Source organism: Ranitomeya variabilis, chromosome 5 (genome assembly GCF_051348905.1).
Source record: "Ranitomeya variabilis isolate aRanVar5 chromosome 5, aRanVar5.hap1, whole genome shotgun sequence".
In the NCBI taxonomy this organism is placed as follows: domain Eukaryota; kingdom Metazoa; phylum Chordata; class Amphibia; order Anura; family Dendrobatidae; genus Ranitomeya; species Ranitomeya variabilis.
The window spans coordinates 224597506-224885863 of NC_135236.1; the positions used below are offsets into that span (position 1 = coordinate 224597506).

General features: G+C 46.2%; 1 protein-coding gene across 15 annotated transcripts; it reads right to left on the reverse strand.

Moving 5' to 3' along the window:
• Nucleotides 1–2042: 2042 nt before the first annotated feature.
• SLTM (SAFB like transcription modulator) lies at nucleotides 2043–135230 on the reverse strand. Of its 15 annotated transcripts, none has more exons than XM_077263836.1 (21): nucleotides 134985–135227; nucleotides 95865–95952; nucleotides 92908–92969; nucleotides 79245–79415; nucleotides 58888–58938; nucleotides 53066–53096; nucleotides 51666–52128; nucleotides 51076–51125; nucleotides 42437–42546; nucleotides 40828–40977; nucleotides 40641–40747; nucleotides 40398–40555; nucleotides 40010–40101; nucleotides 21758–21921; nucleotides 21234–21414; nucleotides 7765–7889; nucleotides 5921–6082; nucleotides 5516–5824; nucleotides 3886–4021; nucleotides 3062–3210; nucleotides 2043–2926 (listed from the first exon to the last, which is right to left on the reverse strand). In XM_077263836.1, the coding sequence occupies exons 1-21, from the start codon at nucleotides 135117–135119 to the stop codon at nucleotides 2824–2826; spliced, it is 2997 nt and encodes a 998-aa protein (XP_077119951.1). In that variant the 5' UTR covers nucleotides 135120–135227; the 3' UTR covers nucleotides 2043–2823. The 15 variants fall into 15 exon arrangements, with proteins under 15 accessions (XP_077119951.1, XP_077119954.1, XP_077119949.1 ...); XM_077263839.1 differs by having other exon boundaries at nucleotides 2043–2948; XM_077263834.1 differs by lacking the exon at nucleotides 134985–135227 and adding an exon at nucleotides 108155–108349.
• Between the last annotated feature and the right edge of the window lie 153128 nt (nucleotides 135231–288358).

Sequence of the window (288358 nt, forward strand, 5' to 3'; positions counted from 1 at the left end):
GTGTTATACTCCTCTAATGACTGTTGGAATTGATTACATTAAATAGAGGTATCAAAGAATTTACAAGACCTCATTTAATTATGAGTGCTATGAGCTTTGTCTGAGAACAGCTTGCCCGTACCAACCATTATGCAGTTAATAGCACTCTGTCTGTACTGTTACATACTTAGGCAGTTAACTGGTTAATGCAGCTTTACATGAACACTCGAGCCTTACACTTATGGCTGGTCCAAATAACTAAAGCAATTGTTACCATCCACCTCTCGTGTCTCCCCTTTTCCTCAGTTTGTAAGCTTGCGAGCAGGGCCCTCATTCCTCCTATTATCTATTTTGAACTGTGATTTCTGTTATGCTGTAATGTCTATTGTCTGTACAAGTCCCCTCTATAATTTGTAAAGCGCTGCGGAATATGTTGGCGCTATATACTGTAAATAAAATTATTATAATGGTGTGCTAGAAAACATAAGTTTAAGCACCACTCCAGCAGGTTTTTCTTTTCTTCTTTGCACCATTGGTGCTTCAAATGTAATTCCCCTGCCCTAACTAATAGTCACCTGTCGCCGTCTTCATAATTTTCCAGCATCGATCCAGTCTGTCTCCGGTGAAAAGCGACCTGCTTGCAGCTCCAATGTTTCATGGAGCACGCCAAAAGGTCACTCTTCAATACATCTCTACGAGAGCCTCGTTCTGACTCTCAGACTTGCAGTGCCCTCTTATAAACTTAACTTCAGACTTTCGACCAGTCACAACTTACTAGCACAAGATGATGTCGCTGGACCAGAGCTGTGCCAAAAACCAGTGAAGACACTAGAGGGTGAGTACTGTATAAACTCGAGTATAAGTCGACCCGAGTATAAGCAGAGACCCCTAACTTTGCAACAAAAAACTGGGAAAATTTTAATGACTAGTATAAGCCTAGGGTGAGAAATGCAGCAGCTACTGCTAAATTTCAAAAGTAAAAATAGATACCAATAAAAGTAAAATTAATTGAGACATCAGGAGGTTAAGTGTTTTTGAATATCCATATTATCAGGAGCCCCATATAATGCTCCATACAAGTTCATGATGGGCCCCATAAGATGCTCCATACAAAATACGCCCCATATAATGCTACAGTACATAAAGTTTATGATGGGCCCCATAAGATGCTCCATATTAAAATATGCCCCATATAATGCTGCACAAATGTTGATTATGGCCCCATAAGATGCTCCATAGAGATATTTACCCCATATGCTGTTGCTGCGATAAAAAAAAAAAATCACATACTCTCCTCTCGTCGCTCAGGCCCCCGAAACTTTCAATATTCACCTCTCCTCGTTCCGGGCGCCGCTCCGTCTTCAGCACTGACGTTCAGGCAGAGGGTGCACACTAACCACGTCATCGCGCCCTCTGACCTGAGCATCACTGCAGAAGACGCTGAAGACGGAGCAGTGCCTGGAAAGAGGAGAGGTGAACATCGCGCAGCGCTCCCCCTCCCCATTATACTTACCTGCTCCTCGCGGTCCCTGGTTCTCCAGCACCGCAGCTTCTTCCAGTAGTGAGCGGTCACTGTTACCGCTTATTACAGTAATGAATATGCGGCTCCACCCCTATGGGAGTGGAGTCGGGTCCATATTTGTTACTGTAATGAGCGGTACCATGTTACCGCTCACTACAGTGAAGAGGCTGCGGCGTCGGGAGAACCAGGGACCGCGACGGGACCAGGTGAGTATTATTAGACTCCCCTCCCCTGCCGACCCCTGGGTATGACTCAAGTATAAGCCGAGAGGGAATTTCAGCCCCCCAAAAAATGGGCTGATAATCTCAGCTTATACTCGAGTATATACGGTATATGATGGGGGCTTGAATTTAAAGTGCCACTCCAGTGCTGAAAAAACAAACGCTGGAGTGGTGCTTTAATAGAGATGAACTTTAGCCAATTGATTCATCCCCTAGATGGCTAGTATAGCTACAATAATCTAAACTTGTGAGCAGGGAAAATCTAAAGCTATATAATCAGAAGTACATTAAAAAGGGAGAGGAAAAGAAAAACAAACACATTTAAAACAAAAATCGAACCAGTTTATTTGTGCCACCTAAAAGTTAACAAGACGTTAAGGAAGGAGGGGGAAAAAAACTTTGTGGCCAAATTCACAAACACAACACTGTATCCAGAGAAGAGGGAAAAAAACCAAAAACAATATACTATACAATGTTTGGGAACGTTACTATCAGGCTCCAAAGAGTGTATAAAAAACCCCAAAACATACTATAATTTGGGAAAGAGAAACCAAAAATTCTTAAGAGTCGACAAGAAAGGGGGCCATACTACCAACCTCTCTTTGAATATTGCTTAAATAGTAATGTTTAAATACACCCACCACAAATAGGTGGAAGGTAACTTACGCTTTTATTCTCATTTCAAGATAATTTGGTCATATAAATCAGGCCTAAGTCATAAGCATTAGTCCATTTACTCAATGAAGCTGAACCAACCGTGTAGACATGGCTTTATAATGTATGTAATGTTTATTGAGCAACAGTATAGCCTCAACAGGAAGTGAACGATTACAAATCTGAGAGACTCAACCATTCTAGTCTGTATTTCATTGTGAAGGAACAATCTTCCCCTTTGAAGTTTGCATTATTTTTACACAATTATGGAGGAATTTACAGATTGCGCACTTACAAGTCAAATCCACCAATAAAATCCCCCGTGATAAAAAAAAATTCTTAAAACTAAAAAACACAAAAGCGGGACAATTCACTGTATTAAAGCCTTGTTCAATTGAAGGTTTTAACAAACGAATAAGTTATCTCTAAACACAGGTAACAGACGACTTAATATCTCCGTGGAGGTGCTCCCTTAAAGGACTTGAATCCAGGACCACTTCCTCGGGGCATAGATCCTGGCATATGAACAACTCTGTTGATTGCAGAATTACTGGAAAGGTCAAAAGGGAAAACTTAAAAAAAAAAAAAAAATAATACACCAATATTGAGACCATAAGCAAAATTTACAAATGTCTTTACAGCTACATAGACATGTTCATCTTCCATTGTTCCTTCAACAACATACCCGGAATGAGATGGCATCATGTCTCCACTTCGACCATCTGGCATCCTTCTGCCATCATATCCGCCACCTTGTGCATTGGGACCGTGCCATTCTTTTCTCGGCCCAGCAGTGTCACGTCCAGGGCCAATAGGTCTTCCTTCATTAAAGTGCTATGAAAGGTAACAGATACTTTAAATAGAAGGCATTTTTGCTCCTCTGTAAACATTCGGAGACATACTAATGGTGGAAATGTTGTAGGACACGTTTTCCCTTTGAAATTATTCCCAGCCAGGGCCACCCGGTTAGAAAGGAGGTTAAGAATTAGTCTCCAGGAATGACTACATTTATAGAGTTTTACAAGACGATCCTCAGTAAAGATTTGCCTATTTTCAGCTTTTATGAGTTCTCTATTCATTGCTGTACTCTAAAGTGCCACAACATTATTTCCCAGTCAGTGTAACTGTGAATCTCATTTTGCAATGGCACTACTTTGGGATAAAATACAATTCATCAACTGCTAGAGATGAGAGCACTGATTAGTTGGATCCTGGTCCAGCGGCCATGGACTACAGACGGGAGCCCTGCACAGCACCTAAAGGCACCTCCATTGGCTCGTCTATGTAACTGCCGAACTGCGAGGTCATTGTTATGGTGTGACACACATGATGACCCACCAGGCCTACTAATCAAAAGAGCTGCAGGGGATGGCAGCAAGCAGAAGGCATTTTGCAAGGTTCCTGTGTGAACGACAAGTACAGACATGGCCGCTGTACCAGGATGCTGTGAATTTTAATTGCTCATCTTTGTTAACCTATATAATAAGGGGTAAAGCATAAAATACTTACTTGTCCACCACTACCACGGTCTCCCACCATTATTCCACGATCACCATCTCTGCCACTAAAGCCAGATTTACCACCACGATTGCTATGCCCACCTCTGACAGAATTACCAGGTGCATCTCGTCCAGATCTGTCAGTTCTGTTGAAAGAAAAGATTTTTTTTTTTCTTAGCCACTTAAAAGGGAATTTGTCAGCAGGTTTTTGTTATGTAATCTGAAGGCAGGATGAGGTAGGGGTTAAAATACAGAATTCAGGGTTGTGTCTGTCACTAATCAGACTGTGTGCAGTTTATTTACAATGAATGTTTTATCACCAGGTCATCATAGCTTACACCCTGCTGCATCAGCTATGATTGATGTTGGCACCGACCATGGCCATTTAACCCCTTAGATGCTGCTGTCAATAGTGACTACATCATTTAGATTGCTTCCTTTTTAGCCTCATCGGCACCTTAAGATTATGATTGTGTGGTCCTGATGTGTCCTGGCAATTCATGGCCAAATAATGGCCTTGGATCTAGTGACCAGTTTACATGTTAGCAACATTTTGGTGGTAAAAATAACATTCTTTCCTGCCATGCCACTTTGCATTAATTCCTGAAAAGCCCCTTAAGGGTTAATAAACTACCTGACAGCAGTTTCAAACATGTTGAGGAGCGCCATTTTTAAGATTATATTACTGTTGGGGGTTTTGAATATATAGCTATATATAGGTCCCCAAAGTCACTGCAAAACTGAATAGGTCTCAAAAAAAAAAAAAAAAAAAAAAAAAATAAGTTTGTAAAATTTCCTTGACAATAAAATGAAGGAAAAAAAAATGATTGCTACAGTTTTTAAGTAAACATTCCAACAAAAAACTATTTTACAGATGGTGCTGATGTACAGCAGACATGAGGGAAATGTTATTTATTAATTATTGTGTGACTGTATAAAAGGGATCATCATTAAGGCCAAGTCACATTTGCATTGGGCAGAGTGGCGTACTTCCTGTTAAGCCCCACCCACTGCCTCACCTCTTCCATTCAGCTCTGCCTATGTCTGCATGCATCCTGCGTACCCATCTTTAACAATGGGTACGCAGGCCACGCGGATGTGGCAGCATGCGTTTTGACAGTGCACCGAACGCAACATGTTGCATTTTGCTGCGGTCGGCACAGCGTCAAAACGACGCATGTGGACGCATAAGCATGGCCTGCGTACCAATGTTTAAGATAAGTACGCAGGACCATGCAGACGTAGGCGGAGCTAAATGGAAGAGATGCGGTGGTGGTGGGGCTTAAAGGAAGTACGCAGACCTCTGCAGCTCTGCCCAACGCAAGTGTGAACTTAGCCTAAAAGTTTGAAAAGTCAAATTTCTGATATTTTTATAAGAAAACAAGACATTGATTTAAAATTTACCACCATAAAATGTGTCATGAAAAAAAACAAGTCTCAAAATAATTGGGATATATTGAAACATTTTAGCATTATTGACACAGACACGTCAGATTTAAAAAATTTGAACTGGTCATTAAAGGGGTTAAAACAAATTAACAATTCCCCTACCAAGCTTTCTAGAACCCTACTCCCCTAGGAAGACTGTGAACGTTAGTTGAAAACGATAAATTACAAGCTTACACATTGAGACCAAGTACCTTGTATCCCGTTTATCAGCTGCCATTCCTCCTTCTTTCCAGTTAATGGGCCGTGCTGGTTTTCCTGGAGTATCTCTTGGATGATGGCCATGCTGCATCTCAGGATTACTGAGTCTTCTATCAGGGCCTTGGCCCTCAGGTCTGTTCGCTCCTGGTCTGTCAATACCTACAGGCCTTCGTTCATCTCGATCTCTCCGATCTGTATCGCGTGGCTCATTTCGGACTTGTGTTGGATCACTTCTTCTTGAATCATTAAAATTCTTGTGAAAGTTCTTTTTGTTATCCCCTTGGTTCGAAACACGGTCACGTCTACCGGACGGAAAAGAAAAAACAAACTGTAAACACACATCATAGTAAAAAAAAAAAAAAAAAAAAAAAAAAGCAAACAATTATCTGCATATTTACCTTTCAAAAGATGAGGCAGAAGAACCCTCTGAAAACCGACCCCGTTCTCGAAGATCAAAGTCAGTGAATCTGGGCTGCTGCCGATTGAACTGAGACCCCTGATTGAAGCGGGAATCTGTATCCATAGCCATTTTCTTGTTCTCACCCCAGAAGTGCTCTCTCCTATGGGAAGAAAAAGGGTGTAAAAAGAGAAAGGGGGAAAGGAATTTTTTATTTTCTCCTGCCGACCCACCTCTCTCTCCCCCAGAAGCAGAGATCTCAATTTGGGTAAAATGGCCACTGGAGGCCATGCACAAAGTCAATCGCATTCAAAACTCTGGGAAATACAGGGGCTCTGTGAATTCACAAAATGTCGCTGCAGCACCCGCACCGCCGAACATCCGCTCCTACTAGCCTGGGACCAGCTTCATGCCGCAGCGACCCTAGAACCCCGCAGCCGGTAATGTACTTTCAGATTGTAAGACAAACCCCCATTCCCTCCCCAAATTGGGGGGAGAGGATATCTTAATCTGAAAAATACTTTGGGATTTTCTGTTCCCCATATTTGGACATTATGACTTTTCACCTTTCCACTTAGGTGATAGGTTGCCTCGTCACTGAACACTAGCCGAGATGCGAATTCTTCCAGTGCTGCCTGACAGGGCACAGAATTCTTATTGGATGCAGCGGTCGACTGGCTTGACTGATCAGGCTACTTTCACACTAGAATCGTACAACGCACGTCGCAATGCGACGTACCGACTCATACTGTGAAAGCGCCGCACAACGGGGGCAGCGGATGCAGTTTCTCAACGCATCCGCTGCCCCATTGTTAGCTCCGGGGAGGAGGGCGCGGACACGACGCACCAAAAAACGGTACATGCAACTTTTTTGTGCCGACAGTCCAACGCAACCGTCGCACGACGGTTGCGACGTGTGGCAATGCGTCGCTAATGTTAGCCTATGGAGAGAAAAATGCATCCTGCAAGCAATTTTGCAGGATGCGTTTTTTCTCCAATACGACACATTGCGACGTGCGTCATACGACGCTTCAGCACTTGCTGCCATTCATTTTCTGCACCCAAGATTCTATGGTTTTGTGCAGAGTTGAATTTCATGGCCTTTTTCACCATAATTATTCCATGAAGATCAAATAGGGTTCAGAATTCTCCAAACTATAAACGAGATGTAGCTGTGTCCCACTGGTTGCTGCTAGTTCTGAGCTTAAGGCACTGGTGGACATTTTCCAATTGGATGCATGTGTCTTGTGGACATTTTCCAATTGGATGCATGTGTCTTATGTGCACATTTCTTGATGTATCTTTAAGAAGAGCTTGAAACCACATGCGCTTTAAAATCTTTACCTGGGAGAGACATTGTTGATGCAGTATAACTCCCTTGTGTCTACTTGCCGTGCTCAGACCTGACGGTGGATTACCAGTAACATGAAATGTTCTTTCACAACCACATTTTTATAGCAGAGTTTGGTTGCCCATTTAAGCCTCCTACACAGCGGTTTGTTAATTACTGGGTTTCAACGTACATATGAAAAGGATTATCACCTGTTGGGTATAACTGGTTACTCATACACCTGGCTATAATATTACAAAACTGAACACTTTATGCCTAGAAGAATTGATGCAGTTTTGAAGGCAAAAGAACAGTCACATCAAATATTAATTTGATTTTTTCGTTCAATTTGCATTTCTTTAACTAATAAACCTATCCTACATCTATTTTTGATAAAATTCTTAATTTACAGCATCCCACACACATGCCTAACACTTATTTAAAAAGCTATCAATTTGCAGCTCATCCTTCATTACATAACCAAAAGGAACTTTTCTTAAAACTTGGTTAAATACCTATGGTCGACATCACGTGGACGCTTTAAAGAAAATCTTTTCTCTTGCTCAAATCGAAGCTGTTCCTGCTGACGTCGCAGCGCTTCTCTCTCTCGAGCAATGCGCTGAGCTTCCTTGTACCGCTCCTGTGGAGGGATTTAGCGAGGTGTTATGTCTGACTTAATTAGTACATTTAAAAATTTAAAAAAAAAAAAAAAAAAGGAAGGAATCCATTAGCAGGCTCAACCCTACTAAGCAGTCTATATGGGCATGGAGGTCACAGGAAGTTTATGAAAATGATACCTTCATAATATGGCATCTTATTTTAGAGAAATTTAACTTTTCTTAGTCAGAAAAGAGGGATTTTTGGTTCTTACCGTAAAATCTTTCTTGGAGCCTTCATTGGGGGACACAGGTAACCATGGGTCTATGCTGCTGTAGCTAGGAGGCTGACACTATGCAAATGAAGAAGTAGCTCTTCCCCGGCAGTATACACCCTCCGACAGGCAACTCAGTTGGTGCAAAAGCAGTAGTAGGAACAGGTAACAAAACTCAACCTATGTACCAACCCACAACAACGCCACGTTAGCCAACACGGTACAACTTCAAGGGAGGGTGCTGTGTCCCCCAATGAAGGCTCCAAGAAAGATTTTACGGTAAGAACCAAAAATCCCTCTTTCTTTCTCGCTTCATTGGGGGACACAGGTAACCATGGGACGTCCAAAAGCAGTCCCTAGGGTGGGATATTCTGCCGAAAAAGAGGAGTTAGGTCGGCCGGTGAGAAACCGCCGCCTGCAGTATTTTCCTACCCAGGCTCGCATCTGCAGAAGCCCGAGTATGCACCTTGTAGAATTTTACTAAGGTGTGAATGGATGACCACGTTGCGGCCTTGCAAACCAGCGAAGCCAAAGCTTTATGACGAACTGCCCAGGAAGCTCTTACAGCTCGCATAGAGTGAGCCCTCACCCCTGAAGGAGGCCGCTTGTCTTGGACACGGTATGCCTCCAGAACCGCTGAACGGAACCAACGGAATAGTGGACTTGGAGGCGGGGAGCCCCTTTCGACGACCTTCCGAGACGATGAACAGAGAATCGGCCTGACGAAAGGAAGCAGTCCTGGCAAGATAGATCCGGATAGCCCTGACCACATCCAACTTGTGAAGGGATTTCTCCAAGGGATGAACCGGGGAAGGGCACAAGGAAGGGAGGACAATGTCATCATTGATGTGAAAAGTTGAGACTACCTTCGGTAAGAAGGACGGAACCGGTCGAAGAACCACCTTGTCCTGGTGTAGGACTAGAAAAGGAGAGCGACAGGACAACGCTGCCAGTTCAGAGACTCTCCTAATCGAGGTGATGGCGACCAAGAAGGCCACTTTGCAAGATAGAAGCAAGAAGGAAATGTCCTGCATAGGTTCAAAAGGCGCCCGCTGGAGGGCGTCCAAGACGAGGTTGAGATCCCAAGGCTCGACAGGAGGAAGATAAGGGGGAGCTATATGCGAGACCCCCTGAATAAAGGTCCTCACCTGTGGAAGGGAGGCTATGTCTCTTTGAAAAAGGATGGACAGAGCGGAAATCTGACCCTTCAAGGTGCTAAGGGAAAGACCCGAATCGAGACCTGCTTGAAGAAAACTGAGAAGGGATAATAATAATAATCTTTATTTTTATATAGCGCTGACATATTCCGCAGCGCTTTACAGTTTGCATACATTATCATCACTGTCCCCGATGGGGCTCACAATCTAAATTCTTTGGAATGTGGGAGGAAACCGAAGTACCCGGAGGAAACCCACGCAAACACGGAGAACATACAAACTCTTTGCAGATGTTGTCCTTAGTGGGGCTTGAACCCAGGACCCCAGCGCTGCAAGGCTGCTGTGCTATCCACTGCGCCACCGTGCTGCCCAAAAGGTCATAGGAAACAGACCGTTGACCTCACACCAACGGAAAAAGGCCTTCCAACATCTGTGGTAGATACGCGAGGAAGCCGGTTTCCTCGCCCTTATCATAGTCTGGATGACACTGAGAAAAACCCGCGTCCTTCAGGACAGCGGCCTCAACGGCCAAACCATTAAATTCAGAGACCGAGAATTTGGGTGGAAGAGGGGCCCCTGCGAAAGAAGATCCGGTAAATCCGGAAGCCTCCATGGAATGTCCGATAGCATGTTCACCAGTTCCGCGTACCAAGCCCTGCGAGGCCAATCTGGAGCTACCAAGAGCATGGGGACCCTTTCCAACTTGATCTTTTTGACGATTCTCGGGATCAAGGGGAGGGGAGGGAGCAGATGGGGCATCTGGAACTGGGCCCACGAAATCACGAGAGCGTCGCATCCGATGGCCATCGGGTCCCGAGATCTGGAAACGTACTGGGGAACCTTGTGGTTCGCCCGGGAGGCCATTAAGTCTACGTCTCGGACGCCCCACCGCTGACAAATCTGGCTGAAGATTGAGGGAAGGAGAGACCACTCGCCCGCCACGATGCCTTGGCGACTTAGAAAGTCGGCTTCCCAATTGTCCACCCCTGGGATGTGGACGGCTGAGAGAAAGGGAACGTGGCTCTCTGCCCAACGCAGAATCTTTGCCACTTCCGTCATGACTTGACTGCTGCGAGTCCCTTTCTGGTGGTTTATGTAAGCCACGGCTGTGGCGTTGTCCGACTGAACGCGGACCGGCTTTCCCGAGAGGAGGGACTGCCAGCGGACGAGGGCTAGGAAGATGGCTCGGAGTTCCAAGAGGTTGATAGGAAGACGTGCCTCTTCAACAGTCCAGCAGCCCTGGGCCGTGAGGAGGAGAAAGACCGCTCCCCAACCCTGGAGACTGGCGTCGGTGGTGATGACCTGCCAGCGGGGAGGGAGAAATGACCTCCCGCGCAGAATGGAGGTGGACAGCGTCCACCAAGAGAGGGACTGTTTCACTTTGGAAGAGAGGTGAAATGGACGGTCCAGGGAAAGCGGATTCCTGTCCCAGGCAGTTAGAAGGACCAGTTGGAGGGGACGAGAGTGGAACTGAGCATAGGGACCCGCTTCCATTGAAGCGACCATTTTCCCCAGAACCCTCATGGCGAGGCGGAGGGACAGTGGGTTCGGACCCTTTAGCGCTCTGACACCCCCGAAGAAGAGAAAGGAACTTCTCCTTGGGGAGGAAGACCTGAGCCTGAGGGGTGTCGAATTCCATGCCCAGGAATTTCAAGCGTTGGGTCGGGATCAAGGATGACTTCTGGTAGTTGATTATCCAACCAAGGCGAATGAGCGTGTCCAGAGTAAGCTGGAGGCTCTGGCTGCAATCCCAACGGGACGAACTCTTGATCAAGAGGTCGTCAAGGTAAGGGATTACCAGAATCCCCTTTGAACGTAGAATGGCCATGACCTTTGTGAAGACCCTGGGAGCAGAGGCCAGCCCGAAGGGGAGAGCCGTGAACTGGTAATGATGTTCTTGGATCGCGAACCGGAGAAACCTCTGATGCTGTACGCAAATCAGAACGTGGAGGTACGCATCCCGAATGTCCACGGAACACAGGAACTCTCCTGGTTCCATGGACGCGACCACCGAGCGTAGTGATTCCATCCTGAAGTGTTGAATCCTGAGATGGCGGTTTAACCGCTTGAGATTTGGACGGAGAGACGCGTCCTCCTTTGGGACCACGAACAGGTTCGAGTAAAAACCAGAAAACTGCTCGTGATAAGGAACCGGAACTACGACTCCTGAGGCGAGGAGTGAATCGACGGCCTGGAGAAGCACTGGGAGATGAGAGGACTGTTTGGGAGGACAAGAGCAGGAAACGTCTTCCTGGGGGCGAAGAAATTTCTATCTTGTAGCCTGAAGTGACGATCTCCCTGACCCAGGCGTCGTCGACTACAGATAGCCAAACTTCCGAGTACAGAAGAAGTCGGCCTCCCACCCTGGAAGGATTTCCAGGTGGGGGCGACCCGTCATTTATTAGCAAATCTGTGGCCCCGAGATCCAGATGGACGAAAGGACTGGGTGCCCCATCTATGGAAAGAACGTTTAGGCTTGGACTGGGGTAAGGAGGTACTCTTACCACCCGTAGCGTCTGAGATAATTTGATCCAGCTGTGTGCCGAAGAGTCTAGAGCCCTGGAAAGGCAGACCAGTAAGGGATTTTTTGGAAGCAGGATCTGCGTTCCACGCTTTAAGCCAAAGTACCCAGCGAATGGCCACAATGTTACTGTTAGCCCTAGCCGAGCAGGCTGCCGCATCAAGGGAGGCATTCATGAGATATTTTCCCGCCAGAGAAATCTGGTCCGCTAAATCAGACAGTTCCTCAGCAGGAGCCGAGGCCAAAATGTCTCTGCGCAGGGTTTTGGCCCAGGCTGACAGAGCTTTCGCTACCCATGAAGAGGCGAAACTAGGACAAAGAGGCTCCGGAAGCCTCAAACGCCGATTTGGCTAAAGCCTCGATCTGTCTGTCCGTGGGGTCTTTAAGAGAAGCCGTGTCCGGAATAGACAAAATCGTCTGAGAAGATAGTCTGGACACCGGTGGGTCGACCTTAGGAGACTCGGACCATTTGCTGACAAGGTCGGAGTGGAAAGGGTATAAGACATCTAGCCGTTTCCTGCCAGGGGAAAGCTTACCAGGGTTTTCCCAGTGTGAAGAGGTAGTGTTGTCAAACTCCTTGTGATTAGGAAACACCCTAGAGGGACGTTTAATCCGTTTAAAAGCAACGGAGATGTCCTGAGAGCTTGTCTCGTCCTCCTTAAGATCAAGTATCTGAATGATAGCCGAAATAAGGCTATCGACCATATCCTGAGCTCCGGAAGTCTGATCTGCATCCGAGTCAGATTCTGACTGAGAGGTTACGTCAGACACGAGGTCCGCCTGCAAGGAGGGGGAACGGGCAAGTAAGGGGTATCCCGGTGTGATCCAGAGAACTGGAAGAGGATCTAGATAGAGTCCTTCTGTCTCTTTTGTTAAGCCTGCCTCTGTGAGGGTCTTGGACAGGTACGAGCGAATCGCCGTGCGAGGCGTTCGTGGCACTGGTGGCATTAGATAGAAGCGGGATACGTTCAAGTGCCTGGACGAGGGACTGAGACACCTTAGTCAGGTCTAACACTGATTGAGACATTTCAACAGCCCACTCCGGGGGGGAGGGGCTCATCCCGAGGCCTAGGGGCTTCCTGAGGGAAGGACAGTGGAAGGAACGCAGGACGGGCAGAAAGGAGAAGGCTGACCTGAGGCCCACTTTTTCTTACAGTGAGCGCAGGCGTAATGGACGACCATTGGAGTGGGGTCGGACATAGATAGAGGTATTACCTTGCAGGTGCAGAGAAGTACTGCCGGGAAGGGTGGAGCCCGAGAGAGCAGTAGTGCCCCGCCTACCGATACAACAGAGGCATCGGCAGCCGCAGGCGTCTGTGTCCCCCAGAGATCCACACGATGTGCAGGAGACGCTGCAGGCACAGGAAGTCGCCTGTGGAGCACGGGAACCACACGACAGAGGTGGGCGTGCATAAGCGCCAAAGGGGGGGAGAGGAATGCCCCAGACAGCGCTGGACTCCCTGAGAAGCGTTGCCGCGGGGATGTAGGGCGGAACAAGGAAGCAAGGGGGCGTGGTCAGCCGGGCGCCGAAAAAAGCCGGCTGAAGAGGAAGAGAAAAACGGTGCGCGCGCGCCGGTTTGAATATAAATGCGCCCGCTGTGCGGCGAGAATGAAGAGGCCCCGAAGAGGTCGCTGGGGGGGACAAGACCCACAAAAGGGGCTAGTAAAGGTGCACGCTCCGGACACATCCCCTGAGCCCCTTTGAACTAATAAATTGTTTTAACCCTGTTCACTCCGGGGAAGGGGGCAGGCTGTGCACTCATACTGGTCCCTAAATGTTGATTGGAGATTCCCTACCTGAGGCACGCATCAGGAGCCCTTGTCCGAGGAGAGGGTCCTGGGATGAAGTCCTCCTTCCCGCGCCACGAACATCGGCGCAGAAGACAGCGTCGACTCCTAAACAGGGGGAGAGGGTCACTGGAGGTAACCGCCGTCTTCCTCTCAGCCCTCTGAGGAGAGGGATGAGGAGGGGAAACGGGCAGGACTGGCCACCGAGAAAAGAGTCACCCTGAACACCCGAATGGGTGACAGGGGACGAAGTCCTGCCCAGCGGGTCCGAGAGGGTGTGATGTGGGTGAAACCACACTACTCTCTCAGCCGCTCAAAGTGGGGAAAAGAGGGTGAGAAAACTGCACCCTGTTACCCTGAAAAGAGTATCTGAAAAAGAAAGGGGAAACTAGGAGTTAGTCATACCGGTAACGGTATTTCCAGGAGTCCATCATGACAGCAACACAAGGAGGTTGCTCTTCATATCCTTGATAGGGACAGGAACACAGAAGAGGTTAAATAGCCCCTCCCCACCTCCACCCTTCAGTGATTTTACAAAGTACCACACCAGGATAGATACAACACAATTTTATTGAACTTCCTCTCTATACATGTTTATATCACACATCAGACAGGAGTTCAAGGGAGGGTAAATAATGGGTGCTGTCATGATGGACTCCTGGAAATACCGTTACCGGTATGACTAACTCCTAGTTTCCAGGTCGTCCCTCATGACAGCACCACACATACCAAATAACTCCTATTTAGGGCGGGTTTACAGCTTGGAGGACTTTCCTCCCAAAGCCGGTCTGTTGATTTGACAGAACGTCCAGCTTGTAATGCTTACAAAAGGTATTTGAGCTAGACCAAGTTGCCGCCCGGCAAATTTGGTCCATGGATGCACCCGCACTCTCTGCCCATGAAGCAGATATCGCTCTCAGAGTGGACTTTCAAGTGTTATGGAGGAGATTCACCGGCTGAAGTATACGCAGCGCAAATGGTAGATTTAATCCACCTGGCTAGAGTTGCTTTTGAGGCTTTTTTGCCTCTATTCTTCCCAGACATCTGGATAAAGAGGTTTGAATCAATTCTCCAGCCGTCTGTAAGTTTTAGATACTGCAATACTGTTCTCTTAACGTCCAGGGAATGGAGAGAACGTTCTTTATCACTGTTGTAGTTCTGACAGAACGTAGGCAAAATAATTTCCTGGTTTATGTGAAAGTCCGTCACAACTTTTGGAAGAAACGAAGGGTCCAACTTTAGGACGATGCAATCTTCTTGTATCTTTAAGTATGGATCGGTTATGGACAGGGTTTAGATTTCGCCTATTCGCCTTGCCAACGTTATTGCGACTAGGAAGACAGTCTTGAATGTTACAGATTTCAGGTCTGCCTGATTAAGTGGCTCGTATGGAGCTTTCCGTAATTCATTTAGTACTAGGGTGAGGTTCCATGGAGGTACTGAACTTCGTACTGTTGGTCGGATACGTTGCGTAGCTTTGATGTATCTCACTACCCAGGGATGATTTGCTAGTGGACAATCATAAAAGGCACTTAAAGCCGAGACCTGTACTTTCAGTGTACTAGGCCTCAAGCCCATATCAAAGCCTGTTTGGAGGAAATTTAATATCTGGTTCTTGGAGAACAGATATTGAAGTATTGCTCTGTGCACAAAATTTCTTCCAAATTTTTAGGTATATAGCCGAAGTCACCGGCTTTCTGCTCTTTTTCATGGTTGAAATGACCGACTCCGACAGTCCTTTTGATCTCAAGATCTCGTTTTCAAGATCCATGCTGAGAGCTGCAGCATCTTTAGATTTTGATGGACCAGCGGTCCCTGCGTTAGGAGATCCTGCCTCTGTGGTAGTAGAACTGGGTCTTCCATCGCCATCCACTTCAGCAGAGAAAACCAGCTCCTCTTGGGCCAATATGGCACTATGAGAATTATTACCGCTAGACTTTCCTGAATTTTCATCAAAACTCTGGGAATTAAGGCTAATGGAGGGAACGCGTATGCAAGTTCCATGTCCCAATGTTGAGCCAAGGCATCTAGGCCAGCCGGACTGTCTCCTAGATTTAATGAAAAGAACTTTTCCGTTTTTGTATTGTTCTTTGAGGCGAATAAATCTATTTGCGGATTGCCCCATTGTCGAGTTAGCTGAGTAAAGACTTCTTTGTTTAGAGACCATTCTGACGGCTGCACTTTCTCTCTGCTGAGAAAGTCCGCTATTTGGTTCTGTGAACCTTTTAGATGTACCGCTGTGATGGATTTCACGGAATTCTCCGCCCAGGAGAATATAGTTTCTGCTAGGGCCTGAAGTGGATGGTGCCTCGGTCCTCCCTGATGTAGGAGAAAGGCTACCGTGGTCGAGTTGTCTGAGAAGACTCGGATGTGGTGTCCCTGCATCTCGTATTGGCACTTTTTTAGTGCTTCCCAAACCGCTCTGAGTTCCCTGTAGTTGGAGGAACTGTCGGGTACTGATGATGGCCATGTCCCCGGAAGGTATCGTCCTTCTATGTGGGCTCCCCAGCCTCTTGAGCTCACATCGGTGGTTATGTTTACGCATGGAGATAATCTCCATGGTTTTCCTCTTTTGAGGTTTTCTATGTTGATCCACCATGAGAGGGACTGTTTTACCTCGTTGGGTAACCACATCCTGTTGTCTAATGACTTTTCCTTCCCGTTCCATACTGAAAGAACTTCTCTTTGGAGCGTTCTAAAGTGAAACTGGCTCCACTGTACGCGGGGGATGCAAGAGGTCATGAGCCCTAGAATCCTCATAGCTTTCCTGATGGAAATGTATTTGCGTTTCTTTATTGTTTGAAGTTCTTTTTTGATTGACCGTTGTTTTTGGTCTGGTAGGAACGAGTATTCCAGTTCGGAATTTAGAAGTACACCCAGAAATATTTTCTGTGTCTCTGGTTCGAGACTCGACTTTTTCAAATTTATTATCCACCCCAGATGCTTCAGGAGTGACATGGTAATCCTTAAAGATTCTTCCATTTGTTGAGATGAATCCGCTATCAATAACAGATCATCCAGGTATGGTGCGATGAGAACTTCTTTTTCTCTTAAATGAGCCATGAGCTCCGTCATCAGTTTTGTGAATATCCTTGGGGCAGAGGAGAGGCCGAATGGTAGACACTGGAACTGGAAATGAAGTATTCTCCTGCGGTTTCTTATTGCAAATCTGAGGAATTTTTGATGTGAGGGATGGATGGGAACATGATAGTATGCATGTTTGAGATCTAGCGTGCACATTACCGAGTTCTTTTTTATTAACGGTATAATTGATTTGAGAGATTCCATCTTGAAGAGTTTGTACGCCACCCATTTGTTTAATGGTTTTAAGTTTATTATTGTACGGTATTCTCAGCTTGGTTTTTTATGGAGAACAGACTGGAGTAATGCCCCTGAAAATGCTGATGATGGGGTACCGGTATTATGACCTGTAACTCTAAGAGTTCCTGTATGTCTGTTAGCAGCCTTTGATGTACTGCTGACGACAGTGTGTTAAACAGAATCTCTTGGGGGGTAGATGAGTATACTCTATCTTGTACCCCTGTGCAACTGTCCGTAGAATCCACTGATTCCGAGTAATGTTCTGCCATCCTTCTAGGAAGTATTGTAGTCTTCCTCCTATATTGTTGGCGTCATTGTTTGCTGGGTCCTGACGACTGGTCTCGAAAGGACCCTCTTCCTCTGCCCCCTTTAGGGTAGCTCCATCTGCCGGACTTCCCTTTCCCTCGGTAGTCCTGTCTTGGGTGGGAGCGAGTCTTCCGAAAGCAATTGTGATTTCTTTGGCTTCTCTTCAGGGAAGCCTTTCTTCTTGTCGGATGCTTTCTCGAGTAGCTCGTCCAGGACTGGACCAAAGACGTGAGATCCTGAGAATGGAATTGAACACAGCTTGCTCTTTGATTGGGTATCTCCCATCCATGATCTCAGCCATAAGGCCCTTCTTGCAGCATTTGACAGCGCATTATTTCTGGCAGCAAAACGCACTGATTCTGCTGAGGCATCCGCCATGAAATCAGTCGCCATTCTCAGAACTGAAAGATTTTAGGATTTCTTCCCTTGGAGTTCTGTCTTTAATATGACTCTCCAGCTCGTCCACCCAAAGACTCATGGATCTTGCTACAGAGGTAGCCGCTATGTTCGTTTTCATAATGGCGGCTGACGATTCCCAGGCTTTTTTGAGAAGATCTTCTGACCTCTTATCCATTGGGTCCTTTAACCCTGACGAATCCTCAAAGGGGATAGCCGTTTTTCTTGTGACCTTGGCCACTGGGATATCAATTTTCGGAATGGATTCCCAGACCTTAGTTTCCTCTGGATCAAAGGGAAGACTGTACTTGAAGTCTCTCGGGACTACTAGTTTCTTCCCCACGTCTTCCCATTCTTCCATTATCATAGCTGTTATATGATGGTTGACTGGAAAAACTATTTCTGCGAGTTCTTAGGCCCCCGAACATTTCATCTTGAACCGATAGTGGCTCAGACGAGTCCTCTATTTTCATAGTGCTCCTAACTGCTTTTAGCAGCACATCCGTATTTTCGGACGAGAACCGGTATCTCTTTCGTTCTTCTGGAAACGCAGCCGATGGATTACTCTCTTAATCTGAGCCTGGATCGGAGTACCCTGAGACCTCTCCTTCCTCAGAACTTAAGTCCATATCCCATCTAGGCCTTTTAGGCCGTGGAGACTGGGGTGGCACCATCGTAGACACTGTAGCTTGGACTTCATCTCTAATCATGCTTTTGATATTATCTAATAACGAAGCCTGTTCGTCCTTTAGAAGTTCAGTGATGCATTTTTCGCATAACTTCTTTTTATAGCCATCTGGGAGCTTGGTGGTGCACAGCGGACATCTGATAGTCCTTTTCTTAACAGATGGCCTCTCGGGAATGTCCTTATCCTGTAAATGTAAAGGAGATCCCTGTAGCTACGGATCTAGAGTACTGTAATGTCTCCCATACCACGTACTACTCACATGGTCCGTGGGTAGCTCTAAGGATTGGACGTCTGGACGACTAGCACCTTCCATCTTACTGAGTCAAGTGTGCTGTCAGTTGTCCGTCATTAAGTAGTCAGTCTTACCCAGCTTCAAGACATCTGATTCGTCCTCCTTCCGAGCTCAGCTGCCGGCCTCCACGGTGATTCCAGGTCCCCAGCTGTACTGCGCATGCGTCATCCGGAACGCACGCCAACCAGCCTGGGACCTAGATTCTGGCACATAATCCGGTCGCCATCCTGTTCCGCCTTCCCACGCAGCTTCCCGGAAATGCTTCAGCGCCGCCGACCCCGGGAATCCGGCCACGCCCCTGGAAGTCGTCACCTCTGACCGGGCGCCGGACCGGAAGTCAGGGGAACGACGCCAGCACCGACCGCACATGGAGCCCGAGGGAGCGTCGGACACCGCAGCCGCTGTCTCAGAGCCCCTTTGTGAGGGAATAAGGCAGGCCATGGGAGCCACACAGCTCAACCTAGTTGCGGAGTACCTCCGTCGGGATCCAGCAACTCTGGGGAGTCTTCACTGCCAGACTCTCGAGGCCAGAGCCCCCTCCAGGAGGATGGGACCGCACTCAGGAGCTCCTGCTCCACCAAGACCTGACTTCAATCAGGTAAAAATCCAATCTTCTGGAGAACTCTCTCCTCCGTCTGTCCCTGATAGGGACAGGAAAAACACTGAAGGGTGGAGGTGGGGAGGGGCTATTTAACCTCTTCTGTGTTCCTGTCCCTATCAAGGATATGAAGAGCAACCTCCTTGTGGTGCGGTCATGAGGGACGACCTGGAAATGATTAATAACACACAAATGCCTGTAAAAGAAATACAGATCTGGGGTTAGATCCAGGTCCACCTCCTACAGACACTAAGCAAAAACTGAGTTGCCTGGTGCCTGTCGGAGGGTGTATACTGCCGGGGAGGAGCAACTACTTCTTTATTTGCATAGTGTCAGCCTCCTAGCTACAGCAGCATACACCCATGGTTACCAGTGTCCCCCAATGAAGCGAGAAAGAAATAAGCTGTTAAGATATATGGGCGGGACACAGATCTCAAAAGAATCTGCCTCCAGAGATTAGTTTAAATTAAAGGGGCCATTACCAGTGTGAGACATGTAATGACAGACAGTCTGCTCTCCGGATGTCACGGCAGAGATATGCAATTATATAACAGTACAACAGTGCTGAGCTTTCTCTCATTACAAACACATTTGCAGCTGCAGTTGTCCTCTCAGTGCTTCCAAGTTTCATCTCACAAGCAGCCAGTGTGGAAGTGGGGGAGCAGATTAGCTGAGCTGACAGAATTGTTATGTGGAAATGCCATTATGCTCTCACAAAATACCATTTAATTAGTTTAATACAGAAAAGTGTCAGTCATTTGTAAAAACACTTATTCAATTATCAAAAAACATTGCTAGTGGGATGCTTGTGGACAATGGCAGTTTCCGGTGTACAAACGATTCTACGGGTCACAATATAGATAGTAAAATAGAGAGTCCCGTAGAAGCATTTCTACACATGAAGACCATCAATCACACATTCCCAGAAGTCCACTACCAATGTTTTTTTAACGGTGATTAAACAAAAGTATTTTTTAATCGATGGCGAGTGCCACGCTACACGACACTGGACAAAAACATTGCACATACTTCATCTAAGTTGAGTGCCATAAGGTCCCCGAAACTTTAAAAAAAAATTTTGACCGTGCAATCTGGTTTTGTCAGAAAAATGAATAAAACGATACCTTATGACCCTCAGGCCAATTTAGACAGCTTTAGAGGGTTTATTCTTCTAGCAGATTCCCTTTAATAGAGGTTACGTAATATTTATTCACACTATATTTAATATATTCTCTATGTGGTTATACATTTTTAGTAGATTATGCCTGCTGAATATTTAGCTCTCTATATTCGCCAAAACAGAAATGACTTATGTATGGCCGTCTGGGAGGCCAATGCACGGTCTTGGGTATATACAAGACTGCCTCTAATAGCAGGAAATTAGACATCTCTAGGCAAATCCTCAATCACAGACACTGCACTGAGGGCAAAAGTGGATGATAAACAACCTCTACAGTCTAACCTTAACTATGCTGCCTGATTAAGCCACCCATCGCTACTTCTGCCAATCCATTCACTAGCTTTTAATTCGCCAGCGAATCCAGTTTAAAATTCTAACAATGACTTACAAGGCCATCCATATTCTGTCTCCCTCATTTTATGCCACATACGTAAAAGTCAATTCGCAAAACCTCTTCTCACCTAACACCGATTTTTCCCTTAGCATCCACCCATCCTCCAGAATTTGATGCCTCAATCTGATTAGTCTTCAGGTTGCATCTAAAGGATCCAAACGTGGGAGAAAATCTCTTTAAGAAAGCCTACACCCTGCAACAACCTTACTGGCAACTCAGTACCACCAGAGCTGCTCCAACCCCTGACCTAATGACTACTTTCTAAATGCCAAGTAGATTGTAAATCCGTGAGGGCAGGGACCTCTCCTCCTCTATATCAGTCTGACACTACAAGTTAGTTTACTGTAATTTATAAATGTGTTATATTGTATGTAAACCCTCTCCACATGAATTAAAGTTAAAAATGACTCTACACACTTACGTTTTACACTGGAGCGCATGTGTAACAGACTAGGCAGAATCAAATGCTCACCTGCTCAATACGAATACGCTCTTTCTCGAGACGTTCTCGCTCCATTCTTTCCCGCTCCAACTTCTGCCTTTCTATTTCTAATCTTTCTCGCTCTCTTTGCAAGCGGTCAAGTTCTTCACGTTCACGCATTATGCGATCCCTCTCTCTGTCACGGCGCTCCCTCTCAGCCATTTCTCTGCGCCTAAATTGCATATATAAAAAACGGATTTACCCATTGCTATACATTTTACAAACAATTAGTAAACATAATAAAATAATTGGGCTAGAATAGAGCAAATTAAATTTATTAAATATAGAATTAAGACACTTGAGGCCTCACTGTCACATGAACTGTGTTTATGTAACCTTTGTTCTAGGGATAACGAGTTCAGTTTCAAACACAACATGGCCATGTTCATATAGTGTAAAAACTGGACCTTCAAATCACAAAAATGTGTTTGGTCATTACAACGAAAAATATCTGAGTCACTGCGATCAGTGTTCCAAACTGAAAACAAATGGTTAGTTGTGTATATACACGTTACCTCCGCAGCTCCACTGCCCTGTGATATCGCTGTAATCTCTCCAGACGTTCAACGTTTTCTCTTAGTTTCTGGGCTTTCATTTTGTCAAATGACACAATATCCTTTTTATCCCGGAATTCATGGAATTTTGGCTTATTTGGGATAAATCTCTCTCTTGGTCTCATCTAAAATGCAAATTAAGTAAACTGAATCAGTCTTCAAAATATCTTACATGAAAATTGTAAATATTTGTTTTCCACACAACTAGATAATTAGAAGAGATTCAATGTTTAACCCCTTAACATCCAATGACGGGCATAGCCCGTCCTGGCAGGGTGACAGTTCCGGCACCAGGACGGGCTATGTCAGGCCAAGAAGTAACCACCTTGGGGCGCTCGATGCTCAAACACACAAAGCAAAAAAAAATGCTTCATCATCAAATCACCGAACAAAAAGTAGAATAAAACACGATCAAAAAGACGAATGTAAATAAAAGGAATATCCCTGAAAATGTCATCTGGTCCCACAAAAAAACAGCCGCCATACAGCTCCATCAACGGACAAAAAAAAAAAAAGTTATAGCTTTCAGAATAAAGTGATGAAAAATATTTTTTCTCTAGAAGTATTTATTGAAAGCACCAAAACATAAAAAACTATTTAAATGGGGCATCGCTGTAATCATGCCGACACAAAGAATAAAGTTGCCTTATGCTAGGTTCACATTTGCGGTTGCTTCAGCAGCGTTTCGTACACATCCGCATGGCAAAAGCATGATAACGCTGCGTTTTTTATCCGCATCAACTTATGCATGACGGATAGAGAAAAAAAACCCGCAACGTTTGCACGCGTTTTTGCATGCGTTGGCACTGTTTATGAGCATGCGTAAGCATGAGTAAGCAAGTGCGGGCGAACGCATGCACCTGCGTCTACAATGTTAAAGATAGGAAATCAAGACGCATGCGGATGTATGCAACAAACGCTGCGGACACAACCACAAATGTGAAACTGGCCTTATCAATTTTAAACACACAACTAAATTGCTGGTGTTTGTCCTCCACAAAAATCAGAATAGAAAGTAATCCAAAAACATTGTGACTGAAAATGTTTTTGTCAACTTGTCACGCAAAAAATAAACCCTCACATAACTATCAATGGAAATTTGTAAAAAATTGTAGCTTAAAATATGGTGATGCATAAACTTCTTCCAATAAAAAGCATTTGTTTTTTTTAAGTGAGTGACAGCAGCCAATCATAGAAACCCGATATAAGTCTGGTATCGCACAGACCCAAAGAGTAAAGTCATCTAATCACTTATACTACACAATGAATGGAAAAAAATAAAACATCTTCACCTGCTGTGGATTTGTTAGTTCTGTCTCACGAAATTTGCGAGTTTACCGTGCACTCACACCGTGGTTTCCGTGTAAATCGCTGAAATATGCGATTCAGACAACCGACTGCATAGGATTCCCTATAATGAGGCAGATGGAGGCACTGTAGACGCCATAGAACCTGCGATTCAGCTGTGTCCCTCTTTTTAGGCATGCATAAAAATGTGTTCCACCATAGTTTGTGCACCTCTGAAAGGACAATGCTGAACAGAGGCCAGACGGAGTCCAGAGTAACTCTGCTGCCTCAATGATTGAATCCCTCGGGGGTTTCATCTGTCACGTCACTTGGGAGATTTAGATGGAAACCCCAAAGTAAGTTCTCTGCATAGAGCGCTGTATAAATGTGTTTCCAAACGTTATGCAAAATGTTTCCAATAAAAGCTTCCACTCAATCCACTAAAAAAAGCAAGTCCCCACTCAGGTCCGTCATCTGTTAACAGAAATTTAGGGGGCTTCCATGTTACTGGTAGTACAAAAGCTCTGGAAAAGCAAAATGGCCCCTTGCCCCCAAAAGAAATTCAGCGAATTCTGCACGCTCAAATCTAAATCTGAGCCCCAGTGTGCATAAACCACCTTTAGCGCTCACATTTGGCAGGGGTATAATTTCCATAATGGGGTCACTTGAGGAAAAGATAATGCTCTCTAGCACTTAGGGGCTCTGGATATGGAGTCTGCAAACTATTCTAGAAAAATCTGCGCTCTAATAGCGCTCCATCCCTGCCGAGACTCTACGTATGGCTAAGAAGTGCTGTACAGCCACGTATGGGGTAATTCTATATTCAGTAGAAATTGTGAGAAATTCTGGTGACCATTTGTGTGAAAATGTAATTTTTAATTTTAACAGCTCTACGTTATAAACTTATGTTTAGCACCTGGGTGTTCAAGGTGCTCATCAAACATCTAGAAAAGTCTCTTGACGGGTCTAGTTTCCAAAATAGGGTCACTTGTGGGGGGTTTCCACTGTTTAGGCACATCAGAGAATATCCAAAACGCGACATGGCCTTCGGTCTCGATTCTAGCCAATTTTAGGTTCAAATTATCAAATGGTGCTCCTTCCCTTCCAAGCGCTGCAGCTAAAAGAGTGGTCTTCCTCCACACTGGGTACGAGCGCACTCAGGAGAAATTGCACAACAAATATTGTGGTTCATTTTCTCCTGATACCCCCTCCCTTGAGAAAATTAAAAAAAAATTGCTTTTGGAGTAATATTTAGTAAAAAAAAAAAAGTTAAAATGTTCATTTTTTCCTTCCACATTGCTTCAGTTCATGTGAAGCACCTGAAGGGTTAATAAATAGCGATGAGCGAAAATAGGGATTTTTGTGTACTCACCGTAAAATCCTTTTCTCCGAGCCAATCATTGGGGAACACAGGACCATGGGTGTTATGCTGCTGCCACTAGAACGACACTAAGTTAAGGTACCTTCACACTCCGCAACTTTACAACGAGAACGACAACGATCCGTGACGTTGCAGCGTCCTGGATAGCGATCTCGTGTTTGACACGCAGCAGCGATCTGGATCCCGCTGTGATATCGCTGGTCGGAGCTAGAAGTCCAGAACTTTATTTCGTCGCCGATGACCCGCTGTCATCGCTGGATCGGCATGTGTGACGCCGATCCAGCGATGTCTTCACTTGTAACCAGGGTAAACATCGGGTTACTAAGTGCAGGGCCGCGCTTAGTAACCCGATATTTACCCTGGTTACCATTGTAAAAGTGAAAAAAAAAAAAAACGTACATACTCACATTCTGATGTCTGTCACGTCCCCCGGCGTCCACAGGGTTAAAACTGCTTTCGGCAGGAGCGCTGCTAATATGCACGTGCTGCTGCCGAGAGCTTCCCTGCACCGAATGTGTCAGCGCCGGCCGTAAAGCAGAGCACAGCGGTGACGTCACCGCTGTTACTGCCGGCGCCGCTGACACATTCAGTGCAGGGAAGCTCTCGGCAGCAGCGCGTGCATTAGCAACGCTCTTGCCGAAAGCAGTTTTAACCCTGTGGATGCCGGCGGGGAACGTGACAGACATCAGAATGTGAGTATGTAGTGTTTTTTTTTTTTCTTTTACAATGGTAACCAGGGTTAATATCGGGTTACTAAGCGCGGCCCTGCACTTAGTAACCCGATGTTTACCCTGGTGCTACAGGGGGACTTCGGCATCGTTGAAGAGTTTCAACGATGCCAAAGTCGTTCACCTGATCGTTGGTCGCTGGAGAGAGCTGTCTGTGTGACAGCTCCCCAGCGACCACACAACGACTTACCAACGATCACGGCCAGGTCGTATCGCTGGTCGTGATCGTTGGTAAGTCGTTTAGTGTAACGGTACCTTTAACACAAAGAACAGCTCCTCCCCTGCAGTATACACCCTCCTGCTGGCTCTAAGTGAACCAGTTTGGTAACAAAGCAGTAGGAGCTTAACATTTAACAAGGATGAACTGTGTCAAAACCAAGTTAACACAGAAAACCAAAGCCATAGGCTAACAGGGTGGGTGCTGTGTCCCCCCAATGATTGGCTCGGAGAAAAGGATTTTACGGTGAGTACACAAAAATCCTTATTTCTCCTATGCCTCATTGGGGGACACAGGACCATGGGACATCCTAAAGCAGTCCCTGGGTGGGGAACAACCAACTGGAGTTGCTCCTTGTACCAACAAGTTACAGATGAGGCACTGCCGCCTGCAAAATTCGTCTGCCGACAGACGCATCTGCCGAGGCCTGAGAATGGACATGGTAATGTTTTGTAAACGTATGCAGGCTAGACCAAGTGCTGCCGATGCCTGGTGCCGGATGGCCCAAGATGCACCCACTGACCGAGTAGAATGAGCCTTAATCCCTGCGGGGACGGGGTGACCTCTAACTCGGTACAACTCATGGATAGCTGAACGAATCCACTTGGCTATCGTTGCCTTGGAAGCGGCTAGACCTTTCCCCGGCCCTTCCGGGAGCAAAACAGGGCATCTGACCTGCGGAAAGATGCCGTCCTCGAGACGTATCTCCTAAGAGCTCTCACTAAATCCAGTTTGTGAAGAGCCTTCTCGGTGCGATGTACTGGTGCCAGGCAAAGTGAAGGCAAGACAGTTTCCTCATTGAGGTGGAAAGATGAGACAACTCTCGGTAGAAAAGACGGGGATATTCTCAGAACCACCTTATCTTGATGAAAAATGAGAAAAGGAACTTGACAAGACAAAGCCGCCAGTTCTGAGACTCTTCGGAAGGACGTAACTGCAACCAAAAAAGCAACTTTCCATGACAGAAATGAAAGGGAAACCTCCGGCAGAGGTTCATAAAGGGGCCTCCTGCAAGACTTCGAGGACCAAATTAAGGTCCATGGTTCCAACAGCATCTTATAGGGCGGCACCACATGGGAGACTCCCTGAATGAACGTCTTTACCTGTAATCTGTTGGCAAATCTGCGTTGGAACAGGACTGACAAGGCTGAAATCTGCGCCTTGAGAGAACTAAGGGCGAGACCCAAGTCCAAACCCGATTGAAGAAATTCGAGGATGGAAGGAATGGAAAATTCTAGAGGAGAGCGTCCCCGGTCTTTGCACCATGAGAAGACAGTCTTCCAAATGCGATGATAAATACGCATAGATGTAGGCTTTCTAGCGCTGATCATAGTAGAAATGACTTACTGAGAGAAGCCTGCCTGTGTTAGCACCCAGGACTCAACGGCCATGCAGTCAAACACAGGGCCTCAGAGTTCTGGTGGTAAATGGGGCCCTGGGACAACAGGTCTGCGCGATTCGGTAATCAACAGGGGACATCGGCAACTAGTTGAACTAGTTCGGCGCACCAGGCCCTGCGCAGCCAGTCTGGCGCAATCAGGATTACTGGTATCCCCTCCGCTCTGATCTTCTTGATGACTCTCGGTAGTAAGGGAAGTGGGGGAAATATGTACGAAGTCAGAACTGCTGCCACGAGTGAACGAGTGCGTCTGCCGGATCGTGGGACCGAGCTATGAAAATCGGGAACCTTGGAATTTAGCCGTGAGGCCATCAGATCCACGTCCGGGGTTCCCCAACAACAGCAGATCTGGTGGAAGATCTCCGGATCGAGAGACCACTCCCTAGAGTCGAGACCTTGACGGCTGAGGAAATCCGCCTCCCAATTCTCCACTCCCGGGATGTGAACCGCTGAGATCATTAAGCGGCTTTCCTCGGCCCAACGGAGAATGTGGCTACCTCTGTCATTGCTGCCTTGCTGCGTGTTCCCCCTGCCGGTTGATGTATGCCACGACCGTGGCATTGTCGGACTGAATCCTGATGGGACGACCCGCCAGGAAGGGATGAAATTGGAGGAGCGCCAACCTGATTGCCCGTATTTCCAGGATGTTGATCGGCAGGCGTGCTTCCTGGAGAGATCAGCTGCCCTTAGCAGTGTGATGGTGGAACACCGCTCCCCTGCCTAGAAGACTGGCATCTGGTGTCACAACTAGCCAATGTACTGGGAGAAAGAACCTCCCCTTGATTCAGGGAGTACCTTAAGGTCCACCACCTGAGAGACTGACTCGCTGGGGAAGGAGGAAACGACGATCGAGAGAGAACGGGTTCCTGTCCCACACAGCCAGGAGGGCATGTTGTAAGGGGCGGAGGTGTAACTGAGCGAATGGGACCGCCTCTATGGCTGCTACCATCCTGCCGAGGGCTCTCATACAGAAACACAGAGAGAGTGTGAGATTGGGAGAGCTGCTGAGCTTCTGCTGTAAGACAGATCTTTTCCGGGGGAAGAAGTGCCAACCCCTGGGATGAGTCCAGTATCATTCCTAGAAAGGAAATTCGCTGAGCAGGTACTGGGGAAGATTTTTTTGAAGTTTATGTTCCAACCCAGGCGAGAGTATCTATTGTGATGTCCACGGCCTCCTTGCAGGTGCGGAAAGAGGGGCCCTTGATGAGGATATTGTCTAGATACGGTAGCACCATCACACCTCGGGTATGAAGGATGGCCACGGCAGCTGGAGCAACAAATTGAAAGCCATCTTCCTGAACTGCAAAGCGAAAAAACCTTTGGTGAGAAGGTAAAATAGGAATGTGGAGGTACGCGTCCTGGATGTCTATAGACGCCAGGAACTCTCCTTTCTCCATGGAGGCAATAACATAACGAAGCAATTCCATCCGAAACCGTTGCGCCCTGACGAACTAGTTCAGCAGTTTTAGGTCCAGTATGGGCCGTACTGTACCGTCCTTCTTTGGAACAATGAAGAGGTTTGAATAAAAACCTTGAAACCTTTCGCTTTGAGGGACCGGAATAATAACTCCGTCCTTTCTCAGAGAGCTTATAGCTTGGAAGAACTCTGATGCCTTTGCTCTGGAAGGAGAAGACAGGAAAAAAATTTGTTGGAAGAGAGAATTCTATCTTGTATCCAGAGGACACTAGGTCGCGGACCCATTCGTCGTGAACGACCGAGAGCCACGCGTCGCAGAAGGAAAGCAGGCGGACGCCTACTTTGAGGGTGCCCTCCGGATACCGCAGGGAGTCATTGTGTGGGAGACCTGCCCGGTCTGGACCCCCTGGATCCTGACTGCCTAGGCCTGCCTCTCCAAGAAGGGGAGGGTTTGTAAGAGGTCTGAGGACCTCTAGCCCTACGTTGTGCCCGGCCAGGTCCGGAAGATGTGGAAGTTGAGGACCAATTTGAGTTGTAGTGGAAAAAATCGAGACCAAGCCTGCAGCTGCTGGTTCCGAAAGGGCCGAAAAGGTCTCTTGTGGAAAAAATTTACTCTTCCCTCCAGAGGCGTCGGAAATTAATCAGTCGAGCTTTTCGCCAAAAAGGCGACCGCTCTGATATGGAAGAGAAGTCAATGACTTTTTGGAAGCAGAATCCACCAGTCCCCGAGCCATGAAGACCTCCGGATGGTGATGGCGTTTGCTGCTGCTTGCAAAGCACAGTTAGCAGCATCCAGAGACGCGGTCACTACAAATCTCCAGCTCTGGCTATCTGAGTAGCGAGGTCTGCTATCTCGGGGGGGAAGATTGGTATCCAGTACCGCTGCAGACAAAACTTCAGCCCAGTGGGTCATAGCCTTAGCCACCCACGTAGCGGCAAAGGATGGGAAGAGTGCGGCTGCTGAGGCTTCAAAAGCTGAGCGCGCCATATTGTCGATCTGATGATCGGTTGGGTTTTTAATCGAGGCACCCTCCAAAGAGGTAAAGACAGATTTAGTAGCCAGGCGTGATACCGGAGGATCTACCGGGGGAGATTGCGACCAATCTTTTCTTAGATCCTGGGCAAAGGGATATTTTGATTCCATGGGCTTCTGCCCTGTGAATCGTTTATCTGGACGGATCCTGTGAGATTCAACGATTTCCTTAAATTCGGGATGAGTGGCGAACACTCCATGAGCTCGTTTGGTCCTCTTAAAGGACACGGCATGATCCGTTTTAGAAAAGGTTCCTCCTTAAGCTTTAAGGTCTTATTCACTGACTCAAGAGTCGAGAGTCTCCTGAACGTGATTAAATTCCTGATCTAGGGATGTGTCAGAATCGTCCTCTGAAACAGGTTCTCTACTAGCCCCAATGGAAGGGGAGCGAGAAATGGAGCTCTCAGAACCCGATTCCCGGTGATGGTCTGGGGATATGGCATGAGTCCTTTGCCTGGAAGAGCGAGACCTCCTTGGCAAGGTACGACCCCTAGAGTACGAGAGGTTGTGACAATCGGAAGCGTCGTCCGTTAGAGTGCCCTGGTTAGAGGGAGGGTCTCGGAAGGAGTCTAACGCTTTTGCCAGGGATGCCACAGACCGGGTAAGGGAGCTCACTGGGTTCGGTATCAGTAACAGGTGGGTCCAGAACAGTCACCGGTTCACAAGCTGTATACAATGCAGTATATTGTGACCCCGGGGTAATGAGACCTTCCAAGAGGTACATGCAGCGAAGAACACTGGGTTTTCCCAGACTTTTTGTGAGGCCTTGAAAGAGACATAGTAGCCTTGAGGAGAGCGCTTACTAGCAGAAGAAGGGTTAAGCTATGTTCCTGCAGCTTACCCAGGTCTTGTGTCTTGAGTCCCCAGGGGAGGTCCGCAGTGTATGGTCCTGAAGGCTGTGATTGGAAAAGCTGGAGCAGCACTGCAGCATCAGCCCTGTGGGTGTCCCAAGATGGCCGCTGAGATCTGTGCGAGCGCTTCACAGGGAACAAGAAGCGCCAAGAAAGATGGGCTGCGGTAATTGCCGGAGGCCGTGCCCAAAAACTCCGGCCTGTATGAAGGGTAGAAGCTGGGGACTAAATTTAAAAACTTGCGGTTGTGGCGTTGCGACCGCTATTAGTTGCATTCCTCAGCCGCGCTCCTTTATTGAAAAGCAGCGCTGCAGACCACCCACGGACCTGAGCTTTAGCCCTGTAGAGGTGCGGACCTTCCATACCCCGAGGACCAGGACCCCCCAGCACCTCGTCCCCCTTAGTGTACTCACGGTAGATGCGGTGGGCCGGTGCTCAATCCACCGTCGCCATAGTCAGGGAGGGGGTGGAGAGCTTCTGCCGCCTTGCGTCATCCGCTATATCAGTGGTGATGCAGTGGGGTCTGCACGGACGCCATACATATTATGTCCGGCTATGCACCTGGCTCCAGGAGAGGTAGATGGAGGGCTACTCCATGTGGTCGCCGGCTATGGAGGGGGGAGATCGGAACGCGAAGGAACCGTCGCCCGTAAGGTGAGCTCAGGGCTGGCATCCAACGTTGCAGGAAAGGATACGTGAGGGACGCTCTACGTACTTGCCTGTTGATGATTCGGGGGAGATCGAAACCTAGAAAGGGTCCGTCGCCCCCATTCGCTTTAAGAAAAAAATAGAATAAAAATAAAAAATGAAAATAAAACACGGTGGGGTCTGAAAACAGACCCAAGTGCCTCCTACAGACACTAAGCAAGAACTGGTTCACTTAGAGCCAGCAGGAGGGTGTATACTGCAGGGGAGGAGGTATTCTTTATGTGTTAACTTAGTGTCCTCCTAGTGGCAGCAGCATAACACCCATGGTCCTGTGTCCCCCAATGAGGCGTAGGAGAAATACTCGTTACTCGAGATTTCTCGAGCACGTTCGGGTGTCCGAGTATTTTTTAGTGCTCGGAGTTTTAGTTTTTCTTGCTGCAACTGAATGTTTTACATCTGATAGCCAGCATAAGTACGTGTGGGGGTTGCCTTGTTGCTAAGGAATCCCCACATGTACTTATGATGGCTATCAGATGTAAATCATTCAGCTGCGGCAAGAAAAACAAACTCCGAGCACTAAGAAAATACTCGGAGGACGCCCGAGCACGCTCGAGAAACGAGTATATTCGGTCATCACTATTAAACTTCTTGAACGTGGTTTTTAGCACCTTGAGGGATGCAGTTTTGTTTTGTTTTTTTCACCATGGTCACTTTTAGGCATTTTCTGCCATATAGGTCCCCAAAGTCACTTGAAATGTGAGGTGGTCCCTAAAAAAAACAAAAACTGGTTTTGTAAATTTTGTTCGAAAAATGAGGAAACAAGATAAACTTTAAGCCCTCAACATACTAACAATAAAAAAAATATCTTTAAACAAAAATGGTGCTGAGATAAAGTAGACATGTGGGAAACATTATTTATTAACTATTGTGCGACAAAGCTGTGATTTGGGGGCATAAAAATTAAAAGTTTGAAAACTGAAATTTTCAAAATATTTGCCAAATTTATGTTTTTTTCCCCCATAAATAAATGCAAGTAATTTCGAAGAAATTTCACCATTCTAAAGTAAAATCTGTAAAAAAAAAACAAAGAACACATTCTCAGAATCAGTGGGATCCGTTGAAGCGTTCCAGAGTTAACCACATAAAGGGACAGTGATTAAACACCACTGGATCAAATATAATATAACTCTATATTCAACATAACACCACAACCCCTTATTGTAAATTAATCACATGAGGTAAAGAGTTTTTTCAAAGACAATATTTATTTATACCAGACAATTCTTTAATATAGAACTAGAGTACCACAAACCAAGCAGGTTTAATGGAGGAATATAACCAGGTATATTTATAAATAGCACTTACAATATAAATAAAATGTGAAAACTACCATAGTAGATGTCATGTATATCCTTATATTATATCCTATTTTCCATATCAAATGTTATATATAATAGACTAAACAGGATAACTGACCCTCCAGGTAAAAAAAGCAAGCAAAACTAACTAGGGCCCACTCCAATACAAAAGACCAATTTCCCTGGATAATCATTAGGACTGGTATACAGATTTATAAAAAACCGGCCAGTGCCATACAAAGACAGTCCCTACCAAGGAAACAGGGCGTTATATTTAAACCAGTTAGGGGACCTAAGTCAGCAATAACTTACTTAATAGATGAATTTAGCCTGGTATCTCCACCTGCCGCCCGTCCTAATGATTATCCAGGGAAATTGGTCTTTTGTATTGGAGTGGGCCCTAGTTAGTTTTGCTTGCTTTTTTTACCTGGAGGGTCAGTTATCCTGTTTAGTCTATTATATATAACATTTGATATGGAAAATAGGATATAATATAAGGATATACATGACATCTACTATGGTAGTTTTCACATTTTATTTATATTGTAAGTGCTATTTATAAATATACCTGGTTATATTCCTCCATTAAACCTGCTTGGTTTGTGGTACTCTAGTTCTATATTAACCCCTTAACGACCGCCGATACGCCTTTTAACGGCGGCCGCTAAGGGTACTTAAACCACAGCGCCGTTAATTAACGGCGCTGTGGAAAAAGTGAATAGCGCCCCCCAGAGTCGGATTTTCTCTGGGGTCTCGGTTGCCGAGGGTAGCCGAGACCCCAGAGAACATGATTCGGGGGGTTTTTACCGACCCCCGAGTTGCGATCGCCGGTAATTAACCGTTTACCGGCGGTCGCAACAAAAAAAAAACAAAAACGCGATTTGCCGTTTAATTTCTCTGTCCTCCGATGTGATCGCACATCGGAGGACAGAGAAATGTGGTCCCCGATGGCCCCCAATAGCCCCCCAATACTTACCTACCTCCCCCGGTGCTCCTCGTGTCTCCCCATGGGCGCCGCCATCTTTTTTCCGGGAAAAAATGGCGGGCGCACGCGCAGTGCGCCCGCCGCCCGGCACCCGGATGTTCTTTGGGGTCTCGGCTGCCGGGGGTAGCCGAGACCCCAAAGAACATGATCGGGGTCGATTTGCACCGACCCCTGCTTTGCGATCGCCGGTAATTAACAGTTTACCGGCGACCGCAAAAAAAAAAAAAAGCGATCAGTTATTTCTCTGTCCTCTGATGTGATCGCACATCAGAGGACAGAGAAATAGGGGGATTCGGGGACCCTATCATACTCACCCGGGGTCCCTGGGTCCTCTTCTGTCTTCTCCTGCCAGCCGGCTTTTTCATCATGGCGGGCGCATGCGCAGTGCGCCCGCCATCTGCTGCCATCTGCCGGCCGGCAGGAGAAGACAAGTTGGGGCTAAAATTAGGGTTAGGGTTAGAGTTAGGGTTAGGGTTAGAGTTAGGGTTAGAGTTAGGGTTAGGGTTGGGGCTAAATTTAGGGTTAGGGTTAGGGCTAGGGTTAGGGTTAGGCTACTTTCACACTAGCGTTTTTTGGCTTCCGTCGCAATGCGTCGTTGGAGAAAAAACGCATCCTGCAAAAGTGCTTGCAGGATGCGTTTTTTCTCCATTGGCTTGCATTAGCGACGCATTGCGACGGATTGCCACATGTCGCATCCGTCGTGCGACGGATGCGTCGTGCTTCGGCGGACCGTCGACACAAAAAAAACTACATGTAACTTTTTTGTGCGACGTGTCCCACATATTTCAGTGCCACGTGCCACGTATTTAAGTGACACGTGCCACGTATCAAAGTGCCACGTGCCACATATTTCAGTGCCACGTATCAAAGTGCCACGTGCCACGTATCAAAGTGCCACGTGCCACATATTTCAGTGCCACGTGCCACGTATCAAAGTGCCACGTGCCACGTATCAAAGTGCCACGTGCCACGTATCAAAGTGCCACGTGCCACATCTTTCAGTGCCACGTGCCACGTATCTAAGAGACACGTGCCACGTATCAAAGTGCCACGTGCCACGTATTTAAGTGACACGTGCCACGTATTTAAGTGACACGTGCCACGTATCAAAGTGCCACGTGCCACATATTTCAGTGCCACGTATCAAAGTGCCACGTGCCACGTATCAAAGTGCCACGTGCCACGTATCAAAGTGCCACGTGCCACGTATCAAAGTGCCACGTGCCACGTATCAAAGTGCCACGTGCCACGTATCAAAGTGCCACGTGCCACGTATCAAAGTGCCACGTGCCACGTATCAAAGTGCCACGTGCCACGTATCAAAGTGCCACGTGCCACATCTTTCAGTGCCACGTGCCACGTATTTAAGAGACACGTGCCACGTATCAAAGTGCCACGTGCCACATATTTCAGTGCCACGTGCCACGTATTTAAGTGACACGTGCCACGTATCAAAGTGCCACATATCACGTATTTCAGTGCCACGTATTTAAGTGACACGTATCACGTATAAGTGCCACGTGTCACGTATTTAATTGCCACATATTTAAGTGCCACGTATCAAGATTTTCCATGGAGAACAGACACATCCAGAGATATGTCTGCTCTCCACGGCTGCAGCAACACACTGACAGGAGCCATAGTTCCTGTCGGTGTGTCACTGCGCATGCGCGAGCGAGTTTACCGGCGGTCATTGACCCCGGCACTCTCGCTTAACGGCAGTGCTGCGTGGGAAAGTTCAACGCAGCTGTACTGCTGTTAACCGAGACGCCGGAGTCATTGAACTCCGGAACAGTACGCGATACACTGCTAGGAGCTTCGCTCCTGGCAGTGTATCGCCGGAGAGCAGCCGATCAGCGTGGGACACTCGTTTTATGGATTCTGCGGACAGGGAGTATGAATTTGGTTTATTATTTTTGGATTTTTTCCTGGAGGATCGAGGGCTTCGCCTACAAGTGTGCTGTTGGTGAGTATATACTCTGTGTTATATGTTGTATGTACTGTGTGTCATGTATGTGTATTGTGTGTAGGTGTTTTGTGTAACTTTACAATTGTGCTAAGTCGCCGGACACAGGGACAACTCTCCCATCCTAATACCGGATGGGAGTAGTAGTCCCATACGGCGACTTAGCACAATGGTGGCACTAGCGTCGCATGGGGACACACACACGCGCACACACACGCACACACACACACACACAGAAGGACTCCATGCTGCTTCACTGGGGGGCGGGGGCTTCCCTCTTCCTGTCCGACGTCACGTCCGGTCCTGGGTGTCAACCCCTCCGTACAAAGACGCCGACACCCAGGACAAAGGCGCTGTGTGTGGAAGGTAATATGGGGCCCTAGGGGGATACGCAGACACGCCGCTGCGTAAAGAATTGACATGTCAATTCTTTTTACGCCGGCGTGTTTGCAGACAAAAGCGCCGCGTTTTTTTGCGGTGTGTCTGAACGGCAAAGTGAATTTCTCATTCACTTTGCCGGCAGACGAAAATGACATTGCGCATTTTTGAAAAGCGCCCGCAAAATAGCGCTCAAAAATGCTCTATGTCTGAAAGTAGCCTAAGGCTTCTTTCACACTTGCGTCGGTACGGGGCGGTCGCAATGCGTCGGCCCGATGTACCGACGCACGTTGTGAAAATTGTGCACAACGTGGGCAGCGGATGCAGTTTTTCAACGCATCCGCTGCACAGTCTATGTCCTGGGGAGGAGGGGGCAGAGTTACGGCCACGCATCCGCAGAAATGGCGGACGCGACGTACAAAAAAAAGGTTACATTGAACTTTTTTTGTGACGACGGGGGCTAAAGTTATGGTTAGGGTTGGGGCTAAAGTTAGGGTTGGGGCTAAAGTTAGGGTTAGAGTTGGGATTAGGGTTAGGGTTTGGATTAGGGTTGGGATTAGTGTTACGTTTGGGATTAGGGTTGGGATTAGGGTTAGGGGTGTGTTGGATTTAGGGTTTTGATTAGGGTTATGGTTAGGGTTGAGATTAGGGCTGTTTTGGGGTTAGGGTTGTGATTATCGTTAGGGTTGTGATTAGGATTATGGATCGGGTTGAGATTAGGGTTAGGGCTGTGTTGGGGTTAGGGTTGGAGTTAGAATTGGGGGGTTTCCACTGTTTAGGTACATCAGGGGGTCTCCAAACACGACAGCCAATTTTGCGCTAAAAAAGTCAAATGGTACTCCCTCCCTTCTGAGCTCTGCCGTGCGCCCAAACAGTGGTTTACCCCCACATATGGGGCATCAGCGTACTCGGGATAAATTGGACAACAACTTTTGGGGTCCAATTTCTCCTGTTACCCTTGTGAAAATAAAAACTTGGGGGCTAAAAATCTTTTTTGTTGGAAAAAAATATATTTTTTTATTTTCACTACTCTGCATTATAAATTTCTGTGAAGCACTTGAGCTTTCAAAGTTCTCACCACATATCTAGATAAGTTCCTTAGGGGGTCTAGTTTCCAAAATTTGGTCACTTGTGGGGGTTTCTACTGTTTAGGTACATTAGGGGTCTGCAAACGCAACATAACGCCCGCAGACAATTCTATCAAAGTCTGCATTGCAAAATGGCGCTCCTTCCCTTCCGAGCTCTGCTGTGCGCCCAAACAGTGGTTTACCCCCACATATGGGGTACCAGCATACTCAGGACAAATTGGACAACAACTTTTGGGGTCCAATTTCTCTTGTTACCCTTGTGAAAATAAAAATTTGGGGGCTAAAAAATCTTTTTTGTGGGAAAAAAAATATTTTTTATTTCCACTACTCTGCATTATAAACTTCTGTGAAGCACTTGGGCATTCAAAGTTCTCACCACATATCTAGATAAGTTCCTTGGGGGGTCTATTTTCCAAAATGGGGTCACTTGTTGGGGGTTTCTACTGTTTAGGTACATTAGGGGTCTGCAAAGGCAACATAACGCCCGCAGACAATTCTATCAAAGTCTGCATTCCAAAATGGCACTCCTTCCCTTCCGAGCTCTGCCATGCGCCCAAACAGTGGTTTACCCCCACATATGGGGTGTCGGCGTACTCAAGACAAATTGTACAACAGCTTCTGGGGTCCATTTTCTCCTGTTACCCTTGGTAAAATAAAAATTTGGAGGCAAAAAGATCATTTTTGTAGAAAAAATGCGATTTTTTTTATTTTCACGGCTCTACGTTATAAACTTCTGTGAAGCACCTGGGGGTTTAAAGTGCTCACCACACATCTAGATAAGTTCCTTAAGGGGTCTAGTTTCCAAAATGGTGTCATATGTGGGGGGTCTCTACTGTTTAGGCACATCAGCGGCTCTCCAAACGTGACATGGCGTCCGATCTCAATTCCAGCCAATTCTACATTGAAAAAGTAAAACGACACTCCTTCTCTTCCAAGCTCTGCGGTGCGCCCAAACAGTGGTTTACCTCCACATATGGGGTATCGACGTACTCAGGAGAAATTGCACAACAACTTTTGTGGTCTAATTTCTCCTGTTACCCTTGTGAAAATAAGAATTTGTGGGCGAAAAAATCATTTTTGTGAAAACAAATGCGATTTTTTATTTTCACGGCTCTACGTTATAAACTTCTGTGAAGCACTTGGGGGTTCAAAGTGCTCACCACACATCTAGATAAGTTCCTTGGGGGGTCTAGTTTCCAAAATGGTGTCACTTGTGGGGGGTTTCCACTGTTTAGGCACATTAGGGGCTCTCCAAACGCGACATGGCGTCCGATCTCAATTCCAGCCAATTCTGCATTGAAACAGTCAAACGGTGCTCCTTCACTTCCAAGCTCTACGGTGCGCCCAAACAGTGGTTTACCTCCACATATGGGGTATCGGCGTACTCAGGAAAAATTGCACAACAAAATTTGTGGTTAAATTTCTGTTTTTACACTTGTGAAAATTAAAAAAAATGGTTCTGAAGTAAAATGTTTGCAAAAAAAAGTTAAATGTTCATTTTTTTCTTCCACATTGTTTTAGTTCCTGTGAAGTACGTAAAGGGTTAATAAACTTCTTGAATGTGGTTTTGAGCAGCTTGAGGGGTGCAGTTTTTAGAATGGTGTCACACTTGGTTATTTTCTATCATATAGACCCCTCAAAATCACTTCAAAGGTGATGTGGTCCCTAAAAAAAACATGGTGTTGTAAAAATGAGAAATTGCTGGTCAACTTTTAACCCTTATAACTCCCTAACAAAAAAAAAAATTGTTTCCAAAATTGTGCTGATGTAAAGTAGACATGTGAGAAATGTTATTTATTAACTATTTTTTGTGACATATCTCTCTGATTTAAGGGCATAAAAATACAAAGTTTGAAAATTGCAAAATTTTAAAAATTTTCGCCATATTTCCATTTTTTTCATAAATAATCGCAAGTAATATCGAAGAAATGTTACCACTAACTTGAAGTACAACATGTCACGAAAAAACAATCTCAGAATCAGCGGGATCCGATAAAGTGTTCCAGAGTTATAACCTCATAAAGTGACACTGGTCAGAATTGTAAAAATTGGCTCGGTCATTAAGTACCAAATTGGCTCTGTCACTAAGGGGTCAAAGAATTGTCTGGTATAAATAAATAAATATTGTCTTTGAAAAAACTCTTTACCTCATGTGATTAATTTACAATAAGGGGTTGTGGTGTTATAAAGGGACAGTGGTCAGATTTCAAAATTAAGGCCTAGTCATTAACCTACAAAGTGGCTTCGTCCTTTAAGGTACCTTCACACAACAATTTCGTTAACGATATCGTTGCAACGTCACGCTTTTGGTGACGTAGCAACGATCCCGCTTAACAATCTCGTTATGTGTGACAGCGACCAACGATCAGGCCCCTGCTGGGAGATCGTTGGTCGTAGGGAATGATCAGGACCTTTTTTTGGTCGCTGATCACCCGCTGTCATCGCTGGATCGGCGTGTGACGCCGATCCAGCGATGTGTTCACTTGTAACCAGGGTAAACATCGGGTTACTAAGCGCAGGGCCGCGCTTAGTAACCTGATATTTACCCTGGTTACCATTGTAAAAGTTAAAAAAATATAACAGTACATACATTCCGATGTCTGTCACGTCCCCCGTGTCAGCGCCGGTCGTAAAGCAGAGCACAGCGGTGACGTCACCGCTGTGCTCTGCTTTACGGCTGGCGCTGACAGTCAGTGCGGGAAGCTGACGGGGGGACTTGACAGACATCGGAATGTGAGTATGTAGTGGGTTTTTTTTGTTTGTTTTTTTTTACTTTTACAATGGTATCCAGGGTAAATATCGGGTTACTAAGGGCGGCCCTGCACTTAGTAACCCGATGTTTACCCTGGTTACCCGGGTGCTGCAGGGGGACTTCGGCATCGTTGAAGACAGTTTCAACGATGCCAAAGTCGTTCCCCTGATCGTTGGTCGCTGGAGAGAGCTGTCTGTGTGACAGCTCCCCAGCGACCACACAATGACTTACCAACGATCACGGCCAGATCGTATAGCTGGTCGTGATCGTTGGTAAGTCGTTTAGTGTAACGGTACCTTTAGGGTTTAAATGACCATTAGTAAAAGAACAAACATCTATATATATATATAATTGTCTAAGGGTTTTTCTGTCTGTCTGTCTGTCTGTCCTGGAAATCCCGCGTCTCTGATTGGTCGAGGCCGCGACCAATCAGCAACGGGCACAGCATGGCGACGATGATGTCATAATGGAAAACCCGCATCTCTGATTGGTCGAGGAGCGACGGGCACAGTATCGACGTAGATGTCATAATGGTTGCCATGGCGACGATGATGTCAAAGGTTGCCTCGACCAATCAGCGACGGGCACAGTCTGCCGCGAATTCTGGAATCATCATTGTCCATATACTACGGGGACATGCATATATTCTAGAATACCCGATGCGTTAGAATCGGGCCACAATCTAGTTATAAATAAACATGAAAAACCCTGATGGTAAAACTTACCTTGTCAAATCTTCCTCTTCTCATCTGTGGCCGCATGAAACTCTGATCGCCTTTTGTCTGGTCTATTACCACCATCTGACCTGGGCTTTTGCCTACAAGTATTTTAAAAAACATTGCATTACTATAAAAATAATAAGTCACCCCTTCATTGTTTTAGGGTCTACCATTCTATGGTAATAATTGCATAGCGTCATAGAAATCTCTAATATGCAGAGGTCTGAGCTGCTTCTTCCCCACCCAAATATAATATTAAGATTAAATTCTGCCTACTGCAAAAGGTAAAGGCCGCCAAGAGGCTTACTGCACACCATCACTGAGTTTGAGTAAGCTGCCCGTAGTGGGAAAACTGGGCAACCGCTGGGTGAAGCACAATTTAAACTTTTCTTACCTGGCTGTTTCCTTTCTTCATTTTTGTCTCCATGATCGTGGGCAGAACTTCCAGCTTTATCACCACTATCTTTACTATCCTTCTTGGAATCTTTACCATCTTTTTTATCAGAAGTTTGGTCAGATTTGTTGTCATCTCTCTTAGAAGAACTTCTGGGCCTTAGCAGAAAGAAAATTATCACTTTAAATCCCAAATTGGTGAAACCAATATAGTTCATACTAAAATCACAAGTGGGATTCTTACCTGCTACTCTTGTCTCCACCAGATGATTTCCTGTCACCAGAAGTTCTGCCAGACCCAGTTTTCTCATCGCCTTCTTTCTGATCTCTTCTTGAAGGATCACTCTTCCACTGGAGTGGAATAAAAATGATTAATGCAAGTCTTATAGTTTAGGGAGAGCTACTCAAAGTACAACTAGAAAACAGGGCACCTTTTCCACCGATATCTGCTGGCCATGCAATTCTGTGCGATGTAGGTGAGAGATACATCTGGAAACATCAGAACTACATGACATCGTAACAATCCCATAGCATTTTGCCCCTGGACTCCTTGCATTGGTAACTACTTTGGCACTCAGAACCTGGAGGGATAAAAATGAAATATATGATAAAAAAAAATGGAAACACTCATGAAATATTGATATCAACTTGCATTTGTGACTTTTCTATAGTTTTACTAAATGTGAAAGTTCAGATGACCATAGATAAGATAGCAATCGAACACGAGTTCACGCCAACAAGTCTTCCTGACTCAGCCATACACAAGCTCCCTTGGACCAGTAGAGCATGTGTTTTTGAATGGGGACCGATGAACAGGCGGCTGCTAAACACCTCCCATGGAGAATAAATGATCAAGGCACCATCCACCTGATGTATGGAGGAAAATGTATTCAGAGACTATATAGCACCTCCGTTCATCCTAATGTTGGTGATTTGTCAGTGAACTCTCCATAACCCTGTAATTGGGAGGTTACACTGCTTAAACAAAACCTGTCTTTGTAATAAAAATAATCTGATTTGCAAATGCTGAGGTGGTAAAGAAGAAAATTGGTATAATTATATTCAAAGTCATTTTTGGGTCGGTTTCTCAATATGAATGTCTTCTAATGTTAGGACAAATCTGGTTTGATTGTTAACGAGTAGTGATGAGCGAGTATACTCGTTGCTCGGGTTTTCCCGAGCATGCTCGGGTGGTCTCTGATCATTTGTAAGTGCTCAGAGATTTCGTTTTCATTGCCTCATCTGAATGATTTACAGCTGCTAGCCAGCTTGAATACATGTGGGGATTCCCTAGCAACCAGGCAACCACAACATGTACTCAGGCTGGCTAGCAGCCGTAAATCATGCAGCTGCACCAACAAAAACTAAATCACCAAGCAGTTACAAATTACTCGGGAGACCAGCCGAGCGTGCTCAGGAAAACCCGAGCAACGAGTATACTGGCTCATCACTATTAACGAGTATACGCATGTGTCACAGAGAAAAAAACAACAGCAAACTATCTGGTGTTTTCAATATGGCTTATTTGTAAGGGTAAGTGCACACTTTCAGGAATTGTCAGCAGTTTGGAAGCAGCACATATCCGCCGAGTCTAAAGCGCTGCCGTCTATTGAACGCAAATGAATCCACATGTGTTCATTGATCCGTGCAGATTCACCAAGTCCAATACATTGTATGGGTGACATTAATTTTGTGGGGACTTGTGTCTCCGCAAGACAGACATGCTGCGGTCTGGAAAGATGTGCTGCATGTCCGTCTCCACAGGTGATACGCAGGAGTCACTGCACGCATAGTGGACATGGGATTTCTTGAAATATCCACTACGCTGTAACATCTGGACGCTGCGGGTTGGATGCTCGCAAGTACGTAGCCTCCAACCCGCAGCATTTACTGATAGTCCGCACATACCCTTTGGAAGCCCCAAAAGACTCTGCAGTAAATACCAATACCAAAAATCTGCATATTGCCATTAACCTGAGTAAATAAATGTCCACAAGAACAAAATTACATCCTGCCATAATTAGCAGACCCTTCACATACCTTTCCATATTTCCCAAAAAGATTCTTCAAATCTGCAGCCTTTGTATTAGATGAAAGTCCACTGACCCAGAGATTCCTTACTGAGCTTCCACTTGTGCCACTATTACTTCCTTTAAAACAGGATTTCAGAATTATAAATGGAAGGCAGCATTTCCAAAATAGACAAGCTATACAAGGTTGTGCGGTATGGAGTCTTTACACAACTTTACGGCTGGTGAAAGGCTTATAGCTCTGTGTAGAAAGGTTTGCATACATAAGATCCATTGTGTAGTGAGCACATTTTCTTGCATAGTATGGCACCAACCATGTGTTCAAGTGGTAAAGCAAAGTGCAGTTGTGTCTTACGAGACAAGGGCTGTTGGTCACACATGCTCCGTCATTTCCTCCATAGCCAGCTCTCTGCAGTCAGATGCAGCAGTGTGGGGAATAAGTGACCAAATGTAACCAGCAGCACTCGGCTCATTAGTTAGACCTCCATACTGCTGAGCGCGGGTCACATGCGCAGTTTACAGCAAACAGTGTATCACTATGCTGAGGAGTCCTCAATAAATATAATGATGCAGATCAGACGTCACACTAGGCAGAGCTCTGGCTGTGTAAGGCTGCGTTCACACATCAGGTTTTTTGTTTCAGGCACAATCCGGCAGTTTTTGAAAAAACAGATCAGTTTTTTTTTTTTACGCCGGATCCGTTTTTTTCCCATAGTTGTATTAGCGCTGGATTGTGCCTGAAGGACACACACTCTCTCTCAAACCATGTGGGCGCTAAATGTGGTTTAATTTAGGCACACTGGGGCTCAGAAGGGAGAAGGGCATTTGGATTTGGGAGCGCAGAATTTGCTGAATTTCTTTTGATGGGCGAGGAGCCACTTTTCTAGAGCCTTTGTACTACCAGTAACGTGGAAGCCCCCTATATTTCTGTTAACAGATGACAAACCTGAGTGGGAAATGGATATTTTTTTATGGATTGAGTTTAAGCTTTTATTGGGAATATTTTACAATTAGGATCACATTTATCCGGTGCTCTACACCGAGCACTTCATTTTGGGTTTCCATCTATATCTGGGAGTGACGTGAAAGGTGAAACCCCCTGAGGAATGTATTCACTAGAATGAGGCAGCAGATTAACTATGGACTCCATCAGGCCTCTTTTCAGCGTTGTCCTTCTCATAATTGCACAAAACTGTGGCAGACCGCGCTTTTATGCTCGCCTAAAGACTGACAATGCCAGATCAAAAAAAAAACCTTTGCAGAAAAAAATCCAGCTCACCGCAGTAGGATTCAATGGCCATGCACGGAAAGAAGTTTGTGTTACCAGCAAATGAGCAGGATCAAAGAAGGAAAGGTATAAAACCATTAGTTTAGAAAAAAAAAAGCCGGTAACCCAGGAAACTCATGGCATTACGCCTTGTGCGGTATAAGGGATAATACGACCTTACTCTTTGGGTCGGTGCGATTAGAGATACCAGACTTACATGTGGTTTTTATGTTTGGCTGCTATCACACACTAAAAAATAGGGATTTTTGTGTACTTACCGTAAAATCCTTTTCTCCGAGCCATTCATTGGGGGACACAGACCATGGGTGTATGCTGCTGCCACCAGGAGGCTGACACTAAGTATTACAAAGAAAGTTAGCTCCTCCCCTGCAGTATACACCCCTCTGCTGGCTCCCAGCTAACCAGTTCGGTGCAAAAGCAGTAGGAGATCAATAACATATAAGCGTATAGCATGTCACATTATATATGAGAGTATAACATATCAAATGATAAAAACAAATACAACTAATAATAGGGAGGGAGCTGTGTCCCCCAATGAATGGCTCGGAGAAAAGGATTTTACGGTAAGTACACAAAAATCCCTATTTCTCCTTCGCCTCATTGGGGGACACAGACCATGGGACGTCCCAAAGCAGTCCCTGGGTGGGGACAACATCAGATCAGGCCGTGTAACCGCTACTTACAAGTGCGCCAAGGCGGCCTGCAAAGTCCGCCTGCCCAGACTCACATCTGAGGAAGTGTGTGAATTATAGTGCTTCAAGAATGCATGCGGACCTGAGACAGGGAGAAAGGCTGACATCTAGCACGGAAGGACTCCTGGATGGTGAAAAGAATCCACCAGGCTAACGTGGCCGATGAACCCGGCTAAACCCTTCCTGTGACCATCGGGAAGCCTACTTACCATCGAGAAGCCCAAGCAAAGTGTCCAACCTTTGGAAGGACGCCGTCCTTGATACGTACCCACTTGGAGCACTCACTTCTTCCAGATTATGGAGAACCCATTCCGTTGTGTGGACTGGAGCCGAAAGATGAGAGGACGATGACCCTGCAACAGTGGGAATACAAAACCACCTTGGCAACGAGGGAATGGGATGGCTTGAGGGTAACGATGCATAGAAGGTAATAAGGAAAAAAGACTGAAAGGAACAGAGTGGGAAGCTCTGAAGACTCATCAGGATGACAAGAACGCATAGAAGAAAGGGGAGTGACGTTCCCTTATCGTAAAGTCTTTCTGGATCGAAAAAGGAGTGTACTGTAAGATCCCCAGGACCATTAAGGTCCCCCAGATCTAACGGTACGCGGTAGGGAAGAACTACAGGTGGAGACTCCCTGCGAGAAGGTCCATATTTCCAATTTTGACGAAATAAGACGGAGAAATACTAGTACCGCAAGCGAGAAAACCTGACATGGTCAGTGCGGGTCTCCCAGGATCACTGGGGGCCTTTTCCGCTTCCAAAAAGGTCTCAGACGTAGTGGAAGAGGAGTTATGGAAATTGGTACCGTGGAAGAAACGGAGTATGCACTGCGATGGACTTGGATCTTGCAGCCAAACCATGAACTGGAGTACATAGGCGTTCAGCTTGGACGCCATCCGACCTACATCTGGAGTACTCCAGTGAAGGCAGATGTGAAGGAAGACTTCCGAGTGAAGTTCCCACTCACTTGAGGAGAAAACCCTGACGGCTGAATATGTCAGCCGCCCAGTGTTCTACTCCAGGGACATGTACTGTTGAGATCACCGAATGATAGATCTCGGCCCATCAGAGAGTGCGAGGTACCTCGGCCATGGCGCTTGACTGTGGGTACCTGCGAGATGATTGACGTATGGCACAGCCGTGGCATTATCCAAATTGAAGACGGATGGTTGACCCGCCTAAGGGCAGTGGACCTGCTGTGGGATTGGCCGTACTGTTCAGATCCCCAGAGAAATGATCGGGAGAAGAAGACGGGCATTGGTATCCCTAATAACCATTGGACCAGAAGAAGGCTCTGGATGAGGAAGGAGCTTAGAAACTACTTTTTGAAAGCCTGATTGACTTGCTGAAAACGAGCGGAGCAAAAGAAAACTACTTCCGTTTTCATCTTATTGCTCGGAACCCTCCTAGCTAATTGAATGAACCGAGAGAATGAGTGATCAAGTGCACAAGCTCCGTGTTGAAGGGCCACGACCTTGACTCGAGAGAGAGAATTACCATCCTTCTTGTGCAGGATCATCGTCAAAGAGGATCTGCTGGGCTGGGAATGAGGAAAAAACTTGTCTAAGTTTAGCTGCTAGCCCAAGAGAGAGGGTATTGCAAGTGATATAGACGACTTAGCGTAGTCCTTGTAGAGCGGCTAGAGAGTCGACCGAGTAGGGCAGGACGACCATGTTTCTAAGGTGCAGGAAGCACATGACAACCGTCATGACCCTTGCGACCACTCTGGTGTGGTAGCCAGGCAGAAGGGCCAGGTCGTGAAAATACTGTTCGCGAATGGAAAGGAGAAGAGATTATAGTAGAGAGGAGAAATAGGTATGTGAGGGAAGAATCCCGGATGACGATGGATGCCAGAAAACAACCACGTTTCTCTGTTGAAGTAGTGGCTGAGCGGAGGAACTCCATCCGAAAAAAGAGAGGGCCCTGTCAAAGGTTGTTAGAAGTTTGGGGTCCAGAAATGGAGATACTTTTCATTCCCTCCATTTTGGAACCAAGATCCCTTAGATCTAGACTGTCCTGGCCAATGCTTCCACTGCTGGTTGAGCTTGAAGAAGAGATACGATCCCTTGCTAGTCTCCCGCTCAGAAGATTTCATTGGCCAGCTATACTGTGGAACGAAGTAGATAAGGTCTGGGACCCGGAGACTTTCATTCTCTCCCTTTGGTCAAGCAACCCATGTGGCGGCTAAGGAAGGGTAGAGCGCTAAACCCGAAACCACAGGACGGAACTAACTAGACCTGCTATCCGACCGTCTGTGGAATCTTAATTGATGATACACCGGCCAGGATACTGGTAGGAATACCGCAAGAAATTCTGCCCGGCGAGTCTGTCAAGTGACAGAATGCGGGACTGTAACCAGCAGGTCTCTGCCATCGTGCAGAGAAGAAAATAAGGAAAAAAATAAAAATAAATAAAAAATAAAAAACCTCGATCCACCATCTCTTAACAGGGAAGTGGAGAGGAATCGTCCACTTTCTTGCATCTGATACAAATTGGGGAAAAACCTCCTTGTTGGGACGCCACAAATGTGTGCCTCAGTACATCCCCAGAATTGAGGTTTCCGAGTGGACAGGGCAGGTTGTGGCGATAGACCTGGATGCAGAAGAAGATACATGGAGGCGACACTCCGTGTGCTCGTCTGTTGAAGGTGTGGGGGGAAATCGGAGCCCTTAAAGGGACCCGTCGCCCATAAAATTCCGACCAGGTATGGTATCCTACTTAGAGGTCTTCCAGTGCATCACCGTCAAATGTTGATGGAGATTTTCTAGAACCTGTACGTTTTTCTAGAATACTTGCGGCCCCTGCTAGCCGACGGCTCCCATTGTAGGAGAGGGAGCATGTGAGTGCTCCAGAGCTCAGTTAGGGTGACCAGCTTAGGATAGATGATGTGCCCTTAAGACCAGTAAATACTGGTCATGCGCTTTTAAGGCTAGGGGTTACTGGCCATGAGCCTTTAAGACCAGGGAATACTGGTCTTGTGCCTTTTGTAAGATGAAATACTGTTCATGTGCCTTTAAAAGCAGGGCATGCTGAAATCCAGGAGATAATGGTCATGTGCCCTTAAAACCAGGGTATGCTGGTCATTTGCGTTTAAGACCAGGGCGTACTGGTCCTGAGCCTTTAAGTCCAGGGCATAATGGTCACGTGCCTTAAAGACCTGGGCATACTGGTCGTGTGCCTTTAAAAGCCAGGGCGTACTGGACATGAGCCTTTAAGACCAGGGCATACTGGTCATGTGCCTAGAAAACCAGGACGTACTAGTCATGTGCCTTTAAGACCAGGGCATACTGGATATTGCGTTTAAGACCAGGGGATACTGGTCACGTGCCCTTTAGACCAGGGCATACGTGTCATGGCCTTGAAAAACCAGGACGTACTAGTCATGTGCCTATAAGACCAGGGCATACTGATTATAGCGTTTAAGACCAGGGGATACTGGTCACGTGCCTTTAAGACCAGGGCATACTGGTCATGTGCTTTTAAGACCAGGGTATACTGGACACGTGTCTTTAAGACCAGGGAATACTGGTCACGAGTCTATAAGACCAGGGCATGCTGGTCACGTGCCTTTAAGACCAGGAATACTGGTCATGAGAGGAATGTAGGAACAAGTGCCTTAAAGAACAGCAAAGCTGGTAATGTGCCTTTAAGAACAAAAAAAGCTGGTCATGCTCCTTTAAGACCAGGGATGCTGGTCATGTGTCTTTAAGACGAGGGCACACTTGCCATGTGCCTTTAAGACCAGTGCCTACTGGCCCTGTGCCTTTAAGACCAGGGCATACTGGCCTGATTAAGTACTAAGGAAAAAGAGACCGGCTTCTGGCAGAACAGAGAATGCTGGGGATGTGACCCTTTTAAAACTAGGGGACCCTTAAGACCAGGGAATGCTGGTCCTGGGTTTAATAAAAAGGCATGGAAAGCTGGGGATGCACCTATGGGCCCAGCGACTACAGAGGCAGAGTAGCAAATACCAGGGAATGAGTCACCAGGGAATGAGTCACCAGGGAATGAGTCACCAGGGAATGAGTCACCAGGGAATGAGTCACCAGGGAATGAGTCACCAGGGAATGAGTCATGAGAGCTTCGTTGCTGGGAACTCACAGCTCTCCGTTTGCAAGCCTGCACACTGCACACATTCTGTAGTGTGCAGGAGCACCAGAAAATTGCAGCCTTAAGTATATAAAAAAACAGGGAAAGCTAGTCCCTTAATGCTGCCGGGATGCGTGCCGGGGGGGGGGGGGGGGGGGGGCGATTCACCTTACTCAGGTTCTGAGTCCCCCGACTGGAATAGCGCTGACTTCAGCGCTGGAAAACCGCCGGCCGCAGCCCCCTCCAGAAGAAATAGTGACCGCAATGGAGGAGGAGGAAGATGGCCGCCGAGATCTCGTCTGGAACGAGAAGCGCCTGAATAGGGGGGCGGAGCCGCTAGAAGGGAGCAAGCGGTGGGCGGGGCCTCCCGGGCTGCGGCCTAAACAGGGCCGAAGCCAGGGACTAAAGTTATGGCTTCGGCCGGCGCGCACCCGCAGACTGAGGGGAAAAGTGCCGCGAAGCTCTGTGGGGACCCAGTCGCTATGGAGCCCTCCTCTGACCGTCGGAACACCCAAATCTCACGGAGCACTTACCCCAATATGGAGGGGGACCATGGCAGATGCTGCAGGTAGGAGCTGTGCCCGGGTAGATAGGCCGATGCAGGGTTGGGGAGCCTCCATCCACCATCCTTGCAGAAGAGGGGTGGAGAGGAACCGTCTGCCTCCTTCCATCATCCGCTTTTTCAGTGGTGATGCAGTGGGGGCTGCTCGGACGCCACGCTGGAAGGTGCCTCTGTACAGCCGAGGGTAAAACCTGGTGGACAGGGCTGAATGTCCGGCAATAGGCCTGGCTGCAGAAGAGGATACTGAAGGTAAAACTCCAGTGCTCGTCTGATAAGGGAGGGGGGAGATCGGTGCCCTTGAAGGGGCCCGTCGCCCCTAGAATCAGCTCAGGCAGTGGCTTCCCACGTCGCAGGAGAGGATACGGAGAGGTAAAACTCCCGTGCTCGCCTGTTGATGGTTCGAGGAGATCGGAACATGAAAGAATCCGTCGCCCCATTCGACCGTAGTAAAAAGTAAAAAACGGAAAAAAAGAGTTCTTTGGGTCTGAATAGCAGACCCGTCCGTGTGCCTCCTACGGACACTAAGCAAGAACTGGGAGCCAGCAGAGGGGTGTATACTGCAGGGGAGGAGCTAACTTTCTTTGTAATACTTAGTGTCAGCCTCCTGGTGGCAGCAGCATACACCCATGGTCTGTGTCCCCCAATGAGGCGAAGGAGAAACGCTTTTTATTGCAAAAACTAATTTTTGCATCGCCATATTTACACTGCTATAATATTTCCATATTTCGACCGACAGTCATGTGAGGGCTTCTTTTTTGCAAGACGAGTTGATGTTTTAATTGGTACCGTTTTCGGGCACATGACATTTTTTGATCCCTTTCTGGTCTGAATTTTAAGGAGGTAGAATTGATACCAGCATTTTGTCATTTTTTTTTTTTTTAATACACTGCCACGTATAGTAAAATTAGTGAGGGAGCTTTATTCTCCGGGTCAGCACAATTACAGCAATAACCCAATTATTTTTAGGTTTTGGTGCTTTTACACAAACTTTTATAAAAAAAATTTGTATCACTATCCTGAGAGCTATAACGTTTTTATTTTACTGCTGACAGAACACTATGGCGGCTTGTTTTTTTGCGTGACAGGATGACATTTTCAGCGGTACCATTTTTATATACATATGTCTTTTATTGAACTTTTTGTTTGGCAGTATGATAAAGCATAGTTTTTGCATCTTTTATGGTGTTCACTGAAGGGGTTATCTAATGGTACAGTTTTATAGAGCGGGTCAGACGCGGCGATAACAAATGTGTACTTTTTTTGCAACTTCCTTTTAAATAAATTAGAATAATATTTTCTCCTTTTTTGTTTTTTTATTTGGGGATTTTCAAAAATATTTTTATACTTCACTTTACATTGTCCCACTATGGGACATCAGCCTTGTACTGACAGGTCGCTGATCTGATACTCCTGCAGTTCTTCTACGTTGCAGGGCATTGGAGCAGCTTCTGACAGGCAGGAGAGGAGACATGTCAGCTCCTACTCTTAGAGGGTGCTCACAAGCCAGGACGATGAAGGGCCCCGCGGCCATCTTACAGCAGGGGGTCACCATGGAAACAATCGGCACAACGAATTGGTAAAGCATTACTTGTGTAGTGTAGTGCTTTACCAAGCATGGCAATGTTATGCTCCATTCACACATAAGGTTGTCATATGTGTAACCAGATCCAGCTCATACATCGTGGTCTGTGACTGCAACGCACGAATGTCAGAATCCTGTCTTCTAGTGATAGGCATGCCTAAGCAGGCCTCTGCTCTATGGAACCCCAGATCTCACTCTGTTCACAGGCCACGGTCACTTGACTGAAGCATGTAAGGGATTAAATGAGCAGCTGCAAACCACTAATAGCACTGCTGTGTCTGTGCTAGCAAGGAGAATGCTGTTAGGCAGAGGGAGTCCTGGGATCACAGAGCAAAGACTCACTGGCGCAGAGCTGTGACTGGAAACTTAATATTTCAGCCGAGAATTTAGCCACAATAACTCAAAAAATGTGCAAATAGGGATGAAGGCATACCTTTATCATCTTTAGATGTGTTTTTGTTATCCTTTGAATCCTTGGATGAGCTGCAAGAGGCAAATGATTAAGAAAATAAAATGAAAAAGGAGATCAGGAAATCCTATGAGAAACAAAAAAAAAAAAACACATAAAAACACCTTGCAATAGTTCAAATTGAATCTTAGAGGATCAAAAGGTTTCCCTCAAAGCTTCTTGATCTCATTCTCCCCAGGAAGCCCGAAGATCTAGATTTTCTGACAAATATATTCAGTGTGGAAATATGGAAAAATCTTCTCCCAAATTCAAGGATTGGACTTGGCTTCATTTAGTGTTCGGGCAGTTGTTTCTTACCATCACCACAAGGAGCTTTTAGAAACTTGTCAATTTGGAAACATAAAAATAAAACTGCTGGCAGTAGAACAAACTGGGAAAATCTTGGTTTAAAAATATAAATAAAAAAAATAAAAAAAAGGAACTTATGAGGCTCAAAAATCATTATACACAAAGGCAAGGTGATAAATATATTCTTGCAGCTACCCCTTAATGTAGAGTGCTCTTAGTGAACGCTGGTAATCAGTATCTTAATGAACTGACATAGAAAAACAAACCTCTTTCCTTGACCAGAGGTCCCTGTAGATGGACCTTTCTTCTGAGAATCCTTTTCTTTATCTCCAGATTCAGCTTTCTTTGAACCTTCTCTGGATTCCTTCTTAGCACCATCTCCTTTAGCACTCTCCCCTTTGTCATTTTTCTGGTTCCCCGACATGTCATCTTTTTGTTCCTCCAGGCCATCCTTGGGATCAGTAGCAGCTTCCTCATCTTCATCCTTTGGTTTGCATGCCTCCGAATCTGCAAGTTTCACATTTTTACCTGTTTCTAGGAGGTCATCTCCATCACAATCGATAGTGATGGCATCTTCAGCCTGGAGTGTGACAGATACATTATCGTACTCCACTTCTTTCAGAGATGTGCTAGCTTTCATGTCTTCTTTAACAGCAAGCGCTGATCCATTTTCTTCTGAATGAACAGGTTTAGCTACTTCATGTGTACCATCTCCAGAACCTGTTATATCTAAGAGGATTTAACAGGAATAAACATGGCAAAATAAGAAGTTTAAACAAATGTATAGTGTAGCGCAGGACCTAAAGAAAACACATCTGGTTAACAGAAAGCATTGCTAAAAAACTTTTGACAAACAAGCTGACATTCTTCATGGTAAGACAGGATTATAGACATGACAGGGCTCCTTGGATCCTGTCTTGTGAACGTGCTCCAGATCCACAGGAAATCTTCATGAAAGTCAGACGCCTCCCAGACAAGTGTACTTGAATGATCATGCCTCTCAATACAGGTCAGTATCTTCATCCATTAGTAGATTAGACAACACAATGACGTCCAGAAGATTTAGTCCAATCACAGGTAATTTTTCACCGATTACTAGTACACCAGACACAAATACGGATCTTCATGTCCAAGACAACACCAGTCCAATCTTTCCAAGCAGTTTACTCATCAAGAGTCCCAGCGTACATGCCAATGGCTAGACATCCAATACCCAGTTTCATGGTGCTGGAGCTCATAGAGTACTTTAATGTTACACAAGGCAAGAACGACACTCAAAAATATCTCCTGTCCACTATTCGAGCACAACCAAAGGTGACTGTATAGTCCTAGACACCTATATGAAAAGTTCCAGATCTTCTAGAAAATCCTCCCATTATCACAAATCGTTCATACAATCCAGATAGTAGTAGGTAGCAAGTACAAGTAGTCCTCCACAGGGAGAGTGGTCCAAGTGGGTAAAATCACTATAGGTTTCTGTATGGGAGGTGCAGCCAAAAACTTACCTTACATAAAAACCCAAGAATTGCAACATGTGCTGGAGTCCTGGGTGCATATAGGTATGTAGTGCTGATTGTTCTTGAGATATTTGTAAATGTTTCAGAGTCTGAAAATCTAAGCTATGTTTTTATAGTAAAAACACAAAAAAGTGAATGCACAAACTAACCTTTATTTTCATTGTCGTCCTCATCTCCTTCCTAAGGGAAAAGGGGGGTTTAAAAAAAAAAGGAAAAAAAAAAAACAAAAAAAAAAACACATTTATTTAGGTTTACATTTACTGTTAAAATTATTCTGGATTCTTAAAATACATCTTATCCCAGCTCTAGTACCTTCTGTTATAGATATTTATAGCCTTGCTCCAGTTCGTAAACCCCGCTTGAGATCTGCTGTCACCCTACAGGAGTCCTGAGCAAAGGGCCGCACCCGGGCTACAAATGGCCCTGTTGCCTGTTCCGGTCTGGCCCATGGACCAGGACAGCCAAATAGGCTGGCTACAGTGCTGTCCTGCCCCATTTGGCCACCCCTAGGCCAGTGTCTCGGTTTCATTAGTACCTGCTTCCTCAGGACAGATACCAGTGAACACAAATCATTCAACACATGAGAGTCTCTGCCCAGCGGGTCCATGAAGTCATCAGATCGTGACTGTTGTGCAGAGATTCAGTACTCACTTAACCCCTTAATCCCATGTGACGTACTATCCCAGCAAGGTGACCTGGGACTTAATTCCCAGGGATGGGATAGTACGTCATAGCGATCGGCCGTGCTCACGGGGGGAATGCAGCTGATCGAGGCCGGGTGTCAGCTGACTATCGCAGCTGACATCCAGTACTATCTGCCAGGAGCGGTCACAGACCGCCCCCGGCACATTAACCCGCGGCACACTGCGATCAAACATGATCGCAGTGTTCCAGTGGCAGAGGGAAGCATCCCGCAGGGAGGGGGCTCCCTGCGTGCTTCCCTGAGACCCTCGGTACAAGGCGATGTGCTCAACTTGTACCAAGCGTCTCCTCCCTGAAGGCCCCGGATCCAAAATGGGCGCGGGGCTGCATCCGGGTCCTGCAGGGAGGTGGCTTACCAGCGCCTGCTCAGAGCAGGCATCGGGAAGCCTCCCTGCTGTGCCTGTGTGATCGCTGATCTGACACAGTGCCCTGCAACATGTCAGATCAGCGATCTGACCCTATAACATGATGCCCCCCCTGGGGCAATGTTATAAAGTAAAAAAATATATATATTTAGATGTGTAAAAAAATATTTGAAGGGGGGTTTGATTTACTCTTATAGCGGGTTTTTTAGCGGATTTTTATGATTGGCAGCTGTCACACACTAAAAGACACTTTTTATTGCAAAAAAATTTTTTTGCGTTACCACATTTTGAGAACTATAACTTTTCCATATTTTGGTCCACAGGGTCATGTGAGGTCTTGCTTTTGCGGAACGAGTTAACGTTTTTATTGGTAACATTTTCGGGCACGTGACATTTTTTGATAGCTTTTTATGAGGCAGAATTACCAAAAACAAGCTATTCATTAATTTCTTTGGGGGGAGGGCTATAACTTTATTTTTTCGCTGACGACGCTGTGTGGCGGCTCGTTTATTGCGGGACAAGATGACGTTTTCAGTGGTACCATGGTTATTCATATGTCTTTTTGATCGCGTGCTATTCCACTTTTTGTTTGGCGGTATGATAATAAAGCGTTGTTTTTTGCCTCGTTTTTTATTTTTATTTTTTTACGGTGTTCACTGAAGGGGTTAACTAGTGGGACAGTTTTATAGGTCGGGTTGTTACGGACACGGGCGGCGATACTAAATGTGTACTTTTATTGTTTGGTTTTTTTTATTTAGATAAAGGAATGTATTTATGGGAACAATATATATATATTTTTTTACACATCTAAATATATATATATATATTTTTAAAAACAATCTCAAAATCACTGGAATTTGTTAAAGCGTTCCAGAGTTATTGCCACAAAGTGACACTGGTCAGATTTTTAAAATGTGGCTGTCACTAAGGGGTTAAATAACATCCAACCTAACATGTCACTATAGTTTTCTACATTAAATACGCCATAACTGTGCCAACTAGCCCATATAACAGAGCCATGTCATGATCTAGTGCCAAGAATGGTGATCTGAAGCTCTGAATTAGAACAATGAATAAAAAACCACCTTAGGTCCACACCACTGAGACTACATGGTGACATGTTTGACAGCAATTGTCACAAAAGCCATGCGACAAAACATTTGGGCAATTTGTCAGCGACTTGCCATTATAGAGCTGTGAATTTGTTGTCAATAAACAGCCAAGTTTAGCAATAAGTTGTGTCCGTCTTGCATTAAAGTCTATTGGAAGTGTGTAGAACAGGACTTGTGACCAGCAAAAGAAAATCCAACCATTTGCAAACATCTGACACTGTCGTATTTTGCCAGTCGCAATACAACACCTTAGGGAACCATTACATGATACGACAGGTAACCATGTATTTATTCTGCAGTCACTATCCGGGTTCACGATTCCCTGGTGCTAGCCGGTGGTCACAAGTATGCAATTTGCATATATCTGGTCACCTGGCAACTAGTCTTATCTGGCTTCTCAATAGCGGTGAATTGAGACACACTGAATTGGTCTAGTCAACTTACAACGGAAAGTATGCAGACTTATGTCCCAAACCTAGACAACCCCTTTAAAAACGGAACCCCATAGGCGATACATGCTGCCAAATCTGCTGACGGCATGATTTCAGCCATACATGTGAAGCGCTGTGGCATTTCAGGGGAAACCGCTCAAAAGCCACTGAGTACCGAGACGCATGAAAGACTAGTAAGACAGATGGGTCACAAGAAGATTCTCCCTGCCAGCAGCCCTGGAGAGACGGGTCTCTCACTACACAGTGACTTACAAAAGTATTCACCCTCTTGGCATTGTTCATGCTTTGCTACCTCACAACCTGCAATTTCACTTTTTTTGGAGGGTTTGCATCAGTTCATATAAAGAACATGCCTGTAACTGTGAAACAACAAATGGCACAAAATAACAAACTTTCAGTGTGAATCACTAGGCAACCCCATAAAGTCCGTACTTCGCAGAGCTGTGGTGGCTAATGTATGGCACTCGTATCAGATGGGGCACCCGCGCCCCATCTCCCTCATCAATAGCGCAGCAGCCACTCTCCTCTGCATGTCACCACTATATGCCATGGGGCACCACTATACGCAATTACTCTATTACTAAGAAACCAGTGTTATTTAGATACACTTTTGCTTTTTTCCTTATTTTAGTTACAGCAGGGTTTATGTTTATTTTGATTCTCTTAGGTTTTTATGCTTCATTGCCAATGTGAACATGCGTTTATGAGCTGCATGTATACCAACTTAAACGAAGCTCAATATTTGTGTTTTTTTTTCATGGGGTGCCATTATACTGTAGGAGGCACCAGTATACTGTATGGAAGACATTGCAAGGCCCAGTTAGTGCTCCATACACAGCCATTATACTTTATGGAGAGCTGTGTAGGGATTACAGTTGGAATCATAAGGTGATGGGGTAGCCATTCAAGGGGATTTGTGTAAGTAGGGTCATCATACTGTGTGTGGAGGAGTTGTAGATTGTGAGCCCTCACAGGCAGGGACCTCTCCTGTACCAGTCAGTGACTTGTACCGTTTACTGTACTCATTATGTATACCCCTTTTCACATGTAAATCGCTGTGAAATAACTGGCACTATGATAATAAATTAACTGTGGGGGTATCATACGGTGTTTGGAAGCACACTTGTTTGCATCATAAGTTAGGTTTTATTTTTTTATCCTTTGTTGCTATATAAATTAGGCTCTTACAATAAACTTAATACTATTCCACTATAATTCCAAAAGTTAAAATAGGTTTTTTTTGGTAAGGAAAAACTTCAATTGCAGACTTTTTATTATACATATCAAGGTGGGCCCGCGACTTTGTCCAAGCTCTTTGCTATAGACTCTATAGCACGATAATGTACAAGTTGTTTTTCCCTGCCCTTGCAACCGAAAAATATCCCCACATCATGATGCTGCACCACCACCATGTTTCACTGTGGGGATGGTGTTCTTTTGGTAATGAGCTGTGTTGGTTTGGCGCCAGAGTTTACCTTGGTGGCCAAAAAGTTAAAATTTTTGTCTCATCTGACCACAGCACTTTCCTCCATACATTTGGGAAAGTCTCCCACGTCTTGACAAACTCAAAATGAGCCTTAAAATTTGTGTGTGTAAGTAGAGGCTTTCTTCTGGCCACATCTACGGAGTGTACAGCTTATTGTGGATATATAGACAGATACTCCAGTCTCTGCTTGGGAACTCTGCAGCTCCTTCAGGGTTACTTTTGGTCTCATTTCAGAGTTATACATAATGTGGATGAAATCACGCAGCCAGTATCTGATGCATGCTGCCCGATCCACAGGCATGTATCATCTATCAGGTTCCTTTTAATAACCATGTTACCTATGTGTAATGACTGCAGCAAGGTGACTGAAGCAATTTCATAAGAGGAGCACATGCCCCCGGGTTTTCACTGACAATGTCAAGACAACATGCAAACTGTCTCTTCAGAGAGGAAAAGTACATAATGCAACCTATTTAAGTAGCAATCCTACAAGTCAATAACAATCCTTGCCACATGACTTCAGATAAAACGCTTTTATCACAGACCCAGACTTAAGACCTGGCTTGTCACTCTGCAGAAGCAGAAACCTTACCCCTTAAATTTCAATACAAGGCACTTAAGAAAATAAATGTTAATCCTATATATTCCTACCCAGAACTAGACAGTACCCAGTTAATGAGAAACTAATCATTTGTTTGCCTAACTGTCAACTTCAGGTCAAACAACTTTAAGCAAAAAGGTGTCTCTGATCTGGCACAATCATATTCTGGTTCGGGTTTGTATGGAGAAAACATGACTCCCAAAGAGATACTAATGCCGCTTCCATAGAATATGTTTCAGATTTTATGTAACACAGCAATGGGTGCGAGACTGTGGACCATACAACACACTGCAGCTCTAGAGGGAAAAATAGGTGTAAAACCCATTAACCACATCCTAATCTCTTTGGTGGGTAATATTCGTGGATTGTCATTTGCACATTGTTAGCCATCTGTCAATCTAAGTGGCGTCCATTTCAAAAGAAAGGAGAGCAGAAAAATCAGCCACAACTACCGATAGACTAAAGGTGTCTGCAATAAGGGCCAGATTGTAGGACACACTGAAGACCAGGACTAATTGAGAATTTTTGCAATCTGTAAAGTCGTTCAGATTAAAATCAGTCTCAAATTATTGAATTTTAACTAAAATGTGCATTCTTGAAAGGTGTATAACCCAAACGTACTGAAAATTCAGATAATTTAAAAGGGACTCAGCAGGATCAATCCTCCTGGGCCATCTATATAGGCATGTAGTTTACCGGTAGTTGAATCTGCGATTCGATGTCTTATAAGAAAAACAGATTTTTCAGTAATAAGTAAATGAGCTGTGAAGATCTGTGTGTCAAACACTGGTCTCCCTAAGAATCTGCTTATTTTAAATCAAAAGGGGTATTACCAGTGTGAGACATGTAATGACTGACCGTATGCTCTCCTGATCCACATAAAAAACAAGAACATTTATTTCTTTGGAATACAACATTGTATTGCAATTATCACAGCATTATTTTATTTACTATGACCTACATGCCCATATTGAAGGTTTAGGAGGGTTGATCCTACTGACAGCTTAACTTTAATACAACCAAAATGTATGCAATTAACGCAACAGTTGGGCAAATGCAGAGCTTTTGGAAGAAGGCATTTTCTAGTTTTAACCACTTATATTTAAATTATCAATGTGGCTTCCATTTGTACCATCCATACACACTTTCTGACTGAATGTGGCAATTTTGAAGAGACCCCTTTACAACCCGATATGAAGAGCCAGTTATGCCTGGCAGAACTCACATGGAACTAAACATTAAAATAAACTTACATCAGGAACAACATCTTGATCAGAGAGAGTCAGCATATCTTGATTTTCATCCTTGAAATAAGAAAAAAATGGGTTATTAAATTAGTTATCTAAAGGGAGATGAAAAATACATATTCCATGTATGGTACCCAACAGCACAGAATCTACAAACATTTCTTTCATTGATCTCATGTAACTTCGCACATCTTAAGTAGAGAATAAACCTTGGTCATGGTAATGCTGAACATACAGGTAAAAAGCGTGCAGCGTCAAATACTGAAGCACTTGAATATAATTGATATGTTGAGATTCATACATTGGTGGTTGACAATATAAAATGCATCAGAAGTTGGCTTTTACAATCACATTTTACAGAGAAAACACTGCATATATCTGAGTTCAATGTAAGAACTCATCACACTCGCAGTAATATACACTACAACACATTGTCTGAGGCATACCATTCTACACTACTTAGCTAAAATTGCAGAAACAGTAGCAGCCACTGTGTCTACAGTAAAAATTTTGAAGAACTGACATCTATCATACAAAATTCCAACACGTGTAAAACAGATTTATGAATGCAAGTAAAGGTACCTTCACACGAAGCGACGCTGCAGCGATAGCGACAACGATGCCGATCGCTGCAGCGTCGCTGTTTGATCGCTGGGGAGCTGTCACACAGACCGCTCTCCAGCGACCAACGATGCAGAGGTCCCCGGGTAACCAGGGTAAACATTGGGTTGCTAAGCGCAGGGCCACGCTTAGTAACCCGATGTTTACCCTGGTTACCAGCGTAAAAGTAAAAAAAACAAACAGTACATGCTCACCTGCGCGTCCCCCAGCGTCTGCTTCCTGACACTGACTGAGCTCCGGCCCTAACAGCACAGAGGTGATGTCACCGCTGTGCTTTCACTTTCACTTTAGGGCCAGTGCTCAGTAAGTGTCAGGAAGCAGACGCTGGGGGACGCGCAGGTGAGTATGTGCTGTTTGTTTTTTTTTTACTTTTACGCTGGTAACCAGGGTAAACATCGGGTTACTAAGCGCGGCCCTGCGCTTAGCAACCCGATGTTTACCCTGGTTACCAGTGTAAAATATCGCTGGTATCGTTGCTTTTGCTTTCAAACACAACGATACACGGCGATCGGACGACCAAATAAAGTTCTGGACTTTATTCAGCGACCAGCGACATCACAGCAGGATCCTGATCGCTGCTGCGTGTCAAACGAAACGATATCGCTAGCCAGGACGCTGCAACGTCACGGATCGCTAGCGATATCGTTTCATGTGAAGGTACCTTAAACCATCTCCACTGTGGTTAATCATGTTTACAGGCTGCATTAACTCCCTTTAAAGTCCATTCATAAGGCTGTGTGCACACACCCATGTGCTATCAGTTTTTGCCTCAGACAAGCACCCTTCGTTTCATTGATCCACACACATCCCAGTCTCAGGTCCACAAGACAATGCGTGTATTGTTCTTATCTGTCTTGTAGATCAGATTGTTAAAATTTAAGAGGATCTGAACAGATAAAACATGGAAGCCAGGCTTTGTACTTCAGTGTTCCATCCTACCAGTAGACCATCTATATAGGCACTCCAGTCTTTAATCCAATGTCTTATTTCTCAGAAACTCACGTTTCTCTTAATATATTAATGAGTGGTTAAAAGGGGTTTTCATTACTACCGTATTTTTCGGACTACAAGACGCACTTTTTCCCCCCAAAAAAAGGGGGGAAAATGGGGGGGTGCGTCTAATAGTCGCAATGCAGGCTTACCGTGGCGGCAGAGGTGCGGAGATGAGGAGGCGCAGTGAGCGGGGTGAATCCTGTTGTTATCGGTGGGCGCGGCCATCTTCCTGAGGCCGCGCGTGCGCAGATAAGAGCGCTCTGCTGCCCGGGGCTTCAGGAAAATGGCCGCGGGATGCCGCGCGTGCGCAGATGGGGATCGCGGCGGCCATTTTCCTGAAGCCGAGATGCGAACTCGGCTTCAGGAAAATGGCCGCCGCGATCCCCATCTGCGCACGCGCGGCATCCCGCGGCCATTTTCCTGAAGCCCCGGGCAGCAGAGAGCTCCATCTGCGCGCGCGGCCTCAGGAAGATGGCCGCGCCCACCGATATCAACAGGATTCACCCAGGTCTGCTGCATTACCGGGCTGCTGCATCACCTCACCGGGACTTTGGACTCTGTATACTCCATCCTTTTGCTTCCCAGGATGGGTGCAGCAAGGTTCAGGAAGGATCTCGTGGGCACATGGACTGGAGATGATGGAGGTAGTGGTGTACATTGTGAAGCGAGTATTCCACAGGAGCTCAGATGTCTGAGTCCTTGCCGCTTCCCGGCGCTCCTCAGCACCGCAGGGCACGGCCGGCTCTCCGCCTCCAGCAGGGCTCGCAGCAGTACAGAGGCGCTTTTCCCGCAGTGTCCGGTCGTGGCGGCTGTGTCTCGGTAGCGGAGCTCCTCACTTATTACCGGCTTCTGAAATAATTATTGCGCTGAGGAGCGCCGGGAAGCGGCAAGGACTCAGACATCTGAGCTCCTGTGGAATACTCGCTTCACAATGTACACCACTACCTCCATCATCTCCAGTCCATGTGCCCACGAGATCCTTCCATCACCTCACCGGGGAAAGGGACCCCTCTCACGCCATACCTCTCACTGTGCCTCCTCATCCCAGCACCTCTGTCGGTAACCACTGCTGCCACCCTCCCATGGACACCAGGCCGTGGCGTCGCCCACCTAAGCAGGAATGGACCCTGCTCAGGTGCACGCCGTACCGCATCACCCCACCTCTGCCGCCACCATGCCTCCTGTGACCCTGCTCTGCCACCACCAGCCCTCAAGTAAGATACTGTAAATTCGGACAATAAGACGGACCCCCATCTTATAAAAAAATCTTTTTTTCTGCAATTTTCACCCCAAATTTGGGGTGCGCCTTATGGTCCGGTGCGTCTTATAGTCCGAAAAATACGGTAATTTCACCCCCTTTCATGAGTCTTAACGCTTTCCAACAGTGCATTTTCTGATAAACTCCTATTGCCAGCCCTGCTCCTGTAAGCTCATCTCTGTAGGGGATGTAGTCTCCTATTGGGATTCTGGCTCTGCTATGGAGGATCTGGGAACTAGAATCAGGCTATGCGCACATGTTGCGGTTTTTACCGCGGAACCGCAGCGTTTCTGCAGCTGCGGGTCCGCAGCAGTTTCCATTGCGTTTACAGTTACATGTAAACCTATGGAAACCGCAATCCGCTGCGCACATGCTGCGGGGAAAACCGCGCAGAAACGCAGCGGTTTACATTCCGCAGCATGTCACCTAGGAATGCATTGATCCGCTTACTTCCCGCATGGGGCTATGCCCACGATGCGGGAAGTAAGCGGATCATGTGCAGATAGTACCCGGGGTGGAGGAGAGGAGACTCTCCTCCAGGCCCTGGGAACCATATTTGTGTAAAAAAAAGAAAAAAAAGAATTAAAATAAAAAATAATGATATACTCACCTCTCAGCGCTGCACGCGGCCGTCCGGTCTCAGGGTTGCTGTGCGAGCAGGGCCTGCGATGACGTTGTGGTCACATGACCGTGACGTCACGAAGGTCCTTCTCGCACAGCATCTTTGGAACCGGACCGCCACGTGCAGCGCCGAGGAGATCGGAACGTCAGAGGGTGAGTATGACCATTTTTTAATTATTTTTAACATGTATATGCAGCATCAATAGTAGGAGTAAACCCGCAGCGGAAACTGCAAGACAAACCGCGATAAATCTGCAGTGATAACCGCAGCGGTTTTGCCCTGCAGATTTATCAAATCCGCTGCGGGAGAACCCGCAGAGGACTCTCCCTACGTGTGCACGTGGCCTCAGATGAACTGAGGTCAATAGTGCGCAGGAGAAACTGCCTTTAGAGCTCATTTTAACCGCTGAGTGACCAAACCAAATGTTTCAAACCTGACGTGTCACTTCATGTGGCAATGCTGGAATGTTTCAACATATCCCAGTTATTTTGAGACTCTTTTCGTGACACATTTTATGTTAACGGTAAATTTAGGTCAATATGTTTTGCGCTTACTTATAAATATATCAGAAATATCACAAATTATCCAAAAACATTGAAATTTTTAATCTTTGAATGAATATCCCTTTAATCCAGAAATACCACACAAAAAAGGTAATATTTACCTTATGGCTACCTTACAACAGCACCATCTGTCAAAGGTCCTTTTATTTTGATAGGATGTTAGAAGGTTTGAAAAATGTAACAGTAATTAATGGTTTACTTTTTCAAGGAAATTTACAAAAGGTTTATTTTTTTAGTGACCGGGGTGTGTGTGCGTAATATATATATATATATATATATATATATATATATATATATATATATATATATATATATATATATATATTACACAGTATAGACCAAAGGTTTGGACACCTTCTCATATATAGATTTTTCTGAATTTTCAATTGTGCAGTCACACTGAAGGCATCAAAACTATGAATTAACACATGTGGAATTATATACTTAACAAAAAAGTGTGAAACAACTGAAAATCTCTCTTATATTCTAGGTTCTTCAAAGTAGCCACCTTTTGCTTTGATGACTGCTTTGCACACTTGGCATTCTCTTGATGGGCTTCAAGAGGTAGTCACCGGAAATGGTTTTCACTTCACAGGTATGCCCTGTCAGGTTTAATAAGTGGGATTTCTTGCCTTTTAAATGGGGTTGGGACCATCAGTTGTGTTGTGCAGAAGTCTGGTGGATACACAGCTGATAGTCCTACTGAATAGACTGTTAGAATTTGTATTATGGCAAGAAAAAAGCAGCTAACTGTTGAGGAGAGCCATAAGATCAAATACTTAATTAACCTCAGGACTTAACAATAAGAGATTGAGAGAAGAGAACCATAACGTGTATTGTTTAACCTTACATAAGCTTTCTCAGATCAAAGTGGGACACTAAAGATGGCTGCCATTTCCTGTTTCACCACACCATGTGCCGATATCCAAAATGACACCCACCCTGATGACCTCATGGATTAGCCCACCTTGATGACCTCATGGACCAACCCACCCTGATGACTTCATCGATCCGCCCACGGACTTGCTCATTGCCCAACCCACTAATTAATGGAATAAATCCGATCACTCCCATTTTAGAGCTAACCGAGCCCCCCTTACAAAGGTTATATAAACCTGTGTTCTGACTAAATAAAGCGCTTGGAGCTGAGCCATAGATTTATCAAGCAGAGTTTACATCTGACTGTGTTGTCTCATGTTATTTCTTTAGTGCGCACCTGATCAACATCCATTAGGCCAGGAGTAGGCAACTAGAGTGAACATTTCTTATTGTTCAACCTAACATAAGTAAAGAAAAAGGAGTGGCCATCATTACTTTAACCCTCCGTCAGGGGCAACTGATCTGACAGGCGCAGCTCACTTAGTTTCATTTCTCTATTTTCAGTGGTTTGTCTGGGAAACACCATCCTCCCAGTACCTTCCTAACTTTAAAGGCTGTGTGAAACCTGAGAAGCCTCTTGTGCTGCAGAGCTGCAGGAGATCAGATATCAGTGTTTTGGCTTCTCAGGCTCATTGCCCCTGAACACGTCACACATTTGACGATTAGAATTTGCTGTTTTTATTCATCCCAATTGTTTTTTTAGCTTGTTTTATGAACAGCTAGTGCTAAATTTGTGGATTTGTCATAAAAGGTTTTGTTAGAAATAAGATTGTGCTTCTCAGGCACATTGCGCCCTAACACATATTCTCTCTCTTGCTTCAGCTTTTCTTCTGAAATGGCGAGGAGAATATTTGACTTGTCCAATGCCCTTCATGTTGAGCAAGTGCAAAATATACTGATTGATGATGAGACAGACCCCTTACAGCTAGAAGATTTAAGGGAAGAAAGTGACATTGCTTCAGAAGATGATGTGGAAGAATGTCCAGATGTGCCTGATACAGGTCAAGATGGAGAGAGTGAGGAGGATGCTCAAGACATAGAAACATATTACTTTTCTGGTTATTAAACTTTTTTTTTTACACCTGATTATATGTATTCTCATTTATTACATTCCTATTAAGGTAACTGATCACTTTTAGAGCATTGAAATTTTTTAAAAAGGAAAATATAGCCAATTTTCTAGCCTGTGCCGGACAGGCGCAATGCCCCTAAACTCGTTATAAAACATATTGCCCCTGACGGAGGGTTAAGAAATGAAGGTCAGTCCGAAAAATTGGGAAAACTTTGAAAGTGTCCCGAAGTGCAGTGGCAAAAACCATCAAGCGCTACAAAGAAACTGGCTCACATGAGGACCGCCCCAGGAAAAGATGACCAAGAGTCACCTCTGCTTCTGTGGATAAGTTTATCCGAGTCACCAGCCTCAGAAATCACAGGTTAACAGCAGCTCAGATTGGAGACCAGGTCAATGCCACACAGTTCTAGCAGCAGACATCTCTACAACAACTGTTAAGAGGAGACTTTGTGCAGCAGGCCTTCATTGTAAAATAGCTGCTAGGAAACCACTGCTGAGGACAGGCAACAAGCAGAAGAGACTTGTTTGGGCTAAAGAACACAAGGAATGGACATTAGACCAGTGGAAATCTGTGCTTTGGTCTGATGAGTCCAAATTTGAGATCTCTGGTTCCAACCACCGTGTCTTTGTGCGACGCAGAAAAGGTGAACGGATGGACTCTACATGCCTGGTTCCCACCGTGAAGCATGGAGGAGGTGTGATGGTGTGGGGGTACTTTGCTAGTGACACTGTTGGGGATTTATTCAAAATTGAACGCATACTGAACCAGCATGGCTACCACAGCATCTTGCAGCGGCATGCTATCCCATCCGGTTTGCGTTTAGTTGGACCATCATTTATTTTTCAACAGGACAATGACACCAAACACACCTCCAGGCCGTGTAAGGGCTATTTGACCAAGAAGGATTGTGATGGGGTGCTACGCCAGATGACCTGGCCTTCAGTCACCAGACCTGAACCCAATCGAGATGGTTTGGGGTGAGCTGGACCGCAGAGTGAAGGCAAAAGGGCCAACAAGTGATAAGCATCTCTGGGAACTCCTTCAAGATTGTTGGAAGACCAGTCCCGGTGACTACCTCTTGAAGCTCATCAAGAGAATAGAGTGTGTAACGCAGTCATCAAAGCAAAAGTTGGCTACTTTGAAGAACCTAGAATATAAGATATAATTTCAGCCGTTTCACACTTTTTTGTTAAGTATATAATTCCACATGTGTTAATTCATAGTTTTGATGCCTTCAGTGTGAATGTACAATTTTCATAGTAATGAAAATACAGAAAAATATTTAAATGTGAAGGTGTCCAAACTTTTGCTCTGTACTGTGTGTGCGTGTGTCGTATTATATATATATATATATATATATATATATATATATATATATATATATATATATATATATATATATATATATATATATATATATATAATATACGACACACGCACACACACACATATATACATACACACAGTACGCTTGTGCCGGAGCCTGAAGACAAAAAGAGGACGTCATCGTAAGAAGATGGGAGGCCCCGGAACACAACGCCTATCAGACCAGAACCACAGCGGGACCGGAATTCTCAATTCTTAGGCCCCTTTCACACATTTTTTTCGCTATCAGTCGCAATCCGTCGAATTTTGAAAGAAAAAAAAAAACGGATCCAGCGACTGATGCCGCTGGGACCGGTTTTTTTCTCAGACTTGTATTAGCGACGGATGGCCTCACGTTTCATCCGTCGTTAGCCGGATCCGTCAAAAATTGTTAATCCGGCGGCTGGAGAAGACAAAGTTACTTTTTTTGTCTCCATCGAAAAAACGGACAGCGACGCTTCCGTCGCTTGTAAGAATGGAAGCCTAAGGGCGCCTAATCAGTCAAATGACGGAATCCGGGGACGGATTTCGTTTTTTTTAACTGAGCATGCTCAGATTTTTTTTAGGATCCTTTAGCCAGCCCCGCTAGTCAGATCCGTTGAAAAAACGGATCAGTCTCATCAATTTTTCATAATCTGCGACGGATCCGTCGATCCAATGGATTGTGACTGACGGCAAAAACTGATGTGTGAAAGGGGCCTTGGGGACAGAGAAGATCTTCGTACCGTGTTAGCCAGTACACAAAAATATTTACGGTAGATTTGAGAGTCCTCAGTGGTTGATACCTTTAATAGCTAACTGTTAGCCATTAGAAAGGTATCAACCACTGAGGACACTCATACAAATATTTTTCTATTCTTAGGTAATATCTGTATTCAGTTATGACAATCTCCATAAATGGGAAGTCTATTAGTAGAAGCTGCCATTTCTTCTCCCAGTAATGAGGGAGGTCTGTCTTCTCTGAATAGACTTTTACCTTAAAAATAAATTCTGGCATAGAAAGTTTCATATTGTCATGTGTACTACTGATTTTTTAAATAAATATAACAATTACACTTAAAAGACGCAACTATCCCCTTCAGAGAGAGAAAGAGGACGAACTCTAGTACCACCTATTGTATATGGCAACACTAAGAATCAATATTGACCTTTTAACGAGCCTCCTTGCTACATGACTTGTGATAAGCCAAACCAGAAACATTATTTGCAGACATGAATTTCAGACTGTTTGCGTTTTCTCCGTGCAAGACTGGAAAACTGAATTTGACTGGGCAACAGGGATCTGGCAAGAATAAAGTTTCTCATTGTGGAAAGTACTAAGTCAGGGAAGAGACTTAGGCCATAGAATCATAGAATGGTAGAGTTGGAAGGGACCTCCTGGGTCATCTGGTCCAACCCCCTGCTCAAAGCAGGATTCACTAAATCATCCCAGGCAGGTGTCTGTCCAGCCTCTGTTTGAAGACTTCCATGGAAGGAGAAGTCACCACCTCTCGTGGCAGCCTGTTCCACTCATTTATCACCCTGTCAAAAAGTATTATCTAATATCTAGTCTGTCTCCTCCCATTCAGTTCCATCTCATTGCTTCTAGTCTTTCCTTGTGCAAATGAGAATAAAGATGATCCTTCTACAATGTGACAGCCCTTGAGATATTTGTAGACCGCTATTAAGTCTCCTCTCAGTCTTTTTTGCAAGCTAAACATTGCCAAATCCTGTAACTGTTCCTCATAGGACATGGTTTGCAGACCGGTCACCATTCTGGTCGCTCTTCTCTGAACTTGCTCCAGTTTGTTGATGTCTTTTTATAAGTGTGCCCAAAGCGGGACACGGTATTCCAAATGAGGTCTGACCAAAGAGGAGTAGAGGGCAATAATGATGTTGTGTGATCTAGACTGTATGCTTCTGTTAAATCATCCCAGAATTGTATTTGCCTTTTTTTGCTGCTGCATCACACTGTTGACTCATGTTCAGTCTGTGATCTATTAGTATACCGAAGTCTTTTTCACATGTGCTGTTGCTTAGACCTATTCCTCCCATTCAGTATATTCCATTTTTATTTTTATTGCCCAGATGTAGTACTTTGCATTTTTCCCTGTTAAAAATCATTCGGTTAGTTGCTGCCCACTGCTCGTTTATTTATATCTTTTTGAATCCGCTCTCTCTTCTCTACTATAAGCTATCCCTCTTAGCTTTGTGTCATCAGCAAATGTAATTAGTGTACCCTCAATTTCTTCATCTAAATCATTGATAAATTTGTTGAACAATACAGGGCCCAGGACAGAACCCTGTGGTACCCCACTTGAGACATTCTTCCAACTGGATGTGCAGCCATTTACGACCACTCTTTGGGTCCGATCACTAAGCCAGTTATGAATCCACCTAACAGTTGCCTTGTCCATTCCATACTTAGTAATTTTTTCAATAAGGATGGTGTGAAATACTTTGTCAAATGCTTTGCTGAAGTCAAGAGAAATTAAGTTAGTCTGACATGACTTATTAGTTACATGCAATCCTGTATCCTACTCTGCACTCATGAGAGGCAAACAGCCCAGAACATCTGTCTGCAAATTGATTTTTTTTGTTTTTATCATCTCGAGTCATGCGACAAGGTAATTTAAAGGGTCGATATTGACTTTGTATTTCTAAACAATTCATGGTTTTAACAAGGGGGTATGGCACGAAGGATTTTTTTTTTTAGACTGCTCTGCACCATTACCCTGTTAGCAATCCCACACTTTTTTTTTTTGTTTGTCTTTTTTGGTAGGTTAATAATCATCTTTCTTTTTATATAGCGCTAACATTCCGCAGCGCTTTACAGACATCATCGCTGTCCCCAATGGGGCTTACAATCTAAATTCACTATCAGTAGGTCTTTGCAAAGTGGGAGGAAGCCAGAGTGCCAGGAGTAAGCCCACTCGAACACAGGGAGAACATACAAACTCTTTGCAGATGTTGTCCTTGGTGGGATTTGAACCCAAGACTCCAAAACATGTCTAGGCTCTCTTATTTAAGTGGTGAAAAAAATAATCCAAAGTATGCTTAAAAAGAAAAAAAAATGCGCCATTTTTCAAGACCCGTAGCGTCTCCATTCTTCGTGATCTCGGGTTGGGTGAAGGCTTATTTTTTAGCGCACCGAACTGACGTGTTTAACAATGCCATTTTAGTGCAAATACGATCTTTGGATTGTTATTGCATTTTAATGCAATGTCACAGCAAAGAAAAAAAAAAATGTAATTCTGGCTTTTTTATTTTTTTGCTCGCTACGCCGTTTAGCGATCAGGTTAATCTTTTTTTTATTGATAGAATGGGCAATTCTGAAGGAGGCGATACCAAATGTGTAGGTTTGATTTTTTTTTTTATTGTTTTATTTTGAATGGGGCATAAAGGGGGGTGATTTGAACTTTTTTTTTTACTACTTTTTTCATATTTTTAAATCACTTTTTTCCCCACTTTTGGCATGCTTCAATAGTCTCCATGGGAGGCTAGAAGCTGCCATAACTTGATCAGCTCTGCAACATAGAAGTGATGCTCAGATCGCCTTTAAGTAGCCAAATTACTGCATTGCTATAGTAATCCAGCATCAATAATCAAGGAGACCTGACACACAGCTGACCCCCAATCACGTGACGGGGGTCAGCAGTGTGCTTATTTCTGGCCCGATGCCCGGAAACACGTTAAATGCCGCTGTCAGAGCTTGACAGCGGCATTTAACTAGTTAATAGGGGTGGGCGGCTAGCGTTTCCACCCATGCCTATTGTGGACACATATCAGCAGTTGAAAACGCCAGAGCCCACTTCAAAGCAGGAATTCTGACGTCAGACATACTATCCAATCCGATGTCAGAAACGGGTTTTTTCTTCTTCTGGTTAAAAACACAAATGTATCTACATGCAGTAAACACCCTAGATTACCTCATGAATCTTTAGTAATTGGTAGACCTGATTAGCAGGAACACCAGTCGCAGCAGAAATGCCAAGGTGGATTGCATGGGAGCATTGAGGTCAGCGACTGGCTGAAGGGATTACACGACTACATCAATATAATGCTGCAGAAGCATGCAGACTAGCAGGGCTTCTTTAGGGTTGCATATTTCTTAAAAAATATTATCATTTGTTTATAATTTAGTAAAACATGAAAAATAATTTGAAAAGGTTAGACATTTCCACTTTTAAACACTAGGGGGAGCAGCTGCTGAAATTTGACAAAAACCTAGGGTACCATTACCTCACATTACTGCACTGCAGTAAATATGGGCGGAGTCTGTTGACGTGTGTGATGTCTCCTCTCCTTCCCTTCTGGGTGTTTGCTAAGGGATAAGAGGATGATATTCAGGAACCCAGTGAGCAGCCATTTTGTTGGTGATTGCAAAGTTATACTGACAAGTAGACACCGAGGATGGCAGGCAGCAAGGATTCTGGGAGATATATGGTGGAGGGAGCAGGGTGACAGCAGCAGAGAGTATTTAAGTAGAGCAGTGTGCTGGTGTATGGTTGGGCACCCTGTTTGGTGCGTGGAGCAGCCAGGGATTGTACATAGAGCGCTGTCTTATACACATGGATGGACCGTCTGCTTCACAGAAAGCCAGGAAACATTTCTGTGGATTGATGGCCTGTTCTGATCCAGACTTTGCATGCAAAGACCCCATTCCCCTCCTCAGATCCTGTCTTCTCCATCCTGTCCTGGCGATGTGTGAAAGCGAGGCAACAGGCGCAGTACGGGGTGACGCTGGGGGGAAATGTAGCCATATAGTAACAATAAAAATGAGACCCCTCTCTTCAGCTGCCTCACCAGCCTTCCACTAACTGGAGGTCATGCTGCCCCCTCTATTACCCCAGACCTGTGTGCAGGAGGTCAGCCAGAACCACCCTAGAATGGGTCCCCTTTTTGAAGATAATACTGCCATAGTGTTCTCACATAATGCCGCCATATAGATCACACAGAATGCCGCCATATAGATAACACAATGCCACCATATAGATCACACATAATGCCGCCATATAGATCACACATAATGCCGCCATATAGATCACACATAATGCCGCCATATAGATCACACATAATGCTGCCATACAGATCACACAATGCCGCCATATAGATCACACATAATGCAGCCATATAGATCACACAAAGTGACGCCATATAGATCACACAGTGCCCCCATATAGATCACACACAGTGCCCCCATATAGATCAGTGCCACCATATAGATCACACATAGTGCCACCATATAGATCACACAATGCCGCCTCATACATCTCACATAATACCGTCATATAGATCACACATACCACCACATACGTCTCACATAATACCGCCACAAGTCTCTCACAATATCACCATATGATTTTCACATAATACCGCCACATCACACAATCCCACAATATAGTTCATATAATACCGTCATATAGCTTTTACATCATTCCACAATACTGATCAAGCATAATACCGCCATATAGATCACATAATACAGTCATATAAATCACACATAATGCCATAATACAGCATGACCCCCGCAGCTCCTGTTATCGCACGCACTGAGCTGTGTGTGCAATAGGGAAAGACATGCAGGGGGGAGAGGAGTTCATAGGAGAGGATTAGATACACAGCTCAGCAGACAGTGTCGCTCAAGAGAGGATTAGATACACAGCACAGCAGTCAGTATCACACGGGATAGGATTAGATACACAGCTCAGCAGTCAGTATCACAGGAGAGGATTAGATACACAGGGCGGCAGTCAGTATCACACGGGATAGGATTAGATACACGGCTCAGCAGTCAGTATCACACGGGATAGGATTAGATACACAAAGCGGCAGTCAGTATCACAGGATAGGATTAGATGCACGGCTCAGCAGTCAGTATCACACAGGAGAAAATTAGACACACTGGGCAGCAGTCAGTATCACACAGGATAGGATTAGATGCAAGGCTCAGCAGACAGTATCACACGGGATAGGATTAGATGCACAGAGCAGTCAGTATCACACAGGATAGGATTAGATGCACAGAGCAGTCAGTATCACACAGGATAGGATTAGATACACAGCTCAGCACAGTATCACACAGGATAGGATTAGATGCATGGTTCAGCAGTCAGTATCACACAGTATAGTAATAGATACACGGTCTGATGTCCTTAGATCAGTGGCTGCAGACCGCAGCACTTCATTATCTCTAGGGATTCTAGAGATCACACACCAGACAGCAGAGAAGAGGATAGGGAATGGCCGCTGACAGTGTGAAGGGGAGACAGCTGCCCCTCCAACAGCACGGCTCACAGGTACACTCCACTGTGGGCTGAAGAAAGATGGCGCCGACCTCCTGCCTCTGCTGTGATGTGGAGACAGCCCAGGGGGCGTGGCCACATCAGAGCAGGGAGCAGCACAATGATAGGTATGGGGTCGGTTCCCGACCGCACCCTCCTATGCCCAGGGATGCTGTATTTTCAGAGTGTAAGTGTCGTGCTGGGACTCTTACACTCCTGCAAAGCAAAATGGCGGCGCCCAGTGGCTGAAAAAATAATTAATAATAAAAAAGATCTTAAAGTTAAAAAAAATTAATTTTGCATTAAAAATAATTGTTTATATAAACAATCGTTTTTAATACAAAAACAAATTTGCGGCACCTTCCCTTTAAATTTAAATTTTTTGTGTATTAACCCCTTTCTGCCATTGGATGTACTTTTCCGTCCATGTGGGGTGGGCCCTACTTCCCAAGGACGGAATAGTACGTCCAGCGCGATCAGCCGCGCTCACGGGGGAAGAGCGGCTGATCGCGGCCGGGTGTCAGCTGACTATCGCAGCTGACATCCGGCACTATGTGCCAGGAGCAGTCACGGACCGCTCCCGGAGCATTAACCCCCGGGCACACTGCGATCAAACATGATCGCAGTGTTCCGGCGGTATAGGGAAGCATCGCGCAGGGAGGGGGCTCCCTGCGTGCTTCCCTGAGACGATCGGTACAAGGCGATGTGCTCACCCTGTACCGAGCGTCTCCTCCCTGCAAGCCCCGGATCCAAAATGGCCAAGGGGCTGCATCCAGGTCCTGCAGAGAGGTGGCTTCACAGCGCCTGCTCAGAGCAGGCGCCGGGAAGCCTCCAGCTGTGCCTGTGTGATCGCTAATCTGACACAGTGCACAGCAAAGTGTCAGATCAGCGATCTGTCACTTTACTGTGATGGGTATTTTCTATCATATAGACCCCTCAAAATGACTTCAAATGAGATGTGGTCCCTAAAAAAAAAATGGTGTTGTAAAAATGAGAAATTGCTGGTCAACTTTTAACCCTTATAACTCCCTAACAAAAAAAAATTTTGGTTCCAAAATTGTGCTGATGTAAAGTAGACATGTGGGAAATGTTACTTATTAAGTATTGTGTGACATATCTCTGATTTAATTGTATAAAAATTCAAAGTTGTAAAATTGCGAAATTCTCAAAATTTTCGCCAAATTTCCGTTTTTTTTCACAAATAAAAGCAGGTAATATCAAAGAAATTTTTACCACTATCATGAAGTACAATATGTCACGAGAAAATGTCAGAAACACCGGTTTCCATTGAAGCGTTCCAGAGTTATAACCTCAAAGGGACAGTGGTCAGAAATGAAAAAATTGGCCCGGTCATTAACGTGCAAACCACTCTTTGGGGTAAAGGGGTTAAAATTGATACGGAAATAGCCCACTGCTCAAAACGCGATATAGCAATTAGTGGAATAATAAAATAAACACTTATTACCTCAATATTAAAACATGACAAACACAGAATACAAATGTATCGACTAGTGATGAGCGAATATATTCGTTACTCGAGATTTCTTGAGCATGCTTGGGGGTCCTCCGAGTATTTTTTAGTGCTCGGAGATTTAGTTTTACTTGCCGCAGCTGAATGATTTATATCTGTTAGCCAGCATAAGTACATGTGGGGGTTGCCTGGTTGCTAGGGTATCCCCACATGTACTTATGCTGGCTATCAGATGTAAATCATTCAGCTGCGGCGAGAAAAACAAACTCCGAGCACTAAAAAATACTCGGAGGACCCCCGAGCGTGCTCGAGAAATCTCGAGTAACGAGTATATTCGCTCATCACTAGTATTAACACATTGACAATTAGGTATGAAGTACCTACAAATATTAATAGAAAGGTTGTCCACCTAATTAATGGGATACAGCAGTATTCCACTTCTCTTCTACATAGAGCACTTTGTAACTGGCACAATAATACCTCCCACACTTGAAAATGTGGGTGAGAACATTATATATTTTTTACCAATTGGTTCAATGTGCTATTGTACGTATATTTATTTTAGAGACTGGTATTTCCCTATCTTGCCACTAAAATAGTGCTCAACGACACGTTTTATTCTGAGGCATAGAAATCAGTTAGTAATGTGCTAGCTGGATTCTGTTCCATATACAAGATAAGTGGAATACTGCTCATTAGGTGGGCAACTAAATCTTTGTAGGTACTTCATATACCTGGTTGTGAATGGGCAGGTACATTTGTACTATGTCTTTATGTGTGTATCCTTAATTTGACCACAGTTTTAATATTGAGCAAAATTTATAGTGAATGTTAAAAGTTCCCACCATTTGCTTTATCACATTGTTTTACTAATTTACAAGGTATACTCCCTTTAGAAAAACATTTTGCTGATCACAGAACGCGTTATGGCCTCTAGTAACCAGGTCTTCCTTCAAAGCGTAATTCCATTGAAAGAAATAAATTCAGTTTTTTGGGAATCTTTTCCAGTGATGTAGGAAGGAGAGGCTTGCTGTACAATAACAGCCCAGTCACCGACACTGTCTATGAGTCCACGCCTCTTTCACACTTCTGTCTTTTTTCCATCACAATGCATCATTTTGTGAAAAAATACGGATCCAGCAAATGTTTCTGCTGGATCCATTTTCTTCTCAGACTTGTATTAGCGACGGATTGTGACGGATGGACTTCCGTTTCATCCGTTGTGCACTGGATCCGTCGTAAAATCGCTGTCCGCCAGGCGGAGACAGCGCACAGAGGAACGTTTTGTGCACGTCAGAAAAATCGCTCAGTGACGGATCCTGCACCATCAGTCATTGGCTATAATGGAAGCCTATGGGCGCAGGATCCATTGCGGACTGTCAAAAGCAGGAATCTAGCGATGGGTTCAGTCTGTTGAAACTGAGCATGCGCTGAAGAATTTCTAGCCAGGGAGAAATTCTCTCTTTACTATTGATGCTGCCTATGCAGCATCAATAGTAAAAAGATGTTAATTACAATAAAAAAAAAAAAATCATCTTGATATTCTCACCTTCCGGCGTCCCTCGCAGCCTTCCCGATACTCGTGATGTTCCCGTTCCCAGTAACGCATCGCGGCAATGACCCCAGATGAAGTAGCGGTCTCGCAAGACCGCTACATCATCGGGTCATTTCGCAAGGCATTACTGGGAACGGGAGCATAGCGAGTGTCACGGGCATCATGAAGGCTGCGACGGACGCCCGGAACGTGAGAATATCATGATTTTTTTTTTCATTATTTTTAACATGGGTTGTCTTGTATATGCGTTTTCGCAGCGGAAAACCACTGCGAAGGCGCATATATAACAGGTGCACATAGCCTCAACGGGTCTGTAAAAAAAACGGACCCAGTGCACCCGTTTTTTTACAATCTGCACAGGATCCATCTTTTCAACAATTTGACGGATCCTGTGCAGATTGTTAAAACAGAAGTGTGAAAGAGGCCTTACCGGTTGCCTTCTAGAGGCCATGTGATTGTTTTTGGTAGCACATTTGAAAGGCATACATCTTCCGCGGCCGGTGACTGGGAGTCATGGTTACGCTGTGCTCCCACTCACACGGCTTCGGATCCTGGCTGGATGGGGTGGTTGCGGTGTGGGGGACCGCAGGCGCATGCGCCGCTTGGATGTAGCCTAATTGACATTTCGGTCACGTGGTGCTCGTGTGACCGCAACTTCCTGGATAAAAGGTCCTACGAGCTGTTGAATAGTCACTTCCCCTTGATAAAGCGAGCAAACAGTGGAGCGAAACGTGCGTCAAGGTGCCACCCAATTGAGTCTGTCTCCTGTCTGTCTCCTGAGGGCCAATATGGTATTCCCTTTACAACTTTGTACGCCATTTGGCATGTCATAATTACTGTGTTATGGGGGCTTTTTACCATAGTCCGCTCCAAACCCTGGATCTATTGACCTCTGTGGACATGATGTATTGATTACTGACAGCACAATATATTGATCCCTATGTGGGTTACGGATGTGGTATACCCTCCTATCCATGTATGATTAACTATGGGTTAGTCATTATTTATGATACTGGGTGTTTCACGGGAGACTAGCTGTTGGTGTCCTGATTTTATGTATGTGTGTTTCATGCTTAATTTTTTCAATAAACTTTGTACATCTTTTATATTAATATTGAATGCTCCGGTTTTTCTCCTTATTTTGTAAGCATTAGTTTGGAGTAATATATATAATTACTACAAAATAAGTATATAGATGCCAGTAGCGCTTCAGACCAAGTGCGTCCTGCAGCAGATATTAATACTGTAACACCCTCTGTATAAATGTCTATAAATATAATCTAAAACGTACTATCTGCGCTGGATGCGGATTTGAACCCCATACGAGGGCCAAAGATTGGGGAAATAATTAAAATGCCATAAACACTGACCACAATATGTAAAAAAAAAACAAACAAAAAAAAACGATTAATGAGCGTTCTCTGCATCTGCAGGACCTTACGTGACGTCACGGTGACTCACGTGACTTGGCTATGGAAGGTGCGATGGATCAAATCCTACGCCTTTCGGAAACAGACGTGTTCCTTCTTCAGGGATGCAGAGAACCTAACGGCTCAAACCAGCAGCGCTATCTCACTCCACAGAGGAAGCGAGTGCAGGGCATTCTGCCGCCGGCCGGGGCAGTGCCCAGAGCTCTCTCCTCAGAAGGCATCACACAAGACATACTGCGGTGGGATTCAGTTGCAATACAGACGGACTGAACAGCAAAGGACATTGCACTATCATTCCATCTGCACCAGGTAATTGCTACTGGACGTTTTTGTCATTTCCCTCAATATCGGCTGTACTATTTTCAGGCTGTGGGTTGGTACCGTATTTTCCGGCGTATAAGACGACTGGGCGTATAAGACGACCCCTCAACTTTTCCAGTTAAAATATAAAATCTTCTTAAAAGTCGGGGGTCTTCTTATACGCCGTATGTCGTCTTATAGGGCCGGTGTCTAATGTGCCTTTTGGGTGGGAGTGGTCCCGATGACGACGAGGGGGCGTCTCACAGGAAAGTGTGAGTGGACTATCCCCCATTACCTCATCGTAGCGCTGAAGCGTGGGGTCTCTGCTGGGAGCGGCGGCCCCTCTTTGTGCCGCGTGGGTGCTGTGGGGTGGCGGCTCCTCTTCTGCAGTGTGGGGCCTCTGTGCTGTGGGGCGGCGGCGGCGGATCTTCATGCAGTCAGGCGGGGCTCCTCCGGCATCTTCTTAAAGCCCGGAGGCCCCGCCGGCAGCTCCATTGCTACGATGCGGTGGCCTCCGGGAAAATGGCCGCTAGGGGCGGCGCATGCTCAGATTCAGATCTCGTCCCGAGATCTCGGGAGACGAGATCTGAATCTGAGCAGCGGCCATTTCCCCGGAGGCCACCGCATCGCAGCAATGGAGCTGCCAGCGGGGCCTCCGGGCTTTAAGGAGATGCCGGAGGAGCCCCGACTGACTGCATGAAGATACGCCGCCGCCGCCCCACAGCACAGAGGCCCCACACTGCAGAAGAGGAGCCGTCGCCCCACAGCACAGCACCCACGCGGCACAAAGAGGAGCAGCAGCCGCCGCTCCCAGCACAGAGACCCCACGCTGCAGCGCTACAATGAGGTATTGGGGGATACTCCACGCACTTTCCTGTGAGACGCACCCTCGTCGTCATCAGGACCACTCCTTCCCCCCCACCCCCCCGCCATATACGCCCGGTGTACAAGACGATGCCCAGCGTACAAGACGATACCCGGCGTACAAGACGACCCCCGACTTTTAAGAAGATTTTCAGGGGTTAAAAAGTCGTCTTATACGCCGGAAAATACAGTACTTTGCTGTTTGTTACCATACCAGTGGCTGAGTACTTATAAGCAACGCTCATTAATCGTTTTTTTTTTGATTTTTTTTACATATTGTGGTCAGTGTTTTTGGCATTTTAATTGTTATTTCCCCAATCTTTGGCCCTCGTATGGGGTTAAAATCCGCATCCAGCGCAGATAGTACATTTTAGATAATATATATAATTGCCAGGATATGGTTCCTGGGCATTTTGCATTATGAGTCTGGGTATATGTATATTGATCTTTTAAAAAGGACCTTTCACCAGTTTGGGCATGGTAAACTGGCCAAAACATAGCATGGTGGCTGCAGCGCTGAATAAAATGTAGTTTATTATTTTTTAATTACTCTATTGGAGATAATTAGCGTGTAAAAGTTTAGGTTCAAGAAGGTCCTGCTAAATATTTTACTCAAACAAGGTATTAAATTTAGCAGCGTTTATCTCCTATACTTACACCACCCTTTATTGAAACAGATTATGTAAGCAGTCTGTCGGTGAATAAAGCTCATGCACTACTCTGATTAAATCGTAGATATTTAGCACACTAAAGGTACACAAAAAAAGCACCATGATGCAAATACATTTCCTGTAAAAATTCTATTCAGTTAAAATTGATTGAAATAATTTGTAGAATTTCATTAGTATCAAACTTTAAAAGTCACTTTAAATGAAAGTATGAAATTATTCCAATTAAAAGATCAATGAGGCATGTAGAAGCGGAGCACAATAAATGAAAAGCAGGAGCCACAGAGCCAATCCCAGCAGAAGAGAGTTAATCCTTCCATCTCCTGATAGGAGCAGGTAATAAGGAAGGCCCATCAGAGTCCAACAGCTAATCTGAAACTCAATTTGCAACTAACACAAAATTCTACATTGTGATTGGAAGGTAACCACTCATCATACTTGGTTTTGAGGTTCTTGCTCAGTTTCCCAGTCTGGATGCGTATCAGTGTTCTGCTTGTCTTCGGTAGGTAGCACAGAGTCATCCTTCACACTTTGTTCATTTTCGTCAGAATCCTTTTCTTCATCATTAGCATCTTGATCACTTAAATCTTGAGATTCCAGCTCAAAATCCTTTTTTGAAAAAGGCAAACAATATGAATCTTGTAATGCTCCAAGACAGGCGCACCCATTCAGTGAATGGGTATGCAATCTGTTTGCCAGCGTATATGGTTTGTATCCTATGGAAAGGCTCACTTGGCAGATACAGAGGTGTAATTTACAGTAAGTGCACCATACCATTTTAGCCAGTTACACACAGCTGGAATAAGGAGGGACACTACCATCTTTATCATGGCTGCATCAGTTAGGAGCCCCTGGTCTACTTAGCCAGTGATCTAGCCATTGTACCCCTGACCATTAGCTCTGTACGGTCAAGCTTAGGAGAAACTCTGCAACACCACACTACGGATTTGAGTTGAGTTTTAAAATGATTTATCAGGCAATAAACTGATGATTTTCCTTAGAAATTCAAGTAACGGTCTTAAGCAATCATGCTATTAACTTCATTAAAGGGGTAGTCTTTAGTCTTGGACTTCAACAAGCAAGGTCATCAGTATTCCATGTGAATTTAGCTTTCGTCCAACTTCACCAATGAATTAAATACGTATTAACAAGTCCTCCCATACAAACCAATATCTTGCAGATGTGTGCAAGGAAAACGGGCACACAACGTCCTCTAACGCTGAGAAACACTCGCCTCTGAATGAGAATCCTGTAGTGTTTGTATTATACAGTGGGTACGGAAAGTATTCAGACCCCTTTACATTTTTCACTCTGCTTCATGGCAGCCATTTGGTAAATTCAAAAAAGTTCATTTCTTTCCACATTAATGTACACTCTGCACCTCATCTTGACTGACCCCCCTCCCCCCCAGAAATGTAGCAATTTTTGCAAATTTATTAAAAAAGAAAAACTGAAATATCATATGGTCGTAAGTATTCAGACCGTTTGCTCAGTATTGAGTAGAAGCACCTTTTGAGCTAGTACAGCCATGAGTCTTCTTGAGAATGATGCAACAAGTTTTTCACACCTGGATCTGGGGATCCTCTGCCATTCTTCCTTGCAGATCCTCTCCAGTTCCGTCAGGTTGGATGGTGAACGTTGGTGGACAGTCATTTTCAGGTCTCTCCAGAGATGCTCAATTGGGTTTAGGTCAGGGCTCTGGCTGGGCCAGTGAAGAATGGTCAGAGTTGTTCTGAAGCCACTCCATTGTTATTTTAGCTGTGTGCTTAGGGTCATTGTCTAGTTTGAAAGCGAACCTTTGGCCAAGTCTAAGGTCCAGAGCACTCTGGAAGAGGTTTTCATCTAGGATATCTCTGTACTTGGTCGCATTCATGTTTCCTTCAATGACAACCAATTGTCCTATCCATACAGCTGAAAAACACCCCCATAGCATGATGCTGCCACCACCATGTTTCACTGTTGAGATTATAGTGGGCAAGTGATGAGCAGTGCCTGGTTTTCTCCACACATACTGCTTAGAATTATCACAAAAAAGGTCTATCTTCGTCTCAGACCAGAGAATCTTATTTCTCATATAGTCTGGGAGTCCTTCATGTGTTTTTTTTTTTTTTGCAAACTATGTGGGCCTTCATATGTCTTGCACGGAGGAGAGGCTTCCGTTGGACGACTCTGCCATTAAGACCCGACTGGTGGAGGGCTGCAGTGATAGTCGACTTTGTGGAACTATCTCCCATATCCCTACTGCATCTCTGGAGCTCAGCCACAGTGATCTTGGGGTTCTTTTTTACCTCTCACCAAGGCTCTTCTCCCACAATTGCTCAGTTTGGCTGGACGGCCAGGTCTAGGAAGACATCTAGTGGTCTTAAACTTTTTCCATTTAAGGATTATGGAGGCCACTGTGCTCTCAGGAACCTTGAGTACTGCAGAAATTCTGTTGTAACCTTGGCCAGATCTGAGCCTTGCCACAATTCTGTCTCTGAGCTCCTTGGCCAGTTCCTTTGACCTCATGATTCTCATTTGGTCTGACATGCACTGTGAGCTGTGAGATCTTATATAGACAGGCGTGTGCCTTTCCAAATCAAGTCCTATCAGCTTAATTAAACAGCTGGACTCCAATGAAGGAGTAAAACCATCTCAAGGAGTATTACAAGGAAAGACAGAATGTGACTAAAATAGGAGAGTATGAGCAAAGGGTCTGAATACTTCTGACCATGTGATATTTCAGTTTTTCTTAATTAAATTTGCAAATTTCTACATTTCTGGTTTTTTTTAGTCAAGATAGGGTGCAGAGTGTACATTAATGAGAAAAAAATGAACTTTTTTGAGTTTACCAAACGGCTGAAATGAAACAAAGTGAAAAACTTAAAGGGGTCTGAATACTTTCTGTACCCACTGTATATTATCTCCTAAAAAGGCTTTATTCATCATTAGGCCAACAAAGAAATTACCAATAATATTTATGTCCATCACACAAAAAATGAATTGCCTTAAAGGAAAACAAGGAGTCATATTCTAGTTAGAAGCGTGATGGAATCTAACTGTAGCACAGGACCCCAAAAAAATAATCAGAGTGAAAAGATACAAATGGGAACGAGAGCCACAGAGGTCCACAAAAATACCGATCTTTATTAGCAGATTTCATTAGTTCATGACATATGTTCTCAGTTTACGTTGCACCAGAGAATCAAAATCAAGGGCAACAGTAAGGCTGGAGCGACCCGGTGACTTGTGCCCGTGTAAAAAACACCTGTGCAATTTGCTGTCAGATGACGCTGGATATAAAACAGCCAAAGTTGCGTGTCATATTGAAGTCTGTCGTAAGGGACTCATATTTTAGTGCTCGGAGTTTTAGTTTTTCTTGCCGCAGCTGAATGATTTACATCTGATAGCCAGCATAAGTACATGTGGGGGTTGCCTGATTGCTAGGGAATCCCCACATGTACTTATGCTGGCTAACAGATGTAAATCATTCAGCTGCGGCAAGAAAAACTAAAACTCCGAGCACTAAAAAAATACTCAGAGGTCACCCGAGCGTGCTCGAGAAATCTCAAGTAATGAGTATATTCGCTCATCACTAATCCTGTGCAGACTGTAAAAAACGGATGCACTGGGTCCGTTTTTTTGATGAATCCTTCCGGGCTATGTGCGCACACTGTTTATGCATCTTCGCCACGTTTTTCCGCTGCGAAAAACGCTTACACAACACAAACAATGTTTAAAAAAAAAAAAAAAAAAATTTCTTACCTTCTGGCGCCCTCTGCAGCCTTCCCGATGCTGCCGGCAGCTCCCGTTCCCAGTAATGCCTTGCGAAACAATGACCCGTGATGACGTAGCGGTTTCGCGAGACCAATAAGTCATCGGGTTATTTCGCAAGGCATCACTGGGAACGGGAGCTGCCGGCAGCATCGCGAAGGCTGCGGGGGACGCCAGAAGGTAAGAATATCAGGTTTTTTTATTATTATTTTTTTAACATTTTATCTTTTTACTATTGATGCTGCATAGAGAGCGAGAATTTCCCTGACGGGAAATTCTTCCGCGCATGCTCAGTTTCAATAGACAGCATCCGTCGCTGGATTCCTGCTTTTGACTGTCAGCAACATCGCTGAGCGATTATCCGACGTACACAAAAAACGTTTCTATGTGCGTTGTCTCCGCCCGACGGACAGCAATTTTATGACGGATCCAGCGCACGACGGATGAAACAGAAGGCCATCCGTCACTAATACAAGTCTGTGAGAAAAAAAACGGATCCAGCAGAAACATTTGCTGGATTCATTTTGTTTTTCCTTTCCACAAAACGACGCATTGTGACGGAAAAAGAAAGACGGAAAGAGGCCTTACAAGTAGTGACTGAAAATACAGCACTTTGGGTAACATATGCAATGTCCGTCACAAAGAAACATCATAGGGAGCCATTAGCTCCAATCTTGCAATGTTTCGCTGGGATTTCAGTGTCACTCAATATACGTTGCCGTGCAGCCCCAGCCTAAAATACCAAATGTTCCTTGTGGTGTAATAAGCGAAACAAGCTTCAAAAGAAAACACTGATATTTATAAGCAGCGTAGTACTCCCTTGACCCGTAAGCAAGGACAAATGTAATTAAGATTTTACTTATATCAGGAAAAAAAAAAAAAAATTCTCAAAAAACATCTAGTTTCATTTGAGAAAAAAAAAAAAAAGATTTAGTTCCAGTTCTCAGTTAACACCTTCATGACCAGGACAAATTTTACAATTCTGAACAGTGTTCACTTTATGAGCTAATAGCTCATCAGGAACGCTTCAACGGTTCCCACTGATTTGAGGATGGCCTCAAAGTGTGTTCGGGGCATAGCCATGCGGGACGGGTGCAGTGTTATACAAAACGTCAACACTCCAATATTGCCAAATTTCTGGCTTCTTTACCAACCCCATATGAAGAACAAGGTCACAAAACTTCATTTCTACGGTGTATATAAGGGTCCAGTTGGCAAATGAAGTGGGATAAAAAAAAAATTCTGCGCCACCATGAGCTTTACACAATTGTCATTGAAGACGACTTTGAAAAAGTCAATTTCGGTGAGGCCAGTGGTGTGAAATTTGGTTTCCAGATTGCTCCACAAAATCAGGATTCTGTGGCTCAAGTTTTGGGATGGAGCGAGGTCCGTAACAGAGGGCGCCGAATTTCTGTCCTGAGGTGTCTGCGTGGTGGTTCAGTATCACTAGAGGAAGGGGAGGACAAGGACGAAAAATAAAGGAAGGTGGGACCCTCTCACTTAGGATGTGCACAGGACCAGTAATTGCTGCGGATTTCACGCTGCGTATTTGCACAACGTCAAACACCGCATCGTGTGCACCCAGCATGTCGGTCTCGGACGAAGGGAAAGCAAACACCGACCACGATGAATACCGGGGTTTGGGATGAGTGGGACCAAGAAGAGGAAGGGGGGAAATACAGAAAGAAAAACGTAAAAAGCAAACAAAAAAAAATTACTCTGCGCCCACAACTGACACTAAACCTGACTCCATTCAGTTAAAAATACTCTATTAGTTGCCCACTACTACTACAGTATATTTTTATTGTCCCTAATTTTTTTTTCTTTAAGAACACCAACCAGACGCCGACCACCTTTATGTCAGCTATTGACTGTTCTAGAATGTACACACAAATGTGAATAACTTCTGCACTGACACTAACCCAGACTCAATTCAGTAAAAGATACTGCAGTAGATGCCAATAACTACTGTATATTTTTACTGTCCCTCATCTAGTCCTATTAATCCAAATTTTTTTTGTTCAATTCTTTCGCACAAAAAAAAAATAGAATTATTCTTACCGTTAATTCGGTTTCTAGGAACCTTCCACGACGGCATATGGAGGTTGCCTCTTTGCCCTAATGGGGAACAGGAAATGGAGAGGTTAAAAGGCCCTCCCACCTCCCTCTCACCAGTGACTTATAACTGAAAACCATAGCACCGGTTTACCTTGAATCCCAGATTTAAATCCAGGAGTATAGGGAGGGAACTAGCGCCGTCGTGGAAGGTTCCTAGAAACCGAATTAACGGTAAGAATAATTCTATTTTCTCTAGTCACCTTCCACGACGGCATATGGAGGAATACCAACTGATTGGCGCTAGGGAGGGACAACGGCCTGGAGTACTTTCCGGCCGAAGGCTAAATCCTTGTTGGGCATTACATCCAATCTGTAATGCCTGGAGAAAGTATGCAATGAAGACCATGTGGCTGCCCTGCAGATTTGCTCCGCTGATGCACCTGCTCTTTCTGCCCAGGAGACTGAGGTTGATCTAGTCGAATGAGCCTTGATTCCCACTGGAGGAGTTTTGTCTTGAGCAAGGTATGCTTCCGCTATTGCTTTCTTTATCCAGTTGGCAATAGTACTTTTGGCTACCTTTTTTCCCTTATTTTGTCCTGATGGATGGATAAATAGATTGTGGTCAATTCTGTAAGAACTGGTTTGTTCTAAGTAAAACAATACAGTGCGCCTGACATCCAGCATATGGAATCTCTCTTCTTTGGAATTTGCAGGATTTTGGCAAAAAGAAGGTAGAATAATTTCCTGGGAGCGGTGGAAGTCCGATACGACCTTTGGAAGAAAGGAAGGGTCTAGGCGCAGTACTATAGAGTCATCTCGAATGGTTAGGTATGGTTCTCTTATTGAGAGAGCTTGTAATTCTCCCACCCTCCTTGCTGATGTAATAGCCACTAGAAAAATTGTTTTGTAGATTAAGTTTTTCTGGGAGCAGGAGGATAATGGTTCGAAGGGGGGACCTGTAAGCCCCTGTAATACTAGGTTGAGATCCCACAGTGGTACTGTTATTTGCTTCTTAGGGTTCATTCTGGAAGCTGATATCATGAATCTCTTGATCCAGCGATGATTTGCCAGATCCTGATCAAATATTGAACTGAGGGCGGACACCTGGACTTTTAAGGTGCTAGGCCTGAGGCCTATTTCTAAGCCCTTTTGCAAAAAGTCTAGAATTTTTGAAATATTCGGGTTGAAGGGATCCGGCACCTCAGGAAGACAGAAGGATGAGAATTTCTTCCAGATTTTATTATATATTGCAATGGTTACAGGTTTCCTAGATTTTTGAAGTGTGGAAACCACTGCTTCTGATAGTCCTCTGGCTCTTAATATTTGGGCTTCAGTAGCCATGCCGCCAGATTCCACTTGTGGGCATCTAGGAGATGGATTGGTCCTTGAGAAAGAAGGTCTTCTTCTATCGGAAAGTGGAGCGGCCCATCCACCTGAAGGTCCACTATCAGGTTGTACCAACTCCTCTTGGGCCACAGTGGAGCTACCAATATGGTAGGCGTTTGTTCTTCTCGCACTTTCTGTAAGACTTTCGCCAGTATTGGGATTGGTGGAAACGCATAAGCCAGCCGAAAATTCCACTTCTGGACCAGTGCATCCACTCCTTTGGAGCCGTCCCTGGGGTTCAGAGAGAAGAATGCTTCGACTTTCGCATTTCGGCTGGATGCAAAGAGGTCGATTTCTGGGAGACCCCATTTGTTCACCAGCATCTCGAAGCTTCGGTTGCTCAGGCACCATTCCCCCGGATGTATGTCTTGGCGACTTAGATAGTCTGCCTGAATGTTGGACGAGCCTTTCAGGTGAACCGCTGTCAGAGATAAGAGATGTCTTTCTGCCCAGGAGCATATCCGGGCAGATATATTCTTCAGGGAATTGTTTTTTGAACTGCCCTGATGTCTGATGTGGGCCACCGTGGTCACATTGTCCGAATATATCCGAACGTGATGTCCCTTGATCAGATGACCTCCTACTAGTAGGGCTTCTTCTACAGCTTTTAGCTCTCTGTAGTTGGAAGATTTCTTGCTTGTTGACTGGTCCCAGAGACCTTGGAAAGGGGTGTGATTTATCATGGCCCCCCAGCCTCTCTGGCTGGCGTCCGTTGTTACTGTGGTCAGTGGGACTTGCGTCCAGCTGACCCCTTTTTGTAAATTTTTTGGGGACATCCACCATGCCAGGGAGGCCTTGACACGACCTGGTGTGTACAATCTCTTGTTTAAAGAACTGGGATGACCGTCCCAATTCTACAAGATATGTGCCTGAAGAATTCTGGAATGGGCCTGGGCCCATGGTACCGATTGAATGCAGGCTGTCATCGAGCCTACAAGAGACATGCCTTCTCTGATTGTAGGGGATCTGGTGTCCCTGAACGTTTTGACCTTTGATAAAAGGGTTTGACGGTGTTCCACTGGGAGGAAGGACATTTGTCTTGCCGAGTCCAGGAGAACTGCCAGGAATTTCCTGCATTTGGAGGGTCGTAGGTGAGATTTTTCCAGATTCGGCACCCATCCAAGAGATGTCAGTATCTCGAGAGTATTGGATACATGAGACTCCAGGGCCTGTTTGGAAGGAGCTATTATCAGAAGGTCGTCTAGGTACGGCACTATACAGACGCCTTGCTTCCGGATAAAGGAGACTACCTCCCCCATTATTTTGGAAAATACCCTTGGAGCCGAGGAAATTCCGAATGGGAGGACGTTGAATTGATAGTGCTCTATCAGACGCCCTCTCTGCACAGCGAATTTGAGGTATTGGCGATGTCTCTGGTGAATGGGGATGTGAAAGTAGGCATCTTTCAGATCGAGAGTGGCCATGAAGGAGCGTGGACCTATCAAGGGGATGGCATTCTTCACTGATTCCATCTTGAATCTTCGGTACTTTATATGCCGATTGAGATTCTTTAGATTTATAATGACACGGGACTCGCCCGATGGCTTGGGAACCAGAAATAAGCGAGAGTAGTGGCCGCGATCCCTCTCCGATTCTGGTATCTGGGATATCGCACCTGACATCTTTAAGGCTCTGAGACCGTACGCCAAATTTGAGTGATCTTTCAGGGAGGGTAGGGACGTGAGTTTTAGACCCCGTGGGGGGGAGGAAATGAATTCTATTAGGAGACCCTCTTTGATGACATTGAGGATCCAGGGGCAAGAGGTGATGTTTTGCCACTGGGAGTAAAATTTTGAAAGTCTCCCCCCCACTGGTTCGAAGTCACCGTTTCTCCTGTTGAGACTGCTGCTGCTGTTGTTGAGGGATGAGGATGTTTCTCCCCCCTCCCTTCGGGTAACTCCACCTCCCGGACTTGCCTTTCCCTCTCTGAGAGGTTTGGGCCTGAAAGGGACGAAAAAACTTCTTTTTGGGAGTTTTTTGTTCTGGGAGGGCTTTCTTTTTATCGGTTGCTTTCTCCAAGATGTCATCAAGAGAAGGCCCGAAGACGTAGTTACCTTTAAATGGTATGGCGCATAACTTGGCTTTGGAGGTGATATCACCAGACCACATTTTTAACCACAGCGCCCTTCTGGCCGAGTTAGTCTGTACTAACGACCTTGCAGCAATTCTGATAGTTTCCATCGAAGAATCTGCTAGGAAACCCGTGGCTCTAAGGAGACTAGGAAGGGAGTCTAATAATTCAGCTCTTGAAGTGCCCTGGGATATGTGAGACTCCAGTTCACCTATCCAGCGGAATAGAGCTCTAGCCACGCATGTTGATGCGATATTAGCTTTGAGGGCTACCGAGGAGGTCTCCCATGATTTCTTTAATAGACTCTCAATCTTCCTGTCCATCGGATCCTTTAATTGCGACGAGTCTTCAAATGGAAGAGCCGTTCTTTTAGCCACTCTTGCCACCTGAGAGTCAACTTTAGGGACATCCCATTTGGTCATTTCGCCTTCTAAGGGGAATCTACGCTTCATCTCGGATGGAGTACTGAGGCGTTTTTCAGGTAATTCCCACTCTTGGTCAATCATATCAGAAATATTCTGGTGGATTGGAAACCCCACCCGTTTACCCTTAGGTTATGCCACCAAACATCTGGTCCTGTATGGACTGAGGTTCTGGCTCCTCCTCCAGCCCCATAGTACTGCGTACTGCGGCTACTAAGTCCTCAATCCAGTCAGAAGAAAAGAGATATTTTCTGGCCTCAGATGAAATAGAGGATGCAGATTCCTCCTGACGACCTGAGGATGAGGCATAAGAGAGGTCTGACTCAGATTCAGAATCCTCTTCCTGGATCTTCCTTTTTTTGGCTGGAGAGGGTGGCGGAGGGGGTGGCGGAGGGGTTGGAGGGGTAAAGGCTGCTAGGGAGGATTGCACCTCTTGCTTGACCAGGGACCGGATTTCCTCTAGCAAAGAAGGTTGCTCTGCCCTGACAACTTTGTCAGTACAGGTCCTGCAGAGTTTTTTCTCCCATGAAGGTGGCAGCTTAATATTACAGATGGCACACTTCTTTTTAACAGTAGTTTTGGGGGTAGACCTTTCTCCCTGCAATGAGAGGGGAGAGAGAGAGTGACCAAGGATACCCCAAATTACTATCTAAGGACCCCTGTCCCTGCGGCACTTACTGTGGCAGGGGCAGCGCTGGGCTCTGCAAGCGCAGGGCAGGTAACGCTCTCCATGACAGGAACAGTCTTACCTGCGACGTTTTCTGGCAGGTTTTATACACAGTGGTATGCACCTGCCCCCAGCGATGTGGATACACCTCTTCCCCTCCATGGTCCAGCGTGGAGGACGCCGTCCTGCACGAGACACCGCCGGCGGAAGTGCCTCCAGGGAGCGCAGAAAGGACCGGAAGTGACGCGCGCGATCACTTCCGGGTTGCCAGCAGCGTGTTGGAGGGGAAGAGACCGGAGAGCTCCAGGAGGACTCCGGTCAGGAAACACTAGCCTGCTTTGCCCTCACGGGGGCGCGGGAAGGCTAGGCACAGGTCCCGAGGACACCGCAGCGTGGTGCGACGGGAGCAGCATAAGAGGGGAGGTAAGATACGACCCCATGCTGCCCGGTTACACACAAGCCGACGCTTGTTAGATGCAGCAGTCACCGGCCACCACTGCATACGAGAGTAAACCTCTCCTGTCCCATGGGGAACAGGAAAGACACTGGTGAGAGGGAGGTGGGAGGGCCTTTTAACCTCTCCATTTCCTGTTCCCCATTAGGGCAAAGAGGCAACCTCCATATGCCGTCGTGGAAGGTGACTAGAGAAAAAAAAAACAACCACCACCAGAGGCGATCACTGATGTACGTCAGTGATCAGACCTCGAAGGCTGTAGGAAGCAGGCACAGATGTGGTGCAAAGAGGATTAAAAAAAAGACAGGAAAAGCCCTTGCCAATCAGTGGCGTGTGTATGATCAGCGGCTGTAAGATGCACACACAGTGGTGCATGGGGAGAGGGAGAGATAGAAAAACAAACAGGGATGAAAAAAAAAAAGTCGTGGAAAACAGTGAGGACAGACAGGACTCAGTGATCAGCGCTCAGTGGCTGCAGGACACACAAAAAAGAAAAAAGCTGCCCAAAAAGAGAGCGATCAAATACTGATCAGTGCTCAGCAGCAGGGGAGAGTTGGATTGGCATGGATTAGGAAAGATCAGGGAAGGATCAAGAAGTCTTTCCTCCTTAGCAGCAGCAAGGCACAGGCTTTAAAAAGTCAGCGGAACCACAAGGCCCAGCACTGCACACAGAACAATACAGTGACTGCGGTGTACAAGTCCATAGTCCATAGCTAGAATGCTAAAGTACTGGGTGATCACTGTGGGGTCAAAGTCTGTGCACTCTGATTGGTGCAATCGATAGTCGATCGCTCTAATCAGAGCTGGCACTGGGGACACAGGCGTTGCTAGGCAACAGCCTATGATCGGTGCCGTTACGGAAACAATTGTAGGCTCGACATTAGTATTTCAGGCAATTTCATTGCCTGAAACACCGAAAACGCTGTGATTGGCTGCTCAGAATAGAACAGCCAATCACAGCGATGGTAGCTGCGAGGTGGGGGGGGGGGGGGGGGGTGTCGCTGCCCTCTGACTATGACTCCGTGTTCCCTGCTGTGAGAAACAGCAGACACCTTCATGCGATCACCATGCGCTTAGTCATGGTGATCGCACAAATGTGGTAGGTAAACGTGTGCACAACCTTAGGATGTGGTGCCCAGGTAGGATGCAACACCTCAGTAGTATATAACAAAACCTGGCACTCAACTTGTATGCAAGTGGTTTTATTTTACAGCAACAAAAACGTTTCGGTCACAGATTGACCTTCATCAGTTACGTTTTGTGAGCAGTATAAATGGGAGGCCTATAGTATTAGGCAGGTATTGTGGCATATCCTTGCTCCATGTAGGGAGTGTATGCAGAGAAGCGGCCCTTGCTGTGCAGCCGTAGGACGCGGTGTCCACCGCAGACAAGCGGTGGACACCGCGTCCTACTGCTGCACAGCAAGGGCCGCTTCTCTGCATACACTCCCTACATGGAGCAAGGATATGCCACAATACCTGCCTAATACTATAGGCCTCCCATGTATACTGCTCACAAAACGTAACTGATGAAGGTCAATCTGTGACCGAAACGTTTTTGTTGCTGTAAAACAAAACCACTTGCATACAAGTTGAGTGCCAGGTTTTGTTATATACTACTGAGGTGATCGCACAAATGACATGATGTATACATACTGCATTGGTTGGAAAGTCCTTCCTGATCATGGCACTGCCAGTGTCGGGAAGGGGTTAAAGGGAATCTGTCATCAGGTTTTTGCTATGTATATGGAAAGCTGTATAATGTAGGATCAGAGAGCCTGATTCCAAGCGTGTGTAACTTAATGAGCGGCTTGGTGCAGCTTTGATAGAATCTCTATTTTCTCAGCTGCAGATGTAGCAGAGGCAGAAAGCAGCGCTGTGTATATTCCCCCTCCACGCGTACACTGTATATTGTCAGCAAGCTGCCAAGTGGTAGGTGTGGGGGTTACAGAGTTTAGGCTACGTTCACATTTGCGTTGTGCGCCGCAGCGCGGCGCCGCAACGCACAACGCAAACAAAAACGCAGCAAAACGCATGCACAACGCTGCGTTTTGCGCCGCATGCGTCCTTTTTTTGATTGATTTTGGACGCAGCAAAAATGCAACTTGCTGCGTCCTCTGCGCCCGGACGCGTGCGCCGCAGTGACGCATGTGGTGCAAAACGCAAGTGCGACGCATGTCCATGCGCCCCCATGTTAAATATAGGGGCGCATGACGCATGCGGCGACGCTGCGGCGCAGACCGCAAATGTGAACGTAGACTTAGCTGGACTGCATGCGAGACTCAGTCCTTTTGTGAATCTCCTGCTGATAAAACACTGATTGTAATAAAACTATAATACAGCCGATCAAAGTGACATCCTACAATCAGGCTCTCTGCTCTTCATTACACTGCACTCAGATTAAATAGTAAAATGTTGCTGACATTCCCTTTAAAAAGGGGAAAGGAAGGGGAAGGGTGCTAGATGACAATCACTCGTGCACCTGGGAGGGGGAAAAAGTTACACTTCCAAGTTTGTGGTGCAGATTTAATAAAAATCCACAAACTACAGTGCAATACACGTGAATTGATATTCAAAATCATGTGCTGGTGAAAGTCTGCACGGACACTAGAGCATACTGGGGATTTCTAAATCTGCACCATGTTAAAGAGAAACTGGTCATGTCCCGAACCACGTTATCTGCAGAAATAGGGGTAAACTGCAGGTAAAAAAAAAAAAAGGCATTTTAAATGCTGGATTACTAAGCAGCAGCTAAATGGGAGAAAATGAAGGGTTTTTTTTTCTATTCATACACCTTTACCTACAGGTAAAAGGTGTTTCTGGGCTTGACAAGATCTCTCATTATGCCACAGGTTTACATATCCAGTGTATAGGGACAAAATCACAGTGAATCCAAACCTTTAAGAGACACGGATATTTTGCTGTGAACTTGCAGAGATCTGAAGCAGAAAAATGTTAATGTGTGGCTAGAATAAAAATGTTTTTGCACTTTTCGGGGGTTTTCATGGCCTTACCTGCTAATCTATACTTGCTCTGTCTCACAGTCCGATACTAAATCTTTCTACTAATATAATTATGATTATTTAAAATATAAATACTTTTCTAATAGCAGACATGAGCCAATGGGAGGCCGGCTGTTCCTGCTGTTGCATAGGTAGAAGAATAAATGCGCTAATAACCAGTTTACACTCTGGACTTACTGTTGCAATGCGGAAAGAACTATGGGTGATCAGCAGACAAGGTGATCATCCTTCAACCTACATCATGGGATAAATAGCAGCACCATTTTACCTTATATGCATCTTCCTCCATGGACGCTTCACATCCAGACTCATCAGCTTCCAGCTTTTTACCTGAAACGGACAATCACAAATTGTAACTGGTTGATAAATCTTCAGTGGTTGTAAAATAAACATAACCAATTAACGACTCAGTACACGATAAGATACTAGCAGTGTTAATGGATGATAGAACTAAAGGGAATCCGTTACCCTTTTGAGCTTTTTTAGTTAATATGGGCATACAGAAGAAATTAGTCCTACCTGCATGCCTCCTGATAATGGCTTGCTCAGTTAAAGTTATCTTTTATAGCTTTGATCTTCCAGGCTATGGGGTGTACGCTGCCCAGAAGATCAGACTGCCTCCAATTTTCATTATACAAAATTTCTCCTCCCCTTCATGTCAGTGTCCCATTGACGTCATGTACACGACCATAAATCTCTCGCCTGAGTATTCTAACTGCCGTCGCTCCTCTGCACTGTTCCGCCCTTCTGTGGAAACGGTCTTGAATTTTGATGTGTGCAGGTGCCGGAGACTCGCTGTCACTTCTGGTTCCAATGATCTTCGGCACACAGTAAAGGTTAATACAGTGCAGAGGACCGACGGCAGGCAGAATGCGCAGAAGCGGGATTTGTGGTCACACACATGTCGTCAAAGGGAAACTGAAGAGAAGGGGAGGAGAAATCTTGTATAACGAAAAATTGGAAGCAGTCTGACAGTGTACGCCCCACAGCGTGGAGAATCAAAGCTTTAAAACCACAAAAAAATTTTTTTTAGTAAAAATACCAATAAAGAATTTAATAAATCAGGACAGCCAAGGGTCATTAAAAACATGAGGTAAGTATAATCAAGTTTTTACTTTAAAAAAAAAAAAAAAGCGAACAACTTTTCTAAGGGAATAGAAGGTGTCTTGTCCTTAGTCACCCTTTTTGACTGCGGAGGTTGGCACCCCAAGAATTCGACAAGGCGCCCCTGCTTAACGTAGGCGGTCCCTACCTGACCTCCCTACACAAGCTAACACCCAAATAAAGTGCTTAAGTGCCATAGATTGTAAATAACATCTGGCTTCATTGGTTCAATAAATCTATGGAACATAGGATTCCATAAAGGAGATTTATCTAATGTTAATATCCCTGAGGTCTGGGATATCAGACCTCTTACATCTAATATCGGAGGCGCTGTGAAGTAGTCCAGACTGGTATATTTATCAGTAACCAGATGAAGTGCAAATGCATAGTAACAAAACACAAATGGGTAGACAAAGGCTATCAACCTTAACCTACAAAGTTTTTGACCATAGAGGATATCACTCCCAGTAGTATCTATTGCATATATCGTGCATTACCGGAATCCTAAAGACGTATCCACATCAGTTGCATATGACGGACATATGATATAGCATGGCACTATTTGCATCCATCTATTGTGCATTCTTTGGATATACCTTTGTGATACTACCAATATCTGGTATATGCAGATTGGCATTTTTTGTTCGTCTGTTACATGTAACTGATATTACCAGTGGTGACTTGCACTATTTGCATGAATGAATCCTCCTGTGGATACACCTTTAAGATTCCGGTAATGCACGACATATGCAATAGATACTACTGGGAGTGATATCTCTATGGTCAAAAATTTTGCAGATTAAGGTTGATAGCCTTTGTCTACTCATTTGTGGTTTGTCTCTATGCATTTGCACTTCATCTGATTACAGATAAATATACTAGGTCTGGACTACTTCACAGCGCCTCCGATTTATCAGACCTCACATGTAATCACAGACCTCAGGGATATTAACATTAGATTAATCTCCTTTGTGGAATCCTATGTTCAATAGATTTATTGAAACAATTAAGCCAGACGATATTTACAATCTATAGAACTTAAGCACTTTGTGTGTTGGCTTGTGTAGGGAGGTCAGGTAGGGACAGCCTACCTTGAGCAGAGACGCCATGTATAATCCCTAAGGGTGCCAACCTCCGCTATCAGAAAGGGTGACTAAGTACAAGTACGTTATTATCTTAAAAAATGTTGGGTGGTTTTTTTTTAGTAAAAAACTTGATTATACTTGACTGAAGTCATATGTTTATGACCCTGGGCTGTCCTGATTTAATATTATTAGATCCATTTTGGTATTTTTAATACACAGTTATTTAAAAGGAATCAGTCACCTCATTTTGGCCCTATAAACTGCGGCCACCACCATCAGGGGCTTATCTACAGCATTCGAAGCTATAAAAGAGGACTTATTGAACAAGCCATCATCCAGGAGGTATACAGATATGACCAATTTCAGTTATACACAACCTGTATGACCATATTAATTCAAAACAGTGACAAAATCCCTTTAAAGGGGTTAACCGGGACTTCGCTTATTCTTCTGGTATGGGGGAAATAAGGGTATGTAGATACCATAAAAGCCCTTTCGTTCTACAAAAAAAAGAACAAGTGTCTTGAGCGTTCAAAGCAAATGTGAACCTGACAAAGCACTTTTTGTGATCGTAACAAGGATTTTGAAACAGATCAGCTTCTAAATCAAACATACCATACTCATACAGACACTTGCAAAATACTTTATGAAGCACAGTTGAAATTTATGACATTTTCATACATTGGGTGTGTGAAATACCCTTGGGCAGTAAATAAGAGCAGCTGCAGCTAGCACTCAATTATGGGAAAACATCCACGGAGCAGAAATGATCATGTACACAGCCTGAATGGCCTCTAGCAGCATTACGAGCATTTATCACAAGCGGTGTGAAGTGTATAGACTTGTTTGCCTCATCTCTGGTCAATACGAGTAAAAATAGTGGTGGGATCAGAGGAAAAAAAGTCAACATGATTTATTAAAGTTAAAAGTCAAGTTGGAGCTCTGCATAGTCTAACTCGAGGCCAGTTTAATAAATTGGAGTAGGCCAGGAATACAGTGACTGGCAGGGAAAAATAAGTTTAACAGTGGTACACACCTTTGCTCTTCATATGCTTCCTCGAAGGAGTATCACCACCAGAATTTAGCTCAATATTTTCAGGATCTCCGCCTTCGTCTTCAATTGCCTGTATAATAATAAAAAATAAAAACCTGGTAAGTAAATATAATGCATACATAAAGCTGTAGGACACAACATTACACTGAAAACTTTATGGAAAGGAATCAGTCACCAGGTTTTGCTACGTAATAGGAGCAGCATAATGTACGGACAGAGACCCTTACTGAAGGGATCTGGCATTTACTGGTTTGCTTGGCATCTCAGTAAAATCACTGTTTAATCAGCAGGAAATCACCATTAGTGGCCTAGTTATGCCATGCCATGTAGTCCTCTTGCTATGTAACCCCAACCCCGCAGATTTGCAGCTTTCTGCCTATGAACAGTGTACACAGAAAGCTGCCAGTGTGGTGGGCAGGGTGACCGAGCTCGGCAGAGAACTGAAATCAGCAACTGAGAAACTGCACCAAACAGCCCAGTAAGTGACATCACTGGAATCAGGGTCTGACTACATCATGCTTTGCACCTGGAATAGCAAAAATCTGGTGACAAATTCCTTTAAGGTTATTGATAGCCATTCCTTCCAATAGACCTGGATGCTTCACCAACAGAGTGTTAGGTTTTATCAATTCTTTCTCCTAATCGGGGATTGGAGAGGGAGAGAGGGTACAGCTAGTCTAGGTAATATTTGTTTCATGTGTTTGGCCATCTCCATTAACCATGTACATTGGTGGCATGCCACTAGGAAAAGTTGTGTGACTAGCGAGTAGAGCTGAGCGAATTTGTTCGGATTCAGTTCCGAATACGATCGGCAGTGAATATTGTTGTTGCAATATTTGTCAAACATAGCCGAACATCATTAGAGTCAATGGAAGTAGAAATTACCAAATATGTTCGGAACCGATCGTCAAACATAAATTAGGCACGAATACAGGTACCAATATGGACAATTCAGAATCCAAAAATTCGCTCAGCTCTACTAGTGAGATGTGACATAGGAAAGTTGTGTGAATTTAGGCCTATAAAACACTACCCAAAAAGTGAGGTTCCACTTCACAATCTCCAACATGCAGCCTGATTTACCACTATTATGTGCTGGTACTATACTACAGCGACATTGCATTGCGGCCTTGGAATGCGAAATGGCATCCAATGATTTCCTACTGTATCACATGTGACCTACTGCCACAGTCACACGGGTACCTATATACGTTGGATCTATGCTGTTGGTAGCACGTCGCACCAGACTATCAATAATTGTTCTACATGACCTGTCGGCTAGTTGACAGCTTTGGTTTTTCCTTAAACAGCAGCCGTAAATTAGTTGTGCAGGTTTTTGGTTATGCAGTTTGTTACCAGTTTCTGTGCAGCCCCAGCTTTAATAATAATAATAATAATAATCTTTATTTATATAGCGCCAACATATTCCGCAGCGCTTTACAGTTTAACAGTTTCAAACACAAGTCATAGGTAACAATGTTAACAATACAGTAATAAAGCAAAATAAGACGACCCTGCTCGTGAGAGCTTACAATCTACAATGAGGTGGGGGAGATACAAAGTACAGGTGTGTATTTACAATGATGGTCCAGCCATCTTCAGGGAGTGGGGGGTAGATGGAGATAGTGAATGGGCTACACACACACAAACATAAAATGACTGATTAGGGAACGTGATAGGCCGCTCTGAACAAATGTGTTTTGAGGGAGCGCCTAAAACTATGCAAATTGTGGATGGTCCTAATAGCTTGGGGTAGAGCATTCCAGAGGATTGGCGCAGCACGGGAGAAGTCTTGGAGTCGGGAGTGGGAGGTACGGATTAGTGCAGAGGTTAGTCGAAAGTCGTTTGCAGAGCGCAGCGGTCGGTTAGGCCGATAGACAGAAATGCTGGAGGAGAGCTTTGTGGGTGAGAACAAGTACTTTGAATTGTATCCTGTAATGGATGGGCAGCCAGTGTAATGACTGGCGAAGAGCGGACACGTCCGAGTAACGATTAGCCAGATGGACGACCCTGGCTGCTGCATTAAGGATAGACTGGAGAGGGGAAAGTCGCGTGAGGGGGAGGCCAATTAAAAGAGAGTTGCAGTAATCCAGACGGGAGTGGATTAGGGCGACAGTGAGAGTTTTTGTTGTCTCCATGGTGAGAAAAGGGCGGATTCTAGAGATGTTCTTTAGGTGTAAGCGGCACGAGCGGGCCAGAGATTGTATGTGGGAGGTGAAGGAGAGATCGGAGTCAAACATGACACCCAGACAGCGTGCCTGCTGCCTAGGCGTTATGTTGCCACCCACGGAGAGGGAAATGTCAGATTTAGGGAGGTTAGTAGATGGCGGGAGCAGAAGAAGTTCAGTTTTGGAAAGGTTGAGCTTCAGATAGAGCGCGGACATGATGTTAGAGACTGCAGACAGACAGTCAGTGGCGTTCTGTAGTACAGCGAGGGTAAGGTCAGGGGCTGACGTGTATAGTTGTGTGTCATCAGCATAAAGATGGTACTGAAAGCCAAATCTGCTGATGGTCTGTCCAACTGGGGCCGTGTAGAGGGAGAAGAGAAGGGGGCCAAGGACTGAGCCCTGGGGTACCCCGACAGTGAGAGGAAGAGGAGATGAAGTGGAGCCGGAGAACAGAACACTGAAGGAGCGGTCAGAAAGATAGGAAGAGAACCAGGAGAGAGCAGTGTCCTTAATGCCTTGTGACTGGAGCCTAGAGAGTAGGAGAGGGTGGTCAACAGTGTCGAAAGCTGCAGAGAGATTGAGGAGAATGAGCAGAGAGTGGTGACTGTTACATTTTGCTGTCAGAAGGTCATTGGTCACCTTGATGAGTGCAGTTTCTGTTGAATGTAGGGGGCGGAACCCGGACTGTGCAGGGTCTAGGAGGGAATGAGTGGAGAGGTAGCGGGTAAGGCGGGAGTAGACTAGGCGCTCCAGGAGCTTTGAGATGAAGGGGAGATTGGAGACCGGTCTGTAGTTGTTTGCGCATGATGGGTCAAGGGTGGGTTTTTTTTAGTAATGGAGTAATGATAGAGTGTTTGAAGGAGGAGGGGAAAATGCCAGAGGAGAGGGAGAGATTAAAGATTGTAGTTAGGTGAGTTGTGACGACTGGAGAGAGAGACTGGAGGAGGTGTGAGGGAATGGGGTCGGTGGTGCATGTAGTCGGGCGAGAAGAGGAGAGGAGCTTGGAGACTTCTTCTTCTTTGATGGGATCGAATGTGGAGAGTGAGCCAGGGGAGATGCAGGGAGGAATGGGAGTCATTGCACTTGGTGTCTGGGAGCGGATTTCCTGACGGATATTGTCTATTTTCTCTATAAAGTGGGAGGCCAGGTCATCAGCACAAATGTCTGTGATAGGGTCTTGTGCTTTTGGCCTGAGGAGGGAGTGAAAGGTGTCAAAAAGATTCTTGGGGTTGTTGGATAGTGATGAGATCAGAGTGGTGAAGTAGGTCTGTTTGGCAAGGTGAAGGGCAGAGTTATAGGTCCTTAACATAAATTTGAAGTGTATGAAGTCTTCTGGGGTGCGAGTTTTCCTCCATAAGCGTTCAGCACACCTGGAGCATCGCTGGAGAAATCGGGGTTGCGATGTAAGCCAGGGCTGTTTCACTCTGTGTTTGGAGGTTCTGAGGGTGAGGGGAGCTACTTGGTCTAGGGTGCTTCTAAGAGTGTCATTGTAGTGATGTACAGCCAGATCAGGACAGGAACAAGAGGAGACTGGGGACAGTGATGAGTGTAAGGAGTCTGAAAGTGTATGAGGGTTAATGGCATGTAGATTTCTGAATGTGTGGTAGGTAGGAGGGTGCTGGGGTGGGCGAGAAATTGTGAGTGTGAAGGAGAGAATGTTGTGGTCAGAGAGGGGAAGTGGTGAGCTATCTAGGTAAGAGATTGAACAGAGCCAGGCAAAGACCAGGTCCAGGGTGTTACCATCTTTGTGTGTTTCAGAGGTTGAGAGCTGTGAGAGGCCTAGGGAAGTGGTTAGTGATAGAAGCTGGGATGCAGATGTGGAAGCGGGGCTGTTAATGGGAATGTTGAAGTCTCCCATGATAAGGGTTGGTAGTTCTGAGGACATGAAGTGCGGCAGCCAGGCTGAGAAGTGGTCCAGGAAGTGGGTAGGTGAGCCTGGGGGCCGGTATATGACCGCTACTCTGAGGGAGAGGGGATGGAAGAGCCTGATGGTGTGGACCTCAAAAGAAGGGAATGAAAGTGAAGGAACTGGGGGTATAACCTGGAACGTGCATTGGGGGGACAAGAGTATGCCGACTCCACCACCAGGTCTGTTAGTGGGTCTTGGGGAATGGGAGAATTGAAGGCCACCATGGGAAATGGCAGCAGGGGAGACAGTGTCAGAGTCTTGGATCCAGGTTTCAGTGAGGGCCAACAGATTGAGAGAGTTGTTCAGAAAGTAGTTGTGCAGGAAAGGAAGCTTGTTACATACAGACCGTGGTTTCAAAAGGGCACAATTTAAAGAGAGAGATAAGGGAGTGCAAGTAATATTAATAAGGTTAGTATGGTTTTGATATGAGGTAGGGTAGCAGTTGAGGTTGGGGGATGGGGGACCGAGGTTGGGGGATATGTCCCCCGAAATCAGTAAGAGTAACAAGATAAAAAGCAAGTAGTTTTTTGAAATGTTTGTAGTTTTTTTGTGCAGTGTGTTTGGGTAAGATGGGCTGAGGTTTTTCAGGAAGGTGAGAAGTGCATGGGAGCTGTACATGGGAGAGGGAAGCAGTGAGGAGCTGATGTGTATGAGTCGTGGTGGAGGGGGGGATTGGGCGGTGAATGTGGATTGCAAGGGAGCATAGGAGGATAGGAATAAAGCACATGGATAAAAGGGAGAACAGAGTGTGGGTTACCTGACTCCTGCCCTGACTAACTGCCATGAAATAACTGCGGTATCACGACGCTTATCTTCCGTGACGCTTTGATTCTGTGACGCGTGCACACCCCACTAGCGTGCCCCCCTAAAGATGGTTCTACATTTATAGTCCAGTGATGGGTCAGAAGAGATGGATTATGGGACCAGAGTGGGGATAATTTGGCAGCTGGGGCCAGCACACCAGGGGGTGGTTAAATGATCAAAGGCATTGTGGCTGGCAACATGCTATAACACCTTCACCTGATTGTATCTAGAGTGGCCACAGTAAGGGCCCCTTCACACTGTGCAATCAAAGTCTGAACGAGCGTTCGATTTGTGACATTTATCCGTCCTCGTTCCGAGGTTGCAAAGTGTGACATGGCGTTACGATTTGCGACGCAGCCCAGCATCGTACGATGTGAAAGAAAGAGCAGAACTTTCTTTCGTCGTAAATGTCCCGCTGTGGCGGTCGAAATCGTAGTATGTGACGGCGGTCATACGAGCTCGTAATGCGACTACGTGGGTTGGGCTTCCGCATACCTGTCTCCTGATTGGGCGTGACGTTTTAGCACGCCCATGCTGGTAATACGTCACGCTCGGAGTCGTAGGACTATGGCGGTGTGAAGGGTAGCGTACGATTGCGACGCGTGACGTTCACATCGCAACTACGTCAGAAAAAGCGTTAACATCGTAGAGTGTGACCGCTGGCTACGAGCTCGTACTGCGATGTCGAATATGACGCAAATGCGTCGTAATCGTAGCAGAATCGACCAGTGTGAAGGTACCCTAAGGGTACCGTCACACAGTGCAATTTTGATCGCTACGACGGTACGATTCGTGACGTTCTAGCGATATCGTTACGATATCGCAGTGTCTGACACGCAGCAGCGATCAGGGATCCTGCTGAGAATCGTACGTCGTAGCAGATCGTTTGGAACTTTCTTTCGTCGCTTGATCACCCGCTGACATCGCTGGATCGTTGTTTGTGACAGCGATCCAGCGATGCGTTCGCTGGTAACCAGGGTAAACATCGGGTAACTAAGCGCAGGGCCGCGCTTAGTAACCCGATGTTTACCGTGGTTACCAGCGTAAAAGTAAAAAAAAAAAAAACCGTACATGCTCACCATCTGATGTCCGTCCGGTCCCTTGCCGTCCGCTTCCCGCTCTGTCTGCCGGCCGGAAAGTGAGAGCAGATCACAGCGGTGACGTCACCGCTGCACTCTGCTCTCACTGTACGGCCGGATCTGTCAGAGCAGGAAGCGGACGGCAAGGGACCGGATGGACATCAGATGGTGAGCATGTACGGTTTGTTTGTTTTTTACTTTTACGCTGGTAACCACGGTAAACATCGGGTTACTAAGCGCAGCCCTGCGCTTAGTAACCCGATGTTTACCCTGGTTACCCGGGGACTTCGGCATCGCTCCAGCGCCGTGATTGCAACGTGTGACCGCAGTCTACGACGCTGGAGCGATAATCATACGATCGCTGCGACGTCACGGATCGTGCCGTCGTAGCGATCAAAATTGCACTGTGTGACGGTACCCTAATGGATATACATCAGTGAGTAAAACGTACAATACAACCAATGAATTATACCAAACATTACGCAGGCACATTAAAATAAGTTGCTATGTGCACATGTTGCGGATTTCCTGCAGATCCGCAGCTTTTTTCCATGCAGAAGTGATTTACAGTACAATGTAAATCAATGAAAAAAAAAAAATGCTGTGCTAATGGTGCGGAAGATTCCACACGGAAAAGCTGTGGATTAAAATTAGCATGTCACTTTTGTGCGGATCTGCGTTTTTGTACCCATTCTATTATAGAAATCCGCAGGGGTATAAAACACAAGAAATCCACACAAAATCCGCATTAAAAAACGCATCAAATCCAAGAGATGCAGAATCAGCACAAAAAATTCCAGAGGCTAATCCGCAACGTGGGCACATACACTTAGTATGTGCTCACGCTTGGGGTAGACTCCCTTTGGTGGCATCTGCAATTTTATCTCACGACTTGTCATTTGTAGCAGAAAAAAAAATAAACAAAAAAGTTCCCTGTGTCTAGGATGATTTAGAGATTATTTCTTATCTTTGAACAGATATTTTCAGGAAGTCAAAGGTTAAATCAAATGCACACACATGGGCATTTCAGAGGCATGATACTGGAGTATATCTCCCTATAGGTTCCACCACTGCATCTTTAACCCCTTAATGACCGCCAATATGTCTTAACTGACCTGAGATATAAGAAAATGGCCTCCCCATACAGGTGACAATCCCGCAGCTGCCGGCTGTTCACTATAGCTGACAACTTGCTGGATTAGCCACGATCAGTGTTAGCACCGTCCAAATCTGTTTAACCCCTTAGATGCTGCTGTCAATAGTGACTACATCATTATAAATGGTTAACAGTGTGGGGGCTTCCTCTTTATCCCAACTGGTGCCCTCAGATCATGATTTTGTGGTCCTGATGTATGCGATGGCAATTCACGACCAAACAGCGGCCTTAGAGTCTGACTGCTGTAGTAATCTGTTCAGACGTTAGAGGCATTTAGGTGGTAAAAATGCACATTTTCATTTCTGTCATGCCACTTTGCATTAATTCCTGTAAAGCACCTAAAGGGTTAATAAACTACTTGAAAGCAGTTTTCAATATGTCAGGGGGTGCGGTTTTTAAAATGGTATCACTTTTGGGGGTTTCCCAATATATGTGTCCACTAAAGGCACGTCAAACATGGATAAGTCCCTAAAAGCATAAATTTTGTAAATTTCCTTGAAAAAATGAAAAATTCCTGTTCCTTTTTTAACCCCTTCACCCCCAAGGGTGGTTTGCACGTTAATGACCGGGCCAATTTTTACAATTCTGACCACTGTCCCTTTATGAGGTTATAACTCTGGAACGCTTCAACGGATCTTGGCGATTCAGACATTGTTTTCTCGTGACATATTGTACTTCATGATAGTGGTAAAATTTCTTCGATATAACTTGCGTTTATTTGTGAAAAAAACGAATATTTGGCGAAAATTTTGAAAATTTCGCAATTTTCCAACTTTGAATTTTTATGCCCTTAAATCACAGACATATGTCACGCAAAATACTTAATAAGTAACATTTCCCACAGGTCTACTTTACATCAGCACAATTTTGGAACCAAAATTTTTTTTTGTGACGGAGTTATAAGGGTTAAAAGTTGACCAGCAATTTCTCATTTTTACAACACCATTTTTTTAGGGACCACATCTCATTTGAAGTAATTTTGAGGGGTCTATATGATAGAAAATACCCAAGTGTGACACCATTCTAAAAACTGCACCCCTCAAGGTACTCAAAACCACTTTCAAAAAGTTTATTAACCCTTCAGGTGTTTCACAGGAATTTTTGGAATGTTTAAATAAAAATAAACATTTAACTTTTTTTCACACAAAATTTATTTTAGCTCCAATTTGTTTTATTTTACCAAGGGTAACAGGAGAAAATAGACCCCAAAATTTGTTGTACAATTTGTCCTGAGTACGCCGATACCCCATATGTGGGGGTAAACCACTGTTTGGGCGCATGGCAGAGCTCGGAAGGAAAGGAGCGCCATTTGACTTTTCAATGCAAAATTGACTGGAATTGAGATGGGACGCCATGTTGCATTTGGAGAGCCCCTGATGTGCCTAAACATTGAAACCCCCCACAAGTGACACCATTTTGGAAAGTAGACCCCCTAAGGATCTTATCTAGATGTGTGGTGAGCACTTTGACCCAACAAGTGCTTCACAGAAGTTTATAATGCAGAGCCGTAAAAATAAAAAATCATATTTTTTCACAAAAATGATCTTTTCGCCCCCATTTTTTTATTTCCCCAAGGGTAAGAGAAGAAATTAGACCACAAAAGTTGTTGTGCAATTTGTCCTGAGTACGACGATGCCCCATATGTGGGGGTAAACCACTGTTTGGGCGCATAGCAGAGCTCGGAAGGGAAGGAGCGCTATTTTACTTTTCAATGCAAAATTGACTGGAATTAAGATTGGATGCCATGTTGCGTTTGGAGAGCCCCTGATGTGCCTAAACATTAAAAACCCCCACAAGTGACACCATTTTGGAAAGTAGACCCCCCAAGGAACTTATCTAGATGTGTTGTGAGAACTTTGAACCCCCAAGTGTTTCACTACAGTTTATAACGCAGAGCCGTGAAAATAAAAAATATTTTTTTTCCCACAAAACTTATTTTTTGGCCCCCAGTTTTGTATTTTCCCAAGGGTAACAGGAGAACTTGGACCCCAAAAGATGATGTCCAATTTGTCCTGAGTACGCTGATACCCCATATGTTGGGGTAAACCCCTGTTTGGGCACACGGGAGAGCTCTGAAGGGAAGGAGCACTGTTTTCCTTTTTCAACGCAGAATTGGCTGGAATTCAGATCGGATGCCATGTCCCGTTTGGAGAGCCCCTGATGTGCCTAAACAGTGGAAACCCCCCCAATTATAACTGAAACCCTAATCCAAACACACCCCTTACCCTAATCCCAACAGTAACCCTAACCACTCCTCTAACCCAGACACACCCAACCCTATTCCCAACCGTAAATGTAATCCAAACCCTAACCCTAACTGTAGCCCTAACCCTAACTGTAGCCCTAACCCTAACCCTAACTGTAGCCCTAACCCTAACCCTAACTGTAGCCCTAACCCTAACCCTAACTGTAGCCCTAACCCTAACTGTAGCCCTAGCCCCAGCCCTAGCCCTAACCCCAGCCCTAACCCCAGCCCTAACCCCAGCCCTAACCCCAGTCCTAACCCCAGTCCTAACCCCAGTCCTAACCCCAGTCCTAACCCCAGTCCTAACCCCAGTCCTAACCCCAGTCCTAACCCCAGTCCTAACCCCAGTCCTAACCCCAGTCCTAACCCCAGTCCTAACCCCAGTCCTAACCCCAGTCCTAACCCCAGTCCTAACCCCAGTCCTAACCCCAGCCCCAGCCCTAGCCCCAGCCCTAACCCTAATGGGAAAATGGAAATAAATACATTTTTTAATTTTTTTATTTTTCCCTAACTAAGGGGGTGATGAAGGGGGGTTTGATTTACTTTTATAGCGGGTTTTTTAGCGGATTTTTATGATTGGCAGCCGTCACACACTGAAAGACGCTTTTCATTGCAAAAAATATTTTTTGCGTTACCACATTTTGAGAGCTGTAATTTTTCCATATTTGAGTCCACAGAGTCATGTGAGATCTTGTTTTTTGCGGGACGAGTTGACGTTTTTATTGGTAACATCTTCGGACACGTGACATTTTTTGATCGCTTTTTATTCCGATTTTTGTGAGGCAGAGTGATCAAAAACCAGCTATTCATGAATTTCTTTTGGGGGAGGCGTTTATACCGTTCCGCGTTTGGTAAAACTGATAAAGCAGTTTTATTCGTCGGGTCAGTACGATTACAGCGATCTCATTTATATCATTTTTTTATGTTTTGGCGCTTTTATACGATAAAAACTATTTTATAGAAAAAAAAAATTATTTTGGTATCGCTTTATTCTCAGGACTATAACTTTTTTATTTTTTTGCTGATGATGCTGTATGGCGGCTCGTTTTTTGCGGGACAAGATGACGTTTTCAGCGGTACCATGGTTATTTATATCAGTCTTTTTGATCGCGTGTTATTCCACTTTTTGTTCGGCGGTATGATAATAAAGCGTTTTTTGCCTCGTTTTTTTTTTTCTTACGGTGTTTACTGAAGGGGTTAACTAGTGGGGCAGTTTTATAGGTTGGGTCGTTACGGACGCGGCGATACTAAATATGTGTACTTTTATTGTTTTTTTTATTTTATTTAGCAAAAGAAATGTATTTATGTGAATAATATTCCCATATATATAATATATATAATATATAATAATATATTTTTTTTTTATTTTTTTTTTTACACATGTGGGGAATTTTTTTTTAACTTTTACTTTGTCCCAGGGGGGGGACATCACAGATCATTGATCTGGCATTGTGCACAGCACTCTGCCAGATCTGCGATCTGCTGTGCAGGGCTGCAGGCTTACCAAGTGTCTGCTCTGAGCAGACACTCGGTAAGCCACCTCCCTCCCTGCAGGACCCGGATGCCACGGCCATCTTGGATCCGGGACCTGCGGCGAGGAGGGAGGTAGGAGACCCTCGGAGCAACGCGATCACATCGCGTTGCTCCGGGGGTCTCAGGGAAGCCCGCAGGGAGCCCCCTCCCTGCGCGATGCTTCCCTATACCGCCGGTACACCGCGATCATGTTTGATCGCGGTGTGCCGGGGGTTAATGTGCCGGGGGCGGTCCGTGACCGCTCCTGGCACATAGTGCCGGATGTCAGCTGCGATATGCAGCTGACACCCGGCCGCGATCGGCCGCGCTCCCCCCGTGAGCGCGGCCGATCGCGTATGACGTACTATCCCGTCGGTGGTCATACGGGCCCACCCCACCTCGACGGGATAGTACGTCAGATGTCAGGAAGGGGTTAAACCTCCTAAAATGCTAACAAAATAAAATAACATTGTACAAATGGTGCTGATGTAAAGCAGACATGTGGATAATGTTATTTATTAATGTTTTGCTGTGGTATGACCTTCTGGATTAAAGGGATAATCATTCAAAGTTTGAAAATTGCTAATTTAACATTTTTCTCAAATTTCTGAATTTTTTTTTTTTATAAATTAACACAAAACATATCTACCTAAATTTATCATTATCATAAAGTATAATGTGTCACGAAAAAACAGTGTCAAAATCACTGGGATTTGATTAAGTATTCCAGAGTTATTACCACATAAATTGACACTGGTCAGATTTCAAAAATTTGGCTCCGTCACTAAGGGGTTAAAAATGGAATCGTCTGCTGCAATTTTGTGTTTTGGCAGGTCATGTGATTACCAGACACTGCTGAAATGTAATTTGGGCAGGAGGGTCACTGTGCACGTTGTTCTGAGAAGTGGATTCCACATTGAAAATTGCAGCAACAGCGCAGCACAAGTGGGTTCTCCAACATCTCATCCGCACACTGCAGGGAGAAAAGAAACCCTGAAGCTGGCGAGTGGGGTCTGCAGCACGGCCTCCTGCTCTGCATCATCACCGCAGACTTCACCTCGGTCCAATGCTGGGCAATACCCGCCCCAAGAGCCACAACATGGCGTCAGAGCAGATTAGCAGAAACCGAGACTGGAAGCTGCGCGGAACAGCACACACGTTACCAATGGCTTCAGTGGCTGTCGGGCCGCATTTATGCGCCGGCGTGTGGCGCCTGTTCCCCGGGACACCTCATTGTGCAGCAGCTGGCCCCGCCATCACCGCTACACGGCCGCACCACAACACTGCTCTTATTCTCCCGCGGTAATGGCGGCCGTGAGCACAGGCCACGCACCAAACAACGTGCGGCCGGAGGATTAATGGCGGCCGGAGGATTAGTGGCGGCCCGCCCCGCCCCCACCTGCTTCAGCCGAGACACCAGCACGTTCTTGACGCCGCTCACGTCCAGATTGCGCCGCTTCAGCTCGGACTTCAGGTCGATGACGCGCAGCTCAGACACTTTCATCTTCTCGACGGCTCCGCCAGGTGAGGCCATTTTACTCGGGCTCGATCCGGGCACTGAGATCATGTCGGCGCGTCACGTGACAGCTCCGAAGCCTCAAGCCCCCCCCCCCCCCCGGATGTGCGCGTCACGTGGTCTGTGGAGCTGCTCTGTCCCTCCCCCAACAGGCGCTGCAAATAACGGCCCAGCCGCACCCACAGTCCCACACACGCTGGCTGTGCCATGGCCACAAGCCATCCGGCCACCACCGCCCAGAGCTCATCCTTCTGTAGTCTAGGCCCAGGGTGCAGTACACGGGCCGGAGCTGGGCGCACAGCCAGCTAGTTTGTGGTTTCTCTGCATTTGGTTTGGTGCCCCGTTACCGGCTGACAGCGGGAGACACACTCTACCACAGGGGCCGACACACACACAGCAGGCCGGCATCACATGTTGTGAAGGGACAGTGACGGAGGAGACCGGCAGCAGACCACTCGGTGTGTCGCTCCCCTTATTCCCCAGAGCAGGAACTTTTTATTTTTTTAAATAGAGAAGAAAAAAAAAAAAAAGTCCAAGAGTTTGTTCTAAAGAATAAAAAAAAAAAAAACAGCGCTATTTTCTGAGCCTTGTAGTGTCTCCGTTTTTCTTGATCTGGGTGAAGGCTAAGGCTAGTTTCACACTAGCGTTAACTGCAATACGTCGCAAATGCGTCGTTTTGCCGAAAATACGCATACAGCAAAAGTTCTTGCTGGATGCGTTTTTTCGTCATAGACTAACATTAGCGACGCATTGCCAAACGTCGCGTCCGTTTTGCGACGCTTGGGCGTGTGGTAGCGGACCGTCGGGAGAAAAAAACGTTACATGTAACGTTTTTTGCTCCCGACGGTCCGCTTTTTCCGACCGCGCATGCGCGGCCGGAACTCCGCCCCCACTTCCCCGCACCTCACAATGGGGCAGCGGATGCGTGGGAAAAATGCATCCGCTGCCCCCGTTGTGCGGCAGGGACAACGCTAGCGTCGGGGACCTCGGCCCGACGCTAGTGTGAAAGTAGCCTTATTTTTTTGCACATCGAGCTGACTGATCCTATTTGAGGGATAGATACAATGTTTTGATCGTCAGTTACTGAATTTTAATGCAATTTTGTGACAAACAAAAGAACGGAATTCTGGCATTTCATTTCTTTCTCGTTACACAGTTTACCAATCGGATTAATTCTATTTTGATAGATTGGGCGATTCTGAACACAGAGATCCCAAATGGTTATTTTTGATTTTTTTCTTCATTTTGAATGTGGCAAAAACAGGGGCGATATGAACTTTAAAGAAAAAAAAATCCCACTTTTTACATGATTTAACCCTGGCGCTTTTATACGATAAAAACTATTTTATAGAAAAAAATATATATTTTTGCATCGCTTTATTCTGAGGACTAGATCTTTATTTTTTGCTGATGCTGTATGGTGGTTATTTTTTTGAGGGACAAGATGATGTTTGCAGCGGTACCATGGTTATTTATATCTGTCTTTTTGATCGCGTGTCATTCCACTTTTTGTTTGGTGGTATGATAATAAAGCGTTGCTTTTTGCCTTTTTTACCGTGTTCACTGAAATGGGCTAACTAACGGGACAGTTATAGGTGGGGTCATTACGGACGCAGCAATACTAAATATGTGCACTTATAGTATTTTTTATTAGAGATAATATATATATATATATATATATACACATATATACATACATACACACACATACACACACCTGAGGTTTTTTTTCTTACTTCATAACATTGCTCTGGGGGAGGGAGAGAACTGATCAAGTTATAGGGTCAGATCGCTGATATGACGCCACGCCTTGCACAGCACTGTGTCAGATCAGCGATCTGTCATGCGGGGCTGCAGGCTTACCAGCGCCTGCTCTGAGCAGGCGCTGGTAAGCCACCTCCCTGCAGGACCCGGATGCAGCCCCGCGGCCATTTTGGATCCACGGGCTGCAGGGAGAAGAAGGTAGGAGACCCTCCCTGTGCGATGCTTCCCTATGCCCCCAGAACGCTGCGATCATGTTTGATCGCAGTGTGCCGGGTGTTAACGTGTCGGGGGTGGTCCGTGACCACTCCTGCCTCCTGGCACATAGTGCCGGATGTCAGCTGCGATAATCAGCTGACACCCGGCCGCGCTCCCCCCGTGAGCAAGGCTGATTGCACTGGACGTACTATTCCGTCACTGGGAATTAAGTCCCAGGTCACCTTGACGGGATAGTACGTCCAATGGCATTAAGGGGTTAATATGATCACTTCTTGATCACTTGTGCTACACAGAGCAGGGCAGCAGCAGAAATTCTCATGTGCTATAAGCACTGGCCACAGGGCGGCGCTCATGGCAGATCGGCTATGACATCTAAAGGGGTCTCCTGCAGACCCCGAGCTGTCATGTCAACCCATCCCCACGATTATGTCACTGGGGCACCGATGGGAGTGGTTTGTGACATTTCTGTCAAGAGATTACTATTACCCCATTACAATTAATATGATGTACATCTAGCAGTTAACTCCTTCATGACCCAGGGTATTTTCGTTTTTTGCCCCCCTCGGCAATATTGCCTTGCGCAGGCATGTACTCCGGAGGACAAAGAATGAACTTCAATCCAATATTGCGGCCAGCATGCAGCCAGCGGGTAAGGAAAGGGTGAATCAAACACCCGAAAACCCCGCCCATATGACCCAAAACTGGTCCCGCCAAAATCAGGTGACAGGTTCCCTTTAAGGGGTGCACGCGTGGGGTCAGGGATGCGCATCCCTGCAGCAAAGTATCACACAGCTAAAATAGAGACGCCGCAGTTATTTCAACGGCAGGAGTCAGGACCCCACTCTATGTCGCTGTCTCATTTGGGTATGTCTGCCCAGTAATCACTTATTACTTGGACCTAGCTTTTCTATTAACCCATCTTACTCCATGTTTACATATGCCCTTACAGTGTTTGCTCCACTAATCCTCTCTCCTTCGCTATCCACAAACCCCAGCACCCTCTAACCAAATAAACATCTCCACTGCACTCTTACCCCCCACCTGTCCTCCTCTACTGACCTGCTACTCAACCTCAAATCTGTCCTAATAAAACATAAAACAGGTAGCCCACTCTTTCTCCGATCTGCTCTCCCTTTCTCTGCTTCTCCTCACTGCTAGCAACATATCTCCCAACCCTGGACCTGCTATTCTCACCTTCCGTCGTCCGACGATGCGCTCGCGCCGGCCGCCATCTGCCGTTCCCAGAGATGCATTGCGAAATCACCCAGAAGACTTAGCGGTCTCGCGAGACCGCTAAGTCATCTGGATAATTTCGCAATGCATCCTGGAAACGGAAGATAGCGGAAGCCGCGCGCGCATCGCCAGAGCTTCGCTGCATCCCGGTGGGTGAGTATAACACTTTTTTATTTTATTTTTTTTAACAGGGATATGTGCCCACACTGCTTAATACTGCGTGGGCTGTGCTATATAGTGCGTGGGCTGCGTTATATACTGCGTGGGCTGCGTTAACACATCGGGTATTCTACAATATGCATGCATGCATGCATGCATGCATGCATGTATGTATCAGCCACATAGTATATAGCACAGGCCACATAGTATTTGTCTGCTATATACTACATGGCTCCTATATACTACGTGGCCTGTGCTATACACTATGTGGCTGCTATATACATACATACATACATATTCTAAAATACCCAATGCATTACAATAAGGCCACCATCTAGTCTCCAGAATATCCCGCATCCTCTGGAATTCTTTGCCCCAACACATCCGACTATCAACCACATTCGGATCCTTCAGACGGAACCTGAAAACCCACCTCTTTAGGAAAGCCTACAGCCTGCACTGACCCCGCTGCCTCCTCACCACTACTGAAGCTACCGACTCACCAACACCGGAGCTCCTACAACCCCCAACCTATTGTCTCCATCTCCACCATCCTGAAGAACGTAAGCCCGTAAGGGCAGGGAAGTCAACCCTCTGTATCAGTTTGTAATTATTAGATTGCTTACTGTAAGTGATATCTGTAATTTGTATGTAACCCCTTCTCGTGTACAGCACCATGGAATCAATGGTGCTATATAAATCTACTATATAATTGTCTAAGGGTCACTTCTGCCTGTCTGTCCTTCTGTCTGTCTTTCTGTCTGTCACAGATATTCATTGGTCGCGGCCTCTGTCTGTCATGTAATCCAAGTCGCTGATTGGTCGTGGCAAAACAGCCACGACCAATCAGCGACGGGCACAGTCCGGCGGAAAAATGGCGGCTCCTTCCTCCCCGCAGTCAGTGCCCGCTCCGTACTCCCCTCCAGTCTGCCCTCACACAGGGTTAATGGCAGCGGTAAAGGACCGCGTTATGCCGTGGTGTAATGCACTCCATTACCTATGCTATTAACCCTTTGTGACCAACTTTTTACTATTCATGCTGCCTATACAGCATGAATAGTAAAATGATCTAATGTTAAAAATAATTTTAAAAAACCCAACAAATCGTTACTCACCGTCCGTCGGCCCCCGAATCAACAACAGGCCTTTCCCGCTCGCGACGCTCCGGTAACCGGTCCATGCTGCGATCTCGCGAGACCGCAATGCACTCTTGAGACCGGAGCGCACGAGCAGCGTCGGTAACCGCTTCGCTTGGATCCGGGGGCTCCGGAAGGTGAGTATATAACTTTTTTTAATTTATTTTTTTTATTTTTTTTTTTAACAGGGATATGATGCCCACATTGCAATATACTACGTGGGCTGGGCAATATACTACCTGGGCTGGGCAATATATTACCTGGGCTGGGCAATATACTATGTGGACATGCATATTCTAGAATACCCGATGCGTTAGAATAGGGCCACCATCTAGTAAATAATAAACAGGGTGGCGCTCATAGCAATCCGGCATCAACAACCATAGAGGTCTCAAGGAGACCTCTGGTTGTTATGCCGACGCATCGCTGACCCCCGATCACGTGACGGGGTCAGCGATGAGCTCATTTCCGACCCAATGGCCGGAAGCGGTAGTTAAATGCTGCTGTCAGTGGCATTAAACTAGTTAATAGTGGCAGGTGAATCACAATTCCACCCGCCGCTATTGCAGTCACATGTCAGCTGTTCGATATCATGATATCCAACAGAATGCTACAGACGCTGTAGAAAAATATTATACTCATCTCTGGCAAAGATGGCAGGAGTTTGGTCGTCGGACGTGCTCTCATAACCTTACTCGTTTATGGTCTTGGGCCTTTGCTGAAGGTTTAAAAGCCAGTGATTAAAGAACCACTAACAGTGTTCAGCCAAGAGTACCAGACTATGTCCCTGACTGATACTTCAAGTAGCCAAGGGTATGGAAGCAACCAATGCCCTGAACAACAAGGCAAAAACCTGGTCCCGAGCTCCTCTTATGTACGCCAAGAGCCAGCAAGCGGACGAAGAAATGTCACGTTATGATTGTGGAAAGCCTGGACACAAATTACAGACTCCCTCCTAGACCCAGAGCAGAGCACAATAACCCCTCTCTTCCCGTTGTCCAGCAGGGAGTCAAGGTACCACTAAGCCATAAATTCTTTGCAGTTCCTCCTGGACAAGTGTGATGAAACTGTTTTGACTTTCTCCCTCACTGTTTACATCCCTCATGACGCTACTGCCATTCTTTCTCAAGTACAACCAAAATATCTCCGTGCTGCTCACCATCTCAGGCTACTTTCACACTAGCGTTAACTGCATTCCGTCACAATGCGTCGTTTTTCCGAAAAAACGCATCCTGCAAAAGTGTTTGCAGGATGCTTTTTTTCACCATTGATTAACATTAAGCGACACATTGTGACGGATTGCCACGTCGCACCCGTCGTGCAACGGATGAGTCGTGCAGTGGCGGACCGTCGGGAGCAAAAACGCTACATGTAACGTTTTTTGCTCACGACGGTCCGCTTTTTCCGACCGCGCATGCGCGGCCTGAACTCCGCCCCCACCTCCCCGCACCTCACAATGGGGCAGCGGATGCGCTGGAAAAATGCATCCGCTGCCCCCGTTGTGCGGCGGAGACAACGCTAGAGTCGGGAACGTCGGCCCGACCCCGACGCTAGTGTGAAAGTAGCCTTAGGCTTTAATGTGATCTCCTCATGCCCGATAACATTGTTATTCACCGTTGCACTACTCTGAATAGAGCCTCCTTGTTGCCTCTGGGGGGGTTTAGTGGTAACCTGGGTGAACTGCTAGTTGAGCCAGAAAAGGAACATGACTGTACAACTAATGTCCCAGGAAACAACAGGTTTCAGTAATGTTACCAAAATCCCACTAGATAAAACTAGACCACGAGCTCTTTGTGGATGGAACGCAGTATGGCCGTGGTTGGCAGGTTCTACACTGGATATGCTGCCGTTTCACTCCATGAAACCATAAAAGCAGAAACGCTGCCCCCCACATATGTCCGCACAGAAGCCTGCAGTCTGGTCTTTATAAAGCATGGCTGCCACCAATTATACAGACAGCCAATATACTTTTGGCATTGCTCACGACTATGGACCTATATGGAGAGTATGATCTTTCCTTACAGCGGCAGGCAAGCCTATTAAGAATTATAAATGCGTCCAATGCCTTATTGAGGCCCTACTTTTACCCAAGAAAGTTGCCATAGTGAAAGCCAAAGGCAAGGATTACTCAACCACAACTAAAGGCAACCACCTGGCCATCCAGACTGCAAAACCTGCAGCTTACCAACCAAGATACAACCCTGCCGGGGTGGCAGCTGCACAGGTTGTCTCCACCACAGACCAACTTTCTCCAGAAGCTACAACAGGCTGGTGTTGAAGAATTTGCCAGATGGCAAGAGAAGTGAGCTGTGCAGCCACCAGAATAAACAGGGCAAATGGGGGACGAAGTTTGCCTTCCCTAGTTTCTGTATTCCAAGATGGCTTAAACCACCCACGGCAATAGACACCAATCTAAGACTGCTACGACAGACCTCATACACCGCCATTGGTATGTTCCTGGGTCCACTGCAACCCAACATGTTCAAGACTGCCTGACCTGTGCGCTTAAAATTGTGGGACGTATCACCTATGAGACACACCGATGCTCCTGTACCCGGTCCAACGTCTTCAGAGAGACTACATTCAACTTGCAAAGGTGCAAACCTACAAATATGTACTTGTATGCATCTTGTTAAGTTGGCCTGAAGTGTACCCAATGTATAAAGCCACCACCAAGCCTACAGTGTAAAAAATAATAGCAGAAGTTGTCTGAGATACAGGGTGCTTAAGACCATAGAGAGTGACAAAGCCACCCATTTTACCAGATAATTAATGCAGGAAATAATGTCCACCCTGGGAGTGGAACAGACATTTCATACTCCGTTTTCTATCCACAAGATAGCGGTAGAGTATTGAGATTGAACGGGACTCTGAAACGGAAAATCCAGAAAGCCATGGCTGAAACGCATAGACCATGGATAGAATGCTTGCCCCTTGCACTCTTCTCAAACAAGTATATGCCGAACAAAAGACAGGCCTCGGCCCATATGAGATTATTAGGTTAGGGTTGTGTTTTCCACAGCAGCTCCAGATGCAACACGATAGGCTCTTATGTTATCGCTTGTCTGACATACTCAAACGTTTACACTTCTCTTCCCGATCATGATTCTATGGAAGGGAGCCACCCCCTGCACTCGGGAGACTGGGTGGTGGTCAAAAGGCATGTCAGAAGAGCTCTTTAGCCTCAATTTGGTGGGACCTTCTAAGTTCTGCTGACAACCCACAGCCGTAAAGCTCAATGGAAAGCCCAATTGGATCCATGCCTCACACTGCAAGAAGATAGCTAAACTTAAGAAAGCCACTGAACGATGCGGATGCATTTCCTGCACTTTATCCTTTTTACCTTGATAAATGGGGGTTCATCGAGGGCTATGTCCCAAGAGGAAAAAATGGGGAGCTGGTCACCACTTTCTTGTTTAACACCTCAGACCTTGTAGTCAGTTGTAGATGTGACCTTTTAAAGGTCTCCTTGTGGAGTGGGAGCATGGGCAAACCCTATAGACTCACCCAAAAGTATGTACAGTACAGACCAAAAGTTTGGACACACCTAATTTAAAGATTTTTCTGTATTTTCATGCCTATGAAAAATTGTAAATTCACACTGAAGGCATCAAAACTATTAACCCCTTCCCGACCCATGACGCCACGTAGGCGTCATGAAAACCCGTGCCAATCCGACCCATGACGCCTATGTGGCGTCATGGAAAGATCGCGTCCCTGCAGATCGGGTGAAGGGGTTAACTCCTATTTTACCCGATCTGCAGGGAGAGGGGGAGTGGTACTTCAGCCCAGGGGGGGTGGCTTCACCCCCCCGTGGCTACGATCGCTCTGATTGGCTGTTGAAAGTGAAACTGCCAATCAGAGCGATTTGTAATATTTCACCTAAAAAAATGGTGAAATATTACAATCCAGCCATGGCCGATGCTGCAATATCATCGGCCATGGCTGGAAACACTAAGGTGACCCCCCCCCACCCCACCGATCGCCCCCCCAGTGCACCGTTATAAGGACCGGTCCCCTCCGTCCGCCTGCCGGCTCCCCCGTCCTGCTGTCCGCTCTCCCGTCCTCCTGCCCGCTCCCCCCCTGCTCCTATGTCACCCCCCCGTGCTCCGACGCCCCCCCCGTGCCCCGATCTCCCCCCCCTTATACTTACCGAGGCTCCCGGTCCCCGTCCGCCTCCATCATGGGCGCCGCCATCTTCCAAAATGGCGGGCGCATGCTCAGTGCGCCCGCCGGCCGGCAGATTCATAGAGGTACATTTTGATCGCTGTGGTAGGTTCTATCACAGCGATCAAAATAAAAAAATAATAAATAAACCCCCCCCCTTTATCACCCCCATAGGTAGGGACAATAATAAAATAAAGAAAATATATTTTTTTCTTTTTCCACTAGGGTTAGGGTTAGAACTAGGGTTAGAACTAGGGGTAGGGTTAGGGGTAGGGTTAGGGTTACGGGTAGGGTTAGGGGTAGGGTTATGGCATGTGCACACAGAGCAGATCGGCCGCGGATCCGCAGCGGATCGGCAGCGGATCCGCAGCGGATCGGCCGCGGATCGGCAGCGGATCGGCCGCGGATCCGCAGCGGATCTGCAGAGGATCCGCAGCAGATCGGCCGCGGATCCGCAGCGGATCGGCAGCGGATCCGCAGCGGATCGGCAGCGGATCCGCAGCGGATCGGCCGCGGATCCGCAGCGGATCCGCAGCGGATCGGCAGCGGATCGGCCGCGGATCCGCAGCGGATCCGCAGCGGATCTGCAGAGGATCCGCAGCAGATCGGCCGCGGATCCGCAGCGGATCGGCAGCGGATCCGCAGCGGATCGGCAGCGGATCGGCAGCGGATCCGCAGCGGATGGGCAGCGGATCCGCAGCGGATTGGCAGCGGATCCGCAGCGGATTGGCAGCGGATTGGCAGCGGATTGGCAGCGGATTGGCAGCGGATCCGCAGCGGATTGGCCGCTGCGAATTCGAAGCAGTTTTCCATCAGGTTTACAGTACCATGTACACCTAAGGAAAACCAAATCCGCTGTGCCCATGGTGCAGAAAATTCCGTGCAGAAACGCTGCGTTGTATTTTCCGCAGCATGTCAATTCTTTGTGCGGATTCCGCAGCGTTTTACACCTGTTCCTCAATAGGAATCCGCAGGTGAAATCTGCACAAAAAAACACTGGAAATCTGCTGTAAATCCGCAGGTAAAACGCAGTGCCTTTTACCTGCAGATTTTTCAAAAATCATGCGGAAAAATCTCACACGAATCCGCAACGTGGGCACATAGCCTTAGGGTTAGGGTTGGAATTAGAGTTAGGGTTGGAATTAGGGCTAGGGTTTGAAATAGGGTTAAGATTAGGCTTGTGGTTAGGGTTACGGATAGGGTTAGGGGTGTGTTGGGGTTACAGTTGTGGTTAGGGTTGGGATTAGGGTTACGGTTGGGATTAGGGTTAGGATTAGGGTTGGAATTAGGGTTACGGGTGTGTTGCGGTTAGGGTTGTGGTTAGGGGTGTGTTGGGGTTAAGGTTGTGATTAGGGTTATGGCTACAGTTGGGATTAGGATTAGGGGTGTGTTGGGGCTAGTGTTGAAGTTAGAATTGAGGGGTTTCCACTGTTTAGGCACATCAGGGGTCTCCAAACGCAACATGGCGCCACCATTGATTCCAGCCAATCTTGCGTTCAAAAAGTCAAATGGTGCTCCCGCCCTTCCAAGCCCCGACGTGCGCCCAAACAGTGGTTTACCCCCACATTTGGGGTACCAGCGTACTCAGGACAAACTGGGCAACAACTGTTGGGGTCTAATTTCTCCTGTTACCCTTGCAAAAATAAAAAATTACTTGCTAAAACATAATTTTTGAGGAAAGAACAATTATTTTTTATTTTCACGGCTCTGCGTTATAAACTTCTGTGAAGCACTTGGGGGTTGAAAGTGCTCACCACACATCTAGATAAGTTCCTTCGGGGGTCTAGTTTCCAAAATGGGGTCACTTGTGGGGTGTTTCTACTGTTTAGGCACATCAGGGGCTCTGATGGAATGGTCTGCGGGCATCACACTGCATTTGCAAAGTCTGCATTTCAAATGTCACTACTTCCCTTCCGAGCCCTGACGTGTGCCCAAACAGTGGTTTACCCCCACATATGGGGTATCAGCGTACTCACAACAAACTGGGCAACAAATATTGGGGTCCAAATTCTCCTGTTACCCTTGTGAAAATAAAAAATTGCTTGCTAAAACATCTTTTTTGAGGAAAGAAAAATGATTTTTTATTTTCACGGCTCTGCGTTGTAAACTTCTGTGAAGCACTTGGGGGTTGAACGTGCTCACCACACATCTAGATAAGTTCCTTGGGGGGTCTAGTTTCCAAAATGGGGTCACTTGTGGGGGGTTTCTACTGTTTAGGCATATCAGGGGCTCTGCAAACGCAACCTGACGCCCGCAGAGCATTCCATCAAAGTCTGCATTTCAAAACGTCACTACTTCCCTTCCGAACCCCGACGTGTGCCAAAACAGTGGTTTACCCCCACATATGGGGTATCAGCGTACTCAGGAGAAACTGGACAACAACTTTTGGGGTCCAATTTCTCCTGTTACTCTTGCAAAAATAAAAAAATTCTGGGCTAAAAAAATATTTTTGAGGAAAGGAAACACATTTTTTATTTTCACGGCTCTGCGTTATAAACTTCTGTGAAGCACTTGGGGGTTCAAAGTGCTCACTACACATCTAGATAAGTTCCCTTGGGGGTCTAGTTTCCAAAATGGAGTCAATTGTGGGGAGTTCCTACTGTTTAGGCACATCAGGGGCTCTGCAAACGCAACCTGACGCCCGCAGAGCATTCCATCAAAGTCTGCATTTCAAAACGTCACTACTTCCCTTCCGAACCCCGACGTGTGCCAAAACAGTGGTTTACCCCCACATATGGGGTATCAGCGTACTCAGGAGAAACTGGACAACAACTTTTGGGGTCCAATTTCTCCTGTTACCCTTGGGAAAATAAAAAATTGTGGGCTAAAAAATCATTTTTGAGAAAAGAAAAATTATTTTTTATTTTCATGGCTCTGCGTTATAAACTTCTGTGAAGCACTTGGGGGTTCAAAGTGCTCACCACACATCTAGATTAGTTCCTTGGGAGGTCTAGTTTCCAAAATGGGGTCACTTGTGTGGGAGCTCCAATGTTTAGGCACACAGGGGCTCTCCAAACGCGACATGGTGTCCGCTAATGATTGGAGCTAATTTTCCATTCAAAAAGCCAAATGGCGTGCCTTCCCTTCCGAGCCCTGCCGTGCGCCCAAACAGTGGTTTACCCCCACATATGGGGTATCATCGTACTCAGAACAAACTGGACAACAACATTTGGGGTCCAATTTCTCCTATTACCCTTGGGAAAATAAAAAATTCTGGGCTAAAAATCATTTTTGAGGAAAGAAAAATTATTTTTTTATTTTCACGGCTCTGCGTTATAAACTTCTGTGAAGCACCTGGGGGTTATAAGTGCTCACTATGCATCTAGATAAGTTTCTTGGGGGGTCTAGTTTCCAAAATGGGGTCACTTGTAGGGGAGCTCCAATGTTTAGGCACACAGGGGCTCTCCAAACGCGACATGGTGTCCGCTAACGATTGGAGCTAATTTTCCATTCAAAAAGTCAAATGGCACGCCTCCCCTTCCGAGCCTTGCCGTGCACCCAAACAGTGGTTTACCCCCACATGTGAGGTATCGGTGTACTCAGGAGAAATTGCCCAACAAATTTTAGGATCCATTTTATCCTGTTGCCCATGTGAAAATGAAAGAATTGAGGCTAAAAGAAATTTTGTGTGAAAAAAAAGTACTTTTTCATTTTTTCGGATCAATTTGTGAAGCACCTGGGGGTTTAAAGTGCTCACTATGCCTCTGGATGAGTTCCTTGGGGGGTCTAGTTTCCAAAATGGGGTCACTTGTGGAGGAGCTCCAATGTTTAGGCACACAGGGGCTTTCCAAACGCGACATGGTGTCCGCTAACGATGGAGATAATTTTCCATTCAAAAAGTCAAATGGCGCTCCTTCCCTTCCGAGCCTTACCATGTGCCCAAACAGTGGTTTACCCCCACATGTGAGGTATTGGTGTACTCAGGAGAAATTGCCCAACAAAATTTAGGATCCATTTTATCCTGTTGCCCATGTGAAAATGAAAAAATTGAGGCTAAAATAATTTTTTTGTGAAAAAAAAGTACTTTTTCATTTTTACGGATCAATTTGTGAAGCACCTGGGGGTTTAAAGTGCTCACTATGCTTCTAGATAAGTTCCTTGGGGGGTCTAGTTTCCAAAATGTGGTCACTTGTGGGGGAGCTCCAATGTTTAGGCACACGGGGGCTCTCCAAACGCGACATGGTGTCCGCTAAAGATTGGAGCCAATTTTTCATTCAAAAAGTCAAATGGCGCTCCTTCCCTTCCGAGCCCTGCCGTGCGCCCAAACAGTGGTTTACCCCCACATATGAGGTATCAGCGTACTCAGGACAAATTGGACAACAACGTCCGTGGTCCAGTTTCTCCTTTTACCCTTGGGAAAATAAAAAAATTGTTGCTAAAAGATCATTTTTGTGACTAAAAAGTTAAATGTTCATTTTTTACTTCCATGTTGCTTCTGCTGCTGTGAAACACCTGAAGGGTTAATAAACTTCTTGAATGTGGTTTTGAGCACCTTGAGGGGTGCAGTTTTTAGAATGGTGTCACTTTTGGGTATTTTCAGCCATATAGAACCCTCAAAATGACTTCAAATGTGAGGTGGTCCCTAAAAAAAATGGTTTTGTAAATTTTGTTGTAAAAATGAGAAATCACTGGTCAAATTTTAACCCTTATAACTTCCTAGCAAAAAAAAAAAATGTTTCCAAAATTGTGCTGATGTAAAGTAGACATGTGGGTAATGTTATTTATTAACTATTTTGTGTCACATAACTCTCTGGTTTAACAGAATAAAAATTCAAAATGTGAAAATTGCGAAATTTTCAATTTTTTTGCCAAATTTCCGTTTTTTTCACAAATAAACTCAAAAATTATCGACCTAAATTTACCACTAACATGAAGCCCAATATGTCACGAAAAAACAATCTCAGAATCGCTAGGATCCGTTGAAGCGTTCCTGAGTTATTACCTCATAAAGGGACACTGGTCAGAATTGCAAAAAACGGCAAGGTCATTAAGGCCAAAATAGGCTGGGTCATGAAGGGGTTAATTAACACATGTGGAATTATATACTAAACAAAAAAGTGTGAAACAACTGAAAATATGTCTTATATTCTAGGTTCTGCAAAGTAGCCACCTTTTGCTTTGATGACTGCTTTGCACACTCTTGGCATTCTCTTGATGAGCTTCTCTGCGCTCATGCGGTCCAGCTCACCCCAAACAATCTCGATTGGGTTCAGGTCTGGTGACTGGAGGCCAGGTCATCTGGCGTAGCACCCCATCACTCTCCTTGGTCAAATAGCCCTTACACAGCCTGGAGGTGTGTTTAGGGGCATTGTCATGTTGAAAAATAAATGATGGTCCAACTAAACGCAAACCGGATGGAATAGCATGCCGCTGCAAGATGCTGTGGTAGCCATGCTGGTTCAGTATGCCTTCAGTTTTGAATAAATCCCCAACAGTGTCACCAAAGCACCTCCACACAATCACACCTCCTCCTCCATGCTTCACAGTGGGAACCAGGCATGTAGAGTCCATCCGTTCACCCTTTCTGCGTCGCACAAAGACACGGTGGTTGGAACCAAATATCTCAAATTTGGACTCATCAGACCAAGAGCAAATTTCCACTGGTCTAATGTCCATTCCTTGTGTTCTTCAGCCCAAACAAGTCTATTCTGCTTGTTACCTGTCCTTAGCAGTGGTTTCCTAGCAGCCATTTTACCATGAAGGCCTGCTGCACAAAGTCTCCTCTTAACAGTTGTTGTAGAGATGTGTCTGCTGCTAGAACTCTGTGTGGCATTGACCTGGTCTCTAATCTGAGCTGCTGTTAACCTGCGATTTCTGAGGCTGGTGACTCGGATAAACTTACCGTATTTCGCGGACTATAAGACGCACCGGACCATAAGACGCACCCCAAATTTGGGGTGAAAATTGCAGAAAAAAAGATTTTTTATAAGATGGGGGTCCGTCTTATTGTCCGAATTTACAGTATCTTACCTGTGGGCTGGTGGTGGCAGAGCAGGGTCACAGGAGGCATGGTGTCGGCAGAGGTGGGGTGAGGCGGTACGGCGTGCACCTGAGCAGGGTCCCTTCCTGCTTAGGTGGGCGACGCCACGGCCTGGTGTCCATGGGAGGGTGGCAGCAGTGGTTACCGGCAGAGGTGTTGGGATGAGGAGGCACAGTGAGAGGTATGGCGTGAGAGGGGTCCCTTTCCCCGGTGAGGTGATGCAGCAGCCCCGGTAATGCAGCAGGGCCGGGTGAATCCTGTTGTTATCGGTGCGCGCGGCCATCTTCCTGAGGCCACGCGTTCGCAGATGGAGCTCTGCTGCCCGGGGCTTCAGGAAAATGGCCGCCGCAATCCCCATCTGCGCACGCGCGGCATCCCGCGGCCATTATCCTGAAGCGCCGGGCAGCAGAGCTCCATCTGCGAACGCGCGGCCTCAGGAAGATGGCCGCGCGCACCGATAACAGGATTCACCCGGCCCTGCTGCATTACCGGGGCTGCTGCATCACCTCACCGGGGAAAGGGACCCCGCTCACTGCGCCTCCTCATCTCCACACCTCTGCCGCCACACCTCTGCCGCCACGGTCCACGGTAAGCCTGCATTGCGAATATAAGACGCACCCCCCATTTTCCCCCCTTTTTTTGGGGGAAAAAGTGCGTCTTATATGCCAAAAAATACGGTATCTTCAGAAGCAGAGATGACTCTTGGTCTTCCTTTCCTGGGGTGGCCCTCATGTGAGCCAGTTTATTTGTAGCAATTGATGGTTTTTGCCACTGTAGTTGGGGACACTTTCAAAGTTTTCCCAATTTTTCGGACTGACTGACCTTCATTTCTTAAAGTAATGATGGCCAATCGTTTTTCTTTACTTAGAATTTGTATTATGGCAAGAAAAAAGCAGCTAACAGTCTATTCAGTAGGACTATCAGCTGTGTAGCCACCATACTTCTGCACAACACAACTGATGGTCCCAACCCCATTTATAAGGCAAGATATCCCACTTATTAAACCTGACAGGGCACACCTGTGAAGTGAAAACCATTTCTAGTGACTACTTCTTGAAGCTCATTAAGAGAATGCCAAGAGCGTGCAAAGCAGTCAAAGCAAAAGGTGGCTACTTTGAAGAACCTAGAATATAAGACATAATTTCAGTTGTTTCACACTTTTTTGTTAAGTATATAATTCCACGTGTGTTAATTCATTGTTTTGATGCCTTCAGTGTGAATGTACAATTTTCATAGTCATGAAAATACAGAAAACATCTTTAAATGAGAAGGTGTCCAAACTTTTGCTCGGTACTGTATGTGTCACTAAAATACTGGCCACAGGTGTGACTCGAGTCCTGAAATATGTGAAATTAGTGGACTGCAGGTTTATAAATTCACTGTTTTAATAAGCTGCAGATCTTGCACTTCTCTGAATGCTGAGCCCTGCATAACCCGGCACACCACCAACTGGCAGCAGGATTATACAGACCTTGGAAATCTGAAGGACTTCATGACATCAGGTTAAAGGTACCTTCACACAACGATTTCGTTAACGATATCGTTGCAACATCATGCTTTTTTGTGACGTAGCAACGATCCCGCTATGTGTGACAGCGACCAACGATCAGGCCCCTGCTGGGAGATCGTTAGTCGTAGGGAATGACCAGGACCTTTCTTTGGTCGCTGATCACCCACTGTCATCGCTGGATCGACGTGTGACGCCGATCCAGCAATGTGTTCACTTGTAACCAGGGTAAACATCGGGATACTAAGCGCAGGGCCGCGCTTAGTAACCCGATATTTACCCTGGTTACCATTGTAAAAGTTAAAAAAAACAAAAAACAGTACATACATTCCGATGTCTGTCACGTTCCCCGCCGTCAGCTTCCCGCACTGACTGTCAGTGCCGGCCGTAAAGAAGAGCGCAGCGGTGACGTCACCCCTGTGCTCTGCTTTACGGCCGGCGCTGACATAGTCAGTGCGGGAAGCTGACGGCGGGGGACGTGACAGACATTGGAATGTGAGTATGTAGTTTTTTTTTTTTTTACTTTTATAATGGTAATCAGGGTAAATATCAGGTTACTAAGCGCGGCCCTGCACTTAGTAACCCGATGTTTACCCTGGTTACCCGGGTGCTGCAGGGGGACTTCGGCATCGTTGAAGACAGTTTCAACGATGCCGAAGTCATTCCCCTGATCGTTGGTCGCTGGAGAGAGCTGTCTGTGTGACAGCTCCCCAGCAACCACACAACGACTTACCAACGATCACGGCCAGGTCGTATCGCTGGTGGTGATCGTTGGTAAGTCGTTTAGTGTAACGGTACCTTTAGTCCTCTAGTGCTAATCTGCTGATAAAAGTGATTTTAACAAAACTACAGCAAATGCCAAGTAAGTGACATATCTGGAATCATAAATACATTACAAAAGCCTGATGAGATTACCTTTAATCCAAAAATCAGATGTCTGTTGAGTGTGTAAAGACAAAGGCTATATGAAAAATATATAGATCACGCACAGATATCACATGAATGGGGCCCTAAGGCATATGTGTAGCAGAAAGCAGTGATGTGAATATGTATTATAGGCAGACTATGGTTTCAACAAATGTCACCCAGACACTATAAGCCAAGTCTGAATGAAGCGCTGAATAATGGGTGGGGACCTTTAGATTGAGATTCACTAATATATTAAATGGCAGAGTGTTAAGGATCATTTTCCACTTACCCAGGATAAGAAACGTATTAAAAAAAAAAAAAAAAACTGCAACAAAAAACACAATAAATCCTCTGCAGTTTTGTCTAAGGGCCACCCCATCGGTAGTCTGTGCCAGTCCTGCAGTGGTTACTTCATTCACATAACCACAGCAGCCGGTCACTGACCTCTGCATATATGAAACGAGTGCTGCCGGGACAACCAGGGCCAGCTAATGGGAGACACTAAAGCTAGAGAAAATTTTACAGGTATTTTTAATATTGCACATGATCCTGCAAAACCACATTGAGTGTAGGCTAATTATAGGGGAAATCAGCAACTAATTTAATTATGTAACTGCTTGTTTGGTTTTATGTTCAATTCTATGGAGCCAGGCAACAAGCCCAAACACATCATGCATAGGATTGGCCAAATGCACTGCTCACTTTCTTCAGCATCATGGACCTTAATGCACAACCTGCTGTTCCATTTAACTGGCCATAGAAATTATGGATCCAGCCAGTGTCAGTGCCTGAGCTTCTCCAATGCTGCAGGAGCAAAGCTACCTCAGCTTGCAGTGGTGTACCGTCTGGGCCAGAGGCTCAGCCATGCTGCTGGTTTCAACTACCTGTAGAGCACTGCCCCCAGCAAGCAGGAAGACTTCATGAGGAATCATGATGAGACAGTCCTTTAAATAAGATTGTTTTTGCACATTACCAATAGGAGCGGTGTGCCAAAAATAACATGGTCAAATCCATTGCCTGTGTTGAGCAACACCTAGAAAAGCCAGAATGTATCAGAAAATGGTGTTTGATTTCAGGCATATATGAAGTTTGATAGCCATTGGGGAAAGAACTGCACGGGAGACAAGTCGGGATAGGCAGATCCCTGGTGGCTTCTTCCCTAGATTCACGTGTCTCTCCCTACAAACACACAAATAGAGAGACCTGTCACTCCAAGGCAGCAAGAAGACGTCAGGAACGACACTGGTCTCTGCACTCCCTTGCTGGCTTGATACTTCTGATCTGAGCCAGTGAGCGAACACTGTCACTGTGCATATTGCACAATGACAAATCTACAGAGCATACGTCAGAACGGACATCCGTTGTATGCGCAGTGGAGCAGGGACTAGCCCAGGGCGGAGGCAGAAACTGCGACAGTGACCGCAGCCTCTGCACCCTTATGACTCTTCGTTTGAGTACTCAAGCATGCACTGGGATGCTTAAACGAGGCAAAAAGAAAGTGTTAAAAAAAGGAAAGCAGTTAGTGTAGTGATTGAATGGTAGGAACTTTTTAAAGTATTTAGAATATACCATATTTTCCCAAAAAGATTGGGAGGAAAATGGGGGGGTGCATCTTATAGGCCGAACGCAGGCTTACCGGGGGATTGCGGCAGTGATGTAGCAGCGTCCCTTCCTGAGGGAACAGGCAGAAGTGTGGCGATACTGAAGCTCGGTGTTGGCGGTGAGCACTGCGGTGTGCATCATTAGTTTCCCTGCTGCCATAGGCTGCTGGAGGCAGTGCATGCACGGATTGAGATCTCGGTGGCCCTCTGCTTCAGGAAAATGGCAGCCGAGAAACCAATGAAGCACTCTGCTCACCATGGACACCGGGCCGCATCATCGCCACAATTCTGCCGTCGGCATCCTGAAGAAGGGACCCTGCTCCATGCACCGCGCTCTGCCTCACCGCCGGCACTGCAGCATCGCTGGGATACCCCGGGACTGCAGCACTGCCCCACTTCTGCCGCTGGCTTCCTGAGGAGGGGACCATGCTTCCTGTGACTCTGCTCTACCACTGCCGACTCTCAGGTATGGTACCTTCAGACAATAAGATGGACCCCATTTTTTTTTTTTTTTTTGCTATTTTCCACCCCAAAATTTGGGGTGCATCTTATGGTCCGGTGCGTCTTAGTCTGAAAAATAAAGAAAGTTACATTATACCATGAAATAAACATTTATGAGTGAAAATTTTTGTTTTGAACCACACCTTTAAAGTTTTTATGTTTTTTTTTTTAAATATTCGATAGCTGCTAATGCGCAGGCGCCATCTTGCTAGACATGCAGGCGATTTATTTTTTTCAAAATATAATATTCATTATGTAAACTAGGGGGGAGGACAGTGAGGGATCAGTGACCTGTCAGAAGCCTAACACATGAATACCTAATCAGAGCACCATATGAAGACCCCCCCACAAGCGGCCCCAGAGAATGGGCATATCATTAACTGAAAACGACAAATAAAGATTAAACCACAACCACAAGACGGATTCATTACCCAAGTATCATTGTAATCAGTATAATGGCGCCGACCTGACACTGTGTGCAGGTTACTGTTAACAATCCTGCTGACAGGTTCCCTTTAACCTTCTGAGCTTTTTCATATTTAGAAACAAAAGATCTACAAGTTTAATATCAACGAAGTCATATTGAATTGGAGACTTGTGTTGTCAGGTCATTTTTACCAGACAATGATCACTACATCACTATGAACAACCCCTCAGTCCAAGAAAAGTGAAAGAACTGCATTTAGGCTAAGTTCACATTAGCGTTTGAGTCCTCAGTGTGGTGCTGCGGACTTCTTTCCTTAAGCCCCGTCTACTTCCACATGCATCCTGTGTACCTATCTTTAAAGGGAACCTGTCACCCCCAAAATGGAAGGTGAGCTAAGCCCACCAGTATCAGGGCCTTATCTACAGCATTCTGTAATGCTGTAGATAAGCCCCCTATGTATCCTGAAAGATGAGAAAGAGGTTTGATTATACTCACCCAGGGGCGGCCCCGGTCCGATGGGCATCGCGGTCCGGGGGCCTCCCATCTTCTTATGATGACGTAGTCTTCTTGTATTCACGCAGCGGCTCCGGCGCAGGTGTACTTTGTCTGCCGTGTTGAGGGCAGAGCAAAGTACTGCAGTGCGCAGGTGCTGGGAAAGGTCAGAGAGGCCCGGCGCCTGCGCACTGCAGTACTTTGCTCTGTCCTCAACAGGGCAGATAAAGTACACCTGTGCCGGAGCCGCAGCATGCAAAACACAAGAAAAAGAATGCCCACATACATAGGGAACACCCAAACAAATTAAACACTCAATTTATTATGGAAAAAACATGACACTACAAACACAACAATTTAAAAACATTTAAAACAGTTCTGAAAATCCACAAAGGCCATGTCCAATAATATGGATCATGGACAACCCCTAACTACCAAAAATATGCTTGATGCTGTGTACATGGACTCAACAATAAATGTTAAATACAGGAAAAAAAATCATCAATAAGAGCAGCCCCCATCTATTTACAGAGCCGCAGCGTGAATACAAGAAGACGACGTCATCGTAAGAAGATGGGAGGTCCCGGACTGCGACGCCCATTGGACCGGACTTCAGCGGGACCGCCCCTATGTGAGTATAATATAACCTCTTTTTCTCATCTTTCAGGATACATCGGGGCTTATCTAAAGCATTACAGAATGCTGTATAAGCCCCTGATGCCGGTGGGCTTAGCTCATCTTCCATTTTGGGGGGCGACAGATTCCCTTTAACTTGGGTACACAGGAACATGTGTTGTAAGTGCATGCATCCACATAACGATTGTCCCTGTATACACAATGTTAAAGATAGGTACACAGGACACGTGCGGAAGTAGGAGGGGCTTAAGGAAAGAAGTCCGCAGCACCACGCTGACGACTCAAACGCTAATGTGAACCCGGCCTTATTCACAGCAAGTTTTTAATTGCACTGAAGGGAGGGGTGTTAGTTATCAGAAAAGCTAGAATTGGCCCTGCCGTCCGTTCTCAGTGACACTGTGCACATATCAGTATCAGCAACAAAATGGCTCTGCGATCCTACATTTCATCCTTCCGCTTCTTAGCACAGACGCTCAGGAGGGGAGGAGAGACATCACACACGGGAATAGATCCTGCCCACTTTCACTGCAGTCATAATGTGAGCTTCAAGTACACTTAGTTTTCATGTGAAATGACAGCAGCTGCTCCGCGTAATGCTTAACCCCTTTCTGCCAGCTGACGGAATAGTAAATCAGCTGGCAGATCCCCCGCTTTGAGGTGGGCTCCGGCGGTGAACCCACCTCAAAGCCGCGACATGTCAGCTGTTTTGTACAGCTGACATGTGCGCGCAATGAGCGCAAGCGGAATCGCGATCCGCCCGCGCCCATTAACTAGTTAAATGCCGCTGTCAAGCGCTCACAGCGGCATTTAACTAGCGCTCCCGGCAGCGCGGCCGGAAGTGCTCGCACCGCTGACCCCCGTCACATGATCGGGGGTCAGAGATGCATTGCCATAACCAGAGGTCTCCTTGAGACCTCTATGGTTGTTGATGGCCGATTACTTTGAGCGCCACCCTGTGGTCGGCGCTCAAAGTACACCGCCATTTCTACTACATAGAGGTGATCTGTACTTCACCTCTATGTAGCAGAGGCGATCGTGTAGTGCATGCTTCTAGCCTCCTATGAAGGCTATTGAAGCATGCCAAAAATTTAAAAAAAAAAGTTTAAAAATATAAAAAAATTAAAAAAAATATAAAAGTTCAAATCACCCCCCTTTCGCCCCAATCAAAATAAAACAATAAAAAAAAAATCCAACCTACTTTTTGGTCGCCGCGACATTGCATTAAAATGTAATAACGGGCAATCAAAATAACGTATCTGCACCAAAATGGCATCAATAAAAACGCCAGCTTGGCACGCAAAAAATAAGCCCTCACCCGACCCCAGATCACGAAAATTGGAGACGCTACGGGTATTGGAAAATCGCGCAATTTTTTTTATTTTTTTTTTTAGCAAAGTATGGATTTTTTTTTCACCACTTAGATAAAAAATAACCTAGACATGTTAGGTGTCTGTGAACTCATAATGACCTGGAGAATCATAATGGCAGGTTAGTTTTAGCATTTGGTGAACCTAGCAAAAAAGCCAAACAAAAAACAAGTGCGAGATTGCACTTTTTTTGCAATTTCATCACACTTGGAATTTTTTTCCCGTTTTCTGTTACACGGCATGGTAAAACCAATGGTATCGTTCAAAAGTACATCTCGTCCCGCAAAAAATAAGCCCTCACATGGCCATATTGACGGAAAAATAAAAAAGTTATGGCTCTGGGAAGGAGGGGAGCAAAAACCGAAAACGAAAAAAGCTCCGGGGGTGAAGGGGTTAAAGGGAAGGTGCCGCATTTTATTTTTTGTATTAAAAATGATTGTTTTGTAATTTATATTTTTTAACTTTAACATTTTTTTTAATTAACTTTTTTCAGCCACTGGGCGCCGCCATTTTGCTTTGCAGGAGTGTAAGTGTAGCCGCACAACACTTACACTCTGCAAATACGGCTGCCCTGGGCATAGGAGACTGCGGTTGGCATCGACCCTATCGTTTGCATTGAGCTGCTCCCTGCTGTGATCTGGCCACGCCACCCGAGCTGTCCACATCACAGCAGAGGCAGGAGATCGGTGCCATCTTTCTGGAGCTTGAAGTGCATCTGTGTTCTGTGAGCTCCCTGCTGTTATAGGAGGAGGAGACAAAGGACTGCACAGGAGGGAGAAAGGAGCAGTGTCAGCAGCAGTGAAGTAATATCAGCGGGGGAGAGGTAATCTAATCCTATCCTTTGTGATGCTGACTCTGAGCAGTGTATCTCCTCCCATGTGTGTTAGGCTACTTTCACACTAGCGTTTTTGGCTGCACGTCGCAATGTGTCGTTTAGGAGAAAAAACGCATCCTGCAAAGTTGTAACATGTAACTTTTTTTTGTGCGAGTCCGCCCCCTCCTCCCCGGACCTTGCAATGGGGCAACGGAAGCGTCGTAAGACTGCTTCCGCTGCCCACGTCGGGCATTTTTTTCACAGTATGCGTCGGTACGTCGGGCCGACGCAGCGCGACGGCCCCATACCGACGCTAGTGTGAAAGCAGCCTTACTGTGCTGACTGTGTATCTAATCCTCTCCTGTGTGATGTTGTCTGCTGAGCCATGTATCAAATTCTACCCTGTGTGATACTGTGCTGAGCCGTGTATCTAATACTATCCGGTGTGAAACTGACTGCTGAGCTGTGTATTTAATCCTCCTATGTGTGATACTGACTGCTGGGCCATGTATCTAATCCTCTCCTATGCACTCCTCTCCCCCCAGTTATGTGTGATCTATATGGCGGCGTTATGTGTGATCTATATGGCGGCGTTATGTGTGATCTATATGGCGGCGTTATGTGTGATCTATATGGCGGCGTTATGTGTGATCTATATGGCGGCGTTATGTGTGATCTATATGGCGGCGTTATGTGTGATCTATATGGCGGCGTTATGTGTGATCTATATGGCGGCGTTATGTGTGATCTATATGGCGGCGTTATGTGTGATCTATATGGCGGCGTTATGTGTGATCTATATGGCGGCGTTATGTGTGATCTATATGGCGGCGTTATGTGTGATCTATATGGCGGCGTTATGTGTGATCTATATGGCGGCGTTATGTGTGATCTATATGGCGGCGTTATGTGTGATCTATATGGCGGCATTATGTGTGATCTATATGGCGGCATTATGTGTGATCTATATGGCGGCATTATGTGTGATCTATATGGCGGCATTATGTGTGATCTATATGGCGGCATTATGTGTGATCTATATGGCGGCATTATGTGTGATCTATATGGCGGCATTATGTGTGATCTATATGGCGGCATTATGTGTGATCTATATGGCGGCATTATGTGTGATCTATATGGCGGCATTATGTGTGATCTATATGGCGGCATTATGTGTGATCTATATGGCGGCATTATGTGTGATCTATATGGCGGCATTATGTGTGATCTATATGGCGGCATTATGTGTGATCTATATGGCGGCATTATGTGTGATCTATATGGCGGCATTATGTGTGATCTATATGGCGGCATTATGTGTGATCTATATGGCGGCATTATGTGTGATCTATATGGCGGCATTATGTGTGATCTATATGGCGGCATTATGTGTGATCTATATGGCGGCATTATGTGTGATCTATATGGCGGCATTATGTGTGATCTATATGGCGGCATTATGTGTGATCTATATGGCGGCATTATGTGTGATCTATATGGCGGCATTATGTGTGATCTATATGGCGGCATTATGTGTGATCTATATGGCGGCATTATGTGTGATCTATATGGCGGCATTATGTGTGATCTATATGGCGGCATTATGTGTGATCTATATGGCGGCATTATGTGTGATCTATATGGCGGCATTATGTGTGATCTATATGGCGGCATTATGTGTGATCTATATGGCGGCATTATGTGTGATCTATATGGCGGCATTATGTGTGATCTATAGGGCGGCATTATGTGTGATCTATATGGCGGCATTATGTGTGATCTATATGGCGGCATTATGTGTGATCTATATGGCGGCATTATGTGTGATCTATATGGCGGCATTATGTGTGATCTATATGGCGGCATTATGTGTGATCTATATGGCGGCATTATGTGTGATCTATATGGTGGCATTATGTGTGATCTATATGGCGGTATTATGTGGGAACTATATGATGGTATTATGTGGGAACTATAGGACGGTATTATGTGGGAACTATAGGACAGCATTATGTATGATCTGTATGGCAGTATTATCTTCAGAAAGGGGACCCATTCTAGGGTGGGTCTGGCTGAGCACCTGAACACGGGTCTGGGGTAATAGAGGCGACAGCATGACCTCCAGACTTTGCAGCTAAGTCTGGATCAGAACAGGCCATCAATCCGCAGAAATGTTTCCTGGATTTCTGTGGAGCAGACAAGCAGACTGACCCATCCATGTGTATAAAAGACAGCGCTCTATGTACAATTTCTGGCTGCTCAGCGCACTGAACATGTCTCCATACACCAGCACACTGCTCTCCTGAAATACTCTGTGCTGCTGTCACCCTGCTCCCTCCACCATGTATCTCCCAGAATCCTTGCTGCCTGCCATCCTCAGTGACTGTCTACTTATCAGTATAACTTTGCAGTCACCAACAAAATGGCTTCTCACTGTGTTCACAGCCATGTCAGCAGACTCCGCCCATAATTACTGCAGTGCAGTAATGTGAGCTAGTTGTACACTAGGTATTAGTCAAATTTCATTAGCTGCTCCCCCTAGTGTTTAAAAGTGGAAATGCCAAGCCTTTTAAAATTATTTTTCATATTTTACTAAACTATAAACAAATTATAATATTTAAGAAAATGTAAACATTAATTCTTTACATTTTTTTCAATCACAGGAAATTTTTTTTATTGATGGCACCTTCCCTTTAAATATTACACATATCAAAACTTTAAACCATTTCTCTTTTTACACCTTTAAAATCGGGCAGCATATAAGGGTGGAAAAATGAATACACAGATTAAATTAATGAAATGACCGATTAGAACCATAAAGTAAAGTTGCCGGCTGCTCCGCTCAAACTATCCTTTGCTATGGCTGAAAGACGTCGGTAATAACACCAGTTATGGCTGGTGACTGGCATAACAGGGGGAAGTGTCCAACTGTGGGCGATGTACTCTGATGTGTTGGGGCCACCGAGTAGACACCTGCATATAAGGCATTGTGACACCGGGCCGCCGAGTAGTTACTGATACATAAGGCATTGTGGCACTGGGCTGCCGAGTAGTCACCGATACATGAGGCATTGTGGCACCAGGCCACCAGCATATAAGGCCTTGTGGCATTAGCCATGGGGCCACCAAGTAGTGACCGGCACATAAGGCATGGGACAGCCGAGTAGTCACGGCACATAAGGCATTGTGGCATGGGGCCGCCCAGTAGTCACCGGCACATAAGGCATTGTGGCATGGGGCCGCCCAGTAGTCACCGGCACATAAGGCATGGGACTGCCCAGTAGTCACCGGCACATAAGGCATTGTGGCATGGGGCCGCCCAGTAGTCACCGGCACATAAGGCATGGGACTGCCCAGTAGTCACCGGCACATAAGGCATTGTGGCATGGGGCCGCCCAGTAGTCACCGGCACATAAGGCATGGGACTGCCCAGTAGTCACCGGCACATAAGGCCTTGTGGCATTAGCCATGGGGCCTCAGAGTAGTCACCGGCACATAAGGCACGGGGCCGCCGAGTAGTCACCGGCACATAAGGCACGGGGCCGCCGAGTAGTCACCGGCACATAAGGCACGGGGCCGCCGAGTAGTCACCGGCACATAAAGCATTGTGGCATTGGCCATGGGGCCGCTGAGAAGTCACCGGCCCATACGTGGCACTGGGCCAGTACCAGGGCCTGGGTTCCCCACGATAGCACTCATATGAACAGCATGGCGGTCCCCGCTGAGCCCTAACACTGCACATTACCGGCAGATGTTGCACCCCTCTCTCCCCGCGGATTAACCCTCCCTCTGTACCGCGCCTACCTGCTTCAAGCGCGCCACCAGCACATTCTTCACCCCGGTCACATCCAAGCTCCTGCGCTTCAGCTCGGTCTTGAGGTCGATAACGCGCAGGTCTGCCACTTTCTTCTGCTCGGACGGGCTGCTGGATGAAGCCATACTGGACAACAACTCCTAACCGCTAATCACGGCGCCGCAATGACCAGGCCTGATTCCCGCCTCACACACAGAAAGACTCCAGCAACGGAACAAGACGGCCCCGTACTTCCGGTGACGTCAGAGGCCAGCGCAGGCAGGGCTAGTGAGTGCTGGCCACGCCCACATCCCCACGAGTTGGGAGGCAGAGCGGCCACAATTGCTGGGCTTTATTCACACTGTTTGCTTTTTTCACTTTGATATTACAACTATGAAAAAAAAACTATAAAAAAAGAATCCTTTGATGAAATTTCTTTAGCGTCCAGGCGGAGTCACACTGGGCGGCTTTCTGCACACTGCAGCAATTACACTGCTTTTAACAAATCTCAGCCGTGAGCTGCATGGAATCTTGTCCTGCAGGGCAGATGGGACATTAACCCCTCGAGTGCAGGTCTCCGCAGGAGTGATAAGCTGGGAATTGTCTGTAACAACATCCACAGTGGCCAATATGGCACAAAGTGTGCGTCTCTGAAATATTTCTCCATGTAACGTCTCATTCACACAGTCTAGTTTTCATGGACAGAACATGGACCTGTTTGAGATATTCCAATAAGAAGTATCAAAAATAGGCGTCTGCAAACCTCTGTATAAAACAATGTATACCGTACTTTATTAATCCATTTTTAAAGATACAAACTACCAGTCCAATATGAAAAAAACAAAGCAACACACCATAATTATACACTGATAATGAACCACACTCGCCCTGTGAGGACACAGGGTCTCAGCGTATACTGATAATGAACCGCACTCGCCCTGTGAGGACACCGGGGTCTCAGCATATACTGATAATGAACCGCACTCGCCCTGTGAGGACACCGGGGTCTCAGCGTATACTGATAATGAACCACACTCGCCCTGTGAGGACACCGGAGTCTCAGCGTATACTGATAATGAACCGCACACGCCCTGTGAGGACACCGGGGTCTCAGCGTATACTGATAATGAACCGCACTCACCCTGTGAGGACACCGGGGTCTCAGCATATACTGATAATGAACCGCACTCGCCCTGTGAGGACACCGGGGTCTCAGCATATACTGATAATGAACCGCACTCGCCCTGTGAGGACACCGGAGTCTCAGCATATACTGATAATGAACCGCACTCGCCCTGTGAGGACACAGGGTCTCAGCGTATACTGATAATGAACCGCACTCGCCCTGTGAGGACACCGGGTTCTCAGCATATACTGATAATGAACCGCACTCGCCCTGTGAGGACACCGGGGTCTCAGCATATACTGATAATGAACCGCACTCACCCTGTGAGGACACAGGGTCTCAGCGTATACTGATAATGAACCGCACTCGCCCTGTGAGGACACCGGGGTCTCAGCGTATACTGATAATGAACCGCACTCGCCCTGTGAGGACACCGGAGTCTCAGCGTATACTGATAATGAACCGCACACGCCCTGTGAGGACACCGGGGTCTCAGCGTATACTGATAATGAACCGCACTCACCCTGTGAGGACACCGGGGTCTCAGCATATACTGATAATGAACCGCACTCGCCCTGTGAGGACACCGGGGTCTCAGCATATACTGATAATGAACCGCACTCGCCCTGTGAGGACACCGGAGTCTCAGCATATACTGATAATGAACCGCACTCGCCCTATGAGGACACAGGGTCTCAGCGTATACTGATAATGAACCGCACTCGCCCTGTGAGGACACCGGAGTCTCAGCATATACTGATAATGAACCGCACTCGCCCTGTGAGGACACCGGGGTCTCAGCATATACTGATAATGAACCGCACTCACCCTGTGAGGACACAGGGTCTCAGCGTATACTGATAATGAACCGCACTCGCCCTGTGAGGACACCGGGGTCTCAGCGTATACTGATAATGAACCGCACTCGCCCTGTGAGGACACAGGGTTCTCAGCATATACTGATAATGAACCGCACTCGCCCTGTGAGGACACAGGGTCTCAGCGTATACTGATAATGAACCGCACTCACCCTGTGAGGACACCGGAGTCTCAGCATATACTGATAATGAACCGCACTCGCCCTGTGAGGACACAGGGTTCTCAGCATATACTGATAATGAACCGCACTCGCCCTGTGAGGACACCGGAGTCTCAGCATATACTGATAATGAACCGCACTCGCCCTGTGAGGACACCGGAGTCTCAGCATATACTGATAATGAACCGCACTCGCCCTGTGAGGACACAGGGTCTCAGCGTATACTGATAATGAACCGCACTCGCCCTGTGAGGACACCGGAGTCTCAGCATATACTGATAATGAACCGCACTCGCCCTGTGAGGACACAGGGTTCTCAGCGTATACTGATAATGAACCGCACTCGCCCTGTGAGGACACCGGAGTCTCAGCGTATACTGATAATGAACCGCACTCGCCCTGTGAGGACACAGGGTCTCAGCGTATACTGATAATGAACCGCACTCGCCCTGTGAGGACACCGGAGTCTCAGCGTATACTGATAATGAACCGCACTCGCCCTGTGAGGACACAGGGTTCTCAGCATATACTGATAATGAACCGCACTCACCCTGTGAGGACACCGGAGTCTCAGCATATACTGATAATGAACCGCACTCGCCCTGTGAGGACACAGGGTTCTCAGCATATACTGATAATGAACCGCACTCGCCCTGTGAGGACACCGGAGTCTCAGCGTATACTGATAATGAACCGCACTCGCCCTGTGAGGACACAGGGTCTCAGCGTATACTGATAATGAACCGCACTCGCCCTGTGAGGACACCGGAGTCTCAGCATATACTGATAATGAACCGCACTCACCCTGTGAGGACACAGGGTTCTCAGCATATACTGATAATGAACCGCACTCGCCCTGAGAGGACACCGGGTTCTCAGCATATACTGATAATGAACCGCACTCGCCCTGTGAGGACACCAGGTTCTCAGCATATACTGATAATGAACCGCACTCGCCCTGTGAGGACACAGGGTTCTCAGCATATACTGATAATGAACCGCACTCACCATGTGAGGACACCGGAGTCTCAGCGTATACTGATAATGAACCGCACTCACCCTGTGAGGACACCGGAGTCTCAGCGTATACTGATAATGAACCGCACTCGCCCTGTGAGGACACCGGAGTCTCAGCGTATACTGATAATGAACCGCACTCACCCTGTGAGGACACAGGGTTCTCAGCATATACTGATAATGAACCGCACTCGCCCTGTGAGGACACAGGGTCTCAGCATATACTGATAATGAACCGCACTCGCCCTGTGAGGACACCGGGGTCTCAGCATATACTGATAATGAACCGCACTCGCCCTGTGAGGACACCGGGGTCTCAGCATATACTGATAATGAACCGCACTCACCCTGTGAGGACACCGGAGTCTCAGCGTATACTGATAATGAACCGCACTCGCCCTGTGAGGACACCGGGTTCTCAGCATATACTGATAATGAACCGCACTCGCCCTGTGAGGACACCGGGGTCTCAGCATATACTGATAATGAACCGCACTCGCCCTATGAGGACACAGGGTTCTCAGCATATACTGATAATGAACCGCACTCGCCCTGTGAGGACACCGGGGTCTCAGCATATACTGATAATGAACCGCACTCGCCCTGTGAGGACACTGGGTTCTCAGCATATACTGATAATGAACCGCACTCACCCTGTGAGGACACAGGGTTCTCAGCATATACTGATAATGAACCGCACTCGCCCTGTGAGGACACCGGGGTCTCAGCATATACTGATAATGAACCGCACTCGCCCTGTGAGGACACCGGGTTCTCAGCGTATACTGATAATGAACCGCACTCGCCCTGTGAGGACACCGGGGTCTCAGCATATACTGATAATGAACCGCACTCGCCCTGTGAGGACACCGGGGTCTCAGCATATACTGATAATGAACCGCACTCACCCTGTGAGGACACAGGGTTCTCAGCATATACTGATAATGAACCACACTCGCCCTGTGAGGACACCGGAGTCTCAGTGTATACTGATAATGAACCGCACTCGCCCTGTGAGGACACAGGGTCTCAGCGTATACTGATAATGAACCGCACTCGCCCTGTGAGGACACCGGGTTCTCAGCATATACTGATAATGAACCGCACTCGCCCTGTGAGGACACCGGGTTCTCAGCATATACTGATAATGAACCGCACTCGCCCTGTGAGGACACCGGGTTCTCAGCGTATACTGATAATGATGAACCGCACTCGCCCTGTGAGGACACAGGGTTCTCAGCATATACTGATAATGAACCGCACTCTCCCTGTGAGGACACCGGGTTCTCAGCATATACTGATAATGAACCACACTCGCCCTGTGAGGACACAGGGTTCTCAGCATATACTGATAATGAACCGCACTCGCCCTGTGAGGACACCAGGTTCTCAGCATATACTGATAATGAACCGCACTCGCCCTGTGAGGACACCGGAGTCTCAGCGTATACTGATAATGAACCGCACTCACCCTGTGAGGACACCGGAGTCTCAGCGTATACTGATAATGAACCGCACTCACCCTGTGAGGACACCGGAGTCTCAGCGTATACTGATAATGAACCGCACTCGCCCTGTGAGGACACCGGAGTCTCAGCGTATACTGATAATGAACCGCACTCGCCCTGTGAGGACACCGGAGTCTCAGCGTATACTGATAATGAACCGCACTCACCCTGTGAGGACACCGGAGTCTCAGCGTATACTGATAATGAACCGCACTCGCCCTGTGAGGACACCAGGTTCTCAGCATATACTGATAATGAACCGCACTCGCCCTGTGAGGACACCAGGTTCTCAGCATATACTGATAATGAACCGCACTCGCCCTGTGAGGACACCAGGTTCTCAGCATATACTGATAATGAACCGCACTCGCCCTGTGAGGACACAGGGTCTCAGCGTATACTGATAATGAACCGCACTCACCCTGTGAGGACACCGGAGTCTCAGCATATACTGATAATGAACCGCACTCGCCCTGTGAGGACACAGGGTTCTCAGCATATACTGATAATGAACCGCACTCGCCCTGTGAGGACACCGGAGTCTCAGCGTATACTGATAATGAACCGCACTCGCCCTGTGAGGACACAGGGTCTCAGCGTATACTGATAATGAACCGCACTCGCCCTGTGAGGACACCGGAGTCTCAGCATATACTGATAATGAACCGCACTCACCCTGTGAGGACACAGGGTTCTCAGCATATACTGATAATAAACCGCACTCGCCCTGTGAGGACACCGGGTTCTCAGCATATACTGATAATGAACCACACTCGCCCTGTGAGGACACAGGGTTCTCAGCATATACTGATAATGAACCGCACTCGCCCTGTGAGGACACAGGGTCTCAGCGTATACTGATAATGAACCGCACTCGCCCTGTGAGGACACAGGGTTCTCAGCATATACTGATAATGAACCGCACTCACCCTGTGAGGACACCGGAGTCTCAGCATATACTGATAATGAACCGCACTAGGGTTCTCAGCATATACTGATAATGAACCGCACTCGCCCTGTGAGGACACCGGAGTCTCAGCGTATACTGATAATGAACCGCACTCGCCCTGTGAGGACACAGGGTCTCAGCGTATACTGATAATGAACCGCACTCGCCCTGTGAGGACACCGGAGTCTCAGCATATACTGATAATGAACCGCACTCACCCTGTGAGGACACAGGGTTCTCAGCATATACTGATAATGAACCGCACTCGCCCTGAGAGGACACCGGGTTCTCAGCATATACTGATAATGAACCACACTCGCCCTGTGAGGACACAGGGTTCTCAGCATATACTGATAATGAACCGCACTCGCCCTGTGAGGACACCAGGTTCTCAGCATATACTGATAATGAACCGCACTCGCCCTGTGAGGACACCGGAGTCTCAGCGTATACTGATAATGAACCGCACTCACCATGTGAGGACACCGGAGTCTCAGCGTATACTGATAATGAACCGCACTCACCCTGTGAGGACACCGGAGTCTCAGCGTATACTGATAATGAACCGCACTCGCCCTGTGAGGACACCGGAGTCTCAGCGTATACTGATAATGAACCGCACTCACCCTGTGAGGACACAGGGTTCTCAGCATATACTGATAATGAACCGCACTCGCCCTGTGAGGACACAGGGTCTCAGCATATACTGATAATGAACCGCACTCGCCCTGTGAGGACACCGGGGTCTCAGCATATACTGATAATGAACCGCACTCGCCCTGTGAGGACACCGGGGTCTCAGCATATACTGATAATGAACCGCACTCACCCTGTGAGGACACCGGAGTCTCAGCGTATACTGATAATGAACCGCACTCGCCCTGTGAGGACACCGGGTTCTCAGCATATACTGATAATGAACCGCACTCGCCCTGTGAGGACACCGGGGTCTCAGCATATACTGATAATGAACCGCACTCGCCCTATGAGGACACAGGGTTCTCAGCATATACTGATAATGAACCGCACTCGCCCTGTGAGGACACCGGGGTCTCAGCATATACTGATAATGAACCGCACTCGCCCTGTGAGGACACTGGGTTCTCAGCATATACTGATAATGAACCGCACTCACCCTGTGAGGACACAGGGTTCTCAGCATATACTGATAATGAACCGCACTCGCCCTGTGAGGACACCGGGGTCTCAGCATATACTGATAATGAACCGCACTCGCCCTGTGAGGACACCGGGTTCTCAGCGTATACTGATAATGAACCGCACTCGCCCTGTGAGGACACCGGGGTCTCAGCATATACTGATAATGAACCGCACTCGCCCTGTGAGGACACCGGGGTCTCAGCATATACTGATAATGAACCGCACTCACCCTGTGAGGACACCGGAGTCTCAGCGTATACTGATAATGAACCGCACTCGCCCTGTGAGGACACCGGGTTCTCAGCATATACTGATAATGAACCGCACTCGCCCTGTGAGGACACCGGGTTCTCAGCATATACTGATAATGAACCGCACTCGCCCTGTGAGGACACCGGGTTCTCAGCGTATACTGATAATGATGAACCGCACTCGCCCTGTGAGGACACAGGGTTCTCAGCATATACTGATAATGAACCGCACTCTCCCTGTGAGGACACCGGGTTCTCAGCATATACTGATAATGAACCACACTCGCCCTGTGAGGACACAGGGTTCTCAGCATATACTGATAATGAACCGCACTCGCCCTGTGAGGACACCAGGTTCTCAGCATATACTGATAATGAACCGCACTCGCCCTGTAAGGACACCGGAGTCTCAGCGTATACTGATAATGAACCGCACTCACCCTGTGAGGACACCGGAGTCTCAGCGTATACTGATAATGAACCGCACTCACCCTGTGAGGACACCGGAGTCTCAGCGTATACTGATAATGAACCGCACTCGCCCTGTGAGGACACCGGAGTCTCAGCGTATACTGATAATGAACCGCACTCGCCCTGTGAGGACACCGGAGTCTCAGCGTATACTGATAATGAACCGCACTCACCCTGTGAGGACACCGGAGTCTCAGCGTATACTGATAATGAACCGCACTCGCCCTGTGAGGACACCAGGTTCTCAGCATATACTGATAATGAACCGCACTCGCCCTGTGAGGACACCGGAGTCTCAGCGTATACTGATAATGAACCGCACTCACCCTGTGAGGACACCGGAGTCTCAGCGTATACTGATAATGAACCGCACTCACCCTGTGAGGACACCGGAGTCTCAGCGTATACTGATAATGAACCGCACTCGCCCTGTGAGGACACCGGAGTCTCAGCGTATACTGATAATGAACCGCACTCACCCTGTGAGGACACAGGGTTCTCAGCATATACTGATAATGAACCGCACTCGCCCTGGGAGGACACAGGGTTCTCAGCATATACTGATAATGAACCGCACTTACCCTGTGAGGACACCGGAGTCTCAGCATATACTGATAATGAACCGCACTCGCCCTATGAGGACACAGGGTTCTCAGCATATACTGATAATGAACCGCACTCGCCCTGTGAGGACACCGGAGTCTCAGCGTATACTGATAATGAACCGCACTCACCCTGTGAGGACACAGGGTTCTCAGCATATACTGATAATGAACCGCACTCGCCCTGTAAGGACACCGGGTTCTCAGCATATACTGATAATGAACCGCACTCGCCCTATGAGGACACAGGGTTTTCAGCATATACTGATAATGAACCGCACTCGCCCTGTGAGGACACCGGGGTCTCAGCATATACTGATAATGAACCGCACTCGCCCTGTGAGGACACTGGGTTCTCAGCATATACTGATAATGAACCGCACTCACCCTGTGAGGACACAGGGTTCTCAGCATATACTGATAATGAACCGCACTCGCCCTGTGAGGACACCGGGGTCTCAGCATATACTGATAATGAACCGCACTCGCCCTGTGAGGACACCGGGTTCTCAGCGTATACTGATAATGAACCGCACTCGCCCTGTGAGGACACCGGGGTCTCAGCATATACTGATAATGAACCGCACTCGCCCTGTGAGGACACCGGGGTCTCAGCATATACTGATAATGAACCGCACTCACCCTGTGAGGACACCGGAGTCTCAGCGTATACTGATAATGAACCGCACTCGCCCTGTGAGGACACCGGGTTCTCAGCATATACTGATAATGAACCGCACTCGCCCTGTGAGGACACCGGGTTCTCAGCATATACTGATAATGAACCGCACTCGCCCTGTGAGGACACCGGGTTCTCAGCGTATACTGATAATGATGAACCGCACTCGCCCTGTGAGGACACAGGGTTCTCAGCATATACTGATAATGAACCGCACTCTCCCTGTGAGGACACCGGGTTCTCAGCATATACTGATAATGAACCACACTCGCCCTGTGAGGACACAGGGTTCTCAGCATATACTGATAATGAACCGCACTCGCCCTGTGAGGACACCAGGTTCTCAGCATATACTGATAATGAACCGCACTCGCCCTGTGAGGACACCGGAGTCTCAGCGTATACTGATAATGAACCGCACTCACCCTGTGAGGACACCGGAGTCTCAGCGTATACTGATAATGAACCGCACTCACCCTGTGAGGACACCGGAGTCTCAGCGTATACTGATAATGAACCGCACTCGCCCTGTGAGGACACCGGAGTCTCAGCGTATACTGATAATGAACCGCACTCGCCCTGTGAGGACACCGGAGTCTCAGCGTATACTGATAATGAACCGCACTCACCCTGTGAGGACACCGGAGTCTCAGCGTATACTGATAATGAACCGCACTCGCCCTGTGAGGACACCAGGTTCTCAGCATATACTGATAATGAATCGCACTCGCCCTGTGAGGACACCGGAGTCTCAGCGTATACTGATAATGAACCGCACTCACCCTGTGAGGACACCGGAGTCTCAGCGTATACTGATAATGAACCGCACTCACCCTGTGAGGACACCGGAGTCTCAGCGTATACTGATAATGAACCGCACTCGCCCTGTGAGGACACCGGAGTCTCAGCGTATACTGATAATGAACCGCACTCACCCTGTGAGGACACAGGGTTCTCAGCATATACTGATAATGAACCGCACTCGCCCTGGGAGGACACCGGAGTCTCAGCGTATACTGATAATGAACCGCACTCACCCTGTGAGGACACAGGGTTCTCAGCATATACTGATAATGAACCGCACTCGCCCTGTGAGGACACCGGAGTCTCAGCGTATACTGATAATGAACCGCACTCGCCCTGTGAGGACACAGGGTCTCAGCATATACTGATAATGAACCGCACTCGCCCTGTGAGGACACCGGGGTCTCAGCATATACTGATAATGAACCGCACTCGCCCTGTGAGGACACCGGGGTCTCAGCATATACTGATAATGAACCGCACTCGCCCTGTGAGGACACCGGGTTCTCAGCGTATACTGATAATGAACCGCACTCGCCCTGTGAGGACACCGGGGTCTCAGCATATACTGATAATGAACCGCACTCGCCCTGTGAGGACACCGGGGTCTCAGCATATACTGATAATGAACCGCACTCACCCTGTGAGGACACCGGAGTCTCAGCGTATACTGATAATGAACCGCACTCGCCCTGTGAGGACACCGGGTTCTCAGCATATACTGATAATGAACCGCACTCGCCCTGTGAGGACACCGGGTTCTCAGCATATACTGATAATGAACCGCACTCGCCCTGTGAGGACACCGGGGTCTCAGCATATACTGATAATGAACCGCACTCGCCCTGTGAGGACACCGGGTTCTCAGCATATACTGATAATGAACCGCACTCACCCTGTGAGGACACAGGGTTCTCAGCATATACTGATAATGAACCGCACTCGCCCTGTGAGGACACCGAGGTCTCAGCATATACTGATAATGAACCGCACTCGCCCTGTGAGGACACCGGGTTCTCAGCATATACTGATAATGAACCGCACTCGCCCTGTGAGGACACCGGGGTCTCAGCATATACTGATAATGAACCGCACTCGCCCTGTGAGGACACTGGGTTCTCAGCATATACTGATAATGAACCGCACTCACCCTGTGAGGACACAGGGTTCTCAGCATATACTGATAATGAACCGCACTCGCCCTGTGAGGACACAGGGTTCTCAGCATATACTGATAATGAACCGCACTCGCCCTGTGAGGACACCGGGGTCTCAGTATATACTGATAATGAACCGCACTCGCCCTGTGAGGACACCGGGGTCTCAGCATATACTGATAATGAACCGCACTCGCCCTGTGAGGACACCGGGTTCTCAGCATATACTGATAATGAACCGCACTCACCCTGTGAGGACACCGGCGTCTCAGCATACCCTGATAATGAACCACACTCACCCTGTGAGGACACAGGGTTCTCAGCATATACTGATAATGAACCACACTCACCCTGTGAGGACACTGGGGTCTCAGCATATACTGATAATGAACTGCACTCACCCTGTGAGGACACCAGGTTCTCAGCATATACTGATAATGAACCGCACTCGCCCTGTGAGGACACCAGGGTCTCAGTGTAGTGAGCTGGCCGGCTGTGGCTGTTCCGTTATCATTGACATAGAATCTGTGACAGACACTGCCCCCGTGTGGCCAGAAGTTATACTGCGGCGCGCCCCCACACCGCCGCAGGGCCGAGGGGATACCCGGAGCCGGGCCTCTAGGTCTCAGTCTCGGGGTTGTCACGGTGGCTAGACCCGGTCCGTGGCCCTGTCCGTCAGTGGGGGACGTCCGGTGTAATAGGTGGTAATAATGGTGCGGTGCGGTTGTGGGGTGTAAGTCGCGGTAAATAACGAGGACACCAGGTTGCAGTCTCTTTACCTCTTTACTGGAGATCTCTGAGTCCTCAGTCCGGAACACGGTTCACCAGGCTACGCAAGTCCGGCCGGTCCAATGGCACCTCCAGAGTTCTCCTCTCAGGTGGAAATCTGTGCCTTCCTTCTAGCGCTATGTGTTGTAGTCCTTCCCTGCTGTGCTTACGGAAAGTAACCCCACAACGGTTGTGTCTGTTTCTTAAGTTCCCTCACAACTCGATTTGATGTTCCTCTGTAATCCACCCCTTCCCTGTATTCAGGTTGGAATGGCACCCGTTTGTCAGGTAGGCCTGGAGTTCTTCCGGGACCCTAGAGTCGCCCCTCTCCCGCAATTGCCCCCCAAGACTTCATAGGTGATATGTGGTAGACAGCCCGCCTGAGACCGACTGTCCTGCCGCTGTTTGGAGTATGGCTTGAAGCTGTATTCTAATCCACTCCCTCGGCGTTCCGGCCACCGGTATTGCGCCTCAGCAGGGTGCTGCCTCTTTCAACAAAACCCCTGCTGGTATTCTTCTGCTTGATCTCGTTTCTCACTCAGCACAATCTATCTCGCTTCTAGTCCTTTCTTGAGTCCCGCCGCTTCCAGGAGCCTGCGCGGACCCGTTACGTTCTTTCAATGCCAAGCCTCTGCCAGGATCCCACCCCTGGCAGAGACCCTACAGTCTCTCCCTTCACAACACCCCCTGCCACAGGGTGTTGCTCCGTTCAATCCCGTCAGCGTTCTCTCTAACTTCCTGCCTGACCCCCAGTTTACCCACTATGGTGGGGAGTGGCCTAATGAATAGCACCCTTAGCTCCCCCTGGAGGCCCAGCTGTGAAACATATTGGTGTCTGTGATACCTGATTGGAGGAACTCCTTCGGTGCCATCGAACGTACCATGGCTCCCCTTAGCGGCGAAGCCACAGTACTGCAACGACCAGAACTCTGGGGCGCTGCACTCCCCCCTGGTTAAACACAGTACTCCGGGACTGGGAAGAAAAACAACAATACAGATTAGCAAACAGACATACAATTTTGTTGAGTGCAAAACAATAAGTATACTTGAACAGGCTTCCCTTTATGGGAGGTGAGGACACTTTTAACGTTACAAACATGGTCAACATTATAAATTACAGGCTATGCATAACTCCTGTTACCCAACCGGGTATTTTACTTAGTGCAAATTCTGGAACAATAAATTAACATTGCCTTTAAGAAACATACACTCTTAGTTTACCAAAGGCCTTCCTATAATCACATTACAGGGTTAGGTAACTTCACATTCTCCTACTTTGAACCTGCAGGACCGCCTGTCCCTATGGCACCAGACCTACTGCCTCTCTTTTCTTTTACAGGACCGCCCTGTTCATCCAGGGCCTACTGCCTTTCTCTACTATACATGGTATAGACATAACATTCCTTTCGTTTAAAGAACTCTGAGCCAGCTCTACTCGGCTCCTTTAAGGACTCACTCTCTAACCCCTACGGGTCACTCTCTGTCCTTAGTAACAAAGTAACTTTCAATGGGGACGCGGGGTTTACCTTCTATCCTCACCTTCATTATTACTTTGCTTACTTTCAACTATGCAGACCTCTATCTCTACCCCTACGGGCTCTCTGCATCTTTTCTTTCTGCAAACATTATTTAGACATTTCAACAAATTCAACACATATAACTTAGCATGTAAAACAGTTACATTTCTTTTCAAGGCATCATTATGGCATTACTGTTCTGCAACAGTATCTCTCTCAAGTTCAGTTTCTCACATCCCCTTTAAGAGGAGACCAAGTCTTTCTAAGGTAGCTCGTCTTCTCAGCCTACCAGCCCACGCAAAGGTTCCGGTATGGTATCTTCGCAAAGTGTCTTTAACTAGAACCGGTAGGAAAGGTATCTTCACAAAGTGTCTTTGGCTCAAACAAATAGGGCAAATATCTTCGCAAAGTGTCTTTGGCTAAAACCAGTAGGGAGCACCTTTAAGAAGGTGCAAACTATTTACAAGAAAAGTTCGAATCATGCACAGTCCATGATTTCTGCAGTTCTTTAAACTTGTGCAAAAATTTTAGGAAAACTCAGAACAAACACAGGGATCCCGGGTCAACAAAGGGATCCATTAACCCTGGGCGGGTTTAGCAGCAACAGGAACAAAAGAACAAACAGTAACTATTTACATTTTCATGGTATCGAGGTTTATTCTTCTTCAGGCGGCTCGGGCTCCTGCCCCCCAGCCACCGTGGTGCCAGCATCTGCGGTTCGAACATGAAGATGAACTCGACTGGCCAACTCGGTGGCCGCAACCAGGCGCACCGTTGCAATGGTGACAAGATCGGGTGCTCCTGGGACCAGGTCCGAGGCGGTAAGGGTCGCGGCTCCAGACATACACCGCCGAACATTCCGTGCATACCACCCGAGCGGGTTCTGGTGGCGGCTGTAGGTCACTGAATCCCCCTTTTGCAATGGTTCTCCACTTTGGCCACAGCAGGGAGCCCTCACGTTACAGTGCGCAACAAAAACGTCAGTATCCAATCCTGGCTCGTGTATGAGGCCCCAACCTCTTCTTGCATGGTAGGCCAACACAGTGCCCCGCCTTGTCACGTCTCTGTCATCCCATGCCGGGGGGGGTTGTTGTACGTTCGATGGGCCCATCGACTCAGCTCCTTTCCGTCCTTTCCACTGCAGAATCAAGCACTGTCTATATTGTTCCCATGTAAGCACCGCAAGAGTGGACCCGTTCTCCCGGGATCCATCTGCTCTAAACCAGGGGGTGTCCCACCGAAGAACTACTCCATCTAAGCTCACATCCACAGGCTCCCCCACTCCAGTCGACAGCGGTGGCACCATCCTCCCCAGGTCATCGGGGGATAGCACCATTAGCCCTGCCGAGATAAGTCGCTCCCTACTGCGAAAGAGGTGGGTCATGGAAGCGGGCTCGCGGAGGGGAGCAGGGACGTCGGCCATACCTGCGCCTAATATGGTTCCATCGGTGTCGCTCCGGTCCGTTAACGAGGACGCTGGAGTCTGCTGCAGCCCGGACCGGGGCTCCTCCAATGGGATGCTCGGACTCGGCTCCGCTGGCTGTGGTTCCTCCTCCTCTAACTCCGAGGTCGGGATTGGTGAACGTAACTCCGCTGTCGGGTCCGCAGGCTTCCGGTCCATCTCCGGTGAAGAAGGGCAGGCCGGAACTGCTTCTTCCTCGCTCAGGCACTCGCCGTTCATCATCGCCGCCTGATAGTTGCTGGCAGTGCATGCACCTAACTCCGCCATTTCTCTGAGGTCGGGCTTCTCCGTCACCCGCTTCCCGCCGTTGCATATCAAGGGGTGTTTCTCTTCTGCTTTGGGGCAGGTCATTCCTCTGCAGCCAGAAGTGCAGGGGGCGGTAGCCATTTCTCGCGCCACACTGGGAGTCTCCGCCCATAACACGCCCTCCTTCCCCTTGGGTGTAGCAATGGCGGCGCCTTTTGGCGGGAACTTTTGGCGGCTAATGGCGCAGCACAATCTTACAATAAAGTACAGTCCAAGCACAGTAAATCACAGTCTCTAGGCACACATGACCTGATTCTTCAGGCTTAAGTAGATCCTGTTCGTGACGCCAAGTCTGCGGCACGCCCCCACACCGCCGCAGGGCCGAGGGGATACCCGGAGCCGGGCCTCTAGGTCTCAGTCTCGGGGTTGTCACGGTGGCTAGACCCGGTCCGTGGCCCTGTCCGTCAGTGGGGGACGTCCGGTGTAATAGGTGGTAATAATGGTGCGGTGCGGTTGTGGGGTGTAAGTCGCGGTAAATAACGAGGACACCAGGTTGCAGTCTCTTTACCTCTTTACTGGAGATCTCTGAGTCCTCAGTCCGGAACACGGTTCACCAGGGTACGCAAGTCCGGCCGGTCCAATGGCACCTCCAGAGTTCTCCTCTCAGGTGGAAATCTGTGCCTTCCTTCTAGCGCTATGTGTTGTAGTCCTTCCCTGCTGTGCTTACGGAAAGTAACCCCACAACGGTTGTGTCTGTTTCTTAAGTTCCCTCACAACTCGATTTGATGTTCCTCTGTAATCCACCCCTTCCCTGTATTCAGGTTGGAATGGCACCCGTTTGTCAGGTAGGCCTGGAGTTCTTCCGAGACCCTAGAGTCGCCCCTCTCCCGCAATTGCCCCCCAAGACTTCATAGGTGATATGTGGTAGACAGCCCGCCTGAGACCGACTGTCCTGCCGCTGTTTGGAGTATGGCTTGAAGCTGTATTCTAATCCACTCCCTCGGCGTTCCGGCCACCGGTATTGCGCCTCAGCAGGGTGCTGCCTCTTTCAACAAAACCCCTGCTGGTATTCTCCTTCTGCTTGATCTCGTTTCTCACTCAGCACAATCTATCTCGCTTCTAGTCCTTTCTTGAGTCCCGCCGCTTCCAGGAGCCTGCGCGGACCCGTTACGTTCTTTCAATGCCAAGCCTCTGCCAGGATCCCACCCCTGGCAGAGACCCTACAGTCTCTCCCTTCACAACACCCCCTGCCACAGGGTGTTGCTCCGTTCAATCCCATCAGCGTTCTCTCTAACTTCCTGCCTGACCCCCAGTTTACCCACTATGGTGGGGAGTGGCCTAATGAATAGCACCCTTAGCTCCCCCTGGAGGCCCAGCTGTGAAACATATTGGTGTCTGTGATACCTGATTGGAGGAACTCCTTCGGTGCCATCGAACGTACCATGGCTCCCCTTAGCGGCGAAGCCACAGTACTGCAACGACCAGAACTCTGGGGCGCTGCAATACCTATGCCGAATGTGATTACAGAGAAACAAACTGTATTGGCTAAACTCCCCCCTGTTATGTCATGTGAACAGGAAGGGGAGGGAGAAGAGAAAGAGCCGGGGAAACCAGTCGGTGCAGAGAGAGGTCTGTGTGTGCTGGCGTCCTCCTGTAGATGCGATATGGAAGGTTGCCTGGATTACCCCTCTCCCTTGGAAGCTGACATCCAGATTGTTCCCAGCTCCCACACTGCGGAGCACTCAGCGGTGACATCTTCACAGATCCTGGAGCTCATGAACTGTAAGCGGGTCCTCTGTTGAGAGGCCGAATATTCCACCCTTACCTGCTGAACCCCAAGGACTACAGTCTGGACCTGAGAGACAAAGTTTTGTTTAATTCCTTTTTTTCTCTTCGGCTGGAGCGTCTCCCTGCTGTGACCGACAGGCCTGCGACGTGGGAAGATAACCTCTTGGAGCAAAGGAACTGGTAACGTGTGGATAGGGACAGTGAGGGATAGTTCATTATTACACGTTATTTCTGTGAATAAGCATACTTTGTACTGTCTATTATTGTGTTCTGCTGTGTTAAGAAAAATGTATAACAGTAAAGATACGTTTGTTAAGATGGAATCTGGGTGTGGAGGTTTTGCTGGGCCAGATCATGGATATGCATGGGCGGCCTTGCCCTCGGGCACTTCATCAGCATATACTGATAATGAACCATACTCGCCCTGTGAGGACACCGGGTTCTCAGCATATACTGATAATGAACCGCACTCGCCCTGTGAGGACACCGGGTTCTCAGCATATACTGATAATGAACCGCACTCGCCCTGTGAGGACACCGGGTTCTCAGCATATACTGATAATGAACCGCACTCGCCCTGTGAGGACACCGGGTTCTCAGCATATACTGATAATGAACCGCACTCGCCCTGTGAGGACACTGGGTTCTCAGCATATACTGATAATGAACCGCACTCGCCCTGTGAGGACACAGGGTTCTCAGCCCCTGGATTCCATCACTGCAGAGATTCCATCCCTGCTGCGCCCTAATAAATGGATAGTTAGGCTACTTTCACACTGGCTTTAACTGCATTACGTCGCAATGCGTCGTTTTGCCGACAAAACGCATCCTGCAAAAGTGCTTGCAGGATGCGTTTTTTCTGCATTGACTAACATTAGCGACGCATTTGCGACACAATGACACACGTCGCAACCGTCGTGCGATGGTTGCGCCGTGCTGTGGCGGACCGTCGGGAGCAAAAAACGTTACATATAACGTTTTTTGCTCCCGACGGTCCGCTTTTTCCGACCGCGCATGCGCGGTCGGAACTCCGCCCCCACCTCCCCGCACTTCCCCGCACCTCACAATGGGGCAGCGGATGCGCTGGAAAAATGCATCCGCTGCACCCGTTGTGCGGCGGAGACAACGCTAGCGTCGGGAACCTCGGCCCGACGCACCGCGACGGGCCGAGCCCGACTCTAGTGTGAAAGTAGCCTAAGCTATACACAATAATAAACATAAGATTCAGATAGACTCTTGTGTAAGAGGACCAGATGGGCCCCAACAAATACTAACACAAAGCAAAAAAGAAAAGGTGGTAAAATAATTACAAATCACGGATATTGCTGGAGAAGCAGTACATAACCCTACAGCTGGAGTCACACTCAGCGTAAGACAATACGGTCCGTTTTTTACGGCCGTAATACGGTGAAATGTTCCCAAAATAGTGATCCGTAGTCAGGGTATGTCAGCGTATTTTGCGCATGGCATCCTCCGTATGTAATCCGTATGGCATCCGTACTGCGATATTTTCTCGCAGGCTTGCAAATCCGACATCTAATGGATTTATGTGCTCAAATGTACGGGAAAACATATATACAGTATATATATACATATATGTCATTGAGACACATATATATACAGTGCCTACAAGTAGCATTCAACCCCCTGCAGATTTAGCAGGTTTAATAAGATGCAAATAAGTTAGAGCCTTCTAACTTCAAACAAGAGCAGGATTTATTAACAGATGCATAAATCTTACAAACCAAAAAGTTTTGTTGCTCAGTTAAATTTTTATAAATTTTAAACATAAAAGTGTGGGTCAATTATTCTTCAACCCCTAGGTTTAATATTTTGTGGAATAACCTTTGTTTGCAATTACAGCTAATAATCGTCTTTTATAAGAGCTGATCAGGCCGGCACAGGTCTCTGGAGTTATCTTGGCCCACTCCTCCATGCAGATCTTCTCCAAGTTATCTAGGTTCTTTGGGTGTCTCATGTGGACTTTAATCTTGAGCTCCTTCCACAGGTTTTCAATTGGGTTAAGGTCAGGAGACTGACTAGGCCACTGCAACACCTTGATTTTTTGCCTCTTGAACCAGGCCTTGGTTTTCTTGGCTGTGTGCTTTGGGTCGTTGTCTTGTTGGAAGATGAAATGACGACCCATCTTAAGATCCTTGATGGAGGAGCGGAGGTTCTTGGCCAAAATCTCCAGGTAGGCCGTGCTATCCATCTTCTCATGGATGCGGACCAGATGGCCAGGCCCCTTGGCTGAGAAACAGCCCCACAGCATGATGCTGCCACCACCATGCTTGACTGTAGGGATGGTATTCTTGGGGTCGTATGCAGTGCCATCCAGTCTCCAAACGTCACGTGTGTGGTTGGCACCAAAGATCTCGATCTTGGTCTCATCAGACCAGAGAACCTTGAACCAGTCAGTCTCAGAGTCCTCCAAGTGATCATGAGCAAACTGTAGACGAGCCTTGACATGACGCTTTGAAAGTAAAGGTACCTTACGGGCTCGTCTGGAACGGAGACCATTGCGGTGGAGTATGTTACTTATGGTATTGACTGAAACCAATGTCCCCACTGCCATGAGATCTTCCCGGAGCTCCTTCCTTGTTGTCCTTTGTAAGGTTTCTCTTACTGAGAGTGTTGGGGGACACTCACTTGGCCGCGATATTCAAGCACACGGGCACGGGTTTATAAAACAAAGCAGTCCACGCGGTTTATTAAGCGTCATAAACCGGGTAATGCACAGTTCATCACTTGTATCACATAGAACACAACAGGCACCAACAGTCTCTTTGGTACCTGACGGGAGCCACTGCTCCACCTGCCGACTCTTCTAACAGCCTTTGGGTAAGCTGCCTAACGGGGATCACCAACTCGCCTGGTCAATACACAGTAGTCAGTCCAGACCTCACCGAAGGACTCCAGCTTCCCCACACTCTGTTAACACTCTTCCGGGTAAGCTGCCTAACGGGGATCCCCAACTTGCCTGGTCGGCAGCCAGTAGTCAGTCCAGACCTCACCGAAGGACTCCAGCTTCCCCACACAGTAACTGTCCCTGGCCCCGCAGATCCCGGTCCTCACCTCGTGCTATTCAGGGATCCGGTCCTCGTCGCAGGACCTCCCAACACCCAGGTAGCCAGGACCCTGCCTGGTGGCCTAGTCCGGGTATTCTTCAGGACGTCCTTCCCCAGCCGGGAACGTCCAATACCCAGGCCACCCGAAGTCAAGTCTCACGGTCTCAGGTGCTTGCAGGACCCTAGTCATTCCTAGGACAGTCCAGCACCAACCATCTCAGGTGCTTGCAGGACCCTAGTCATTCCTAGGACAATCCAGCACCATCCATACATCAGGTTCCTCGGTTCCAGGTGCTCACAGGACCCTAGTCATTCCTAGGACGATCCAGCACCTTCACCGGGCAGGTCCATACACAGGTTCCACACAGGAACCACACAGGACCTACCGGACACACCTCTCAGCTCCACACACAGGGAGCTCACAACGAACACTGACCCACACCCTGGTCACGTTACATACTGGTAACCACTCCCCTGGGTGGGAGTGTATGTGTGGCTAGTCTGACCCTCCCATCTCTCATGACTAGCCTAGTAAGTCACCCAAACTTAACTATACACATTACACAAACTCTTGAGGGACTACAGGTCCCAGCATAATCACAATACATCAGACTTACCACGCAGACTCCCTCTGCGACACATATCGGCCATTCACAACACTGCCGATTACAGGTTCACCACTATTACCACAACAGATACGCCTCCATGCATATCTCACAGAGCGCACAGAGCGCCCCCTAGCTGCCACAGGGGTCACTACACCACATATCCTCCCCCTCTGTTCACACCTGTAGGGTTGAACACCTGTCAAACACCTGGAATCTCGAGACAGGTCACACACACTCCCTTGCCCTACCAGTCGAGAAGACCGTCTCAGTCGGTTTTGGACAACACTCATAATCATACCCATGTTGGGTTTACCCCGCTCCCAGCGGTCAACACGTAGGCCTTGAGCTTTGGCCCTTAAGTCACAGTCTGTCTGTGTCATCAAATCTTTAGTCACCACATTTTTTTTCTACCAGGTCTCCCGCCTAAGTCACTCACCACTGTTTCGTCTCTAGTGCCCAATGCACACTACACGCTTCTACTGCCTTTTGAAGGCTTCATGCACACCCTCACCGGTACATGCATCTTGCGCCTCTTCGGGTACATCTATCACACACTTGACGAGTGGATTCTCACTTTCTTCAGGAACGGATGGCCCCTGTTTTGCCATCGACCTTTCCGACAAGACATCTGCCACAACCGGGTGACTATCTCGTTCGGCTCTTAACGCCCACTCTTCTTCAGTTTTACCCTCTTCCAGACCCCTGGTCAAGATGGGCATTAGCAGATGTGAGTCTTCGACCAGCATCTTCTTCTCTTGTAGAAGACCACTTAATGCTTCTCTGAGCCCTTTCACATCTTCCCTTAAGGCTTTGTTCACACCTTGCCAGGTTAACAGGTGACCTCTGAGCTCCGAGACTTCCTTCTCCAGCTCATTCACCCTGTGCTCAGCCTCTTGTCTCAGGACCCTTTCTCGCTCTTCACTAACAGGTTCAACCCTCTCTAGGTCTTCAGTAGTGTCAACCCTAGCTTCTTCCTGATTCACAGGGACTTCAGAGTACTTCACACACTCCAGGTCTTCCGTATCTCCCATCAAATCTTCACAAGGCGCAACTGGTTCAGCCCCTTTGCCTCTTTTATGTCTTCGGCGACGGGAGGAAGTTTTTCTCCTTATACCAGAGTCAGTCTTACTGCCCTCTTTACCGCCTTCGTCACCGTCTGATTGGGAGTCACCACCACCCGATCTGTCATCCAGGAACCAGCCGTCCCTTCCTAACCAGGTCACAACTTCTGGAATGGCTGCCCCCGCTATCATGACTTCAGTCTGTGGAGCCCTGTCGTTTCTCTGTGTCAGTACGTGTGTTAGCACAGGGTCATACTCCGCTCCAGCGCCTATTACTGGCCATGACCTGTCATAGTCACCACCCAGAGTACGAAGATCCCGCAAGTCCCTCTCTGTCTGGGTGTCAGCTCCACTTATTTTTTCCACCAGACCACTACCAGTCGCATTGTGGCACACTTCAGGTGGCATGTCCGTAAGTTGGGCACGCTTATCATTTCCTTTGGTCCCGCCCACCTTAGGACTGTCAACTCTAGGGGGCGCATTCTCACTAATACTACCATCCTTCCACATAACATCCACAAACACTTCACCCGTTTTCCACCAGTCCCACAGTGTCACCAAATCTTGTCCTTTAACCATAGGACACGACCAGCTCGGGACTACAATCACCTCATGGTATGTGGAAACATCAGCTGCAGTAACGGAGAGAGTGGCTGCCTGAAGACATTTAGTGTCCCCAGGTGATACAGAACTTCCTGGCAGGGTTCTCAGAAAAGACGCTTCTCTCCCCGGGTCTGACAACCCCTGCACACGCTCTTCACTCAGCAAAAAAGGACACAGACGTGGCTCCTCACTCATTGCCACCCCTTTTTTGGCTCCGCCCCCTTTTTGGACAAGTGCTCTGCTTTTTGACACTACCCCTGTTCGGGATTCAGCCCCCCTTCGGGATTCCACCCCTTCTTGGGCCACTACCCCTGTTCGGGTTACCGCCCCTTTTTGGACAACCATCTCCGTTTGGGTCACCGCTCACAATTAGGGATAGTACCTTCCCTGGGATACACCCCGTGGACTTCCCCACGGCACTCAGACCCCAGTTCACACAATACACTAATGTGACTCTGGCCCTTTAAGAGTCTGTAAACAGAAAAAAAATGTCCCTTTTTTTTTTTTTTCGACTCTTCACCAGCACCTGCTGGCACTGCCACAGCTCACGCTGCAGTCACACATAACTGGCAGCAAACCACAAGTCACCGCTGCTGCCACTGCAGCTCTGGCTGCTACGGAACCTCTCGCTGCAACCGCGGCTACTCTCCACACGGCTCTGCACGGCTCCACTGCTGCCGCTTGTCACCTTCGTGACCCTGCCGAGTCACAGCAGACGCTTGTCACCTTCGTAACCCCGCTGAGTCACAGCAGACGCTTGTCACCTTCGTAACCCCGCCGAGTTACAGCTAGACGCTTGTCACCTTCGTGGCTCTGCCACAGCAATTAACGCCACATGTGCTAGCGGGATTGTTGCCAAAATTCTCCACCAATTGTAAGGTTTCTCTTACTGAGAGTGTTGGGGGACACTCACTTGGCCGCGATATTCAAGCACACGGGCACGGGTTTATAAAACAAAGCAGTCCACGCGGTTTATTAAGCGTCATAAACCGGGTAATGCACAGTTCATCACTTGTATCACATAGAACACAACAGGCACCAACAGTCTCTTTGGTACCTGACGGGAGCCACTGCTCCACCTGCCGACTCTTCTAACAGCCTTTGGGTAAGCTGCCTAACGGGGATCACCAACTCGCCTGGTCAATACACAGTAGTCAGTCCAGACCTCTCCGAAGGACTCCAGCTTCCCCACACTCTGTTAACACTCTTCCGGGTAAGCTGCCTAACGGGGATCCCCAACTTGCCTGGTCGGCAGCCAGTAGTCAGTCCAGACCTCACCGAAGGACTCCAGCTTCCCCACACAGTAACTGTCCCTGGCCCCGCAGATCCCGGTCCTCACCTCGTGCTATTCAGGGATCCGGTCCTCGTCGCAGGATCTCCCAACACCCAGGTAGCCAGGACCCTGCCTGGTGGCCTAGTCCGGGTATTCTTCAGGACGTCCTTCCCCAGCCGGGAACGTCCAATACCCAGGCCACCCGAAGCCAAGTCTCACGGTCTCAGGTGCTTGCAGGACCCTAGTCATTCCTAGGACAGTCCAGCACCAACCATACATCAGGTTCCTCGGTTCCAGGTGCTCACAGGACCCTAGTCATTCCTAGGACGATCCAGCACCTTCACCGGTCAGGTCCATACACAGGTTCCACACAGGAACCACACAGGACCTATCGGACACACCTCTCAGCTCCACACACAGGGAGCTCACAACGAACACTGACCCACACCCTGGTCACGTTACATACTGGTAACCACTCCCCTGGGTGGGAGTGTATGTGTGGCTAGTCTGACCCTCCCATCTCTCATGACTAGCCTAGTAAGTCACCCAAACTTAACTATACACATTACACAAACTCTTGAGGGACTACAGGTCCCAGCATAATCACAATACATCAGACTTACCACGCAGACTCCCTCTGCGACACATATCGGCCATTCACAACACTGCCGATTACAGGTTCACCACTATTACCACAACAGATACGCCTCCATGCATATCTCACAGAGCGCACAGAGCGCCCCCTAGCTGCCACAGGGGTCACTACACCACACCTTGGGTTAGCCTTGACTCTTCGGACAAGCCTGGCCTCGGCACGGGAGGAAACTTTCAAAGGCTGTCCAGGCCATGGAAGGCTAACAGTAGTTCCATAAGCCTTCCTTCCATGATGCTCCCAACAGTGGAGACAGGTAGGCCCAACTCCTTGGAAAGGGTTTTGTACCCCTTGCCAGCCTTGTGACCCTCCACGATCTTGTCTCTGATGGCCTTGGAATGCTCCTTTGTCTTTCCCATGTTGACCATGTATGAGTGCTGTTCACAAGTTTGGGGAGGGTCTTAAATAATCAGAAAAGGCTGGAAAAAGAGATAATTAATCCAAACATGTGAAGCTCATTGTTCTTTGTGCCTGAACTACTTCTTAATACTTTAGGGGAACCAAACAGAATTCTGGTGGGTTGAGGGGTTGAATAATAAATGACCCTCTGAAAAAACTTTTCACAATTTAAAAAAAAAATAAACAAAGAAATAACATTCTTTTTTGCTGCAGTGCATTTCACACTTCCAGGCTGATCTACAGTCCAAATGTCACAATGCCAAGTTAATTCCAAATGTGTAAACCTGCTAAATCTGCAGGGGGTTGAATACTACTTGTAGACACTGTATATTCTGTATTTATATTTAATTCAGCGCGATATACACTCACCGGCCACTTTATTAGGTACACCTGTCCAACTTCTTGTTAACACTTAATTTCTAATCAGCCAATCACATGGCGGCAACTCAGTGCATTTAGGCATGTAGACATGGTCAAGACAATCTCCCGCAGTTCAAACCGAGCATCAGTATCGGGAAGAAAGGTGATTTGAGTGCCTTTGAACGTGGCATGGTTGTTGGTGCCAGAAGGGCTGGTCTGAGTATTTCAGAAACTGCTGATCTACTGGGATTTTCACGCACAACCATCTCTAGGGTTTACAGAGAATGGTCCGAAAAAGAAAAAAAATCCAGTGAGCGGCAGTTCTGTGGGCGGAAATGCCTTGTTGATGCCAGAGGTCAGAGGAGAATGGGCAGACTGGTTCGAGCTGATAGAAAGGCAACAGTGACTCAAATCGCCACCCGTTACAACCAAGGTAGTCCTAAGAGCATCTCTGAACGCACAGTGCGTCGAACTTTGAGGCAGATGGGCTACAGCAGCAGAAGACCACACCGGGTACCACTCCTTTCAGCTAAGAACAGGAAACTGAGGCTACAATTTGTACAAGCTCATCGAAATTGGACAGTAGAAGATTGGAAAAACGTTGCTTGGTCTGATGAGTCTCGATTTCTGCTGCGACATTCGGATGGTAGGGTCAGAATTTGGCGTAAACAACATGAAAGCATGGATCCATCCTGCCTTGTATGGAGCATCTTTGGGATGTGCAGCCGACAAATCTGCGGCAACTGTGTGATGCCATCATGTCAATATGGACCAAAATCTCTGAGGAATGCTTCCAGCACCTTATTGAATCTATGCCACGAAGAATTGAGGCAGTTCTGAAGGCAAAAGGGGTCCAACCCGTTACTAGCATGGTGTACCTAATAAAGTGGCCGGTGAGTGTATGTTAAAAGCCGGTAATTCAATTGCCGGCTTTTCATTTCTCCTTCACAAACCCGACAGGATATGAGACATGGTTTACATACAGTAAACCATCTCATATCCCCTTTTTTTTTTGCATATTCCACACTACTAATGTTAGTAGTATGTATGTGCAAAATTTCAGCGCTGTAGCTGCTAAAATAAAGGGTTAAATGGCAGAAAAAATTGTCAAGGGCTCACGCGCAATTTTCTCCGCCAAAGCGGTAAAGCCAGTGACTGAGGGCAGATATTAATAGCCAGGAGAGGGTCCATGGTTATTGGCCCCCCCGTGGCTAAAAACATCTGCCCCCAGCCACCCCAGAAAAGGCACATCTGGAAGATGCGCCTATTCTGGCACTTGGCCACTCTCTTCCCACTCCCGTGTAGCGGTGGGATATGGGGTAATAAAGGGTTAATGCCACCTTGCTATTGTAAGGTGACATTAAGCCAGATTAATAATGGAGAGGCGTCAATGATGACACCTATCCATTATTAATCCAATTGTCTGAAAGGGTTTAAAAACACACACACACATTATTAAAAATTATATTAATGAAATAAACACACAGGTTGTTTTAGTATTTTATTGCTCTCTCAATCCATCAGAAGACCTTCGCTTGACAAAATAATAAACCAACAAGATATATACCTTCCGATGATCTGTCACGTCCAACGAGGTAATCCATCTGAAGGGGTTGATTATTTTACAGCCATGAGCTGCGCTAAAGCACTGCTCGTGCCTGTAATCCCCGGGTAATGAAACGAAATCGGAGTGATCTGTACTTTCATTGAGTTGTGGTGAGGCGCCCTCTGGTGGATGAACTCATATGAACTCGAGCGTGGGAACTTTTCCAAGGCTGCAGTTCATGAGAACATCCACCAGAGGGCGCCTCACCGCAACTCAATGTAAGTACAGATCACTCAGATTTCCTTTCATTACCCGGGGATTACAGACACGAGCAGTGCTTTAGCGCAGCTCATGGCTGTAAAATAATTAACCCCTTCAGATGGATTACCTTGTTGGACGTGACAGATCATCGGAAGGTATGTATCTTGTGGGTTTATTATTTTGCCAAGCGAAGGTCTTCTGATGGATTGAGAGAGCAATAAAATACTAAAACAACCTGTGTGTTTATTTCATTAAAATAATTTTTAATAATGTGTGTGTGTGTGTTTTTTAACCCTTTCAGACAATTGGATTAATAATGGATAGGTGTCTGTTGTGAACTCTGTTTTTGGGCTCCCTCTTGTGGTCACAAGTGGTACTGTGTGAGTGCTGTCTTTGGGCTCCCTCTGGTGGCTCTTTGTGTCATTCTGCAGGTCTGAGGCTGGTTCAGCTGTCTCGTTATCTGTTAGCTGGTTTCCTATTTAGCTCACCTGGACTTTCAGTGGTTGCCTGCTGTCGATGTATTCAGTGCTATTTTGATCTCTCCTGAATCCCTTCGTTATCAGTCTCGCCAAGAGAAGCTAAGTTTCTGTTTGGTTATTTTTTGCTCATCAAGTGTTTAGCTTGCTAATATGTGATTTCCTTGCTTGCTGGTAGCTCTAGGGGGCTGAGTTTCTCCCCTCACACCGTTAGTTGGTGTGGGGGTTCCTGAATTCTCAGCGTGGATATTTTGTATAGGGTTTTTTACTGACCGCACAGTTCCCTGTCTGTCTTCTGCTATCTAGTATTAGTGGGCCTCATTTGCTGAATCTGTTTTCATTTCTACGTTTGTATTTTCCCCTTACCTCACCGTTATTATTTGTTGGGGGCTTCTTATATCTTTGGGGTTTTTCTCTGAGGCAAGTGAGGTCTTACTTTCTCTATAGGGGTAGCAAGTTTCTCAGGCTGCGTCGAGACGTCCAGGAATTTAGGCACGTTCACCGGCTACCTTTAGTGTGTTTGGTTAGGATCAGGTTGCGGTCAGTCCAGTTACCACCTTCCTAGAACTTGTTCTATGTTCAGTAACTTAGCTAGTCTATTCTGTGATCCTCAGCCACTAAGGATCATAACAGTACAGCAGGCCAAAAAAGTGTTTAATGCATTGCAGAAGTGGGATAAGAGAAGTCCTGAGTACAATTTTTTTTTCCCTCTCCCTTTGCTGCAGTCTGTCCAGCTTCTCTCATCCCCTTAATCTCTGGGTGGCTTTGAGTTCAGCTGCAGACATGGATATTCAGAGTCTGACTTCTAGTGTGGATCATCTTGCTGCAAGGGTGCAAAGCATTCAGGATTTTGTTGTTCACAGTCCTATGTCTGAGCCAAAAGTACCTATTCCTGAGTTGTTTTCTGGAGATAGATCTAGGTTTCTGAATTTTAAGAATAATTGTAAATTATTTCTTTCTTTGAGACCTCGTTCCTCTGGTGATTCCGCTCAGCAAGTTAGAATTGTTATCTCCCTGTTACGTGGCGACCCTCAGGATTGGGCTTTCTCCCTGGCGCCAGGAGATCCTGCATTGCTGAATGTGGATGCGTTTTTTCTGGCGCTTGGATTGCTTTATGAGGAACCTAATCTTGAGAACCAGGCAGAAAAGGCCTTGCTGGCTCTCTCTCAGGGCCAGGATGAAGCTGAGGTGTATTGTCAAAAATTTCGGAAATGGTCGGTGCTTACTCAATGGAATGAGTGTGCCCTGGCTGCAAATTTCAGAGAAGGTCTTTCTGAAGCCATTAAGAATGCTTGTTCTATGTTCAGTAACTTAGCTAGTCTATTCTGTGATCCTCAGCCACTAAGGATCATAACAGGTGTCATAATTGACGCCTCTCCATTATTAATCTGGCTTAATGTCACCTTACAATAGCAAGGTGACATTAACCCTTCATTACTCCATATCCCACCGCTACACGGGAGTGGGAAGAGAGTGGCCAAGTGCCAGAATAGGCGCATCTTCCAGATGTGCCTTTTCTGGGGTGGCTGGGGGCAGATGTTTTTAGCCACGGGGGGGCCAATAACCATGGACCCTCTCCTGGCTATTAATATCTGCCCTCAGTCACTGGCTTTACCGCTCTGGCGGAGAAAATTGCACGGGAGCCCACGCCAATTTTTTCCGCCATTTAACCCTTTATTTTAGCAGCTACAGCGCCCACATTTTGCACATACACACTACTAACATTAGTAGTGTGGAATATGCAAAAAAAAAGGGAATATGAGATGGTTTACTGTATGTAAACCATGTCTCATATCATGTCGGGTTTAGGCAGGAGAAATGAAAAGCCGGCAATTGAATTACCGACTTTTCACTAACACCGCTGCGTATTTCTCGCAAGTCACACTGCTGGTCCGTGTGGAATCCGTATTTTTCTCGCCCCATAGACTTTCATTGGCATATTATTTGCGCAATGCGCTGACAAACGCAGCATGCTGCAATTTTATATGGCCGTAGAAAGCCGTATAATACGTCGCCGTAATATACGGCTGATAGGAGCAGCCCCATTGAGAATAATTGTGCCGTTTGTTTGGCGAGTTTTACGGACGTATTTTCTGCGCTCTTACGTCAGTAAAACTCGCTAGTGTGACCCCGGCCTACTAGTGAATTACCTATACCATGGACTGCTTGCTAGAGATGGGGTATATAAACCTTCAGCATAGCGAGTGTGAGCGAGCTGAGTGTGACCTGACTGTAAGTGTGAACGGCGGTAAGTGTGACTTGTGATTCAGTGACTTTGGAATCAGGGAGTTTCCAAGGGAGGAATTGCTGTCTGTTTTTTATTAATACTTTGTATGTATTTTGTATTTAACGTTTCTGTGTGGTGCAATCCCCATTAGGAAATGTGCTCTACTATTGTTAATGCCATCCAGTGCACATCTTGCCACATGTATGCAATCCTTGATCAGCCGGTCGAGGGAGCATACTGCTGTCCAAGATGTGAGCACATTGAGCATTTGGAAGCCCAGATTCTGGATCTAAATGTGCAGCTGGCAACACTGAGATCCATTGACAACATGGAAAGGAGTCTTCTGCTCACTGAGCAGACGCTCAATGGGATAGATGAGGCCCCCCCTGATGGTAGGATGGAGCTGCAGGACAGTGAAGTAGCAAGCTGGGTGACATTTAGGAAGCGGGGTAGAGGGAAGAGTGCCAGCCAGGCATGTCCTCTGAAAGCCGGAGGAGTGACTGCTCCAGTAAGGAGGGAAATAGGAGAGCAGGGCAGGCCAGACAGGTACTGGTAGTGGGGGACTCAATTATTAGGGGAACAGATAGGGCAATCTGTCACAAAGACAGGGATCGTCGAATGGTGTGCTGCCTACCCGGCGCTCGAGTCTGACACATCGCTGATCGGGTGGACAGATTACTGGGAGGGGCTGGTGAGAACCCAGCGGTCATGGTGCACATTGGCACAAATGACAAAGTTAGAGGTAGGTGGAAGGTCCTTAAAGATGATTTCAGGGAATTAGGCTGCAAGCTGAAAGCAAGGACCTCCAACGTGGTATTTTCCGAAATACTGCCTGTACCACGTGCCACGCCAGAGAGGCAACGGGAGATTAGGGAGGTTAATAAGTGGCTCAAGAATTGGTGTAGGAAGGAGGGGTTTGGGTTCCTGCAGAACTGGGCCGACTTCTCAGTTGGCTACAGGCTCTACGCTAGGGACGGGCTGCACCTAATTGGGGAAGGTGCAGCTGTGCTGGGGGAGAAAATGGCTAGAAGGTTGGAGGAGTGTTTAAACTAGGGATTGGGGGGGAGGGTATTCAATTTATAGGAGGGGAAGATAGTGCAGATAGAGACCTGGGCACAAATAAGGAAGTTGGGGGTGGCGGTGGCATGGGAGGTGGGGTTAGAACAGTTAATAATTTAAGAAAGAATAGAGTAACAGAGAGGAACATCAAGTGCATGTATACTAATGCCAGAAGCCTCGCCAACAAAATGGACGAATTAGAACTAATGTTGTTGGAGCATAATTATGACATGGTGGGGATATCTGAAACATGGCTGGATGAGAGCCATGACTGGGCTGTTAACTTGCAGGGCTATAGCCTGTTCAGAAATTACCGTACAGATAAGCGAGGGGGTGGGGTGTGTCTATATGTAAAATCGTCCTTAAAACCCATCCTGCGTGATAATATAAGTGAATTTAATGAAAATGTAGAGTCCCTGTAGGTGGAGATAAGGGGAGGGGGGAAAAATAATAAATTACTGATAGGGGTTTGTTATAAATCTCCAAAAATAATGGAAGCAATGGAGAATATCCTCGTAAAGTAAATAGATGAAGCTGTGACTCAAGGAGAAGTCATTATTATGGGGGACTTCAATTACCCTGAAATAGATTGGGGAACAGAAACCTGCAGTTCCAGCAAAGGTAATCAGTTTTTGACAACTATGAGAGACAATTACCTTTCACAACTGGTTCAGGACCCAACAAGAAGGGGGGCACTGCTAGACCTAATATTAACCAACAGGCCAGAGCGCATAGCAAATATAAGGGTTGGGGGTCACTTGGGGAATAGTGATCACAAAATAATAAGTTTTCGTGTATCCTTTAATAAGATGTGTAGTAGAGGGGTGACAAGGACACTAAACTTCAGGAAGGCAAATTTCCAACGGATGAGAGAGGATCTTGGTGCAATTAACTGGGACGATATCCTGAGACATAAAAATACACAAAGAAAATGGGAGACCTTTATTAGCATCCTGGATAGGACCTGTGCACAGTATATACCGTATGGGAATAAACATACTAGAAATAGGAGGAAACCAATATGGCTAAATAGAGCTGTAAGGGGCGCAATAAGTGACAAAAAGAAAGCATTTAGAGAATTAAAGGAAGTAGGTAGTGAGGAGGCATTAAATAAATACAAAAAATTAAATAAATTCTGTAAAAAGCAAATCAAGGCAGCAAAGATTGAGACAGAGAGACTCATTGCCAGAGAGAGTAAAAATAATCCCAAAATATTCTTTAACTACATAAATAGTAAGAAATTAAAAAATGATAGTGTTGGCCCCCTTAAAAATAGTCTGGGTGAAATGGTGGATGAGGATGAGGAAAAAGCCAATATGCTAAATTACTTTTTTTCATCAGTATTTACAAAAGAAAATCCCATGGCAGACAAAATGACTAGTGATAAAAATTCCCAATTAAATGTCACCTGCTTAACCCAGCAGGAAGTACGGCGGCGTCTAAAAATCACTAAAATTGACAAATCTCCGGGCCCGGATGAGATACACCCTCGAGTACTGCAGGAATTAAGTACAGTCATTGATAGACCATTATTTTTAATCTTTAAAAACTCCATAATAACAGGGTCTGTACCACAGGACTGGTGTATAGCAAATGTGGTGCCAATATTCAAAAAGGGGACAAAAACTAAACTGGGTAATTATAGGCCAGTAAGCTTAACCTCCACTGTGGGTAAAATCCTGGAGGGTATTCTAGGAGATGCTATACTGGAGTATCTGAAGAGGAATAACCTCATGACCCAGTATCAGCACGGGTTTACTAGGGACCGTTCATGTCAGACTAATTTGATCAGCTTCTATGAAGAGGTAAGTTCCGGACTGGACCAAGGGAGCCCAGTAGATGTAGTGTATATGGACTTTTCAAAAGCTTTTGATACGGTGCCACACAAAAGGTTGTTACATAAAATGAGAATAATGGGGATAGGGGAAAATATGTGTAAGTGGATTGAGAGCTGGCTCAGGGATAGGAAACAAAGGGTGGTTATTAATGGATCACACTCGGACTGGGTCGTGGTTAGCAGTGGGGTACCACAGGGGTCAGTATTGGGCCCTCTTCTTTTTAACATATTTATTAATGACCAGTAGAATTTCAATATTTGCAGATGACACTAAACTCTGCAGGGTAATCAATACAGGGGAGGACAATTTTATATTACAGGATGATTTATATAAACTAGAAGCTTGGGCTGATAAATGGCAAATGAGCTTTAATGGGGATAAATGTAAGGTCATGCACTTGGGTAGAAGTAATAAGATGTATAACTATGTGCTTAATTCTAAAACTCTGGGCAAAACCGTCAATGAAAAAGACCTGGGTGTATGGGTGGATGACAAACACATATTCAGTGGCCAGTGTCAGGCAGCTGCTACAAAGGCAAATAAAATAATGGGATGCATTAAAAGAGGCATAGATGCTCATGAGGAGAACATAATTTTACCTCTATACAAGTCACTAGTTCGACCACACTTAGAATACTGTGCACAGTTCTGGTCTCCGGTGTATAAGAAAGACATAGCTGAACTGGAGCGGGTGCAGAGAAGAGCGACCAAGGTTATTAGAAGACCTTTCTGATGATCTTTTTAATCATAGACCGGTGACAGGGACAAGGGGGCATCCTCTACGTCTGGAGGAAAGAAGGTTTAAGCATAATAACAGACGCGGATTCTTTACTGTAAGAGCAGTGAGACTATGGAACTCTCTGCCGTATGATGTTGTAATGAGTGAGTCATTACTTAAATTTAAGAGGGGACTGGATACCTTTCTGGAAAAGTATAATGTTACAGGGTATATACACTAGATTCCTTGATAGGGCGTTGATCCAGGGAACTAGTCTGATTGCTGTATGTGGAGTCGGGAAGGAATTTTTTTCCCCAAGGTGGAGCTTACTCTTTGCCACATGGGTTTTTTTTTGCCTTCCTCTGGATCAACATGTTAGGGCATGTTAGGTTAGGCTATGGGTTGAACTAGATGGACTTAAAGTCTTCCTTCAACCTTAATAACTATGTAACTATGTAACCTTACGAAGACTGGAAAACATGTATTTGAAAGTCGCCTTCCTACACTCATCAGGAGAGCTTTAAACTAGAACAATGTGAGAAGGTAAGCAAAAGGCCAGAAAAAGCCATACACCTGACAAATGCTATTGAGGACTTTGCTATTAGAAGTGGAAGGGAAGAACAAAGAGAAAAAAATCTAAGTAATAAAAATATTGGAGGAAGAGAAACCAATCACAAACTAAAATGTTTCTACACAAATGCTCAAAGCATGGGCAACAAACAAGAGAATTGGAACTACTAACACAGGAGAAGAAATAATAATATAATAATAATAATAATTTTTATTTATATAGAGCCAACATATTCCGCAGCGCTTTACAAATTATAGAGGGGACTTGTACAGACAATAGACATTACAGCATAACAGAAATCACAGTTCAAAACAGATACCAGTAGGAATGAGGGCCCTGCTCGCAAGCTTACAACCTATGAGGAAAAGGGGAGACATGAGAGGTGGATGGTAACAATTGCTTTAGTTATTTGGACCAGCCATAGTGTAAGGCTCGGGTGTTCATGTAAAGCTGCATGAACCAGTTAACTGCCTAAGTATGTAGCAGTACAGACATAGAGTGCTATTAACTGCATAAAGTGTATGAGAACATGATGAGAGGAACCTGATTATGTTTTTTTTTTTTTTTTTAATGGGCCACACAGGGATGGTTAGGTTAATGCATTGAGGCGGTAGGCCAGTCTGAACAATTGAGTTTTTAGGGCACGCTTAAAACTGTGGGGATTGGGGATTAATCGTATTAACCTAGGTAGCGCATTCCAAAGAATTGGCGCAGCGCGTGTAAAGTCTTGGAGACGGGAGTGGGAGGTTCTGATTATTAAGGATGCTAACCTGAGGTCATTAGCGGAGCGGAAGGGCACGGGTAGGGTGGTAGACTGAGACCAGAGAGGCGATGTAGGGTGGTGCTGAGCCATGGAGTGCTTTGTGGATGATGGTAGTAGTTTTGTACTGGAATATGATGTCATTGGAATCAATGAATCTTGGTGGGATCAATTAAACTTGGTGGGATGATACACATGATTGCAATACAAGGCTAGAAGGATACAACTTATTTGCAAGAAACAGACTTGATAAACGAGGAGGAGGTGTCGCATTGTATGTTAGAAAAGCGTATATCTGCACAGAGAATGAAGATTCAGAGACTGGGAGTTCTGTGGAAACTGTTTGGGCAAGAAGTCAAAGAGAGAACAACGGAAAGGACACCATTTTAGGCATTTACTATAGGCCGCCTGTGCAAGCTGAAGATATGGATGAACTCTTTATGCATCAAATGGCCAAGTTCTCCAAAAATATTACATAGTTGTCATGGGAGATTTGAACTATCCAGACATTTGTTGGGAATCTCTCTCAGGCAAAACTAACAGGTCAAGCAAATTCTTATCCTCTCTTGCTGACAACTATATCTTCCAAAAGGTAGGAGAGAAAACAAGGGGATCTGCTACCTTGGATCTAATCCATATAAACAGGGAGGAAATGGTTGAGGAGGTAAGAGTGGCCGGGACCCTAGGAGGTAGCGACCATGTTATTTTAGAATTTTCGATAACTAGAGGAGGAAGACCTGTGAAGACTCAGACTTCAAGGTTAGATTTCAGAAAGGCAGATTTTAAGGGACTCAGAAAGAATCAGAGGGATCCAATGGCTGGATATCTTTAAAGACAAAAATGTCCAGGAAGGTTGGGAAATCTTGAAAAATGAGATTTTCAAAGCACAAACGTTAGCAATTCCAAAAAGAGGGAAGAATACAAAGCATTTAAGGAAACCAGGATGGATGAACACAGAACTTAAAGACATGCAAAAAAGGAAGAAAAATGTTTATCAAATGAAAAGAGGGAGGCATATTCAAAGAAGAATATAATGCTGTCTGCAGAACCTGCAGGGCACGAATCAAATTATGTAAAGCTGACAAAGAATTAAGGCTTGCAAGAGACGTCAAAAGCAATAAAAAAGGATTTTGGGGATACGCCAAAGTAAAAGAAAATAGTAAAAGAAAATTGGCGCGCACTCAGGATATTAAGGGAGCGAGGTGCTGGTGTAACAGGCTGTAGAAAGCCCCAAATGCAATGAAAAATATATACTACACCACACACTCTAGGTATATAAGATGCAATAGTGACAATTTATTAATGACATGAACAAATGTGTGTTTGAAAGCGACCAGAGGTAATTATGACGTTTCGGCTCTACCAGAGCCTTAATCATATAATCGCTAGGAGAAAACAAAAATAGAAATAAACCATAAATATACAATATGTACAATATTCAATACAACATCAAGAGTTAAACAAAAATATAGAACAATATAGTTCCCATCTTGGATAAAAGGGAGAAAGCAGAGGGGAAGGTAAAACAAAACAAAGGGACAAGAACAAAATAACTGCAAAAATAATGATACATAGCTTATGTAAAACAGCACCCGTACACCAAAAGAAGGCTAGAAGTAGATTGAATGGAAAATGGACAGAAGGCTAAGGAAGCCAGGTCACATGACTATGCTTGCAAAGAGAAAAGAGAAATGTATTACCTTTATTGTGCATAGAGTAGAGGATAGAGATCCTTGAGGATTCATAGGACAAACTGTAAAAAGATAGTGGCTATAAGTGAAGGAGTAAAATTTAGGTACATAAATAGTATTGATACTATGAGAGCCTGACATGTAGTGTACCTTTTTAGTGTTATGTCGCAGTAGTGAGTCAGTTGAGAACCCTGGTATGGGGTCTGTAAATAAGGAAGGGCATGGATGAATACAGGAAAATGGGGCATAATCAAATACAATGCAGGCGACGGCCAGAAAAGGTCCTGGTGTGAGCGCATGATTACCTGGTGATGTATGCCTGTGAGTGGCGCTCCCGTGCCCTGCTGCATTGGTGTAGCGTGACCGGCGGTAATGGGGCTTATGTGCGCGCTCAAAGAACTGGAAGTAGGACCCGAGGCCCGGAAGTGACGCCATAGATTAGTGAAGCGGTGACTGCGCATGCGCGGCCGGCGTAATAGTAAATGCCTGGTTGCTAGGGAACACAGATGCTGCAATCGAGCAGCTGCTCAGTAAAGGGTTTAGGCAAGCGGAGCGCATGGCATGTGTACATATACAAGATGGTACAGCATTGTAGTGTTGATTGCAAGATGATATAATAATGTTATAGGCATGTGGACAATTTGATAGTAGTGTATACCAAAAAGGGTAACTAGATATAGCATGGAAGGGTATAAGAAAATTGTACAGGGAATATGGGGACACTGGATCAGTAAAGAATGGAATGGACTAGGTGAGACCTTAAATTCTTTAGCATGGGGTTTATGTATATGCGGTAAATACTGGGGGATGGGAAACTCACCAGTGAATTGAGCGTGTCTGTAGAGGAAGAATAAAAAGAGATAGTTAATACATGTCTTTTAGAGTAACCAATCGAATTCCCTATTAAGGCCTCTTGGAGAAAGGGTGTCTAACGTATAAATCCAATATGTCTCCCTGGACTTCAGTTGTTTGACATGATTGCCACCCGGTCTAGGGCGGGGTACCTGCTCGATAATCTGGAATTTCAATTGCGCCAGAGAGTGTGAGAAATGATCTGGGAGAGGAAGACAAGTTTTGTTACAACGAATGGTAGATTTGTGGCTTGCAATCCGGTCTCTAACGTGTTGGGTGGTTTCACCCACGTAGAGAAGGCCACAAGGACGCTTTATGACGTAAATCACAAAATTTGATTCACACATATAAAACCCGCGGATAGGGAAAGATTTTCCGGTCCTGGGGTCGGTCACGTTATCGGATTTAATCACGTTGGAACATGCAGCACAATTCAAACAAGGAAAGGTACCATTGCGGCGTGAGCCGAGGAATCCCTGGGTGGGCACTAGGCGTATACTGCCTATGTCGGCCCTGACTACTTGGTCACGGATATTAGGGGGTCTCCTAGTGCTCAGGAGTGCAGGTACTTTAAAGGATGCAATCTCCGGATAGGCCCTGCCTAGGAGTGGCCAGTGTCTCTTGATGACAGGGTATTGGGTGTCCCGGTCCAGACAAGGAAGATGTCATCTATGTACCGACAATAATTAAGGACATATTGTAGAAATAGCACATTGGTGTAGACATGATGTGACTCAAAATGGTTCATGTACGCATTAGCGTAGGCCGGGGCTACATTTGAGCCCATCGCGGTCCCGCACGCTTGGACGTAGTAGGTGTCCTCATATAGAAAGAAATTTTCGTAGAGGATTGTTCTCAAGAGATCAAGACAAAAGGAAATGGCGTTCTGGGACATATCGGTCTGCTCGAGGAGGTCTCTGGTGGCAAGAATGCCTTTCTCATGGGTTATTGACGTATATAAGCTATTTACGTCCAGTGTGACAAGAAGACTATGTGGGGGTACCTGATGGATCTGTTTTACTGTTTCCAAGAATTGACTAGTATCCAATATAAAGGACCTGGTGGTCTTAGTTAGTGGTGTCAAGATTTTTTCCAGGAATACGGAGAGGGGTGAAAGAACTGAATCGGTGGAGGCCACAATCGGCCTCCCTGGAGGGTTATGGAGGGATTTATGAATTTTACGTAGAATGTAGAAGACAGGGGTGACGGGATGGGGGTTCTGTAAAAAGCTGGCTTTTTTGTTGTCAAAGGTACTCTTGTCAAGGTACACTTTGATGAGGTCGTTAATTTTTTTGGTGATTGCGAAGGTGGGATCCCTAGGGATAACCTTATAGGTATTAGTGTCAGAGAGTTGTCTTAGTACCTCGTCACGATATTGTGACCAGTCCATAAATATGATGGTCTTGTTGGACCGTAGTGAGGAAAGGGCCTGTTTCTCCTCTAATGTCAGGTTGGTATGTGTTGGAAAATAACCTAGTCTCTGCTGGTGCGACAAAGATTTGATATCGCGGTCCACAAGAGAAATAAAGGTTTCAGTGGCATGATGCGAGTGAAGAGGTGAGAAAGTACTGGTGTTCCGAAGCCCCAAGGAGGAAATAGACAATTCAGGAGCAGTACTTGTACATTTGGAGGATCCCGCAATAGTTGCCAGCAAGGGCATGACGCCAAAGTGGGTTTTGAGTCTAATCGTCCTGTAAAAGCAATGTAAGTCCTTTTCCAGCTGGAATGGATCCCAGTGGGGTGTTGGACAGAAAGATAATCCTTTCTGTAATACTGACAGTTCGGCAGGGGACAGGGAGTAGCTGGAGATGTTTACCACCTGGTTCGATGGCTTACCTGGCTGCGGGTCACCATTCTTTCTCCGCGCTCGTCGGGTTGGTCTGTTGGCTGAGGTCTCCCTCTGCAGCCTTTGGCTAAAAAATGCTTTCTGGTGGAGCCGGTAGAAGAGTCGCTGCCGGAACTGAACGACCCTGGTCTTCTGTAGTTGTTGCGACGCCGCCAGGGTGTACTGTTGGTGTATTCGTTCTATTTATACACTTTGTTGCTGGAATAGTCCTCGCTGTCGCTCTGGAACTTTTGTCTTTTACGCTCCTGGAGGTTTGTTTGGAACTCTGTGATGGCTTTGTCCGTCTTGTTCTTGAGAGCAGTCCAATCGGTGGATGAGAGGGTAGTGGTTAACTGGGTCTCAATAGCTAGAATGTTTTTATTAACATCAGTAATTTCCTTCTGGAGGTATTCAATTGTGAGGATGATAATGTCTAATGAGCATTTGTTAAGAATTTGTTTATACTTTTCACAAGATTCTGGATTGTCTGCGAATAATGTAGGGTGCAGATTACATCTCAATCCTCTAGGAATTTTGTTTTGACGGTAATACTCAGCGAGTGTGGTACAGTGTAAGTCATATAAGACTAGCTTACGCTTAAGGTACCTTCACACGAAGCGACGCTGCAGCGATAGCGACAACGATGCCGATCGCTGCAGCGTCGCTGTTTGATCGCTGGAGAGCTGTCACACAGACCGCTCTCCAGCGACCAACTATGCCGAGGTCCCCGGGTAACCAGGGTAAACATCGGGTTGCTAAGCGCAGGGCCGCGCTTAGTAACCCGATGTTTACCCTGGCATAAAAGTAAAAAAAACAAACAGTACATGCTCACCTGCGCGTCCCCCAGCGTCTGCTTCCTGACACTGACTGAGCTCCGGCCCTAACAGCACAGCGGTGACGTCACCGCTGTGCTTTCACTTTCACTTAAGGGCCGGCGCTCAGTAAGTGTCAGGAAGCAGACACTGGGGGACGCGCAGGTGAGCATGTACTGTTTGTTTTTTTTACTTTTACGCTGGTAACCAGGGTAAACATCGGGTTACTAAGCGCGGCCCTGCGCTTGGTAACCCGATATTTACCCTGGTTACCAGTGTAAAACATCGCTGGTATCGTTGCTTTTGCTTTCAAACACAACGATACACAGCGATCGGATGACCAAATAAAGTTCTGGACTTTATTCAGCGACCAGCGACATCACAGCAGGATCCTGATCGCTGCTGCGTGTCAAACGAAACGATATCGCTAGCCAGGACGCTGCAACGTCACGGATCGCTAGCGATGTCGTTTCGTGTGAAGGTACCTTAAGTCTTCTCATAGTCCCTGGTTCTCAAGTCAACAACGGGTGTTTTGAGAAACTCGGTGGAACCAGTTACTGTGGAGATAATATTAGCGCTAGTGGCTGTATCATAGGCAAAGGTAGTAGTTGACATTAGGGCAACCCGGTGCTGCGGCCAAGTATTAAGCCAAATAGTAAAAGAAAATTAGCGCGCACTCAGGATATTAAGGGAGCGAGGTGCTGGTGTAACGGGCTGTAGAAAGCCCCAAATGCAATGAAAAATATATAGTACACCGCACACTCTAGGTATATAAGATGCAATAGTGACAATTTATTAATGACATGAACAAATGTGTGTTTGAAAGCGACCAGAGGTAATTATGACGTTTCGGCTCTACCAGAGCCTTAATCATATAATCGCTAGGAGAAAACAAAAATAGAAATAAACCATAAATATACAATATTCAATACAACATCAAGAGTTAAACAAAATATAGAACAATATAGTTCCCATCTTGGATAAAAGGGAGAAAGCAGAGGGGAAGGTAAAACAAAACAAAGGGACAAGAACAAAATAACTGCAAAAATAATGATACATAGCTTATGTAAAACAGCACCCGTACACCAAAAGAAGGCTAGAAGTAGATTGAATGGAAAAGGGACAGAAGGCTAAGGAAGCCAGGTCACATGACTATGCTAGCAAGGAGAAAAGAGAGATTCATTACCTTTATTGTGCATAGAGTAGAGGATAGAGATCCTTGAGGATTCATAGGACAAACTGTAAAAAGATAGTGGCTATAAGTGAAGGAGTAAAATTTAGGTACATAAATAGTATTGATACTATGAGAGCCTGACATGTAGTGTACCTTTTTAGTGTTATGTCGCAGTGGTGGGTCAGTTGAGAACCCTGGTATGGGGTCCTACATTATTCGCAGACAATCCAGAATTTTGTGGAAAGTATAAACATATTCTTAACAAATGCTCATTAGACATTATCATCCTCACAATTGAATACCTCCAGAAGGAAATTACTGATGTTAAAAAAAAACATTCTAGCTATTGAGACCCAGTTAACCACTACCCTCTCATCCACCGATTGGACTGCTCTCAAGAACAAGACGGACAAAGCCATCACAGAGTTCCAAACAAACCTCCAGGAGCGTAAAAGACAAAAGTTCCAGAGCGACAGCGAGGACTATTCCAGCAACAAAGTGTATAAATGGAACGAATACACCAACAGTACACCCTGGCGGCGTCGCAACAACTACAGAAGACCAGGGTCATTCAGTTCCGGCAGCGATTCTTCTACTGGCTCCACCAGACAGCATTTTTTAGCCAAAGGCTGCAGAGGGGGACCTCAGCCAACAGACCAACCCGACGAGCGCGGAGAAAGAATGGTGACCCGCAGCCAGGTAAGCCATCGAACCAGGTGGTAAACATCTCCAGCTACTCCCTGTCCCCTGCCGAACTGTCAGTATTACAGAAAGGATTATCTTTCTGTCCAACACCCCACTGGGATCCATTCCAGCTGGAAAAGGACTTACATCGCTTTTACAGGACGATTAGACTCAAAACCCACTTTGGCGTCATGCCCTTGCTGGCAACTATTGCGGGATCCTCCAAATGTACAAGTACTGCTCCTGAATTGTCTATTTCCTCCTTGGGGCTTTGGAACACCAGTACATTCTCACCTCCTCACTCGCATCATGCCACTGAAACCTTTATTTCTCTTGTGGACCGCGATATCAAATCTTTGTCGCACCAGCAGAGACTAGGTTTTTTCCAACACATACCAACCTGACATTAGAGGAGGAACAGGCCCTTTCCTCACTATGATCCAACAAGACCATCATAATTAAACCGGCGGACAAAGGGGGCGCAACTGTCATTATGGACTTGTCACAATATCGTGGCGAGGTACTAAGACAACTCTCTGACACTAATACCCATAAGGTTATCCCTAGTGATCCCACCTTCGCAATCACCCAAAAAATTAACGACCTCATCAAAGTGTACCTTGACAAGAGTACCATTGACAACAAAACAGCCAGCTTTTTACAGAACCCCCCATCCCGTCACCCTTGTCTTCTACATTCTACGTAAAATTCATAAATCCCTCCATAACCCTCCAGGGAGGCCGATTGTGGCCTCCACCGATTCAGTTCTTTCACCCCTCTCCGTCTTCCTGGAAAAAATCTTGACACCCCTAACTAAGACCACCAGGTCCTTTATATTGGATACTAGCCAATTCTTGGAAACAATAAAACAGATCCATCAGGTACCCCCACATAGCCTTCTTGTCACACTGGACGTAAATAGCTTATATACGTCAATAACCCATGAGAAAGGCATTCTTGCCACCAGAGACATCCTCGAGCAGACCGATATGTCCCAGAACGCCATTTCCTTTTGTCTTGATCTCTTGAGAACAGTCCTCTACGAAAATTTATTTCTATATGAGGACACCTACTACGTCCAAGCGTGCGGGATCGCGATGGGCTCAAATGTAGCCCCGGCCTACGCTAATGCGTACATGAACCATTTTGAGTCACATCATGTCTACACCAATGAGCTATTTCTACAATATGTCCTTAATTATTGTCGGCACATAGATGACATCTTCCTTGTCTGGAGCAGGACACCCAGTACCCTGGAATCCTTTTTTTCTACTCTGAATTCAATTTTCCATGAACTCCAGTTCACCATCCATTCAAACGAGACACAGATTGCCTTCCTGGACACCTTAGTACTAAAAGACACCAATGGATTCCTCACAACGGATCTATACACTAAACCCACAGACTGCAACAGTTTACTACTCTATTCCAGCTGTCATCCTAGTACCACCAAGAATAGTTTACCTCGCTCCCAATTTAAGAGAGTTTCCCGCATTGTCACAGACCCAGGGACACGGCAGAATAGATTACAGTCTATGGCACAAAAATTCAGCGATAGAAACTACCCTTCTTCCCTTCTGGAACAGGAGCTCATGAGATCCTCCAATCCAGTTACCACGCCAGACCCACGCCAACCTCAAGAAAGGATACCATTTGTGCACACGCACCACCCATTTATGACTAAAATCTACTCTGTCATCAAGAGACACTGGCCACTCCTAGGCAGGGCCTACCCGGAGATTGCATCCTTTAAAGTACCTGCGCTCATGAGCACTAGGAGACCCCCTAATATCCGTGACCAAGTAGTCAGGGCCGACATAGGCAGTATACGCCTAGAGCCCACCCAGAGATTCCTCGGCTCACGCCGCAATGGTACCTTTTCCTTGTTTGAATTGTGCTGCATGTTCCAACGTGATTAAATCCGATAACGTGACCCACCCCAGGACCGGGAAATCTTCCCTATCCGCGGGTTTTATACATGTGAATCAAATTTTGTGATTTACGTCATAAAGTGTCCTTGTGGCCTTCTCTATGTAGGTGAAAGCACCCAACACGTTAGAGACCAGATTGCAAGCCACAAATCTACCATTCGTTGTAACAAAAATTGGCTTCCTCTCCCAGATCATTTTTCCAAAGCCAGACACTCCGTGGCGCAATTGAAATTCCAGATTATCGAGCAGGTACCCCGCCCTAGACGGGGTGGCAATCATGTCAAACAACTGAAGTCCAGGGAGACATATTGGATTTACACGTTAGACACCCTTTCTCCAAAAGGCCTTAATAGGGAAATCGATTGGTTACTCTAAAAGACATGTATTAACTATCTCTTTTTATTCTTCCTCTACAGACACGCTCAATTCACTGGTGAGTTTCCCATCCCCCAGTATTTACCGCATATACATAAACCCCATGCTAAAGTATTTAAGGTCTCACCTAGTCCATTCCATTCCTTACTGATCCAGTGTCCCCATATTCCCTGTACAATTTTATTACACCCTTCCATGCTATATCTAGTTACCCTTTTTGGTATACACTACTATCAAATTGTCCACATGCCTATAACATTATTATACCATCTTGCAATCAACATTACAAAGCTGTACCATCTTGTATATGTACACACGCCATGCGCTCCGCTTGCCTAAACCCTTTACTGAGCAGCTGCTCGATTGCAGCGTCTGTGTTCCCTAGCAACCAGGCATTTACTATTACGCCGGCCGCGCATGCGCAGTCACCGCTTCACTAATCTATGGCGTCACTTCCGGGCCTCAGGTCCTACTTCCGGTTCTTCGAGCGCGCACATAAGCCCCATTACCGCCGGTCACGCTACACCAATGCAGCAGGGCGCGGGAGCGCCGTTCACAGGCATACATCACCAGGTAATCATGCGCTCACACCAGGACCTTTTCTGGCCATCGCCTGCATTGTATTTGATTATGCCCCATTTTCCTTTATTCATCCATGCCCTTCCTTATTTACAGACCCCATACCTCTATCCTCTACTCTATGCACAATAAAGGTAATAAATCTCTCTTTTCTCTTTGCTAGCATAGTCATGTGACCTGGCTTCCTTAGCCTTCTGTCCCTTTTCCATTTAATCTACTTCTAGCCTTCTTTTGGTGTACGGGTGCTGTTTTACATAAGCTATGTATTATTATTTTTGCAGTTATTTTGTTCTTGTCCCTTTGTTTTGTTTTACCTTCCCCTCTGCTTTCTCCCTTTTATCCAAGATGGGAACTATATTGTTCTATATTTTTGTTTAACTCTTGATGTTGTATTGAATATTGTACATATTGTATATTTATGGTTTATTTCTATTTTTGTTTTCTCCTAGCGATTATATGATTAAGGCTCTGGTAGAGCCGAAACGTCATAATTACCTCTGGTCGCTTTCAAACACACATTCGTTCATGTCATTAATAAATTGTCACTATTGCATCTTATATACCTAAAGTAAAAGAAAAGTCAAAGATACTATAGGATTTTTACAGGATGAAAATGATGAAATGGTAAGAAAGGATGTTGAGAAGGCCGAACTTTTAAATTCCTATTTTGCATCTGTTTTCTCTCGGAAAGGAAATGTAAGATCAACTGATCTTCACTGTCCTATTAAAGGATAGAAGAATCCAGGATATCTATAAACAGAAAGATAGTGAGGAAACACTTCGCTTACATAAATGAATTCAAGTCTCCAGGTCCAGATGAATTACACCCCAGAGCACTGAAGGATATAGCAGAAAAAAAAACTTGACCCACTCCCTATAATCTTTGAAAATTCTTGGAGAACAGAAGTCCCAGAAGACTGGAGAAGAGCAAATGTTGTTCCTATCTTCAAAAACGGGAAGAAGGTGGACCCAGGGAACTATAGGCTGGTGAGCTAGGCACCACCATTTTGTGTCCACTAACAGTTGCTGCATACAATTTTCTATATCTGTAACTTTTCTATCACCCACCTACGGCTATCTACGGAAATAAAGGGTTAGCTGAATTGGAGCAAGGCGCCAATCCATATATCTAGGGTGCAGAGGCGTAGCTAGTGGTTCAGGTCAGGGAAGGCAAAACATCTGAGTGGGTCCCTAACCGGTAACCCTGATTACAACTATGGTGGCACAACCTAATAATACATATAGTGGAACCTCAGCTGATGACCCGGCTGCTAAAGAAAGTAAATCACTATAAAAAAAACAACACTGATATTACCTCCATATGGTGACCATATAGTGGTAGAAAAATACAGTATTTGTTTGGGGCCCATCTGGTCCTCTTAAGGCCCCGTCTCACATAGCGATTTACCAACGATCACGACCAGCGATACGACCTGGCCGTGATCGTTGGTAAGTCGCTGTGTGGTCGCTGGGGAGCTGTCACACAGACCGCTCTCCAGCGACCAACGATCAGGGGAACGACTTCGGCATCGTTGAAACTGTCTTCAACGATGCCGAAATCCCCCTGCAGCACCCGGGTAACCAGGGTAAACATCGGGTTACTAAGCGCAGGGCCGCGCTTAGTAACCCGATGTTTACCCTGGTTACCAGCGTAAATGTAAAAAAAAAAAAACAGTATATACTTGCCATCTGATGTCCGTCAGGTCCCTTGCCGTCTGCTTCCTGCTCTGACTGAGCAGCCGTACAGCGAGAGCGCAGCGGTGACGTCACTGCTGTGCTGCGCTCTCGCTGTACGGCCGGATCTCAGTCAGAGCAGGAAGCAGACGGCAAGGGACCTGACGGACATCAGATGGCAAGTATGTACTGTTTGTTTTTTTTTACATTTACGCTGGTAACCAGGGTAAACATCGGGTTACTAAGCGCGGCCCTGCGCTTAGTAACCCGATGTTTACCCTGGTTACCAGTGAAGACATCGCTGGATCGGTGTCACACACACCGATTCAGCGATGTCAGCGGGACCTCAGCGACCAAAAAAAGGTCCAGGCCATTCCGACACGACCAGCGATCTCACAGCAGGGGCCTGATCGCTGGTACGTGTCACACATAGCGAGATCGCTACTGAGGTCGCTGTTGCGTCACAAAACTTGTGACTCAGCAGCGATATCGCTAGCGATCTCGCTATGTGAGACGGGGGCTTTATACAAGAGAGTCTATCTGAATCTTATTATGTTTATCATTGTGTAAACCTTTATATACATACAGTGGGTCCGGAAAGTATTCAGACCCCTTTACATTTTTTACTCTTAGCTTCATTGCAGCCGTTTGTTAAACTCGTAAAAGTTTATTGTTTTCACATTAATGTACACTCTGCACCCCATCTTGACTGAAAAAAAACAGAAATGTAGAAATTTTTGCAAATTTAATAAAAAAGAGAAACCTAAATATCACATGGTCATAAGTATTCAGGTATTCAGACCCTTTGCTCAGACACTCATACTTAAGTCACATGCTGCCATTTCCTTGTGATCCTCCTTGAAATGGTTCTACTTCTTCATTGGAGTCCAGCTGTGTTTAATTAAACTGATAGGACTTGATTTGGAAAGGAACTCACCTGTCTATATATATATAAGACCTTACAGCTCACAGTGCATGTCAGACCAAATGAGAATCATGAGGTCAAAGGAACTGGCTAAGGAGCTCAGAAACAGAATTGTGGCAAGGCATAGATCTGGCCAAGATTACAACAGAATTTCTGCAGTATTCAAGATTCTTAAGAGCACAGTGGCCTCCATAATGCTTAAATGCAAGAAGTTTGGGACGACCAAAAGTCTTCCTAGACCTGGCCATGCAGCCAAACTGAGCAATTGTGGGAGAAGGGCCTTGGTGAGAGAGGTAAAGAATAACCCAGAGATCACTGTGGCTGAGCTACAGAAAGTTCCACAAAGTAAACTATCACTGCAGCCCTCCACCAGTCAGGCCTTTATGGCAGAATGGCCTGATGGAAGCCTCTCCTCTGTGCAAGACATATGAAGGCCCTCATAGAGTTTGCTAAAAAAAAAAACACTTGAAGGACTCCCAGACTATGAGAAATAAGATTCTCTGGTCTGATGAGTTGAAGATAGACCTTTTTGGTGATAATTCTAAGAGGTATGTGTGGAGAAAACCAGGTACTGCTCATCACCTGCCCAATATAATACCAACAGTGAAACATGGTGGTACCAACATCATGCTATGGGGGTGTTTTTCAGCTGCAGGAACAGGACGACTGCTTGTCATTGAAGTAAACATGAATGCGGCCAAGTACAGAGATATCCTGAATGTAAACTTCTTCCTGAGTTCTCTGGACCTCAGACTTGGCCAAAGGTTCACCTTTCAACAAGACAATGACTAAGCACACAGCTACAATAACAAAGGAGTGGCTTCAGAACAACTCTGTGACCATTCTTGACTGGCCCAGCCAGAGTCCTGACTTAAATCCAATTGAGCATCTCTGGAGAGACCTGAAAATGGCTGTCCACCAGCGTTCACCATCCAACGTGACGGAACTGGACAGGATCTGTAAGGAAGAATGGCAGAGGATACCCAAATCCAGGTGTGAAAAACTTGTTGCATCATTCCCAAGAAGACTCATGGCTGTACTATCTCAAAAGGGTACTTCTACTCAATACTGAGCAGAAGGGGCAGAATACTTATGACCATGTGATATTTCAGTTTTTCTTTTTTAATAAATTTGCAAAAATGTCTACATACTGTATCTGGTTTTTGTTTAGTCAAGATGGGGTGCGGAGTGTACATTAAATGGCTGCAATGAAACAAAGAGTGAAAAATTTAAAGGGGTATGAATACATTTCATACCAACTGTATATTGGAGCAAACCAGAGATTCCAATAGCAGCCGCCAAAGAGCAGTGGCACCATTGTTGAACACAGGGCTGCCACCAGGAATTTCATGGTCCCATAGTGGCAAAATTTGCGGGCCCCCTTCCACCCAGGCTCTGCACCAGCTCCGCCTCCACTCCTCAAACCTCCCACAGCCCTACCGCCCTCCCTCCGAAAAACTCTACTTCTGCACCACATCCTCACCAATTGCACATTAACAGTTCCCATCAAACACCATATCGCATACATAGCCATTAGCTTTTGTATTGGCCATAAGATTTTTTAAGCTTGCCTCCACAACAAGGTAGACTCTTTTGGCTGGGCTTTACTCTACTCTGACCTATTAAAAAATTCTTAAAATATCCAATACTCTTTTTAGGTATATTTTTAAGTATTTTTCTTTAAAGGAATGTATCACATACATTTTTTTAACTACCGAATATACTCGAGTCTAAGCCGACCCGAGTATAAGCCAAGGCACCTACTTTTGCCATGGTAAACTGGGTAAGCTTATTGACTCGAGTATAAGCCGGGTATGCATTGTCCCTTCATCCCTGTCCTGCTATGTGTGGCTCCCCATCGCTGTCCTGGTATGAATGCCTCCCCATCCCTGTCCCTGTCTGCATGCCTTGGTATGAATGCCTGCCCATCCCTGTCCCTGTCTGCATGCCTCCCCTGTCCCTGTCATTGTATGCATGCCTCCCCCTTCCCTGTCCTGGTATGAATGCCTCCCCCTCCCTGCCCCTGTCTGCATGCCTCCCTCGTTCCGTCTCTGTATGCATGCCCCCCTTCCATGTCCTGGTATGAATGCTTCCCCCGTTCCGTCACTGTATGCATGCCTCCCCGTTCGGTCCCTGTGTACATGCCTCCCCTGTTCCGTCCCTGTATGCATGCCTCCCCCGTTCCGTCCCTGTATGCATGCCTACTTATCCCCTATCCCTGTGTGCATGTTTCCTATTGAAAAAAAAACAAAACAAAACATCCTACTCACATACCTGTGTGCCCTGGTGCTGGTACTGCATCTCATTCCGGCCGCCGGCGCCTGCCTGCAGCTCTTCCTGGGCTCAGCGGTCGCGTGGTAAGGTGATAAATAGGTGCTCCACGCCTATGGGAGTGGAGACGCGTCCATATTCATCACCTTACTGAGCGGTACCACGTGACCGCTGAGCACAGGAAGAGCTGCAGGCAGGCACCGGCAGCCGGAACGGTATGCAGTGCCAGCACCGAGAGCGCGCAGGTAGGTCAGTATGATGTGTGCGCCGGCTCCTGGCACCCGCTTCTCTGCCGCCCTCCCCGCCGGCTTTCTGTACCGTGACTCATGTACTAGCCGAGGGGGGCGTTTTCAGCATGAATAAAAGTGCTGAAAAACTCGGCTTATACACGAGTATATATGGTAATCAATAATACTACATACAAGGGACAAATACTGTCACACCATGGCCAGACTAGATATTACCACCACATAGTGACGGAATAATACCACGCACAAGGTACAAATGCCACCACACCATGACCAGGCCACATATTAACACCACATAGTGACCGAATAATAGTACGTACAAGGAACAAATACTGTCACTCCATGACCAGATCACATATTACCACCACATAGTAACTGAATGATACCATATAGAAGGGACAAATACCGTCTCACCTCGACCAGATCACATACTACCACCATATAGTAACCGAATACTACAATACTGATCATTAATTTAAAAAACCTACAATACCAACACTACCATTAGTGCCATTATACACAGGAGCTCTATACATAGTATACAGTGTGTAATGTCCATGTACAGATAATACAGTGATCACCAGTAACATCATACACAGGAGCTCTGTAAATAGTGTACAGGTAGTACAGGAATCACAAGTAACATTATACGCAGGAGCTCTGTATATGGTGTCAGTGTATAGGTAATTGTTGTGAACTCTGTTTTCGGGCTCCCTCTTGTGGTCACTGGTGGTATGGTGTGACTTTTGCTTTGGGCTCCCCCTGGTGGCTTTGTTTGTTATCCTGCTGGTCTCTGGCTATCAGCTGGTTCGTTATCCTCTGGGAGGTTCCTATATAGCTCTGTTTTACTTCCTCTTGTTGCCGGCTGTCGATGTAATCAGTGCTACTCAGATTCCTTCTGACTACCTTGCTCCCAGTCCATCCAGGACAAAGCTAAGTTTTGTTTACTCATTTTTTGATCAGCAGTGTTTATCATGTTTTCTTGTCCAGCTTGCTAAAATGTGATTTCCTCGCTTGCTGGATGCTCTAGTGGACTGAGTTTCTCCCCACACACCATTAGTTGGTGCGTGGGTTCTTGTAATCTCAGGATGGATATTTTGTAAGGGTTTTTTATTGATCGCATAGACCCCTGCTCTATTTTCTGCTTTCTAGTACTAGTGGGCCTCTTTTGCTGAATCTGATTTCATCCCTACGTATGTGCCTTCTTCTTACTTCACCGTTAATATTTGTTGAGGGCTTCTATTTCTTTGGGGATTATTTCTCTGGAGGCAAGCGAGGTCTTTCTTTCTCTTTAGGGGTAGCTAGTTCCTCAGGCTGGCTCGAGACGTCTAGGAATTTTTTAGGCACGTTCACCGGCTACCTCTAGTTGTTTTGGATAGGTTCAGATTTGCGATCAGTCCAGTTACCATCTCCCTAGAGCTTGTCCTTAGTTTATTCACTTGCTGGTCTATTCGTGATCCTCAGCCACTAAGGATCATAACAGTACAGCCGGCCAGTAAAGTGTTAATTGCATGGCAGAAGCAGGAGAAAAGAAGCCTTGAGAATTTTTTATTTTTTATTTTTTGTGTTGCCGTGTGTCTAGCTGCTGTGCTAGCTTCTCTCCTCCTCTTAATCTTGGTGTGGCTCTGAGTTCAGCTGCTGACATGGATGTCCAGAGCTTGTCTTCCAGTCTGGATCATCTTGCTGCTAGGGTTCAAAGTATTCAGGATTTTGTTGTTCACAGTCCTATGTCAGAGCCTAGAATACCTATTCCGGAGTTGTTTTCTGGAGATAGAGCTAGGTTCCTGAATTTTAGGAACAATTGTAAGTTGTTTCTTTCTTTGAAACCTCGTTCCTCTGGTGATGCCGTTCAGCAAGTTAAGATTATCATTTCCTTTTTGCGTGGTGACCCCCAAGATTGGGCCTTCGCATTGGCGCCAGGGGATCCTGCATTGCTTAGTGTAGATGCGTTTTTTCTCGCCCTTGGATTGCTCTATGAGGAACCTAATCTTGAGAACCAGGCTGAAAAAACGTTATTGGCCCTCTCGCAGGGGCAAGATGAAGCAGAGGTGTACTGCCAGAAATTTCGGAAATGGTCGGTGCTTACTCAGTGGAATGAGTGTGCCCTGGCTGCAAATTTCAGAGAAGGTCTTTCTGAAGCCATTAAGAATGTCATGGTGGGGTTCCCTACGCCTGCAGGTCTGAATGAGTCAATGACTCTGGCCATTCAGATTGATCGGCGTTTGCAGGAGCGCAAACCTGTGCTCCATTTGGCCGTGTCTTCTGAACAGACACCTGAATCTATGCAATGTGACAGAATTCTGACCAGAAGTGAACGGCAAAATTATAGACGGCAAAATGGGTTGTGCTTTTACTGTGGTGACTCAGCTCATGTTATCTCAGTATGCTCTAAGCGCAAAAAAAGGTTGATAAATCTGTCACCATTGGTACTTTACAGCCTAAGTTCATTTTGTCTGTTACCCTGATTTGTTCCCTGTCATCTTACCTGGTTAATGCTTTTGTAGATTCAGGTGCCGCCCTGAGTCTGATGGATTGGTCATTTGCCAGGCGCTGTGGTTTTGATTTGGAGCCTTTAAAATTCCCTATTCCACTAAGGGGAATTGATTCTACACCATTGGCTACGAATAGACCTCAGTACTGGACACAAGTGACCATGTGCATGACTCCTGTTCATCAGGAGGTGATTCGCTTTCTTGTACTGCATAATTTGCATGATGTCGTCGTGTTGGGTCTACCATGGTTGCAGACTCATAATCCAGTCCTGGATTGGAAAGCTATGTCGGTGTCAAGTTGGGGTTGTCAGGGAATTCATGGTGACGCTCCTGTGGTGTCTATTGCTTCGTCCACTCCTTCCGAAGTCCCTACGTTTTTGTCAGACTACCAGGATGTATTTGAGGAGCCCAAACTCAATTCTCTACCTCCTCATAGGGACTGTGATTGTGCTATAAATTTGATTCCTGGTAGTAAGTTTCCTAAGGGACGACTTTTCAATTTATCTGTGCCGGAGCATGCTGCCATGCGGAGTTATATAAAGGAGTCTTTAGAGAAGGGACATATTCGCCCGTCCTCATCCCCTCTTGGTGCAGGATTCTTTTTTGTAGCTAAAAAGGATGGTTCCCTGAGACCCTGTATTGATTATCGCCTTTTGAATAAAATCACGGTCAAATTTCAGTATCCTTTGCCATTGTTAACTGATTTGTTTGCTCGCATTAGGGGGTCTAGTTGGTTCACCAAGATAGATCTTCGTGGTGCGTATAACCTTGTGCGTATAAAACAGGGTGATGAATGGAAAACTGCATTTAATACGCCTGAAGGACATTTTGAGTACTTGGTGATGCCTTTTGGACTTTCTAATGCTCCTTCAGTCTTTCAGTCCTTTATGCATGACATCTTCCGTGAATATCTGGATAAGTTTATGATTGTGTATCTGGATGATATTCTGGTTTTTTTGGATGATTGGGAGTCTCATGTTAAGCAGGTCAGGATGGTCTTTCAGGTCCTACGTGACAATGCTTTATTTGTGAAGGGCTCAAAATGTCTTTTTGGAGTCCAGAAGATTTCTTTTTTGGGTTTCATTTTTTCTCCTTCTACTATTGAGATGGACCCAGTCAAGGTTCAGGCTATTCATGACTGGACGCAGCCTACATCTGTTAAGAGTCTTCAGAAGTTCTTGGGTTTTGCTAATTTTTACCGTCGCTTCATAGCTAATTTTTCTGGCGTTGTTAAGCCTTTGACGGATTTGACCAAGAAGGGTTCTGATGTGACTAATTGGTCTTCTGCGGCTGTGGAGGCCTTTCGGGAGCTGAAGCGTCGGTTTTCTTCGGCTCCGGTCTTATGTCAGCCAGATGTCTCACTTCCCTTCCAGGTGGAGGTTGATGCTTCCGAGATTGGAGCGGGGGCTGTTTTGTCGCAGAGAAGCCCCGATGGCTCTGTGATGAAGCCATGTGCTTTCTTTTCAAGAAAGTTTTCGCCTGCCGAGCGGAATTATGATGTCGGTAATCGGGAGCTGTTGGCTATGAAGTGGACATTTGAGGAGTGGCGACATTGGCTCGAGGGAGCTAAACATCGTGTGGTGGTCTTGACTGACCACAAGAATTTGATTTATCTCGAGTCGGCCAAGTGGCTGAATCCCAGACAGGCTCGTTGGTCGTTGTTTTTCTCTCGTTTTGATTTCATGGTCTCGTACCTGCCGGGTTCGAAGAATGTGAAGGCTGATGCTCTTTCTAGGAGTTTTGTGCCTGACTCTCCTGGAGATTCAGAGCCGGCTGGTATCCTTAGAGAAGGGGTGATTTTGTCTGCCATCTCCCCAGATTTGCGATGTGTGCTGCAAGAGTTTCAGGCGGATAGACCTGACCGCTGTCCACCGGAGAGACTGTTTGTCCCGGATAGATGGACCAACAGAGTCATCTCCGAGGTTCATTCTTCGGTGTTGGCGGGCCATCCTGGAATATTTGGTACCAGAGACTTGGTGGCCAGGTCTTTTTGGTGGCCTTCCTTGTCGCGGGATGTGCGTTCCTTTGTGCAGTCTTTTGGAATTTGTGCTTGGGCGAAGCCTTGCTGTTCTCGTGCCAGTGGTTTGCTGTTACCTTTGCCTGTCCCGAAGAGGCCTTGGACGCACATTTCCATGGATTTTATTTCAGATCTCCCTGTCTCTCAGAGAATGTCTGTCATCTGGGTGGTGTGTGATCGTTTTTCTAAGATGGTCCATTTGGTGCCCTTGCCTAAGTTGCCTTCCTCCTCCGAGTTGGTTCCACTGTTTTTTCAAAATGTGGTTCGTTTGCACGGGATTCCTGAGAACATTGTTTCTGACAGAGGATCCCAGTTTGTGTCTAGATTTTGGCAGACCTTTTGTGCTAAGTTGGGCATTGAATTGTCTTTTTCGTCGGCCTTCCATCCTCAGACGAATGGCCAAACCGAGCAAACTAATCAGACCTTGGAGACTTATTTAAGATGTTTTGTTTCTGCTGACCAGGACGACTGGGTTACTTTTTTACCGTTGGCCGAGTTTGCCCTTAATAATCCGGCTAGTTCTGCTACTTTGGTTTCTCCTTTTTTTTGTAATTCGGGGTTTCATCCTCGTTTTTCCTCGGGTCAGGTGGAGCCTTCTGACTGTCCTGGAGTGGATGTTGTGGTGGATAGGTTGCATCAGATTTGGAATCATGTGGTGGACAATTTGAAGTTGTCACAAGAGAAGGCTCAGCTCTTTGCCAACCGCCGTCGCTGTGTGGGTCCCCGACTTCGCGTTGGGGACTTGGTGTGGTTGTCTTCTCGCTTTGTTCCTATGAAGGTCTCCTCTCCTAAGTTCAAGCCTTGGTTTATCAGTCCTTATAAGATTCTGGAAGTCCTTGGCCCTGTGTCATTCCGTCTGGACCTCCCGGCATCATTTGCTATTCATAATGTGTTCCATCGCTCGTTGTTGCGGAGGTATGTGGTACCTGTGGTTCCTCCGGTTGAGCCTCCTGCCCCGGTGCTGGTTGAGGGAGAATAGGAATACGTGGTGGAGAAGATCTTGGATTCTCGTGTTTCTAGATGGAGGCTCCAGTATTTGGTCAAGTGGAAGGGCTATGGTCAGGAGGATAATTCTTGGGTTGTCGCCTCTGATGTTCATGCGGCCGATTTGGTTCGTGCCTTCCATGTGGCTCATCCTGATCGCCCTGGGGGTTTTCATGAGGGTTCGGTGACCCCTCCTTAAGGGGGGGGTACTGTTGTGAACTCTGTTTTCGGCTCCCTCTTGTGGTCACTGGTGGTATGGTGTGACTTTTGCTTTGGGCTCCCCCTGGTGGCTTTGTTTGTTATCCTGCTGGTCTCTGGCTATCAGCTGGTTCGTTATCCTCTGGGAGGTTCCTATATAGCTCTGTTTTACTTCCTCTTGTTGCCGGCTGTCGATGTAATCAGTGCTACTCAGATTCCTTCTGACTACCTTGCTCCCAGTCCATCCAGGACAAAGCTAAGTTTTGTTTACTCATTTTTTGATCAGCAGTGTTTATCATGTTTTCTTGTCCAGCTTGCTAAAATGTGATTTCCTCGCTTGCTGGATGCTCTAGTGGACTGAGTTTCTCCCCACACACCATTAGTTGGTGCATGGGTTCTTGTAATCTCAGGATGGATATTTTGTAAGGGTTTTTTATTGATCGCATAGACCCCTGCTCTATTTTCTGCTTTCTAGTACTAGTGGGCCTCTTTTGCTGAATCTGATTTCATCCCTACGTATGTGCCTTCTTCTTACTTCACCGTTAATATTTGTTGGGGGCTTCTATTTCTTTGGGGATTATTTCTCTGGAGGCAAGCGAGGTCTTTCTTTCTCTTTAGGGGTAGCTAGTTCCTCAGGCTGGCTCGAGACGTCTAGGAATTTTTTAGGCACGTTCACCGGCTACCTCTAGTTGTTTTGGATAGGTTCAGATTTGCGATCAGTCCAGTTACCATCTCCCTAGAGCTTGTCCTTAGTTTATTCACTTGCTGGTCTATTCGTGATCCTCAGCCACTAAGGATCATAACAGGTAATACAGAGATCACCAGTGACATTATACACAGGAGCTCTGTATATAGTGTCAGTGTACAGGTAATACAGTGATTACCTGTGACATTATACACAGGGCTCTGGATATAGTGTCATTGTACAGGTAATACAGTGACCACCAGTGACATCATACACAGGAGCTCTGTATATATTGTATAGTGTACAGGTAATACAGGGATCACCAATGACATTATACACAGGAGCTCTGTATATAGTGTCAGTGTACAGCTAAAACAGATCACAAGTTACATTATACACAGGAGCTTTGTATATAGTGTCAGTGTACATGTAATACAGGAATCACCAGTGACATACACTGGATCAATCTATATAGTGTTAGGGTACAGGTAATACAGTGACCACAAGATACATTATACACAGGTGCTCTGTATATAGTGTCAGTGTACAGGAAATACAGGGCTCACCAGCGACATTATACACAGGAGCTCTGTATATACTGTAAGTATACAGGTAATACAGGGATCACTGGTAACATTATACACAGGAGCTCTGTATATAGTATATAGTGTACAGGTAATACCGGGATCACTGTTAGCATTATACACAGGAACTCTGTATACAGTGTACAGGTAATTCAGGGATCACCAGTGACTTTATACACAGAAGCTCTGTATATAGTATGTAGTGTACAGGTAATACATAGCAAGTAATGGTAAACTGACTGAACAGAGAACTAGTCTGAACTGGTGCATAACCAAAAACAACTTACATAGCAAATAGATAAATGGCTGCACTCAATTGTACTAAAGCAAGGGAATGTGTAATACATGAAATGTGAATAGCATAATGGCTTGTGAAATCTATCAAAAAAACACATGAGATGCTTAGCACAAAATTTGGCCAAAAAATGTGAGCCCATCCACCAACGTCAAGGTAATCTCACGGATCGGATGGGTCCCTGACCTGACTGCCTAGTGTGAACACTTACCTCTGGCTAATATCATGGTAAAGCCTTCATTTATATGAAGGTCAGAAACAAATGTGTTTGGATGTAATTAAAATCACAGCATGGTGAAGGGTGGGGTGTTCAAGCCAGAAAAAATATCTCGTGTTTTTTCATATATTTCACAAGCCATTATGCTACTCACATTTCATGTATTACACATTCCCTTGCTTTAGTACAATTGAGTGCAGCCATTTATCTATTTGCTATGTAAGTTGTTTTTGGCTATTCACCAGTTCAGACTAGTTCTCTGTTCAGTCAGTTTACCATTACTTGCTATGTACTATTTTTTTCTGACTTGAACACCCCGCCCTTCACCATGCAGTGATTTTAATTACATCCAAACACATTTGTTCTGACTTTCCTATAAATGTAGGCTTTACCATGATATTATCCAGAGGTAAGTGTTCACACTAGGCAGTCAGGTCAGGGACCCATCCGATCCATGAGATTACCTTGACGTTGGTGGATAGGCTCACTGTTATGACCCCAATGGCGAGGGTCTCAGAGGAACGTGGAAGTCTGCAGAATACAAAAATCCAGCTCATAGGGCAGTGGTAACTGGGTTGACCATATATCTACTCCTAACGCCAAGACTAGAAGTAGCCGGGGATCATTCCTACGTTGATTCTAGATGACACGCGCCAGCCGGAGAATCTAGCTACCCCTAGTAGAGGAAAACAAAGACCTTTCTTGCCTCCAGAGAAGGGGACCCCAAAGCTGGATAGAAGCCCCCCACAAATAATGACGGTGAGGTAAGAGGAAATGACAAACACAGAAATGAACCAGGTTTAGCACAGAGAGGCCCGCTTACTGATAGCAGAATAAAGAAAGGTAACTTATATGGTCAACAAAAACCCTATCAAAATCCACACTGGAAATTCAAGAACCCCCGAACCGTCTAACGGTCCGGGGGGAGAACACCAGCCCCCCTAGAGCTTCCAGCAAAGGTCAGGATATAGTTTTGGAACAAGCTGGACAAAAATACAAAACCAAAACAAATAGCAAAAAGCAAAAGGCAGACTTAGCTGATATAACTGGAACCAGGATCAGTAGACAAGAGCACAGCAGACTAGCTCTGATAACTACGTTGCCAGGCATTGAACTGAAGGTCCAGGGAGCTTATATAGCAACACCCCTAACTAACGACCCAGGTGCGGATAAAAGGAATGACAGAAAAACCAGAGTCAAAAAACTAGTAACCACTAGAGGGAGCAAAAAGCAAATTCACAACAGTACCCCCCCCTTAGTGAGGGGTCACCGAACCCTCACCACGACCACCAGGGCGATCAGGATGAGCGGCATGAAAGGCACGAACTAAATCGGCCGCATGAACATCAGAGGCGACCACCCAGGAATTATCCTCCTGACCATAGCCCTTCCACTTGACCAGGTACTGAAGCCTCCGCCTGGAGAGGCGAGAATCCAAGATCTTCTCCACCACGTACTCCAACTCGCCCTCAACCAACACCGGAGCAGGAGGCTCAGCAGAAGGAACTACAGGCACAATGTACCGCCGCAACAAGGACCTATGAAATACATTGTGAATAGCAAATGACACAGGAAGATCCAGACGAAAAGATACAGGATTAAGGATTTCCAATATCTTGTAAGGCCCAATAAAACGAGGTTTAAATTTGGGAGAGGAGACCTTCATAGGAACAAAGCGGGAAGAAAGCCATACCAAATCCCCAACGCGTAGTCGGGGACCCACACCGCGGCGGCGGTTGGCAAAGCGCTGAGCCTTCTCCTGTGACAACTTCAAGTTGTCCACCACATGATTCCAGATCTGCTGCAACCTATCCACCACAGAATCCACCCCAGGACAGTCAGAAGGCTCCACATGACCCGAAGAAAAGCGAGGATGGAAACCAGAGTTGCAGAAAAAAGGTGAAACCAAGGTGGCGGAACTAGCCCGATTATTAAGGGCAAACTCAGCCAACGGCAAGAATGTCACCCAATCGTCCTGATCAGCAGAGACAAAACACCTCAAATAAGCCTCCAAAGTCTGATTGGTTCGCTCCGTCTGTCCATTAGTCTGAGGATGGAAAGCAGACGAAAACGACAAATCAATGCCCATGCTACTACAAAAGGATCGCCAGAACCTGGAAACGAACTGGGATCCTCTGTCAGACACAATATTCTCAGGGATGCCGTGCAAACGAACCACGTTCTGGAAAAACACAGGAACCAGATCGGAAGAGGAAGGCAGCTTAGGCAAAGGAACCAAATGGACCATCTTGGAGAAGCGATCACATATCACCCAGATAACGGACATGCCCTGAGATAGCGGAAGATCAGAAATGAAATCCATGGAGATATGTGTCCAAGGTCTCTTCGGGACAGGCAAGGGCAAGAGCAAACCGCTGGCACGAGAACAGCAAGGCTTAGCTCGAGCACAAGTCCCACAGGACTGCACAAATGACCGCACATCCCTTGACAAGGAAGGCCACCAAAAGGACCTGGCCACCAGATCTCTGGTGCCAAAAATTCCCGGGTGACCTGCCAACACCGAGGAATGAACCTCGGAAATGACTCTGCTGGTCCACTTATCCGGGACAAACAGTCTGTCAGGTGGACAAGACTCAGGCCTATCAGCCTGAAATCTCTGCAACACACGTCGCAGATCCGGAGAAATAGCTGACAAGATAACTCCATCTTTAAGAATACCAACAGGATCAGCGACTCCAGGAGCATCAGGCACAAAGCTCCTAGAAAGAGCATCGGCCTTCACATTCTTTGAACCAGGTAAATACGAGACAACAAAATCAAAGCGGGAGAAAAACAATGACCAGCGGGCCTGTCTCGGATTAAGGCGTTTAGCAGACTCGAGATACATCAGATTTTTGTGATCAGTCAAGACCACCACACGATGCTTAGCACCCTCGAGCCAATGACGCCACTCCTCAAATGCCCATTTCATGGCCAACAACTCCCGATTGCCCACATCATAATTTCGCTCGGCAGGCGAAAACTTCCTAGAGAAAAAGGCACAAGGTTTCATAACAGAGCAACCAGGGCCTCTCTGCGACAAAACGGCCCCTGCCCCAATCTCCGAAGCATCCACCTCAACCTGAAAGGGAAGTGAGACGTCAGGCTGGCACAAAACAGGCGCCGAAGTAAACCGGCGTTTCAACTCCTGGAAAGCCTCCACGGCAGCAGGAGCCCAGTTAGCTACATCGGAGCCCTTCTTGGTCATATCCGTCAAAGGTTTCACAATGCTAGAAAAATTAGCGATAAAACGACGGTAGAAGTTAGCGAAGCCCAAGAACTTCTGAAGACTCTTAACTGACGAGGGCTGAGTCCAATCAAGAATAGCTCGGACCTTGACTGGGTCCATCTCCACAGCAGAAGGGGAAAAAATGAACCCCAAAAAGGGAACCTTCTGTACACCAAAGAGACACTTTGAGCCCTTGACAAACAAAGAATTTTCACGCAAAATTTTAAAGACCAACCTGACCTGCTCCACATGCGAATCCCAATTATCAGAAAAAACCAAAATATCATCCAGATAAACAATCAAAAATTTATCCAGATACTTCCGGAAAATGTCATGCATAAAGGACTGAAAAACTGAAGGCGCATTGGAGAGACCAAAAGGCATCACCAAGTACTCAAAATGACCTTCGGGCGTATTGAATGCGGTTTTCCATTCATCACCTTGCTTAATGCGCACAAGGTTGTACGCACCACGAAGGTCTATCTTGGTGAACCACTTGGCACCCTTAATCCGGGCAAACAAGTCAGACAACAGCGGTAAAGGATACTGAAATTTGACAGTGGTCTTATTTAAAAGCCGATAATCAATACAAGGTCTCAAAGATCCGTCCTTTTTTGCCACAAAAAAGAATCCCGCACCAAGAGGGGAAGAAGACGGACGAATATGTCCTTTCTCCAGAGACTCCTTGATATATGAACGCATAGCGGTATGTTCAGGTACCGACAGATTAAACAGTCTTCCCTTAGGAAATTTACTGCCTGGGATCAAATCTATAGCACAGTCACAGTCCCTATGAGGAGGCAGTGCACTGGACTCAGACTCACTGAAGACGTCCTGATAATCAGACAAATACTCCGGAACTTCCGAAGGCGTAGAAGAAGCAATAGACACAGGCAGGGAATCCCCATGAATACCACGACAGCCCCAACTTGAGACTGACATAGCCTTCCAGTCCAGGACTGGATTATGGGTCTGTAACCATGGCAGCCCTAAAACAACCAAATCATGCATTTTATGTAAAACCAGGAAACGTATCACCTCGCGGTGTTCAGGAATCATGCACATGGTAACCTGTGTCCAATACTGCGGTTTATTTGCAGCCAATGGTGTAGCATCAATACCCCTAAGAGGAATAGGATTTTCTAATGGTTCAAGAGTAAAACCACAGCGCTTAGCAAATGAGAGATCCATGAGACTCAGGGCAGCACCTGAATCTACAAACGCCATGACAGGATAAGATGACAGTGAGCAAATCAAAGTTACAGACAGAATAAATTTAGGTTGCAAATTACCAACGGTGACAGGACTAACAACCTTAGCTATACGTTTAGAGCATGCTGAGATAACATGTGTAGAATCACCACAGTAGTAGCACAAGCCATTCCGGCGTCTATGAATTTTCCGCTCATTTCTAGTCAGGATTCTATCACATTGCATTAAATCAGGTGTCTGTTCAGACAACACCATGAGGGAATTTGCGGTTTTTCTATCACATTGCACCGAATTAGGTGTCTGTTCAGACAACACCATGAGGGAATTTGCGGTTTTGCGCTCCCGCAACCGCCGGTCAATTTGAATAGCCAGTGCCATAGTATCATTCAGACCTGTGGGAATGGGAAAACCCACCATAACATTCTTAATGGCTTCAGAAAGGCCATTTCTAAAATTAGCGGCCAGTGCACACTCGTTCCAATGTGTCAGCACGGACCATTTCCGAAATTTTTGGCAATACACTTCAGCCTCGTCCTGCCCCTGAGACATAGCCAGCAAGGCCTTTTCTGCCTGAATCTCAAGATTGGGTTCCTCATAAAGTAAACCGAGCACCAGAAAAAACGCATCAAGATCAGCCAATGCCGGATCTCCTGGCGCCAGCGAAAAAGCCCAATCCTGAGGGTCGCCCCGTAAGAACGAAATAACAATTTTTACTTGCTGAGCAGAATCTCCAGATGAACAGGGTCTCAGGGACAAAAACAATTTACAATTATTCACGAAATTCCTAAACTTAAACCTGTCTCCGGAAAACAGTTCAGGAATCGGTATTTTAGGTTCTGACCTAGGATTTCTGATAACATAGTCTTGTATGCCCTGCACACGAGTAGCCAGCTGGTCCACACTTGTAATCAAGGTCTGGACATTCATGTCTGCAGCAAGCATAGCCACTCTGAGGTAAAGGGGAAGAAGAAAAAAAAAAAAAACTCAGAATCTTCTTTCTTATAATCCCTCTTCTGCAATGCATTAAACATTTAATACTGGCCTGGCAAACTGTTATGACCCCAATGGCGAGGGTCTCAGAGGAACGTGGAAGTCTGCAGAATACAAAAATCCAGCTCATAGGGCAGTGGTAACTGGGTTGACCATATATCTACTCCTAACGCCAAGACTAGAAGTAGCCGGGGATCATTCCTACGTTGATTCTAGATGACACGCGCCAGCCGGAGAATCTAGCTACCCCTAGTAGAGGAAAACAAAGACCTTTCTTGCCTCCAGAGAAGGGGACCCCAAAGCTGGATAGAAGCCCCCCACAAATAATGACGGTGAGGTAAGAGGAAATGACAAACACAGAAATGAACCAGGTTTAGCACAGAGAGGCCCGCTTACTGATAGCAGAATAAAGAAAGGTAACTTATATGGTCAACAAAAACCCTATCAAAATCCACACTGGAAATTCAAGAACCCCCGAACCGTCTAACGGTCCGGGGGGAGAACACCAGCCCCCCTAGAGCTTCCAGCAAAGGTCAGGATATAGTTTTGGAACAAGCTGGACAAAAATACAAAGCCAAAACAAATAGCAAAAAGCAAAAGGCAGACTTAGCTGATATAACTGGAACCAGGATCAGTAGACAAGAGCACAGCAGACTAGCTCTGATAACTACGTTGCCAGGCATTGAACTGAAGGTCCAGGGAGCTTATATAGCAACACCCCTAACTAACGACCCAGGTGCGGATAAAAGGAATGACAGAAAAACCAGAGTCAAAAAACTAGTAACCACTAGAGGGAGCAAAAAGCAAATTCACAACAGCTCACATTTTTTGGCCAAATTGTGTGCTAAGCATCTCGTGTGTTTTTTGATAGATTTCACAAGCCATTATGCTATTCACATTTCATGTATTACACATTCCCTTGCTTTAGTACAGGTAATACAGTCATCACTGGTGACATTATACACAGAAGCTCTGTATATGGTGTGTAATGTGCATGTAATAAATAAAGTGATCACCGGTGACATTACACACTGGAACTCTGTATATAGTGTCAGTGTACAGGTAATACAGGGATCACTAGTGACATTATACACAAGAGCTCTGTATATAAAATATAGTCCATAATACTATGCACTATATTTTATATACAGAGCTCTTGTGTATAATGTCACTGGTGATTCCTGTATTACCTCTACACATGTACACCTGCACCTGTACACCTGTACCTGTACACCTGTACCTGTACACATGTGTAGAGATAACACATTGACTCACCAGTGAAGTTTCTAGTTGAAGTCTTTCATCTTCGCTTTTGTTCCTCATCCAGCGCAGACCACCATCACTTCTTCCAGCAAAGACTCGTCACTGCAGAAAATAACACACAGTTATTTAGAACACCACTTCCAGAGCACATTCCCCACCTCCTACACTATGCCAGATGAAGAAAAAGGTGACATTGTGCCACCCTGCACAGTAACATGACCCCTCAATTCATCATTTGCTCTCCCTCACCCTCAATTCATAATCATTTGCTCTCCGCCACTCTCCACCCTCAAGTCATCATTTGCTGTTCCCCACCCCCTAGTCTCAATTTATAATCATTTACTCTCCCCAATCCCAATTCATCATTATTTGCTGTTTAAGTCAAGTTATTATATGCTGTCCCTCACCCACCGGTCTCAATTCGTAATCATTTGCTGTCCCCCAGTCTGGATTCATAATCATTTACTCTCCCCCACCCTCAGTTCAGCATCATTTACTTTTCCCAACCCCACCTTCAATTCATCATTTGCTGTCCACCGTTCCACACCCTCAATTTATCGTTTGCTCTGCCCCACCTTGAATACAGCATCATTTGCTCCACCCCACCCCACCCCAATTCATCATTATTTGCCCTCCCCCACCCTCAATACATTACACTGGTCTACAAAAAAAAAAAATTCTGGCATGGACTTGAAGAACAGTTTTAGACTAATTTGAGGGTGCTGAATTCAAATCTGATCTTATAATTTCTCTATCACATCACGTTTTTGCGCCATAGGTATATAGCCCATTTTCATGAATTCCATGATAAATATAAGTAGTGTATGAAAAGTGCTGGTTTATATGGTTAACTAAGGTAAGTTTAGTTTTCATTTAGTCTCCCAATAAATGTGAGAATATATTTGTTTTCTTTGAACATGCATAATTCCCATTTGTTATGATAACACCCTTGTTTTCTGTGCTACTGGGACAGTAGAGCTACAGCAGAGCATTGGGTGAAAACTGAATGGCCTCAGCGACAGAGTTTGGCATCTGGTGATAAGAATGTCATCCATGATCCTCTAGTGGATAGGAAGGACATTGTCTTTCCTCCCTTACACATAAAACTTGGATTGATGAAGCAGTTCGTCAAAGCTCTCAATCACAGTGGAGAAAGCTTTAACTATATATGTTCAACTTTTCCTGGTCTTAGCGAAGAGAAGAAAAAGGCAGGAATATTTGATGAACCTCAAATAAGAACACTTATGAGAGACCCAAATTTTATCACATCAATGAATGAGACAGAAGAAAGAGCTTGGAATGCATTTTGTAATATGGTGCAGAATTTTCTAGGGAATAAGAAAGCAGACAACTATGAAGAGATTGTGGAAGAGCTACTTATGAGTCTGCGAAATCTTGGATGTAGAATGAGTATCAAGATTCACTATTTACACAGCCATTTGGACTTTTTTTCCAGAGAACCTTGGGGATGTGAGAGAGGAACAAGGGGAGCGTTTTCATCAGGACATTAAAACAATGGAAGAACGGTATCAAGGCCGGTGGGACTCACATATGATGGCTGACTATTGCTGGAGCTTGATGAGAGACAACCCAGAAGCTGTACATCACAGATCAGCCAAGAGAAGAAAGTTCAAATAACTGCCATTTGTCATTCATCTGTGTGCCATATATATTTGTTTTTATATTTTGTAGTTTAATTCTGTAAATATATTTAATTTGCTGTACATAGACTTTGTAATCTTTGTTATTCCTTGATTAAAAATATACAAAATGTAGTACCGAAAATCATGTGTTTTTATTGGAGCGCCCCCAGACGCAGGGCTGCGTAGTACTCGGTACCGGGCCTCTCTGTCTCGGTCCTGAGGTTGTCACGGTGGCTAGACCCGGTCCGTGACCCTGCTAAGGGGCGTCCAATGAAAGGGTGATGATGATGCGTGGTGCAAGGCGCGATGAATAACGAGGACACAGGGTTGCATTCTCTTTACCTCTTTACTGAAGGCTTCGGAATCCGCAATCCAGAGCACTGCTAACAGGGCTGGCTGAGACCGGCCGGTCCGAAGGCACATCCAGAGTTCCCTTTGCAGGTGGAAATCAGTGCCTACCTTCTAGCGCCTGTGTGTTGTAGTACTTCCCTGCTGAGCACCACGGGATAGTCCTCACAACTGTTATGTCTGTTTCTGATGTTCTTTCTCTCTCCGTCCCCCAGATGATATGGCTAGGATGCACCCGTATGACGGGGTAGGCCTGGAGTTATTTTATAGGGACCCTAGAGACGCCCCTCTCCCACAATTGCCTCCGTTGTCTGCTTAGGTGAATTAGGTGAGACAGCCAACCTAAAGTTAACTGTCCTGCCTTTGGTTTGAAGTAATGCTTGGAGCCCAATACTTCCTCGGCGTTCCGGCCACCGGCTACGCGCCTCAGTAGGATGTTGCCACGATCTTAGGGCACAACTCCTACTGGTTCTATTCTCCTTTGTGCTGTGATCTCGTTTCTCACTTCTCCACAATAAACCTCGCTTCGTGTCCTTTCTTAAGATGCCGCCGCAACGGGTGCAGGCGCGGCTCCGTAACGATCTGTCCTTTTCGCTAGGCCGCTGTCAGGATCCCACCCCTGACAGAGACCCCCCTGAATCTTCCCAGGAACTCCCTCTCTCACAGGATGTTGCCTGGGCAAAACCCAGTCAGCTTCTCCCTAACTTCCTATCCAACCCCCAGTTTTACCAGAGTGTGAGGACTGGCCTAATACATAGAACCCTTTGCTCCCCCTGGTGACCAGAGTGTGAAGTGTAATGTGTGACTGTGATACCTGGTCAGGTGAACTCCTTTAGTGCAATCAGACGTAACATCACTCCCCTTAGTGGCAGAGCGACATTACTGCAACGACCAGGACTCTGGGGCGCTGCACTCCGCCCCCGGTTAAATCCAGTACTCCCAGACTGGGAAGAAGAACAACAATACATGTTAGCAAAAGACATACAAAATTTTGAAATGCAATGAACAAGTAAATTTAACAGTGCTTCCCTTTATGGGAGGTGAGGACACTTGAACGTTACAAACGGAAACATATTTACATTTTTACTCAAGGTTATAAATAACACTTATGACTAACTCGACTATAAATAACCATCATTACCCAGCCGGGTATTCTATCTACTAAGTGCAAATTTTGAACAATAATTTAACTTTTCCTTTAAGGGCGTATAAGCTGAACCCACTAAAGGCTTACTATAAAACTCTAAAATTTTAATTAACTTTGTCTTTATTTCTCTTTTCTAAATGCAACACTTTTCTTTACTCTCTGACTTCGAACATGCAGGACCGTCTGGCTACTCGTCCGGGCCTACTGCCTCTTTTCTTCTATAAGCTCAATTTTTATTCACAGTATAAGATCAATCAACCATCTCTCTATGGTTTCCAGGAGGACTCACTAACCCCTACGGGTCCACTTCACTGAAACTCGGCTTTCAACTCTTTCCTGTCCTCAATCTCTAGTAACATCATCGAACATTTCCTATTATTTCTTAAATAACTACACACTATTCACTACTATTCAACGTTCTTAAAGTAACATTATACTAAAATGCAACACATGAACATTCCCTTTAAGAGGGAACCAAGTCTCTTTGAAGTAGTGCAGACTCTCTATCTGCAAGTCCGTTTAAGGCAAGAACTTCTGCGCTGTATTCAAGGACAGTCTCTTCAAAAAGTTCTCCTTTTTGTAAAATCAGTAGGGGGGGCACCTTTAAGAAGGTGCGAACTATTTACAACACAGTTTGTGAACCATTCACCGTCCATGATTCGGCAGTCTATGTAAACAATTATGAACAAAACAAAAACAAAAAGCAAAAACAATAGGGATCCCGGGTAAATGAAGGGATCCCTTTAAGGACAACCCTGGTCGGGTACTAGCAGCTAAACAGTAGAAGACAAACAAAGAACTATTTACATCCTCATGGCTCCGAGGTCTATTCTCACAGTAGGTTACTGTTATGATCCTTAGTGGTTGAGGATCACAAATTACTCCAGCTAAGTAACAAACATAGGACAAGCTCTAGGGAGGTGGCAAACTGGACTGACCGCAAATCTGAACCTATCCAAACACACTAGAAGTAGCCGGTGAACGTGCCTAAAAATCCTAGACGTCTTGAGCCAGCCTGAGGAACTAACTACCCCTAGAGAGAAAGAAAGACCTCTCTTGCCTCCAGAGAAATAATCCCCAAAGATATAGAAGCCCCCAACAAATAATAACGGTGAGGTAAGAGGAAGGCACATACACAGGGGTGAAAGCAGATTCAGCAAATGAGGCCCACTAATACTAGATAGCAGAAAATAGAAAAGGGAATCTATGCGGTCAGTAAAAAAACCCTTACAAAATATTCACTCTGAGATTTCAAGAACCCCCACACCAACTAACGGTGTGGGGGGAGAAACTCAGTCCCCTAGAGCAACCAGCAAGCGAGGAAATCACATTTTAGCGAGCTGGACTAAAAACATAATGAACGCTGATAATCAAAAAATGATCAAACAAAAACGTAGCTTGTCTTGGAGAGACTGGGAGCAAGGTAGACACAAGGAATCTGAAGAGCACTGAATACATTGATAGCAGGCAAGGAACTGAGTATCCAGGTGGGCTAAATAGGAAACCAACCAAGGATAACGAACCAGCTGATGCTGCAACCTGCAGAAAGACAACACTACACAGTACCGCTTGTGACCACTAGAGGGAGCCCAAAAATAGAGTTCACAACAGGTTACACTGCATCAGCTGGTGGCGAACACCTCCTGACCGGTAGGGCTGCGGTTCTTTGTTCTCGGGTGATGTGGGGTCGGTGTCATTGGTTTGTCTCCCAGGTGCGGTCAGGTCACCCGGCGTCTGGATTCGAATGTCAGCTTTGGTTGCAAGTTCAGTAGCGGCGATAATGCACACTGTAGTGATAGTGGTAGAGTTTGTCAAATCAGGGTTAGTCGTAGTCGGGACAGCAGGTGGCGCTACTGCCGGCTTGCATCGTTGGACGTCTCGAGCGCACCACCCTTGCGCACTCCGATGGCGAGTGTAGGTCACCTGGTCCCCTTTACATAGGAGCTGATTGCCACATCTATTGCGGAACGTGGTCTTCACATTGTAGCTGGTAAAGAAGATTTCAGTCGGCAGTCCCGGTTCTTGTATAGAGACCCAACCCCGTTTCGGGTGAAAGGCTAGTACAGTCCCCCGTTTTACCAAGTCCTTCTTACCGCGTGCAGTCTTTGGGTTTTGTACTTTCGGTGGGTCACTTTGTTCTGTCTCTTTTTGGTTTTTCCAGTGTAGAATTAAGCATTGTTTATACTGTTCCCAGGTGAGCACAGCAATGCTGAGGCCCTCCTGCCTGGCCCCGTCTGGCCCAATCCTCGGGGTATCCCATTGGAAGATCACCCCCTCCGAGCTCACATCTAGCGGTTCTTGTTATGATCCGGTGACCTTGGAGCCGCATGAGAGACTTTCTCAGGAGTAGGTGGTACCTATACTGACAGCAAACCCTAAACTAACACCGCAACTAGAAGTAGCCGTGGGATGTACCTAACACGTCCTAGACACCTCGACACAGCTGGAGGACTAAATACCCCTATAGATGGAAATGGGAATTCTATCTTGCCTCAGAGCAGAACCCCAAAGGATAGGCAGCCCCCCACAAATATTGACTGTGAGTATAAGAGGAAAAACACACGCAGGCAGAAAAACAGGATTTAGCAAAAGAGGCACTTCTAGATAAATAGAAAAGGATAGGACAGAATTCTAAGCGGTCAGTATTAAAATCCTAAAAATATCCACAGCAGATAATACAAATATTCTACATCTAACTAAAGACATAGAAAGTATATCTGCATCTCCTGAGAATCCAGCATGACTGAAAAATCCAAACAAAGTCTAAGCTGGAGAAAAACACAATGAATTGCACTGAATTGCAAAGCACACTGCATGTGTGCACAGAGACAAAAAACCAGACACTTATCTTAGCTGAATTAGCAGCAGGGCATGAGGAACCAGAGAGAGATGCAATCCCTCCAAGAACAATGGACAACTGGCAAGGACTCATGGATCCTGCACACCTAAATACCTAATAGAGCTGCAATCAGCAGAAACACCTGCCCTGGATTACAACCCCAAGACAACTGCACTACCACCAACAACCACCGGAGGGAGCCCAAGAGCAGAATTCACAACAGTACCCCCCCTTGAAGAGGGGTCACCGAACCCTCACCAGAGCCCCCAGGCCGATCAGGACGAGCCAGATGAAAGGCACGGACCAAATCAGCAGCATGGACATCAGAGGCAAAAACCCAAGAATTATCCTCCTGGCCATAACCCTTCCATTTGACAAGGTACTGAAGCCTCCGCCTCGAAAAGCGAGAATCCAAAATCTTCTCAACCACATACTCCAACTCCCCATCAACCAACACAGGAGCAGGAGGATCAACAGAGGGAACAACGGGCACCACATATTTCCACAATAAAGATCTATAGAAAACATTATGGATGGCAAAAGAGGCCGGAAGGGCCAAACGAAAAGACACCGGATTGATAATCTCAGAAATCCTATAAGGACCAATAAACCAAGGCTTAAACTTAGGGGAAGAAACCTTCATAGGAACATGATGGGAAGACAACCAGACCAAATCCCCAACCCGAAGCCGGGAACCAACACACCGACGACGGTTAGCAAAACGCTGAGCCTCCTCCTGAGACAACACCAAATTGTCCACCACATGAGCCCAAATCTGCTGCAACCTGTCAACCACAGAATCCACACCAGGACAATCAGAAGGTTCAACTTGCCCCGAAGAAAAACGAGGATGAAAACCAAAATTACAAAAGAAGGGCGAAACCAAGGTAGCCGAACTAGCCCGGTTATCAAGGGCAAACTCGGCCAATGGCAAGAAAGCCACCCAATCATCCTGATCAGCAGACACAAAGCATCTCAAATAAGTTTCCAAAGTCTGATTAGTTCGCTTGGTCTGGCCATTTGTCTGAGGATGAAATGCGGAAGAAAAAGACAAATCAATACCCATCCTAGCACAATAGGCCCGCCAAAACCTAGAAACAAACTGGGAACCTCTGTCGGACACAATATTCTCCGGAATACCGTGCAAACAAACCACATGCTGAAAAAACAACGGAACCAAATCAGAAGAGGAAGGCAATTTAGGCAAAGGCACCAAATGAACCATCTTAGAAAACCGGTCACAAACCACCCAGATAACCGACATCCTCTGGGAAACCGGAAGATCTGAAATAAAATCCATAGAAATATGCGTCCAGGGCCTCTCAGGGACCGGCAAAGGCAAAAGCAACCCACTAGCATGGGAACAAGAAGGCTTGGCCCGCGCACAAGTCCCACAGGACTGCACAAAAGAAAGCACATCACGTGACATAGAAGGCCACCAAAAGGACCTACCAACCAAATCTCTGGTACCAAAAATACTAGGATGGCCAGCCAACACAGAACAATGAACCTCAGAAATCACTCTACTAGTCCATCTATCAGGAACAAACAGTTTCCCCACTGGACAGCGGTCAGGTTTGTCAGCCTGAAACTCCTGCAGAACCCGTCGCAAATCAGGGAAAATGGCAGAGAGGACCACCCCTGTCTTCAGAATGCCGACCAGCTCAAATACCTCAGGAGAATCAGGCAAAAAACTCCTAGAGAGGGCATCAGCCTTAACATTCTTAGAACCCGGAAGATACGAGACCACGAAATCAAAACGGGAGAAAAACAGGGACCATCGAGCCTGTCTAGGATTCAGCTGTTTGGCAGATTCGAGGTAAATCAGATTTTTATGATCGGTCAAGACCACAATACGGTGCTTGGCTCCCTCAAGCCAATGTTGCCATTCCTCAAACGCCCACTTCATAGCCAACAACTCCCGATTGCCGACATCATAATTGCGTTCAGCAGGCGAAAACTTACGGGAAAAGAAGGCACACGGTTTCATCAAGGAACCATCAGAATTCCTCTGAGACAAAACGGCCCCTGCCCCGATCTCAGAAGCGTCAACCTCAACCTGAAACGGAAGAGAAACATCTAGCTGACGCAACACCGGGGCAGAAGTAAATCGGCGTTTAAGCTCCTGAAAGGCAGAGACAGCCACAGGGGACCAATTCGTTACATCAGCGCCTTTCTTCGTCAAATCGGTCAGGGGTTTAACCACACTGGAGAAGTTAGCAATGAAACGGCGATAAAAATTAGCAAAGCCCAAAAATTTCTGAAGGCTCTTCACAGATGTGGGCTGAATCCAATCATGAATGGCCTGAACCTTAACCGGATCCATCTCTATAGATGAGAGAGAAAAAGTGAAGCCCAAAAAAAAAACCTTCTGCACTCCAAAGAGACACTTAGACCCCTTCACAAACAAAGCATTATCACGAAAGATCTGAAATACCATCCTGACCTGTTTCACATGAGACTCCCAATCATCGGAAAAAATTAAGATGTCATCCAAATATACAATCATGAATTTATCAAGATAATTCCGGAAGATATCATGCATGAAGGACTGAAAAACAGATGGAGCATTAGAGAGCCCGAATGGCATCACAAGGTATTCAAAATGGCCTTCGGGCGTATTAAACGCAGTTTTCCATTCGTCACCCTGCTTAATACGAACAAGATTATATGCCCCCCGAAGGTCAATTTTAGTAAACCAACTAGCTCCCTTAATCCTGGCAAACAAATCGGAAAGCAAAGGTAAAGGGTATTGAAACTTGATCGTGATCTTATTCAAGAGGCGATAATCAATACAGGGTCTCAAGGAGCCATCCTTCTTAGCAACAAAAAAAAATCCCGCTCCCAACGGTGAAGAAGATGGCCGAATATGCCCTTTCTCCAAAGACTCCTTAACATAACTCCGCATGGCGGTATGTTCCGGCACAGACAGGTTGAAAAGTTGGCCCTTAGGAAACTTACAGCCTGTCAATAGCACAATCACAGTCCCTATGCGGTGGAAGGGAACTGGACTTGGGCTCATCGAATACATCCTGAAAATCAGACAAAAACTCTGGAACTTCAGAAGAGGAGGAAGAGAAGATTGACATCACAGGAACGTCATTATGAACCCCCTGACAACCCCAACTAGTCACAGACATAGACCCAATCCAACACAGGATTATGTATCTGCAACCATGGAAAACCCAGCACAATAGCATCATGCAAATTATGCAACACCAGAAAACGACAATCTTCCTGATGGGCTAGCACCATGCACATGGTCACCTGTGTCCAAAACTGGGGTTTATTTTTAGCCAAAGGTGTAGCATCAATGCCCCTTAAAGGAATAGGGTTCTGCAAAGACTGCAAGGGGAAACCACAATGCCTGGCAAATTCAAAGTCCATTAAGTTCAAAGCGGCGCCTGAATCCACAAACGCCATGACAGAAAATGACGACAATGAGCAGATCAAGGTCACAGATAACAGAAATTTAGGTTGTACAGTTCCGATGGTAACTGAACTAGCAATTCTCTTTGTACGCTTTGGGCAGACTGAAATGACATGAGAAGCATCGCCACAATAAAAACACAACCTATTCTGACGTCTGAATCCTTGTTGTTCAGTTCTAGACAGAATCCTATCACACTGCATAGGCTCAGGCATCTGCTCTGAGGACAACGCCACAGCGCGCACAGTTCTGTGCTCCCGCAAGCGCCGATCAATCTGAACGGCCAGAGACATAGAATCACTCAGACCAACAGGCGTGGGAAACCCCACCATAACATCTTTAATAGATTCAGAAAGACCCTTTCTGAAAATTGCCGCCAAAGCATCCTCATTCCATTTAGTCAGCACAGACCATTTTCTAAATTTCTGACAATACAATTCTGCCGCTTCTTGACCCTGAGACAGGGCCAACAAGGTCTTCTCCGCTTGATCCACAGAATTTGGTTCATCATATAATAATCCTAGAGCCTGAAAAAAGGCATCTAAATTAAGCAAGGCCGGATTCCCAGATTCCAGGGAAAATGCCCAATCCTGAGGGTCGCCATGCAGCAGGGAGATGACAATTTTAACCTGCTGAATGGGATCACCAGAGGAACGAGGCTTCAGAGCAAAAAACAGTTTACAATTGTTTTTAAAACTCAAAAATTTGGACCTGTCCCTAAAAAACAAATCAGGAGTAGGAATCCTAGGCTCTAAAAGCGGAGTCTGAACAATATAATCAGAAATACCCTGTACCCTAGCAGCAAGCTGGTCTATACGAGAAACTAATCCCTGAACATCCATGCTAGCACAAGACTCCTCAGTCACCCAGAGGAAAAGAGGGAAGAAAAGACAAAGCAGGCTACAGAAAAAAAATGGCTCTTTCTTCCCTTCTTCTGAGATTCAATTAACTCATTGTTGGCCAGTTGTACTGTTATGATCCGGTGACCTTGGAGCCGCATGAGAGACTTTCTCAGGAATAGGTGGTACCTATACTGACCACAAACCCTAAACTAACACCGCAACTAGAAGTAGCCGTGGGATGTACCTAACACGTCCTAGACACCTCGACACAGCCGGAGGACTAAATACCCCTATAGATGGAAATGGTAATTCTATCTTGCCTCAGAGCAGAACCCCAAAGGATAGGCAGCCCCCCACAAATATTGACTGTGAGTATAAGAGGAAAAACACACGCAGGCAGAAAAACAGGATTTAGCAAAAGAGGCACTTCTAGCTAAATAGAAAAGGATAGGACAGAATTCTAAGCGGTCAGTATTAAAATCCTAAAATTATCCACAGCAGATAATACAAACATTCTACATCTAACTAAAGACATAGAAAGTATATCTGCGTCTCCTGAGAATCCAGCATGACTGAAAAATCAAAACAAAGTCTAAGCTGGACAAAAACACAATGAATTGCACTGAATTGCAAAGCACACTGCATGTGTGCACAGAGACAAAAAAAACAGACACTTATCTTAGCTGAATTGGCAGCAGGGCATGAGGAACCAAAGAGAGAAGCAATCCCTCCAAGAACAATGGACAACTGGCAAGGACTCATGGATCCTGCACACCTAAATACCTAATAGAGCTGCAATCAGCAGAAACACCTGCCCTGGAATACAACCCCAAGACAACTGCACTACCACCAACAACCACCGGAGGGAGCCCAAGAGCAGAATTCACAACAATTGCCCAGCCACGTAGTATATTGCCCAATTACGTAGTATATTGCCCAGTGACGTAGTATATTCCCCAGCCACATAGTATATTGCCCAGTTACGTAGTATATTGCCCAGTGACGTAGTATACAGCACAGAGCCATGTAGTATATTGCACAGCGACATAGTATACAGCACAGAGCCACGTAGTATATTGCACAGCCACGTAGTATATTGGCCAGGCACGTAGTATATTGCCCAGCCACGTATGTCACAGGTTAAAAAATAAAAAATAAACATATACTCACCTTCCGAGGGCCCCTTGTAGTCCTCTCACCTGTGTGCGGTGCACGCGGCAGCTTCCGGGCCCAGGGTTGGTATGAGCGCAGGACCTGTGATGACGTCGCGGTCACATGACCGTGACATCATGGCAGGTCCTTCTCGCATAGCATCCTTAGCAACGGAACCTGCAGGCACGAGCGCATCGTCAGACTACGGAAGGTGAGAATAGCAGGTTTTTTGTTTTTTTTATTATTTTTAACATTAGATCTTTTTACTATTGATGCTGCATAGGCAGCATCAATAGTAAAAACTTGGTGACACAGGGTTAATAGCGGCGGTAACGGAGTGCGTAACCCGCGGCATAACACGGTCCATTACCACTGGCATTAACCCTGTGTGAGCGGTGACTGACTGACTGGAGGGGAGTATGCGGGCGCCGGGTACTGACTGCAGGGGAGTAGGGAGGGACTAATCGGACTGTGCCCGTCGCTGATTGGTCGCGGCAGCCATGACAGGCAGCTGGTGAGACCAATCAGCGACGCAGGATTTCCGTGATGGAAGTTGCTGACAGAAAGACGGAGGTACCCCTTAGACGATTATATATATAGATAAATTGACACTGGACAGAATTGTAAAATGTGTCCAGGTCATAAAGGCGCAGCACTGACAGATATAAAGCATTGCAATGTTGGGGCATTATATCAGCGATCATACTGCTAAAAGTTGAAGTCCCATAGAGGAACTAAGTAAACAATTATAAAAAAAATTTGTAGAAATATTGTTTAAAAAAAAAATCACAAAAAATATATGTACAGTATATACCTATAAATGCGTTTTAAAAAAAAACATCTGGAATGACACGACCTATAAAATTGTCACACTAGTTAATCTCTTTGGTGAACACTGTGAAAAAAAGGCAATCATGCTTTTTCATCATGCTGTAAAAGAAAAAGTTGAATAAAACATGATCAAAAGGACAAATGGAAAGAAAAATATCACTGAAAATGTCATCTTGTCACACAAAAAACAAGTCATCATACAGCTCAATCAATCAGCGGAAAAGTAAAAAAGTTATAGCTCTCAGAATAAAGCGATGCAAAAATAATTATTTTTTCTATAAAATAGTTTTTCTTGTGTAAAAGCGGCAAAACATACAAAAAAATATAAATGTGGTATGGCTGTAATCGTACTGATCCAAAGAATAAAGCTGCATCATCGATTTTACCGCAGAACGGCAGAAAAAAAATCCAGATTTTGACAAATCTCCCAGTGGAAGATCCCCTATAATGAGGCAGATGGGGCACCGTGGATGACATCTGGCCTATGATCCAGAGTTTTCCGTCTTTTGAAGCGTGCATAAAAGTGCGGTTGATCACAGTTTTGTGCACTTCTGAAAAGGACAATGCTAAAAAGAGGAGAGACTGAGTCCAGAGTAACTCAGTTGCCTCGTTTTAGGGAATGGATCCCTCCCACAGTGGTTTCATCTGAATCATGTCACTCGGAGATTAAAGGCCCCGTCACACACAGCGACGCTGCAGCGATACAGACAACGATGCTGATCGTTGCAGCGTCGCTGTTTTGTCGCTGTGTGGTCGCTGGGGAGCTGTCACACAGACAGCTCTCTCCAGCGACCAACGATCAGGGGAACGACTTCGGCATCGTTGAAACTGTCTTCAACGATGCCGAAGTCCCCCTGCAGCACCCGGGTAACCAGGGTAAACATCGGGTTACTAAGCGCAGGGCCGCGCTTAGTAACCCAATGTTTACCCTGGTTACCAAAAAAACCAAACAGTACATACTCACCATCTGATGTCCGTCAGGTCCCTTGCCGTCTGCTTCCTGCTCTGACTGAGATCCGGCCGTACAGTGAGAGCAGAGCGCAGCGGTGACGTCACTGCTGTGCTGTGCTCTCACTGTACGGCGGCACTCAGTCAGAGCAGGAAGCAGACGGCAAGGGACCTGACGGACATCAGATGGTGAGTATGTACTGTTTGTTTTTTTTTACATTTACGCTGGTAACCAGGGTAAACATCGGGTTACTAAGCGCGGCCCTGCGCTTAGTAACCCGATGTTTACCCTGGTTACCAGTGAAGACATCGCTGGATCGGTGTCACACACACCGATTCAGCGATGTCAGCGGGACCTCAACGATCAAAAAACGGCCCAGGCCATTCCGACACGACCAGCGATCTCGCAGCAGGGGCCTGATCGCTGGTAGGTGTCACACATAGCGAGATCGCTACTGAGGTCGCTGTTGCGTCACAAAACTTGTGACTCAGCAGCGATCTCGCTAGCGATCTCGCTATGTGAGACGGGGCCTTTAGATGGAAACCCCAATGTAAGTGCTCAGCGTAGAGTGGATCGCCTCCATGGGGCCGTGGGGTACTCGGTACCGGGTCCTGCGGTTCGCAGGCGGATGTCACGGTGGCTGACCCAGTCCGTGGCCCTGGGACAGCTGGGTAAAAGGGGAAAGGTCTTTAAAGGGAAAAAGTTTGTGTTCATGACGCCACCTGTGGTATTCGGTCAGGTTGATCGACGCTGCTTTAAGGGGTCCGCTGGGGTGATGTTATGGCAGCTAGATGGTATACCTTCCCACAGGTGAAGTATGTCCCCAGGGCTTCCCGGTGTGTAGATGGTGAATGATGAATGGCGCAGTGAAGAACGAGGACACAAGGTTGCAGTCTCTTTACCTTTACTGAAGACTTCAGCATCCACAGTCCAGGACACCAGATCACAAGGCAGGCAGAGTCCGGCCAGTTTGGAGGCAAGTCCAGAGTCCCCTTGTCCAGATGGAAATCAGTAGCCTTCTCTTGCGCTGCAGTGTTGTAATTCCTTATTGCTAAGCTTCTCATAAGGTCCTCACAACTGTTGTAGATGTTATGTCTCTCTCTGTCCCCTGAATAGGATAGGACAAACTCGTATAACTGGTGGCTTGAGGCAGTTTATAGGGACTCTATCATTCCCCAGCCTCTAAAGGGTGCCACCGTGCCTCCTGGGTGTAGGGCGGACAGGTAACGTGAAATTAGCTGTCCTTCCCGTCTTTGGAGCAAGGCATAAAGGTCGTTACTCCCTCGGTGTTCCGGCTACCGGGATTCTGCGCCTCAGAAAGAGGCAGCCTGTGTAGGGCTGGTCCCCTTTTGATATCCACTCCTTTGCTATGACTTCCTTGCATGCTCGCTGCAATACAGTTCTGCCTTCGATGTCTCTTTCTAGGAGCTGCAGCTCTGAGGGCATGCACAGCTGTGTGTACTTCTCCTTTGTTCTCTGACAGGATCCCACCCCTGCCAGGGAACAACTAACTGAGCAAGGTTCAGCCAGCATCTCACTAACTTTCCCTACAGGCGACCAGTTTTACCAATGTGGGGAGTGACCTAATAAATAGGAGCAAGAGCTCCCCCTGTTGGCCTGGAGTGTGAAATGTGTTGCATGTTTGTGATACCTGAATGCAGTTATCCTTCTTTGCCTCCAAACGTAACACCACTCTCCCCTAGAGGAGAATGACATTACTGCAACGACCAGGACCCTGGGGCACTGCAAGAGCGCCAGATAAATGTTATCTAAAATGGTATGTAAAATGTTCCCAATAAAAGCTTCAACTCAATCCATCAAAAAACAAGTCTCCACTCAGGTCCATCATCTGTTAACAGAAATGTGGGGGACTTCCACATTACTGGTAGTAAAAATGCTTTGAAAAAGCAAAATGGCCCCTTGCCCTTCCCCCCAGAAGAAATTCAGCAAATTCTGCACATCCAAATCCAAATTCCCTCTCCCTTCTGAGCCCCACAATGTGCCTAAACCACATTAAGGCCAGTCTCACACGTCTAGAAAATTCCGGTACTGGAGAAAACAGTACCGGAGTTATCCGTGTCCGTGTGTCTGTGTGCTCACGTGGCACATCAGTGTGGCACACGTGCGGCAGCCATGTGTCCGCCCGTGTGCCGCCTGAGGACCACACGGACCATGCAGGAGAGACAGCGCTGCAGTAAGCGCTGTCCCCAGCGTGTGGTGCTGAAGGCGGCATTCATCTCTTGTACCCTGCAGCGCTCGCAGGAGAAAAGAGATGAAAAATCAATTTTTTATTTTTTTTGTTAAAAATAAAGTTTGGGGTCACCTCCCACCTCCCACCCCCATGCGCCCACCTGTTTGCAGAAGAAATACTCACCCAGCTCCCGCAATGCTTCCTCTCAGCGCCGGCAGCTTGTCCTGTCAGAGTCCTGTCCTTCAGAGTCCTGACAGCTGCGTTTAATATTTACACCAAGTGTTGTGGACTTGAGTTTCTCTCTGCACCTGTTTGAATCACCGTGTGATAATATAGACTTTACCACTTATAAAACTGTGTCCTGTAGTTGTCTTGTTCCATGCAAAGAGTCTCCTGAGTTATCCCTTATAATCTTTACAGAATACTCTAGCCTCAAAAAAGGAGACTGCTGGAACAATGACTGCAGAAAGCAGACTAGAGCAGGTGTTCTCCATAATTAGATCACTGCAGAAAGATGTCGAAGGTCTGCAAAAGAAGTTTGGAAGCTTTGAACACAATCAACAAGTGTTTGGACAAACTTTGCAGGACTTAAGCACCCGCATGGCAGCCCAGGAAAACAATCTTGCTGGCATAGAGTCCCAGTATGAACGGGCTTTTCAGGACCTAAGCACGCAAATGGCTGCACAAGCGACTTTACCATCTGGGCAACCGCCACCAGCTAGCCCACCTAAGTTGCCCCCATTCAGATTTAATGGTGATTGTGACAAATTTCGTGGCTTTGTGAATCAATGTATGCTATATTTTGATGTGCATGCTGACCGTTTTCCTAATGATAGATCCAAAGTATTGTGTGTAATAATGCTGCTGACCGCACGAGCGCTCGCCTGGGCGAATCCGATGATTGAGTCTCGTGACCCGCGGTTAAATAATTTGGACGATTTTTTGGCCGCTATGGCATTAATGTTTGATGACCCTAATCACCGTGCAACCGCTGAATCTGCTTTATTGTCTTTACGCCAGGCTAAACGTTCTGTTATTGAGTATGCTACTGAATTCAGGAGATTAGCGGTAGATACTAATTGGGACAGTTATGCACAATTACCTATTTTTAAAAGGGGTCTGTCTAGCATTGTAAAGGATGAATTAGCTCGCTCTGAATCACCACAAGAGCTCGAGACATTTATACAGCATTGTGTGCGCATTGACATTCGCCTTACTGAGCGTAGGCAGGAGAAGTTTGCTGCATATAACCGTATTTCTAACTTTTCCCTTCCTTCCAAAGAGCTTGCAGGTAAAACATCTTGAGAGGTAGAGGAGGTGACCATGCAAATTGATTCTGTTCAGAGGCGCGAGAGTAATGAGCGCCCGGAGCATCGCCTTCGAGAAAGTCTGTTTCTACTGCGGCCAGTCTGAACACTTTCTAATCAACAGTCCCAAGTGTCCCAAGCGGCCTAACAAGGTGCTAGCAGCAGTAGGGGAGTATGACAACTATGATGATGAATCTGACATCTCTGAATGTAGCCTGCCTTTAAACGCTGTATTCCATTCACTTTCTATGACTTCACCAGCCAAGGAGCTAAATGAAAAGAACTCTCACTGTTCTCTCCCAATTAAGATCCTGGGTACAGGACAGTGGATTTCCAGTACAGCTATGATTGACTCTGGTGCAGGTGGCAATTGTATGGATATCACATTTGCCAAGGAACATGGTATTGAAATTCAGCAAAGAGCCTCTCCAATTACCATGGAAACAGTGGATGGGTCACCTTTAATCTCCGGGCCTGTGGATCAGGAGACCGCACCCCTTGAGATTTTGTAGGAGCCTAATCATCAAGAGCAACTCTCCTTCTTGTTAATATCTTCTCCTCATTTTCCTGTGATTTTAGGCATCCCTTGGCTGCGTTCTCAGAATCCAACTATCAACTGGGAGACCAAGGAGATTATCTTTCCAACAAGGAGCAACTCAGCATTAACTGAAGCTGTCCCCGAGTCCACAGCTACGGAACCACCGGTACAGGTATTTACTTTACCTTGAGCATATAAAGAGTTCTCTGACATCTGTGACAAGAAGAATTCAGATCAGCTTCCTCCACACAGGCATTATGACTGTCCCATTGAGTTGCTTCCTGGGGCAGCTATTCCTTTTGGTAACGTATATCCTTTGGCGGCACCTGAGCTTCAAGCCTTAAAGGAGTATATTGATGAAAATCTGGACAAAGGCTTCATACGCCCTTCTTCTTCACCAGCAGGGGCACCTATATTTTTTGTAAAGAAGAAGGATGGGTCCCTGAGACCCTGTGTGGACTATCGAGAGCTCAATAAGGTAACCGTACGGAATTGTTACCCTTTGCCTCTGATTCCTGAATTACTGGAAAGAGTCCGCCATGCTAAGGTGTTCTCTAAACTGGATCTTCGTGGGGCTTATAATTTGGTGCGTATTCGTCCAGGGGATGAGTGGAAGACAGCATTCCGATTCCAGTATGGACACTTTGAATATCTCGTGATGCCCTTCGGGCTTTGTAATGCCCCTGCAACGTTTCAACACCTTGCTAATGACATTTTCAGAGATGTGTTGGACCAGTTTGTGGTGATCTATTTGGACGATATTCCAATCTTTTCTGACTCTCAACAGGAACATGAAGAACATGTCAAAGCTGTTTAAAGACGTCTGAAAGAAAACCATCTGTATATCAAGCCGGAGAAATGCGAGTTCCATCGTTCTGAGATACAGTTCTTAGGTTATATCATCTCTCCCCAGGGGCTGAACATGGAATCTGGTAAGATTCAGGCTATCCTTGACTGGCCGGTACCCAAGAACGTTAAGGAGGTGCAACGTTTTATTGGTTTTGCAAATTTCTACAGACGTTTTATTCGAAATTTTTCTGATATTGTCCGTCCCATTACTTCCTTGCCAAAGAAGGAAAAGCCCTTTAAGTGGTCATCACAGGTCAAGAAGCTTTTGATCGGCTTAATATCTGTTTCACCTCAGCACCGCTGTTGATACACCCAGATCCAACACTTTCTTTCATTGTGGAGGTGGACGCTTCTGATAATGCCTTGGGGGCTATTCTCTCCAAAGAACTGGAGAGAAGGGTCTGCTACATCCTTGTGCTTTCTTTTCCCGTAGACTAACCTCAGCAGAGAAGAATTACAATGTTGGAGACAAGGAATTGCTGGCTATTATTGCAGCTTTCAAGGAATGGAGGCATCATCTGCAAGGAGCTGCACAACAGATCGTAGTGCTTACTGACCATCGCAATTTAGAGTTCCTCAGATCCGCTAGATGTCTTTCTCCTTGTCAGGCTCGTTGGAATTTATTTTTAAAATCAATTTAATTTTGTTATCTCGTACCGTCCAGGTTCTCGTAATGGGAAGGCTGATGCTTTATCCCGAATCTATGCTGCGGATTCCGTAGCTGGAGCCCCGTCCAAGACCATTCTATCTGATGCCAATTTCATCGGAGTTATCCACGATCAGGACTTGTGGAAGAAGTGCAGGGAGGCTTATGATGGTGATGTATTTCTGTCCAACCCACCTGTTGATATTAATCTTGTCTTTAAAGGTGGCATGTGGTTCAGAGATCGACGTATCTACGTCCCTGAGGCCGGCCGTCTGCAGATCCTCAAGTTGGTACATGACTCCAAGTTGGCTGGTCACAGGGGGTACAGAAGACACAAGAGTTCCTAAGCCGATTTTTCTGATGGCCAACTTGCCTGAAGGATACTAAGGACTATGTTCTCTCTTGCGAGGTATGTGCTCGTTACAAGACTCCTCGTTTGGCACCTGCGGGTCTCCTGCAACCATTACCTGTTCCGTCCCGACCTTGGGGGTCTATATCAATGGATTTTATTGTGGAGCTGCCTACATCGGGGGGCATGAATACAATCATGGTAGTTGTTGATCGCCTGACTAAAGCCGCTCATTTTGTTCCATGAACCGGCCTCCCCTCAGCTAAGGATACAGTGAACTTGGTTATTCAGAATGTCTTCCGGCTGCATGGGGTCCCGGATGAGATCATCTCTGACCATGGAGTACAGTTCACTTCAAGATTCTGGAAGGGGTTTTGCTCTGCACTCAATATTAATGTCTGTCTCTCTTCCGCTTACCATCCCCAGACAAATGGTCAGACTGAGCGTACCAACCAGATGTTGGAACAATATCTAAGATGCTATGTTAGCCATCTCCAAGAGGATTGGTTGGAATTACTGCCGTTAGCCGAATTTTCATACAATAATTCTCAGAGCGCCTCCACTAAGTTCACTCCTTTCTTTGCCAATCTGGGTTTTCATCCATGTATCTTACGTAGGTCTCCGATTAATTCTCCAGTTCCAGCAGTTAAGGAAAGGCTGACTGAGATGAGACAAAACCTGGAGGTTCTGAAGGAATCCCTGACCACAGCTCAAGAAAGTTATAAGAGATCGGCTGATAGATTCCGTAAACCTGCACCCATGTTCAAGGTAGGAGATTCCGTGTGGTTATCAACTAATAATCTGAAGTTAAACATTCCTTCACAAAAACTTGGACAGAAATTCATTGGCCCTTACAAGATCAACGGTATTGTGAGCTCTGTGGCCTGCCATCTGAAGCTGCCTAGGACTATGAAGGTACACCCAGTTTTTCATGTATCTTTACTAAAGCCTGTATCTCCTAATACCTTCCAGGGACGTGTTGTACCACCTCCGCAGCCTGTGGTGATTGATGGGCAAGAACAATTTGTGGTGGAGGAAATTATTGATTCCAGGATTCGCAGGAATCGGCTCCAATATCTGATAAGATGGCAGGGATATCCCCCTGCGGAAGACTCTTGGGAACCTGTGGAAAACATCAATGCCCAACAGAAGATCTCTCATTTTCATCAAAGATTCCCTGAGAAAGCAGGTCCAGGATCGTCCTGAGGCCGCTTCTAAGGAGGGAGTAATGTCAGGACTCTGAACATTTTGATTACCTTTTGTGCATTACTGCCCTTTTCCAAGATGGCATCTTTGGTCTCATGTGCACTGTGTCTTCCTGCTATAAAACTCCACCCCAGCCTTCAGTCTGTGCTAGAGTATTCTGCCTTGCGTCCAGCTCCTGACGACTCTCTGGCTTTGCACCTGCACCTTCTCCTGTAAACCTGTGTGGAGATCCTGCTACTCAGCTCTGAGTTTCTGCTGCATACATCGGTTTCCAGTAATCCTCCATCTGGCTGCTTGTGTTTGTTTCCATCTGCATTTGCTGGACATGTAAGCTGTTGTTGCTCTGCATAAACCTGAGACTTTTACCCAGGCCTCCCTGGTTGTGCTAAGATATTATTTGAACTGCTTTATAAGCATATCTATCTGTGTTTGGACTACCAAGGACTTATTTGTGTCAAGTATCCTCAAGAATAATTGTGCTTCATAGACTTTCTGCGTGATTGCATTTTCCTCTGAAGTTTCCTATAGACTGTTAAGCTGCGTTTAATATTTACACCAAGTGTTGTGGACTTGCGTTTCTCTCTGCACCTGTTTGAATCACCGTGTGATAATATAGACTTTACCACTTATAAAACTGTGTCCTGTAGTTGCCTTGTTCCATGCAAAGAGTCTCCTGAGTTATCCCTTATAATCTTTACACTATCGCACAATATCGCTGCTCCCATTCGCTTCCAAACTCCTGGAGCAGCACGTCCTCGCTGAACTTTCCTCCCACCTCTCATCTAACTTGCTCTTTGACAATTTACAATCTGGTTTCCGCCCCCATCACTCAACTGAGACAGCCCTGACCAAAACTACTAACGACCTACATACAGCAAAAGCTAATGGACAATACTCTGTCCTCCTTCTAGACCTGTCCTCTGCTTTCGACACAGTTGACCACTGCCTCCTACTACAGATCCTCTCCTCCTTTGGCATCCAAGACCTCGCCCTATTTTGGATCACCTCATACCTTTCCAACTGCACATTCAGCATCTCCCACTCCCACACTACCTCCTCATCCCACCCTTTCTCTGTTGGAGTCCCCCAAGGCTCTGTTCTAGGACCCGTACTCTTCTCAATCTATACACTTGGCCTGGGACAACTCATACAGTCCCATGGATTCCAGTACCACCTTTATGCTGATGACACTCAGATCTACCTTTCTGGCCCAGACGTCACCTCTCTACTGTCCAGAATCCCAGAGTGTCTATCAGCCATATCCTCCTTCTTCTCCTTTCGCTTCCTCAAACTCAATGTGGACAAATCTGAACTCATCATCTTTCCTCCATCTCATAGATCTTCCTTACCTGACCTGTTGTGAATTCCGCTCTTGGGCTCCCTCCGGTGGTTGTAAGTGGCACTTTTGTGAGTTCTGCTCTTGGGCTCCCTCCGGTGGATTTAAGTGGAACTGCTGCTCCTTGGATTTAGCAGTCAGCAGCTGCTTCCACTGATCGTCTATTCTGGCTCGGCTATTTATCCTGGCTCTATCCTTCAGCTAGTGCCAGTTGTCAATGGTTCCTGCTTGGATTCACATCTCTCTTGGATTTCCCTGATATTCTGACCAGTTCAGCAAAGATAAGTCCTTGCTTTGTTCTTTTGCTTTCCACTTGTTGTGGACTTAATCGTTCAGCACATTCTATGTTTTTTTTTTCTAGTCCAGCTTGTCAGTATGGATTTATTCAGTTAAGCTGGAAGCTCTGGGAAGCAGATTTACCCTCCGCACCTTTAGTCAGGTGTGGAGATTTTTGTAAACTCTGTGGTGGATTTTTCTAGTTTTTAATACTGACCGCACAGCATTCTGTCCTGTTCTATCTATCTAGCTAGATTGGCCTCCTTTGCTACATCCTAGTTTCATTCTGTGTATGTCATTTCCCTCTCCACTCACAGTCAATATTTGTGGGGGGCTGCCTGTTGTGAACTCTATTTCTGGGCTCCCTCTTGTGGTCACAAGTGGTACTGTGTGAGTGCTGTCTTTCTGCAGGTTTGTGACTGGCATCAGCTGTCTCGTTATCTGTGGGCTGGTTTTCTATTTAAGCTCACTTGGACTCTCAGTCTATGGCTGCTGTCGTTGTAGTCAGTGCTATTCTGATTGCTCCTGTCTACATCCGTAATCAGTCTCTCCATGAGAAGCTAAGTTCTGTTTGCTTATTCTTGCTCATCTATGTTCAATATGTTTCCTAGAATATTATGAGTTTTGTCCAGCTTGCTAATATGTGATTTCTCTGCTTGCTGGTAGCTCTGGGGTACTGAGTTGCTCCCCCCACATCGTTAGTTGGTGTGGGGGTTCTCGCATTCTCTGCGTGGATATTTTTGTATAGGGTTTTTTACTGACCGCACAGATCCCTTGCTATTTTCTGCTATCTAGTGTTAGCGGGCCTCATTTGCTTAACCTGTTTCATCTCTGCGTTTGTCTTTTCCTCTTAACTCACCGTTATTATTTGTGGGGGGCTGTTCTATATCTTTGGGGTTATTTCTCTGAGGCAAGTGAGGTCTTACTTTATCTCTAGGGGTAGTCAGTTTCTCAGGCCGTGAAGAGACGTCTAGGATTTCAGGAAACGTTCCACGGCTACCTTTAGTGTGTTTGGTTAGGATCAGGTTTTGCGGTCAGTCCAGTTACCACATCCCCAGAGCTTGTCCTATTTTCTCTGACTTAGCTGGTTAGATTTGTGATCCTAAGCCACTGGGATCATAACAGCTGCCTTTCCTTTGGAGATTTTCTCTGAGGCAAGATAGCTTTCCTGTTTCTATCTTTAGGGGTAGTTAGTCCTCCGGCTGTGACGAGGTGTCTAGGGAGTGACAGGAACATCCCACGGCTACTTCTAGTGTTGTGTTAAGCTCAGGAACTGCGGTCAGTACAGGTACCACCTCCTCCAGAGCACGTCCCATGTTGCTCCTAAACCACCAGTTCATAACACTGACCTATCTATCGCAGTTAACGACATCACGCTTTCCCCCATACCGGAAGCCGCTGCCTTGCAGTAACCCTTGACTCTGGTCTGTCCTTCAAACCGCACATCCAAGCTCTTTCCACCTCCTGTCGTCTCCAGCTCAAAAATATCTCCAGAATCCGTCCTTTCCTCAACCGTCAATCTACTAAAATGCTTGTGCTTGCCCTCATCATCTCCTGCCTTGACTACTGCAACATCCTTTTCTGTGGCCTCCCTGCTAACACCATTGCACCTCTCCAGTCCATCCTTAACTCTGCTGCCCGACTAATTCATCTCTCTCTTCGCTAGTCCTCCACTTCCCCCCTCTGCAAATCTCTTCATTGGCTCCCATTCCCTCAGCGTATCCTGTTCAAATTACTAATACTAACCTACAAAGCCATCCATAACCTGTCTCCTCCATATATCTCTGAACTAATCTCCCAATATCTTTCCTCACGTAATCTCTGATCCTCCCAAGACTTCCTTCTCTCCTCTACACTTATTCACTCCTCACCCAACCGCCTCCAAGACTTCTCCCGAATATCCCCCATCCTCTGGAATTCTTTGCCCCAACACGTCCGACTATCAACCACATTCAGATCCTTCAGACAGAACCTGAAAACCCACCTCTTCAGGAAAACCTACAGCCTGCAATGACCCCACTGTCTCCTCACCACTACCGAAGCTACCGACTCACCAACACCGGAGCTCCTGCAACCCTCAACCTATTGTCTCCTTCCCCACCATCCTGTAGAAAGTAAGCCCGCAAGGGCAGGATTCTTGCCCCTCTGTATCAGTCTGTAATTGTTAATTTGCTTACTGTAAGGGCCCACCCGCTTGCTGTCTTCATCTGCGCTGACTTCATTGTTGGAGGAAAGGCCTCTGGCCACTTCCTCCACTAATCAGCATGTTGTGAAACAGCTGACATGATAATGTCATTTCATTGCGTCAGCTGTGTACTGCGCAGAATCGGCACACCATAGCCAGGAATATAAGCAGAGAGGAACGAGACCGAGGTGAGTATATGTTCTTTTTTTCATGTGTATGGGATATTTGGGTGAACAGGGAGAGGCTATGGGGGTCTTATGTTGCACCTGGGGAGGCTATGGGGGTGTCATGCTGCACATGGGGAGGCTATGGGGGTGTTATACTGCACATGAGGAGGTTATGGGGTGTCATGCTACACATGTGGAGGCTATGGGGGTGTCATGCTGCACATGGAGAGACTATGGGGGTGTCATGTTGCACATAGGGAGTCTATGGGGGTGTCATGCTGCACATGAGGAGGCTATGGGACCTCATCCAGAAGCTGGGGAGGCTGTGGGGGCCTCATGCAATATATAGGGAAAGCTGTGTGGGGCTCATGCAGTATATAGGGAGATTGTTTGGGGTTCATGCTGTATATGGGGAGGCTGCGTGGGGCTCATGCAGTATATATAGGGAGGCTGTGTGGTGCTCATGCAGTACATAGGGAGGCTGTGAGGGGTTCATGCTGTCTATGAGGGGCTGTGTGGGGCTCATGCAATATATAGGGAGGCTGTGTGGAGCTCATGCTGCATATTGGGAGGCTGTGTGGGACTCATGCTGTATATGAGGAGGCTGTGTGGAGCTCATGCTCTATATAGGGAGGCTGTGTGGGACTCATGCTTTATTTTGGGAGGCTGTGTGGGGTTCATGCTGTCTATGGGGAGGCTGTGTGGGGCTCATGCAGTATATACAGGGAGGCTGTGTGGGGCTCATGCAGTATATATAGAGAGGCTGTGTGGAGCTCATGCAGTATATAGGGAGGCTGTGTGGGGTTAATGCTGTCTATGGGGAGGCTGTGTGGGGCTCATGCAGTATATGGGGAGGCTGTGTGGGGCTCATGCAGTATATATGGGGAGGATCTGTGGGGCTCATGCAGTATATGGGGAGGCTCTGTGTGGCTCATGCTGCATATTCGGAGGCTCTGTGGGGCTCATGCTGCACATGGGGAGGCTGTGTGGGGCTCATGTTGTATATGAGGAGGCTGTGTGGGGTTCATATTGTATATGAGGAGGCTGTGTGGGGCTCATGCTGTATATAGGGAGGCTGTGTGTGGACTCTTAGGCCATGTGCACACGTTCAGGATTTTTCGCGTTTTTTTCGTGTTTTTTCGCTATAAAAACGTGATAAAAACGCGAAAAAACGCTTACATATGCCTCCTATTATTTAGAGGGTATTCCGCATTTTTTGTGCAAATGTTGCGATTTTTTCCGCGAAAAAATCGCATCGCGGAAAAAAAACAACATGTTCATTAAAAAATGCGGATTGCGGGGTTTCCGCACACCTAGGAGTCCATTGATCTGCTTACTTCCCGCACGGGGCTGTGCCCACCATGCGGGAAGTAAGCAGATTATGTGCGGTTGGTACCCAGGGTGGAGGAGAGGAGACTCTCCTCCACGGACTGGGCACCATATAATTGGTAAAAAAAAAGAATTAAAATAAAAAATAGTCCTATACTCACACTCTGATGGCCGCCGAAGTGTTCCCGCCTCTCTGGTGCATGCTCTCTCTTCGGTTCCTATAGATGGTGTGGTTCAGGACCTGTGATGACGTCGCTGTCTTGTGATTGGTCGCGTGACCGCTCATGTGACTCACGCGACCAATCACAAGCCGCGACGTCATCACAGGTCCTGAACCACACCGGCATCTATAGGAACGGACGCCGCTGAGGAGATCGTCTGGGTGAGTATAACCATTTTTTTATTTTTTTTATTATTTTTAAACATTCTATCTTTTACTATAGATGCTGCATAAGCAGCATCTATAGTAACAAGTTGGTCACACTTGTCAAACAGTATGTTTGACAAGTGTGACAACTTGTCAGTCAGTTTTCCAAGCGATGCTACAGATCGCTTGGAAAACTTTAGCATTCTGCAAGCTAATTATGCTTGCAGAATGCTAAAAAAAACGCGAAAGAAAACGGGAAAAAAAACGCAAAAAAAATGCGGATTTCTTGCAGAAAATTTCCGGTTTTCTTCAGGAAATTTCTGCAAGAAATCCGGACGTGTGCACATACCCTTACAGTATATAAGGGGCTGTGGGGGGCTCATAAGATATACAGAAGGGGCTGTACTCGGGTTCAAATGATATATAGGGGAATGTCAGCATACTTAATTCTGCTCAATATTAAGTGATACATTTAATAATAATATAATTATCAATAATATAATAATTACAATATATCTATATTAATATTGAGTGTAATTAATTTTGGCCTACCGTATATACTCGAGTATAAGCCGACCCGAGTATAAGCCGACCCCCCTAATTTTGCCACAAAAAAATGGGAAAACTTATTGACTCGAGTATAAGCCTAGGGGGGAAAATGCAGCAGCTACCGGTAAATGTCAAAAGTAATAATAGATACCAATAAAAGTAAAATTAATTGAGACATCAGTAGGTTAAGTGTCTTTGAATATCCATATTGAATCAGGAGCCCCATATAATGCTCCATACTGTTCATTATGGCCCCATAAGATGTTCCATATTAAAATATGCCCCATATAATCCTGCATAAAGGTTAATAAAGGCCCCATAAGATGCTCCATAGACACATTTGCCCAATATAATGCTGCACAAATGCTGATTATGGCCCCATAAGATGCTCTATAAAGATATTTGCCCCTTATAGTGCTGCACAAACGTTATGGTCCTATAAGATGCTCCATACAGACACTTGCCCCATATGCCGTAGTGCCCTACAAACGTTAATTATGGCCCCATACAGACACTTGCCCCATATAGTGCTGCACAAATATTATGCCCCTATATAGTGCTGCAGAAACGTTATGGCCCCATATAGTGCTGCAGAAACGTTATGGCCCCATATAGTGCTGCAGAAACGTTATGGCCCCATATAGTGCTGCAGGAATGTTATGGCCCCATATAGTGCTGCAGGAATGTTATGGCCCCATATAGTGCTGCAGGAACGTTATAGCCCCCATATAGTGCTGCAGGAATGTTATGGCCCCATATAGTGCTGCAGGAATGTTATGGCCCCATATAGTGCTGCAGGAATGTTATGGCCCCATATAGTGCTGCAGGAATGTTATGGCCCCATATAGTGCTGCAGGAATGTTATGGCCCCATATTGTGCTGCAGGAATGTTATGGCCCCATATAGTGCTGCAGGAATGTTATGGCCCCCATATAGTGCTGCAGGAACGTTATGGCCCCATATAGTGCTGCAGGAATGTTATGGCCCCATATAGTGCTCCAGGAATGTTATGGCCCCATATAGTGCTGCAGGAATGATATGGCCCCCATATAGTGCTGCAGGAATGTTATGGCCCCATATAGTGCTGCAGGAATGTTATGGCCCCATATAGTGCTGCAGGAATGTTATGGCCCCCACATAGTGCTGCAGGAATGTTATGGCCCCATATAGTGCTGCAGGAATGTTATGGCCCCATATAGTGCCGCAGGAATGTTATGGCCCCATATAGTGCTGCAGGAATGTTATGGCCCCATATAGTGCTGCAGGAATGTTTTGGCCCCATATTGTGCTGCAGGAATGTTATGGCCCCATATAGTGCTGCAGGAATGTTATGGCCCCCATATAGTGCTGCAGGAACGTTATGGCCCCATATAGTGCTGCAGGAATGTTATGGCCCCATATAGTGCTCCAGGAACGTTATGGCCCCATATAGTGCTGCAGGAATGTTATGGCCCCCATATAGTGCTGCAGGAATGTTATGGCCCCATATAGTGCTGCAGGAATGTTATGGCCCCATATAGTGCTGCAGGAACGTTATGGCCCCCATATAGTGCTGCAGGAATGTTATGGCCCCCACATAGTGCTGCAGGAATGTTATGGCCCCATATAGTGCTGCAGGAATGTTATGGCCCCATATAGTGCCGCAGGAATGTTATGGCCCCATATAGTGCTGCAGGAACGTTATGGCTCCATAGATGCTCCATACAGACACTTGCCCCATTTGCTGCGATATAAAAAAAAATCACATACTCACCTCTCCGTCGCTCAGGCCCCCGCACTTTCAATAGTGACCTCTCCTCGTTCCGGGCGCCGATCTGTCTCCAGCACTGACGTTCAGCAGAGGGCGCGCACTGACCACGTCACCGCGCCCTCTGACCTCAGCGTCACTGCTGGAGACAGATCGGCGCCCGGAACAAGGAGCAGGTGACTATCGCGCAGCGCTGCGCTCCCCTCCCCGTATACTCACCTGGTCCTGCCGCTGTGTAGATCCTGCTTCCCCGACGCCGCAGCGCTTCATCCTGTACTCAGCGGTCACATGGTACCGCTGATTACAGTAATGAATATGCGGCTCCACCCCTATGGGAGGTGGGGCCGAATATTCATTTACTATAATGAGCAGGACCATGTGACCGCTGAGTACAGGAAGAAGCTGAAGCTGCTGCTGCCGGCGCCGGGGAAGCAGGGACCACGCCTGGACTAGGTGAGTATTTTTAGACAGCCCCCGCTCCCCCTCCCCTGCCGACCCCCGGTATGACTCGAGTATAAGCCGAGAGTGGCAATTTCAGCCCAAAAAAGTGGGCTGAAAATCTCGGCTTATACTCGAGTATATACGGTATTTATTCGGCCCTCCACAACAATCACGGTCTCTCAGGTGGCCCTTCAGGAAAATTAATTGCCCACCCCTGCTCTAGATACTAGATAATACGAAAAAATTGAGATATTTAGCACATAATGTGGCCGATTCATGCAAGGCCGGCAGCCAACGAGAAGGCGATCTCTGGTTTGCTGGAAACATTTGTGTCTAGTGTGAATACCTCTCTTAGGCAAAAGCCTGAATGTATGGGTAAGTAGGATCCTGCTGCAATTAAAACCACCACAGGCTTGGGGGTGGAGTGCTCGGTCAGGGAGCTGATATACAAATAGGAAAAAACTGAGTGGCACTTTCAAATCAGAAAACTGGTGTGTACAGGTGCGAACTAGGATCAGCCACCTCCATATACAACAAACAAAGTTTCACACTGTAGTGCTAAGGCATGTAAATATGAAATATATGAAATATGAACAGCATTACTGCTCTAGATAATAAAAAAAATGGAGATGCAGTAACGCTGTTCATATTTCATATATTTAATAATTTTTTTTGCCAGCAATTGTGTTTTCATTGAGATCTATTAATAATATAGTGTGCATGGAAAACACCATAGAATATTTAAATTGTCTCTTAAAGGGACTCTGTCACCCCAAAATTTACCTATAAGGTCAGGCCCACCGGCATCAGGGGCTTATCTACAGCATTCTGTAATGCTGTAGATAAGCCCCCGATGTAACTGGAACGATAAGAAAAACAAATTAGATTATACTCACCCAGGGGCGGTCCCGGTGCGGTCCGGTCCGATGGGCGTCGCAGGTCCAGGTCCGGCGCCTCCCATCTTCATATAATAACGTCCTCTTCTTTGCTTCCTGCCGCGGCTCCTGCACAGGCGTACTTTATCTGCCCTGTTGAGGGCAGAGCAAAGTACTGCAGTGCGCAGGCGCTGGAAAAGGTCAGAGAGGCCCGACACCTGGGCACTGCAGTACTTTACTCTGTCCTCAACAGGGCAAATCAGTACGCCTGTGCAGGAGCCGCAACAGAAGCAAGGAAGAGGACGTTATCGCATGAAGATGGGAGGCGCCGGACACGGACCGCAACGCCCATCAGACCGAACCGCACTGGGACCGCCCCTGGGTGGGTATAATCTAACTTGTTTTTCTTATCTTTCAAGCTACATCGGGGGCTTATCTATAGCATTACAGAATGCTGTAGATAAGCCCCTGATGCCGGTGGCCATAGCTTATAGGCAAATTTTGGGGTGACAGATTCCCTTTAAAAAACCTACTGTTTTGCACACCACTCTTGGATGAAATGTGTGCTGGAGTAAGATGTGGTAATTCCTTATGAAATGTGCATTGGCTGCCACACCAAGAAATGTAATGGAGTACATTTCCATTATAATTTACGTCACTTTTGTAGTGAAAATCATGATGGGAATGTGCGTCTCTTCCTCTTATATAAGCTCCACTCTTTAAAATTTAAATTGGCAACATTTAAAATAGTTTATGCCAGAAATCTCGAAGATGAAGATGAAGATAAGTGGAAGCCCACACAATTCTTGCAATATTCCTGTAACAGATACAGGCTATAGTCACATGTGCCGGTTTTCTTTAAAAACTATGGCATATATGCCATATGATTGGAGTATAACATGTTTTTATATCACCATGGCTAAATGATTTGCCAAACTGAAGTAAAAAAATCAGCAAAATTGATAACTCACATTCATCTGGAAATATTCAAAGTAGCCAAGTGATTATCTTCATGACTACATGTACATGACATTGACTGCACATTTTCTTAACACCACAAGGTGTTCTTTCCAGGACTTCAAGAAGTCGAAACGTTTGGGTTATTACAGTTTGGGTATTTTAGTTGAAAATGTCAATAAATAGACGTTGCACTGTAATCAGTCAAAGCCAGCCGGCAGAAAAGGTGCTACTAAGTCACTAATAACACCTTGTCTAACTACTAAATATATCAATGATTCTATGACAATAATTAAACATTATATATACGGTATATCAGAATGGTTCAACTTTATAATATTCAGCAATAAGCAGTCTTACCTGTGTAGTTAAGTACATCCTGGATTTTTTTGTTTTCCGGGTAATCTTTAACGTGTCATATGGCAGTACGCCAAGTAGGCAAATAATTAGAATGTGGAAGGTAAACAAAGAACATATCCATTACTAGGGAGCAAATGTATCATCACTAATTAACTGCTTCCATTTCATCCAGTTTATTTGCTATGAAAATATGTGTTTGTTTGCATGTGTGTCCATTTCATTCATATTCTTTAGTGTGTGTGTGTGTGTGTGTGTTTATATTATGTAGGGCAACACTCTAATAGGTGTTGGCATTTGACAAAGTGACAACAGTTTGGCTGCTTACATGCGTTATTATATATGTAGTATTGTAACACATGAGTAAATAATTAACATTGATGCTAAATGAATGGTCTCAGTGACTGCTTTTGTTGCATTCATGCATACTATCTAGTAGCAAAATAGAAATGCAATAACCCTAGACTGTTTTCACCTTCATAACCAGGCTAAATTTTACAGATCTGACCACTGTCACTTTATGTGGTAATAATTCTGGAACGCTTCAACGGATTCTAGTAATTGTGAGATTGTTTTTCTCGTGACTTATTGTACTTCATGATTATGGGAACATTTGTTTGATATTACTTTCGTTTATTTGTGGAAAAAAATTGGAAATTTGTTGAAAATTTAGACAATTTGGCAGTTTTCAAAATTTTTATTTTTTATATTCTTAACTCCTTTACCCCCAAGGTGGTTTGCACATTAATGACGAGGCCAACTTTTACAATTCTGACCAGTGTCACTTTATGAAGTAATAACTCTGGAATGCCTGAAAGATTCTGAGACTGTTTTTTCGGGACATATTGTAAATCAGAACAGTGGTAAAAGTTCTTCGAAATGACTTGCATTTATTTGTGTAAAAACAGAAATTTGACAAAAATGTTGAAAATTTAGCAATATTCAAACTTTGAATTCTTATGCCCTTAAATCAGAGAGTGGTGTCACACAAAAGAGTTAATAAATAACATTTCTCACACATCTACTTTACATCAGCACAATTTTTTTTGTTATGAAGTAATAAGGGTAAATAGTTGACCTGCAATTTCTCATTTTGCCAACAAAATTTACACCATTTTTTGAAGGGACCACATAACATTTGAAGTGACTTTGAGGGGTCTATATAACAGAAAATACCCAAAGGTGACACCATTCTAAAAACTGCACCCCTCAAGGTACTCAATACCACATTCTAGAAGTTTTTTAACCCTTCAGGTGCTTCACAGGAGTTAATGGAATGTGAAAGGAAAAAATGAACATTTAACTTTTTTTCACAAAGGGTAATAGGAGAAACTGGACCCCAAAAGTTGTTTTACAATTTGTCCTGAGTATGAGTATACTGATACCCCATATGTGGGGAAAACCACTGTTTGGGCACATGGCAGAGCCCAGAAGGGAAGGAGCATTGTTTGACTTTTTCAACGCAAAATTGGCTGGAATTGAGATAGGACACCATGTCACATTTGGAGATCCCCTGATGTGCCGAAACAGTGGAAACCCCCCACAAGTGACCGCATTATGGAAATTAGACCCCTCAAGGAACTTATCTAGATGTGCCGTGAGCACTTTGAACTCCCAAGTGCTTCACAGAAGTTTATAACATAGAGCCGTGAAAACTTAAAAATCAAATTTTTCCATAAAAATGATATTTTATCCCCATTTTTTTATTTTCACAAGGGTAACAGGAGAAATTGAACCCTTAATGTTGTTGTGCAATTCCTCCCGAGTAAGCTGATACCCCATATGTGGGAGAAAACTGCTGTTTGGGTGCACGACGTGGCTCGGAAGGGAAGTAGTGATATTTTGGAATGCAGACTTTGATGGAATGGTCTGCGGCCGTCATGTCGTGTTTACAGAGCCCCTGATGTGCCTAAACAGTGGAAACTCCCCACAACTGCTCCCATTTTGGAAACTAGACCCCTCCAAGGAATTTATGTGGATGCGTGGTGAGCAGTGCACCTTCATCCCTTAGGTGCTTCACAGAAAATTATAACATTGAAAATGAAAAAACAAATCCAATTTTTTTCCACAAAAAAAAAATATTTTCATAAGGTTAACAGGAGAAAATGGATTTCAAAATTTGTTGTGCAATTTCTTATGAGTACATTGATACCCTATATGCAAGCGTCATGTTCCGTTTCCAGAGCCCCTGATGAGCCTAAACAGTGGAAATGCCCCACAAATGACTATTTTTTAACTGATCTACTGTTTCCTGGCATGTGAATTTTATAATGCACTGGTATACGTGAGTAGTGTAGAGTGCATCAGGTTGGCACACGTGAGTTGGGAAGTGTTTATCAGGTTGGCATATGTTAGTTCTGTAGTGTTCGTCAGGTTGGCATACGTGAGTTGTGTAGTGTTCGTCAGGTTGGCATACATGAGTTCTGTAGTGTTCGTCAGGTTGGCATACGTGAGTTGTGTTGTGATACACAGGCATACACAAAACATCTATCTCTGCTGCACATGAAACCGAAAACTGACACACCTAACCCTTACCTGCAGGATTACATGTGAATCGTAGCCATGGGCCACTTGCAAAACCCGTACTGGTGAGAAAGATCCACCCCACTACCTTTCTACAGATCTCTCCAAAAATAAAAGGGGTTTTCCTAAATCTGACTAAGGGTACTGTCACACAGTACCATTTTGATCGCTACGACGGTACGATTCGTGACGTTCTAGCGATATCGTTACGATATCGCAGTGTCTGACACGCAGCAGCGATCAGGGATCCTGCTGAGAATCGTACGTCGTAGCAGATCGTATGGAACTTTCTTTCGTCGCTTGATCACCCGCTGACATCGCTGGATCGTTGTGTGTGACAGCGATCCAGCGATGTGTTCGCTTGTAACCAGGGTAAACATCGGGTAACTAAGCGCAGGACCGCGCTTAGTAACCCGATGTTTACCCTGGTTACCAGCGTAAACGTAAAAAAAACAAACAGTACATACTCACATTCCGGTGTCTGTCCTCCGGCGTCTCAGCTTCTCTGCAGTGTGAGCGCCGGCCAGCCAGAAAGCGAGCACAGCGGTGACGTCTGACGTCACCGCTGTGCTTTCCGGCTATGGCGCTTACACAGTGGAGAGAAGCAGAACGCCGGGGGACAGACACCGGAATGTAAGTATGTACTGTTTGTTTTTTTTACGTTTACGCTGGTAACCAGGGTAAACATCGGGTTACTAAGCGCGGCCCTGCGCTTAGTTACCCGATGTTTACCCTGGTTACCGGGGACTTCGGCATCGCTCCAGCGCCGTGATTGCAACGTGTGACCGCAGTCTACGACGCTGGAGCGATAATCATACGATCGCTGCGACGTCACGGATCGTGCCGTCGTAGCGATTAAAATGGTACTGTGTGACGGTACCCTTAGTCAAATAGCTTAATCCAATCCACATTTACTTTTATCTTGTGTTGTAACCACAGCTGTAGCTGTGATTACAATGCTCTCCAGCGGGTCCAGTATGTTTCCATACAAATCCTGGGGGACATTTAAAGTGAACCTGTCAGTAGGATTATGAAACGATGAGAAATCCAGAGGGGAAAGGTATATCAATATAAAAGTGAATTTTTATTTAGTCCATATCTAAAAATGGTATCCATGGTGCACCACCAATAATATCACATCAACATATGACAGCGTATTGCACAGATAACAGCATGAGCCTACGCGTTTCGACTAGGAGTCTTATTCATGGCTGACACGACAATCTGCTAAAGAGTTTTATATAGTGCTTCATGTGGATCGACCCAGCTTTTCTCAATATGCCTAATGACCTCCAAACAGGGCAGAGCAGTAGTCATTCTGGTATTTCATGCAATTAATCAGACATATGTATACATAAAAAAAGGAAAAATAACAAGAAAATCCATGCACAATTAAAAAAAAAACACAAAAAAGAAAAATAATTTAAAAATAATGCAATTCTATTTTATATTAAAAGAAAGATCCCATGAAAAACCAACAGCTATTAGTATTGTAATATCAGGTCCTGTCTGTAATTCAGTCCCTGCGGCACTCATGTATCAAGTGTAAAGATCCAGAAGGATTCCCTAGTTAACAATTTCCTTCTATGGTCCCCTCTCTGTGTGGTTTGTAGACTTTCTCTATTCCACAAAACCTGAAGCCTGTGGTATCTCCTTTATGTGTATTGAGAAAATGTTTCGATACCACAGAGATGGATAGAGCTGCAGAATTACTGTCATCCAACAGATGGCGTCTGATAATAGTTTTTAGTGAGCAGGTAGTATAGCCCACATACTGTAGTTTACACAGAGTACATTCGATCAGGTATATAACATATGTATCATTACAATTAATGAAGTCTTTAATATGATTTTCCTTAAAATTAGAACATGATTGATATTTATCTGTCTTGACTGCAAATTGACATGCCAGGCAAAGCTGGGCACCACATCTAAAGAACCCCTTAAAACCTAACCAAATTTTTCTACTTTTATAGCCTGGTTGTGTGTTGCTGGTGAATAGACTAGGGGATAATATGAATCCCAAAGTAGGGTCTTTTTTTGCTACAAAAAACGTATTGCGCTGTTAGAAGTAGCCTGTGTGAATTTAGGGTCCTGGTTTAATATTGGTATGTATTTCTGTTGTTTAATTTATATTTGTAGTTTTCAGTTTATGAGATTCTCGCGCTTTGGGGTAGGCCTGTGTGTGTGGGGGTCTTTATGTGGTGTTCTGATGACATATTCATCCTTATGGCTTATGACAGGTCACTGATCCTTCAATAACCTGCCCCCTATTTTACATGCTTCATAAAATATGGTTTAAAAAAAAAAAATTCACATTAATCAGAAAGGCGGCGCCTGCACTATAGCCTGATACATTACACTGGTCAACAGCATTTTTGGTGCCAAAGATATTTCATCGAATTTAGGGTATTTTTGGGGTGCTGATTCTGAATATGTCATCAGTTTTGCCAGATTGGCTCAAGTTTTTGAGATTTTTGGTATCTTATTTATAGCACTTGTTGGTAAATGCGACGCATCATCTCATTAATTTCTTTGGATTAGTACTTGAACTGAGCAGTTCTCAATATAGTTTTGTGTTAATTAGTGTTCTAAAAGTTTGTTCATAGCTTGATTTTTGCACTAACTTTATGTTGTTGTCTGTTTTCCAGTGAAAAGCATGAACTCATCAAGAAGAAGTTGTCTTAACGATCCAGACTCATTCTGTTACATTTGTGGTGAATACACACTGCCAAAACATAGAAGGAACATAACAGACTTCGTAAAAAAAGTGTATTTTGCCTATTTTGGGGTTATGCTTGGGGACCAAGACAAGTTTTGGGGACCAAGACAAGTTTTGGGCACCACACATAGTGTGCAAAGCATGTATCGAATTATTACGAAAATGGAGCAAAGGACAAAGAAAAAGCTTCAAATTTGGTGTTCCAATGGTGTGGAGAGAGCCAAAAAATCATCATGATGACTGTTATTTATGGTAAACACAGGTACAGGCACATCTTCACAATGAGGGACAGGCCTTCTTGCAGATTCCATGTTACTCCCATTTTCGTTTCTTATGCTTATTGAATCCTTGCACTTGCACTGCACAGAAATAACAGTCATCATGATGATTTTTTGGCTCTCTCCACACCATTGGAACACCAAATTTGAAGCTTTTTCTTTGTCCTTTGCTCCATTTTCGTAATAATTCGATACATGCTTTGCACACTATGTGTGGTGCCCAAAACTTGTCTTGGTCCCCAAGCATAACCCCAAAATAGGCAAAATACACTTTTTTTACGAAGTCTGTTATGTTTCTTCTATGTTTTGGCAGTGTGTATTCACCACAAATGTAACAGAATGAGTCTGGATCGTTAAGACAACTTCTTCTTGATGAGTTCATGCTTTTCACTGGAAAACAGACAACAACATAAAGTTAGTGCAAAAATCAAGCTATGAACAAACTTTTAGAACACTAATTAACACAAAACTATATTGAGAACTGCTCAGTTCAAGTACTAATCCAAAGAAATTAATGAGATGATGCGTCGCATTTACCAACAAGTGCTATAAATAAGATACCAAAAATCTCAAAAACTTGAGCCAATCTGGCAAAACTGATAGCATATTCAGAATCAGCACCCCAAAAATACCCCAAATTCATTAAAATATTTTGGACACCAGAAAAAAAAATTTTTTTTGTTGACCTGTGTTATTAAACAAGGTATCATTTTAATCAGTATAATGACCCTAACCTGACTGACACTGTGTAGTTTACTGTGCACAATCCTGTTAACAGATTCACTTTAACGACCCTCGTATATGACTCCCATCACTGCCTCACAATCCCTAAAGGTGTGAAAATGACCTTAGCAAAGTAGAGTTTCTGACTGACCATCTCATGCTGCAAAGAATACCTATGAGTCATTGGCTATTATGGTCTTACAAGGAGAAAAGCTCAAGGAATGGCCATCCTCCCCTAACGTCAATCCAATTGACAACCTTTGGAGTATCCTCAAACAAAAGATCTATGGCGGTGTGAGACAGTTCACATCAATACAGCAGTTCTGCGAGGCTATTCTGACATCCTGCAAAGAAATTCAATCATAAACTATCCAAAAACATACAAGTTTAATGGATGCAAGAATTGTGAAGAGTATATCAAAGAAGGGTTCCTATGTTAACATGTAGATTGACCTGTTAAGATGTTTTTGAAAGAGCTTTTAATTTCAGTAAATGTGATCTCTTAATTCTGCAAATACAACAAATTACCATTTTTAGTTATTTGTAATCAATAAAATATTTGGAAACTCTGTTGTGCACAATAATTTGAAACAGCGCAGTTTGAGCTTTTTCGTTTTTTGATGAGGAGGACAGCAAGGAAAATCCCAGTATGTAGCCGGCGCTCCCGTATGGAGATTCTCATAGATGTTTTATATACATATCTGTTTTATTGAGGTAATAAAAAATTACAGGACAACACGTTTCGACTCCTACACCCTGGAGTCTTCTTCAGGTCATTAAAAAATAAATATGAAAAAATCAGCCACACTCTCTTTTTATAGATTCAACTTCCAAAGGATCAAATAGGGTGGAGTACTTGAGGAGCTCTAAAGCCCCACCCAGGTAAAAAAACACCCTATACCGAAGGGACAAATCCTCCCAGGACATGTTCTCAAACGTGCAAATAGTCACCGGAAACGCTTCCCTTATATGTACAAGTTATTGAGGCGCTCCCAGTGAGGGTTGATACATATCACCAGGCCAGGCTGGGGATATATATGTAAACTTCCCGGCTGTCACTGTCAGAGTTCCTCATTAACACAGTATGATGTGCTTCCACCAGTTCCTTAGATATAAGCCCCGCCCGACAACAGGCTTATATCGGGTCAGAAACCAATTCCGGGGTAGTGTATAATAACCAATCGAGAATGCAGATGTGGGGATTCGTAAATAGAGATAAAAGAGCACCCCAAGATTAATTTTATATTTAATCGCCAAAAGGTGCACTAGAAAGATACAGGTATACAGTACAGACCATAAGTTTGGACACACCTTCCATTTAAAGATCTTCTGTAGTTTCATGACTATGAAAATTGTAAAGTCACACTGAAGGCATCAAAACTATGAATTAACACATGTGGAATTATATACTTAACAAAAAAGTGCGAAACAACTGAAATTATGTCTCATATTCTAGGTTCTTCAAAGTAGCCACCTTTTGCTTTGATGACTGCTTTGCACACTTTTGGCATTCTCTTGATGAGCTTCAAGAGGTAGTCACCAGGAATGGTTTTCACTTCACAGGTGTGCCCTGTCAGGTTTAATAAGTGGGATTTCTTGCCTTATAAATGGTGTTGGGATCATCAGTTGTGTTGTGCAGAAGTCTGGTGGATACACAGTGTTACTACCATACTCACCACCGCCGGTCCCAGGGCTGTCACTGCCGGCGCCGCGCTCGCTGCTCCTTCCTCCTCCTCGGTCGTTGGTCCCGCGTCACTTGCTACTTCCTGGTCTGGTTCCCAGCGCGTGCCTGTTCGGGTGCATCGGCGCACCTCCTCTCTGCTGCCTGTCGCATGCCCTGTCTCCTCCCATCTTCACCTTAGGGACCGGGCGTGCGCACACTCTTCCTCCTTATCCTGCGCTGCGACCTGACCCGGCAGTATTGCTGGGCCAATAGGGGGAAGGCATTAAGTATTTCAGGCCGCCCTCCCCTTGTGGAGGTGCCTGATTTTTGAGTTTTGCTCTGAGTTCTGCTCTGAGTTCTGCTCTGTGTTTAAGCTCTCTTTTCCAGGCTTGTCTTACTGTCTCTTGCTTAGACCCTATATCTCAGTGTCTCTTCCCTTTGTTTCCCAGCTCCTAGCCCTATACTCATCTTTGCTCCACACTTTCTAGTATCCTCAGATCATCTCCACTTTGGCCTCTCAGCCCAGTTCTCACTTCTGTGGTCTCCCTCTCCATACGTCGTCTGCTCCTTTCCTGTTTAGACTATCCTTTCTCGTCCCCGTCTTCCTTCCTGGAGCCGATCCCTGGTCCTGGCATCCATGGTGCTTGAGGCCTCTGAGCTTGCCCCCTAACTATCCCTGTATAGGGGTTGGCCAAACTGGTATGCTCGCTCGGAGGAGGTTCGGTATCACGGTCCAGTGGGTCCACTCTTGTCTCCCGCCGCCTCCGGCATAACAGTACAATCAGGCCATGGATCCCGCCGGACCTCCGCTCAGAAGGAGCTGGTATTTCTTTGAGAGAACCAGACTCGCATTATATCTTTTATGAAGACGATGGATTCCCACTTGTCTGCCTTACAGGCCACGGATCCCGGTAATGCCTCTTAGTTAGCCGGTCTCCAGCAAGAGTTGGTCCAGCAGCGCGATACCCAGGCTTACATTTTATCTTATATGGCCTTTATAGATGACCGTTTGCTCTCTTTGCAGTCTACCTCCGCGCAGGCCTCATCCCGCGCCTCTGATCCCATGTCAGCTCCTTCCCCGTCTTGATAAACTGCCTCGTTATGGTGGTGACCCCAAGCTGTACCAAGGTTTCCTTAACCAATGTCGCCTGCCCTTTGAGCTTCTGCCCCAGCAGTATCCCACTGACTGGGCTAAGGTGGCTTTTATTGTGTCCCACTTGGAAGGGGAGGCCCTATCCTGGGTAAATCCTCTTTGGGAATGTGGTGACCCTGTGGTGTCTAGTATTGCTGTCTTCCTGGACACCTTCTGGAGGGTTTTTGATGAACCCGGGTGCCTCGCTTCTACCACGGAATCTCTATTTGATCTACAGCAGGGCACCCTCTCCATCGGGCAATACACAATCTGCTTTGCACATTGTCTTCTGAGCTGGGGTGGAACAACGAAGCCTTAGTTGGGGCCTTTTGGAGAGGGTTGTCCGGCAAGATTAAGGATGAACTTGCTGGACGAGATACTCCAACCACGCTGGAGGATCTCATTTCATTTGCCATGTGCATTGATTTGCGCTTTCAAGAGCGTTCTCGAGAGGCTGCCAGGGAGACGAGACCCTTTAGGCCATCGTCTTCTTCCTCTGTCCCTAGACCACCCAGTCCTCAGCCTTCGGGTTCTTCCTGCAGCTCTGCTCCGGAGCCTATGCAAGTAGACTGGGTTAAGTTGGCTGAAGGACGCCAGAGGGAGAGGTTGGCCCAGGGCTTGTGCGTATACTGTGGTGGAATGCCTCACTTCCTGCATTCATGTCCAGAGAGGCCGGGAAACACCTCTACCTAGGTCAGGTAGGAGAGGCTTCCTTATGTGTATCTGATTCCTCTCCACCCCTTACTCTTTCTGTTTTGATTGTCCAAGGTCACAGACGTGGTACAGAGCTTGCGTATGTGGATTTGGGCGCGGCGGGCAACTTCATTCGGTTAAAGGAGGTGAAGAAGTACCGGATTCCCGTGATCTCCTTAGAGCAGCCTTGTGTGATTGCCTCCATAGATGGGAGAATCCTGCAAGAGTCTGTCACCATGGTCACAGAAGAACTAGTTCTTCAAGTGGGGGCCTTACATCAAGAGAAGTCCGCCTTCTATGTCTTGCTCAACCTGTCTCATGTGCTGCTCCTCGGCCTTCCATGGCTTCGGACACATGAACCCGTTCTGGATTGGCGCTCCGGTGAGGTCCATTGGTGGGGACATCCGTGTCAAGAGAGATGCTGAGGGTCTTTCCGTCCGGTTACTCCTTCTCAACCTTCTTCTGGCCCTGTCAGACTGCCTTCCGCCTATTGGTCTTATGCGGATGTATTTGAGAAAAAGGAGGCTGAGATCTTGCCACCTCATCGTCCCTATGACGGTCCAGTTGAACGACGACCGGGGACTACCCCACCAAGGGGTCGAATCTATCCACTCTCTCCGGCTGAGACATCTGCCATGTCTGAGTATATCCGTGAGAACCTTGCCAAGGGGTTTATACGTAAATCCTCCTCACCTGCAGGTGCCGGCTTCTTCTTTGTAAAAAAGAAGGATGGTTCTCTTCGGCCATGTATAGATTACCGGGGTCTGAATGATATTACCCTAAAGAATAAGTATCCTCTACCGCTTATTCCTGAGCTTTTCGACCGCCTGAGAGGAGCCCGTGTGTTTTCTAAATTAGACTTACGTGGACCCTACAACCTCATTCGAATACGCCCTGGTGACGAGTGGAAGACGTCGTTTACCACCCGGGACGGTCACTATGAGTACCTTGGTCTATGTAACGCTCTCGCAGTATTTCAGGAGTTTGTCAATGACATCTTCCGGGATTTGCTATACTCCTGTGTTGTGGTCTACCTTGACGATATCCTTGTTTTCCCTCCGGATTTACCCTCCCACCGGAGGAGCGTTCGTCTTGTGCTGCAATGTCTGTGACAGAACCGGCTATACGCTAAGATGGAAAAGTGCATCTTCGAGCAAGCTTCTTTGCCCTTCTTAGGGTATATCGTCTCTTGAGTCTGGACTGGAAATGGACCCTGAAAAACTGTCTGCGATTCTCCAGTGGCCTCGGCCTGTTGGAGTAAAGGCTATCCAGCGCTTTCTCGGTTTTGCCAACTATTACCGACAGTTTATTCCACATTTCTCGTCTGTTACTAAGCCAATCTCGTGTCTTACAAGGATAGGAGTCGGTAACAAAACCTGGTCCCCAGAGGCTGAAGATGCTTTTCTGAGTCTCAAACATGTTTTTGCGGCTGCGCCTATTTTACACCGGCCCGAGTTGAACAAACCTTTTGTTCAGGAAGTGGACGCATCTTCCATTGGTGCCGGCGCAGTGCTGTCTCAGAGGTCTTCTATCGGCCAGTTGATTACCTGTGGGTTCTTTTCTAAGGCCTTCTCATCTGCAACTATTCCATCGAGAATCGGGAGCTGTTAGCCATAAAAATGGCTCCGGAGGAGTGGCGCTATTTACTGGAGGGGGCTGTCCATCCTTTTACCATCTTCACTGACCATAAGAATCTGTCCTACCTTCAGTCTGCCCAGAGGCTAAACCCCCAACAAGCCAGGTGGTCTCTGTTCTTTGCCTGTTTTGATTTTGAGTTGCACTTTTGCCCTGGTCCGAAAAATGTCAAGGCCTACACGTTATCTTGGTCTCTTCAGCCTTCTGACTTGGAAGAGGAACCTTCCCATATTGTTGATCCATCCAAGATTGTTACCGTGGCTCCCGTAAACTTGATCATCCCACCTCCGGGCAAAACCTTAATTCCAGGCTGATAGAAGGACGATCTTGCGTTGGCGACATTCTTCCAAGATCTCTGGGCATGTCGGTATTAAGAAGACTCTGGACCTCATTTCCCGGTTCTACTGGTGGCCTTCTCTCCGTCAAGATGTGACCAACTTTTCTGCCTTGTGTTCTTCCTGTGCCAAAGTCAAGGTCCCCAGGTGCTACCCTTCAGGGCTTCTGCTTCCGTTACCTGTTCCATCATCCCCGTGGCAACATATCGCCTTGGACTTTATTACTGACCTGCCTTGCTCTTCCAGGTATACTACCATTCTGGTGGTAGTAGACCGGTTCTCGAAGATGGCGCACTTTGTTCCACTACCTGGACTGCCCTCCGCTCCCGAATTAACTGAGGTCTCTGTCCAGCACATCTTCCGACTTCATGAGTTTCCTCTACATATTGTATCTGATCGCGGAGTCCAATTCACATCTCGATTTTGGAGGGCTTTGTTTGGTCTTCTGGAGGTAAAGTTAGACTTCTCCTCTGCATACCATCCGCAAACCAACGGCCAAGTGGAGCTTGTAAATCAAGTGTTGTCATCCTATCTTCATCATTTTTCCAACTCTCATCAGGATGACTGGTCCAGTCTTTTTCCCTGGGCTGAGTTCGCCTATAACAATCATCCCAATAAGTCTTCTGCCAAGTCTCCATTCTTTGTAGTTTTTGGCATGCATCCTAGCCTTCCCTTGCCGATTTCTGCCTCCTCCGGGGTTCCTGCAGCTGATTCCGAGGTCTTGGAATTCTCCAGAATCTGGCTAGAGACTAAAGAGGTGCTCAAGAGAGCTGTAGAACGTATGAAGAAACATGCCGACAAGAGGTGTCAGGATGCTCCAACTTATCTGCCGGGCGAGAGGGTTTGGCTTTCGTCTAAATATATCAGACTAAAGATGCCTTCCTACAAATTGGGTACTCGTTACATCGGTCCATTTGAAGTCCTTTGCCGCATTAATAATGTAGCCTACAAACTGAGGTTGCCTGCCTCGCTCCGTATTCCCAACATCTTCCACGTTTCTCTCCTAAAACCAGTCATTTTGAATCATTTCCATCCTGTTTCCGGCTCTTCTCCTCCACCGGTCAGTGCTGATAATGTTTTTGAGGTGAAAGATATTTTAGCCTCCAAGAGATTCAGGGGCAAAACCTTCTTTTTAATTGATTGGAAGGGGTTTGGGCCCGAGGAGAGGTCTTGGGAACCTCAGGAGAACATTAATGCACCCCGTATTCTTAAGAAATTTTAGTCTAAGAGGAGAGGAGAGAAGTGTAAGAGATGGAGTACTGTTACTACCATACTCACCACCGCCGGTCCTGGGGCTGTCACTGCCGGCGCCGCACTCGCTGCTCCTTCCTCCTCCCCGGTTGTCGTTCCCATGTCGCTTGCTCCTTCCTGGTCTGGTTCCTGGTGCGTGCCTGATCTGGCACGTCAGTGCGCCTCCTCTCTGCTGCCTGTCGCATGCCCTGTCTCCTCCTATCCTCACCTTAGGGACCGGGTGCACGCATACTCTTCCTCCCTATCCTGCGCTGCGACCTGACCCGGCAGTATTGCTGGGCCAATAAGGGGAAGGCATTAAGTATTTCAGGCCGCTCTCCCCTTGTGGAGGCGCCTGATTGTTGAGTTCTGCTCTGAGTTCTGCTCTGTGTTTAAGCTCTCTTTTCCAGGCCCGTCTTACTGTCTCTTGCTTAGACCCTATATCTCAGTGTCTCTTCCCTTTGTTTCCCAGCTCCTAGCCCTATATGTTATGGACCTGGTGGTTAGGAGCACCCGGAATGACCTGATGAGTAAACTCAAAATCGGGACTAGCTCTGGGAAGTGGGAACTCTGCTGACCGCAAACCCTACTCCTATCACACACACTAGAAATAGCCGTGGAGCGTACCTAACTCTCCCTAGACGCCTCTTCACAGCCTAAGAGCTAACTACACCTAAAGATAGAAATAGAAGCCTTTCCTTGCCTCAGAGAAATTCCCCAAAGGCAAAGGCAGACCCCCACATATATTGACTGTGAGTTAAGAGGAAAGTCACAAACACAGGAATGAAACAGGTTTTAGCAAAGGAGGCCAGATACCACTAAATAGTCAGAGGATAGAAAAGGGAACTATGCGGTCAGCACAAAATACTACAAAAAACCACGCAGAGTAAGCAAAAAGACTCCCCACACCGACTCACGGTGTGGAGGTGCCACTCTGCACCCCAGAGCTTCCAGCTAGCAAAGGAATATCATGATAGCAAGACGGACTAGAAATAGCAGTACTAAGAAATATATTCAGGAAGCAGTAACAACAAATGAACTAGCAAAGACTTAGCTTCTGCTGGAGTAGACAGGTCCTCAGAGAAGGCCAAGAGAGATCTGAACCAATACTGGAACATTGACAGCTGGCATGAAGTAACGATCTGAGTGGAGTTAAAAAGGAAGCCAGCATAGAAATAAACGAGAGCAGCTGATAAAGCCAACCTCAGTGACCAGCAGTTCCGCTCGAAGCCACCAGAGGGAGTCCAAGAGCAGAACTAACCAAAGTACCATTCATGACCACAGGAGGGAGTCCGAGAACGGAATTCACAACAGTACCCCCCCCTTGAGGAGGGGCCACCGAACCCTCACCAGGGCCCCCAGGCCGATCAGGACGAGCCAAATGAAAGGCACGAACTAAATCGGCAGCATGGACATCGGCGGCAACAACCCAGGAATTATCTGTTGTGAACTATACTTCTTGGCTCCCTCTTGTGGTCCCTAGTGATTTGGCACTTGGATTGTCTTTTACCAGGTTGGTACTCACCTAGGGTTGAGCGAAACGGGTCGATCATTTTCAAAAGTCGCCGACTTTTGGCTAAGTCGGCGTCTCATGAAACCCGATCCGACCCCTGTGCTTGTCGGCCATGCGGTACGCGACTTTCGCGCCAAAGTCGCGTTTCAATGACGTGAAAAGCGCCATTTCTCAGCCAATGAAGGTGAACGCAGAGTGTGGGCAGCGTGATGACATAGATCCTGGTCCCCACCATCTTAGAGAAGGGCATTGCAGTGATTGGCTTGCTGTCTGCGGCGTCACAGGGGCTATAAAAGGGCGTTCCCGCCGACCGCCATCTTACTGCTGCTGATCTGAGCTTAGGGAGAGGTTGCTGCCGCTTCGTCAGAAGCAGGGAGAGCGTTAGGCAGGGTCCACTAACCACCAAACCGCTTGTGCTGTAGCGATTTCCACTGTCCAACACCACCTTTGGTGTGCAGGAACAGTGGAAGCTATTTTTTTTTTTTTCCTCAGCGCTGTAGCTCATTGGGCTGCCCTAGAAGGCTCCGTGATAGCTGTATTGCTGTGTGTACGCCACTGTGGAAACCAACTGCTTTTTTCAAAGCACATATCCTCTTGTTCCTTTCTGCACAGCTATCTTTTTTGTTTGTCCACACTTTTTATTTAATTTGTGCATCAGTCCACTCCTATTGCTGCCTGCCATACCTGGCTTAGATTACTGCAGGGAGATAGTAATTGTAGGACAGTCCCTGTTTTTTTTTTTTTTTTTTTTTTGTGGGAGATTAAGATTGGCATTTCTGCTACAGTGCCATCCCTGTGTGTGCCATCTCTCACTGAGTGGGCCATAGAAAGCCTATTTATTTTTTCCGTGATTTGTGTTCTAAATTCTACCTCAACACAAAAACACTACATCAATCAGTGGTAGAAAAATATTGGCCTCAGTCAGGGCTTGTGTGCCACTGCTGTGTGTGCTATCTCTTATTCAGTGGGCTATAGAAAGCCTATTTATTTATTTATTTATTTTTCTTATTATTTGGTTTCTAAAGTCTCCCTGAAAAAAAAAAAAAAAAAAAAAAAACAGTGGGAGAGTAATATTGCCCTTTCAGCTTGTGTGCCAGTCTTGACTCCTGGGTGTGCCACCTCTCTCTCTCATTCAGTGGGCCATAGAAAGCCTTTTTTTTTTTTTTTTTTTTAATATTATTGGGTTTCTAAAGTCTCCCTTAAAAAACAAAAAATACATAAAAAAACAGTGGGAGAGTAATATTGCCCTTTCAGCTTGTGTGCCAGTCTTGACTCCTGGGTGTGCCACCTCTCTCTCTCATTCAGTGGGCCATAGAAAGGCTATTTATTTTTTTGGTTTTTTTAATATTATTTGGTTTCTAAAGTCTCCCTGAAAATAAAAAAAAAAAAACTTAAAAAAACAGTGGGAGAGTAATATTGTCCTTTCAGCTTGTGCGCCAGTCTTGACTCCTGGGTGTGCCACCTCTCTCTCTCTAATTGTGGGCCATAGAAAGCCTTTTTTTGTTTGTTTTTTTAAATATTATTGGGTTTCTAAAGTCTCCCTTAAAAAACAAAAAATACATAAAAAAACAGTGGGAGAGTAATATTGCCCTTTCAGCTTGTGTGCCAGTCTTGACTCCTGGGTGTGCCACCTCTCTCTCTCATTCAGTGGGCCATAGAAAGGCTATTTATTTTTTTGGTTTTTTTAATATTATTTGGTTTCTAAAGTCTCCCTGAAAAAAAAAAAAAACTTAAAAAAACAGTGGGAGAGTAATATTGCCCTTTCAGCTTGTGCGCCAGTCTTGACTCCTGGGTGTGCCACCTCTCTCTCTCTAATTGTGGGCCATAGAAAGCCTTTTTTTTTTTTTTTTTTAAATATTATTGGGTTTCTAAAGTCTCCCTTAAAAAACAAAAAATACATAAAAAAACAGTGGGAGAGTAATATTGCCCTTTCAGCTTGTGTGCCAGTCTTGACTCCTGGGTGTGCCACCTCTCTCTCTCATTCAGTGGGCCATAGAAAGGCTATTTATTTTTTTGGTTTTTTTAATATTATTTGGTTTCTAAAGTCTCCCTGAAAATAAAAAAAAAAAAACTTAAAAAAACAGTGGGAGAGTAATATTGCCCTTTCAGCTTGTGCGCCAGTCTTGACTCCTGGGTGTGCCACCTCTCTCTCTCTAATTGTGGGCCATAGAAAGCCTTTTTTTTTTTTGTTTTTTTTAAATATTATTGGGTTTCTAAAGTCTCCCTTAAAAAACAAAAAATACATAAAAAAACAGTGGGAGAGTAATATTGCCCTTTCAGCTTGTGTGCCAGTCTTGACTCCTGGGTGTGCCACCTCTCTCTCTCTAATTGTGGGCCATAGAAAGGCTATTTATTTTTTTGGTTTTTTTAATATTATTTGGTTTCTAAAGTCTCCCTGAAAAGAAAAAAAAAAAAACTTAAAAAAACAGTGGGAGAGTAATATTGCCCTTTCAGCTTGTGCGCCAGTCTTGACTCCTGGGTGTGCCACCTCTCTCTCTCTAATTGTGGGCCATAGAAAGCCTTTTTTTTTTGTTTTTTTTTTTTAATATTATTTGGTTTCTAAAGTCTCCCTGAGAAAAAAAAAAAAATAAATTAGGTGGGAGATTAATATTGACATTAGTGCTTGAGTGACAGTCCTGCGTGTGTGTCATCTCTGTGATTTTGTGCCACAGAAAACAGAGTGTGTAACATTGTGCCTGATTTTCCTTGTGGTCTCACCAACCTGTTAAGGGATATTGAAATCATACTGAAGTTATAGCTCACCGTGTAAGTTGTTTGACAGCAACAAATAAAGTTACTTTGGTTAAGATTTTAAAACAATGAGGAAGTCTGGTGCAAGAGGTCGTCGTGGGCGTTCATTGTCAGCTGGTAATGATGGTAGTGGTAGTGGAGCATCAGGTGGTCGTGGGGATAAAAATATTCCACCTAAGTCTGGAGCTGTGGAGCCAGTTTCGTCGTCAGGCTACACAAGGCCTCGAACGCTCTCTTTTCTGGGAGTAGGAAAACCGCTTTTAAAGGCGGAGCAGCAACAGCAAGTTTTGGCTTACATTGCAGACTCAGCCTCTAGCTCTTTTGCCTCCTCTTCCGAAACTGGTAAATGTAAAAGCAGCGCGTCGCTTGTGGATGTTCACGGTCAGGGACAAGTCACTTCCTTGTCCTCCTCAGCAAAAACTACAACAAGAGAGAAGGATGCAGCAGGCGACACAACGGGTCACTCCATGGAGCTCTTTACACATACCGTCCCTGGCTTAGAAAGTGAAACATTTAACAGGCCATGCCCATTACAAGTAGATTCTGACATGGAGTGCACTGATGCACAGCCACAGCCAGAGTACTATGCTGCTCCTTTGACTCAGACCACCACATTGCCCTCTCAGGGTACAGATCCACAATCAGACCCTGATGAGACTATGTTGCCCCGCCACGAACGCTATACCACCGACCGACACAGTGACACAGACGAAGTTGCACACGAGCTCGAAGAGGAGGTAATAGATGACCCAGTTATTGACCCCGATTGGCAGCCATTGGGGGAACAGGGTGCAGGCGGCAGTAGTTCAGAAGCGGAGGTGGAGGAGGGGCCGCAGCAGGCATCAACATCGCAACAGGTTCCATCTGCCGGGCCCGTATCTGGCCCAAAACGCGTGTCAAAGCCAAAACCTGTTGGAGGACAGCGTGGCCATCCGGTTAAAGCTCAGTCTGCAATCCCTGAAAAGGGATCCGAGTCTAGGAAGAGTGCAGTCTGGCATTTTTTTAAACAACATCCAACTGATCAGCGCAAAGTCATCTGTCAAAAATGTTCAACTAGCTTAAGCAGAGGTCAGAATCTGAAAAGTCTAAATACTAGTTGCATGCATAGACACTTAACCACCATGCATTTTCAAGCCTGGACTAACTACCAAACGTCCCTTAAGGTTGTAGCACCCTCGGCCAATGAAGCTAGTTAGCAACGCAACATCCCTTCCGTCACTGTAAGGCCACCATTTTCCGCACCACCGGCAGTATCTGTGCAGGTTTCTTTGCCAGCCAAAAGCAGTCAGGGTCAGGGAACCACCAGTTTTGTAGGAGGAAATATTGCATCTAGGGCACCGGCGGAAACAATACCGTCTCCAACCGTCTCTCAGTCTGCCATGTACACCGGCACACCCGAAAGTTCCACGATCTCCAGCTCTCCAGTCCAGCTCACCCTACATGAGACTCTGGTTAGAAAAAGGAAGTACTTATCCTCGCATCCGCGTACACAGGGTTTTAACGCCCACATAGCTAGACTAATCTCGTTAGAGATGATGCCCTACCGGTTAGTTGAAAGCGAAGCTTTCAAAGCCCTGATGGAGTACGCTGAACCACGATACGAGCTACCCAGTCGACACTTTTTTTCCAGAAAAGCCATCCCAGCCCTGCACCAGCATGTTAAACAGCGCATCGTCCATGCACTCAGGCAATCTGTGAGTACAAAGGTGCACCTGACTACAGATGCATGGACCAGTAGGCATGGCCAGGGACGTTATGTGTCCATCACGGCACACTGGGTGAATGTGGTGGATGCAGGGTCCACAGGCGACATCAATTTAGGGACAGTTGTGCCTAGCCCACGGTCTAGGAAACAGTTGGCTGTAGGCGTTCGCACCCCCTCCTCCTCCTCCTCCTCGTCCTCCTGCAGAAGCTACAGCTCTTCCACAGAACGCAGTCTGCCAACCACTCCATCGGCAGATGACACTGTTGCACACCAGTTGTCCCATTATGGGCCAGCTACTGCCAAGCGTCAGCAGGCTGTATTGGCTATGAAGTGTTTGGGCGACAACAGACACACCGCGGAAGTTCTGTCCGAGTTCTTGCAACAAGAAACGCAGTCGTGGCTGGGCACAGTAGATCTTGAGGCAGGCAAGGTAGTGAGTGATAACGGAAGGAATTTCATGGCTGCCATCTCCCTTTCCCAACTGAAACACATTCCTTGCCTGGCTCACACCTTAAACCTGGTGGTGCAGTGCTTATTGAAAACTTATCCTGGGTTCTCCGACCTGCTCCTCAAAGTGCGTGCACTTTGCTCACATATCCGACGTTCGCCTGTACACGCCAGCCGTATGCAGACCTATCAGCGGTCTTTGAACCTTCCCCAGCATCGCCTCATCATAGACGTTGCAACAAGGTGGAACTCAACACTGCACATGCTTCAGAGACTGTGCGAACAGAGGCGTGCTGTTATTTATTTGTGGGAGGATACACGGGCAGGCAGTAGGATGGCAGACATGGAGTTGTCAGGTGTGCAGTGGTCTAAGATACAAGACATGTGTCAAGTCCTTCAGTGTTTTGAGGAATGCACACGGCTGGTTAGTGCAGACAACGCCGTAATAAGCATGAGCATCCCCCTAATGCGTCTGCTGATGCAAAGTTTGACGCACATAAAGGAGCAGGCGTCTGCACCAGAGGAAGAGGAAAGCCTTGATGACAGTCAGCCATTGTCTGGTCAGGGCAGTGTACAGGACGAGGTAGCGGGCGAAGAGGAGGTGGAGGACGAGGAGGATGATGGGGATGAGTATATTTTTAATGCCGAACCTTTCCCGGGGGCACAGGAAATTGGTTGCGTGTCACGGCCGGGTTCTGGTTTTTTGAGGGACACAAGTGACGTAGATTTGCCTGCAACTGCCCCTCAACCAATCACAACCGGAGATTTGACAACTGGAACTTTGGCCCACATGGCGGATTATGCCTTACGTATCCTAAAAAGGGACACACGCATTACGAAAATGATGAACGATGACGATTACTGGTTGGCCTGCCTCCTTGATCCACGCTATAAAGGCAAATTGCAAAATATTATGCCACATGAGAACTTGGAACTAATATTAGCAACCAAACAATCAACTCTTGTTGACCGTTTGCTTCAGGCATTCCCAGCACACAGCGCACGTGATCATTCTCACACGAGCTCCAGGGGGCAGCAGACTAGGAGTGTTAGGGGTGCACACATCAGAAGTGGCGTTGGACAGAGGGGTTTTCTGACCAGGTTGTGGAGTGATTTTGCTATGACCGCAGACAGGACAGGTACTGCTGCATCAATTGAAAGTGACAGGAGACAACATTTGTCCAGTATGGTTACTAACTATTTTTCATCCCTTATCGATGTTCTCCCTCAACCGTCATTCCCATTTGATTACTGGGCCTCCAAATTAGACACCTGGCCAGAATTGGCAGAATATGCATTGCAGGAGCTTGCTTGCCCGGCAGCAAGTGTCCTATCAGAAAGAGTATTCAGTGCTGCAGGTTCAATATTAACCGAAAAAAGGACTCGTCTGGCTACCCAAAATGTTGACGATCTAACATTCATTAAAATGAACCACAACTGGATTTCGAAATCTTTTGCCCCACCTTGCCCGGCCGACACCTAGCTTTCCTATGAAAAGCTCTTGCCTGTGAATTACTTTTCTAATGTCTAATTTGCTGCAGCTGATTGTACAGCATACAACATGTTTACACCTCCCTAAATGGCCAAACTCCCCACACGGGGCCGTGGTATCGCGACTTGGCGCAAGCACCCGTGAGACTGCTGTTTGTCTGAAGAGGTGGGTGTGCTCGCTTTTGGTTGACGGCATTGCTACTGGGTCCCTCATAGTACAATGTAGTGTCTCTGGCGGTGGCGGTGCGCACCCAACGTCAGACACACCGTTGTAACATGAGGGGCCCTGGGGCGGTCCCGCCGGCCTCAAGAGAGTTCCCCCCTACCCCAGCTCAAAATGTGCTCTACCACATGCAAAATTATGTCGCACAGCTCCACCAATCTTTAGTCTATTCGCTGACATCATTCAATGTCTGGCACTGACAATACAAATTTGTAGACATCTATGATGCAACTTAAAGTAGTCTGTGTCTGTGTCCTATATTGGCACCATTAAATAGTTACTGCCAAATTACTATGTCAGAAACTCAGTAGATGAGCCCACCCCTGTACCTAAGTATGCCACCTTTTTTTTTGTTTTGGTTGTTTTGCGAGACATTAACATCTATTTATATTTTGGGAGTACTGGGACAGACACTCCTTGCACTACTCCTCCACTCACCACCAAGCTGCCTGTGTATCCATGTAACCGCTGTAAAACTGCCATGAGCCTATTGTTTGTTATTTTAGGCCTTTGATAGCCTGTCTGCGGTCCCTACTTTAAATACTCCTCCACTCATCACCAGCTGCCTGCCCGTGTATCCATGTAACCGCTGTAAAACTGCCATGAGCCTATTGTTTGTTATTTTAGGCCTTTGATAGCCTGTCTGCGGTCCCTACTTTAAATACTCTTCCACTCATCACCAGCTGCCTGCCCGTGTATCCATGTAACCGCTGTAAAACTGCCATGAGCCTATTGTTTGTTATTTTAGGCCTTTGATAGCCTGTCTGCGGTCCCTACTTTAAATACTCCTCCACTCATCACCAGCTGCCTGCCCGTGTATCCATGTAACCGCTGTAAAACTGCCATGAGCCTATTGTTTGTTATTTTAGGCCTTTGATAGCCTGTCTGCGGTCCCTACTTTAAATACTCCTCCACTCATCACCAGCTGCCTGCCCGTGTATCCATGTAACCGCTGTAAAACTGCCATGAGCCTATTGTTTGTTATTTTAGGCCTTTGATAGCCTGTCTGCGGTCCCTACTTTAAATACTCCTCCACTCATCACCAGCTGCCTGCCCGTGTATCCATGTAACCGCTGTAAAACTGCCATGAGCCTATTGTTTGTTATTTTAGGCCTTTGATAGCCTGTCTGCGGTCCCTACTTTAAATACTCCTCCACTCACCACCAAGCTGCCTGTGTATCCATGTAACCGCTGTAAAACTGCCATGAGCCTATTGTTTGTTATTTTAGGCCTTTGATAGCCTGTCTGCGGTCCCTACTTTAAATACTCCTCCACTCACCACCAAGCTGCCTGCCCGTGTATCCATGTAACCGCTGTAAAACTGCCATGAGCCTATTGTTTGTTATTTTAGGCCTTTGATAGCCTGTCTGCGGTCCCTACTTTAAATACTCCTCCACTCACCACCAAGCTGCCTGTGTATCCATGTAACCGCTGTAAAACTGCCATGAGCCTATTGTTTGTTATTTTAGGCCTTTGATAGCCTGTCTGCGGTCCCTACTTTAAATACTCCTCCACTCACCACCAAGCTGCCTGCCCGTGTATCCATGTAACCGCTGTAAAACTGCCATGAGCCTATTGTTTGTTATTTTAGGCCTTCGAAGCCTGTCTGCGGTCCCTCCTTCCACTAGGCCTCCACTGACCAGACCACTGCTGCCCGTGTACCCCTGGAACCAATTTTAAAGTGCCTACAGCCAGCCCATTTTATTGTGTTAGGCCTTCGAAGCCTGTCTGCGGTCCCTCCTTCCACTAGGCCTCCACTGACCAGACCACTGCTGCCCGTGTACCCCTGGAACCAATTTTAAAGTGCCTACAGCCAGCCCATTTTATTGTGTTAGGCCTTCGAAGCCTGTCTGCGGTCCCTCCTTCCAATAGGCCTACACTGACAAAGGTACACCTGACAACAGACACATGGACCTGTAGGCATGGCCACGGAAGGTTACGTGTCCTTTGTGGCTCAATGGGTTAATGTATTGGATGCATGGTCCACACAGGGGACAGCCTGCTAAGTCTGTATGCAGTCCCTAATTCAAGTTGTCCTCAACTGAATAAAGCTGAGCTTCTACCTTCTGGCTCTCATTAAGTGTTTTTTAAAAAACAAAATGGTGGTTCCGGCCTACTAACGGTGTCTGCCCCTGCCTGGTGTTGCCCTCAACTGAATAAAGCTGAGCTTCAACCTTCTGGCTCTCATTAAGTGTTTTTTAAAAAACAAAATGGTGGTTAGGGCCTACTAACGGCTTCTGCCCCTCCCTGGTATTGCCCTCAACTGAATAAAGCTGAGCTTCTACCTTCCGGCTCTGATTAACTGCTGTTTTTAAACACATTGCTGGTTCCGGCCTACTAACGGTGTCTGCCCCTGCCTGGTGTTGCCCTCAACTGAATAAAGCTGAGCTTCAACCTTCTGGCTCTCATTAAGTGTTTTTTAAAAAACAAAATGGTGGTTCCGGCCTACTAACGGTGTCTGCCCCTGCCTGGTGTTGCCCTCAACTGAATAAAGCTGAGCTTCAACCTTCTGGCTCTCATTAAGTGTTTTTTAAAAAACAAAATGGTGGTTCCGGCCTACTAACGGCTTCTGCCCCTCCCTGGTGTTGCCCTCAACTGAATAAAGCTGAGCTTCTACCTTCCGGCTCTGATTAACTGCTGTTTTTAAACACATTGCTGGTTCCGGCCTACTAACGGTGTCTGCCCCTGCCTGGTGTTGCCCTCAACTGAATAAAGCTGAGCTTCAACCTTCTGGCTCTCATTAAGTGTTTTTTAAAAAACAAAATGGTGGTTCCGGCCTACTAACGGTGTCTGCCCCTGCCTGGTCTTGCCCTCAACTGAATAAAGCTGAGCTTCAACCTTCTGGCTCTCATTAAGTGTTTTTTAAAAAACAAAATGGTGTTTAGGGCCTACTAACGGTGTCTGCCCCTCCCTGGTGTTGCCCTCAACTGAATAAAGCTGAGCTTCAACCTTCTGGCTCTCATTAAGTGTTTTTTAAAAAACAAAATGGTGGTTAGGGCCTACTAACGGTGTCTGCCCCTGCCTGGTGTTGCCCTCAACTGAATAAAGCTGAGCTTCAACCTTCTGGCTCTCATTAAGTGTTTTTTAAAAAACAAAATGGTGGTTCCGGCCTACTAACGGTGTCTGCCCCTGCCTGGTGTTGCCCTCAACTGAATAAAGCTGAGCTTCAACCTTCTGGCTCTCATTAAGTGTTTTTTAAAAAACAAAATGGTGGTTAGGGCCTACTAATGGCTTCTGCCCCTCCCTGGTGTTGCCCTCAACTGAATAAAGCTGAGCTTCTACCTTCCGGCTCTGATTAACTGCTGTTTTTAAACACATTGCTGGTTCCGGCCTACTAACGGTGTCTGCCCCTGCCTGGTGTTGCCCTCAACTGAATAAAGCTGAGCTTCAACCTTCTGGCTCTCATTAAGTGTTTTTTAAAAAACAAAATGGTGGTTCCGGCCTACTAACGGTGTCTGCCCCTGCCTGGTGTTGCCCTCAACTGAATAAAGCTGAGCTTCAACCTTCTGGCTCTCATTAAGTGTTTTTTAAAAAACAAAATGGTGGTTCCGGCCTACTAACGGTGTCTGCCCCTGCCTGGTGTTGCCCTCAACTGAATAAAGCTGAGCTTCAACCTTCTGGCTCTCATTAAGTGTTTTTTAAAAAACAAAATGGTGTTTAGGGCCTACTAACGGTGTCTGCCCCTCCCTGGTGTTGCCCTCAACTGAATAAAGCTGAGCTTCAACCTTCTGGCTCTCATTAAGTGTTTTTTAAAAAACAAAATGGTGGTTAGGGCCTACTAACGGTGTCTGCCCCTCCCTGGTGTTGCCCTCAACTGAATAAAGCTGAGCTTCAACCTTCTGGCTCTCATTAAGTGTTTTTTAAAAAACAAAATGGTGGTTAGGGCCTACTAACGGTGTCTGCCCCTCCCTGGTGTTGCCCTCAACTGAATAAAGCTGAGCTTCAACCTTCTGGCTCTCATTAAGTGTTTTTTAAAAAACAAAATGGTGTTTAGGGCCTACTAACGGTGTCTGCCCCTCCCTGGTGTTGCCCTCAATTGAATAAAGCTGAGCTTCAACCTTCTGGCTCTCATTAAGTGTTTTTTAAAAAACAAAATGGTGGTTAGGGCCTACTAACGGTGTCTGCCCCTGCCTGGTGTTGCCCTCAACTGAATAAAGCTGAGCTTCAACCTTCTGGCTCTCATTAAGTGTTTTTTAAAAAACAAAATGGTGGTTCCGGCCTACTAACGGTGTCTGCCCCTGCCTGGTGTTGCCCTCAACTGAATAAAGCTGAGCTTCAACCTTCTGGCTCTCATTAAGTGTTTTTTAAAAAACAAAATGGTGTTTAGGGCCTACTAACGGTGTCTGCCCCTCCCTGGTGTTGCCCTCAACTGAATAAAGCTGAGCTTCAACCTTCTGGCTCTCATTAAGTGTTTTTTTTAAAAAACAAAATGGTGGTTAGGGCCTACTAACGGTGTCTGCCCCTCCCTGGTGTTGCCCTCAACTGAATAAAGCTGAGCTTCAACCTTCTGGCTCTCATTAAGTGTTTTTTAAAAAACAAAATGGTGGTTAGGGCCTACTAACGGTGTCTGCCCCTCCCTGGTGTTGCCCTCAACTGAATAAAGCTGAGCTTCAACCTTCTGGCTCTCATTAAGTGTTTTTTAAAAAACAAAATGGTGTTTAGGGCCTACTAACGGTGTCTGCCCCTCCCTGGTGTTGCCCTCAACTGAATAAAGCTGAGCTTCAACCTTCTGGCTCTCATTAAGTGTTTTTTAAAAAACAAAATGGTGGTTAGGGCCTACTAACGGTGTCTGCCCCTGCCTGGTGTTGCCCTCAACTGAATAAAGCTGAGCTTCAACCTTCTGGCTCTCATTAAGTGTTTTTTAAAAAACAAAATGGTGGTTCCGGCCTACTAACGGTGTCTGCCCCTGCCTGGTGTTGCCCTCAACTGAATAAAGCTGAGCTTCAACCTTCTGGCTCTCATTAAGTGTTTTTTAAAAAACAAAATGGTGGTTCCGGCCTACTAACGGTGTCTGCCCCTGCCTGGTGTTGCCCTCAACTGAATAAAGCTGAGCTTCAACCTTCTGGCTCTCATTAAGTGTTTTTTAAAAAACAAAATGGTGGTTAGGGCCTACTAACGGTGTCTGCCCCTCCCTGGTGTTGCCCTCAACTGAATAAAGCTGAGCTTCAACCTTCTGGCTCTCATTAAGTGTTTTTTAAAAAACAAAATGGTGGTTAGGGCCTACTAACGGTGTCTGCCCCTCCCTGGTGTTGCCCTCAACTGAATAAAGCTGAGCTTCAACCTTCTGGCTCTCATTAAGTGTTTTTTAAAAAACAAAATGGTGGTTAGGGCCTACTAACGGCTTCTGCCCCTCCCTGGTGTTGCCCTCAACTGAATAAAGCTGAGCTTCTACCTTCCGGCTCTGATTAACTGCTGTTTTTAAACACATTGCTGGTTCCGGCCTACTAACGGTGTCTGCCCCTGCCTGGTGTTGCCCTCAACTGAATAAAGCTGAGCTTCAACCTTCTGGCTCTCATTAAGTGTTTTTAAAAAAACAAAATGGTGGTTCCGGCCTACTAACGGTGTCTGCCCCTGCCTGGTGTTGCCCTCAACTGAATAAAGCTGAGCTTCAACCTTCTGGCTCTCATTAAGTGTTTTTTAAAAAACAAAATGGTGGTTAGGGCCTACTAACGGTGTCTGCCCCTCCCTGGTGTTGCCCTCAACTGAATAAAGCTGAGCTTCAACCTTCTGGCTCTCATTAAGTGTTTTTTAAAAAACAAAATGGTGGTTAGGGCCTACTAACGGTGTCTGCCCCTCCCTGGTGTTGTCCTCAACTGAACAAAGCTGAGCTTCCACATTCTGGCTTTCGGCCTATACTATCAGATATTAAACTGCATTTGGCCTACTAGTGTGGTTAGGCCCTTGAAACAGTGTCTGCTGCTCTTGGGTTTGCTACTCCACTGAACAAAGCAATGCCGCCTGTTTAGTCCTGTTACCAATTTTGATCTGCATTTAGCCTACTTTATTCTTTGGCCCTATATCTGTTTCCTCATCATCCTGCCCATTGCCCAGCCACTGCTAGATGAGTCTGCTGGTACATTGACCTAGACCACTACATTCCCCTTGCACTCTACACAGCCAGAATCTGACCCTGCTGAAAGTCAGGTTCCCCTTCCCGCATATTATACCACCTTACACAGGGACAAAGAGGAAGGTGCAGATGAAAGTGCAGGTTCCTTCATCAGGTGGGGGGGCATACTCGTTGGCGACGTCACTGGCACAGGGCCACTCAGAGTACGCAAAAGTGTCGCTGCTGGTGGGAGGCGCCCCCGCCATGCAAACACACCGCCGTACTTTGAGGGGCCCTGTGCCAGTGCCAATGCGAACGAGTGGGCCCCCCCTGCTTGCTCAGGATCACAGCACTTGCAACGTTGAAATACTTACCTCTCCCTGCTCCACCGCCATGACGTAGTCCATGTTTCCTGGGCCCACTAAAACCTTGAACCAGCCCTACCCCCACAACTTTTGCCAAATGACCCCCAATTTCCAGTGCCCAACTATTATTATAAAGTTAATTAAGATTGACAAGCTTCAGAAAACAAGAATGGATGTTTTTGGCAGTAAAATGTGCACTGTAGGTGTTTTCCTGGCCTCCACTCACTGCCGGCTATGCTTCCCCATTGACTTGCATTGGGTTTCGTGTTTCGGTCGATCCCCGACTTTTAGCGATAATCGGCCGACTTCACTCGACTCGAGTCTGGACTAAATCGGGTTTCACAAAACCAGACTCGATCTTAAAAAAATGAAAGTCGCTCAACCCTATACTCACCTGCTTCGTTAGGCCTGGGGTGTTGCTATTTAAACTTCCTGGATTCTCAGTCCAGTGCCTGGCATCGTTGTAATCAGTTCATTTCTGTTTGCTCCTGTCTTCAGGTCCTGGTTCTTTGCAAGATAAGCTAAGTCCTGCTTTCTTATTTTTTATTATTTTGCTTGTTTCATATTTTTGTCCAGCTTGTACAATATGTGATTCCTGATATTGCTGGAAGCTCTAGGGGGCTGATATTCTCCACCCTCACCGTTAGTCGGTTTGGGGGTTCTTGGATATTCAGCGTGGATATTTTGCAGGGTTTTTTGCTGACCATATAAGTCCTCTTACTATTTTCTGCTATTAGTCAGTGGGCCTCTCTTTGCTAAAATCTAGTTAATTCTTACGTTTGTCTTTTCTTCTTACCTCACCGTTATTATTTGTTGGGGGCTTGTATTACTTTGGGGTCTTTTCTCTGGAGGCAAGAGAGGCCTTATTTTCCCTGATAGGGTTAGTTAGTTCTCCGGCTGGCGCGAGACGTCTAGGATCAACGTAGGCACGTTCCCCGGCTACTGTTAGTGTTTGTGCTAGGATCAGGTATATGGTCAGCCTAGTTACCACTTCCCTATGAGCTGGTATTTATGTTTGCAGACTTTTGCTGTAATCTCTGAGATCCTTGCCATTGGGATCATAACAGTATGCCAGGCCCTGAATAGTTAATGCATTGCAGAAGTGGGATTAAAAGAAAAGGAGTTCTGAGTTTTTTTTTCTCCTCTTTCTTCCTTCCCCTTTTTCTCAGAGTGGCTGTAAGCTTTGCTGCAGACATGAATGTTCAGACCTTGATTACTAGTGTGTATCAGCTTGCTGCACGAGTGCAGAGCATTCAGGATTTTGTTGTTAGCAGTCCTATGTCTGAGCCTAAGATACCTATTCCTGAGCTGTTCTCTGGAGATCGATTTAAATTTAGGAATTTTAGGAATAATTGTAAATTGATTCTATCTTTGAAACCTCGTTCGTCTGGAGATTCAGCTCAGCAAGTTAAAATTGTTATCTCCTTTTTGCGTGGTGACCCTCAGGATTGGGCTTTCTCGTTAGCGCCAGGAGATCCGGCATTGGCGGATGTCGATGCGTTTTTTCTGGCGCTCGGATTGCTTTATGAGGAGCCTAATCTTGAAATTCAGGCAGAAAAAGCTCTACTGGCTATCTCTCAGGGCCAGGATGAAGCCGAAGTGTATTGCCAAAAATTTCGGAAATGGTCCGTGCTTACTCAATGGAATGAATGTGCTCTGGCCGCAAATTTCAGAAATGGCCTTTCTGAAGCCATTAAGAATGTGATGGTGGGTTTCACAATTCCTACAAGTCTGAATGATTCTATGGCGCTGGCTATTCAGATTGATCGGCGTTTGCGGGAGCGCAAATCCGCTAATCCTCTGGCGGTGTTGTCTGAACAGACACCTGTTTCAATGCAATGTGATAGAAACCCCGATCCAGCAATGCAATGTGATAGAATCCTGACTAGAACCGAACGACAAAATCATAGACGACAGAATGGGCTGTGTTTTTACGGTGGTGATTCTACACATGTTATATCAGCATGCTCTAAACGCCTAACCAAGGTTGTCAGTCCTGTCTCCATTGGTAATTTGCAGCCTAAATTTATTTTGTCTGTGACTTTAATTTGTTCATTGTCTTCCTACCCTGTTATGGCGTTTGTGGATTCAGGTGCTGCCCTGAGTCTTATGGACTTGTCGTTTGCCAAGCGCTGCGGTTTTGTCCTGGAGCCTTTAAAAATTCCTATTCCTCTCAGAGGAATTGATGCTACGCCACTGGCGGAAAATAAACCGCAGTTTTGGACACAAGTGACCATGTGCATGACTCCTGAACATCGGGAGGTGATTCGTTTTCTTGTTCTGCATAAAATGAGTGATTTGGTCGTGTTAGGTCTGCCATGGTTACAGGCCCATAATCCTGTTTTGGATTGGAAGGCTATGTCTGTGTCGAGTTGGGGTTGTCAGGGAATTCATTGCGATTCTCCGCCGGTGTCTATTGCTACTTCTACTCCTTCAGAGGTTCCTGAGTATTTGTGTGACTATCAGGATGTATTCAGTGAGTCCAGGTCCAGTGATCTTCCTCCTCATAGGGACTGTAACTGCGCTATAGATTTGATTCCTGGCAGTAAATTTCCTAAGGGACGATTATTTAATTTGTCTGTACCCGAGCATGCCGCGATGCGTTCTTATGTCAAGGAGTCTTTGGAGAAGGGGCATATTCGTCCATCCTCTTCCCCTCTTGGTGCGGGATTCTTTTTTGTGGCCAAGAAGGACGGGTCTTTGAGACCTTGTATAGACTATCGGCTTCTGAATAAAATCACTGTTAAGTTTCAGTATCCTTTGCCACTATTGTCAGACTTGTTTGCTCAGATTAAGGGTGCCAAGTGGTTCACCAAGATAGATCTTCGTGGTGCGTACAACCTTGTGCGCATTAGGCAGGGAGATGAATGGAAAACTGCATTCAATACGCCCGAAGGTCATTTTGAATACTTGGTGATGCCCTTTGGGCTCTCTAATGCTCCTTCAGTGTTTCAGTCCTATATGCATGATATCTTCCGGAAGTATCTGGATAAATTTATGATTGTTTATCTGGATGATATTCTGGTTTTCTCGGATGATTGGGATTCTCATGTAAAGCAGGTCAGGATGGTGTTTCAGGTTTTGCGTGATAATGCTTTGGTTGTGAAGGGCTCAAAGTGTCTCTTTGGAGTGCAGAAGGTTTCCTTTTTGGGTTTTATTTTCTCCCCTTCTGCTGTGGAGATGGACCCAGTCAAGGTCCGAGCTATTCATGATTGGACTCAGCCCACGTCTGTTAAGAGTCTTCAGAAGTTCTTGGGGTTTGCTAATTTCTACCGTCGCTTTATCTCTAATTTTTCTAGCGTTGTTAAACCTTTGACGGATATGACCAAGAAAGGTTCTGATGTGGCTAATTGGGCCCCTGCAGCCGTGGAGGCCTTCCAGGAGCTGAAGCGCCGATTTACTTCGGCGCCTGTTTTGTGCCAGCCTGATGTCTCACTTCCCTTTCAGGTTGAAGTGGATGCTTCTGAGATCGGTGCTGGGGCTGTTTTGTCGCAGAGAGGCTCTGGTTGCTCTGTGATGAGACCATGTGCCTTTTTCTCTAGGAAGTTTTCGCCTGCTGAGCGGAACTATGATGTTGGTAATCGGGAGTTGTTGGCCATGAAGTGGGCATTTGAGGAGTGGCGTCATTGGCTCGAGGGTGCTAAGCATCGTGTGGTGGTCTTGACTGATCACAAAAATCTGATATATCTCGAGTCTGCTAAGCGCCTGAATCCTAGACAGGCTCGTTGGTCATTGTTTTTCTCTCGTTTTGACTTTGTGGTCTCGTACCTGCCTGGTTCGAAGAATGTTAAGGCTGATGCTCTTTCTAGGAGCTTTGTGCCTGACTCTCCTGGAGTCTCGGAGCCAGCTGGTATTCTTAAAGAGGGAGTAATCGTGTCGGCCATATCTCCTGATTTGCGACGTGTGTTGCAGAGATTTCAGGCTGGTAGACCTGACTCTTGTCCACCCGACAGACTGTTTGTTCCTGATAAATGGACCAGCAAAGTCATTTCCGAGATTCATTCCTCGGTGTTGGCAGGGCATCCGGGAATTTTTGGTACCCGAGATTTGGTGGCTAGGTCCTTTGGGTGGCCTTCCTTGTCACGGGATGTGCGGTCATTTGTGCAGTCCTGTGGGACTTGTGCTCGGGCTAAGCCTTGTTGTTCTCGTGCTAGCGGGTTGCTTCTGCCCTTGCCCGTCCCGAAGAGGCCTTGGACACACATTTCCATGGATTTCATTTCTGATCTTCCGGTGTCTCAGGGAATGTCTGTCATCTGGGTGGTGTGTGATCGTTTTTCCAAGATGGTCCATTTGGTACCCTTGCCTAAGTTGCCTTCCTCTTCCGATCTGGTTCCTTTGTTTTTTCAGAATGTGGTTCGTTTACACGGCATTCCGGAGAATATCGTGTCCGACAGAGGGTCCCAGTTTGTGTCCAGATTCTGGCGATCTTTTTGTGCTAGAATGGGCATTGATTTGTCGTTTTCATCTGCCTTCCATCCTCAGACTAATGGTCAAACGGAGCGAACTAATCAGACACTGGAGGCTTATTTGAGATGTTTTGTTTCTGCGGACCAGGATGATTGGGTGACCTTTTTGCCATTGGCAGAGTTTGCCCTTAATAATCGGGCTAGTTCCGCTACTTTGGTTTCGCCATTCTTCTGCAACTCTGGTTTTCATCCTCGTTTCTCCTCGGGTCATGTTGAGTCTTCTGACTGTCCTGGGGTGGATTCCGTGGTGGATAGGTTGCAGCGGATTTGGAATCATGTGGTGGACAACTTGAAGTTGTCACAGGAGAAGGCTCAGCGTTTTGCCAACCGCCGCCGCGGTGTGGGCCCCCGACTTCGTGTTGGGGATTTGGTTTGGTTGTCTTCTCGGTATGTCCCTCTGAAGGTTTCCTCTCCTAAGTTTAAGCCTCGCTTTATTGGTCCTTATAAAATTTTGGAAGTTCTTAACCTGGTTTCTTTTCGTTTGGATCTTCCGGTGTCGTTTGCCATTCACAATGTGTTCCATAGGTCTTTGTTGCGGCGGTACGTTGTGCCTGTGGGTCCTGCTGTTGAGCCTCCTGCTCCGGTGTTGGTTGAGGGCGAGTTGGAGTACGTGGTAGAGAAGATCTTGGATTCTCGTCTCTCTAGACGGAGGCTTCAGTATTTGGTCAAATGGAAGGGCTATGGTCAGGAGGATAATTCCTGGGTGGCTGCCTCTGATGTTCATGCGGCCGATTTGGTTCGTGCCTTCCACGCTGCTCATCCTGGTCGCCCTGGTGGTCTTGGTGAGGGTTCGGTGACCCCTCCTTAAAGGGGGGGTACTGTTGTGAACTATACTTCTTGGCTCCCTCTTGTGGTCACTAGTGATTTGGCACTTGGATTGTCTTTTACCAGGTTGGTACTCACCTGCTTCGTTAGGCCTGGGGTGTTGCTATTTAAACTTCCTGGATTCTCAGTCCAGTGCCTGGCATCGTTGTAATCAGTTCATTTCTGTTTGCTCCTGTCTTCAGGTCCTGGTTCTTTGCAAGATAAGCTAAGTCCTGCTTTCTTATTTTTTGTTATTTTGCTTGTTTCATATTTTTGTCCAGCTTGTACAATATGTGATTCCTGATATTGCTGGAAGCTCTAGGGGGCTGATATTCTCCCCCCTCACCGTTAGTCGGTTTGGGGGTTCTTGGATATTCAGAGTGGATATTTTGCAGGGTTTTTTGCTGACCATATAAGTCCTCTTACTATTTTCTGCTATTAGTCAGTGGGCCTCTCTTTGCTAAAATCTAGTTCATTCTTACGTTTGTCTTTTCTTCTTACCTCACCGTTATTATTTGTTGGGGGCTTGTATTACTTTGGGGTCTTTTCTCTGGAGGCAAGAGAGGCCTTATTTTCCCTGATAGGGTTAGTTAGTTCTCCGGCTGGCGCGAGACGTCTAGGATCAACGTAGGCACGTTCCCGGCTACTGTTAGTGTTTGTGCTAGGATCAGGTATATGGTCAGCCTAGTTACCACGTCCCTATGAGCTGGTATTTATGTTTGCAGACTTTTGCTGTAATCTCTGAGATCCTTGCCATTGGGATCATAACAATTATCCTCCTGACCATAGCCCTTCCACTTAACCAGGTACTGAAGCTTCCGTCTCGAAATACGAGAATCCAAAATTTTTTCCACCACATACTCCAACTCCCCCTCAACCAACACCGGAGCAGGAGGATCAACGGAGGGAACCATAGGCGCCACGTACCTCCGCAACAACGACCTATGGAACACATTATGGATGGCAAAAGAAGCTGGAAGGACCAAACGAAATGACACAGGGTTGAGAATTTCAGAAATCTTATAAGGACCAATGAAACGAGGCTTAAACTTAGGAGAAGAAACCTTCATAGGAACATAACGAGAAGACAACCAAACCAAATCCCCAACACGAAGTCGGGGACCAACACAACGACGGTGGTTAGCGAAACATTGAGCCTTCTCCTGGGACAACGTCAGATTGTCCACTACGTGAGTCCAAATTTGCTGCAACCTGTCCACCACAGAATCCACACCAGGACAGTCAGAAGGCTCAACCTGCCCCGAAGAAAAACGAGGATAAAAACCAGAATTGCAAAAAAAAGGCGAAACCAAAGTAGCCGAACTAGCCCGATTATTAAGGGCGAACTCAGCCAATGGCAAGAAGGTTACCCAATCATCCTGATCAGCAGAAACAAAGCATCTCAGATAGGTTTCCAAAGTCTGGTTGGTTCATTCGGTTTGACCATTTGTTTGAGGATGGAAAGCCGAAGAAAAAGACAAATCAATGCCCATCTTAGCACAAAAGGACCGCCAAAACCTAGAGACAAACTGGGAACCTCTGTCCGACACAATGTTCTCCGGAATGCCATGCAAACGAACCACATGTTGAAAAAATAATGGCACCAAATCAGAGGAGGAAGGTAATTTAGGCAAGGGTACCAAATGGACCATCTTAGAAAAGCGATCACAAACCACCCAGATGACAGACATCCTTTGAGAGACAGGAAGATCTGAAATAAAATCCATGGAAACATGCGTCCAAGGCCTTTTCGGGACTGGCAAGGGCAAAAGCAACCCACTGGCACGAGAACAGCAGGGCTTAGCCCGAGCACAAGTCCCACAGGACTGCACAAAAGAACGCACATCCCGTGACAAGGAAGGCCACCAAAAGGACCTAGCCACCAAATCTCTGGTACCAAAAATCCCAGGATGACCAGCCAACACCGAGCAATGAACCTCAGAAATAACTCTGCTAGTCCATCTATCAGGGACAACAGTTTCTCCGCTGGACAACGGTCTATCAGCCTGAAACTCCTGCAGCACCCGCCGCAAATCAGGGGAGATGGCAGACAGAATTACCCCCTCTTTGAGAATACCAGCCGGCTCAGGGACTCCCGGAGAATCAGGCACAAAACTCCTAGAAAGGGCATCCGCCTTCACATTCTTAGAACCTGGAAGGTATGAGACCACAAAATCGAAACGGGAGAAAAACAGCGACCATCGAGCCTGTCTAGGATTCAACCGCTTGGCAGACTCGAGATAAGTCAGATTTTTGTGATCCGTCAAGACCACCACGCGGTGCTTGGCTCCCTCAAGCCAATGTCGCCACTCCTCGAATGCCCACTTCATAGCTAGCAGCTCCCGATTGCCAACATCATAATTACGCTCAGCAGGCGAAAACTTTCTAGAAAAGAAGGCACATGGCTTCATCACAGAGCCATCAGAACTTCTTTGAGACAAAACAGCCCCTGCTCCAATCTCAGAAGTATCAACCTCGACCTGAAAAGGGAGCGAAACATCTGGCTGACGCAACACAGGGGCCGAAGAAAAACAACATTTCAGCTCCTGAAAAGCCTCAACGGCCGCAGAGGACCAATTCACCACATCAGCACCTTTCTTTGTCAGATCAGTCAAAGGTTTAACCACACTAGAAAAATTAGCGATGAAGCGACGGTAAAAATTAGCAAAGCCCAGGAATTTCTGGAGGCTCTTCACAGATGTAGGTTGAGTCCAATCATAAATGGCCTGAACTTTAACAGGATCCATCTCGATAGTAGAAGGGGAAAAAATGAAGCCCAAAAAGGAAACCTTCTGAACTCCGAAGAGACATTTAGACCCCTTCACAAACAAGGAATTAGCACGAAGGACCTGGAATACCATTCTGACCTGTTTCACATGAGACTCCCAATCATCCGAAAAGACCAAAATATCATCCAAATATAAAATCATGAATCTATCCAGATACTTTCGGAAGATGTCATGCATAAAGGACTGATACACAGATGGAGCATTTGAAAGCCCGAATGGCATTACCAGGTACTCAAAATGGCCCTCAGGCGTATTAAATGCTGTTTTCCATTCATCGCCCTGTTTAATACGCACAAGGTTATACGCCCCTCGAAGATCTATCTTGGTGAACCAACTAGCCCCCTTAATCCGAGCAAACAAATCAGACAGCAGAGGCAAAGGGTACTGAAATTTGACCGTGATTTTATTGAGAAGGCGGTAATCTATACAGGGTCTCAGAGAACCATCCTTCTTGGCCACAAAAAAGAACCCTGCTCCCAACGGTGATGAAGACGGGCGAATATGCCCTTTCTCCAAGGACTCCTTTATATAACTCCGCATAGCGGCGTGCTCTGGCACAGATAAATTAAAAAGTCGGCCCTTAGGAAACTTACTACCAGGAATCAAATTTATAGCACAATCACAATCCCTATGAGGGGGTAGGACACTGGATTTGGGCTCATCAAATACATCCTGGTAATCCGACAGAAACTCAGGGACTTCAGAAGGAGTGGAAGCAGAAATTGACACCAACGGAACATCGCCATGTACCCCTTGACAACCCCAACTAGACACAGACATTGACTTCCAATCCAATACTGGATTATGAACCTGTAGCCATGGCAAACCCAACACGACCACATCATGCAAATTATGCAACACCAAAAAGCGAATATCTTCCTGATGTGCAGGAGCCATGCACATGGTCAACTGAGTCCAGTACTGAGGTTTATTCTTGGCCAATGGCGTGGCATCAATTCCCCTTAATGGAATAGGATACTGCAAAGGCTCCAAGAAAAAACCACAGTGCCTGGCAAACTCCAAGTCCATCAAATTCAGGGCAGCGCCTGAATCCACAAATGCCATAACCGAGTAGGATGACAAAGAGCAAATCAGAGTAACAGACAAAAGAAATGTAGGCTGTACAGTACCAATGGTGACAGACCTAGCGAACCGCTTGGTGCGTTTAGGACAATCAGAGATAGCATGAGTGGGGTCACCACAGTAAAAACACAAACACAGCCTATTCTGACGTCTGTGTTCTTGCCGTTCAGTTCTGGTCAAAGTTCTATCACATTGCATAAGCTCAGGCCTCTGCTCAGAGGACACCACCAAATGGTGCACAGTTTTGCGCTCGCGCAAACGCCGATCAATTTGGATGGCCAAGGACATTGATTCATTCAGACCAGCAGGCGTGGGGAATCCCACCATAAAATCCTTAAGGGCTTCAGAAAGACCCTTTCTAAACATTGCTGCCAGGGCACACTCATTCCATTGAGTAAGCACAGACCATTTTCTAAACTTCTGACAATATATCTCCGCTTCATCCTGACCCTGACACAAAGCTAGCAAGATTTTCTCTGCCTGATCCACTGAATTCGGTTCGTCATAAAGCAATCCAAGCGCCAGAAAAAACGCATCTACATTAAGCAATGCAGGATCTCCTGGCGCAAGGGAGAATGCCCAGTCTTGAGGGTCGCCACGCAACAAAGAAATAATAATTTTTACTTGCTGAATGGGGTCACCAGAGGAGCGGGGTTTCAAAGCAAGAAACAGTTTACAATTATTTTTGAAATTCCGAAACTTAGATCTATCCCCAGAAAACAAATCAGGAATTGGAATTCTAGGCTCTAACATCGGATTCTGAACTACATAATCTTGAATGCTTTGTACCCTTGCAGTGAGATGATCCACACAAGAGGACAGACCTTGAATATCCATATCTACACCTGAGTCCTGAACCACCCAGAGGTTAAGAGGAAAAGAGAGACAAAACACACTGCAAAGAAAAAAAAATGGGTTCAGAACTTCTCTTATCCCTCTTTTGAGATGCATTAACACTTTATGGCCAGCTGTACTGTTATGGACCTGGTGGTTAGGAGCACCCGGAATGTCCTGATGAGTAAACTCAAAATCGGGACTAGCTCTGGGAAGTGGGAACTCTGCTGACCGCAAACCCTACTCCTATCACACACACTAGAAATAGCCGTGGAGCGTACCTAACTCTCCCTAGACGCCTCTTCACAGCCTAAGAGCTAACTACACCTAAAGATAGAAACAGAAGCCTTTCCTTGCCTCAGAGAAATTCCCCAAAGGTAAAGGCAGACCCCCACATATATTGACTGTGAGTTAAGAGGAAAGTCACAAACACAGGAATGAAACAGGTTTTAGCAAAGGAGGCCAGATACCACTAAATAGTCAGAGGATAGAAAAGGGAACTATGCGGTCAGCACAAAAGACTACAAAAAACCACGCAGAGTAAGCAAAAAGACTCCCCACACCGACTCACGGTGTGGAGGTGCCACTCTGCACCCCAGAGCTTCCAGCTAGCAAAGGAATATCATGATAGCAAGCCGGACTAGAAATAGCAGTACTAAGAAATATATTCAGGAAGCAGTAACAACAAATGAACTAGCAAAGACTTAGCTTCTGCTGGAGTAGACAGGTCCTCAGAGAAGGCCAAGAGAGATCTGAACCAATACTGGAACATTGACAGCTGGCATGAAGTAACGATCTGAGTGGAGTTAAATAGGAAGCCAGCATAGAAATAAACGAGAGCAGCTGATAAAGCCAACCTCAGTGACCAGCAGTTCCGCTCGAAGCCACCAGAGGGAGTCCAAGAGCAGAACTAACCAAAGTACCATTCATGACCGCAGGAGGGAGTCCGAGAACGGAAATCACAACACCTATACTCATCTTTGCTCCGCACTTTCTAGAATCCTCAGATCATCTCCACTCCTCTCAGCCTAGTTCTCACTTCTGTGTTCTCCCTCTCCATACGTCATCCGCTCCTTTCCTGTTTAGGCTCTCCTTTCTCATCCCCGTCTTGCTTCCTGGATCCGATCCCTGGTCTGTTATGACCTGGTGGTTACGGAGCGGTACTGAGATGACCTGGTGGGTAAAACCAATCATGGACAAACTTAGAGGAGGTAGCAGCTCCACAGACAGTAATCACTGATATGACCTAGTGAATACGGAGCAGCACTGAAATGACCTGGTGGGTAAAACAAATAATGTACTAGCTCTGAGGAGGTGGTAACTCTACTGACCGCAATCCCTACTCCTAACACCAACACTAGAAATAGCCGTGGAGCGTACCTAACTCTGCCTAGACGCCTCTTCACAGCCTAAGAACTAGCTACCCCTGAAGATGGAAACGGAAAACTATCTCGCCTCAGAGAAACCCCCAAAGGAAGACAGCCCCCCACAAATATTGACGGTGAGTGGAGAGGGAAATGACAAACTCAGAAATGAAACTAGATTTTTTAGCAAAGGAGGCCAATACTATCTAAATAGACAGAGATAGGAAAGGCTACTGTGCGGTCAGTATAAAAACTAAAAAGTCCACGCAGAGTTTACAAAAAATAACCACCACACCGACTCACGGTGTGGAGGGGCAATTCTGCGACCCCAGAGCTTCCAACTAGCCAGAATATTTCATAATGACAAGCTGGACAAAAGAGACAAAATTAAACTGAACAGAAGGTCATAAGCAGGGAAACACCCTAAAACTAGCAGACTTATCTTAAGCTGAAAATGGACTGGCCAACAGAGAACTTCCAGGAAAGAACTGAATCCACAGGAAATACATTGACAGCTGGCATCCACTACAGCCAAAAGCCCAGTTAAATAACAAAGGCCAGGGAACCGATTAGTGATCGCAGCTGCTAAGTTCCACTTGAAACCACCAGAGGGAGCCCAAGAGCAGAACTCCCAAAAATACCATTCGCAACCACAGGATGGAGCCCAAGAACGGAATTCACCACAGTACCCCCCCTTGAGGAGGGGTCACCGAACCCTCACCAGAGCCCCCAGGCCGATCGGGACGAGCCAAATGAAAAGCACGTACCAAATCAGCAGCATGGACATCGGAGGCAAAAACCCAAGAGTTATCCTCCTGGCCATAACCCTTCCACTTGACCAGATACTGAAGTTTCCGCCTTGAAAGACGAGAATCCAAAATCTTCTCCACCACATATTCCAGCTCCCCCTCAACCAACACCGGAGCAGGAGGGTCAACGGAGGGAACCATGGGCACCACATATCTCCGCAACAAAGATCTATGGAACACATTATGAATGGAAAACGAAGCTGGAAGGGCCAAACGAAAAGACACCGGATTGATAATTTCCGAAATCCTATAAGGACCAATAAAACGAGGTTTGAACTTAGGGGAAGAGACCTTCATAGGAACATGACGAGAAGACAACCAGACCAAATCCCCAAACCGAAGCCGGGGACCAACGCACCGACGGCGGTTAGCAAAACGTTGAGCCTTTTCTTGAGACAATGTTAAATTGTCCACCACATGAGTCCAAATCTACTGCAACCTGTCCACCACAGAATCTACCGCAGGACAGTCCGAAGGCTCAACCTTCCCTGAAGAAAAACGAGGATGAAAACCGAAATTACAAAAAAAAGGCGAAACCAAAGTAGCCGAACTAGCCCGATTATTAAGGGCAAACTCGGCCAACGGCAAGAAGGTAACCCAATCATCCTGATCAGCAGACACAAAGCATCTCAAATAGGTTTCCAAGGTCTGATTGGTTCGCTCCGTCTGTCCATTTGTCTGAGGGTGAAACGCCGAAGAAAAAGACAAATTAATGCCCATTCTACCACAAAAGGACCGCCAAAACCTAGAAACAAACTGGGTACCTTTGTCAGACACAATATTCTCCGGAGTCCCATGCAAACGAACCACATGCTGCAAAAACAAAGGAACCAAATCAGAGGAGGAAGGCAACTTAGGCAAAGGTACCAAGTGGACCATTTTAGAAAACCGGTCACAAACCACCCAGATGACAGACATCTTCTGAGAAACAGGAAGATCAGAAATAAAATCCATGGAAATATGCGTCCAGGGCCTCTCAGGGATAGGCAAAGGCAAAAGCAACCCACTAGCACGAGAACAGCAGGGCTTAGCCCGGGCACAAATCCCACAGGACTGCACGAAGGAGCGTACATCCCGTGACAAAGAAGGCCACCAAAAGGACCTGGCAACCAAATCTCTGGTTCCAAAGATCCCAGGATGACCAGCCAACACCGAACAGTGAATCTCAGAAATCACCGTACTAGTCCATCTATCAGGAACAAACAATTTCCCCACAGGACAGCGGTCGGGTCTATCAGCCTGAAACTCCTGAAGCACCCGCCGCAAATCAGGGGAGATAGCAGAAAGAATCACCCCCTCCTTGAGAATACCAGCCGGCTCACGGACTCCAGGAGAATCAGGCAAAAAACTCCTAGACAAGGCATCAGCCTTCACATTCTTAGATACCGGAAGATACGAGACCACAAAATCAAAACGGGAGAAAAACAAAGACCACCGAGCCTGTCTAGGATTCAACCACTTGGCCGACTCAAGGTAAATCAGATTCTTATGGTCGGTCAAGACCACAACACGATGCTTGGCTCCCTCAAGCCAATGTCGCCACTCCTCGAATGCCCACTTCATAGCCAACAACTCCCGATTGCCGACATCATAATTACGCTCAGCAGGCGAAAACTTTCTGGAGAAGAAAGCACACGGCTTCAACACAGAGCCATTAGAACCTCTCTGAGACAGAACAGCTCCTGCCCCAATCTCAGAAGCGTCAACCTCAACCTGAAAAGGGAGAGAAACATCTGGCTGACGCAACACAGGGGCAGAAGTAAAACAACGCTTAAGCTCCTGAAAGGCCTCCACAGCCGCAGAGGACCAATTCACCACATCTGCACCTTTCTTGGTCAAATTGGTCAAAGGTTTAACCACAGTAGAAAAATTAGCAATGAAGTGGCGATAAAAATTAGCAAAGCCCAAAAATTTCTGAAGGCTCTTCACAGATGTGGGCTGAGTCCAATCATAAATAGCCTGGACCTTAACAGGGTCCATTTCAATAGCCGAGGGAGAAAAAATGAACCCCAGAAAAGAAACCTTCTGAACTCCAAAAAGGCACTTAGACCCCTTCACAAACAGTGTATTAGCATGAAGAATCTGAAATACCATCCTGACCTGCTTCACATGAGACTCCCAATCATCGGAAAAAAACGAAATATCATCCAAATATACAATCATAAATTTATCCAAATACTCCCGGAAAATATCATGCATAAAGGACTGAAACACAGATGGAGCATTAGAGAGCCCGAAAGGCATCACAAGATATTCAAAATGGCCTTCGGGCTTATTAAATGCTGTTTTCCATTCATCACCCTGTTTGATGCGGACCAGATTATACGATTATACGCCCCTCGAAGGTCAATCTTGGTAAACCAGCTAGCCCCTTTAATCCGAGCAAATAAATCAGAGAGCAAAGGCAAAGGGTACTGGAATTTGACTGTGATCTTATTGAGAAGGCGATAATCTATACAGGGCCTCAAGGAGCCATCCTTCTTGGCAACAAAAAAGAACCCCGCTCCCAACAGTGACGAAGACGGGTGAATATGCCCCTTGTTGTGAAATTGGATTTTGGGCTCCCCCGGTGGCCACTGGTGGAATTGAACTGGTGTGCATCATCCTCTCTGTTCACCTGTTTCCATCAGGATGTGGGAGTCGCTATTTAGCCTTGCTCCTCTGTCACTTCCATGCCGGTCAACATTGTAATCAGAAGCCTTTCTGTGCATGTTCCTGCTGCTAGACAACTCCCAGCTAAGTTGGACTTAGTCCTTGTTTGTTTTTGCATTTTGTTCCAGTTCACAGCTGTAGTTTCGTTTCTGTGTCTGGAAAGCTCTTGTGATCTGAAATTGCCACTCTGATGTTATGAGTTAATACTAGAGTCTTAAAGTAATTTCAGGATGGTATTTTGATAGGGTTTTCAGCTGACCATGAAAGTGCCCTTTCTGTCTTCCTGCTATCTAGTAAGCGGACCTCAATTTTGCTAAACCTATTTTCATACTACGTTTGTCATTTCATCTAAAATCACCGCCAATATTTGTGGGGGCCTCTGTCTGCCTTTCGGGGAAATTTCTCTAGAGGTGAGCCAGGACTATATTTTCCTCTGCCAGGATTAGTTAGTCCTCCGGCCGGCGCTGGGCGTCTAGGGATAAAACGCAGGCTACGCTACCCGGCTACTGTTAGTTGTGCGGCAGGTTTAGTTCATGGTCAGTTTAGTTTCCATCCTTCCAAGAGCTAGTTCGTATGTTTGCTGGGCTATGTTCTCTTGCCATTGAGAACCATAACAGTTTGACCGGCCATAAAGGGTTAAATTAATTGACAGAGAAAGGAGAGAAAAGAGAAGTCTGCTGAAGATTTTTTTTTTTTTTTTCTCAGTTCTGAGTGTGCTTGTAATTGAATCTCTTGCAAGTCTGCCTATATTGCAGCCTTTCTCTCTCTCTCTCCTTCTAATCCTGGAATGGCTCTGTGTTCACCTGTTTAAAATGGATATTCAGAGTTTAGCTGCAGGTTTGAATAATCTCACCAAGAAAGTTCAAAACTTACAAGATTTTGTTGTTCATGTTCCTATATCTGAACCTAGAATTCCTTTGCCTGAATTTTTCTCGGGGAATAGATCTTGCTTTCAAAATTTCAAAAATAATTGCAAGTTGTTTTTGTCCCTGAAATCTCGCTCTGCTGGAGATCCTGCTCAGCAGGTCAGGATTGTGATTTCTTTGCTCCGGGGCGACCCTCAGGATTGGGCTTTTGCATTGGCTCCAGGGGATCCTGCGTTGCTCAATGTGGATGCGTTTTTTCTGGCCTTGGGGTTGCTTTATGAGGAACCTCAGTTAGAACTTCAGGCGGAAAAGGCCTTGATGTCCCTATCTCAGGGGCAAGACGAAGCTGAAATATACTGCCAGAAATTCCGTAAATGGGCTGTGCTTACTCAGTGGAATGAGTGCGCCCTGGCGGCGAATTTCAGAGAGGGTCTCTCTGATGCCATTAAGGATGTTATGGTGGGGTTCCCTGTGCCTGCGGGTCTGAATGAGTCCATGACAATGGCTATCCAGATCGATAGGCGTCTGCGGGAGCGCAAACCTGTGCACCATTTGGCGGTGTCTACTGAGAAGACGCCAGAGAATATGCAATGTGATAGAATTCTGTCCAGAAGTGAACGGCAGAATTTTAGACGAAAAAATGGGTTGTGCTTCTATTGCGGTGATTCAACTCATGTTATATCAGCATGCTCTAAGCGTACTAAGAAGCTTGATAAGTCTGTTTCAATTGGCACTTTACAGTCTAAGTTTATTCTATCTGTGACCCTGATTTGTTCTTTATCATCTATTACCGCGGATGCCTATGTCGACTCTGGCGCCGCTTTGAGTCTTATGGATTGGTCCTTTGCCAAACGCTGTGGGTATGATTTGGAGCCTCTTGAAACTCCTATACCCCTGAAGGGGATTGACTCCACCCCATTGGCTAGCAATAAACCACAATACTGGACACAAGTAACTATGCGGATTAATCCGGATCACCAGGAGATTATTCGCTTTCTTGTGCTGTATAACCTACATGATGTGTTGGTGCTTGGATTGCCATGGCTGCAATCTCATAACCCAGTCCTTGACTGGAAAGCTATGTCTGTGTTAAGCTGGGGATGTAAGGGGATGCATGGGGACGTACCTGTGGTTTCCATTTCATCATCTATTCCCTCTGAGATTCCTGAATTCTTGACTGAATATTGTGACGTTTTTGAAGAACCTAAGCTTGGTTCATTACCTCCACACCGGGAGTGTGATTGTGCCATAGATTTGATTCCGGGTAGTAAATACCCTAAGGGTCGTTTATTTAATCTGTCTGTGCCTGAACATGCTGCTATGCGAGAATATATAAAGGAGTCCTTGGAAAAGGGACATATTCGTCCTTCGTCATCTCCCTTAGGAGCCGGTTTTTTCTTTGTGGCTAAGAAAGATGGCTCTTTGAGGCCATGCATTGATTATCGGCTTTTGAATAAAATCACGGTTAAATATCAATATCCGTTGCCACTGCTGACTGATTTGTTTGCTCGCATAAAGGGGGCCAAGTGGTTCTCTAAGATAGATCTTCGTGGGGCGTATAATTTGGTGCGAATTAAGCAGGGGGATGAGTGGAAAACCGCATTTAATACGCCCGAGGGCCACTTTGAGTATTTGGTGATGCCTTTTGGTCTTTCAAATGCCCCTTCAGTCTTTCAGTCCTTTATGCATGACATTTTCCGTGATTATTTGGATAAATTTATGATTGTGTATCTGGATGATATTTTGATTTTTTCGGATGACTGGGACTCTCATGTCCAGCAGGTCAGGAGGGTTTTTCAGGTTTTGCGGTCTAATTCCTTGTGTGTGAAGGGTTCTAAGTGCGTTTTTGGGGTTCAAAAGATTTCCTTTTTGGGATATATTTTTTCCCCCTCTTCCATCGAGATGGATCCTGTCAAGGTTCAGGCTATTTGTGATTGGACGCAACCCTCTTCTCTTAAGAGTCTTCAGAAATTTTTGGGCTTTGCTAACTTTTATCGTCGATTTATTGCTGGTTTTTCTGATGTTGTTAAACCATTGACTGATTTGACTAAGAAGGGTGCTGATGTTGCTGATTGGTCCCCTGCTGCTGTGGAGGCCTTTCGGGAGCTTAAGCGCCGCTTTTCTTCCGCCCCTGTGTTGCGTCAGCCTGATGTTGCTCTTCCTTTTCAGGTTGAGGTCGACGCTTCTGAAATCGGAGCTGGGGCGGTTTTGTCGCAGAGAAGTTCCGATTGCTCCGTGATGAGACCTTGTGCTTTTTTCTCGCGTAAATTTTCGCCCGCCGAGCGGAATTATGATGTTGGGAATCGGGAGCTTTTGGCCATGAAGTGGGCTTTTGAGGAGTGGCGTCATTGGCTTGAGGGGGCTAGACATCAGGTGGTGGTATTGACTGACCACAAAAATCTAATTTATCTTGAGTCCGCCAGACGCCTGAATCCTAGACAGGCGCGCTGGTCGTTGTTTTTCTCTCGGTTTAATTTTGTGGTGTCCTACCTGCCGGGTTCTAAGAATGTTAAGGCGGATGCCCTTTCGAGGAGTTTTGAGCCTGACTCCCCTGGTAATTCTGAACCTACAGGTATCCTTAAGGATGGAGTGATATTGTCTGCCGTTTCTCCAGACCTGCGGCGGGCCTTGCAGGAGTTTCAGGCGGATAGACCTGATCGTTGCCCACCTGGTAGACTGTTTGTTCCTGATGATTGGACCAGTAAAGTCATTTCTGAGGTTCATTCTTCTGCGTTGGCAGGTCATCCTGGAATCTTTGGTACCAGGGATTTGGTGGCAAGGTCCTTCTGGTGGCCTTCCCTGTCTCGAGATGTGCGAGGCTTCGTGCAGTCTTGTGACGTTTGTGCTCGGGCCAAGCCTTGTTGTTCTCGGGCTAGTGGATTGTTGTTGCCCTTGCCTATCCCGAAGAGGCCCTGGACGCACATCTCGATGGATTTTATTTCGGATCTTCCTGTTTCTCAGAAGATGTCTGTCATCTGGGTGGTGTGTGATCGTTTCTCTAAGATGGTCCATTTGGTTCCCCTGCCTAAGTTGCCTTCTTCTTCCGAGTTGGTTCCTCTGTTTTTTCAAAATGTGGTCCGTTTGCATGGTATTCCGGAGAATATCGTTTCTGACAGAGGTACCCAATTCGTGTCTAGATTTTGGCGAGCATTCTGTGCTAGGATGGGCATAGATTTGTCTTTCTCGTCTGCTTTCCATCCTCAGACTAATGGCCAGACCGAGCGGACGAATCAGACCTTGGAGACATATTTGAGGTGTTTTGTGTCTGCAGATCAGGATGATTGGGTTGCTTTTTTGCCTTTAGCGGAGTTTGCCCTCAATAATCGGGCCAGTTCTGCCACCTTGGTGTCTCCCTTTTTCTGTAATTCGGGGTTTCATCCTCGATTTTCTTCTGGTCAGGTGGAATCTTCGGATTGTCCTGGAGTGGATGCTGTGGTGGAGAGGTTGCATCAGATTTGGGGGCAGGTAGTGGACAATTTGAAGTTGTCCCAGGAGAAGACTCAGCTTTTTGCCAACCGCCGGCGTCGGGTTGGTCCTCGGCTTTGTGTTGGGGACTTGGTGTGGTTGTCTTCTCGTTTTGTCCCTATGAGGGTTTCTTCTCCCAAGTTTAAGCCTCGGTTCATCGGCCCGTACAAGATATTGGAGATTCTTAACCCTGTGTCCTTCCGTTTGGACCTCCCTGCATCTTTTTCTATTCATAATGTTTTTCATCGGTCATTATTGCGCAGGTATGAGGTACCGGTTGTGCCTTCCGTTGAGCCTCCTGCTCCGGTGTTGGTTGAGGGCGAGTTGGAGTACGTTGTGGAAAAAATCTTGGACTCCCGTGTTTCCAGACGGAAACTCCAGTATCTGGTCAAATGGAAGGGATACGGTCAGGAGGATAATTCTTGGGTGACTGCCTCTGATGTTCATGCCTCCGATTTGGTCCGTGCCTTTCATAGGGCTCATCCTGATCGCCCTGGTGGTTCTGGTGAGGGTTCGGTGCCCCCTCCTTGAGGGGGGGGTACTGTTGTGAAATTGGATTTTGGGCTCCCCCGGTGGCCACTGGTGGAATTGAACTGGTGTGCATCATCCTCTCTGTTCACCTGTTTCCATCAGGATGTGGGAGTCGCTATTTAGCCTTGCTCCTCTGTCACTTCCATGCCGGTCAACATTGTAATCAGAAGCCTTTCTGTGCATGTTCCTGCTGCTAGACAACTCCCAGCTAAGTTGGACTTAGTCCTTGTTTGTTTTTGCATTTTGTTCCAGTTCACAGCTGTAGTTTCGTTTCTGTGTCTGGAAAGCTCTTGTGATCTGAAATTGCCACTCTGATGTTATGAGTTAATACTAGAGTCTTAAAGTAATTTCAGGATGGTATTTTGATAGGGTTTTCAGCTGACCATGAAAGTGCCCTTTCTGTCTTCCTGCTATCTAGTAAGCGGACCTCAATTTTGCTAAACCTATTTTCATACTACGTTTGTCATTTCATCTAAAATCACCGCCAATATTTGTGGGGGCCTCTGTCTGCCTTTCGGGGAAATTTCTCTAGAGGTGAGCCAGGACTATATTTTCCTCTGCCAGGATTAGTTAGTCCTCCGGCCGGCGCTGGGCGTCTAGGGATAAAACGCAGGCTACGCTACCCGGCTACTGTTAGTTGTGCGGCAGGTTTAGTTCATGGTCAGTTTAGTTTCCATCCTTCCAAGAGCTAGTTCGTATGTTTGCTGGGCTATGTTCTCTTGCCATTGAGAACCATAACAGCCCCTTCTCCAAGGACTCCTTTACATAAGTCCGCATAGCGGCATGCTCTGGCACAGACAAATTGAAAAGTCGACCCTTAGGGAACTTACAGCCAGGAATCAAATTAATAGCGCAATCACAGTCCCTATGAGGAGGCAGAGGACTGGATTTAGGCTCCTCAAATATATCCTGGAAATCCGACAAAAACTCAGGAACTTCAGAAGAAGGGGATGAGGAAATTGACATCAGAGGAATGTCACTATGTATCCCCTGACAACCCCAACTAGTCACGGACATAGATTTCCAATCCAGCACTGGATTATGTACCTGTAACCATGGAAACCCCAGTACAACCACATCATGCAAACTATGCAACACCAAAAAGCGAATATTTTCCTGATGTGCTGGAGCCATGTTCATGGCTAACTGTGTCCAGTACTGAGGTTTATTCTTGGCCAATGGCGTAGCATCAATCCCCCTCAAGGGAATAGGACTCTGCAAAGGCTCCAAGGAAAAACCACAGCGCTTGGCAAATTCTAGGTCCATTAAGTTCAGGGCAGCGCCAGAATCCACAAATGCCATTACAGAAAAGGACGACAATGAGCAAATCAGGGTAATAGACAAGAGAAACTTAGGCTGTACAGTACTGATGGTAACCGACCTAGCAACCCTCTTAGTTCGCTTTGGGCAGTCAGAGATAGCATGAGTAGCATCAAAACAGTAAAAACACAGCCCATTCTGACGTCTGAACTCCTGCCGTTCTGCTCTCGTCAAAACTCTATCACATTGCATAGGCTCAGAACTCTGCCCAGAGGACACCGCCATATGGTGCATCACCTTACGTTCACGTAGGCGCCGATCAATCTGAATGGCCAGAAACATCGATTCGTTCAAACCAGCAGGCGTGGGAAACCCCACCATAACATCTTTAAGAGCTTCAGAAAGACCCTTTCTGAAAATAGCCGCCAGGGCATCATCATTCCATTTTGTAAGCACAGACCACTTTCTAAATTTCTGACAATATATCTCTGCCGCTTCCTGACCCTGACACAGAGCCAGAAAAAAAATTTCTGCCTGATCCACAGAATTGGGTTCGTCATAAAGCAGTCCAAGTGCTTGAAAAAATGAATCTACATTGAGCAATGCAGGATTCCCTGGCTCAAGGGAGAATGCCCAGTCCTGCGGGTCGCCACGCAGCAGAGAAATAACAATCTTCACCTGCTGAATGGGGTCACCAGAGGAATGGGGTCTCAGAGCAAAAAATAATCTGCAATTATTTTTGAAGTTCAAAAACCTAGATCTATCCCCAGAGAACAAATCAGGAATAGGAATTCTAGGCTCAGAAACAGGAGTTTGGACAACATAGTCTTGGATACTCTGTACCCTAGCAGCGAGATGATCAACACGCGCAGACAGACCCTGAACCTCCATATCAGTACCAAGCTCCTGAACCATCCAAAAATCAAGGGGAAAAGAAAGGACGAAACAAGCAACAAGAAAAAAAAAACAATGACTCAGAACTTTCTCTTCCCTCTTTTGAGATGCATTTAACACATTGTGGGCCAGCTGTACTGTTATGACCTGGTGGTTACGGAGCGGTACTGAGATGACCTGGTGGGTAAAACCAATCATGGACAAACTTAGAGGAGGTAGCAGCTCCACAGACAGTAATCACTGATATGACCTAGTGAATACGGAGCAGCACTGAAATGACCTGGTGGGTAAAACAAATAATGTACTAGCTCTGAGGAGGTGGTAACTCTACTGACCGCAATCCCTACTCCTAACACCAACACTAGAAATAGCCGTGGAGCGTACCTAACTCTGCCTAGACGCCTCTTCACAGCCTAAGAACTAGCTACCCCTGAAGATGGAAACGGAAAACTATCTCACCTCAGAGAAACCCCCAAAGGAAGACAGCCCCCCACAAATATTGACGGTGAGTGGAGAGGGAAATGACAAACTCAGAAATGAAACTAGATTTTTTAGCAAAGGAGGCCAATACTATCTAAATAGACAGAGATAGGAAAGGCTACTGTGCGGTCAGTATAAAAACTAAAAAGTCCACGCAGAGTTTACAAAAAATAACCACCACACCGACTCACGGTGTAGAGGGGCAAATTTGCGACCCCAGAGCTTCCAACTAGCCGGAATATTTCATAATGACAAGCTGGACAAAAGAGACAAAATTAAACTGAACAGAAGGTCATAAGCAGGGAAACACCCAAAAACTAGCAGACTTATCTTCAGCTGAAAATGGACTGGCCAACAGAGAACTTCCAGGAAAGAACTGAATCCACAGGAAATACATTGACAGCTGGCATCCACTACAGCCAAAAGCCCAGTTAAATAACAAAGGCCAGGGAACCGATTAGTGAACGCAGCTGCTAAGTTCCACTTGAAACCACCAGAGGGAGCCCAAGAGCAGAACTCCCAAAAATACCATTCGCAACCACAGGATGGAGCCCAAGAATGGAATTCACAACACTGGTCCTGGCATCCATGGTACTTGAGGCCTCTGAGCTTGCTCCCTAACTGTCCTTCTATAGGGGTTGGCCTAACTGCTACGCTCGCTCGGAGGAGGTTCGGTATCATGGTCCAGTGGGTCCACTCTTGTCTCCCGCCACTTCCGGCATAACACACAGCTGATAGTCCTACTGAATAGACTGTTAGAATTTGTATTATGGCAAGAAAAAAGCAGCTAAGTAAAGAAAAACGAGTGGCCATTATTACTTTAAGAAATGAAGGTCAATCAGTCCGAAAAATTGGGAAAACTTTGAAAGTGTCCCCAAGTGCAGTGGCAAAAACCATCAAACGCTACAAAGAAACTGGCTCACATGAGGACCGCCTGTCACGATTGGACTGGCGAGTAAACTGGGACCAGGGGCACCTTTCCTGGCCCTAGCTCTAGGGGGTGCCCTACCTCGCCCTGTTCCCTGGGATACCTCAGATGGCAAGGATGCCGGGGCCTCCGCCCTTGCCCTGTCTCCTGACTGCCACCCTGCATCTGTCCCCCTCCCCACCCGGGGAAGAGAGGCGCTACCGTGTACAACAGTACACCAACCCGACAAACAGGGGAACGAAGACAAGGGTAAAAAGAAAACTCCACTCACACAAAATATGCTCTCACAAATAACAGGGGTAACCACCAGGGTGTGAAGGAGGGCGAGAGTAAATAAGGCAGGTAAGGATGAGGAATATTCCAAGCGTGCAAACCATACAACTGTCGCACAGTGAATTCCTCCAGCTCTCAAAACACCAGCTCCTCACTGCTCCAGGTCTATCAAGCAAGTGCTATCTCAAACAAAGGTCTGATCAGAAGGCCTAGCTTTTATAGGAGAGAGGAGTGGCTAACCAAGCACAGCTGAAAGCAGGAATTTCCACATGGCCTATTAACCCCTGTCCTGCTGAAAGAAAACAAAACACCATTAATACACAGGAGAAGTGCTTCTTCTCAGAGATGAAGCAGAAGCCATCAGACGCCGTGGTCTTCTGGTACTGCTCTGTCGCGGTAACTACGTGACACCGCCCCAGGAAAGGAAGACCAAGAGTCACCTCTGCTTCTGAGGATGAGTTTATCCGAGTCACTAGCCTCAGAAATCGCAGGTTAACAGCAGCTCAGATTAGAGAGGTCAATGCCACACAGAGTTTTAGCAGTAGACACATCTCTACAACAACTATTAAGAGGAGACTTTGTGCAGCAGGCCTTCATGGTAAAATAGCTGCTAGGAAATCACTGCTAAGGACAGGCAACAAGCAGAAGAGACTTGTTTGGGCTAAAGAACACAAGGAATGGACATTAGCCCAGTGGAAATCTGTGCTTTGGTCTGATGAGTCCAAATTTGTGATCTTTGGTTCCAACCATCGTGTCTTTATGCGACGCCGAAAAGGTGAACGGATGGACTCTACATGCCTGGTTCCCACCGTGAAGCATGGAGGAGGAGGTGTGATGGTGTGGGGGTGCTTTGCTGGTGACACTGTTGGGGATTTATTCAAAATTGAAGGTATACTGAACCAGTATGACTACCACAGCTGTTGTGATCCGCTTTTTGGCTCCCCTGGTGGTGGCTGGTGGTACTGGAGACTTATGTGTGCTTTTCTGCCTCAGCTCACCTGCTTCCATCAGTTTTGGGAGTTCCCTATTTAGCCTTGCTCTCCAGTCACTTCCTTGCCGGTCATCATTGTAACCTGAGTCTTTCAGTTGCATGTTCCTGCTACTAGTCTGCTGATCAGCTAAGTGGACTCTTGTCCTTATTGTTTTGTTTTTCTTGTCCAGTTTACAGTTTTGTCATTTCCTGTTACTGGAAGCTCTTGTGGACTGAAATTGCCACTCCTGTGTCATGAGTTGACACAGGAGTCTTAAAGTAATTTCAGGATGGGTTTTTGAAAGGGTTTTTCAGCTGACCGTGAAGTCCTCTTTTGTATCCTTCCTCTATCTAGTAAGTGGACCTCGCTTTGCTAAATCTACCTTCATACTGTGTATGTCTTTTCCTCTGAACTCACCGTCAATATACGTGGGGGCTACTATCATCTTTGGGAATTTCTCTAGAGGTAAGCCAGGCCTGTTCCTTCCTCTTCTAGGCGTAGATAGTTCTCCGGCTGGCGCATGGCATCTAGGCAGCCGTAGGAATGCTTCCTGGCTACTGTTAGTTGTGTGGTAGATTTAGGTCACGGTCAGCTTGAGTTTCCATCACCCGAGAGCTAGTCTGTTATTTTTGTGTTTCTGATGTTCCCATGCCATTGGGGAATCATGACAGTATGACCGGCCAACAAAGTGTTAATTGTTTGGGCTAAGCTGGAGAAAAAGAAGTGTTGAAGGAAATTTTTTTTTTTTTCCCTTCCCTCTGAGTTTTGCTGCCTAGCCCTTAATTGCTGTCTAGCTGCTTCTTACCTCCTCTTAACCCTTGAATGGCTCTGACCTTAGCTGTTTAACATGGATGTCCGGAGTTTGGCTGCAGGTTTGAATGGTCTTGCTGCGAAGGTTCAGAATTTGCAAGATTGTGTTATGCGTACTCCTATTTCTGAACCTAAGATTCCTACACCAGAGGTATTTTCCGGAGATAGATCTCGGTTTCTAAATTTCAAATGTAATTGTAAATTATTCCTTTCTCTCAGACCTCACTCCTCTGGAGATCCTGTTCAGCAGGTTAAGATTGTGATTTCCTTGCTGCGAGGTGACCCTCAAAATTGGGCATTTTCATTGACACCAGGGGATCCTGCGTTGCTCAATGTGGATGCGTTTTTTCTGGCTTTAGGGTTGCTGTATGAGGAACCTAATTTGGAGATTCAAGCTGAAAAAGCTTTAATAGCCCTGTCTCAAGGGCAAGATGAAGCTGAGATATACTGCCAAAAATTTCGTAAATGGTCTGTGCTTACTCAGTGGAATGAGTGTGCCCTAGCGGCAAATTTCAGAGAGGGCCTTTCTGATGCCGTTAAGGATGTCATGGTGGGGTTTCCTACGCCCACAGGTCTGAATGAGTCCATGACAATGGCGATTCAGATTGATCGGCGTTTGCGGGAGCGCAAACCCGTGCACCATTTGGCAGTATCTTCTGAAGGGACGCCAGAGAAAATGCAATGTGACAGAATTCTGTCAAGAAGCGAGCGGCAAAATTATAGGCGCAAAAATGGCTTGTGCTTCTACTGTGGTGATTCCGCGCACGTTATATCAGCATGCTCTAAACGTACTAGGAAGGTTGACAAGTCTGTTTCTATCGGCACTTTACAGTCTAAATTTCTTCTGTCTGTAACTCGAATTTGTTCATTATCAGTTATTACCGTGGATGCCTATGTGGACTCTGGCGCCGCTTTGAGTCTCATGGATTGGTCCTTCGCCAGGCGCTGTGGGTTTGATTTGGAGCCTCTGGAAGTCCCTATACCTCTGAAGGGTATTGATTCTACACCTCTGGCTTGTAATAGACCACAGTTCTGGACGCAAGTGACTATGCGTATGACTCCAGACCATCAGGAGATGATTCGCTTCCTCGTGTTGTATAATTTACATGATGTTTTAGTGCTTGGATTACCATGGTTACAATCTCATAACCCAGTACTGGACTGGAAAACTATGTCTGTGTTAAGCTGGGGATGTCGGGGGGCTCATGGGGACATACCTTTGGTTCCTATCTCGTCATCTATTCCCTCTGAGATTCCTGCATTTTTGTCGGATTTTGGGGATATTTTTGAAGAGCCTAAAATTGGTTCTCTCCCTCCCCACAGAGAGTGTGATTGCGCCATAGATCTGATTCCAGGCAGTAAATTTCCAAAGGGTCGTTTGTTTAACCTATCTGTACCTGAGCATGCTGCCATGCGAGAATATGTTAAGGAGTCCCTGGAAAAGGGACATATTCGTCCTTCTTCATCACCTTTAGGAGCTGGGTTTTTCTTTGTCTCTAAAAAGGATGGCTCGCTGAGGCCTTGTATTGATTATCGACTCCTGAATAAAATTACTGTCAAATATCAGTATCCGTTGCCGCTGCTTACTGATTTGTTTGCTCGCATAAGGGGGGCTAAGTGGTTCTCCAAGATTGATCTCCGTGGGGCGTATAATTTGGTGCGAATTAAGCAAGGGGATGAGTGGAAAACCGCATTTAATACGCCTGAGGGCCACTTTGAGTATTTAGTGATGCCTTTCGGCCTTTCTAATGCGCCTTCAGTTTTTCAGTCCTTTATGCATGATATTTTCTGTGAATATCTGGATAAATTTATGATTGTGTATTTGGACGATATTTTGATTTTTTCTGAGGACTGGGAGTCTCATGTTCAGCAGGTCAGGAGGGTTTTTCAGGTCTTGCGGGAGAATTCTCTGTGTGTAAAGGGTTCTAAGTGTGTTTTTGGGGTTCAAAAGATTTCCTTTTTGGGGTACATTTTTTCCCCTTCTTCTGTTGAGATGGACCCTGTCAAGGTTCGGGCTATTTGTGACTGGACGCAGCCTACTTCTCTAAAGGGTCTTCAGAAGTTCTTGGGCTTTGCTAATTTTTATCGTCGATTTATAACAGGTTTTTCTGGTGTTGCTAAGCCTCTTACGGATTTGACTAAGAAGGGTGCTGATGTTGCCAATTGGTCCTCTGCCGCTGTGGAGGCCTTTCGGGAACTTAAGCGCCGCTTTTCGTCTGCCCCTGTGTTGCGCCAGCCCGATGTCTCTCTCCCCTTTCAGGTTGAGGTCGATGCTTCCGAGATCGGAGCGGGGGCAGTTTTGTCGCAGAAAAGTTCCGATTGCTCAGTGATGAGACCTTGTGCGTTCTTTTCTCGAAAATTTTCTGCCGCCGAAAGAAATTATGATGTCGGTAATCGGGAGCTTTTGGCCATGAAGTGGGCATTTGAGGAGTGGCGTCATTGGCTTGAGGGTGCTAGACATCAGGTGGTGGTTTTGACTGATCACAAGAATCTGATTTATCTTGAGTCTGCCAGGCGCCTGAATCCTAGACAGGCGCGCTGGTCGTTGTTTTTCTCTCGGTTTAATTTTGTGGTCTCATATCTACCAGGTTCTAAGAATGTGAAGGCGGATGCCCTTTCTAGGAGTTTTGAGCCTGATTCCCCTGGTGATTCGGAACCTACAGGTATCCTTAAGGATGGGGTGATATTATCCGCTATTTCCCCAGATCTGCGACATGCTTTACAAGAGTTTCAGGCGGATAGACCTGATCGCTGTCCACCTGGTAGACTGTTTGTTTCTGATGATTGGACCAGTAGAGTCATCTCGGAGGTTCATTCTTCTACGCTGGCGGGTCATCCTGGAATTTTTGGTACCAGGGATTTGGTGGCTAGATCCTTCTGGTGGCCATCTCTGTCTCGTGATGTGCGTGTTTTTGTGCAGTCTTGTGATGTGTGTGCTCGGGCCAAGCCTTGTTGTTCTAGGGCTAGCGGGTTGTTGTTGCCCTTGCCTATTCCGAAGAGGCCTTGGACGCACATCTCGATGGACTTTATTTCTGATCTTCCTGTCTCTCAGAGGATGTCTGTTATCTGGGTGGTGTGTGACCGTTTTTCTAAGATGGTTCATTTGGTGCCATTGCCGAAGTTGCCTTCCTCGTCTGAGTTGGTTCCTTTGTTTTTTCAAAATGTGGTTCGCTTGCATGGTATTCCTGAAAATATCGTTTCTGATAGGGGTACCCAGTTCGTTTCTAGATTTTGGGGGCATTCTATGCCAGGTTGGGCATTGATTTGTCTTTTTCGTCTGCTTTCCATCCTCAGACTAATGGCCAGACGGAGCGAACTAATCAAACTTTGGAGACGTATTTGAGGTGTTTTGTGTCTGCGGATCAGGATGATTGGGTTGCCTTTTTGCCATTGGCGGAGTTTGCTCTTAATAATCGGGCCAGTTCTGCCACTTTGGTTTCCCCTTTCTTTTGCAATTCGGGGTTTCATCCCCGTTTTTCTTCTGGTCAGGTGGAGTCTTCGGATTGTCCTGGAGTAGATGCTGTGGTGGATCGGTTGTATCGGATTTGGGAACAAGTGGTGGAAAATTTGAATTTGTCCCAGGAGAGGACTCAGCGGTTTGCTAACCGCCAGCGTCGGGTTGGTCCTCGCCTTCGTGTTGGGGACTTGGTGTGGTTGTCTTCCCGTTTTGTCCCAATGAGGGTTTCTTCTCCTAAATTTAAGCCTCGGTTCATCGGTCCCTATAGGATTTTGGAGATTATTAACCCTGTTTCCTTTCGTTTGGACCTTCCGGCATCTTTCGCTATCCATAATGTGTTCCATCGGTCGTTGTTGCGGAGATACGAGGTGCCGGTGGTTCCTTCTGCTGGGCCTCCTGCTCCTGTGCTGGTTGAGGGTGAATTGGAGTACGTTATAGAGAAGATCTTGGACTCCCGTATTTCCAGGCGGAGAATCCAGTACCTGGTTAAATGGAAGGGCTATGGTCAGGAAGATAATTCTTGGGTAACTGCCTCTGATGTTCATGCCTCGGATTTGGTTCGTGCCTTTCATAGGGCTCATCCAGGTCGCCCTGGCGGTTCTTGTGAGGGTTCGGTGCCCCCTCCTTAAGGGGGGGGGTACTGTTGTGATCCGCTTTTTGGCTCCCCTGGTGGTGGCTGGTGGTACTGGAGACTTGTGTGTGCTTTTCTGCCTCAGCTCACCTGCTTCCATCAGTTTTGGGAGTTCCCTATTTAGCCTTGCTCTCCAGTCACTTCCTTGCCGGTCATCATTGTAACCTGAGTCTTTCAGTTGCATGTTCCTGCTACTAGTCTGCTGATCAGCTAAGTGGACTCTTGTCCTTATTGTTTTGTTTTTCTTGTCCAGTTTACAGTTTTGTCATTTCCTGTTACTGGAAGCTCTTGTGGACTGAAATTGCCACTCCTGTGTCATGAGTTGACACAGGAGTCTTAAAGTAATTTCAGGATGGGTTTTTGAAAGGGTTTTTCAGCTGACCGTGAAGTCCTCTTTTGTATCCTTCCTCTATCTAGTAAGTGGACCTCGCTTTGCTAAATCTACCTTCATACTGTGTATGTCTTTTCCTCTGAACTCACCGTCAATATACGTGGGGGCTACTATCATCTTTGGGAATTTCTCTAGAGGTAAGCCAGGCCTGTTCCTTCCTCTTCTAGGCGTAGATAGTTCTCCGGCTGGCGCATGGCATCTAGGCAGCCGTAGGAATGCTTCCTGGCTACTGTTAGTTGTGTGGTAGATTTAGGTCACGGTCAGCTTGAGTTTCCATCACCCGAGAGCTAGTCTGTTATTTTTGTGTTTCTGATGTTCCCATGCCATTGGGGAATCATGACACACAGCATCTTGCAGCGGCATGCTATTCCATCCGGTTTGCGTGTAGTTGGACCATCATTTATTTTTCAACAGGGCAATGACTCCAAACACACCTCCAGGCTCTGTAAGGGCTATTTGATCAAGAAGGAGAGTGATGGGGTGCTACGCCAGATGACCTGGCCTCCACAGTCACCAGACCTGAACCCAATCGAGATGGTTTGGGGTGAGCTGGACCGCAGAGTGAAGGCAAAAGGGCCAACAAGGGCTAAGCATCTCTGGGAACTCCTTCAAGATTGTTGGAAGACCATTCCCGGTGACTACCTCTTGAAGCTCATCAAGTAAATGCCAAGAGTGTGCGAAGCAGTCATCAAAGCAAAAGGTGGCTACTTTGAAGAACCTAGAATATAAGACATAATTTCAGTTGTTTCACACTTTTTTGTTAAGTATATAATTCCACATGTGTTAATTCATAGTTTTGATGCCTTCAGTGAGAATGTACAATTTTCATAGTCATGAAAATACAGAAAAAATCTTTAAATGAGAAGGTGTGTCCAAACTTTTGGCCTGTACTGTATATATACAAGAACAAATATACAAGTATACAGTCAGGAGTGTTGTATAATGGTAGGTACAGATAGATTACAATTACCATGTTATGTAGCATGTTACCACAGAAAGGCGCTGATGAATCACAGGTCCAAATCTTTGTTATGTAATTCTCTGCCCTCGTCAGCTAACGGGCCTCCTGCCAGTAGAAAAACTAAGTCCAAAATGAGGAGCTGCCTATTATCACCTAGGCTGCTCCCTCCCACATGCTGTGCCAACCGCTGGGCTGTGCAGCCTCTCTCCTCCCATATCTGAGAGCATGGTTTTCCATCCAGAACTGTGGATGCCCATAACTTTCTGCCTTACGCTGTAAATGGGATGGCGGCGGTGCTACTGGGTTCTGCTGGATTTTATCTGTGTAGGAAGACCAAATACAGCTACTGTATTTAATTTCTAGTAGCTATGCTTTATAACTCAATAGAGGTGGCTGCGTGGTATGGGCTTGTGGGGAAAGGAATGCAGATTCCGATTATGTGCTCGGATAGGTTCAGAGATATTGCATTCTTTCACTATAGGTCATTTTCTAGATTCAATATCTCAGAACCTTTTGCTGGGATCTGCGGTGCCACTATGTCTGTGTGTCAGCTTGAGTCCAACAAAGGAAGCCAGTTGGCTGGTAACTGCACAAGAGTTCACACCCTTGTGATAATTGCTGGACTTGGTGCTGGGGGACACAGGGTCTATGACTCCCCCCAGAGAGAGTTTCAAAGGCCTATTTTCTTGGGATAATTAAAAAAAGCAATTGGTCTGCTCTGTCCAAGGAAGTGCCTTCTGTGGACAATGAGGTCCCATCATTTGATGTGTATTTGACTTCCCTTTTGGCCTGGGGGGATGGCAAAGGTGGGGGCTGAGTTTAGAGTAAGTATTTTTGGGCCAAATTGTATCTGATAGGGAACTCCATCAGACATCAAAGTGATATCAATTAGATATCATTTTCCCATATCTCACACCTACCCCCTTTAGAGGGCATCACATTCCTGTGTTCCCCCAAGTGTACTCCTGCAATCTCTCCTTGTCGGGATAGCCCATCAGCGATACCATGTGTTGTGAATTCCGTTCTCGGACTCCCTCCTGTGGTCATGAATGGTGTTGTGAACTCTATTTCTGGGCTCCCTCTTGTGGTCACAAGTGGTACTG

Coding starts and splice junctions, on each gene's coding strand:
- SLTM (XM_077263833.1), bottom strand. CDS start 108,322: ATGATCTCAGTGCCCGGATCGAGCCCGAGTAAAATGGCCTCACCTGGC. Junction 21,922..40,009: donor GAAGAGGAAGATTTGACAAG/GTAAGTTTTACC, acceptor TTTGCATTTTAG/ATGAGACCAAGAGAGAGATT. Junction 6,083..7,764: donor CCACGTGATGTCGACCATAG/GTATTTAACCAA, acceptor TTCTTCCCATAG/GAGAGAGCACTTCTGGGGTG.